Source organism: Takifugu rubripes, chromosome 1 (assembly GCF_901000725.2).
Source record: "Takifugu rubripes chromosome 1, fTakRub1.2, whole genome shotgun sequence".
In the NCBI taxonomy this organism is placed as follows: Eukaryota; Metazoa; Chordata; class Actinopteri; order Tetraodontiformes; family Tetraodontidae; genus Takifugu; species Takifugu rubripes.
In genome coordinates this window covers 12,612,215-12,874,283 of record NC_042285.1, presented here as the reverse complement: position 1 = coordinate 12,874,283, position 262,069 = coordinate 12,612,215, and the positions used below count along the sequence as shown (strand labels likewise).

The 262,069-nt window shown below is 42.6% G+C and overlaps 29 protein-coding genes, 5 long non-coding RNA genes and 1 pseudogene across 61 annotated transcripts; 15 read left to right on the top strand and 20 right to left on the bottom strand.

Moving 5' to 3' along the window:
• Positions 1–922: 922 nt before the first annotated feature.
• On the top strand, positions 923–17,990 carry LOC115252042 (tumor necrosis factor receptor superfamily member 16-like; the record flags this gene model as incomplete). Its single annotated transcript, XM_029846274.1, has 5 exons — positions 923–1,082; positions 5,690–6,046; positions 14,695–14,947; positions 15,764–15,927; positions 16,663–17,990. Coding segments are annotated over 5 exons (1,266 nt in total), but the record flags the coding sequence as incomplete, so codon positions are not given.
• Positions 17,991–26,790: 8,800 nt separating this feature from the next.
• LOC115250334 (uncharacterized) lies at positions 26,791–27,262 on the bottom strand. The gene is made up of 3 exons (XR_003888919.1): positions 27,177–27,262; positions 26,968–27,084; positions 26,791–26,884 (listed from the first exon to the last, which is right to left on the bottom strand). It is a non-coding gene; the product is annotated as an uncharacterized lncRNA (long non-coding RNA).
• Positions 27,263–29,952: 2,690 nt separating this feature from the next.
• LOC115250335 (uncharacterized) lies at positions 29,953–31,029 on the bottom strand. Its single transcript, XR_003888920.1, has 3 exons — positions 30,909–31,029; positions 30,686–30,748; positions 29,953–29,972 (listed from the first exon to the last, which is right to left on the bottom strand). It is a non-coding gene; the product is annotated as an uncharacterized lncRNA (long non-coding RNA).
• Positions 31,030–32,088: 1,059 nt separating this feature from the next.
• On the top strand, positions 32,089–32,597 carry LOC115250315 (neurexophilin-1-like; annotated as a pseudogene).
• Positions 32,598–34,392: 1,795 nt separating this feature from the next.
• LOC115250278 (speckle-type POZ protein) lies at positions 34,393–42,644 on the bottom strand. The gene is made up of 10 exons (XM_029838185.1): positions 42,502–42,644; positions 38,103–38,304; positions 37,895–38,016; positions 37,446–37,597; positions 37,188–37,315; positions 36,932–37,109; positions 36,501–36,556; positions 35,772–35,894; positions 35,489–35,631; positions 34,393–34,770 (listed from the first exon to the last, which is right to left on the bottom strand). The coding sequence occupies exons 2-10, from the start codon at positions 38,142–38,144 to the stop codon at positions 34,626–34,628; spliced, it is 1,089 nt and encodes a 362-aa protein (XP_029694045.1). The 5' UTR covers positions 38,145–38,304; positions 42,502–42,644; the 3' UTR covers positions 34,393–34,625.
• A 350-nt stretch (positions 42,645–42,994) lies between these two features.
• On the bottom strand, positions 42,995–48,550 carry cenpt (centromere protein T). Of its 2 annotated transcripts, none has more exons than XM_011602693.2 (13): positions 48,240–48,550; positions 47,944–48,064; positions 47,742–47,874; positions 47,569–47,662; positions 47,319–47,455; positions 47,174–47,231; positions 46,896–47,032; positions 45,472–46,539; positions 44,926–45,177; positions 44,764–44,842; positions 44,350–44,529; positions 44,161–44,265; positions 42,995–43,428 (listed from the first exon to the last, which is right to left on the bottom strand). In XM_011602693.2, the coding sequence occupies exons 1-13, from the start codon at positions 48,323–48,325 to the stop codon at positions 43,311–43,313; spliced, it is 2,568 nt and encodes an 855-aa protein (XP_011600995.2). In that variant the 5' UTR covers positions 48,326–48,550; the 3' UTR covers positions 42,995–43,310. The 2 variants fall into 2 exon arrangements, with proteins under 2 accessions (XP_011600995.2, XP_011601001.2); XM_011602699.2 differs by having other exon boundaries at positions 44,350–44,511; positions 48,240–48,549.
• Positions 48,551–49,276: 726 nt separating this feature from the next.
• LOC101067754 (cytochrome c oxidase subunit NDUFA4-like) lies at positions 49,277–51,615 on the bottom strand. Its single transcript, XM_003961265.3, has 5 exons — positions 51,527–51,615; positions 50,905–51,088; positions 49,945–50,033; positions 49,759–49,819; positions 49,277–49,568 (listed from the first exon to the last, which is right to left on the bottom strand). Exons 1-5 carry the CDS (start codon positions 51,598–51,600, stop codon positions 49,512–49,514), a joined length of 465 nt encoding a protein of 154 aa, XP_003961314.3. The 5' UTR covers positions 51,601–51,615; the 3' UTR covers positions 49,277–49,511.
• A 34-nt stretch (positions 51,616–51,649) lies between these two features.
• On the bottom strand, positions 51,650–58,416 carry LOC101073950 (protein FAM117A). Of its 2 annotated transcripts, none has more exons than XM_029838157.1 (8): positions 57,732–58,416; positions 57,356–57,489; positions 56,683–56,778; positions 56,257–56,370; positions 55,520–55,648; positions 54,965–55,130; positions 54,543–54,714; positions 51,650–53,328 (listed from the first exon to the last, which is right to left on the bottom strand). In XM_029838157.1, exons 1-8 carry the CDS (start codon positions 57,853–57,855, stop codon positions 53,058–53,060), a joined length of 1,206 nt encoding a protein of 401 aa, XP_029694017.1. In that variant the 5' UTR covers positions 57,856–58,416; the 3' UTR covers positions 51,650–53,057. The 2 variants fall into 2 exon arrangements, with proteins under 2 accessions (XP_029694017.1, XP_011601010.1); XM_011602708.2 differs by having other exon boundaries at positions 51,655–53,328; positions 57,356–57,492.
• Positions 58,417–60,977: 2,561 nt separating this feature from the next.
• LOC115250250 (RUN domain-containing protein 3A-like) lies at positions 60,978–66,070 on the bottom strand. Of its 3 annotated transcripts, none has more exons than XM_029838103.1 (11): positions 65,938–66,070; positions 64,038–64,153; positions 63,841–63,968; positions 63,647–63,732; positions 63,436–63,525; positions 63,250–63,330; positions 63,012–63,177; positions 62,634–62,791; positions 62,418–62,558; positions 62,154–62,254; positions 60,978–62,054 (listed from the first exon to the last, which is right to left on the bottom strand). In XM_029838103.1, exons 1-11 carry the CDS (start codon positions 66,042–66,044, stop codon positions 61,912–61,914), a joined length of 1,317 nt encoding a protein of 438 aa, XP_029693963.1. In that variant the 5' UTR covers positions 66,045–66,070; the 3' UTR covers positions 60,978–61,911. The 3 variants fall into 3 exon arrangements, with proteins under 3 accessions (XP_029693963.1, XP_029693974.1, XP_029693969.1); XM_029838114.1 differs by having other exon boundaries at positions 62,418–62,531; XM_029838109.1 differs by having other exon boundaries at positions 65,913–66,043.
• A 548-nt stretch (positions 66,071–66,618) lies between these two features.
• On the top strand, positions 66,619–69,046 carry LOC115250328 (uncharacterized). The gene is made up of 3 exons (XR_003888914.1): positions 66,619–66,743; positions 66,824–66,912; positions 68,480–69,046. It is a non-coding gene; the product is annotated as an uncharacterized lncRNA (long non-coding RNA).
• LOC115250221 (parathyroid hormone/parathyroid hormone-related peptide receptor-like) lies at positions 67,392–75,242 on the bottom strand. Of its 2 annotated transcripts, XM_029837981.1 has the most exons (13): positions 73,942–75,242; positions 71,818–71,923; positions 70,792–70,902; positions 70,560–70,684; positions 70,392–70,483; positions 70,099–70,249; positions 69,833–69,986; positions 69,689–69,749; positions 69,547–69,613; positions 69,377–69,471; positions 69,149–69,290; positions 68,909–68,950; positions 67,392–68,813 (listed from the first exon to the last, which is right to left on the bottom strand). In XM_029837981.1, the coding sequence occupies exons 1-13, from the start codon at positions 74,002–74,004 to the stop codon at positions 68,343–68,345; spliced, it is 1,680 nt and encodes a 559-aa protein (XP_029693841.1). In that variant the 5' UTR covers positions 74,005–75,242; the 3' UTR covers positions 67,392–68,342. The 2 variants fall into 2 exon arrangements, with proteins under 2 accessions (XP_029693841.1, XP_029693843.1); XM_029837983.1 differs by lacking the exon at positions 69,149–69,290 and having other exon boundaries at positions 68,671–68,813.
• A 1,351-nt stretch (positions 75,243–76,593) lies between these two features.
• Positions 76,594–79,185, top strand: LOC101074393 (translational activator of cytochrome c oxidase 1). The gene is made up of 5 exons (XM_003961382.3): positions 76,594–77,066; positions 77,178–77,284; positions 77,395–77,522; positions 77,768–77,930; positions 78,842–79,185. Exons 1-5 carry the CDS (start codon positions 76,814–76,816, stop codon positions 79,049–79,051), a joined length of 861 nt encoding a protein of 286 aa, XP_003961431.1. The 5' UTR covers positions 76,594–76,813; the 3' UTR covers positions 79,052–79,185.
• Positions 79,186–79,354: 169 nt separating this feature from the next.
• LOC105416663 (potassium voltage-gated channel subfamily H member 6-like) lies at positions 79,355–85,773 on the top strand. 3 transcript variants are annotated; one of them, XM_029837877.1, is made up of 13 exons: positions 79,355–79,813; positions 79,927–80,138; positions 80,379–80,536; positions 81,211–81,636; positions 81,769–82,162; positions 82,430–82,629; positions 82,720–82,972; positions 83,053–83,246; positions 83,654–83,765; positions 83,865–84,158; positions 84,248–84,428; positions 84,508–84,712; positions 84,796–85,773. In XM_029837877.1, the coding sequence occupies exons 3-13, from the start codon at positions 80,393–80,395 to the stop codon at positions 85,105–85,107; spliced, it is 2,715 nt and encodes a 904-aa protein (XP_029693737.1). In that variant the 5' UTR covers positions 79,355–79,813; positions 79,927–80,138; positions 80,379–80,392; the 3' UTR covers positions 85,108–85,773. The 3 variants fall into 3 exon arrangements, with proteins under 3 accessions (XP_029693737.1, XP_029693738.1, XP_029693733.1); XM_029837878.1 differs by lacking the exons at positions 79,355–79,813; positions 79,927–80,138 and having other exon boundaries at positions 80,156–80,536; positions 84,009–84,158; XM_029837873.1 differs by lacking the exons at positions 79,355–79,813; positions 79,927–80,138 and having other exon boundaries at positions 80,156–80,536; positions 83,889–84,158.
• A 3,440-nt stretch (positions 85,774–89,213) lies between these two features.
• Positions 89,214–107,328, bottom strand: LOC101074842 (receptor tyrosine-protein kinase erbB-2). The gene is made up of 27 exons (XM_003961384.3): positions 107,045–107,328; positions 101,182–101,333; positions 100,586–100,766; positions 100,330–100,467; positions 99,987–100,052; positions 99,790–99,905; positions 99,572–99,713; positions 99,123–99,251; positions 98,297–98,438; positions 98,114–98,187; positions 97,921–98,011; positions 97,190–97,392; positions 96,766–96,895; positions 96,440–96,530; positions 95,139–95,293; positions 95,018–95,065; positions 94,801–94,939; positions 94,591–94,713; positions 94,410–94,508; positions 93,904–94,089; positions 93,604–93,759; positions 93,450–93,525; positions 93,141–93,287; positions 92,920–93,017; positions 92,635–92,826; positions 92,073–92,460; positions 89,214–91,984 (listed from the first exon to the last, which is right to left on the bottom strand). The coding sequence occupies exons 1-27, from the start codon at positions 107,115–107,117 to the stop codon at positions 91,617–91,619; spliced, it is 3,903 nt and encodes a 1,300-aa protein (XP_003961433.1). The 5' UTR covers positions 107,118–107,328; the 3' UTR covers positions 89,214–91,616.
• Positions 105,621–108,437, top strand: LOC115250333 (uncharacterized). Its single transcript, XR_003888918.1, has 3 exons — positions 105,621–105,726; positions 108,115–108,186; positions 108,301–108,437. It is a non-coding gene; the product is annotated as an uncharacterized lncRNA (long non-coding RNA).
• A 227-nt stretch (positions 108,438–108,664) lies between these two features.
• Positions 108,665–112,721, bottom strand: LOC101075062 (post-GPI attachment to proteins factor 3). The gene is made up of 8 exons (XM_003961385.3): positions 112,339–112,721; positions 111,760–111,857; positions 111,489–111,641; positions 111,335–111,397; positions 111,082–111,143; positions 110,777–110,913; positions 110,485–110,689; positions 108,665–110,401 (listed from the first exon to the last, which is right to left on the bottom strand). The coding sequence occupies exons 1-8, from the start codon at positions 112,604–112,606 to the stop codon at positions 110,338–110,340; spliced, it is 1,050 nt and encodes a 349-aa protein (XP_003961434.1). The 5' UTR covers positions 112,607–112,721; the 3' UTR covers positions 108,665–110,337.
• Positions 112,722–115,709: 2,988 nt separating this feature from the next.
• mylpfb (myosin light chain, phosphorylatable, fast skeletal muscle b) lies at positions 115,710–118,888 on the bottom strand. Its single transcript, XM_003961267.3, has 6 exons — positions 118,733–118,888; positions 118,229–118,327; positions 117,026–117,206; positions 116,860–116,938; positions 116,723–116,771; positions 115,710–116,638 (listed from the first exon to the last, which is right to left on the bottom strand). Exons 1-6 carry the CDS (start codon positions 118,733–118,735, stop codon positions 116,534–116,536), a joined length of 516 nt encoding a protein of 171 aa, XP_003961316.1. The 5' UTR covers positions 118,736–118,888; the 3' UTR covers positions 115,710–116,533.
• Positions 118,889–120,575: 1,687 nt separating this feature from the next.
• LOC101075285 (sesquipedalian-1-like) lies at positions 120,576–122,875 on the bottom strand. 3 transcript variants are annotated; one of them, XM_029838226.1, is made up of 4 exons: positions 122,747–122,875; positions 122,323–122,433; positions 121,706–122,009; positions 120,576–121,157 (listed from the first exon to the last, which is right to left on the bottom strand). In XM_029838226.1, exons 1-4 carry the CDS (start codon positions 122,858–122,860, stop codon positions 120,742–120,744), a joined length of 945 nt encoding a protein of 314 aa, XP_029694086.1. In that variant the 5' UTR covers positions 122,861–122,875; the 3' UTR covers positions 120,576–120,741. The 3 variants fall into 3 exon arrangements, with proteins under 3 accessions (XP_029694086.1, XP_029694091.1, XP_029694098.1); XM_029838231.1 differs by having other exon boundaries at positions 121,706–121,943; XM_029838238.1 differs by having other exon boundaries at positions 122,323–122,450; positions 122,747–122,798.
• A 1,545-nt stretch (positions 122,876–124,420) lies between these two features.
• Positions 124,421–126,275, bottom strand: LOC105416339 (zinc finger protein 235-like). The gene is made up of 3 exons (XM_011603095.2): positions 125,851–126,275; positions 125,484–125,685; positions 124,421–125,390 (listed from the first exon to the last, which is right to left on the bottom strand). Exons 1-3 carry the CDS (start codon positions 125,896–125,898, stop codon positions 124,681–124,683), a joined length of 960 nt encoding a protein of 319 aa, XP_011601397.1. The 5' UTR covers positions 125,899–126,275; the 3' UTR covers positions 124,421–124,680.
• A 132-nt stretch (positions 126,276–126,407) lies between these two features.
• On the bottom strand, positions 126,408–130,222 carry pkmyt1 (protein kinase, membrane associated tyrosine/threonine 1). Of its 2 annotated transcripts, none has more exons than XM_011603081.2 (10): positions 130,085–130,222; positions 129,692–129,820; positions 129,523–129,575; positions 129,027–129,443; positions 128,447–128,684; positions 128,028–128,307; positions 127,832–127,938; positions 127,573–127,745; positions 127,250–127,470; positions 126,408–127,104 (listed from the first exon to the last, which is right to left on the bottom strand). In XM_011603081.2, exons 4-10 carry the CDS (start codon positions 129,399–129,401, stop codon positions 126,732–126,734), a joined length of 1,767 nt encoding a protein of 588 aa, XP_011601383.1. In that variant the 5' UTR covers positions 129,402–129,443; positions 129,523–129,575; positions 129,692–129,820; positions 130,085–130,222; the 3' UTR covers positions 126,408–126,731. The 2 variants fall into 2 exon arrangements, with proteins under 2 accessions (XP_011601383.1, XP_011601391.1); XM_011603089.2 differs by having other exon boundaries at positions 129,692–129,788; positions 130,085–130,210.
• LOC101068670 (elongin-B-like) lies at positions 130,192–132,422 on the top strand. The gene is made up of 4 exons (XM_003961269.3): positions 130,192–130,333; positions 130,968–131,102; positions 131,288–131,396; positions 131,559–132,422. The coding sequence occupies exons 1-4, from the start codon at positions 130,331–130,333 to the stop codon at positions 131,669–131,671; spliced, it is 360 nt and encodes a 119-aa protein (XP_003961318.1). The 5' UTR covers positions 130,192–130,330; the 3' UTR covers positions 131,672–132,422.
• Positions 132,423–134,324: 1,902 nt separating this feature from the next.
• Positions 134,325–141,739, top strand: LOC101075503 (transforming growth factor beta-1-induced transcript 1 protein). Of its 2 annotated transcripts, XM_011603064.2 has the most exons (12): positions 134,325–134,625; positions 136,883–136,933; positions 137,485–137,633; positions 137,772–137,827; positions 138,244–138,380; positions 138,475–138,550; positions 139,166–139,250; positions 139,376–139,558; positions 139,645–139,818; positions 139,915–139,996; positions 140,359–140,507; positions 140,645–141,739. In XM_011603064.2, exons 1-12 carry the CDS (start codon positions 134,613–134,615, stop codon positions 140,909–140,911), a joined length of 1,422 nt encoding a protein of 473 aa, XP_011601366.1. In that variant the 5' UTR covers positions 134,325–134,612; the 3' UTR covers positions 140,912–141,739. The 2 variants fall into 2 exon arrangements, with proteins under 2 accessions (XP_011601366.1, XP_011601371.1); XM_011603069.2 differs by lacking the exon at positions 136,883–136,933 and having other exon boundaries at positions 134,330–134,625.
• A 460-nt stretch (positions 141,740–142,199) lies between these two features.
• Positions 142,200–147,729, top strand: patl2 (PAT1 homolog 2). The gene is made up of 18 exons (XM_011603049.2): positions 142,200–142,357; positions 142,505–142,646; positions 143,070–143,341; positions 143,427–143,489; positions 143,567–143,620; positions 143,703–143,858; positions 144,269–144,343; positions 144,663–144,811; positions 145,128–145,202; positions 145,270–145,393; positions 145,463–145,580; positions 145,721–145,881; positions 145,949–146,091; positions 146,194–146,350; positions 146,428–146,556; positions 146,636–146,733; positions 146,796–146,936; positions 147,013–147,729. Exons 1-18 carry the CDS (start codon positions 142,334–142,336, stop codon positions 147,044–147,046), a joined length of 2,115 nt encoding a protein of 704 aa, XP_011601351.2. The 5' UTR covers positions 142,200–142,333; the 3' UTR covers positions 147,047–147,729.
• Positions 147,730–149,420: 1,691 nt separating this feature from the next.
• cmn (calymmin) lies at positions 149,421–163,149 on the top strand. 4 transcript variants are annotated; one of them, XM_029837769.1, is made up of 37 exons: positions 149,421–149,831; positions 151,574–151,615; positions 151,711–151,764; positions 151,843–151,902; positions 151,987–152,034; positions 152,123–152,158; positions 152,236–152,283; positions 152,970–153,017; positions 154,887–154,934; positions 155,015–155,095; positions 155,258–155,290; positions 155,374–156,135; positions 156,221–156,265; positions 156,498–156,539; positions 156,659–156,709; positions 156,861–157,295; positions 157,659–157,922; positions 158,618–158,671; positions 158,751–158,795; positions 158,945–158,989; positions 159,303–159,332; positions 159,457–159,501; positions 159,628–159,654; positions 159,759–159,803; positions 159,884–159,913; positions 160,112–160,180; positions 160,258–160,323; positions 160,404–160,451; positions 160,562–160,609; positions 160,771–160,836; positions 160,915–160,980; positions 161,165–161,236; positions 161,400–161,456; positions 161,531–161,584; positions 161,665–161,703; positions 161,776–162,045; positions 162,659–163,149. In XM_029837769.1, exons 1-37 carry the CDS (start codon positions 149,765–149,767, stop codon positions 162,736–162,738), a joined length of 3,420 nt encoding a protein of 1,139 aa, XP_029693629.1. In that variant the 5' UTR covers positions 149,421–149,764; the 3' UTR covers positions 162,739–163,149. The 4 variants fall into 4 exon arrangements, with proteins under 4 accessions (XP_029693629.1, XP_029693623.1, XP_029693634.1 ...); XM_029837763.1 differs by having other exon boundaries at positions 149,422–149,831; positions 160,404–160,460; XM_029837774.1 differs by lacking the exon at positions 157,659–157,922 and having other exon boundaries at positions 149,425–149,831; positions 160,404–160,460.
• A 405-nt stretch (positions 163,150–163,554) lies between these two features.
• On the top strand, positions 163,555–165,684 carry paqr4b (progestin and adipoQ receptor family member IVb). Its single transcript, XM_003961389.2, has 3 exons — positions 163,555–163,720; positions 164,617–164,835; positions 165,109–165,684. The coding sequence occupies exons 1-3, from the start codon at positions 163,555–163,557 to the stop codon at positions 165,540–165,542; spliced, it is 819 nt and encodes a 272-aa protein (XP_003961438.1). The 3' UTR covers positions 165,543–165,684.
• Positions 165,685–165,845: 161 nt separating this feature from the next.
• Positions 165,846–171,628, bottom strand: pelo (pelota mRNA surveillance and ribosome rescue factor). The gene is made up of 13 exons (XM_003961270.3): positions 171,437–171,628; positions 171,030–171,122; positions 170,740–170,890; positions 170,292–170,382; positions 168,843–169,006; positions 167,859–167,919; positions 167,598–167,759; positions 167,447–167,493; positions 167,281–167,354; positions 167,118–167,189; positions 166,838–166,912; positions 166,729–166,760; positions 165,846–166,316 (listed from the first exon to the last, which is right to left on the bottom strand). Exons 1-13 carry the CDS (start codon positions 171,475–171,477, stop codon positions 166,222–166,224), a joined length of 1,158 nt encoding a protein of 385 aa, XP_003961319.2. The 5' UTR covers positions 171,478–171,628; the 3' UTR covers positions 165,846–166,221.
• Positions 171,629–171,793: 165 nt separating this feature from the next.
• Positions 171,794–176,641, top strand: ppp1cab (protein phosphatase 1, catalytic subunit, alpha isozyme b). The gene is made up of 8 exons (XM_011603018.2): positions 171,794–172,220; positions 172,325–172,404; positions 172,976–173,107; positions 173,522–173,752; positions 174,118–174,222; positions 175,129–175,352; positions 175,545–175,679; positions 175,780–176,641. The coding sequence occupies exons 2-8, from the start codon at positions 172,350–172,352 to the stop codon at positions 175,873–175,875; spliced, it is 978 nt and encodes a 325-aa protein (XP_011601320.1). The 5' UTR covers positions 171,794–172,220; positions 172,325–172,349; the 3' UTR covers positions 175,876–176,641.
• A 2,584-nt stretch (positions 176,642–179,225) lies between these two features.
• Positions 179,226–180,681, bottom strand: LOC115250319 (uncharacterized). Of its 3 annotated transcripts, none has more exons than XR_003888895.1 (5): positions 180,498–180,681; positions 180,065–180,283; positions 179,773–179,937; positions 179,550–179,683; positions 179,226–179,457 (listed from the first exon to the last, which is right to left on the bottom strand). It is a non-coding gene; the product is annotated as an uncharacterized lncRNA (long non-coding RNA). The 3 variants fall into 3 exon arrangements; XR_003888896.1 differs by having other exon boundaries at positions 180,065–180,247; positions 180,498–180,675; XR_003888897.1 differs by lacking the exon at positions 179,773–179,937 and having other exon boundaries at positions 180,498–180,678.
• Positions 180,682–181,366: 685 nt separating this feature from the next.
• Positions 181,367–190,415, top strand: atp2a1l (ATPase sarcoplasmic/endoplasmic reticulum Ca2+ transporting 1, like). Of its 2 annotated transcripts, XM_029837831.1 has the most exons (24): positions 181,367–181,644; positions 182,384–182,401; positions 182,627–182,709; positions 183,394–183,498; positions 184,174–184,312; positions 184,849–184,929; positions 185,016–185,101; positions 185,197–185,494; positions 185,589–185,755; positions 185,840–185,928; positions 186,005–186,107; positions 186,201–186,332; positions 186,455–186,571; positions 186,656–186,874; positions 186,958–187,069; positions 187,177–187,400; positions 187,486–187,706; positions 187,803–188,005; positions 188,092–188,177; positions 188,260–188,393; positions 188,492–188,609; positions 188,726–188,843; positions 189,137–189,181; positions 189,750–189,959. In XM_029837831.1, exons 1-23 carry the CDS (start codon positions 181,527–181,529, stop codon positions 189,139–189,141), a joined length of 2,976 nt encoding a protein of 991 aa, XP_029693691.1. In that variant the 5' UTR covers positions 181,367–181,526; the 3' UTR covers positions 189,142–189,181; positions 189,750–189,959. The 2 variants fall into 2 exon arrangements, with proteins under 2 accessions (XP_029693691.1, XP_029693685.1); XM_029837825.1 differs by lacking the exon at positions 189,137–189,181 and having other exon boundaries at positions 189,750–190,415.
• Positions 190,416–190,427: 12 nt separating this feature from the next.
• On the bottom strand, positions 190,428–194,640 carry sult1st6 (sulfotransferase family 1, cytosolic sulfotransferase 6). Of its 3 annotated transcripts, none has more exons than XM_029838256.1 (8): positions 194,568–194,640; positions 193,060–193,164; positions 192,218–192,346; positions 191,878–191,975; positions 191,654–191,780; positions 191,327–191,421; positions 191,069–191,249; positions 190,428–190,710 (listed from the first exon to the last, which is right to left on the bottom strand). In XM_029838256.1, the coding sequence occupies exons 1-8, from the start codon at positions 194,623–194,625 to the stop codon at positions 190,598–190,600; spliced, it is 906 nt and encodes a 301-aa protein (XP_029694116.1). In that variant the 5' UTR covers positions 194,626–194,640; the 3' UTR covers positions 190,428–190,597. The 3 variants fall into 3 exon arrangements, with proteins under 3 accessions (XP_029694116.1, XP_029694117.1, XP_003961322.1); XM_029838257.1 differs by lacking the exon at positions 194,568–194,640 and adding an exon at positions 193,695–193,897; XM_003961273.3 differs by lacking the exon at positions 194,568–194,640 and having other exon boundaries at positions 193,060–193,645.
• A 2,615-nt stretch (positions 194,641–197,255) lies between these two features.
• Positions 197,256–200,990, top strand: LOC101076175 (tectonic-3). 2 transcript variants are annotated; one of them, XM_029837934.1, is made up of 14 exons: positions 197,256–197,951; positions 198,156–198,270; positions 198,356–198,453; positions 198,528–198,640; positions 198,726–198,834; positions 198,917–199,029; positions 199,125–199,163; positions 199,306–199,380; positions 199,472–199,591; positions 199,668–199,766; positions 199,851–199,954; positions 200,033–200,180; positions 200,511–200,645; positions 200,719–200,990. In XM_029837934.1, exons 1-14 carry the CDS (start codon positions 197,423–197,425, stop codon positions 200,953–200,955), a joined length of 2,034 nt encoding a protein of 677 aa, XP_029693794.1. In that variant the 5' UTR covers positions 197,256–197,422; the 3' UTR covers positions 200,956–200,990. The 2 variants fall into 2 exon arrangements, with proteins under 2 accessions (XP_029693794.1, XP_011601289.2); XM_011602987.2 differs by having other exon boundaries at positions 197,257–197,951; positions 198,525–198,640.
• Positions 200,991–201,059: 69 nt separating this feature from the next.
• On the bottom strand, positions 201,060–205,468 carry mto1 (mitochondrial tRNA translation optimization 1). The gene is made up of 13 exons (XM_003961391.3): positions 205,299–205,468; positions 204,501–204,702; positions 204,184–204,383; positions 203,984–204,101; positions 203,544–203,842; positions 203,289–203,401; positions 203,013–203,203; positions 202,798–202,928; positions 202,128–202,332; positions 201,827–201,998; positions 201,642–201,751; positions 201,404–201,561; positions 201,060–201,266 (listed from the first exon to the last, which is right to left on the bottom strand). Exons 2-13 carry the CDS (start codon positions 204,688–204,690, stop codon positions 201,108–201,110), a joined length of 2,046 nt encoding a protein of 681 aa, XP_003961440.1. The 5' UTR covers positions 204,691–204,702; positions 205,299–205,468; the 3' UTR covers positions 201,060–201,107.
• Positions 205,469–205,789: 321 nt separating this feature from the next.
• Positions 205,790–218,687, top strand: atxn2l (ataxin 2-like). 5 transcript variants are annotated; one of them, XM_011602965.2, is made up of 24 exons: positions 205,790–205,979; positions 206,385–206,491; positions 207,423–207,462; positions 207,888–207,944; positions 208,448–208,519; positions 208,655–208,814; positions 209,464–209,585; positions 209,756–209,847; positions 210,856–211,104; positions 212,429–212,865; positions 212,967–213,050; positions 213,136–213,249; positions 213,353–213,433; positions 214,039–214,100; positions 214,269–214,609; positions 214,701–214,770; positions 214,853–214,987; positions 215,915–215,978; positions 216,079–216,260; positions 216,985–217,126; positions 217,228–217,337; positions 217,464–217,643; positions 217,734–217,905; positions 217,986–218,687. In XM_011602965.2, the coding sequence occupies exons 2-24, from the start codon at positions 206,439–206,441 to the stop codon at positions 218,033–218,035; spliced, it is 3,069 nt and encodes a 1,022-aa protein (XP_011601267.1). In that variant the 5' UTR covers positions 205,790–205,979; positions 206,385–206,438; the 3' UTR covers positions 218,036–218,687. The 5 variants fall into 5 exon arrangements, with proteins under 5 accessions (XP_011601267.1, XP_011601262.1, XP_011601273.1 ...); XM_011602960.2 differs by having other exon boundaries at positions 206,353–206,491; XM_011602971.2 differs by lacking the exons at positions 205,790–205,979; positions 206,385–206,491 and adding an exon at positions 206,561–206,844.
• Positions 218,688–218,900: 213 nt separating this feature from the next.
• LOC101076629 (protein ADP-ribosylarginine hydrolase-like) lies at positions 218,901–233,101 on the bottom strand. 3 transcript variants are annotated; one of them, XM_029838168.1, is made up of 9 exons: positions 232,625–233,101; positions 225,902–225,973; positions 225,285–225,399; positions 224,424–224,532; positions 224,020–224,118; positions 223,842–223,947; positions 221,774–222,040; positions 221,415–221,629; positions 218,901–219,243 (listed from the first exon to the last, which is right to left on the bottom strand). In XM_029838168.1, exons 2-9 carry the CDS (start codon positions 225,907–225,909, stop codon positions 219,095–219,097), a joined length of 1,068 nt encoding a protein of 355 aa, XP_029694028.1. In that variant the 5' UTR covers positions 225,910–225,973; positions 232,625–233,101; the 3' UTR covers positions 218,901–219,094. The 3 variants fall into 3 exon arrangements, with proteins under 3 accessions (XP_029694028.1, XP_029694024.1, XP_011601247.1); XM_029838164.1 differs by lacking the exons at positions 225,902–225,973; positions 232,625–233,101 and adding an exon at positions 232,184–232,272 and having other exon boundaries at positions 225,285–225,438; XM_011602945.2 differs by lacking the exon at positions 232,625–233,101 and having other exon boundaries at positions 225,902–226,052.
• LOC101073656 (protein ADP-ribosylarginine hydrolase-like) lies at positions 229,199–232,691 on the bottom strand. 2 transcript variants are annotated; one of them, XM_011621408.2, is made up of 8 exons: positions 232,553–232,691; positions 232,030–232,144; positions 231,771–231,879; positions 231,375–231,473; positions 231,193–231,298; positions 230,787–231,053; positions 230,428–230,642; positions 229,199–229,746 (listed from the first exon to the last, which is right to left on the bottom strand). In XM_011621408.2, the coding sequence occupies exons 1-8, from the start codon at positions 232,558–232,560 to the stop codon at positions 229,598–229,600; spliced, it is 1,068 nt and encodes a 355-aa protein (XP_011619710.2). In that variant the 5' UTR covers positions 232,561–232,691; the 3' UTR covers positions 229,199–229,597. The 2 variants fall into 2 exon arrangements, with proteins under 2 accessions (XP_011619710.2, XP_029694055.1); XM_029838195.1 differs by lacking the exon at positions 232,553–232,691 and adding an exon at positions 232,239–232,380.
• Positions 233,102–262,069: the final 28,968 nt, after the last annotated feature.

The following is a 262,069-nucleotide window of genomic DNA, read 5'->3' as shown; positions in this document are numbered from 1 at the left end:
TTAGGGCTGGGTTAGGACTGGGGTTAGGGCTGGGGCTGGGGCTAGGGCTGGGGTTAGGGCTGGGGTTAGGGCTGGGGTTAGGGCTGGGGTTAGGACTGGGGTTAGGGCTGAGGTTAGGACTGGGGTTAGGGCTGGGGTTAGGACTGGGGTTAGGGCTGGGGTTAGGGCTGGGGCTAGGGCTGGGGTAGGGCTGGGTTAGGGCTGGGGGTTAGGACTGGGGTTAGGACTGGGTTAGGCTGGGTTAGGACTGGGGTTAGGCTGGGGTTAGGGCTGGGTTAGGCTGGGGTTAGGCTGGGGTTAGGACTGGGGTTAGGGCTGGGGTTAGGGCTGGGGTTAGGACTGGGGTTAGGACTGGGGTTAGGACTGGGGTTAGGGCTGGGGTTAGGATATACCAGCTGACTCTAAGGTGCCTGAGGGGACACTTGATGTTTTTAGAGCATTCCACACACACTTGCACACTGAAGCCTGATAATTTATTATGAACGTGCCCCCCCCCCCCCACACACACACACACACATACCTCTCAATGTACTCACACGTGGACACATGCTCACTCACACACTTTTTCAGTGCATTCCAAACTTTGACTGCTCATTCTGAGCAAATATGCATCAACCCTTAAAGTTTGAAATCAGCACAAACACACAGTGATATGTTGCTCCACATGCTGCAGGAGGACGCGCCAACGAACACCACACCTCCAACATTTATGAATTATAGAGTCAAAACAAGGAAGCTCTAGATTTATTTCAGCTGCTGGGTATTTAAGTGATATAAAAGCGATTCGTGCTCATCTACCTTCATAGAATGAGCCACAGTTTATCCATTTATATTTATTTTTTTTGCGTGTTCTTGAATTACATTCGTGGAGAGCTTTTTTTGGGGGGGGTTGGGGCTTTGTTCATCCTACTTTGACTGAACTCTCATTCATGATTGGCAGGTTGGTGCTCTGGCCAACAAGGAGAACTGTTTGTCAGGCCAGTATACAACCAGCGGCGAGTGTTGTCAGCAATGCCAGCCCGGCGAGGGTGTCGTCACACCATGCGGAGACACACAGACTGAGTGCGCCCCCTGTCTGGACAGTGAGTAAAAACAGCATGATTGTTCTAATTAAAGCAATATAATGCGCATATCTATGGGCATAATCATACGCCTGCAAATATTCCAAAGTCAAAACACTTCCAGATCTACAGGATGAATTCTTACTGGAGAATTTGATTATGAAAAATATTAAATATCATTTCATTTATAATTATTACAAATATTCTAAACAACGGACCAGGGTGCATATCCAAAGACTCACAAGGACTTACAAGTGTTGGATACAGTATATGAAAAACTCCAGGGTAATAGCAAAATTTTGACAATGTTCCACTAAATAAATACATAAATCCTGTTCCTGACCTAAAAAGCTGGATAGAGATGCTTTGTCTAGTTTTTGTTCCTGAATGACAATGTTTTTGTGAAGTTCCAGTTAGTTTTTACTAAAGCAAGCAAGTTATTAATGACTCTGTACATAATATTTGTTTAACCATGAGACAAACTGTAGCAAAAATAAGCCGTAACTGATATTTCCTTCCAATTTGAGCTCAGTCATTTAACCCTTCAGCAAGGCTTTTTAACACAGAACTGAACCAACAGCCGTGTAGCTCACATGGATGAGCTTTCTTGGTGGTCCTAAAACTGACCAATGACATTTATTAGCCTTTCACATCTGTGTAATGTTACATCGGATCCGTCAAGAGCACAACAACGTGGTTGCCTGGGTTACAGCTTCAGACAATCCACTCACCAGCAAATTTGCTGTTTTTTCTTTTGTGTACTTTCTCTTCTCTATTTCACTGACCAGTCTTATTGACCCCAGTGCTTTTTCTCTTGCTGAGTGGCTCGCCTTCCGGGGATTAAAAGGCAGCAATTGCAGGTATTGGTATCAAGCCATTACCGGCCTTATTTCAACGTATTGGTACTTGTAATGGCTGTCAATGGCAGCCAGTGATACTCAAAGCAAAAAAACAAGCTTAAGTCGAGAAGTACGCTTTGCTACGGCAAATCATCAGCTCACATCCTGTTCAGACAAACACATCGCACTGCTGAGACAAACATGGCTGCTCCCATCATGGAAATGGCCGGTTTGGTAATTACAGAATGCAAACACTGCAAACTCAGGGGTGGTATGAAGAGGAGTTTATACTTAGGCTTTCTGCTGATGTGATCAGCTGGTTTGCTAGCGGCGATGTTGCTAGCTAGTGAATCAAGTTTCAAAAAACCTTTTGTGTCTGTCACAAAGTGACACATCATAACATAAAGGCAATAAGGCAGTTATTTTAAGATCTGTCTATGTGATGGAAAAAAAGTTTTAGAATCCTGAATAGACCAATTCAAACACATACTGGTGATGTGGAATTTGGAGTAAACTTGCTACAGATAAGACTTTTAATGACATTAATATGATTTCATTACAGAGTTATGCAGTTATTTTGGTTTGTCCTATTTGAACGTTGAACTTATATCAGGCCAGTGCTGGATGAGGTCATTGATGTTTATCCTTTTTATTTCCACTAGTTTGGGTTAGAAAATGTCAAACATTGGTAAATTAAAAGGCTGAAGAATATTTTTTGAAACTCAACAGTACTTGAGCCTTATGCTGTAAATAACCAGGTTATTTAAATAGACATATCTGTCGCATAAACAGTTATTGGTTTATTTAAACTCACTAATTGATGTATAGATACTGATATACTGTATATACACACAGAGAAAAACACACACAGAGAGACACAGACACACACACACATACATACACTCTCGCTCTGAAAAGAAGTGGTTAATATACCTCCAGTTGGGACAGATCTGAATTTATTATCCTCCAAATCATCACAAGTATTGGAATTTTTACCCAAACACTGAATGTAGACCTCACTGTGATCCAGGCGTCAGTGCACTGCTCACGGTCGTGGTGCTTCCCATGTAGGGGACAATTCTAAATGTTGTCAGGAAGTGAATGAGACACTAAATCTTTGATTTTATAACTGATGTTATAAAGAGCTCTGGATGGGGTTTTTTTTGGTCATCTGGGAGATCTATGTTGTTAAAGCAAACTTAATGGAGGCAAGTTTTGTTTGCTATTTTGTAAGTGTCTCATGTGAGGCCAAAAAGGTTAGCATAAGCTGGGGCAAACGCCAGGGCTGATGGTCAGCTCTCTTCCCAGGCTTTCTGTGTATAAGTTCTATCCCAGACTGGCCCAGATGATGAAGTAGTTGTAAACTCTCTGGGTCAAAGAAGGACGGCAAATCATCAGCCAAGGAGCCCCACAGTGAGAAACTGATTCAGTTCAAAGGTCATGAGAGAAGCAACAGGGAATGTGGACACAGAAAATGATTTATTTGTATGTATGTGGTCCTTCTCTGGATTTGGAGAACGCTTTAATCAGCGGCTCCCATTTCAAGAGTCATTATCTCGATCAAACATTCCCAATGGTTGAGTGGCTGTTCAGGAGCTGCTGCGTCCTGTTGCACAACTTCTGTGAAGTTTTTCTGTGAGGTAGTTTGCTGCCTGGCTGCGCTGGCTCTGCTCAGTCAGGAACAAACACTCACACTTGAAAACACATTTGAAGCCAGCAGACTTCACAGACAGAGAAATGCCAAGCAGACCAGTATCAGATAATCAGATAACATTATTTTAAGAGAACAGCAAACATATTGATTGGCTCATAATGCAAAAGCCAGATGGAATCTATACGCGTGAGATGAAACATTTAAAGGGTTGTTTGAGATGGCAGACATCAGTGGGTTGTGTATTCTCCTACCTCGTCATTACACCCCACGGATAGTGATGATCACAGCAGAGCACTGAGGACGTTTAGGGCAATAAAATTTAAAGGTAAATTAGGACATTAAAGGACAGGATCAAAAATAACTCTTTTGTCATGCACAAAGTGTTCGCACATTGAGTAACTATTCAGCAAAACAAGTAAAGTGCACCTGTTAAATAGAAAAAAAACCCACATTTTCTTAGGGTGATAACCTCTTTTCTCTAGGTGCGTAGCTGTGGTACCTGTACATGTATATATAACTACATGAACCAGGAGGCGCTGGTAGCTCAGGCCAACTGTGTTATAAAAGGAGCAAACTGATGGTTAAAGAAAAAAACAACTTATATCCGGCCATCTGTTCTTTCAGCAGGAGAATTCTGAGGTTTGTAGTTGCACCACTCCAGTCTAATCTGTATGCAGCCATCTGTCAGAGACGGACAGTTCATTCTGGATTGGTTATACAAGACCTTGGCTGGTGTTCAGCCAGCTGAAATACACGGAGGAGTTTGGTTGAATGAGCAGATGAATGGAGATCAGGCAGAGCAACTACAGCTGTGCAACTGGCAAGAGACAAGGGGGACTTTTAACATCTAATGGGTTCACACACACACACACGCACACGCACGCACGCACACACACACACACACACACACACACACGCACACACTCAATAAAATCAAAAGTCCTTTTATGGGTGTTGAGAACAAGGCAAAGGAATGAAAGTTGAAAGATCACTAGTGAAAGTAGTGTTATGATATTGCGCAGCAAGGAAAGGATCTCCTTTAAGCCCCCTTCCTCCCCTTCACCCCCCTCCCCCACACACACACACACACGCACGCACACACACACACACACACAAACCACCACCAACAACAACACCACAACCCAATCTAGGCTGCAGGCGAGTGTTATTAATGTATTGACTTGCATTATTGATGTGTGGCATTATGATAATGGCTCTAAGAGCACAAGGGGGGTGGGGTGGGGGGGGGGGGGGTGGGTTCCTGTCTGCACATGGGTTCTGTCTCCTTGCTGAGAGGGAGGGTGAGCATGAAGGAGGTGACATGTCTGGACGTCAACAGCCCCACAGATGATGAAGGTTCACTTCTTAAACACATCATTAAACAAAAATGTTTGAAACCAGAGGCGCTCGCTCTCAAATGACACAGACGCTGTTTTCTGGCCGTCTGTCCTTTTGTCTCGGCCTCTGTCTGTCCCCATCTTGCTTTTAATCAGTGCATCATCATCAGAGTGGCCGCCACGGCGGTGGGCCCGGGACCTGAACATGATATGATGGAGGGTGTGCACCCTCTTCATCTGTGCCACCCACAGTGGCAGGAACTTCATCTTCGTAGTTTGCAGCTAATAAAAGTATTTGCTGTTAATGTTAGTTAAGGTTTGTCTACTTTTAGAAGACACTTGTCTCTGCAACACCTAAGAAGTCCTTTTATTGTTATTAGTGCTAAAAATACATCAAATGTCATAAAAGAAGTCAGGATTTATTCACATTCTGAGGATTTCACCATGTTTCAAATGGCACATCATTTAAGGTTTGTTGATTCGTGTATATGCTCTCTCTCACACACACACACACGCACACACACACACACACACACACAATCAAACAATCTGCTCTTACAAACATGTCTGCTGCATAATTTAGTGTTTCCCAGTTATCTATCCAGTCGAAATTCACTTCCATAAAACATACAATCTTGATTGCATCCTCTGCAGATCTGCCTGTTCTAGAATCTCTTTCGGGTAAATAAAACATCTGTGTCAATTTAATTCATTCTAGGAAAGTCTCATTTTCGATTAAAGAAGCCTTCATTCAAGCAGATTATATTTTTTTTAAAAACTCTTTTTTTGTCTTCTCAGGTGAAACGTTCTCACAAAACTTTAGCCACACAGATGAGTGTCAGCCCTGCACAATATGCACGGGTCTCCTCGTCATGAAAACGCCGTGCACCGACTCCAACGACGCCATATGCACTTGCAAGTATGGCTACTACATGAACACTCTGTCACAGCGGTGTGAGCCCTGCACCATGTGCCTCGAAGGCCACGGCGTGCTGTTAAGCTGTGAGTTGGACCACGACACGTTGTGTGAGGAGTGTGAGGAGGGCACGTACTCGGACCAGGAAAGCTTGCGGGACCCCTGTATCCCCTGCACCAGCTGCGATGACAGCAGCGTCATACATTCCTGCACCCCGGTGACGGATGCAATTTGTGAGGGTAAGACAAGTCCTTCCTACTGACGTCATGAAGACAGCCATGACACATATTACCATCATTTCAGCTTCTGCTGTTTGTGAACACTTGGAGCTAAATGTGTGGAAAAGTAATCCTAAATATGTTTGTATGAACAAATGTCAGCTGCTCGCAAGGTCGAACGTGGGTCACAATATAACGGTCTAAAATGTCATCCTGCGCATCTTTGACCCTTTTAAACACCTTGTCTGTTGCATGAGAGACGTCAGTGCTTTACACCAGTGGCATTCCAACACCACCTTCAACTGTAGTAATAGTGTTTGTATTTGCGGACCCCAGAATTCTTGAATTTTGGATGCCCTAACCCGGCATCCCAGTTCAAGCCTTGTCAGAATGAATTAGGAGCGTTGCCTGTTGCCATGGATGGTCAAGAAAGAATCTACTTGAGTGTCTGTCAAATGCTGGACGGACAGTACGACATTCCTACTGACTGCCGCAAAGTCAGCTAATCGGCTCGGCGTTGCCGACATTGTTGACCTATCAACCTAAATGCCACGTTAAAGCTTGTCTCATTGTCTTCTTGGAGTCATTGCTCCAAGAAGATACAAAGACCACACTCTTTCATGATGAGGGCTTCGAAGAAGGTCATATCTCTGCCCATGAATTTCTTTTATATCACCGCACCCTGTGGGGATCGCGCTCTCGGTCACAAAATTCCTGACAAATGCAGTCACTGCTCATTTCTGTGACCTGACGCCTGACAGATTAAATCAATGCTTTGGTGAAATGACAGTAAAAGGACTCTGTTGATCAGCCACGCCGTATGTTGGGGCAGCAAGTTTGAAGCTTCTTGTTATCACAGTGCTGGAGACAATATGAGTCTCAGTGTAAGGGGACTCTTTGTGTCCCTCCCATGAGTCCAAGTGGCCTCTGAGGGCTCTCTGTGTTGCAGGTCTACTTAAAACAAGAAAAGAGTGTAAAACATAAATCCTAAATATTATTTTAACATTTTATATCTTATCTAAAAGTGAAAAGTGCTTTGATTATAATATATAATGGCATTGCATTCATGAAAATACTTGCTTGAGATTAAACATTTGAGTAGCAAGTAGTACAATTTGGCATTGTGTGGAAAAATTAAAAATTTTGGTTTGAGATTATAAATATTTAAATGATAGTTGTGGGGAGGCCAGAGGCCTGATTTACTGCAGGTTTTTGTGTAAAACGTGTACAAACTCGACATCACCCGCAAAAGAATGTACAAGCTGATCTCGTAGTGGTGTGCACTGAGGATTGTGTCTTTGAAGAGAGCAAAACAACACCCGCTTTAGCACTTTGGCCTTAATGAAGACGGAATATAGGGTGTTTCTGCCCGGGTGAGCTAAATACTTTTACAATTTACTAAACCTGGAGGCATTTGAGGTGGTTGCGATTGCGTCTAAACAGAGTAGGAAGGACAGGTGCACATGGCTTTACGCACACTGACTGCTGATATTTTCACCAGGAGACACAGAGAAACTGTATTTCTCATTTGCATCAGTATTTTTGGAAAAAGAGAACAAATTTGAGACTTACCTAACCAACCCTGCCATCGTGGAGCAGCTTGGAGCTCTCACATGTATTAAATGCTATGACACGCAGAATGGGCAAATAGATAAAAGTCATCCGCGCAGGAAACGCTGATGAAACCAAAGACGGCTCTAATGTGGTCGCTGGCTTCCCAACAGCATCAGAGTGGTTGACCAGGACAGACACGACGCTGTCCTGCTGTTTGTTGTGAGCAGCAGTGGCCCCAATGTCCCACCGGAGCTCATGAGCCATACTGAACACTGGGCGCACCTTCCGTGCAATGGATGAAATGGTGATTGAAGGCTGTGGACTAGTTTGTTTTTGTTTTTTTTGTTCTTCCCGCAACACCAAGAGCAATTTTCTTTCTTCTTTTTACTTCCTTAACTGTCAACTTTGTTTTCACGACAATGTTTACTTTGGCACAGATGTCGGTCCATATCAGATTTTGTTTTATGATGTTTTGATTGTGCTCATTGCTCTTTCAGATGAAGGTGGCGCATGTAGAAACAGCAACAACAGCTCGGGCTAAATACCAAGCACCAGGTGTGCTGCTCACTCTGCTAGGTTGGTTAACGCTCCTCCCCAAAAAATGCAGACCAGTGGAGATACATTTTCAATATTCACTAAGGACTGAGTCAAACACTGATGTTCCTTTGAACATCGCCATCTACCGGCCGGGCTTGTTCACGCAAAGTATTTTCTCTGTGAACACAGCACACATTTGAATATGTAAAGCAAGAGCTTTTTTCATTTCTTTTGACAAGGTTGTCGTATAAACGTGGCCTCAGTTGAATCAAATTTCATGTTGTGAAGTTGCTGTGTTTTCAGGCATCTTGCGTCCCACTTTATTTCCAACATTTGTTTTTCTAAAGCACATAGGTTATCAGTGTTTGTGAATCTTTCGGGACATCAGGTGTCCAGGTCCATTAGCACTGAGGAGTCAGGCAGTTCACGCCTGGAGGCCAGACACAGCTGATAGAGTGAAGGCAGAGATGGAGACCAGGCAGAAGACCACCATAGACCACAGCACAGAAGCCACTATATCACTACCCCATAATCAGCACTACAGGACTTCAAAATATGACACTAGACACAGAAAAGTTATGTTTAATCATGACTCTGGCTGGTGTACCGGACAGATCAGAAGTGAAAGGTGGTGAGTCGTGAGCACGATTAGCTGATGTGGAAAGTGAAGCTCTCATTTCCTCCCACACTTTCGTGGGAATTGGAAGTCCGTTCTTAGTTTTGCCAAGAATTGTCTCTCTCTCTGTGGTGTAAAACATGCTTATATCAACCAGACTATATTATGGTTAGACTCTGAAGGGGAGATGCTTATCTAAGGCTGAAGGTCATGGGAGACTCCTATGTTACATGTTGTCCTTTGTGTTTGAAGATCAGGCTGAGGATTTGTACTGAAGAAAGCAACATAATCCCCCCCTCAAGCTTTCCACAGATCACAACACAAGTAAAGTTGATTAACCATCCTAATGGGAACTCTTCAACTTGGTATCCAGGCTGAAGTTAAAGGTCAAAGAAAAGGTTGTTGGAGATGTTTCATTTCTTGTTTTAAAGGCCTCTTGAATTCCAGGAAGTTAGTTCTTAAGGTTTCCATTAGGACTGAGAGCAGGCACATACATCCTGTGGTGTTATAAAACCACATATGTATCACAATATGTATAAACTAAAAAAGGAATTTCTCTTCTTTATCTATTATTGTCTATTACATTGTTATTGAACATGGAGTACATAGAGTCCCAAAATTGCAAACGTCATTACAAACGTCAGGCTGCTGGTCAGATCAGTTAGTGGTGTCTGTTGAGCCCAGACAGAGTTTATCTAAACAATCCTCATCAACTGGAGGCGCCAGACCGGCTTTCACCGGCTCTTATATAAGAAAACTGAATGAACAGTGCTTGAGTTTATCAGAGAGGTTTCTTCTTCTTTTTATTGGCCTCAGGTTTTGGCAAAACTCCCTCGATGCTAATAGAGAACACAGACTTTAACTCTTTGGGCATCCTGCTCTGAGATTGTCCCTCCACAAGAGTATCGGCCAGAGTTTTTGGCCCTGAGTTCTTCTGCTGTGGCAGCATGGACAGGTAGAAGCAGCTGATCCTCTGACTCAGCGCCAATCAATAAAAGGATTTATTGAACCTTACAGAGGTGATATGTCCTGTGGAAAGATGAAGAATGTGTGGGTGCAGTCAAAAGGAAGTGAAGGGGGGTTGATTATGCCCAGTGGATTTGGTTATTTAATTGATAGATGAGGAGGAGGAGGAGGAGGAGGAGGAGGAGGAGGAGGAGGAGGAGGAGGAGGCTGTTTCCTTCCTGAGTTTGCTTGACCTTAACGATTGACAGGCTGCACTACAGAAATCAAAACGTCTAATCTTCTAACTCGACCCATACCCAGCACTAAGAGCCAGGCCAGTTCAGCTAATTTAAGGCAAGTAATTGGAGAAGGGGATGTGGAGGGATAGATTGGGAAAAAAGGATGGGAATGAATGAGATAGAAACAGAATTTCTGTTCTAAGGCACAAGCCATTTAGTGTTGTTATAGGTCCATCTGGCTTGTCTGGCAGATTTGAGATAGCTGGATTTCATCTAGAAATTGGTTCAAAGCCATCCTTGGCTGGCATTTAGTGTTTGTAATCTCATTCTTCTTTGAATCAGAATCCTGAATGCACAGTTCATGGATTAGAAGATGACATCATTAAAAGAGATGTTTGAGACACCCGTGAACTTCAGCTATCGACGATCAGCTCAGTATAGATGTCCGATATATGCCTGTATTTATCATCACATCTCAACTCAAAAATTAAAATCGAAAAAATTAAAAAACATTTTTCCAAGGATCAAAAAGTCCATGACTTTAAATATAAAATAGAAAGGAGTTATTGACCAGGTTTGTAGCTGGAGGTGTCTTGTTGGAGGTTTAGAAACATCTGTTTATCAATGTTAGCCTGTTAAAAAAATCCTATTTTTGATGTTTTGTGTTGCAGTACCATGGGTGACCACTGGGAAATGAAGATGGCCGCTGTGTCTAGTTCTTCTACCTTTATGGAACCTGTGTGTTTGGCTTTACTTGATAAATTCTTTATGACAGAATTGTTTTTGATTGGCTATTAGATGTCTTAATAAGTAATTAATCGAAATGTTTTAAAAGTTCCATTGCAATAATAAGTATACAATATTTCCAAGGGCAGCTGTGATTAGTGTCCAGCGTATTAACATTGGCCTCCATTGATAAAGCGTGTAGGGGGGCCTAGCTAGTTGCTATCTGATGATCAAGAAAAATATGTGAGACTGAATTGGGGCAGAATGCCAATCACTTTTCTGATTTCCTCCATCCAAAGCGTTTTCACATTAATAGCTGTGAAGAATCTTCGAGTCCAGTCGGACTAAATAACTGACTGTCTGTATATTGCACAGTCACTCTTTGTTGGACTCTGATTTGGTCACCACACATGTCCTGACCTCTCCCTTTAACCCCGTTAGCTTCCTCCCACACACAGTCAAGGCATTGTAAAAATGAAAGGTTTAAAAGACCACAACGTCGTTTTATCCACTGGCAAACAAGAATCGACCCCTTGTGGCCGTGAGTCATCATGCCAAAGCATTTTTCAGGAATTTACCCCTCAACACCCTGCTGAAAGCTTTTGGAGGTGACTCTGCATGAGTGGGCCAAAGGGGACCACAACACATGTGCTTTAGCTCGTGCCATTCATTCACTGAGTCATCAAGTTCGGCTCAGGGAGTGCCTCAGGGCTCTGCCCGGTCAAGACTTACAGTCTGTGTTGAGGGACTCTGCTTGCTTCAAGCAAATTATCTATTGTGTATGTTTTAAATGCCAAACTGGTACATGGTGGTATTGATTTAGACTTTTTATTTTATTTTTTCGGCTAATAATAATAATAATAATAAACACTGGAGGAATTCCATCAGTAGTGACAATAGTGACTAAATAAGGAGCATGTAGAGAGTGAGATGAAGGAAAGAGTGAAGAGAGGGAACAGATGCTGAGATCGATAAAAGCGATGGGGTTTCTCCTCTGCAACCTCGTCTTTCTCTGGTTGACCTCTACGGATGCTGAGCAAGTCGTACCGCAGGACTGCGGGTGTGCGCGCACACACACGCACTCTGTCAATAGCAAAATACATACGGGGGGGGGCAGCATTAGGTAGCAGACAGGAAGAGGCAGGAAAGAGTAAATCAAAATGGTGGCAAGAAAAAACATTGTTACTAATAAATCAAACGTGAAGAGCAGGATTAAACAGCCATGTCTGCAGCCTTTATTTACCACCTGAGCTCGTTGCACCAACATGTTGGGTAACAACAGTTACGACCGTGTTCAAGAGTAATGACATGTAATTAAAAAAGCGGAAGACGCTCCTTTCTACTAAACTGCACGCACCTTTGAAAGCATTCAGGGGTTAAGTGGGGGCAACACCTGTGTGCAAACGAAGCTGGATGGATGCATTAATCTCAGGCTGCCCCACACGTTCAAGTCACACAAATGCTGTATTTACACTAATCATCATGTGCAGTGCTGTAATGTGTAAGATGACTTATGTAATGTCGGCTTGTTACCACCCCGATTTCCAGTTACAAGTTTGCCATTAACTGACAAAGTCTGGAGGGAAATTCCAGTAATTCTGACCAAACCTGTGATTTTGACAAGCTTCATGTCACCTAGTTTTTATTAACTTAAAGACAGGCTGTTGCCACATTTGAACAAGGCTGCTGGTGTTTGTGTAATAAGCTTAGACTACTATTAAGGTGCAGGGGGTGCGCCTCCCTTGTGAAATGTCGATTTAAAATAATGTGTTCATCTAACAGCACTTAAACAAGTACAGTGAGCGGTAATACTGAATCATTGTTGATCGCTTCTGGATGATTTAAGCGCTGCGTTCAGGTACCCACTGAGCTCTCTCTGTGTCGGGGAATCGAGCTGAGCTCAGCAGTAGAAGGTCGCTGGCCTCTGAGGCCAGAGAAGCAAAGGTGTGAAGCTGAGTACTGTAGTGGTTTAGTGAATGCACTTCCTGTTTTAACTGTGAAGGAGAGGGAGCAGAGTGATGCTGAGAGGCTCTGAGTAAAAGAGCAGATGGGTGGATGATGAGTGCGCTGTGTAAAAACAGTCTTCAACAACCTTCTACATTTTATTCCTACCGCTGTGATGCAATAAAACATCTATAATACCCACCTTCTATTGGCAAGAGAAGAGAAACACTCTATTTCTGATTATCTTAATTAGTCTATAGACCTTTAATGGACCCAACTGGAAATTTTACCTGTGTATTTACAGACATGATATAATGTCGGGACAGAATTGTGAAAATTGCATTGCCCAAGTGTGTAAATAGTATAAATGTTTGTCTCAAAAGAAAATGATTCTTATCTCCAGGCCCTTTTATTTCCAACAGGCATTTAAAATGGAAAATTCTGGAAATAAGGTCAGACACAGACCGCTGAAAACAAAAAAGGAAACGAAAGAATGAAACACAAAAGGAGGAAAGGAAAAGGAGCGTAGTAAACGATGGAGCTACAGAGAGGAATAAAGTGGACTGAAGGGTAACGAGTTGGGGAGGGGGGCATCTGGGTTGGACAAAGATTTCTGTCAATGAGTGGTGTCTGGTTTCCTGTGTGTGTCACAAAGACAGACAGGCCACGCTGTTGATGATGGTGTGTGGGTGTTTTGTGTGTGTGTGTGTGTGTGTGTGTGTGTGTGTGTGTGTGTGTGTGTGTGTCCTTATCTGCTGAAGATATACAAGAAGAAATCTGATATGCAGCAGTGCAGCATCGGCCTGTTTGTGCGGTGTTTCAAGGCCCTTTTTCACAGCCCTCAGAGCAGATTATTAATTTTAACCAAGAGCACTGCCATCATTAAGCGTTGCAGTCGTGAAAAGCTTCACATTTAATCGATTAAAAGGAAGTTGTTACAAGTTATTTTTCTATTAGAAATCTGTTACAGTAGGAACAACTGGCTGAACTGAAATCATCCCGACACTCCAGCGTGACCAGTTATCCACAAAAATAGAAATACAAGCAAAAAAAAAAAAGAAACTAATTAAAAACTACCTAAAAACTCTGACATGAACATTTCTATAATACTGAAAAATAAGTTGTTTTACAAAAGCCGTCAGCGCTTGACTGTTGGCAAGCATTAGTCCATGTTCAAAGCAATCATCAGGTTTTTGCAGCTAAAAGCTTTACATCCATCTAAATAGCCCCTTTAAAGATGTTTTTGCCTCATTAGCTCTCCTCAAGTATTTAGATCCCGATGGTTTCCTGCTGCTGATGTAAATAACTGTGAGTAAGTGACGGACGGGGATGGGTTTCTACATCCGCGGTGAGACGCAAACATTTCTGTTTAGCCTTAATGGAGGAAAGCGAGCTACACTGGATGGACAAACTCGCTTTTCTCTTGTTTATGGCTCCCTGGAGATGAGGCCAAACCGATGTGGGATGTATGTGTGTGTGTGTGTGTGTGTGTGTGGTGTGTGTGTGCGTGTGGTGGTGTGTGTGTGTGTGTGTTTGCAGTATGTGAGACATTTATAATATTGACAGAGGAGAGGAGAGACATAAAGTGAGAGTAGCATAAAGACATATGATCTGACTCAGTCTATAAGTCATATTTAAGTCTTGGACAGCGCAGATGTTGATCCACAGGACATTCAAAACCTGAATTCTCGTCTCTTGTGACATTAGTGAGAGCTACCAGAGCGCCAGCATCCCTGTGGATTATTGCTCTGTGCTGAAACTTTATGTTTTTGTGGTTTTGATGACACTATAAACACTGTTGTTAAGATTTTAGGGTTGGTTGCAGACTGTTTATTTACTGGCTGTTTGACCAAGGTTCACTACGATGTCTCTCTGTCAATGTTGCAGTCACAATTTATTTTTTTTTTTTTAAGATCTTTCCCACAGAATCAATCCATAACGTCAACTGACTGAATTTGAAATTGAATGTGAATTAAGCTCTTGTGTTTTTTTCAGCTTAACGATACTTTACAGTCTTAATAACAATTTACCATCTCACAATGCAAGAAACATGTCCTTTTATTGTCCAATATAAAGATATTAATTTTGTGCTATTTTTTCCTCCCCAGTCACTGGTGACGACCCCTCAGTGCCTTACACAACCTTCTCTATGCAACCCTCTGATGACAATTTAATAGACGAAATCTACCCTGAAGTTACCACACCAACTGCCACCACCACCACCACAACCACAACCACCACCATTAACGGGAATTCCAAGACGCCAATTTACAATGAGCTGAATGACAAACTCATTCCCATCTACTGCTCCATCCTGGCAGCGGTTGTGGTTGGCCTTGTGGCCTTCATTATCTTCAAAAGGTGAGGAGAAAAAAAGGGCCAGATCCAATAGTGGTGCTAATTCATTTCCTTTATGCTGTGGTTAAATTGTGTCATGCTATACAAAGAAGTCTTAATATGTTGGCACTGGGAGTGAAAGGGTTGGTCCCAGGAGAGACTTGTGTTCTGAGTTAAAATGTTTTTGGGTGTACGTGGACCATAATTGTCTCCATAGTGATCGGAGTATCATATTAGTAATTACAGTATATGAACACTGTCGACAGGTCGGGTCCAGTAAAGTTGGTGCCAGCGTTCTTTTATATATGTGCAAGAAAACTCTGTCACAACCTGCCTGTTTACCAGGTCGTCCCCCCAGGATCAAATTCATTCATTAGAGGTACAGATGTTAAAACCAGATTAACCCCCCCCCATCAACAAATCCCTCCCAGGTTATGTAGATAACAGTGCTGCACATGAACCATACGGGATCTGAAATTATCTTTTTTTTAAACTGACAAGATGACAAAAAGCATGAAAATGGATTGGCACACTTTCATATTTAATGAGTTCATCTGCTGCTTTTCTGTTTGTGAGCATATTGGGTCACAAACTGGCCTGAAAGCAATACGCATATGGGCAAAAGCTGCTAAATTTTGAATGTGAAACATGTTTCATTGGTTATGATTCAAGTTGCAAAATTAGTTTCTGAAGTTTAGCTCGGTGCTAATGCTAACACCATACTGAGTATTTCTGCTGTCATTTATGTGGGGCATGTATTCACTTAACAGCGCGTCAAAAATTAAATATAATCACCGATGCCAGAGAATTTAACTACCTTTTTTTCCCGTTTTTGTTCAGATGGAATAGCTGTAAGCAGAACAAGCAAGGAGCTAACAACTGCACGACCATCCAGAACCAGACGCCATCCCCGGAGGAAGAGAAGCTGCACAGCGACAGTGGGATTTCTGTCAACAGCCAAAGTCAGCAGGAGCAGCAGGTCCAAACACAGACAGGCAACATCTGTACGTAGCAGGAGCCCCGACCCAACAAAACACATTAGCTGACAGGTCTTTTCCAGAGCTGACGACTCTCCTGCTGGGGCATGTGCGACTGTACAGTGTTATGTTCACAAGCTATGACAACACAATGAGAAGAATTCCAGCACGTGACCGTGTCTCCTGGTGGCTGCATTGACTCCTCTGTGATTACGACCTTTCAAACTCTCTGCGGCGAATCGGTAAACGGGGATTATGATACTGACAGATGCAATCCTGCCCTGAAAAACCAGTTTGAAGGAATTGAGGACTTTTAAAACTGCAGGCCTCGAGGAAGAGGAACGTGTGATCTACGTTTCTACATTTGAAGGGTTGTTAAATGGCTTCATCACGTAGCCACAGGTAGAATCCTTGATTTGAGTTAATAGTATATCGAAGGAGCCGACCATCTGAAACAGCTGTGTCCTCCTCTCTCGTTCCTCTGGAATGCATATATGTGTTAAATATGCTAAATATGTGATACAGTATATCTGTATTTCCTCGGCCTAACCTCCCTTTTGACCCATTTGTCTTCCTCTACATTGATGTTTCCAACACTCTCATGTTTGCTTCAGCATTCAGTTGGGGCTTCACTTTGGGACACAGCCAAAAAAAGAAACAAACCAGGGAAATAAATGTAAAACACCAACAGGAAGGGGAGTCTCACATTGGGAAAGAAGCATTTGACCCTAGTGACCTTTATTTCATTTCTCCTTTCTGCAGTCGTCACCATAGACGAGGATCCTTGTCCGCTGCCTCTTCACACCAGAGAAAAAGTGGAGAAGCTGCTGTTCAGGGGGGGTGAAGCGGACGGCCAGACGGAGGACAGCGACTGGTGCAACTTGGCGGGTCTCCTGGGATACGAGGAGGAGCGGATCGCCGCCTTCCGTCAAGAAGAGCATCCTGTCTGTGCGCTGCTGTCCGACTGGGGTGGCAAGGACAGCGCCAGCATCGATACCCTCTGCACGGCGCTGCGGAAGATCAATCGCGATGATGTCGCCCAAAGCCTGGTTCTGAGCCCGAATCCAAAGCCGACTGCCACCTCTGTTGTGTGATTGCAGTGTAAACGTGAGGAGACCACCAGAGCTGTAGCAGTGATATTCTACTTTGGCCTCCAGAATTCCACATACACAACCCAACACCTGGCTGTACTTTATCCCGCTGTGACACATTCCCTCCTTTTGGCTGAAGCCAGCGGCGATCACACAATGTCTGTCAACTTATTTCAGCTTTGATGAAGGAATAAGACACAAATATGAGAAAAATCAGAAGAAACTAAAGAGAGAACAGTGTAGAAATTTGAATCAGTCTCATTTGAAGCCAACATGGAGAAATGTCCCTCACCAATTATCCACCCTACAGATTCTTTTCTACTCTTAATCGTAACAAGTTCACATTGTGTAGATGTTCATCACCCTGTGTGGTAGCCAAACACCAGTACATACCTGGAGGCCACAGTGGAAATGTTAGATTCTTTAAATATATGTTGATGAGTTGTGCATACCACTGAGTATTTGACAAGCGTGAAGAAGGACACATTGATGTGCATTCTAACCAACCTTTTTTTCTTAGCTAAAATTAGCTAAGGCTTGCTTTTGACTCCCATGCATCTGTAGACTGAAGCACCTCTGGGCTGCAGTGCATGTGGGTCAACGCTTGGATTGGACTCCAGTGATTTGTGCTTTATAGCCAGTCTACCGGACTCTAGGGAAGGTCACTGACCCAGGAAACACAGGGTTCCCACACAGGGTTCTGCCTTATCTGCACAGAAAATGGAAGGATGTGAAGCTCAAGTATGAACTATGTATAATCTCTACAGCCAGATACCACTACCATCTCCGCAGTATGTAACCATGCATGCATTTATTATAGAAATACAGTCAGTACATTTAAATGTTGTACCAAAATAATGTTGGCGATTTCAAATCGATTATGAATCGATTGATTGCTTGATGAATTGATTGGTTGTATAAACATGGATGTTTTTCCAGTGTAGCTATATCAAAAATGTTTTCCTCGGATCCGAAGCATAACACCAACGCCATGACGAAAGTAAAATTACTAAACGTGACCTTTACAGCCCGCACAGGCGCTCCAGTTCCTGCCCCCCCACCACCCTGACTAGGGCATCCTAATGACTGTCAGCGGGCTAACCTGGCTGATCATACGTAGGATCCAGTACCAACAGGATGAAATCAACCTGATCTGGCTTGAATGCTGGGCTGAAACCGGCTGGAGCTTGATTTCCAACCACTGGACTATCTTGTGCATGTGAATGTACTGACTCACAGATCATGTATCCGCGTACAATCATGTCGTAGATTGTTTGGTTATTACCCGTAGTTGCTGACATACTCTTCATTAATGTTAACATCTGTTTAATTTTTCAACAAAAACAGTCCATTATACCACAAACTGGGCTTTAAGGGACCACGTTACAAATATACAGACAGAATATTCAGGATTGAAAACAAAATAAATCAGGAATTACCTATATGGTCGTTTTATTTTTCAGGGTGTTTTAATTGTGTTTCGACATCCACGTTACACTAAACACGTTACAAAAACCTGCAACCCACCTGTGATAGCCGAGGCTGAAAATCTTGGGACTGACAATCCTTTCAAAGCGGAGGGGATCAGGCCAAAGACAAGAAAAAAAGGTGTCTCGTTTCCTCTTTGTGAGCTGCAGTGACGTGTGGACAAAAGGCTCCTCAGCAGAGACTCGGGTCCAAAGGATGCACGCTTAATTCAGACCAAGAAAAAGCAGGAGCGTTACATTGGGGATATCCAAATTTGCATTAATGAGCTCGTTTAAGTTAACTTTTTTTATTAATATTTGTTATTTTGGGACTCTTGAGACTCTTTGGGACTGTTTTTTTCTCTAATTCTGGTCATTGTCTCTTTTTGGGGAAGTATTTGAAGTGAATAAAAACATGATAAACAGTATATAAAATGCCAAGCTTAACTGCGGCACACTGTGCATCTACACTAACCTGATAAGCTTCTAGTGTTACTTTGAATGAAGGTTTCGTCAATGTGTTCTTTATTATTCAATTTTATTAGCCAAATCTCTTGTGTAAATAATATTAGATTTGTCTTACTAAACTGTGGTACTTGAATGTGGAATTGTTATTGTCTGTTTTCATCAAAAGTGCCTGTCAATTTCTTTCAGGTTTTTTTCTGTGTATTTCTTTTATTTTTTATTTTTGGCTAAAGTGTTTTTTCCTAGTATATTTCATTTATTGGCTTCAGTTTGTTAATAGTTTGTTTTAGTTAAAGGAACACCGAGCATCTGTGAAGGGGTTTGTTAGGATATCAGAATTGTGCGTGTTTCAAGCAGTTAAACCTGAAAAGGAAATGAAAATAGACAAACAAATGAATAAATAAACAAAATCAGTCAATATCAGAAGTGAATTCTTTCATAAAAGTTAGCTGCTTTTCAAAATGAACCGGTGAACAAAGACTTTGGTGTTGCTTTGAATGACTCTCTATATTTGATTTTATCTACCGATGGTATGTGATGGTATGTAGTTTTTACAACCTGCTGGAAAGAACCAGTTTCAACTGGAATTTCATCTTTAAAATTGCCATGACCCTGTGCATTAAACTGAGAATAATTTGGAAAGTTTTGGCCGACGTGCATGAGCGCTTCCGTAGCCTTGAGCTGTAAAGTCGTCTCAGGGCCCAGTTGGATGAAGCGTATTCATGTCAACATTTGCCAAACATAACTGAAACAACACACCTGAAACTTGAAAGGCGACCTCTGACATGAATGGTTAAAGACTGAAGAGCTCGTGGCTGCTGGTCCTGCTCTTCGTGTCCTTCCACATTAGGCATCACGATGCAAGGACCCTGGCCCCCCGAGAGTGACTGGCCTGTGCTGGAGAGCTAATTTAAGCTTAACCTTGAAGTCATTGTTCATATCAAAAGCACCTGAAATCTTGCGGACGATTGAGCTGGTAGCATAAATGATGTAGGCCCACTTGAATATTACAGCTCGTGAACAGCTGGTTTTTATTCCTGGAACGCCAAAACTGCCTTACAGGTTCTCACGAGCAGATTAATGAGCAAGTTTATTGGGTGACTAAAACAATGCTGGTCTTTGGTTTTCTGTGACCAGGCTGCAGGTTTCTGTTTTAATATTACTGTATAAATATGAAGCACGTGCACACTCTAGCACGTGCACACTCTAAACTCAAGTTTTAAAGGACGTCCAAGTGCCCGAACGTCTGACAAAACACCAGCATGGTAAAAAGTCGACAATCAGCTCTTTCCGACATGACGTGAGCTGCTGTACCACAACAATCGCATTGAAGAGGAAGTTTTTTGTTGTGTAATTTTGTAATTATATTTATCAAATTAGGAGGACGATCTCTTTATTATTCTGTAGCTAAATAGAACAGTCACAAATCACACTGCCTGTTCTCTGCATGACTTCAATTAACTGTAAGTTAAAGTAACCTCTTCAAGTTTTAGTGTAGATTTACACACACACCCACATACACACACGCGCACACAGGCATAAAAGTGTGAAGTATTTTGAGTTCAAAATAAATTCAATACAAACCTTCATTAAACAATTGTATTTTAAAATAAAACAAAAGGAATAACTGATTAATTGAATGTGCCACCATTCAGCCAAACACACATTTAACAGATGGTGCCTGGAGCTAGAATAAAGGAGGAGTGTTTCATTCTGATCTGTTCTCTGGCCAGCTATAAACACACACCATAGTAACACATTAATCATCACGTAGCCACTGACGATGCAAAGCCGTTATTTTGGGAGATTGTTGACCACAGTCCCATGAAACTGGTAGCCTTTGACTCAGATATCAGTCTATTGAAGAGAAAATATGAGTTAAAAGCTTTGGAAGTGTGGAAAATGTGAGCACATCTACATACAGACTCCCACCCCCAAGCCAGGTGTTACAAAGGCAATGAACTTTGTCCCATGATTGCCTTACCCTTTGACCAATTACAAGATATGAGCTAATAATGTCCATATTTTATATAATAGTGAAGGAGGTGTAGCACAAAGATCCAGCAAGTGATTTATACGGATTTGGACAGTCAGGATTGTACATGTGGGGTTCGAACACCATTACAGTATGTTGTAATTATGAAACAGCCCTGGATTGTTTTCATTGTTGTTGTACTTTACCCCCAGGATGATGGAGGTCTCTCCATTTTCCTCTAAAGCCAGCAAAATCTCCCTGACGTGAAACTGAATCTAAATAATGGACTCCGTTATTGCGTCACGAGGAGGGACCGCAGAGCAAAAAGAGCTCATAAACAGGGTAAAAGAGGGATTATAGCTGATCTCTTTTCATGAAACTGACTACATGGAATATGGAATTGCGTGTGGTCAGCCCCGGCAACCTAATACTAACATAACAGTAACCAGCAGCCTGTCAACGCTGGCAAATGCACTCTGCTGAGAGATATGAAAAAGCAATTGAGCATGAAATGACGCATGTTTCCGACTGCATGGAAGCTGTTGTGGACGTGAATCAGCAGCCTTTCCAAGTGTGAAAATGATGCCATATTAATATACTTGTATTTATGTTTGAAATGTAAATTTACTTAATTACATCAAATACAGAGTATATTAAATGTTAAATAGGAAAACGCGTAATAGAATCAAAATCATAACGTACATGTAGTCTAAAATTAAATAGAATCAATTTAAACTATATATTCACAGGACAGTAGACATTTTATCTCTATATATTCCCTAAATGCCCCCAAACTACCCAAAATGACTCTGAAATGAGGGCTTCCTTCTAAGACCTGCCCTTCTCTGCTACCTGAGAAGTTAAAGTGAATTTAGGTTAACCACTGGAAGATGTTTCCTCCTCTCTGATTCAGACCAGAAGTGGCATCGACATGTTCTGACCCGGACCTGGGATCCAAGATCAAATTCTCCGCTCTGAATGGAAAACACATTCCCACCGCTCACGGCTGCAAACCTCCAGAGAGTCGTTAGTGAGGCACGTTTGACATGTGAAAGGAACCATGTGTGCTTGGGTGACGGGGTGCTGAACGGGTGTTGAGTTTGGGTGCCATGGGTTTGAAGGCCCCACAGGTTTTATGTTAAAACCATCAGCTTTGCTGTCGCACATTCGGTGGAGGGACTGGATCACAAAAGTGAGGCGAAGACGTGAAATCTGATGACATTGATCCCTCTGACTGTGGACCAGTGAGCACCTGTTACTGGTATTCACAACTAAATGGATGAAGGCAACACAAATGTGCCACTAGGACTGTTTGAGTTCAACAGCTATCCTAAATCATCCTGCTAATCTGGTTTAAACTGTCGGGGTAACAAGCTGCTTTGGTTAAATCAGCACTGCAACAAAGTGAGGAGGTGAAACCAGAGCTCCATGGGGACACTGTGTGTCCTGTCACACCTTTACTATGAAAACCTTACAATAACATCAATACCAGTCTGCACTGGTTCAGATTTCACTCTGTAAATCAAACCCATTCACTGCAAAAATCCTCTTACTCTTCAACTGCCCCTCTGACTCCTGTGAGTGGTTGGCCCCATTAGACCAGACCTGGAGCCTGTGGGCAACGGCCCCGGGAGCAGAGAGGTCTTCAGCAGCCCTGGCTCCAGGGCTCCATTCAAAATACCCTGATTTTGGTCCTTACTGGGGTCCTCTTGAGCTGCACTTTGTCTGACCCTTCTCATAGGACCACTTTGCCTCAGGAGACCCTGCCTGGGGCAAACAGCAGGGGAGCAGTGGTATTTAGGGCACTCAAGCTGCACCCTTGTACCGAAGTGGTGGAGCGGCTCTGTCAGATTGGTTATTCTAAACATAAGAAAAACCCTTTAAAGCCACATATATCAGAATGGTGCATGTGTAAATTCATTGCAGCTGACAATAATACTGGCTTAACAATCATAATAATCGCTGTTTTATCTTAGCATTAGTGGTGAAAGGGTTTCAAAACAGTAATGAGTCATTTAAAAATCAGTCAATAACTTCTGACGCACAAGTTAGCACATATTTTTTTATCTAAATAAAACCATAACTGAGTCGATGATGTCAAAGGTCAGAAACTCAACAGCTTTAAGACCAAACTGGGAGGATCTCTCACTCGACACTTATGGTGATGTACGACTGCTTTTCTGCAGATCATTCGGTGTGATGGCACACATGTTCCTTTGGTCACGGGGGAGCTCAAATACAACCAGCAACCTTTGAAATTAGCAAACCTCAAGACAGAAGACAATGGGTGACTGATATCTGGAGTTAGGGCTCAGCTTTTATCAAGGAAAGAAAGGAGGAGGCTGTTTCTGTGGAAACAAATGGACATTTTCCATTAGCCTGTGTGAGCGCTGAAGGATTGGCAGTAAAATTAAGGATGAGAGTACTTCATCTTAATGCATCACAACACATCACAAGTTTTTATTTTGGGATGTGTCAAAATTCACCAAGAGTTGCGTCAGCAGAACCGCTGCCCATTATCAGTCTTATTATATTGATTAATGTCTGGGAGAATGAAATCCAGGCCCAGTTTAGAGTGTGTAAGAGTGAGACACCACTCACGAGTTCTGCTGTGTTCACACTTGACCACTCAGATGGGACCTTAACCCACCATTTTACAAGCTGTCCATCTATAAAAATGAAAGTGATGTGGTTTCTCATCCTCTTCTATTATTCTGCTCTTCTTTCCTCCTCTCCCACCTGCCTCTGTTTGCTGGAACAGAGGAAGCCTCTGCCAGCAACATACACAATTACGTGAAGAGTGATGAAATTATATCGCCGGCCAGGGCAAATAGCCGAATGCAGGGGATGGGGGAGCTAAGTGGGAAAGAGGGAGAATCCATTCTGCTTTCCTCTAGGGTCACAACAAATTCTATTGGGCCTGTAATAGAGACATTTTCCTCATCGGACTGTTATACAATTCTTCTTCTGCTCTCCTCGCTCTTCTGTAAAGATGATGCAGCATATTTTCTGTCTTGTTTGTCTGTAGTTTACCTCGTCCCAGCTCTCCTGTATGACCGAATCTGTTCTGTTTTAGGACCATATGATGCAGATCAGGCAGATTATGTGTTATTGTGTCCACGGTTTAATTGTTTTTATGCAACAGCCAAAATCACTGATTTCAGCATTACTGATGCAAAGATGTGGTGACCACCTGTATGTTATTCTTTCATTTGATGGTGCTGTTGTATATAATCATCTTCTTACTCTTTCTATATGACAGAGGGAGATATTGAGGGGTATCCACTAAATTATGGCACATTTCTTAGTGCTGACATCTTTGTGACACCTGTCACTGTTCTGGTGTGCAGACGTTCTTCAGAAGCAACGTCTTTGTTCAGAGACGTGGTTATAAAATGTCTGCGGTCCGAAAGCAACTGATTAAAGCTTAAAGCCGTGGAACCGGTCCTGCGAGAGTCCTGGCTTTTACTGGTCACAATAACTCCGTTTTCACTGAGGATGAAGCTTTTATGTGCTATGAAGGAAGTGAAAAACGTGCGGGCACCGACACAAATCACACAGATTTCTTTTACAAGCTGGTAATTGTGGAGGAATTCCAGTTTGTGGCTTTACACTAAACAGGAAAGAGTTTATATGTTTGTCTGAGGGTGGCTGAGGGGGAAATGCCAATGAAATATGACTGTGGTAAATGCATTTGATGTAAAATCTCACGTTTCTTGTTTCTATTTATGCATCAGCGCTGTTCTCCAGGTGCCTGGCCCGTTCTCAGGCGGACCAAAACCAGACTCCTAGTCATTTTCCAGAAGGCCCTTATTGGTTTCTTACCACTGCGTAGTAAAAATTCCACCCATCAATCGTTGCAACCGTCAATTTGACATGTTTCTGGATTAGAATATAGACCTGGTAGCACATGTGAATAGTTCATGCATTCTTCTCTCCTTTGATTCTTCTGTGGTTTGCTAATCTTGATGAGTGAGTCACTGAACCGATACAATGCGTCATGACAGAAAAGGGATTTGCAGCGGAAACACAAGAGCATGCAGACAAAAGAGCTACCACCAAGCCCCTGCCTGCACGAGGAAATACAACAACCATATAAAAACAAACACACAGCCCATTTGAGCCAAGACTTTGCATTTGGGTTGTTGGTCAATATTGACACATTAGAGAAGCAGGAACTGAATATGAAGTCACATGACTGGATCTGACTGGTGTTCAGAGCAGCCAAGGACAAGCGCTAATGTTCTCCATCCATGTGAGGGCTCGTGTTTCCCCCCCAGCTGCCGTCTCACTGGAGAAAGCAGGTATTGGGTGGTGATCATGATATCACTTTGATACCGCCTCTAAATAAAGGAGTGATGTAATAGTGCACTGTGGCTGTGGAAGAAGACTCAAGACCAGACAATTATCCTCTATAAGATAATACTAGTCTCTATTATGGTGAGGAGCTTTCCCACATCCAAGAAAAAGGGAGAGCCTGTGAGTGCTTTCATGCGAAAGGTTCTCCAAAATAATTACATAAAGAAAGAATGGATTGCACTACAGATGGCTCTTTTTCTTAAAATTGCTCCTATAATCTGCTGCTTAAATGAGACAATTTGTAATCTGTTGTGTCCTGCTCACATCACCTGGGAAGCAGCAGGCTTCAGGACCGGCAGTTAAGGTGACCTTACATATCTGTGGAGCCTTTCTCGCCGTATTCTTCAGGCATATTTGTCATCTGCGACGACAGACAGAGCCCTAATCAGTCAGTAGCAGCGTTCGTGCTCACCTGAGGCAGGATGGGCTGCAGCTTGTCTGGTTGAGATGTACGCAAGAATGACTCACAGGTGATGTGAATACCGAGGTCTGCCCTCAAGTATTTCCGAGAATACACAAGAAAAACTTTTCTTGTGATCAATAATCTAATACTGTATTAGTACTGTTGGCACTAATGTGTAACTAATACTGTTACATGGGTGTGTGTGTGTGTGTGTGTGTGTGTGTGAGTGTGTGTGTGTGTGTGTACATTGGTCATACTGTACTTGCTGTTAGATGCTGAATACTGACTGTCGATTTTCTTATACATTCTGTTAATTTTATTCATTTCTTGTGTAAAGGAAATAGATAAAGTATTCTGATTCAACCGGTGGGATCATTAACCTGGGTTGACCTCATCCCCGCTTAACTCTGGCTAAGAGCACCTGGTCCTGGTGAGGTTTGTTGCACTCCAAGGCTGATTATGATCTCACCCTCAATGTTGATGCAGCTTTCTGAATCACTGGAGAGGAAAATGGGACTTGAAGCCCTTGGAACACATGCACTTCAGAGGGTTTTGTCCAGATCATTGTTGTCATGAGTGCTAGAGTAAAAGCATGTTGTGGAATTTTAACCTTTCGCGGGGGGGACTTGAGAATCTGATCAGACATGTAGGAGAGGAGAGTTGCATCACATTCATGGTTTAAGTCTGACACAGTAGAGGTGGCGCAGCAAAATGGCAGGCGCTGCCCTCATGCCTCCTCATCCTCTGGACCTGTCAGATTGCTGTTCCTGGGCAGCCTTAATCTTCCTCCTGTCCCTGTATTGTGTCAGGGTTGTGAAAGAGGCTTCGGGACGTCTTCACCCTCAACGCATCCCTTTAACTGAAACTGGGACCTCCTGAGCCGGGTTTAACCCAGAGGGTCATCAGGTCCGTCTCCCACGCACAAAAACAGCGCACGCTATTGCATTCAGGGCCGTCGTCCTGTTCCCAGTCAGGATCTTACAGAAGCAGAGCTGAGTGTCAGGTTCAGCTGTAGTTAGTCACCTGTCAGGGTTTGGAATCAACATCAAAGAGGGATAGTGAAAAGACTGAGATCCACACCCGACTCCCAACAGTACAAAGAGGCAACGCAGAGCGTCCCCCCTCGATCCTCCCCTGGGAGTTGTAATGGGAATGGTTGATAGCTCCAGTGGATGGCAGCCATTTGGACCCACTGGACGTACCGACAGCAGTGGATAACTTGCAGCTGCCCGTGAGGAACAAAGGACAGACAATTGTCAACCAACAGCAGTAACTTGAAGGTCCCATGTGATGTCAAAAATGGAATACCTGCATCCTTTTATTCAGATAATGGACTACCGTGCACTCAACACCCAGCTTTAGCCTCTCCTTGTCTGGGAGTCTGGTGTTATCCTGTCTGCTGCATCATGACCAAATATTCCCCTCCTCCCCATCAGGAAAACAAGAGAAAATGAATTATGACCGATCTGCCTGCCCAATTTATCTCAAATCCTCCACGATGCAGATCTAATTTCAACCTCTTAGTACCACAAACAGGAAGAAGAAGCCAGTCGATAAACAGTCCATGGTCAGTGTTGGAGGCAGTGAAGTGGTGGTGGTGCTGGGGCGGACGGACGAAAGACAGTTTGGTGACACAGTAGAAAAAGAAAGAGGATTGTCATTATCATGTGCTCTGTCCATCACTCACTCCATCAGCCTCTGGCCTTTAATTACCTGGAATAACGATTACGACATCAGACGGGCAAATTAAAAATACTCAAAAAACACATAATGTGATCCAGCCAACAAGCAGACTGTTTAACATAGGTCTAACAATAATTATAAAATGATTATAAGAGGTAGAATGTGGGTGACTGATGACCATAGCATCAATGAGCCAACTCAACACCAATGTTCTGAGTAAGATTGGACCGACTGCAGGCTAAATTTTGTGATATTGATAGAAAGTTTAAGGAGGGTACAATGGTTCCAGGCTGCGCTTTAAAAAATGAACTAATAAAATGAAAATTATCAGAGACTGATGCTTTTTCTTTCTAAATTGAGTCCACTGATGAGTATTTATTAGGACTAAAGAAAGTGGCCGAGAGAGAATAAGAGAACCAGATGGCAAGAGGAAGCACTCTGGGAAACCCTCTTATCTAATCTTCCAAATGGATGGCTGACGGCAATCAGCATGTCACAGACAAAATAATGGCAACGTTGTAATTAGGCTGTTCTTAACCGCTTTGAATCTTAATGGAATTAATTGGTGAATAAGCCCAACCACATACAGCGATATAGGTATTACTCATACGAGGACCGATAAGATCTGATTAGATTTTCGTTTTTTTCCATTTCAATGGAACATAACAGTGTTACAACAGAAACGACGTTAAAGCTCCAGATGCACAATAGATTCAGAACCATGCAAGGTTTTTCCTTGTTGGGGACAGTTGTGATGAAGCACGTCCACAAACAATGCAGCAAAGCTGGAAGTGGTTGGCTTTTTTCACACATGCAAAGATTTTGCCCCCAGTTTGCAGAATTAGTGGGAACTTCTAGTATTACAGGTGCAGAGCAGTGTTCTCAGGAGTCTGCAATTCACCAGAGAAATCGAATTACTCCCCAGAGAAACTGTAGATGGCCGGAGATGTTTTTATTGAGGTTCCATCAAAACAAGAGGGGAGGAGAAGATGGAAGATGGAACATTATTTAACATTTATAGTGTTTTAATAGCGGAGCCACGTGTGTTGTGGATTAATATCTAATTTACTGAATATGCCCTAAAACATCAAGTAACTATCACCATTCAATATGCCGAGTGACCTCAGTCATTTTATATTTTCAAATTTTTCAAAATAACCTCGGTAATTTATCTACATTCCTAGCATTTGCACAGTGCCAAACATGCGCTCGCATTTGCGTGTCTGCATGTCTAGACAGCATCAGCCTGGAGCCACTCAGGGCCTGAGTGGAGGACTTGAGGGGAGGAGAAGAGGCCGGGGACCTGATAATGTCCTTTAACCAGGTAAATATTGCAGAAATGCACATTTATATCACATCAACACACACAAACAGAATGAATGGAAGGACCTCGTGCACTCTGCTCTGTCTCACCTGTCTCGATCTTCACTCAACTTTGTTCAGAGGAGCGCTTAAACTTTTCCTGCTTTAGTTTAGATGGAATTATGCAGCAGTGCATGTGGCCAGTGGGGTGACAAAGGGGAATAGGTGGGGTCAGATCCCAGATTGGACCCTTCCTGACCCCTCAAACACACCACACGGGGGACTTTGAGTGGATCCAATAAAGCCCGCTGAGCTTTTCAGCATCTTGTAAAATCAACATGCCGTCACTCATATTTCCTGCCGTCCTCTCTCCTCCGCCTCTTCTTCTCCCCTTGCTGCCCCTCAGAGACCTTTTTCTGAAAAGAATTTTAGGGTTAAAAATAATAATAATAAATTACAAAAGTTCTATTTTCTACAGAATCTCAGTTCAGTCAAAAAATAACTGACAAATAAAAACTCTGGTACGAGCGGCCACATATGGATGTCGTCACCTGTGACATTTTGACCTGAGATCAAAAAGGAGTCAGAACTGCATTTGGGTAATCTGATTACGGATAGATGAGGTTTTTTTTAAACAGCCAGAAGAAATCGGTGCGTGAACTGACGGAAAAATAACCAGAGGTTAAAGGAGCGAGCAGGAAATACATATACCACTTGATTTTTAAATCTCTGCCACATTTATGACTTGGAAGTTGGATCCTGATGCCGCTTTTGGTCTGTGTGTTGTGTGTGTGTGTGTGTGTGTGTGTGTGTGTGTGTGTGTGTTTGTTGAGGTTGACATTTTGACACGTAACCTAGAACAAAATCTTACATCCCCATAATCGTCCAGCAACCTTTTTTCTATAAGCTTATAGACAAAATCCATTTTAGCTTGTGTACTTTTTAAAAAAAAAATCTGAAACAGAAGAAAATACAGCTTTGCCATTGACTCTAACAACTGAACGATGTCATAGTGATAGTATCACAAGTGTTTAGTTAGAAACACTGCGTTTACATTGTTTCGAAACTATACAGAGAAATACTGTAGTATGATTTTGTTTTAAAAAACAACTCTAAAGTTTCTATATTTTGGCCTAATCACGTTATTACACACAGGACATTCTCTTTGCAAGACAGACCATATGAAATGGATCTGTTGACTACTCCTCTCATAAATTACCTGGATGTTAAGAAGGCTGCGGATGAATAGGCTGATTGTCCTGAACATGGACTTGAATCCTTCCTGGTCCATGTGATGATGACTTGTTGCTGATGTCTTCTTTAGGTTGCTGTTAGAGACAATGACATTAGAATTTTGATTCCGCAAAAAAAACACTGCAAAGGATATTTGCTCTCCTCTGAACTGCTGTTACTGGCCTGCTGCTTAATTCTATTTTTCTTTGGTCCATGTCCTGTCCTGTCCTGTCCTGTCCTGTCCTGTCCTGTCCTGTCCTGTCCTGTCCTGTCCTGTCCTGTCCTGTCCTGCAGCTGGACATGCAGCGTTAGTGTCACTATGTCTTGTGTGTTGAACACCTCTGCTCAGTGATAAACTCAATTTGTGTGGCATTGATCCCAGAATTACGTAATCTGTTACGTCGTTGTAGTATTTAATCATATAAATAATCAAAAATCATGAATACAGTGATTGTGATTAAAACCCTAAAGTGTACGTCGAGCTTATGACGCCCCCTACTGTTGAAGAGGTTTATTCACTTTCTAATGGACAGTTCAGAGGACAGGTTACCGTTGAAGAATAGTCCAGTTTAGTCCTGGATGAAAACCACTGCTGAAGCAACAGTATTCTGAATAAAATGGTAACATTCAGTAGTAAACTGGCAAAAGAGTCCAAGAGGGTGATCTTATTTTACACTGGATTTATCGATCTCAGCATCGATCTAGTGCTAATTTCACACATTAGCAGTGTCAGGTTAGACGATATGATCAGAACAGGATATGAAAAGAGTGGATCGGATTAGAACACGGTTATTCATTCCATTACCACCTGTGGAGCCACATCTGGTCCGGGTCATCATCTCCACAACATATACCATGTCTTCAGAAATAACTGTAATGTCAAACACATTTGAAGTGCATTATTGTCCAGGACATTAGGACATCGGTCAAAGAGAATTGACACAAAACAATGGAAGACAAGGAGCAGCCGGGAGCAAAGAAAGAAACAAAGACGGGTTTGGGGGTGTTGCAGCTACCGTGTGCGTACTTACGTTGCAAGACTCCAGATAAAATCCAGACATTGTGCCTTCAACAGTATTAATTTGTTTAATCGTGATTTCTATTGTGTTTCACACTCTGCAATATTGTTTAAATGCTAATGGCGTCACGACCGACACCCTCATTATGAAGACCCCGCCCTCAGTATCACACCTTCATTATGAAGACCCCGCCCACGTCAGAGGTACCACTGAAAACCAACGCGGCTGCTACGTATCGTACCGTAATATACCGTACTGTACCGTACTGTACCGTTCCGTACTGTACCGTACTGTACCGTTCCGTACTGTACTGTGTCGACATGTAGATGAAAGCGGCTAAAACTTTTTCTTTCTTCTTTCCTTTACATAAAGTATGTTGACTTAAGAACATGGACACAGGATGGCAGTATTACACCACCCTGATCCATTATGTGAGCTCAGGGTACTGTCCATGTGAGTGAGTGAGTGAGTGAGTGAGTGAGTGAGTGAGTGAGTGAGTGAGTGAGTGAGTTGTAAGCAATTGCCTGCATAGACTGCAGCTTTGCTGTTGGAGCAGCTCAGTGTGTCTCCCAATACTGAAGGTGGACGCTGCGGTCCAACATGGACCTCCACAGCGACACACTACACATGAGAGAAGACGGAGCTTCCTAGGGCATTCTGTGCAACATGGAGATGTTTGTCAGCAGTGGTTTGCCTCACTTCTTCTGAAAGGAATGTTTTATTTGGTAAGTTTTTCAAAAATGAAGTTCTTAAAGCCTTGTCAAAAATTTTGACACAGATTCGCTTGTGCTGTAGTTCCTCAGTGATGCCTGCAAATTCACTCTTATTTTGTGGGGAAATTATGTGACAACCTTTCCCTGTATTTGTAATGTGTTTTTTGATTGTGTCAATTTTCTCCCATTTTCATCTTCAGTTCATTTACACTGAGCATGGTGGTAATTTCACCCGTGGCAACAGAGCATTGCCTGGAAACAACCAGGATCCTTCCACGCTGAAAATTCTGTCTCAGACTAGGAGTTATTATTCAGAACACTACACCTGCCGTCAAACATTTCCTCAAGCAGGGATTTGTGGAAATACCTGGAGGAGATTCACAGTCACACTCGGACACCTCGTCAAACATAAAGCTTCAGCCTGTCACCAAAGTCCCACAGAACGTCTACGTTCTCCAGGACATTCATTTGGGGGGACTTTTTACTCTAACATCAAAACTGTCAAACTAACTTGCTGATCATGGGCAAAATAGTGGATCACGGGAACGGATCCCTCGGAGTCTACTTCCGTCATCAACACCACAGGCATGGGAAACGTGTCCGTCAGTCTTGTCCCACCAATGAAAGGAGTGGAGTTTGACCTGGAGCGTCAGAGCGTGCTCAACCCCAAAGACTCCAAGACCTTTAACTGCAGGGTGGACCATGAGAAAACCGAGCGCAACAGGAAGGTGATGCTGTGCAACTATGACCCATCCAAGACCTGTGCCCAGGAGCAGACTCAGAGCCTCGTCACCTGGCTGTGCTCTAAACCCCTTCCGGGTCATCTGTGTCTATGTGTCTTTCTACAGCACAGACTACAGGATGGTTCAAAAGGTGTGTCCAGACTACAGCTCCCAGGATGCTTCAGTGCACCTACCCAGAGGTTAAACAGAGGTCAACATATGACAGAAAGTCAAGGTTTTAGAACCTGTTGTAGATTTCCCACATGAGGCGGCTTTTCCACGGCTTTTGGTATTCCATATTTTTAAGTGTTGGTGCATGATGAAAACATTAGTGAAAGCACTGTAAGCTTTGGAAATATGACTGTTGTGGAGCAACCGCAGTAAACACTTTCATTTAGTGTCAAGTGATGTTTACAAAAATAAAGAATATCCATCAAACATAAGTGTGTCTACCTGCTACTTTTAAGTACTAAGATCGTATTATGGACTGGATTGTGGCTAATGCAATTTCTTGCATCATTGATTGCAATAAATTTGGAGAAAATCTGCAGGTAAATTAACTTTTGTCCCACATGTGTAGTTCGTGAAACGTATGAAGTCCCCCAGAACAGCTGTGAATGTCCCATTCCAAATGTTTCTGATACATGAAAAAAAAATTGGTTATTTTATCACAGAGAGGAAAAAATACCAATTTCCACAAATGAACAGTGATCTTATTTTTCTGTGTACGTCCAGTGTGGTGTCACACTAGCATCCAAAAAGCAGAAGGACTCCAACATGGACACATAAATGTACTCAGACAACATCTGCATTGCATTCAATACAAAATAGCTGTGGTTTATTCTTTTGGGAACAAAAAATGGCAACAACTAAGTGTCAGTTCTCATAACCAGCAATATCTACAGGAAAGAAACAATGACGGTTCTTTAGATCAATTACGTTTCCAACAGGTTCAAACGATAACCTCAAATGTATTTCATACAGTTGTTGTTTTTTGTCATTGTGTGCATTTTCACCCCACCTTTGAACATTAAAACGTGTTCATTTCAACTTACTTTCGGCTTTCATACTTCTTTAAAAAAAAAAAAGAAGCCTTTTCCCCTTTATTTCATGACTGAAAATGCTTTTGTTGACATAGCTTCAAAAACACTTGTGTCTGTACAAATTCAAATGGGAAAAAACTCATAAAACATTAACATGCCCAAATTTGTCACTGAAAGAATTTCTTGACCTTTTTCTCCATTGTTAGTCTCCTGGTGGCTTCGTCTTTAGACACCACGGGATGTAATTTTCCCTTATGGGTTACCGGGACAAATTTATACATAAACTGCTATTTTCCAAGAATGACATCAAGTTGTAATTTGCTATTTTGTGTTTCCTCTCCATTTCCCTGGCTATTAAAAAAATAAAATTAAATGGATGCAGATGAAGCAGATTTCTATGCCAGTACAAATGTACTGTTTTTGTCACACTCATCTTAAAGGAACTTGTTGATGTTGGTGGTGGTCCAGCTGGGTCTTTATCCATGAAGCTCGCTTCGATGTGTGCTTGCCTACAGTATTTCTACTCGACTGCTGGTCAGAGTTTGATGGGTGACCTGTAACTTTAGTGCAAAGTCTTCCAAAGTTTCTTTGGGAGAATAATTTTGATGATTTTTGTCCCATATCTGCTTTTTTAAAACTAGCCCTTAGTTGTCTTTCTTGGGGGAGGGTTTACCTTTCTGGAATCCCCAACAGGCCCATGTGTTCATGTGTTTAAGGGCAGACCCACCTGATCTACTCCAAATGCTAGAAGAAGAGCAAAGAAAGCTTGTGAACAACACAGACTCTTTATCTAGACCTCCAAATTTCTGGACCCTTGGCTCTTTTTGAGGGTGTCGTGTCCATGTCTCCCTTCCAAATGGATTTCTGAGAAAGAACTAACGGGATGTCGAAGGATTTACCTCACACATGGAAAGAGCACAACGTCAGACCTCATAATGCCAGGACTGAGAGAAGAAAGGGGTTGGTTGTGATTTCCTTGTAAACAACAACATCCACTTCACAAGCCCACCTGCCCACACTCTTCCACTTCCTCCTCTTCCAGTGACATCGTCATTTTCCCTCACAGTTCACGAAGAGCAAATACAGCAGGAATGGATGGGGCTGAAGTGCCTTGGGGCAGGATGTAGGTAAGTGTAGTAGGTAACAGCAAGGGGAGTATTTGTCCTGTGTGTCAGGGGTTGAAAAATTGTGGTTTGTTGTGTGTGAATGCTTGTGAGTGCGTATGAGTGGAGATGCCCAAAAGTGAGGCTGTTAGGATTGTTTGAGGCGCTTGCGTGGGGGTCCAAGAAAAGGGCACTGGGCTGAAGCCAGAGAGCGGTAAGCTTCGGCCACCAGGTGTGGGTGAGACGCCACCATGGACTTCCAACCGGCTGTTTCCATCACTTCTGCAGCATGGCTGGATGGCACAAGATGAGAAAAACAACAAAACATGAGTCTGAGGAGCAGCTTGTATGAAGAAATACATTTGTTTCTGCAGCAGGAGAACAACTGGATTGCCTAAAATTGCTGATAACATTTCATAGCACAATGTCCCTGCATACCGACAGGGAGACCCCCAGCAGGTGGAGGGTTCACTGGGCTATAAAGGGGTGTTGAGCGTTGCTTTGAACCATGCGACAGAGAAAAACAACTATTTCTTTTCTGTCATAGAAATATTCTTGACCTACGCACCAGCTTAAAAGGTTTTGGGAGACCTCTGAGTTTACAGCAAGGATGAAACGTATGAAAGCAAGTGGCCAGAGTTGCCCCCAGTATTAGGCACTGGGTAGCTGAATGGTCCAGCAGCCGTTTCCTCCTTATAACCATCAACCTAACAGTAATTGGCACCATCTGCTCTAACAGAATACACTCTCACGCCAATATCTGCATGAGAATATCTGCATGAGATATTTACTGAGTCAGCACAGCTCCATCTTGTGAGAAGTCAGGTTGCCCTGCTCTTCCAAACACCCTCAACGCGTGGCAGCCAAATAAGGCCACGGGTGAAACGAAGCTGCTAACACCAGAAAATGAGAGGATGAAATGTTCAGCGGACCCGTGACATCCCGCAGCCTCTGAGAAAGGCGGGAGAGATGTAACACGAGTGGTGACGAGCTAGCAGAGTTTGAACTCACTAGTTGATGAAGTCCACGGCCTGTGTTTTGAGCTGGTCGGCGCTGTGCAAGTCAGCCAGAATGAGAATCTCAGCAGCATTTTCCACAGACAGGCTGGTGCATAGGGCGTCCTCACACATGACCTTCAGTCTCTCCAGAGCATACTGAAAACCAAGCAACACCTCATGAGCGCGCTCCTTATCTTCGATGTTCAGGCAGTATTTGGAAACACCAGCTTCCAGTGATACCATGATGTCGCACTGATAATGACAACTACAAATGAAATCAAACTGAAATATATTACTTTGTCAGCTGCTGCCAACAGGTCGTCGGCCATCTTGTCCAGATTGGGAGCTTTGTCGGTGTAGATGAAGCACATCATTTCCTTGAAAACCTCTGGCTCCACATCATTGATCTCCACACGGTTCTGAGAGAAAGAGACAAGAAATAAAGCAACAAACAGATTTTTGTGCATTTTTTATTAGTCTAAATAGGACTGCACCTCTTCCACAGCATTGAAGAATGCAAATGAGACTAAGCCGCATGAAGCCGTGACATTGGCCCAAAGGCTCCAAATGCAGAGAAAGTGACCAATATTTATTTATTACACTGAATAGGCTTTAGTTTTAGCAACTTTCTGTGCCAACATGCCATTTTCTGTCCATTACAAAGTGATTGTAGCATAAAATCTGTAACAGTCTGCGTTTAAAATGTGCAGCTTGTCTTGTAATTTTATTTCTTATGGCCATATTATTTGGAGGGGAGAACGAGAGAAGCAATTTTGTGCTTCTGCAGCCTTGTCAGTGAAGAATGAATTCTGACCCTCAAGTACGGCTGCACAATTTCATTTTCAGGTGCACTATCATTCAGTTTCACCAAACAGCCCTGTGCCCTGCACGCCATTTGACAGAATGCAATTCTTTACTCATTTTAACACCTCAGAGTGTCAAGAAAATAAATGAGCAGCAGAACCACAAAGAAGGAAATCCAATTTATTCTTAGGAATAAGAATGGGTTGGGTCCTTGGACTCACCTTTTTGCTTTCCTCCATCTCATGCTCGAACATGGCGCTGAATACAGGAGAACGAGCTGGGAGGAGTAAAACGGGAGAACATTAACACAGAAGCAAATAGATCTGACAATAAAGCAGCACAGTAAATATACCCTCAATCGCTTGCACCAAAACTCAAACAGCTACAACTGCAACAACAACTCAGGTGCAGCACCTTCCTAAAGAAACACACACTCACCCTTTGCTCCTCCCCCTCAGGGAGGAGGCCATGGACTGAACTGCTATTTCTGCTTATTTATTATGTAAAATTGTTTATTTTCTTAAAAAACTCATATGGCTTTTAAGCCGCACCAGGAAAGCGGGCTTTCATGTCATCTCATGTGAGTCTGGGACAAAAAAAAAGCCTTGGAAAACACGGAGGATAGATGGGGAGTGCCCAGTGCTGTCTGTACCTGCCAGGATGGCTTTGTGGGCTTGGAACTCCTGGCCGGCCACACACAGTGAACAGTCTGTGAAGCGAGAGTTCTCCCACAGGCCTCCCAGCTCATCTGCTAGCCGGCAGTCGGGCACCTTCACCATATTCATGGTGTTCTGTCCGGATATGTTAACAGAATCCTGCACCACACTTACCTGAGAGAAAGCAAATGAAGAAAGGTGATTTTAAACAGAAGCACAAAAAACAGTATATAACAAGGAAGAGCCGTGTACCTCACAAAAAAGCGTTAGCTTATCATCAGGTAGGAGGCCATTGGCCTCTTCTAGGAGGAAGTCTCTCCGGATGAACTTTTTGAAGCCCCAGTCTTTTCCCTGAACAAAACGATAAGCTCTCTGGCTTTCTGCACACAGGAAGATCAGATGGAGCTCACACACAGGAATAAACAAACAACGGCATGATGGCAAAATAGTGCAGCTAGAGGAGGAAGCGTTGAAGGCTTTGGATGATTTACAACCACCCAAAAGACTCACCCATGGCTTTGGTCTCCTCTCCCTTGGCATTGAGGATGGAGAACTTGAACTTGGCACGCACCTCTGCCTTTGGACAGCTGACCAGCAGCAGGTAGAGAGACAGGTAGTCTTTACTCTCCTCATCCAGACCTTTAGGATTCACTCGCAAACACCTGATGGTGGAGGGGACAGCCCACAAGAAGTTAAACTACGTGGGAAGTTTCACTTCTGGGAGAAACTAGTCACGCTCTTGTCAGTTTTACCAACTTCTGCAATCTTATTATAATGACAATAACGGCACCTCATAGTTTAATGGCCCGTATGCTGCTATGCTATCACATATCCTTGAAGTCTACTTGATATTAACTATCAAACCCCTTCTAAATTTAAGACTTATTCAATATGTAACTCAGAAAACAGAGAGGGACAACTACTGATGTTAACACGGCACTGAGCTCTCATCTACACACCACTTTAGCTTGTCGTTGGCCCCAGAGGAGAAGGTGGAGCTCTTGATTACTTCTCCCATCTCCTCACGACAGAAGCTGAAGTTGTTGATAGTCCACATATAAGAGAACTTCACCACTTTGATCTGGCAAGGAAACAAGACGATGATGGTTAAACAGTAACTGTCCTATAAGGCCAACGTGAGGTGAAAAACTGCATGTAGATGTTTACCTGTGTGTAACACCAGCTTTCGGCCACAGGCCCACTGGACATTTCCGCAGAGGGGGGGGGGACTCGGGACTCTTGCCATTGCCAGCGTGACAGAAGGCGTCAGGGGCAAGGGGGTCGGGAGGAGGAACCTGTGACTTTTAGTGGTCAGTGTTCCCCGACATCCATCTGCATCAGTGCACGGTGAATGGAAGCAGTTTGCCCCCTGCAAAGAGACAAAACGAGTGTGATCGGTGCAGTTCGGAAGCCATTCGTCTCAATTCGATATGTAAAAGTTACGCGCTCACAAAGATGCATGAACCAAAGCACTTTAAAAAAAAAGAAAAGAAAAAAAGAGTAAGCATCATTTAGTTGGTACAGTCGCTGCCTGTAAAGTCTCGCACCATTAGCAAAGACGAATCGTCCCCGACCTGCACCAGAACAGCAAAAGATTGATGGCCTGTGCCCAAGATCAATATCTGCTGCAATCGCAATTAAGTTTAAAAAAACAAACAAGTGTTAATAAATAAAACGGCCTCCCTGGACTACGGTGGGAGCTGGGGCCACTAGGCAGCTCCAGAGGCCGGCAGGAAGTGTGGGGAGAGGGCGGCTATACGCAGGCCGCTTCATTCTAAACAGCAACCAGACACACTTGGATGGACTGATCAGCTATGAGCTGAAAACGTGCACAGTACACGTCCCAACCCTGCAGTAACATCCACTTCTTGGGGTTTTTTGGGGGGTTTCTTTTTAAATGTATTCCAATAAACATCGCAAGTCTGACTGAGGTAATGATTAACTATGAAACGTTGAAACGTGTGAATTTTTCAGCCAACAGTCTAAAACAGGGTGACAGATCATTGTGACATCTGTGTTGTCGGTCGGATGAGAATATGGAATTTGACCGCACTTATATTATCCTCTGTGGTATCTTTTACATTATGTAATTATCTGCACAGAAAACCTTCAGGAGTTGGCGAGGATGTTCTGGAAGATTAGATAAGTGGATCACGTGATAGAGTGATTAGGAATAAAAGCTGTTTGCAGCACCTGCGGTTCCTAACGACAGCAGTTTGATGAATATGTGAGCCAGGAGGTTTGATCAGATGGGATCTTGCTGGAATAGGATTATTTTGTGATAGTGAAAGGCATCACAGCTCAGCTGGCACAGAAAAGCTGGTCCGAGGCTGCACTCGGAAGGAAAAAACACCCAATCTTCCGAGTCTGAGACAGTGGAAAGTGCTACAAATGGAGGAGGGCGGGGATTAAAGAAGGGTGCGCGCAGAAGGAAAAATTGGACCTAAAGTGATAGAGGAGCCAGAAGAGATAAATTACCACAGAAATTGGTTGGATGGAGACAAAAGAGAATGAAATTGGGGCGTGAGAGAGAACTTCAGGACAATTTCAGGGCGAAGCAGATTCGTGCTGCTGACACACAGGAAACTTTAACACAACCTTCAAATCTGTGCGCTCCAGCCGGGGTCTCAGATGTGCCAAAAGCTTTGGCACATTCTCATTCAAACTCCTCTACGTGTTAAATCTGTTGGCATAAAAACGGAACTGCCCGGAAAACATCTGATGGCACGCCGGCTCGGGCTGATGATTCAGAAACGGGATGAGAACTGCGACATTCCGTTGGAAAATCGCACCCTTGCGTGTTTAAAGGAGTTCACCAACTATTTAAAACACAATTCCATCTTCAAGACTAAAGTGTGTCAGTACACTTCGGGTGGTTTTTGTGGCCACAACAGGATAGATATCCAATTAAAACCATCAGAGGATCAGCAGACTGTGGTTCAGGAAGCTTTCAGACGGCTGCAGCTGGGGTCAGTCGATGAGTTGAAACACGTGGCTGAAAAAAGGAGGATTCGCTCTCTGCCCGAAACCAAAAACTGACGACATGGGTCCATTTCAGACAGCAGTAACCAAAGGGGATAAACGGAGCGCCCACTGCTGAGGCGTCTGGGAACGCCGTGTCTGTTCCCAAAGCTTTGGTGGTTGAGGGGTGCAGTAAGACCCAGGCTAGCCTTAAAAGTCTAATTGGTACAGGGAGCAGAGATCGATTGCTCTGCTGCACGTCGGGGCGCGTGTGGGAGCGATTCCATATTCTGCCCCTGGTCATTGTGCCCCCCCTCGCCTAAAAACTCAATCTCAGAGAGGTATGAACTATTGATTTTGCTACAGCAGCCAGCTTGCTTAGCTCTCATCCCTGACTTTGTGGAGACCCACAATTACACCGAGAGGGATTTGATGGCCAAACCCACCCCCCAAAAAATCCAGGCTTTGTCCTCTGTCCGTATTTCCTCACTAAAACTCCCCCACCTCGCTCCCCACTAGGCAGGAGAGGTTAATGGGGAGGGACTTCAATGCATATGTAATGTCTGGAGCCCCCTGTGTCACCTCTAGGGCAGATGTTCCTGCAGGCTGCAGAGCACTGCAGCATAGAGAGGAGCAGCATTTGGCACAAGTCACCTTCTTTTTTAACTCCTTCTTGATACAACACATCGTTATGAATATACGTGTCTCTTAATGAAGTTGAACCAAACTACGTGCAGGTGTTGATTTATGCCTTAGTAAAAAAAGACTGATTTGCATTGTTGCTGCAGCCAGATGCTACCGCGTCTTTCTTCAAACCACTTCTAACTACACTTCTAAAATTGTATTTGCTGTAGCATTTAGATGCCTTTTATTTGACACGTGCCCGACTCCTGCACCTACCCTACACAAAAGACAAGCTAATAATCACAAACGTACAGCAAATTTCAAAAAGAATCAAAAGAGAGGCTGAGCAAAGAAGGCAAAACCTACCAAACTCAACTTAAATTTGGTCATTTTAAGACTCGAGGACATGGTGATTGTGTTGTGTATGTGGAATAAGGTGGAATTCTGCCTTATAAATAAGGACTACAGTACAGTACAAAAAGCCTTTCACAACATTTTTCTAATAAAAACTAAAGTCAACACATAAATAAAGGATTTAGCAATCACAGTAATTAAAAAAAAAACCAGTTAAAAAGCAACTACAGATGAGAAAAACTACCACCTGTGGCTGCTCTTCAGCAGGAATTAACAGACATCTGTAAACGCCACCGTGGAAGCAGAACAAGAAAACTGGTAAAGTAAAACTCCAGCACCTGTATAATTAGTAAGTAAATAGTTAACCAGTAAAACAAGCCATTTAAGAAGTTTTCTCAAGCCACTGTTTTATAGTGAACGTGAGGGGGGCTGAGCTGCTGCTGTCAGGAATGCACATGTTCACATGATCTGAGCTACATAAAGAGGAAAAAGGTTTAAAACTTAATTTTAAAAACTCATCTGGGCTTCCTTAATATTTAAGACACGTCTCCTCTTGTCAAAGGCGCTTCTTTAGCTCTGAGCTACCTGGAGGGACTCGCTCTCCTTTAAGCCATCGCTTCTGGCCAAATAACTGTCCCTTGTTCTTTAAGTGCAACTGGACGCCGAGTCCTGTCCTCAGGAGTGTCTCCACTGTCCATCTGGTCCCACCTATGGACAGATCTGTACATTCTTTACGAAGCTGAGCAGCATAAACCAGGTGATGCTGGGGTGGGGGTGGACAGTCTCTGGGTGTGTTAGCAGGTTCAAAAAGGCTGACAACCAGGAGGGTCCAATATTTGAATAATGCAAATGACAACGACAGTAAACCAGTACAGCATCTCACTCTGGGACTGGAACCAGTTCATTCAGAACTGAAGGTGTCTTTGGGAAAACTAAAGGAAGTCCAGGTGGGTTTTTAAGCCAAGTGTTCTTGGACCTGGGCGACACCGAACATTCGCCGACAGCCTGAAATTAAGGTTTTTGTTCTCCGTCCCGTAAAACCTGGATCCTCACACCGATTATGATGCACCGTCGACCCGAAACCAGCGCTTCACCCCCGGTTGGAACCAAAATAACGCAAAGACATCTATCCTTCCAACCAAAGCACATGAAATGACACATGATCAATTAGCTCCTTTGAGAGCATTTGAAAGGATCGAGCCTGGACACTATGACCATCCCAATCGCTGCCTGAATATACTGTATATGTCTTCCATGCATATTAACATCACACATTATGACTACAATTGCCCCAACATAAGATTTTGAGTAGGCGTCGACAGTCGCGGATAAATCACATAATAACATGGACAGAAAATTGTGTGACTCACTTTTCTATTCAAGTCTTATGGAAGCTAGATGAGACGTTTGGTGTGTTGATGGTAAAGAGGGAAAATTGTGCCATAAATAAAACAATCATGCGATAGCATGCAGGCTAGTTGTGGAAGCTAGGCTGGTTAGCGTGATTAATGTAGCAACAGCAGACAAAAAGCTCAGCAAGTGCTGGCAGAAACGGGACATATCTGCCTTACAGGTTGAATTATAAGACTTTTGTCCGTTCATTCGTGCCCTATCGATTCGGTCTTACCCAATAGTTTGGTAGAATTATAACGGTAGTTGTCCGAGATCTCCTGTTGTTGTTTGCTAGCAAGTTTGCAATCTCAGGAATGGAGCGACCTGCGCGGCGAACAGTGACACCTCCCGACCCGGAGGATCCAAAGCCTGAGAAAAAGCTCCACTCCGGAGGAAAAGAGCCTTCATGCAGATCAGGAGCGCTTGTTAAACACTAATTTACTTCATCTTTAACGTCGTTCCGCTTGAGCCACAGTTTAAGATATACGATTCACGTTAACACAAACAAATCCAATTAAAATGGATTCACCCTAAAGGTGTCCCAGACAGAATTTGCTTATTTATCTTTATGTTATCGCACATTACTGAAACTACAGCATTTATTTACTAAAAATAAAAAAATAATGTCGCTTCTGTATCATCCCATTCTAAGCCGATCTATTAAGGAGCTTTTGAACTGGAGCTCGTTACATTTTTTAAATCAATTTAATGTCAAAAAACTGCAACCATGATGGAAAAATTGGTTTATTTACAAGTCAACACACTTTAAAATGTTCCAATTTATGCATACAAAGACAAATAAAGAAAGTAGCCAAAGTTTATTGTAGTAAACATCTTGACAGCTGGTTAAATTCCATGATCATTTCTTTGCTCTGAATGCTGATCAATAACCAATAACATATTAGTTACATGTAAGAAGCCCTATTATTATTATCTATTTATGTATGTACACAAATAATTACATTGAGATTATGACAGGCTATGTCACATCTAAACCAATATTAGTGCAGAAATCCAAGCGACGTTAAGATTTCTCATCACTTTTTAGGTTATAACAACATTTCCACTCGTCGCAATTGGGATCAGGAGCTTGCGTTGTTCCAAGCGAAGATATTTTTCAATAAGCACCTCCACTGGCACCTTGTCACTCACATGACCTTGCCTGCAGAATAAAGCACACACACACACACACATCAGCTCAGTCCATTTTCTTTATCACCTCCAACGTGTTTCACTTTACAGGGACAGAAAAGAAAATCACACTCAAGGCTGCCATCTAAAGGCCAGCATGGCTGTACTGGATCTGTCCGCTCTGGCAGGTTTGGATCACATTATTCAGTTTTATACTGTGCTTCTTTCCATTTCTCCACAGGTGGTGTCTCAGGATTGTGTGTAAATTGAAGCTGCAACACTCCTGGATTTATGGATTCAATGTCCGGATCTGTTCCGGCTTCATTCAGAGATTGGTTTTCAGAAGTAATTATTAAAAGTAATTTAGGACTCCTGGTTCAGTAATAACTGTTGAGATTATACGATTATTAACACAAATTATAAAACTTTAGTCCATGTTGGAAAAAGAACTACAGATTTCTGCCACCGGCCACAATCACATTACACTCAGAAGGATAAATATTAAAACATGTGACACATTTTTTACTATTTGGTCTTAGACAAACGTAACAAAAATATTCTGCAAGATCTGCAAGATTCCTTCAGTTCTGAAAAAAGCTGGTTCAGAGAGGCGACAAGGTGCAAATGTTTCTGCTGGCTCGAGAGAATATCCAGCGTACAGGTGAGTAGAGCTACAGCTGTGCCAGCGTTGGGTCTCTCCTGACCATCAACCTCAAGACTACGAACAACAATGTGAGGGAAAACACACATAAAGCCCACCTACCTTTTCAAAAGAAGCTTAGCATCTTCAACATCTATGGTTTTTCTCTTTGCATGAGCAGCATATGTCTCTAAATCCTCTGCAAGCCTCTCAAAGAACTTATCCATTCTGCCAGGTAAGAAGAGTTGATGATGTCACGTTCATTCCCATCTCCAATGTCCACAGTAAACAGGGAAGGTGATTGTAACTTACACTTCATTTAGGACAGGATACACATCAGCAGAGACTTTGGTTTTGGCAAAATGCTTGAAAACATTCATGAGGTAAGACTTTGGAAGGCCTTCCTGCCTTTTCCTGGGCCGTGACGGCTTTCTGACCTGCTTTGATTTAGCAGGGGAGCTTTTACTGGGACCACTGGAACAAAAACCAAAGCTGCCAATAAGATTAAAGATAATTCAGTCACCTAACTTTGGTCGGGGCTTTCAAGCCCATTCTTAAGTGAATGCTTTCTCAGTCTATTTATAACAGCGTACATAGAATCTAAATCTAAACGATCACATTTTTACTGAATGTTAAATCTCCCAGCTATAATTTGTGACTGAAAATCTGCAGCAGTGAGAAATACGAGCAACTGTTAAAATCCAGGAAGTTTGGGATGTAGCTCACCTGGGCTGAACATTGTGATCAAAAGGTTGGGAAAACACTCTTTTCTTTCTGACAAAGGCTGGAGTCTTGCTGGGGACGTCTGAAGATTTCACAAAAGGTCACATTTTATAACTGATCCCTTTTACCCGAATAAACATTTTGCTTTTAAAAACAGACACTAACCTTCCCTCTCTTCCTCATCTTCCGACTCATCACTATCGTCTGCAGCACCTTCTGCAGGGGAATCATGGCGTCGGCCGTCTTCCGAACAGTTCTCTTTATCGACCAGATCCTCAGGATACTCCACATCTGGCCGTCCAGTGGTTGACGACTCAGCGAAATCGTTGAGAGGCTGGTCAGCCTCACTGTCTCCCATTCCCAGAGTAATGGGTAGAATAAATGTCCCCTTGGCTTTGGACTCGTCCTCAGAGCATCCTACATGCAACCATCAAGACAGCACGACAGACTAACTTCCAGAGTTCATCAATAAAATTTGGTCATATGGCTTTTTTTTTTGGATTTTCGTGCGCATCTAAAAACATGTTTGTCGCATATTAAGAATATTTCAAAAACATTCCATCAAGCAAAAAAGATCATTATTGACTAAATATTGTTGACAAGTTGCAGGGTGCAGCTTCATACATCTTATGTTACTCAGTAAGAAAAGGGAAATGCATATATATTTATATAACCGCTTCATCAATAAAAGGACATCTCTGGAACTCTCACCTGTGTCTGAGGCGTCTCCGTCTGTTTCTGTGGCGTGCACGGCAACACCTCCAGAACAATGAGCCTCGTGCTCTTCTGATACGCGCCCGTCACCATGCTCCTCTAGCTCCTCAGCTTCAGAATGAGTCAAATCCTCCTCGGGTGAATTTTTGTGCCCTCTCTCATCATCTGCAAAATCCTCCTCCTCTTCGTCAGCCTGACAATCAACAGGATTTAAGTCTTTAGTTTGAGAATTAGCAGTGTGAGACTCTTGGGCACCCTCCTCCTCCTCCTCCTCTTCTTGAGACTGTGACCCAGTAGAAACTTCGACTTCAGGCTCAGGATCACCACATTCTTCCTCACTGTGAGACTTTTGGGCACCCTCCTCCTCCTCTTCATCCTCCTCCTCCTCTTCTTGAGATTGTGACCCGGTAAAAACTTCGACTTCAGGCTCAGGATCACCACATTCTTCCTCCTTGTGAGACTCTTGGGCACCCTCCTCTTCCTCCTCCTCTTCTTGAGATTGTGACCCAGTAGAAACTTCGACTTCAGGCTCAGGATCACCACATTCTTCCTCACTGTGAGACTTTTGGGCACCCTCCTCCTCCTCTTCATCCTCCTCCTCCTCTTCTTGAGATTGTGACCCGGTAAAAACTTCGACTTCAGGCTCAGGATCACCACATTCTTCCTCACTGTGAGACGTTTGGGCACCCTCCTCCTCCTCCTCTTGAGATTGTGACCCGGTAAAAACTTCGACTTCAGGCTGAGGATCACCACATTCTTCCTCACTGTGAGACTTTTGGGCACCCTCCTCCTCCTCCTCCTCTTCTTGAGATTGTGTCCCGGTGGAAACATCTACTTCAGGCTGAGGATCACCATCACTTTCTTCAGTTTGAGAGTCTCGTGCACTCTCCTCCTCTTTATAGTGAGACCTGGTTGTAGATTCCTCTTTCAATCGGGTATCGCGATCAGTGTCACACTGAACAATATCTGTTGTGATATCAGGTTCGCTGAGTGTGCTTAAGCCCAAAGTTAAGCCTTCAGTGCAGGTGTTGTCACTGGGACCCAGTCCAACAAAGCTGCTCATCCCTGGGTGGTAGCAAAAGATTGTCAAAAGGGAAGAGAGAGAAAGACAGAGAGGCAAGCAAAGAATCTATATACACAATTATTATTATTATACACTTAATTGTGTGTGTGGTGGCCTTGTAATATAAAGAGCTTTAGTCTAAAGGGAAAAAAAACAATTTTCTGGCTTAGCATTGGAGAAAAACAAAATAAAATCAATTTAGATGCCTTTTATGATGTTCATAAAGAGTTCATGGTTGCAGCCATGTTTAAGCCTCAAAATATACAGAAACATCCACGGCTTCGTTGCTTCTTTATACTTACGATTGTAAACCCAACAAAAAATGTTGATTCACAAATATTCCAATAATTGTATTCACCTCCCATCTCTATTCTATTTACAGCAGCACCAAAGGCTTCTTCTGTGATTTTCCTGCGGTTAGAGACTCTTCTCTGCAGACCTCTTTTTTCAGTCTGGACATCTGCAAAAGGAGTCTTCAGACTCAAAGATGTAGATCTGGGAAAGAATGGGGGGGAGAACCCAAGAATTAACTTCTGCATCTACCCAGTAAATAGTTGATGTTTCTAGAAGTACAGATATTGCCCATGAAAACCACATAACCTCAGGAAATAAACAAATCATTTTTATTTTCTTTACCCTGATAAAGAGAGTGATGAATGTTCATTTGCCCATAGCTCACTTTCCTCTCCAACATCTGTGAGCAGATAAGAAACTTTACCACAGCCACAAAAACTGTAGCACAATCCAAAGTTTCGCTGAGAAGGAATTCCTTAAAACTCACCATCTCCACCTTTAAGACGCTTCTCAAAAGCGGTGACGTTTAGACTCTGCCGTTGTCTCTTTCTGCTCAGTCCCTTAGTAACCGTTGGAGCAATGCCCATGGTAAGATCAGGCAAGTCCAGTCCTGATAATTCAATGCTGGAAATAAAGGTGATTTTTTTCCCATAAACAACACACAACATCCTTTGACATGCGTCCAGTCATGACAGGTTATCTGAGACACCAGATTTGAAAAGACGTGCACTCCGAACCTCGTGTTCTTGCCGGTGAGGCTGGAATTTGCTGAAAATGGCTGTGGCTCTTCTGCCTCTGTCTTCCTATGAACCACCGGGGACCTTACAGGCTCTGCATCCCATCACAAGTGACACGATTAAACAGACAAAAGACACAGTCACCTGTGAGAACAAAGGAGCACTGCGTGTACCTGTCATCAGGATGTTCTTCAGGATGTGTCTCGGTGTGCCTCCATCATCAAAAGACATTAGGGCTGCAGTGTTGGACTCTCTCTTGACGGCGGTCCTTCTCTTGGTGGGGGGCAATGACGTTGTTGTTATACTCTTGGAAGAAAGCACACAGTGGAACTCCAGATTCAGGATTTATGTGACGGGTGTTTGTCTCCACCTCACCTCGCGCATTTTCTGTCGCAGGTTTCGCCTCAGTAAGTCCTGTGGTGTTTGACCAACATTGTCCTTATTACTCAGTCGGCTGCTGCGCCTGGTCACGCTGAGACTCTGTGCTTTGGTCACACTAAAGACGGGAAAAGCTCGACATCAGGAAGGATTGGGTGTAAAGGAGACTATAATTTCTCTATGTGGAAGGAACCCGTGTGTCTGTTGTCATGTCCCCGTATAGAATACCAAATGTCAGCGTTGAAGAGTGAGAAAGTTCTTCCCGAGTAAGTATCTTAGGTTTAAATAATTACCTGCGGGTGATTGGAGTTCTAGGCGGCTCGGTGCTAAGAATATGTCTTAGCAGGACCCGAGCAGATAAGTCCTCCGTAGGATCCATTTGGAACCGAACTCACGCCGTCAGCTGGTCGACAAGCAACAAGAAGTCGGAAATTTTCACCAATAACGTAATGCTGTGTAGATCGGTAAAAGTTTCTCTAATCAAGCGTCATCTGACTGTAAACTGTCTGCTTAAATTGTCTTTTTCTTACATAAATACTATGTCAACGGACCCAAAACTCAGACGGTCCCGCGTTATTTTTAAGTGAAACCTCGCGAGAAGACGCGCTCTTTCTTCTTCTGGCTTTCCTTTAAATGGCTGTTTGCTTCCACGCAGCTCTCTAGCGCCATCCTCTGAAGAACCAAACGAAACCTCAAGGTAAACTGACAATAAAAAACAAAAACAATAATGACAGGTTGCAATTAAGTACTGGAGTAGCACAATAAACCTATCCATTTATCCATCCTCTGCAATCTGCCACTCCTACAACCCAATAGTAAACACCGGTGGAGGGAGCAATGCACCATAGACAGGTTGCCAGCACAAGAATAAAATATACATATAATGCTTTCCCGAATTTTCCAGTTTTTGTTCTTATCTTTCTTTTTAAATAAAAATCTTAAAGAGCGTCTGCAGGTCTCTGGAACGAACAATATATCGACGTTAGTGCAACTACGACCTCTGCTGGACTATATAGGGAATAACAGCTACAGTATATATGGCTGAAAACAATACAGGTGCGTCTCTGCAATCAAATGTGTATAATAGATATGTTCAGTAGTTAGTTCTACAGGTAATTCTGTCTATAACATTCTGCACAAAACTACAAATACATGCCTATTTAACTTTCAATTAGCGTCCTCTACACTGCAAACTTTAATAAGATCAAAAATCAATCATTCAAATATATAAACTATTGCTTTGTGTCCTATAATTCATTACACACATACCCTTAATTTAACCTTTTTTTAAATACATCTGTAACCTCTGTGAAAAAAGCTGCAACTGGAGTGTGGTTTGAATTGTTTTAATAATTTACAACAAAAATAAACTTATCAATTACTAAAACAGAGGGCTGCCTGTTTTATTCATTGATAATGAAATGATCCCTCTTCCCTTTACACTGGAAATGAACAAACTGATTGAGTTAAGGGCGGTTTTGACTAACACTTCACGCATTGTCACAGGCTTTGTTTTGAGCGTAAAAAGTGCAAAGGCTCCTCATCCTGAGCAAAGGCGTGATGAATTAGAAATCAGGCCTGTCCTTCTTCAGCTTGGAGTAGTCCATGTTAACTGCAAACAGCTGGAAACATACACAAACACGTACAGTCAGTGTGACAGGGCAACATGGACTTTGCCATAAGATAACAGGCGAGATGTTTATTTCCCTTCAAAGGAATACGCTTCTGACAGTATAGAATTATGAAAAAAGTCAGAGAATGTGGAGCTTGTATCAGGAGATAATTGTGCAAGTAGTGCATAACCATTAGTACTTTGTATTGTTGAGTGGGCTCCATTTTGTTCCATGGCTCTGGGTTGTTCTTGCGATCCCATCTAAGAGAAAGGCAATAAAAGAAAAAAGGACTGTCAGCAATTTGTTGACCCATAAATGATCCATGTGGGCACACAAACACAGAAGGAAGACCAGAAGATCTTCCTGGAACCAGATCGACACTTACGAGACATCTGGGTTTCTCAGGGCCAGACGGCTCAGGTAAAGCATGCTCATGGTTGCTCCACCACCGATGAAAACGAAGAGAGGGATCAGCTAGCAGAAGAATGAGACACATAAATCAGGAAGTAGCTCTGAGATGACCAAACATCTGCCGTTGTTAATATTAGCACATACTTTACTGCAGCATATCTGGGATCAAAATCATAAAATAGCCAGTAACTAACAGCTATAAAATCACAAAAAATAAATTATTCATATATAATTATAAACCACCATGCTGTGCGTATAAACATAACACCTAAACAATGCATCATTAATAACTAGAACTGGGTTGTTATTGAACCTCGCCCACATTTGTAGTAATCGGTGATCTATTAATATGGACGCTGCCGTAAAGTGCAGTGTTTCACCCCGTCGTCCTTGACTATAGACGCTGTGCATTGCTCCGGCCTACAGCCATGACGTTATGGAGCCCACACAGCTCTGTACGTGCTGCAGAAACACGCGTGCATGGCAACACTGGATCAGACACCGTCACAGTCCAGAATTAAACCACAAACAATCCTGCTGTCGATTTTTATTGGGCTTAATTTGGCTGGAGCAGGTGGAGCAGGAGCTGCCGCCACACCAGAGGCGAGAATAATGACATTTAGATCACAGCAAATACGGACTAATCTTCTGTAAGAGGATCGCTAATTACAGAGGTCAAAGACGGGGGGGCATTTGATTCCAAATCTCAGGTAAATGTTGAGGAATTTGGAACTGACACGAAAAGCTGCTGGATGCAGTAATTCCCCCTTGGTGTGCTGTATAAGAGCCATAGGAGCGAATCACGTTCGTAAGATTCTATCAGATGGTGACACATCGGGTGGTTTTGATGAGATTAGCAACGGACGCGCGTCCTCCACCGCGCTCTCAATGTCACCGCTCCGCTGGGCCGGAACCGGGCGGCTCGGTCACTTACAGCCGGGTGGCTCTTCAGCTGTTTCCGAATGACCCCGAACATCGACGACATGGCGGGTAATAATCCACTGGCGGTCCTGGTTCCTTCTGGAGGAGAAATGCTGGGGGTCTGAGAAAGCGCGTGTGTGCGGAGGGTCCGGAGGCGCACTGACGCGCCCCCCCCACCGCTGACAGCCAATCCCGCACTGCAACGACAACACCTGTCTGTCCGTGTCTGCCTGTCTGTCTGTCAGACACCTGCCCAGTGTAGCCATACATTTACCCCGCTAACATACAGTATATACACATATTCTAATACCACCAGTTTGGAATTAGAGAACGGGCTCGCCCACCCTCCATCGTTTCTCAATACCAATGTTTAAAGTGTTAAATGGTGTTTGACGTTAACGTTAACTTAACATTAATGTGGGGGGGGGGGGGGGGGGGGGGGCATTTATTCCTTCATTTCCTTGGTCATCTCAAATTACCCTTCCTACGAGTTGGATTAACTGGGTTGCAATTTATTCCTTCTGGTACCAGGCCGAACGTGCCGTTTGAAAACTTTACACCCATCAGAGTGCCAGGACTCACCCTTAAAGATAAGGTCAGGAGGTTAGAACCAATTAGCATGTGTCAGTCAATACCTGGAGGCCTGGAGCCTGATCCCCCAGTGATAGAGCCCAGCAACGGTGTGGATGCTCCCCTGGGCTGGAGTCATGAAAGCACCAACAGTTTAAGGATGTCTCAACAGCTGCAGGCATTTGAAGTCCAGTTATTTAAATTCAGTTTAATACATAACAGACAACTGCAACTCAGTCATGTATTTGTGTGAAAACAACACAAAGAAACCCAACACATTCAGACCAAGAACTGAACACACTAACTGAGGCTTATCCCGGGGAGGGAAAAGTTTCGATCCTCTCAATTTTATCAGGACACTAAAACGTCAAATGATGAGAGTTGGCAACTGTCCATCCACGTGCGCACACAATCAAAACTCCCATCAAGGACAAAAGAAACATCAGGATTAACATGGAAACAAAGTCTCCTCCAAATAAAACTCTCCTGGAAGTGCATTGAAGAAAGAAAAAAACAAAACAAAACAAACCACCTGATACAGTATTTCATGTAACACCAGCCTCTAATCAGACAGAGCTAAAACTAAAAGTTACAGGATCTCCCCTTAGCTTATGATGCAGGTAATAGAAAATGTAGAAAATACACATTACTACTCTTAAAGTACAAAAGTGAATATAAAAATAAGACTCAATAGTAGCGGTTCAATTTGTGCAAACATGTCTACCAGAAAATACAACTATCTGATCGCCAACTTGTCAGCGGAAACTAAGAACATCTCGAAAAAGGAATGACAAATCTACACCACTAAAACTGGTTAGGTAGTCAACTAGGCTGTGAAACCTCAGAACTATCAACATCAAGCATACACCTGGAACCTCCATGGAGAACAGGTTTTTATCCATTAACACGTGCATTTTTTTTGTTTGTTTTTAGTAAACAAGGTGACAACATCAAAAACAATTATTTATTTTAAAGCAGGACTGTTAAATGCTTTAGGTAATGATGCTACCCAAGTCCACTGACTGAAAAAAATCCCTTAAGACTACAAAGTGTGATTTCATCATGTGGCATTTCTCCTCTTAAATTTTCATAAATAGAAATTGTACCCAACTGATTTGTCATGCTTTGTGCACCAGCAACAGGCGCAAGGTCGAGCTAGGTAAAACATGCCAGATGAATTTGTAGATAAATATTATTGAACTTTTAAAAATCAAACCTGGGACTATTTCAGTAAAGGTTGCTCAAACTCTGCAGTCAGAGTTTAGGAGTGATGACGGACCGTCGCGGCTTCTTTGGGGCAACAAATGTGCAGTGAAACTCAGGTCAAACAGTCGATCCGATAAATCCCAAGAGGAAAAGAGTGAGTCCCGTTTTAAGACTGCAACTTGTGTTTGGCCAAATATTTCTTTGGATTACGAGACTGTTGAAAATGGATGTAATTTAGGAATGTCATAATGCCCAGAAACCCAGGGCGGCACATAAAGCCTGCTCTGGATTTGTATGAATGACCCCCCCCCCCACCCAAAAAATATTTTCATCCATTACAATCACCCTCCTCTCACATTTTCTGCAGAACAAAAGGATCCGACCACCTGATCAGAACACCAGACCCTTCCCTGAGCTGTCGCCCATCACGGCGGAGGCCACGGCAGGATCCGGGGGGGTGGCCGCGCAGGAGCCCGGCTCCTCGCTCAAGCAGCCATCCGCAGGAGAGACGGCAAGGCTACGGAACAACAGGTCCATGGAGGGGAGGAGGGGCTTTAAGAGGCTGACGGGGCAGAAAGCGGAGCCCCCATGGGGGGTGAAGTTTATTTTGTTAGGGTCTGGGCAGGAAGAGATGACAGCTGGTTTGAGTTTCTGTATAGTGCTAGAGGGTAAAAAAGACAAAATATGATATTACGTCAGGATAACAAGCAACCAACTGAAAATTCTACTTTATATCATCACAAATTGGCAACTTCCAAAATTTAAATCTCCACATCTGTGGAATCCCAATTCAAATTCAATCATGTATAACATAAAATGCTGGTTTTATTGATCCATATTATTTAGAGACTTACTGTCATAAGTATTATTTTCTTATTTATGTGACAATGTTATAAGGGGGCCTAATGGTCCAGTGTCTAAGACACTTTCTCCATGTTTCTGCAGTAGTCCAGCACAGACAAACAAATGACTTGGGGGGGGGGTATTGAGTTTATGCCATCTTTATTTACTCCAGTGGATGCTGATTAGTTTTACACTGGACCTTAACCTGGTCTAGTTGGTTGAGATCTGAACCACTTTCCTCTCGGAGTGAACCCACCACCAGGGGGCAACAGCGGGCACTCAATGTCATCACAACAGCTTTTAAATGATATTAAATCACAGAAAACTAAAAGACTAGACTGAGTCTATAATACACATGTTGCGTTTGTTTATGGGCAGAAAACGCATGTGTTAACTGTAAAGTTTTTATGCATTTGGCCCTGTTACTGGATGTTTATCTCACTTACTGGTATGCTGCTGTAAAAAAAAAATAAAAAAATTAAATGCCTGAAAGTTTTGGTTTGGTGTTTGTACAATGAGGAGAGGACAAGAGTCACAGGGGTTCAGTACCAGGTTCTACAGCTCTTCTAATCAGACACAAATTAGATGCTTGAGAGCCAGCTGTTAGTAGAAACGGCTGGGAGAGGGTAGGTAGTCACGACTGTAAATAATTGCCTAAGAAGAATCCAGTGAAACCGATTAGAGATCTGGTTTCTTGGAAAAACAGGAGCTGATTCATCCAATAAAAAAAGGGAGTGTGTGCACCATCATCAGGACCATAAACAGCATAAACTTTGTAAGGAATTGGCAGACAGGAGGCATAAAAATAAAATTTATCATCCACCTGTGTGAAGTGAACCCAATAAATCAGTGTCATTAAAAGTCAATACTTTGTGAAAATGTAAATGTGAAATAGACTGGAGGAGCAATATGTTTACATGGGCGGTAGGAATACACCTGGTCAAGCAGCGTCTCTGGCAAAGTTGGCATTTTTCGCTACACTTTAGGGGAAAGAAGGCTGTAAAAATACGATCTGAAGTATAACGCGCATACCTGGTTTCCTCCCAGAATCTGACTTTCTCACAACCCTCTGGAGGCTCTCTCTGAAAGCAGCAACTTTTGTTTGGTCCTGGGGAGGAAGACAATAGTATCGGCATGGAGAAGTCGGCCTCATTCTGGGAGGAGAAAGGAGAGGAGACGGACAAGCCTCCACCACCTCTCAGGCCTGAAAAGAGAACCCGAAATACAAAAAAAACCTCATTAAACTGACGGCGAGGAAGATTCAATAATCCATGTATACGTGTGATTTTCTGAGGACTTTAGTTGAGTGGTTGCAACAGCAGTGATGCGCAGGTTGATTCTTCTTTTTCATAAAAACGTCAAATGTCAACATTTTACTTTAACAGCCAAAAGCGCAAACTCAAGTTACAAATGAATGTCATTGCTAACATGACACATTCCAATCGAGAACTAACCTTGACAGACGTCAGGCTGCACGTCGTCAGAGCTGGAGGTATAGGTGAGAGGGGAGCTTGGGGAGGAGTTTGTGGACAGCGGCGTGGTGGCCGGCTCACTCTGAGATCCACTGCTGCAGCTCTGTGGAGGAATCGGTGCCCGGTGGCCATCTGGAACCTCCAGGAGCTGAGCAGAGGAGACAGAGCACGGTTAACCTGCAGAATCTCCAACATGAATGCATCTTTAGAATAAATATAAAATTAAATTCAACAGCCAGTAAAACTGTTGCTGTTACAGTTTTAGAAGGAAAATGTGCAACACAACTCAAATGGATAATGAAACAGACAAAATTGGCTAACAATAATAAATACTGTCTGGCTAATACTAAAACTGCAATGTGTGTACAAGAAAGAAAATGAGTAAATAAGCAATAAATTTAGGAAAAAAAACAAATCAGTCGACATGTCTATAGCACAACACTAATATACCATCACAGAAAAAGGGCAGCCTTTTTTCCTCGCACGCTCTGAACATTTTCACACGCGTATGCCGACGCTAGTGTTGGTGAGAGTTACCCTGTGTTGTGGATGTGGTGGCTGACAGATGAACATTCCTTCCAGCTCCTGGTTGAGGCCCTCCACGCTGCATCGCAGTGGAGGAACCAGTGTTGACAGGGGAGCGAGGGGGATGGGAATGGGCCGAGTCTGAGGGCATGAAAACGAATGGAATTCAGGCTTGTAGCAACTTCAAACAGACCACACGAATGTTTTACAGTTCACGTGTCTATTCTGCTTATTTCCTTCTCATCACCCACTTAATGGTGCATTCCAGCCCAAAAAGAACAACAAAACCCTTGTGCCTTAAATCAAGTTAAACATTAAATTTTGCACAACAGAAATTCACCAAGGCCCACAATCCAAAATGATTACTCACCAGGGCCCTTATCAAAGACTAACACCTTTAATTGAAAGTCAAACCTCACATGCTGTCAGTGTAATCGAGCTTGTGTGAAATAAGTGAAACCACCTGAGGTCAGTGGTGTGTGGCTTCACACGATAAACTGTGCCAACCAGCTGGGCTGAAAAGCAGAACTATGTAGGATGTCTCAGTTTTAAAGCAGAAGCATTGAGATGCGTTTGTTTTCCTCTGTGTGTGCTGCTTCCTGTGATGAGCCAAACACTTCACTGTAATTTGTTAATAAAACCAGCAATGCTAAACGCTACACTGAAAAGTGATGAACCCGTCTTTTTCCACCAGGTTTACGGTTAAGAGATTGTCTGGAGTGAGTTTGTTTATGTGGGTGCTAGGGTACCTGAGTAGTTCCTAGGCTGCAGCCGCCCTGAGGATAACCCTGCTGGCAGTCTTTGTCACCCCCACCTGGGACTGCAGCTTTGCTTCTCTGTAGTTGTTGTTTTAGCTTAGCAATCTGCAATGAACAGAGGTTAGAGTCAGTTAATCAGCCCACATATAGGTCAAAGGAAGCCTCTCAAACAGAGAAATGTGGCACAAGAAGTCCACTGGAATGCATTTTCTGAATTTTTCAGTGGCAATAATCAGATTGATATTTCAGAGAGCCGATGGGAAAAGCGAGCCTCGAGAGAGGGGGGAACTTTCATTACAGATAGATGATTTCATCTCCTGTTGCTCAACATTGTCAACATAAGTCAGGCCTTTGCCAAGAACACCAAATAAAATCAGGTTTAGCAAGGCCCGTTGAGCAAACCGAGCAGAGATTCACCTCTCGCAGATTCTCAGCACTGCCCCACGACGCAGATCGTTTGTGGCTGCTGCTACTTCTCCTGCTTTGGGATTCATCTGCCCACAAGGCTGGAGTCTGAGGAGGAAACAATGTCTAAATACAAATACAAATCATCACGTGCCAATTTAATGTGTGTTCCGGTTTCGGCATCAAACTGTCTGAGGAGTTAAGAAACGGCTGTACTAAGGTTGCACGTTACATAAGACCTTCTGACAAATGTACAAATTTGCGCACTAAGCACAGTTAGATGCAACATCACATCACCCACACTTAGACTCAGTTCACGCTGGTGCTAAAGAGCAGGAGAAACTGAAAAACATAAAGACAGCAGAGGGAAGAGGATGTGGGCAACTGTGCAGCAGTGCCGAGCGCCTGCACAGAGAGCAGAGAGGACGGGAAGAGACCAAACGGCCCCATCAACTGACTCTTCTTACTGATGTGGTTCTCACTTTGTCAGAGTTGTGCAAACACTGGACACTCCCTCCCGCTTGCCTCCCAGCAACGACTTTGTCTGCGGTAACTGTAAACTAATCAGCCCCAAGTGGACCCATCTGCCCTATCATAACTCCACTTTTACAGAAACATTCATGATCTGAACGAAATATTGGCTCCATTCACTTCCTTTAGGGGACATTATTCCAATGAAGCTGACCTGGGTGGACTTGTCTTTATGAGAGGAGCTCTCTGGCTCTTTCGGCCACTGTCCCTGCAGGTACGGACCAATGATGGCATCAAGGGACATTGTCCTCCTCATGCCAGAGCTCAGCTGGTGAATTCTGGCCTTTCCTGCTGTCAAATAGAGACATTTTTTTTATTTGACATGCAGCGACATAATCAAATATCCCAGTTATCCGAGTTTGCATAAGCTGATTTATTGCATTCTAACTGACAACAGCTGCTTGAAGCTCCTACATCATTCAACAGCAGTTGTAAGTGTACATGTATATGGATGCTAAATGAAATATCGATACATACATTGATCCATACATTGGGGACATATTGGAAGGGTTACAAACAGTAACTCGTACCTGATTTGCCATCTGTTCGGTTCAGTCGAGGCTTGGAGGTCAGCTGATAGGGAATAGTAGCTTTGAGGGGCTGCGGACCCAAAGTCGCTCCCCGCGATTGTCCAAGTCCACTTCGGCCAGACATCTCTGAAGTGGCAAATGTGGAACTGTTTAGCTCCCAACCAAGTTAAACAACAATGGATGTGGTCCCTGGCAGAGATCTGGGGGCGCTGCGTGGACAGCCTGGTGGTGGCTGGCTAAGTTACCAGCTGCAAGCCTTCCTGGAATTGGGATGACTACTCAAAAATGCTGCAAAATGTCAGATTTGAGTCACCCCGGCAGGCATTTTCAGGGAAAAAGCACTAACAAAACTAATGAATTCAACAGATCGGAGGTTCCCAACAGCTTGAAGTCGGGTCTTCGACGAAGAGCATAGTTTTTTCTGGCTTGTGTGCGAGTTAGCAGCCTAGCAGGCAAAGTTTCTTTGTGAGGATGTGGAGATATTTCACCCAGTAGTCGAACAAGGAAGCGGCTCCAGTTCGAAAAAGTCACGGTAACGTCAGTTCCTGGGTCCTCTACGAAAACATGACGGTGTATTTCATTACAATTTGTCGGGCTTGAGTCTGGTTTTGGTGGCCGTAAAAGTTGCGAGAAGCGCACAGTTGTTATCCCCACAGCCAAACTCTAAACACCTCGACCACCACGCTGGTGTGGATTTAATCAGAAGAAGGGGCGGGGCCTAAAAGAATCGCACTTTTGATTGGATGGACAAATCAGGCACTTCAATCTCATTGGTCAGTCAGCCGTCAATCTGTCAAACCACCGCCAATTGATTGTGCTGTCACCACCCCATATTTCATCTGAACTGATATTAGACTGTTAAATGCGCTTTGACGCGCCGCTGATTCACTCTCGTAAAGTACATTTCTTACTGCAGCCACTCCCAATCTAGGCAATCTAAGGACAAAAATGCAAAGCGTTATTGACTATATTAACTATACTGTATGTAAAGAGTCGTACCTTTGCGTTTTCTTCATGCAGGACTTTGTGTTTCTGACCATTAATCAGCATGTAAAGTTTCGAGGTTTTCAATTTTTTTTTGCCACGTCTCGGGTTTTTTTGGGTTTTTTTTTTAACAATAGCGTGACGCGGAAGAGCTCTTGGTGTATTTATGCAATTCACGTTTATACGGTACTCTAATTTTGTTATTATTTTTCTAATCATGTTAAATTATATGATGACGTACTTTTAAAATGTCACTTTACCTCGTTCACTAATGTGATTTGACGAAAATAAATGGTGTCTTTAGGTTTCCCATGATGGATCACTACATGCTTGGGCTGTCGGCTGGTTAGTTTTTCATATAGGCCTAAAATAAATGTATTCCTCTTGACAGCTCTAAATTTATCATCAAACGTGTGTTCTGTAGTAAACCATATATAAGCATATATAATAACAACTCTCTATTAATCACATAATATGTCGCACACCAGACAGTCTTCTTCATTCTTTCAATTGTAGGCCAAACATTTCATCACCCAATTAAGTCAGCCAAGTTGGGTGGCCAAGTGGGTGGACTATGGTGTGGTTTTGGGAGGTGTCTGTGCATGCTTGCTTGTGTGTGTGTGTGTGTGTGTGTGTGTGTGTGTGTGTGTGTGTGTGTGTGTGTGTGTGTGTGAGGGAGATAAATGTCTTGACTCTGTGGAGAAGGGAGTGCCAATGGTGGGACCAGAGTTGGGGGGGGCTAGATAACACAAAGGATCAGATCCTAGATCGGTTCGCTGATGTCTTCTCTCTCGAACCATCCTGGCCCCAAATCTACACTAATGTACACAGGGCTTCACGCATGCTTACATAACACGTCAATGCGTCTGGAACACCAGTTTGGGGGAGATTGTGGGGTTATCTTAGTAGGGACAAAGTGCCGAACATGCAACCAGCAGCTGGCTCATCTTCTCTGTGCAACTCCACCCATCAACTAATGTCACACAACTGATGTCCCAGAACAGACAAAGAAAAGTGAAGATAACTGAACTTATCTTTCTGGAGTAACCATTAATTTTACCACCAAGCACTTAATTGGACAGTATGTCCATCTGGAATGTGACTACTACAAATTGCATTTCCATCCTTTACCAAAGAACCCCCAGCTGTCCATTGTTATTTGTTTGTGTTAATGAATGAATGATCCTAACCTCTGACCTCACATAAGATATTTCAGACCCATTTGAGGAGAGTCGATGTCACATTTTGCCAAGTTACAAAGGGGGGACATGAAAACAAAAGGTGACCTCGGGACAGAAGGGGAAAGTGTTGGGTTTCCAAGTACTACAGTTGGAATTGTTTCATTAGGGGAAAAAAATGGTTGTGCCTGGATGTTTATTCAATACATTCCCAATTGTGATGGGCCAAAAGTTCCTAAAATGGTGAAGATGAGAGCATAAATTTGGCAGCATTAATCTTTAAAGGCTAGAGGTGTTCCTTTTAACAAAATCAACGGTATAACATTTTAAAAATTAATATCAAAATGTCATCTTAGCAAAAGTGTACAGGTCATTAAAGTTATCATGTTTAGATCCACGATTTAATGCAACACTCCTCATAAGTATAATTATTTTAATTAAATGTAACATGATTGTTTTAAATCCGATACTATTTTAAATGAAATTTATTTTTTTTAATGTTAGAACATAAATTAGGATTCAGCCTCGAGAGCTCATGGATGACCACAAAGGTTATGGCAGCTGATGTACTGCAGCGCCCCCTACAGGCTCTATCGGGACTTTAAAAGAGGACAAGGTGAAAATTTCATAAAGACGTTTAAAAATAACTGGAAAATAATACAGGGCTTAGAAAGGATTATTCACAAAGAGGAGAAGATTCTGGAAATTGTAATTGGTATTTTTGGTGGTTTCATGTTCTCCTTCCATGGCTGGATCCAGACAGTGTTTTAAAACCAGTTCTTAAGTCATCACATTGAAGGCGCCTTGTTCACTGATCTGTAAACGACTTGCACCCATGTGCATGAATCCCACAATTTGTTTTATTCCTTTTTTCTGAGTTTTATCTGACTTTTTGTAAATCATCTGCAAACTCTTTGACTTCATTGTATCGACAGACTCAGTAATGAGCTCATCATTGACTCTTGCTCATATGCTTTTCATTAGTCAGGAGTGATATGACACTTTTTTCTGCAATATCAGTGAATGAATTTACTTTCTCATCAGATACTTCAATCATAACATTGGTAACAAATCGTGTCCAGCATTCAAGGTTTCAAAACTGATTTATTGCAATTTGAAACCACATCGTATCCAGTCTCTCAACAACACTGCAGTGCAACATCCACACTGGACAATATTAGTACTGTATGTGATAAATAATAAATGCACTTGTTAAAAAATAGAAAGAGAAAGCATATATGGCAAATATTGTGAACACAATTACACACATTCAGTAATTCTTTCAGCTCATTCTACTTCACTGAGTTTTATTTGTAGACAAAGACAAGAAAAACATTCATTCTGCATAGTCACAATGCCTGATCATGCAGGTCTATCAACCTGCATGATTTTCCCTAAACACTGTGTCTAACTTAATGTATAGTCAGAAAAGGCCTAAACTGCGGTTCTCTCTAACATCCATCTAGTCATTTTAAAAACCATTTTAGCATAAAAATGACCTAGCCACTTTTACACAGTGCATTAGCATATATGTATCTCTGTCTTATAATTCATAAAATAGGGTATTGTGAATCACTACATCTGTTCTTTTAAAGTCTACAATAAACCATCATAACCTGCTGATATTACGAGACAATAGGATGAGCGGTCTGGCTGATGGGACCAAGAATGGGACGAGTATTAATGCAGGACGATCTTGCAGTGAGTTTGGGTTAATGTGAGAGTACAAACACAGACCTGTATGTGACTGGAATCAAGTAATTAGTGATGAGGAGTTCAAATGGAAGTGTCTGATGGTATTTGAAAGGTTGTCAGTTCTGAGGCAGTACAGCAGCTCTTCCTGCATCTTTGTTAAACAGTCCTGTAATCTTTCAATGTACGGTTCTAATCTCACAATGCTCAGCGCATAAACGTAAAGGAACTTTAGCAGGAACCACAGAAGAGAGCATATTTCCTCCTGCCAAAAACAGTCGTTTACATATTGTCTTTAGTTGTCGGTAAAGTTTCTTTGGCGCCCCCTAGCTGGGAGACAGCGCAGGACTGCTCTCTGTGCTGATATTAACCAGGCACTCACTGGACTTGAGGCTCGCCAGCGATTTGCAGCTGGGGATTGAAGCCAAGGAGCCACACAAACCCATCATGGAGGGTGTGTAGTCCTTTTCTGGAGGGGTAAAAGAGAAGGTTCAATTTAAAACTACAGGTATCTTTATTCATACTAATTAATAGACTTGTAGATGGGAGCAATGATAACTATAGTTACCTGTGCACCATGCACCCCCGTTCTGTGTTCCCTCAATCCTCTGAGAATCTGAATCCAAACTTATTTCCACTGACAGCAGCTCTGTGCTGGGGAAACTCCGCCTGTAATGTCATAGTTATTTCGGTATCACACTTTTGATTGGGTGGACAAAGGGAAAGTTTTCAAATATGCAATGAAATCACAAAGCACTGGTCAACCACATGGATGAGCAGGTCTGTTTTCTTTGTCAGTTTCTGGCAAGAAATGAAAAGTGACAGGCTTGACCTTCGGAACAGCTTGACCTCGTTGTTGTATGGTTCCAGCGTTGGCCACTGGTTGATCAAAGGGATAGAGAGGTTTTTGCTCAGGTGGTTGGGATCACACGGAATCAAGCTTGTCCTGTCACACGTCACACAAAATGTACTCCTGTCAATCAAACGCAGGTCACGTGAGCTGACTTACTGGATGAAATCTGGGGTTTTGTCCGGGCGCATCACTCACAGCTGCTCTTGAAGCTCCAGGACAACAGCCTCCAGCTCCTTTTTCTCCTGCAGGTTACGACTCTGAAGTTCCTCCAGACGAGCCTTCAGTTTCTTGTTCTCTAATTCAGCGTTCTTCAGCTGGGACTCGCGTAAGCGGACAAGCTCCTCCAAGTAACCCTGAAAATACACGTCAGCACAATTTCAGCCTTTAAATCGCACTTTAGCGCTCAAAATTTAGTGCCTCGGTCGCTACCCTCAGCCTAGCATGTGAACCTTTAGTTGACTTTATATAGAGGGGTAAAGAAATAAAGGATTCATGGTAATAAAACAATCAAACCAATTTTTTTTGTTAAAAAAAAAGCATTTGTTGGACATTCAATCCAAATCAGTTTTATACCTTCTGAGCATTGACGATCTTAAACCTCTGCTCCATCTTGCGACACTTGGTGCTCCAACTCTCCTCGTCGGTGACCAGGGGCACGTAGGGATGTTCTGGGATGCTGTCATCACTCGTGCTGCTGTCAATGCTTCGTCGATCGTCGTCATCGCTCAGATAATCATAGCTGCAACCAGAGGGTGCTTCAGACTGAGAAACGATCGGCCGCGCAGCTGTGAACTATGAAATAAAACGTTACCTTTGGGTGAACTTCAAGTATGGTGTGTAATCAATCACAGCAGAGGATTTTCCATCCAGTTGTTCCCCTTTTAGACAGAAACTACAGGAATGGGGGGGGGGACAATCACAAAAACCTTAAATCTCACAAATGAATCTTAAAAATGAAGCAGACTGTGTGAGGTCGTGACACAAAGGTCTTCTTCACCTGAAATCGATGGCACCAAGACCTATAAGCATTCCTGTCAGGACTGTGGCTTCCTCTCTCAACAGAATGGCTCCTTCCACATAGAACCTCCTAAAGAACAAAGGCGGGTGATTTATTTGGGATTAATTTTTTTTTTTAAATTAAAAATCAGAAATGGTTAGTCAAACATCATTACGGGAATCGGCACCGTGTTTGGGGGAGGGGCTTCTACCTGGTGGTTCTGCTGTCTCTCAGAGCAGTGGCGATATACTCTGAGAGCCTTTTCTCCATCAGCGCTACTCTTATCCAGGCTCGCCCCTAACAAAAACAACAACAAACAACTTTCAGAGGTTTCTGCTCACAAACTGAAGTCTTCTGTGTTCCGACAGAAACAGGTTTTCTGTCATGGCCATGCGCAGGACTCGCCTTGGCTCGTGATGTGCTGATGTTTTCCATGCACTCGATGCTGCTGATGCAGCTGTTGGGGACTTTAGGACAGGCCACTCGTATGTAGTCCCAGAAACTCCTCTGTCCATCAAACCAGCTGCCAGAGCCTATAAAGAGAAAGTCATTTAGACGGGTGGAGGTGATAGTCTCACTAATGTCTCATTCTGTCTCGTGACCTTTAAAACGGTGGCTGAGGATGTGTTCCAGGATGGCTGCAAAATTGATGAACTCGTCAGAGGAATCGTCTATGGGCTCGGCCGTGTATTTCTCCAAAAGTGTCTTCACAGAAAATCTAGATCCAGAAGAAAGGGGAGGAGGATGTCATTTAAAAGCATTGTTGGAGTTTTAAAAGCTGCCATCAAAGACAAAAACCAGTCAATGGATGACTGTGAGGAAATTAAATGCTTTCAGAATGTTCTCATTTCCAGCACAGAACACAAACATAAACGCAACACTTTTGCTTTTTCTCCCATTTTTAATAAGCTTAGCTCAAAGCTCCAAGACTTTTTCTATGTACACAAAAGGCCCATTTCTCTCAAATATTGTTCACAAATCTGTCTGAATCTCTGCTAGTCTTCTCCTTTGCTGGGATAATCCAGCCACCTCAGAAAAGAATTCATATTTTTGTTCAGTGAATTGAGCTTCAGTCTCAGCTTATGACTCCAGTCTGATGTAATCGAACATGTGATCGAGTATGAAAACTCATCTCGTCTAATGGATGTAAGATTCATCAGTACTTACTGTAACTGCTGGTCTGAGACGTCACTGAGACCTTAAATTGAATTCTAAAAAGTTTACTGTATGGTGTTAAAAACACAATAACATTACATCACCTGCATACAATGCTGGAGGGCAAAAATCAGCTATCAGCTATCTGTCCTGGTGCCACACAAAAAGATGCTGACTAATTTCATCCATACCACTCACTAATGCTTAAAGCATTTACCTTAAAAATCTTAAATCAGGACCCCCATTTCTGAAAGAGTAGTGGCTAATATAAATATAACATCAGTTAACATAAATCCTTGCACAATTAATTGTTTAATGTCAGTCAGGGGTGCCCTGGTGTCACCCTTTAAAATCATTTTCTGTGTACGGTACATTCAGGTTTCCAATCATATTTTCAGGAGACTAACTAAAACAGTCTAGTTGCTGGAGGAAAAGTGTTTATTATATTTTTGTCTAGTGACACGCAGCTGTGAAGGGCCTAACGAACAGTATTCAAACACACCATCTGACTCTGATGATCAGACAACAACCACGAGGCATTGACCGGGATATGCAGTGTTCTGATATTCAGCACCTCCAGAAACACAGTTCTTATCCTGACACATGGAGATTTCACTCCATTGTTCCAAAGGCAACAATGTCCCATTCAGCCACTCTGACTGTGACCAGATACTGGGCCATCACTGGCTGGCTATGCTAAACCAGCAGGATTTCTTGTGTTTTGCCTGTATTACGGGCAGATAGGCGTGTCAGGGGCTCAGCAGAGGTACACTGTCCTTCACCTGCAGATGATAGTCCAGTGCCCTTTTAGCCCATTATTTTCATCTGAGGCGTCTCCTCATGATACTTTTAAATTAGCCTTTGGTTGTAATAGTTGCTGACAGTCTTTTGACTGATGAAAGGCAACACAGGCGAGAGCTGTGAGTCAACTAAAGTCAAACTAAAACAAGCAATAAGGTGCTGAAATATCCAGAGTCAGTGTTTTAACACTCTGGGAAAGACATTTAAGTGATCCAGTGAAGACTGAATGTACAAATTTTATTGCCTACTCCCTCCCTGCCCAGAGTCCCTGAGGTAACAGCTAGTCCTTGCCCCTGGAAGGTTGTCGTCATAGCAACCACTCCATCAGCAGGGGGAAATAAATACATAAATGAGACTGTCAAACTCGTAAAGGAGAGCCTATCTATTATCATGCTGGTGGGAAATTTTCTAAAGGTTATTAATGGATACACAATGACACAGGCTTGCGCGTTCGTGATGACGTAATGATGGGTGTCAAAATACGGACGCGGCTGTTAGACGAAAACAGAACGTTTACGCACAAGTCTCCTTTTCCGGAGAACCGACCTGCAGACGGTGATGAGATTCTTTCGCTCCACTGCCACGTTCCGAGCCGACGCTTTTTTCGAGACATCTCCCATGGCCATCGCTGCCTGCACACAGCCGGACACCATCCAGGAGGAGGCAGCCCCTCTGCAATCAAAGGACCCCTCCCTGTCGGACACCGGCCCTCTTCATGCGCTCCTGGATGATGCGTCAGAGGACGGGTTCCAGCACGAAGACGTCAGAGCCGGAAGCAGTTTGTTTATCGTTTGGATGTGACGGAAGAAGGGACACATTAAACACACTGCAGGACAAATAGTCCAAACGACTGTTCTCTCTCTCTCTCTCTCGCTCTCTCTCTCCGCCTACTTTTTGTCTCATCGTGACGTCACGAGTGGCGCAAACGGAGCATCATCAGAAGATAAAATCGTTTCATTTTATTTCTTATTTAAGAACAATATCTTAAACAGGGTTTAGGCAAGCGTGTTATCATTTCACCGTTGATTAGTAATGTTTTCATTCATACAACAGGAGACAGAGTTCTATTCAGTGTCTTCCTTGTGTAACCGGATGGTAAATGGGTACGTGCGTGGCTGTTGTATATCTCTCTTGCGTCCCCAGTTTTTTGGGGGGGGGTTGGTTGCCATGGTGTTCCCGGCAGGTGTGTGGCACGCCCCTGATGACACCTGGTGGAGCTGGTTTGTGGCTCCTGTGTGGTAGTGATCGCTCCACTTCGGCGTGGTGTGTGTTGCCTCCTGAGCAGCTGCAGTAAATTGATGTGTGTAGGCTACAACAAAGTGAGCGAACCCCCCTCACACATGCACACAATGGTAAAACATGCCATAATTTTGGTGTTATTAGTTTGCTACTGTTTGTGTAATTAACAAATTGGCTTTGTTTCTTTTTAAAGTTTGTCTGGAGTTGGGTGTCCTGCCTTGCCTCTTGGCATAGTCTTCCCTCTCTGGTGTGGACGTCCCTTTTTTGTTGGCGCTGAAGCATGTGAGTGTTCATTTCAAGCATGTGAAAGTCCCAAGGTGGCGTCGTGGGCATTATTTGGTTTTGGTCGATCTGCCACACGCAGTTCAACACAAACTCAAACGCATCAGACTTGTAATAATCCGTCCTCCAAAGCCTTTACATGATGTTGGTGGTCTAACACAGGTCATAAACACTGTTGATGTGTCTTCTTGGATATTTCAATACCCTTCTGTAGTCTGTTGTGTTGCAGCGGTGTGACCTTTTTGTTCCCTGGTCCTTTAAACTCTCCTTTCATTCCCCATCATAAGCCAAGGGTTGTGATGGCAACATTTTATAAAAGTCTGCAACCGAATCCCCCAACTTTTCCATCCCATGAGATTTGATATACTTTTTAAAGACAAATGTAAGTTTTAGATATAGTAGAGATTTAACTACGTGTAACAACCGTATTGGTAAACGTGTGGCATTATTACCCCTCCGCCTGCAACAAAGAACTTAGATTTGGCTGAATTTATTTTATTTCACTTTACAGTATTAAAACTCTTAGTAATGTTCTCCAAACAAGTATGAGCTTTGACGCATTAGACAATTCAACACAGACCATTCATGGTTTTCTGGGGGATACCTACAAAAATAAGATCGCTATAAATAGAGCAGAATTTCACAATACTTCTTAAAATCAATGACTTGTGCTGCAAGTTTGTCACTGGTGCTCAACATCTGCAGACAGCTCAGAGGCCTGTTGCTGCAAGTTAAGCCATGAGAGGAGTGTGTGAAATTCTGGAAGGTGTTGTGAGAGCATTCAGGGAGGAGGTCACATGGACAAGGAACTGGGCTTTGGCCTGTGATGAGGTGACCTGGAGAGCTTCAGCCCCCAGGGTCCTGTCAAACTGATAAATAGGACAGTGTAGACAAAACTGACAACAGCAGAGGTAAAAGGAGATGTGACCTGTCTAGACATGCTGTCTGGATGTTCTGGCTTTTAGAAACAACATTTATGTGGGTCAATACCCCCACAGTATCCCTGCCTCAATGATCCATTTGGAAGGGATGGGTAATATGACAGGGAGGTTGCTAAAGTGCAGGTTGAGGTAAGGTCAGCCAGACTGGCCTGGAGAAGCCATCTGAGGATGAGATGCTGCATCCTGACTTTTAATCATTTCTCCTTGCACCAGTTGAACCTTTCAACATACAAAACCCTGTGATCTGAATAATTCTAGGAATTCAACAAAATACACAAATCATTTACCAGAAACCTACATGTAACTTTAGAGGATTCCATGCACAATAAGCACAAGTATGATCACAACAACATGATCAAAACATACATGTTTGTGTACCCCAATTGGGTAACTAACAACTAGATTTACAATCCAGGCCAATCTCCTAAATCTCATACTCTTCCCATGTCGGCCTCAGTATTTAAAGTGGCAAATTGCCATTTAAAATGGTTATAGAACTGTCTCCAGCTCTTTCAGAGATAAAATGTTGCCTGACTCTTCTCTGAGGCTTTGGACAGGAGATGCTTCTGGGCTTCTGGAGTGAGGAGCTCCCTTGCTGGCCCTAACATGCCTTTTAAAACTTTCAGACTCCCTCTGCAGAGTCAGCTCCTGTTGTGTCTGGGGAGTCTCAAGGTCTGCAGCTACATATGTGGACAGGCTGCTCTGTGGGTACAGAGAGTTGTGGCGCGGTGGCCTCAGACCGGATCCTCCACCTGTAGACCCACCTGAGCCCACCACTCCTCCTACAGAGAGGGATCTGGGAGTTACTACTGATAAGCTGACGCTGTGCATGGTGGTGTGTGACATCATGCCGCCGTAGTAACAGCTGCCTCCTCCAGCACTGCTGGTCATCCGGGATTTCTGCTTGATGTCCTGCGTGAGACTGCGTCTTAACCAGGCCTTCTTCACCTCGGTCTGCACCTGAGAGTAGAAAATGATGCAAGAGAAGGCAGATGTTTAACATCTGTTTAACATTTACCAAGTGTCATTCTTTAAAATCAAACTGTCATCATTACCTCTCCATTGCAGAAACAGTAGATGAATGCAACAAAAAAGCCCTGAAACATAAAACTGTCATTCTGAAGTACATCACAACAATAGAAACATGTTGTTATATAGTTAATTCCAATCATATAAATTCAAATTCAGACTGATTTGTTTGTCCTTTGTTTTTGTTTTTACCTATACTGGTTTTTAACAGCATCATTGTAATAAATTAGCTCTCATCATTAGCTGTGGTAACAGTGCCTTCTGACCTGGGAGGAATTAAAGAACATCTCATAATGCATCTGGACCTGCCACAGCAGCCCAGTCACCTCAGTGTAGGGGAGGGCCATAAACACCATGTAGTGAACTCCAAACAAGGGCATGAGGACTAAAGTGGACTTGAGCAGCTTCCTGCAGATTAGGAGTACAGGCAATCCTGTGGTGATTAATGGCACTCACAGGATGGTATCTTCTTTAGCAGCATTTCCTTTCATTACCTGTATTGCTGCCGGGGGTCCAGTTTCCCTGTATTTGTTTCCCACAGTTTGGAGGCCAGAACACGGACTATGTTGATAAAAAGGAGGAAATTTACCTGCAGGGTCAGAAGGATGGGTTAATTTTACGATCAGGTTTCCCTCAGCAGTCAGTTTCATTAACAATTCCTTACAACAATGGCTGCCAGAATGGGGACTTGATAGATCCACTTCAGGTTTCCAGCACTAATGTCCCAGCAGCTGAAATAAGGAGTTTAATGACCAAACATGGAAAATGTATCGTGCAAATATTAGACCCCAGTGCAAATGACTCACTGCGTGTCTGCCAGCGACGCTCGTGCACTGACCCAAATAGACACAAACACGGCTGGAACCCCTAATGTCATTAAAAAGTTACAAAAAACTATTGTGAGAATTTATTAGTTAGCACAATAAGTATGTGTGAGGTGATGCGGGTACCCCAGCCAATGATGATGAGGGCCCACAGGTAGTTCTTATCCGACAGGAAGGCCATGAAGATGAGACTGTGTAGGTACAAGCCCTCCACCAGGATCCAGAAATGGTTGGTCGCCAGGAAATAAAGAAAAAATGTAACGGCAACTTTACAGCCGGCCTGGGGAAATAAATGACATGTAAAGGCTGCTGCACGGATGAGAGTCACGCTATTTTAAGTCTCAGCAAGAGCAAAACTTTGACACCTCCATGATATAAAACGCGCAGTTTACCATGTGGGACGTCATGGCTGTGGAGTCTGAAGCGCTACTGTAGCCAGAGACGGTGTAGAGGACGGCGTCCTTGACAAAAATGCTGACCGCCCGACAGATGAAGGAGGTGAAGAGGTGAATGTGGATGTAATTACGTGTGCAGTGGAGCCGCCTTTTTTTTGCACGTGTTAGAAAAAGAATGAGGACGGAGATGTCAGGGTGCTACAATAAGAAGTTGCATCTATTGCTGCATCATTAATCACATTTTTCCATTAATTTTTCCCAATACTGTTCATCTAATTCCCATTTCTTACTTGAAATAGCAGAGGATGAAGACAGCCACGAGCAGTGACGCCAGAGAAACGGAATAGCCAACGGTGTACATCAGATGGAGTCTCTTAAAAACCTGAAGGAAAACAAAAGAGGTTTTTTTAGAGTTTCCAGGGTCAAATTAAATCACAAGGGCAAAGAGGAGCCTGTACCACTTCTTGGCTCTTGTAGTTGGAGTTCAGGTAGGTGGTGCACTCGGTGTAGTTCGCCCAGGTACGGTTGACACTGTGTACCTGCTCCCAGTGACCTGAGGCATCACACTGGCGGTAGGCCCGTCCTGGAGGTTAGATCACAGTCAGGACATTAACACACCAGTGTGTGTTAGAGAGGAGGTGCCACAGGTTACTCAGAACACCTGGCGGGAGCTGCTGCTCATGATCATACCTCTGTGGTTGAAGTCATAGATGTACTCTGGACACAGCACAGAAACCAGCTGACCCGCTCTGCTCTGGGGCCAGCAGATGATGCCGTCCCACTCAGGGATACAGTCGCCAGCTTTACAAAGCAAAAAGCTAAACACAATTATCTCAAATACAGGCAACCAAAAAATCATTGTGCATTGTGCAAGACAGATTAATATACGAGTATATAAAAGGTTTTGTTTGAGTGAAAACACAATTTCTACAATATAGAACCATCACAGAAGAGTGGAAAGGTTTTGTCATTCATACTAATTTCCTGCACTTTGTTAGAAATGAGGCTCTATTTTATGAATCTCTTAAAATAACCCATGAACGCAGCATATGAATGAATGAAAAATGGTCCACAATTGTCCGCACCAGAACTCATTCCTGGAATCACAGAGATAGTGTTGCACAGGATATTGAATGGGTGTAAAATCTGACAGTCTGATCTCATGTAAATAATCATTGTAATAAACAAGCTTCCTGATTGAATCATCCACAATGTAGCGGCCGACCTCTCGTCTTTCTTTTCCCCTCAAAATCAACAGGCCCTGACCTGCAGCTCACACACCAAAGCTTTTTTCTTCTCTGTCTCGGTTCTTAAAATATTATATGCAATTTCACCAAATACATTTTTGGCCTTTTTGTTTTATCGACTGCTGTTCCCAGGGACTTTTTTCCTAGTCCCTATTAGGTGAGCATGATCTTGATGCACCCTGTCTTAGAGTGTAGCTCTTTGAAGATTCTCTTTCAGGTATTCATTCATTTTCAGGCATTGATGATCATGTATTGACTTAAATTAATATCAATGTTGGGTTTGATGATGTCCCTTACTATTGCTTTTAAATGATCTTGTTGAAGAGGTACATCTGTGAGAGCTGATAGATCTGTTTGCGTTCTTCAAGGCTTAATCCTTAGACTTGTTCTTTTCTATTACTCGATTCTGCTTTTTTTCTTTCTTTTTTTTTGCTTCCTAGCCTTAGTGATCACACAGCAGCACACTCACCTTTAACAAGTGCAATTTGTGCCTTGATTTTTCTTTCGCACTTGGCGTGAGCACCAATCAGGACGTAGATCTGCTCGTCTCGAGTGATGACATCATCTGCATCAATCTGTATTAACAAGGAGAGGTTATATGCTGCACAGCAACACGGGCTACGGTATGTTGTATATACTTTGTATCCCCAAAAAATCAATTATTTTTGACAGGTCTACTTCCAACTTCATCTCTCAGCTGCCTGGATCTGATCTGCTTCCTTCAGGTGTTGTGAAATAGTTGGGTGAAGGTGTGGTATGTCATGATGTTTTGTCAGCTTCTTTTGACTGGCTGTGGAGCTGCCGCTGGCCACATGGGAGCTTTGTTCCATGGTATCTTGGCCATGCTATTGAGGAGTAGTCTACACAAGACGCTGTGTTCTCAGGCGCCAATCACAACAGGGCTGCATAAGTAGCAGCTAGATAACAGCTAGATATTAATATGAGGATTATTTGCCTGGCAGATGAAAACAGGAACTGCACTTAAAGGTACAAATGAAGAAACAATGGAACGTGTTGTAGGACACGATACACAAGAATCGAACTTCCCATTTTGAATATGACACAAAATTGTCCTTTGAATACAGTTTTTGGCCACTTAAATTAGGTTTTGTCTTCATTAAACACATGAACGAAATATAAATGGACTTCCCAGGGCCATTTTAAAATCGGCTGTTTGAGTTTGCAACTCTGGTTCTCTCTCATCATATCATCAATATCATGAATTCTCATCCTGACTGACTTATTTCCGCCCTACGTAAAATCCTGACATGGACAATGATATTGCCAAAAAGGGGCTTTGCAAAATTGTTACAGTCATTCAGCAGAGGATGTGTCACAACATTAGCGTGCAAGTTTTTCAGCACTTGCTTTTCTGGTAAAAGCGCCATCTTGAATGATATCATCTGTTTTCATTTGAGTGTAAAGGAAATCCATCAATGGCTTTCTTTTTAAAAAATCCCAATAAAACTTTTAGCACAAAGATATATTGAATTGATGCCCCGTTGTGAGCTAAAAAAAAGCTCCTTCGTGACTAACATATTTCAACCCTCTACTTTGGTGGAGGCACCCTAGCTCACACTCTTGCCCAAAGTGAGAGGAAAATAGCCCAAAACCGGAACTGGAGGAGCAGATTTTCCAAAATTGTTGCACTCTGATGGGACACCTATAGCCCCAGTCAACAGTGATTCACTTAAGCTGTTGTATTGTTGTTATAGAGGACTGTGGATGCACTCCAGTTTATGTTAACACTGTGTTTTGCTAACGTGTGTATGTGTTTTTATGCACACCACTTACTCATTTGGATGATCGTGCCTCAACAGAGCCACTTCAGAGACTTTTACATTCAATCATTGTGTTTAGGTGCTTCACAGAGGGATTTTCCTGCTCATATTCTGTTGGAGTTACCAAAACACTTGGGTTCAGACTCCTCCTTGTCTCTAAATCTCAACCAGACGGTTGGAAGTGTGAGGTTAAAGAGGTCAGAGGTGATGGAGGATTTTGAGACCATTTTTGGTATCAGTGTAACCGTTGTTCTGGTATGCAGTTTTTGTTGTTTTGGACACTGTTGTCACTTAAAATATCATCATATTTTCCATGTAAAATCAAGTGGGGCCAAAAATACATTTTTGCCGCTTTTCAGCCTGGTGTTTCTTAATGGGAATAAAACATTAAGATCCCGCATCTTGTCTTTGGGTATAAAAAGATGCATTCTCACCAATGAATGTCTGGAATGTTTCTAAGCCTGAGATAAACCTCAGTATAAAACTCCATCGATCAAAGAGTCACAGATGCATGCAATTGGTCTGACCTGAGGTGGAGCAGTGTGAAAGCAGAGTGGTGTAAGATCTGATAGAACTGTGTGAAATGTTTCAATCCAGAATGGAAAAAAACACTTTTATACAATTAAAGAGTGGGAATAAACAATTTCGCGCCCCAAAAGTGAATGTGACTCAAACTATTTAAACCTAAATCCATCAGAGCATTCAATAAACAATAGATATATATTTAAAATTATAACTAATGTGCAACATAAACTATAAATTAATCAATTGTTCAGTCACCAACATAGTCAGGATACATAAAACACACTTACCAATGCGCTGACTAAAATTACACATTGGGAAAGAAACAGAGAAGCAGTCGTCCATGCAGACATGATGTTACCCTCAGTCTTAGTTCATTCACATCAGGGCTGATGTTTTCTTCTCAGGAATGTTAGAGTTCAGCCTGTACAGCCTGTCAAAGATCCATCAGTGTCTTATGTGATCGTTTGTGTCAGAAAAAAAGTTTCCTTCGGATTTCTTGAGCTTTGACATCCTTTCCAGAGATTTAGAATTAGTCCAGTTATCTCCAAGGGACTTGCTGGGCATCAGCAAAACTACCTGTAGCCCTGTGGTCAGTCGGTAGTGTAAGAAGGCTTCGGATGGGAAGGTAGAACGAAGGAGAGGGGAGGAGGAGTCTCCTCCTTCCGAATGTCTTTGGAGTATTGTCTGTTGGGGGGGGCGTTGGCCTTAACTGACCATACTTTCCTCTCACTTAACGCTTTGTGTTCTTTGTATTTCTTCTAACACCATCATCAAGTGCTGTAAATCAAAAATCTGGACATGAACGCCACCAATCATCTATTATTATTATTCTTTCCATCAACATGAACAGAAGCAGTGTGACTGACGGTTTGGTCCCAAGGAAAAAAATCAAAATTTCTATTCGACTTCCCACACGAGAACATTTTTCCTACCAGATAGAAACATTCTTTGTTACATATATAATCACTTGAACTAAGCATGTATTTCTTATAAGTTAAAATAAGAATCAATCACTCATTCTTAATAGTATAATAATGTGGGAAAAGATACATTCATTTTAATACAATCCAGTTCAGAAACACCGCAAAGATTAAACAATATAAGTGATAAAAGCCTGTGCTTGCTTAACTCATAGTTTATGTATAAAGACATTATTTTTAAAGCACTTAAAGCTGATTTTATAAGTAAACCCATTCATTCATAAAAGGAATTTCAGACAAGATTTTAGCCAGTCCAATTTTTCAATTTTGCCCATATGCAGGGCGGCTGACGCAGCATTTCCTAGCGTAGTGATGCACAATGCCGGCAGAAAAATTATACATGTGTCAATGTTTTTACCCTTGAATTGTTCAAGTTGCAGTATTGACCATGAAATGATTAGAGGAAGATAGGAAACAACAGTAATAACACAGCTGATTCTGATGAGGAACAGAGCCCTTCTCTTCTGGGGATCCATGTTTCTTCCTGTAGGAACAGATTTCTTCAAGGCTGACAAGATGGAGACATCACAGAACACAATAACAGGCAGAGTCATGATGATAATCAACACAGGGGTTAAATCAGATGTGCTTAAAAGAAAAAAATAAAAATAAAATCCAAATATCATGGTTACAATCCAGATTGCAACAGTGATCAGGAGCCTGGAACTTAAACCTTTTCTGGCCCGATACATGACAGGATGACACACAGCCATGTAACATTCTACACACACACAGGTAATCAACAAAGGTCTGCCACACATATTAAATGCTTGCAAGAACTTAACATATGCAGCATACGTACAGTTCACCAGGTCTGTGGGGAGGTACAGCTGTGGCTGAAGCAAGAGCAGGTAAATATTGTCCATGATGATGATATTTAAAGTGAAAACATCAAAAGGTGTGAAGGGTGTTTTTCTTAGATTATTGAGCTTTCCCAGAAGTACGACAACAGATCCAGGAAATGCAACAGCAAAAGAAAAGATAAGCGTAAAAAACCAGGTGGGCGATTTTCCACATATCAAAGCTGTATTCATTCCCATCGTGGTGTTAGTTGTTCTGCACATTTGAGCTTGTAGAAGAGGAAATCACAACAAATGTCCAAAAGTTGGTGAAGAGAGAATGGCCTGCAGCAGCTAAACGATGCCTGAGAGGCTCCAGATGACAACCTGCACTAAAGAGAAGGACTGATTTGAATAATGCAGATGTCCTGAAGGTGGAACCTGCCAAGCCTCAAACCACCTGTCACATCTGTCATCAGACAAAATAAATAATGGCACTTTACATTTCCACACATGTAAAAACGTTTTGTAATCACTGTTTCCAGCTGCATGGGCTGTCAGGGCTGTGCTGAGGAGCTTTTGTTGTCTGACAGTGAGAGGCTAGTGAAACCATCGTGTCCTTGCAGAAATAACAAATAAAATGTCACACAGATGTATATAGCAAGCTATAAAGTTACATGTGGATTATTTGTTTACAATCTCCCAGTACAAGGCTCATTTTCTCATTTGTGTGTGTTCAGGGCGGAGGTCATCACCAGCCCCATTATTCGCCTTCTCACCACAGTCGCTAGAGGGCGCACTCCACAAAACCTGTCCCTGCTTTCTGGTTACCATCCGTAGTTTCCTTATGCTTATGTTTAAATTTTTATTTTTTATATTATAAAATTCAATCTGTCATTTATACAATATGCAACACATTGAAATATGTTCGTAATGCAAATAAGTTCATTAGGTATATTATGTGTTTCCAATTCTGTTTCGTCATCGCGTTGAAACAATCTAACTTTAGTACACAATTTCATTTTTTAACCCCCCCCCCCCCCAAAAAAAAGCTCTGTTATAAACAACTGATATTAAAAATACAACATAATATATGTACAAAATGGTTTGAAGAACTGATCCTGCCAGAGAACCCATGGGCCGAACAAGCCACGTCGAGAAACTTATTTTGAAATTCTGAGCTCTGACGTCACCTTAACCCGGAAGTGTTACCCACCAACCAGCGTCAGCTGCACGCTGACTTTACCTTTAGGGTTGCAGACTTCGGGCTGTCTGTGTTCGTTTAGCGTCTTTTCCAAATCAATTGTTACGTAAAGTCGAAGTGGAAGATTCGCTGTCTTCTCCTGAATCAACGTTTTGCTCCGTGCGTGTGCGTGTGCGTGTGTGTGTGTCTGAAGGGCATGGCCGGGCCGGCGGCTGTCCTGACTGCTCTCCGGACCCTGCGCCGTGGCTCTCTCTCCGTGCGTCTCCGTGCGTCTCACGTATGCAGCCCGCCCTGGAGCGCCCCTCCTGCGAGGGCTCTGCAGCTGTGGCCCGTTTTATGCGCCGGACACAACAAGTGGTCAAAGGTTAAACACATCAAGGGACCTAAAGATGACGCCCGAGCAAGGGTGTTCATGAAGTTGACTATGATGATCAAGTTGGCTGTAAAAGGTGAGATGGAAGTAGTGGCATGCTGATGGACTCCACGTTTTTTGTCTTGGTTTTTTGGGGGGGAGGGAGCCCTTATAATATGGTTTATTTAATTTCTGCTTTCATCTGCAGAGGGTGGTGCCAACCCAGATATGAATTTAAACCTAGCCCAGATACTGGAGCAGTGCAGAAGTAAAAACATGCCCAAAGCCTCCATTGAAACTGCGATCAAGAGCGCTGTATGTTGACGATGGTCGTAGTGAAATTGTCTTTTGGTCGACTGCTATAAGTTATGACTCTTTCTTGTGTCTGTATTTCTATTATTGGTGTTTTGCTCCTGGTGGAAAAGAGCAAACCCCTGTCCCAGCACGTGTTTGAGGCTCGGGGACCTGGTGGATGTCTGCTGCTCATAGAGATATTGACTGACAGCAACTCACGGAGCCATCAGGAAATTAAACGCCTGCTGATAAAAAACGGGTCAGTACATGCTGGTCACACTACAGACGTATCATCCCTGTCCGGCCGCACACACTATCACTACCTAAATGTCTTTATTTGTCAGACAGATTCATGTCTAAGAAAATACTGGCCTATTTGATGCAACATATTGGGCTTTTATTTATGAAATTCAGCAAATGAGCCTGTCAGATTACAGGATAGTACATAAATGTAATAACAGTAGATGTGGTCTCAAGCAGTTGTACTTCTGTTCTCTCCCATAGAGGGGCGCTGTCCGAGGGAGCGCGCCACAACTTTAACAAGAGAGGGATGGTGGTGGTGCCGGGCCAGAACATTGCAACGGAGCGAGCTTTGGAGCTGGCCATTGAGGCAGGCGCAGAAGATATCAAGGAGACCGAGGATGAGGAAGGACAGCCCCTCCTGCAGGTCAGACAGGAAGTAGAATCTGGTCCATCTACAGAGGCGCTAATATCCATGAAGGGTTGGATGTTAAGATGCATCAGTCAGGCCCAGTTAAACAAGCACTGCTCTACTGGTTTAATTTCCAGGGAAAGGCCACATCAAGTGATGCTTCCTTGATATCCTGCTGTTTGTTTTTGTGCGTGGGTTTTATTTGGGTTTAACAGAAGAGGATTAGAGCCACTGTTTAAAAAACATTGGTCAAAATTCTGATTGTTTCCCTCCCATTATTAAGAGTTAAAATCAAAATTCGGACTTTCAACTCGCCTCAGAAGTCTCGCCTCAGAAGTATAGATGTGTGTAGGGACCCAACTTCGCCCTATGTGGACTGGAAATGTCGGATTTGACCGAACTTTTGCGTTTTCCAGTGGGAACAGCCGCTTTCAATAATGAAAAAGCAGAAGAGTTGTGGAGAAGCTACATGCTGGTTTGGTGCTTGGTGTTGTAAAAACATAGAAATGGCTGCAGATGTGAAGGATGTTAAACACACAGATTGGGCCTGTTGAGTATTTTTGTAATAAATTTAATTTAATGCTGTTGATCTGCTTAAATCACGTGTTGCATGATGAGGGAATCTGGAATCTGTCTCACAGAGAGAGCCGGTGATATGCAAAAACCCGTTTAAAATCAAACCAGAACACTCATGTCAACATTTATGCAAGTACAAATTAAACAAAAAAAATTGTCTTTGAATTCTGAGAAAAAAGCCAGAAGTCACTTTTTACTCATCCACTCTCTTAGGATTTTTATTGGACTGAATTCTTTGCTAAACCCGTCCCTTTAAGAAGTACCGGTAAATGTCCTGGGACACCTTTCATTTGAAAAGTGCCGCCTTAATGCTGTTCAACTACTAATTTGCCGAATTTCTTGCTCTACAGTTTGTTTGTGAGACGACAGACGTGGGGAAGGTGAGGACCTCGCTGCAGAACTCTGGCATGCAGATAACGTCTTCAGGGATGGAGTTTGTTCCCCGCGTTGTCGTGAATCTGAACGAGGACCTCCTGATCGCCGCGTCAACGCTTATAGACGCCCTGAGTGATTATCCAGACGTTGTTCGCATTTGGGATAACATCCAGGCTGACAGCTGATGACGCTGCCTGGAAGCGTGACGGAGACGTGGAATATTTGACTTGCAAAGGATTTGTTCACAATGACTCTGTGGTCATAGGCAGTGAGAAACTGGACTCATTTAAATTAAATCTTTATTTGTCTCAAAATAAAACTGTGGTCCTTGCTGTTACCTGACCGCACCATGTGACCGTTTCAGTTTGAGCTCCCTCAGATCATCAGAGGCGTATTTGATCTCTCACGGCAGCTTGCCATGGTTTTGCAGAAGCGTTTATCTTGTTATGTGCTCAGGAAACAGCAGCTCTTAGGCTAACAAAAGTTCACCGGTGGAGCAAGAAGATGGAGCTCTCCAGCTTTTTTTGTTTCATGAAGAATGAGATGAGTTAAGTTAGCTGTGATGCCACAAAAATTAGAATATCTTAAATGAGGATTTAATAGGAAAATTTCCCCACTTAAAAAATGAATCTGAAATGAATCAGACTTTCTTCAACTGAATAATCTTGATGACATGTTTCATCGTAAACAAAATATAGCATGTATAGAATTCTAGAGGTCATAGCTGAAGGGCATTCTGAGCCAATGTCATTATGGGTCATAAGCCCATCGCTACCTCCAACAATACAATCAATTTGACCCCACATTAACAGCATGCATGCAACATATTGAGTGGTTTCTGGACTTTCAGCAGACATTTTTTTCCACATCAGATTCATGCATCCTACAGCAGGAGCTATAGTAGACCTATGCCTCCAAACTAAACTACAGTCCAGGATGCTAAAATGGTACTTTGACATTATAGTAGTGGCTCGGAGCCCATTTGCTTCATTAATCAATGTACCATTGATTTCTCTGTCACATCCTCTGAGCTATAGCATTGCATTGATTTGTTTTCCAGTGTTGGTGACTGTTGTACAGGAAAGACTGCTGTCCAGAGTGGAGAGTTCACCAATGACTACTGACTGGAAGGAGCTAACTGCTACTGCCTCGTTACGAACCATGAATGAGGAGAGCGAAGGGTTTTGATAGCAAGGTAGCAAGATGGATGCTGGAAATATGGCTGCAAAGTGAGCAAAACCAGGAAGGGTCTGTGGTTGTGGTTTAATTCAGGTAGGTTGTGCTGTTTAAGCTTCAATATTCTAGACCGTTGAATGTAGAAAGCTTTTTGTGTAAGATTTTAGTTAAATGTTGCAACCGAGAATGCAACACCAGCTAATGCTGCAGGTCAAAGTCAGTTATTTATTTTAAGCTGATGCTGATGTTTCCTTGCAGAGTGGTGTTACCAGACTTTTATATAAAAACAAACACACCATTGACTGATGTAAATATATATGTTTATGTCATTGGAAGTCCAGTGGAGCTTCATGGCTGACTCGGACCTTATGAGGGGTGCAGCACCAACCAGCAGGGGTCCTGAATGTTGCTCACCACCAACTCCTAGAATGGAGCTTCTCGGCCCCTCCAAGGTGAAGGACCGCTCTCAGAACGTCACTGAGAAGGTCACACAGGTACGGGCAGGAAAAGCTCATACTGGCTCAGTTTGTCACCATCTGAGTGCCAGAAATCTCACCAAAGATCTCAAATCTCATGAAGATGGCCTTAAAAACAGCTCATGTGTGTTTGACTATAAATGCACATACTTTCTGAGCATGACAGAACAAAACAGGAGCTTTTAAGCTGTACTTAGAGTTATATTGACACAGTTGTTTTTGTTTATTAGAGGAACTACAGTACAGAATTATATTTATTCACAAAAGTGTATGTGAATGGGATTCTCCAGCTGGTGTTACTGTCAAAGAGGCTCCCAGAAAGAGTGACTGTTGTTAATTAACCTGCTAGTGGAAAAATCAGTAGGAGGCTGTATCTTTTCTTTCTGGGTATGACGAGCAGTCCCAGTGAGCTCCAGTTCAATCCGGACCTGCTGTCGCTACTGTTGGAGCCCTGAGGCTCTGCGTTCTGCATCACTGCCTCTGGAGAATACACTGATTCCGTTTGTCCATATCAGCACCACTATCCATCCTCGGTCTAGCTGGTATCAGCCCTCTTAAATGCTAGATCTGTGTGCAGGCTCAGGGAGACAGATACTGATTTGAACTGAAGACATCTCGAGGGCTGCGGCGGTGATGTTTTGTGATTGTGACGCTCAGCTCTGCTGGCACACTGATGTGTTCTTTATGGGTAGGTGCTTTCGTTGGAGTCTGATGTCCTGCCCGAGTACAAACTCCAGGTTACTGAGACAACGTGGGGGATTTTGCTCCACTACAGCCCTTTCAAGGCATTTTGGGACTGGATCATTCTCATCCTGGTCCTCTACACAGCTGTTTTCACTCCGTACTCGGCTGCCTTCCTCTTAGACGAACACAGGGACTTGCGTCAGAGACGTTGTGGCTACACGTGTAACCCTCTGAACGTGGCCGACCTCATGGTGGACGTGCTGTTTATTGTGGATATAGTCATCAATCTCCGCACCACGTACGTGGACCAAAATGATGAAGTCGTCACCCAGCAGAGCCAGATAGCCAAGCACTATATAAAAGGCTGGTTCCCCATTGATCTGTTGGCAGCGATACCCTTTGACCTCCTGATGTTCAGATCTGGCTCCGACGAGGTAAGAGTCGCTCCACTGCACCTACCTCTTTACTGTCACCAGAGGTAAATTCTCATGTATTTAAATGTACATTTCTCTTAAACCCTAAGTTTATTGACCCCCTTACATCTTGTTTTGTGTCAATAAAATAAGATGGCGACCCTAACAAGCCTGTTGAAAACAGCCCGGTTGCTGCGACTGGTGCGCGTGGCAAGAAAACTGGACCGATATTCTGAATACGGGGCTGCCGTCCTCTTCTTGCTCATGTGCACCTTTGTTCTCATTGCCCACTGGCTTGCCTGTATTTGGTACGCCATCGGTTTTGTGGAGAGGCCGTACACAGAGACCGGATGGCTGGACAACCTGGCCGAGCAACTGGGCAAGTCGTACAATGACAGCGACGCCACCTCTGGCCCATCTGTTAAAGACAAGTACGTCACTGCCCTTTACTTCACCTTGAGCAGTTTGACAAGCGTGGGATTTGGTAACGTCTCTCCAAACACCAACTCAGAGAAGATCTTCTCCATCTGCGTCATGGTCATTGGCTGTGAGTCCAAAAAATCACTCAGGACTGAATGGAAGTTATTGGTATGAGTTTGTGTGATAGAACCGTATTTGTGAATGTTTGGTACGGATTTTCCAAATTGCCCAAAATGCTAATATGTAATTTTTGGCTCAACTGACAATGATTCTAATTGTAATAGTCATACCGTCTCTTAAATATCTCAACCCTGAACCATCAAATGGAGCCACTGAAATATCTGTCTGTCCTCAAATTGCTGAATCTCTGTGTTCATTCTATCATCCCTGTTAGCTCTCATGTATGCCAGCATATTTGGAAATGTGTCGGCCATTATCCAGAGATTGTACTCTGGTACCACCCGCTACCACACACAGATGCTCCGAGTCAAAGAGTTCATCCGATTCCACCAGATCCCAGGAAGCCTTCGTCAGAGACTGGAAGAGTACTTCCAGCATGCCTGGTCCTACACAAATGGCATTGACATGAATGCTGTAAGCAACGGTTTATCATTTATGTCTGGAGCGGATGCCCATGTATGACATCAGAGTTTCACTCTTTGTTGTTGTTGGGTCCTTACTTAGGTCTTGAAAGGATTTCCAGAGTCTTTGCAGGCAGACATCTGTTTGCATTTGAACCGATCTCTGCTGCAGAACTGCAAGGCTTTCCACGGAGGCAGCCAAACCTGTCTGCGTGCGCTGGGTATCAGATTTAAGGCAGTCCATGCTCCCCCAGGGGATATTCTCATCCATTACGGAGACATCCTGGATTCTCTCTTCTTTATCTCACGCGGTTCTGTGCAGGTCATCAGAGATGATGTCGTGGTTGCTATATTAGGTAATACCATTAGGTAGGTAATACTATGTTGCCATTTTCTTATCTCAACTCCAAATCCATCCTTGACGCCGCTGTCACAGAAAAGAACGACATCTTTGGAGAGCCCATAAACCTGTATGACGAGCCAGGGAAATGCAATTCAGATGTCCACACCACCACCTACTGTGACCTGCACCGCATCCTGAGGGACGACCTACTGGAGGTCCTTGATATCTACCCCACTTTTGCAGACCACTTCTGGAGGAACTTGGAGATAACATTTAACCTAAGAGATGTATGTTAGCACGAAACTGCAAAATGAATAAATTTAGAATATTAGTCCACATTAGTTTCACTGGAGACTCTGAACTGCCCCTCAGTGTGAGTGTGTGACTGGATGATGTGTGTGTGTAGCAGGGTCTATCTGCATCTTGATTTGGACACACTCTAACACCATCCATTGACCCTGATTTGGAACAAGACATGGATAAATGGAGATTCAGTGAATTAGTTCTGACTTAATTTCAATTATCTTTGAACAAAAATCTAGAGACTCTAAACCTGGGTGAGGTACATTTCAGGGCAAACTCCAAAACACAGTGCATGAAGGAATCTCCCTCTCGTCTACTGTCCACCAGCAGATAATTTAATAATATTGATTTTGTATCTACTTACATTTTATACAAACCTCTTGTATTCCAGGCCGATCAAGTGCCACACATAATAACAACTACTGATGAGTCAGGGGACGACTGTGACTACCACCACAAGCCAAGATGCAGAAGCCACACTCTTGACTGCCGAATCAGGCCAGGTGAGATGGACCGCACCTCTGCGATGATGTGAAACAGTCTCCATCAACCCAGGCCTACAAAGCCCACAATCCAGCCAGGTTTTCTGTCCTAACAAATAGATACCTGCTTTTACCTGGGAACAGATGGAATCGATCATGAGGACTCGTACCCTCGTCGGTCCCTCCGCCACCGTCGCTCGTCGCCTCGTACCCACTGGGATGACCGCTGCAGCTGTGGTTCTTTGTGTTCTCTGTCTAGTGAAGACTTGAGCAAGAGCCTTCCCCACAGTACCAAAGTGGAGCTCTACCCTCCAGCTGATGCCCAACGGGACTACAGCCCCACTGTCGTGAAGCTGCTACCCCCAAGTGGTGCCTCAGTTGGGAGGGAAGTCATGTTAGACGTCAGCCAGCAAGGTAGAGTCGGAGGTCAATGGTTGGTTGTGTGCATTACTTCCAGTTTTATTATTAATTTTCCATATGAAATCACATATTTTCCCCTGCAGCGTCATCTTTCAATATGCCTGGAATGTATGGATATTGGCCGGACCAACAAACCCAGCAGTTTTCCAGTCGCACATGCCGATCTTCATCTTTCCGCAACTCCCACCACCCACCGCCGTTCACAGAGGAACGGTCCAGTGAGCTGGAGTCGCGACTCAAGGTTTTACATTCCCAGCTCAACAGGTGAATAATTCCCGCCCTTACCTGTGAGAATAAAGATCCCTGCAATGATAACGTCCTCCACTGTCCCTTCCTTTCCCAGACTGGAGACCCGGATGACTGCTGATATCAATGTTATTCTTCAACTCCTCCAGAGGCAGATTGCTCCGGTGCCTCCCGCTTATAGCACCGTATCATCTGGTACCTTGCCTGCAGAATCATCTGGCCAGTATGGAACTGGGACACCAGTGTTGCACGGCATGTACCCCATTTCTACCATACAGATAGACAGCCGGGTTCCCACACAGGTACAGGAAAGTACTAAGTGATCCAGATGTTGCTCTGGTGGTTTCTGTCCTGAAAAATGAAAAATGTGATTTCCTTACTTCAGAGTTCTTCCCACACCGATGTTAAGTCCACCAAGAAGTCTGAGGAGTCCATCTCCAACGGTACCCTTGCTACCGCAGCCTCAGTTGACACCATATTCCTGAGTCTCTCTCCTCAAACTGAGAGCCATGCAGAGTCGCTTCCGCTGCAGCCATCAGTGAACTCCTCCATCCACAAGCCAAAGCGGCGCAGGATTCCCCACTGCCACTCACTGCCGGAGAACCTAGACGTCTCAGGACCGGCTGAGATCCAGAAACACCTCTCTGACCCGGTGCTGCCTGTCATCCGAAGACCATCAGAAGAAGCTGACACCTGATATTTGGATAAGTTCAGGATTCAGTTATGTTTGGACATTAATGTGGACTGAAGGTTGGACAATGAAAGAGTTCCATTTTATACTACTGACATGATTACATGCAACGGCAACAGTTATCATTGCTTTTGGTTTTGTTTTTTACGATGTATAGCTTTTGTAAGCCCTTTGTTTTGGCAGTGTTTTCATTCCTGCATTTAACCTCACGTGAGCTGTTCCTCCATAGAGTAAAGGATGTGCTGCCCATGGACATCGGTGCCCCACTAGACTTTTGAAACCTGATTACATGTTCCATATTTAGGGAAATCATCTCTTGTAGTATAAAGGTTTGGTTATTTGAGCTCAAAGACCAGAAACATCCATGACCAACATCTGGCTGGTTACTTGTAAACTAGAAAACTATTCAAAGAACACAGACCTCTGCAGGGAATGATAAAGAACTCTTCAAAAATAGGTATTCATCTATACATATGTACATATATACATAGTAGTACTGTAGTACTACAAGGTTACATACCCTTTTTTTGTATTACAAATCGGCTTCTGCTATGGAATATGAACAAAGCCTCTTGGACAGGGGTGTCCAAACTTTTTGCAAAGAGGGCCAGATTTGATAACGTGAAGATGCCCGGGGGCCAGTAGATCCTTCTGATGTTTTTTTAACCAGAAAAGTTACATGCAAATGTACACTATTATAAAACAATTTTCATTGTCACAATTCTCTTTATTTTTAAAATGGCAGTGTAACCAAATATAAGCCACTCAGGCAGACGTGAACAACTCTAAAAACACAATTCTGCCTTTAATTCATATCTGGAGAGTCAGATAACATTGAACACTGAACTGTATGGAATACCTTAAATTTCCATGAGTTTGATAAATGTAATGTAAAGTTGTCTGTTATCATTCAAGTTTAAAACAAGTAAATTTTGCTCTTGTCTTTTACAAGAGCTACAAGAAAGGAGGAATTACATTTTAGTGATTTATTTATTCTGTTAGTGCCAGCGGGCCATAAATAATTCATTGTAAGACTGAAGTTGCGGGCCGTGATTGGCCCCTGGGCCGGACTTTGGACATGCCTGCTCTTGGAAAATCAAGGGTAAAAAAAATCTGTGGAATCCAGAATATTGCCAAACTTTAATCATCTGTTTCTTGTTCCATTATCAATATTTTCAGAAAATGTAATTAAAATGTAATTAAAGTCATTAACTTTTCGAGTTAACAGTTAACAGATATCACCTTGGTGAAAGTAATTATATTAGTATATATTCCTAGAATCTGTATGTGGATCAAATTTCTTCATTTATTTTGCCTGACAGGTCATCAGATCTGATATTTATCTAAATATAATGTTTTCTTTTGTTTTTTTTACATTTCCTTATAAAACTAACCTGCAGTCTCAGGATGTGATGAAAGATTAATAAGAAAAATGTAAGAGTGTGACATGGCCTACTGTGGGCAATAAACAATAATTGGCAGTGATTATGTTTTTTAGTCCTTCCTGGTCCAGCATGGCTGCATGCAGAGCACAATTTCAAGTTAAACCCTTTGTGTTATTTCAACTTCTTTTATTATAATTCAACAGATCAGCACTGGCCTTAAATTAGAAGCAAAGGTAAGATGCAAACGATGGGTTTTCAGATGTATGCTCCTCACATTGGCCTGTTCATCAATCAGCCAATATTTCCATAAATACCTGTGACGCATGCAAATCTCTTTCTATTTGATGTCAGGTTATGATTGATACTCATGGACAGAGATATATAAAGAGCAGCTTCCACGGAGACTCAACAATTTCATCCCCAATGCACTAGAGAAATAAATTTCCATATTACCAGCTTATAAAGGTACAGTATGCTTTATCAGCTCAGGAGGATTCAACTTCAGAAACATGTCTGTTTCAATCATGGTGTTTTGCTGTTATTTGTTTATGTCCTTTTAGGTTTTTTCTCTACATAACTCCTCTTTTCCCTCCCAAAAATGCTACCAGAGGGACTTGGTCTGACTAAAAACATTTCCACCTCTCATTTTGTGTGGCAAGAATTTGATTTTCATTTATGTGACAAATTCCCGGGGAGCACATACACTTGGGCCATTTGCACCTTCTTCTGCTTTATTATAGGCTTTCCTGCATCTGTTGCTATCCTCTGGGAGCTGTTCAAGAGGCAGAGAAATGGAGCCCCCTTGACGCCAAACAGTTTCTTCATGCTGAACGTCTCCATCATGGATGCAGTCTTCTTGGCCTTCATCCCGCCTGGAGTTTTGAATCACCTGATCTGGGAGTCTTGGCCAGTAGAAGCATTGTGGAACAGCATTTATGCTTTGAATGTGTGTGGGAGGCCCCTGCTGATGGCCTGCAGCTGTCTGGACTGTTACCTGGCTGTGGTTCATCCAGTCACCTACCATAATACGAAGAATATGACCCCCAGGATTTTAATGGTGGTCATCGTCTGGATTTTGACACTCACTTTCGCCATTGTTTTCTTTCTTTTTTACAGACTTTATTTTACACTGTGGTCCATAGTCTCATTTGTAATTGCCATTGTTGTGGTTGGGATATGTGATTCCTTCATCTTTTATACCCTTCTCATGTCTGACCCCCACAGAAAGAACCTGCAGAAGCAAAGAGCAATCCAGATGCTCATCAACAGCCTGGTGATCACGGCATTTACTTACCTTCCTCCAGTTATCCTTGTAAAATTTGGTGTTTACGGGATCGAGTATGTGACCTTTATATGTGTTATTGCCATCCCAGTTAACATCACATCCACTTTGGGCTCTGTTCTCATGCCTTTTCTCCATCTTATCAGCACTGGAAAATGTAGCCATTTCAGGTGCAGAAGCTCCTTAAAAACTCTGGAGAAGTAAGAGTAAAAGTCATAAAATAATCACTCAAAATGCCATGGAACATCACAGGCTTGTCCTTTTCCTGGATTTATTTATCTAAAGCTAAACTGCTTGTATATACCGGTGTATGTCAATCTTTTTCTCACCCTAATTGACAGAATACTTAAATGGACATTTCAATTATAATACTTCCTACTGAGTGTTTGGGCTTTAAATATTTAACTTAAACTGTAAATTGCACTCTTGGTTATTGTACACATTAAATGACATAAACCTCCTGATATCTTTGTTGTGTTGGGGGAAATAAACTCTACTGATGTTTTTGAAAAGGTCAGACGTTGAATTTTATTTTTACACAACAAAATAAACACTGCACGGAAGACTCTCTCTCTCTCTCTCTCTCCAGTCTTTCCACTAGATATTTGCATTTTGTTTACCTTGTCCAGTGTTTTTTTACCCATGTAAATACTGAAGGCCGGTAGATCTTCGTCATCTGCCCTGACCGCTGTACTCACTCATTTGCGTATTCATCTCTGCAGACAAATCAGACCCACAGATGGAGTAATTGAAAATGTATCTTGTAAAAAATGCTTGGATTTAGTGAATAGAATTAAGGAATTGCTACTGTAGAATAAAAAGAGATTGTCACGTGCAAAAGAAAACATCCATTTTACAAGTATTAATGAAAAAAAGCAGTATTGATATGTGGTTATGTTGCACCTAAGAATTTCAAAATGAGACTTCAGACAGGAAGTAAAGTGCACCAATTCTGCTTTAAAATACAGAGAATATGGACTAGTTCAATTAACTTTAAAGAGCAACGTAATTAATCAGAAAAAAGAAAGAAATGGAAAAATAATTATCACCCATGAGTGTTAAAGCATTACTCAACAGACAGTTTAAATGTTGGAGTTTTCACTGTAAAAGTTCTGAAGCAAAGTTTTTATGATTGACTTACTTCAAGGACACATTCATGAAACAGTAATTACAGCAAATGAAACTATAAAAGTGTAGTTGTAGTTTCATTTAAGGCCATTAGATGGGAGCAACAGCTAAGGTGGATATTGAGCAATCATTTATTCTCTGGGTTTAAAACTAGGCAACAAAAATTAAAACAATGTTACATTCATTTAAAAAAAAGAGCCTGAAGATTCTTTTCATCTGTTTTAGTAAGTGTTTGGATTTGTAGTTAATTTGTCTTGGCCGATATTTTTAATATGTACCGGTAATTTTTGTGAATTACACCTTCTGTATACAATTGACAGTATTTTTAAAATGCTTTTATTGACACACATGATGTAGGCAATCTCTTTCATATAAAAATTCTTCATAAAATGTTTCATATGCATTTGCCGTCCCCCTCCTCCATGCAACTGGTCACAAGAATCAATCAAATTAGCTACCAAAGTGATTCATATATGTATATATTTACATCTACTGACCAATGAGAAAAGGGTGGTTTGAAAACTCCCAATAAAATAGTTTTTTTTTTTGTTTCAAGTTTTGTTGTAATCTGAGAACCAGCGGAACACAAGCAGTACAGAATTTCTTCAAAAACTAAATGACAGAGGTTTAGTTCTTCAAAATCGTGAGCATTAGATAACTCTTCCTTCTTTTCTCTAGGGTTTATTCTTAAGTTTGGTCACATTTGACTCGTTGTCACAAGCCTTTCTCACTGTTTCTGCTGCACTTGAAAAAGGACAAAACCACCGTTTTCTCTTTCCAATGATCTGAGTTCCAAGCAGAAAGTCTGTGTGGATTGAGCAGATTTTGTCAGGATGAGAGATTTTTCCGGACAAAACACCAGACCATGATTTGAGCCAGCTCCGAGGATCCTTGCTGTTCTGAGAAAAAACAAACAATCTTGGAGCTGAATGATCTGGAGACAAACGAACGAGCGAGAAAAAACAGCATCACATCAAATACAGTAGATCTGCCACGCAACTGGGAGAGTTCAGAGTCATGTGAGATTATACAAAAAATGAGAATACAGTGTAAACACAAGTACATGAAGGTGGTTCTAAGGCTGCTGTGGGGTGACGCGTCCTTGCTGAAAATGGGAACGACTGTGAGCTGCACTAACATTGTTGTGGTCCAGTGATAGACAGCAGGCTGTTTTTAACAACTGTTCCAAAGTGCCCTCCTGTTTTTTATACTGTAAATAACTAAAAGATGCATTTATTTATTTTTTAAAAAAGGTTTGTGACACCAAAAGCTTGAAGCCTTTTTAAAACAGAAATATTTATGTGAGAAAAATTCTTCTAAACTGTGATCCTTAAAGTGTTTACTGGAATAAAACTAACCCGAAGGAGAAAGATGTGTGGATGGGGAGATGTGGAGACAATCGGCAACAGCACAGTCCACTCATTCAGGAATACAACACCCAAACACTCAAACCACACTCTGCCGTGGAATATTTCTCTTTTCAAACAACTGACCTCAGTTGTTGGGACGTGCGATCTGGGAGTGCCCCGACTTACCAACGAGGATCTGAGAGCCAGACAATGTCTCCTTTGACTTGTTTTTGACCACCCCCATCTCAGCAGTAGTCAATATGAAAAAAAAAATGCTGTTGATTATTAACTGGCTCGCCTGCGTTCTCCCGATGAGTGGAGTTTGAGCCATGACGTGAGCATTAGACTCAGATTCATCTCCGGTGTCCTCCCAGAGCTCTCGCAGGCTTTGTGTGTGCATAAAAAGGCAACAACCGTGTGCATACACGAGCAATTCTTTCACTTTATGAGGAATATACTGACCAATACCTTGTAGAATTTCGAAAAAGGAAAAACTAGTTATAAGTCTGGGGGCATGACCAGTATCCACATATGCAGTGCATAAAAGACACATAATCTTACCTAATGCTTTGCAAAATTCCTACATCCCTGAACATTTGCATATCACATCATATCCAGTGCTCTTTACAACATATATAAATTTGAGATCTCTGCAGCATTTAAAGGACACAAGTACCTCGTATTTCCTCCAGGAGCTGCAGCTACAGACACTCAAAACCGCACGCAACAGCGTGGCTTAATGCCCCTGTCTTCTCTATAAAGGCGTCTTTTCTTTCAGGGAACATGTCGAATGGCCAGATGGGCTGCAGGGCCTCCCCTGGCCAAAACAAATTGGCTTTGAATGTGTTGAAGACCCACGTCAGGTCAGAGACGAGAGTGACCGGAATACTAAACATCACCGTTGATTCACATTGAAGCTCAACGTGCAACGGTGCTCATATGTGCGCTTTCTTTCTAGCTGGGGTGAATGGTGGGACAGCATGAATGTGAGAAGCACAGGGATGATTACCATTAGCGGAACAAAGCTCGCCATCATTCATTGTTGTGGAATTTTCTGATTATCAGAGCCAAGTACTGGCTTCTGTTTTGGCACTCAACAGTCACACAGAGGATGTAAACAGTAGCACAACTATACACAATCATCATTTAGTTACTCAACGGATGCTGAATGATTTGCTGACTTTAACCCTCATCAGGTTCTGATTTGGGAACTTCATTCGATATGGTGAGATTATCAGTTTCCACGTGTCGATACTTCTTCCACTACCATGCATTTCTTTCACACACATCCATCTTCCCTTCCTCTCGTAGCTCAGTACAAACCAATCTCTGACTCCTGCGGAGGTCATCCGACGGTCTCGGGCCGTGTCCTCAGGTATGCCCACTTAGAGTGTCTGCTAATCCCAGATACTCAGGGTTCTCTGCTGTGGGGGTCACAAATCCATTCATATGCCTGGGCATGACTCCATCCGTCTCCAGTCCTTCTGGGTCATTAACCCCGGAAGCTCCATCCCCAGTTTTAGCTTTGACCAGATGGTCCAGGTAATATGGGTTGTCAAAGGCTGGAGAGGTTGGGGTCCGTGTACCTGCGGGGACCAAGTATCCCGTGTTTTCCACACTGTGGCCTGAGCTCAGGCCATTAGCGATGCGGCGGTCAACCCTGGAGCCATTACGAGGCAGTGTGGTTGGTCGTTCCAGAATCCCCGGCCTGCGATCCTGAATCTCCTGGTTCACATACTCTGTGGAGGCCGACAAAAGACGGTGAGTTTGAAAAGGATATCAAACATTTGGAAATTGTTGGAATGATGAAGGTGGAGTCATTGTCACCTGGCAGAATGCGGTTCTGATTACATCCATGACTCTGTCTGGGCAGAGAGTGGTGCAAGTGATGAGTTGGCTGAAATCCACTGGGCCCGTCTGTCTCCAAGTCGCCTTGGCTGTCGTTGGAGTAGGTGGGGTCCCTGCAGTAGCGGTCTGGGCTCCCCGGGGGCAGCGAGGGGTCTTCTGGTGACTCCAAAAAGACCGAGTCAGACTGGTCTCCTGCAGATGGGCTTCTAGCTAGCGTTGGGTATGGGGGAGACCACATGCCACTGGCGGTGCTGGCGCCTAACGGTAAGGTAGGGTACTGGCTTGGACCAAGAGTGCTCAGGGAAGAGTACAGACTTCGAGGGCCACCAGCACCGGAGGGCTCAACATCTAAACCTTGATCTCTGCTCTGTAAGGCAAAGGGAGAAGAGGTGAGCAGAGGAAAAACTAAAGTGCCAGTGCTATTTGCAACAGAATGCAAATTTACAGTAGGCTAACAACTACAGTAATTACAGTTATTGGAGACATTACAGCCACACACGCAGCTCTAAAGAAGTGCAAGTAGGCCTGAACGCTCACTGACCCTGTAGGACTGATGTCTGGATGGCCCATTGGATTGGATGCCATTGTTGTGCGTCCTCGGGAAGTGATTCGGCTGTGGCACCAGGTACTCCTCAGCGTCCAGCAGTTCCCTCAAGTTGTTGCCTTCCTCCGCCAGAAACATCCGGAAGAACTGGTTGTCCACGGGGCTGGACATGCTCATCTGCTCCTCGTTCTGGAAATGTGTCCATGGACCAGAACCACGATGATTAGGATAAACTACACATAGCAGAGTCGTGCACAACAGCAATTGAAGGGAAGCACACACCTGAATTACAACATAACGAGGAGGATCTCTCGCCATCGCAGTAAATTCTTTTACCAAGTCCTTAAACCTGGGCCTGTACTCTGGATCAATCATCCAACCTGCCACCAGACATAAAATCAGTCAATGCTGCTCCACTGCTGACCACAAACATACATAAGAGCCGTATTTCCCTAAAAACTCCCAGTTTAATCAATCGTATAAATCTTCCTAGGAGGACTGACATTTGACCATGATCATGTAGACATCAATGGTGCAGATCAGAGGCTGGGGAAGTCGTTCCCCTCCCTCTAAAACTTCAGGGATCTCTCTAGCCGGGATCATGTCATACGGTTTCGCACCAAAGGTCATCAACTCCCAGACGGTCACCCCTGTGAACAAACAGCAGACTTATTTAGTCTTGCTGAAATTAAAGATGATAGAACCATTGCTGGTAACATTTATTTTTATAGTTTTGCAGTTCTTTTGATTTCTTCTTGAGCTTGAATGGGGGATTATCTTTATTCTGCAGTGTCGGGAGTCCTCACACTCACCGTAGCTCCACACGTCACTCTGATGAGTGAACCTCCTGTGCAGAATTGATTCCAGGGCCATCCACTTAATCGGCACCTTGAAAAGACAGAAGAAAGGAGGCAGTTAGGGCCTATAGTCCGTGTAGATGCTTCCACACGCCTGGCGCCGTCTCACCTTCCCTCCATCAGCATGATATTCAGTCTCGTCTATATCGAGCAGACGGGCCAGTCCGAAGTCGGTGATCTTCACGTGGTTTGGATTCTTCACCAGGACATTGCGAGCAGCTAAATCTCTGTGCACCAAGCGGACTTCCTCCAGATAACTCATGCCCTACACACACACACACACACACACCACATTTGTGTCCACAAAATATTCAAGCTAGCTTTAAATCAAATGTCAAAGCAAAGGTGATTATCAATTATATTTAGAAGCTGTGGCGATAGAAACAAAACCTGCGTCTTGATGACAGACCTTAGCAATCTGGACACACCAATTAAGGAGCAACTGGGAACCGATGCGATCCTTGTTCTTCCTGACGTATTCAAGCAGGCAGCCGTACGACATCAGCTGGGTGACCAGCTGCACAGTGGAGGTCAGGCAGATCCCCAGCAGACGGCACACGTAAGGGCTGGCCACTCCTGCCATGACGTAGGCCTCCTGGGGACGACGAGGCGACAAAGAGATGTATCAAGAAAACACGTTTTCTGAAGCACAAAGATTTTAAACAATCTTGACTGGTACAAATAAAAAAGTTTGGTCCAGTTCCGCTCTCTGCCCGTTTAACATTTGTAACCCCTCTCCCCAGTAAAACCAGTCCATTTAGTCTCCCTATCCCTCTAGAACAGTCTGCTTCTGTTGTAGAAAACTGAAAAGAACTTTCATCTGAAGGCAACTGATGCGAGTTAATGTGTCAAATAACTGACATGAGAATACACACAAAGAATATTGCTTAGTTCGTGTGTCTGTCTGGTACTCACGTCAAGTATTTCTTTATTGGCTTTTGGGGAAGTATTCTCCCGCAACACTTTAATGGCTACTGGTATTTTCACGTTTTCCCCGTCAGGAGCCCACACCCCCTGAAATGATTGAGAAGAGTCCTTTACTGAAAGTGTCCGTTTAAACGTGTTGGTTCTTCCATTAAAAAACGGACTCCCTCACCTTGTAAACGGTACCGAACGCCCCAGCACCCAACACTTTCAGCTTCTTCAGCTCCGTCTCTTTCAGGATGCGCATCTGAGCCTGATTGGGTGACGCCCCGCTGGGGGCCAGAGGTTCCACCAGCTGTTTGAAGGAGAGCACGATGCTACAGTGAGGCACGTACAGGTTATTCTCGGCATCAGCTCGCAGCAAAACTTGGCCTGCACCCACCTCGTGTTCTTGCAGGATCCTTCTCATTGTCTCCTTCCTCTTCAGCTTCTTCTGCCTCCTCAGGTAAAAGAAAAGTAGACCCAGCAAGATGAAGAAGAGCACCACCCCACCTACTGCAGCCGCGATGGTTGTACCCAGGCTAGACAAAGGAGGAAAGGGTCAACAGAGCCGGAATCCTGCTCAGCCAAACTCAAATGGCGAGTAGAAGGTCGCTCACCCTGTCCTTGTGTCAACAGGGCAGCCTCTCTCGTCCATCACAGTGCAGCTGAAAAGAGACGTTCTGGGTCATAAGTCATGCTGGCTGGTTGCGTGTGCGCGTGAATGTGATGCCCACTCACGACAGCGTGCAGTTGGTGTTGCAGGGCAGACAGTGTCCCGTAGCATTGCTGTACTTCCACACAGTCTGGTGGTCTTCCTTCGCACCACTGGGGCAGTGAGCCACACAGACGTCTCCATCCTGGAAGTTTCTGCACTCGGCGCAATGTTCTGCTCCCTGAGAACATTCAGCAGAGCGTAAACATAAACACTATTATAATATAATAATAACTATTATTTTGCACATGTCCAAATTGGTAGCACGTGTTGAGTTTGCCATGTGAGCAAAAGTGTTAATATTCTCCCCTATCTCACATTCACTGGATACGCGCACGTTTGCAGTCTGATTAAAATCGCTCTGATCAGAAATTCCAAATTCACTATTTTCGTGGATGCAAAATAAAGCGACCTGATTAAAATGTGTGTGCACCTGCACCGTGTGCTGCAAATGTTAATGACGTTGATGGTTTTCTCTTTAATTAAGCTCCCAGCACAGCGGTTCACACTCCTCCTGTAGTCTCTGTGCGTGGGTGACTACAGCAGGACCCCCCCATGACAGAACCACCCGTCCTGATAGGAATGTAATTTCTTTCCAAATGAGCCCGTTCCATTAAAAACTTACAACTTGTTTACATGACGCAATTCTTTTAAGATTGGTATTAACTTGATTATTTTAGTGCTTTCACACTTACATTTACATTGTGCAGTCAACTTTTGGGTTCATGTCGTTGGTTTGGCTCTGTTGACATCAACTGAATGAAACCAGGCGAACTGAATATGTCGCTCCCCCCGGTTCTATAATTGGACCACTTCTTTCTCTACATATGTCAGCTCTTCGTCACACAACCCAGCACCAATGAATGATGCATTTTTCTGTCCGATCATAAGATTGTTATAAAAAAATCTTTTTATTCAGTCTAAATTTTTGTGTCTCCTTAACTGCTTTTAACCTTTTGGGGTCACAGAGAGGGTGCACACATGGGTGAAGGCAGGGTCCAACCCTGGATGGGTCACCAGCTCATTGCATGGCCCTATATGAGCATTTGTGAGTTTGGAACCTTGCTCAAAGGTTTCTTGGCAGTGCTCTGACACCTTCCCCTACTACCCAAAATGCCTTCCATGGTCTGCACCGGGGCTTGAACCCAGAACCCTCTGTTTCTCCCCCAAAGCCTGAGCTACCACCAAATCTATCAAGCTAAATGTCGAGAATATTAAATAAGAGAACAAAAGACAAAATTGAGCAACTTTTTGGGGGTTTTGACTGTTCCCTCAAAAGTCAGTCCTTGCTATATTATACCTAAGCGTGTAAAACAGGACATCTTACCGGGCCGTGACAGGAAGCAGAGCTGTTGAGCGGCTGACACTCGGGGTGACAGGCGACACACACAGATTCATTTGCGTATTCACGCACAGACCTGCAACACAAGCGTATCAGCATCGTATTCAACAGTCACCACAGACAGGAGCAGAATAGAGACCCAGCAGCAAATAACCAGAAAGAAAACATTTCCACTGGAGAAGCTCATTCTCTCTGAGTACTGCTGCTTTTTGTGTTATATGTGAAAAAAAAGGGATGCAAAACCGGCTGGTTTAAAACATCAGCAACAGCTTTTTATTGATGTAACTGCATAAACATAGAAGTTGTCTTACCCCTGATAGATGTCACACTGCTCAACACACTCAGAGCCACGTTGGAATGTCCTGCAGGATGCACACTGGCTGGGCCCCGGGCCCCAGCAGCCACCCTCGCACAGCGGGTGACAAACACGCCCCTGTTTCTCTAAAAACACAGGCAAAATAGAGCATGTTGCAAGCCTTTTTTTTGTAAATTAATTACTGAAAATAACAAAAGCCCAGGCAAAATCCCATTTACTTCAGCCATTTATCATTTTTGAATGTTAAACAGAGCTTATGAAATATATTTTCTGCACCAATTTTTGAATGAATAATCTAAATGAATCTTGCATTTGATTGGTTTATTTATCTAAGATAAAGGCAGCTGCCACCTGACAAATGTCTGATCAAAGTGCAGCTGCTATTGATAAACACACCTGGATACTGCAGCAACACCTACCACAGATCTGGGGGTCCTGATTTTTGCTGACAATGCGGTGGGGTCCCTGGGTAGGGTGGACGATATTCTCCCACGGTAGCGAGCTGGTGTAGCATAACTGGGAATTATTATGCAACAGGACTAAACCTCCACTAATGCTGCGTAGTGAACGCAACCCCAAAGACGTGATCTGCAGGTGCTGGATAGCAAGTGAAAACACACCCCTGAAAGGAAATTTAAAAAAAATATATATATAAATATGTGCAACAAGTGTTATCTCTACAAAAACAGTGTTGAACTTTTGATAAATTAAATCATGCACCAAATCAATGCAAAATTAAGATTAAATAAACACAGGAAGCTAAGAAGGTTCCACTACAAAACAATGTGGCTCTAATTCCCTAGATAATAGCCATGATTCCAAAACAAGCACATCAGCCTTTTTAAAAAAGAGACTATGAGACTAGTTCATATATGCTACGCAAGAGGTTGCCCCATAAATGTTTACCGGAACCTCGCTGGCATGTGCTGCTGGTTAGAGCGGCCACGCTGGCTAATAATTAGCTTTTATGGTGCAAAACTGAACAACCTTCCTCAAATGAACCAGAGTCTCTTATTTTAAATGCACAAACAAAGAAAAGCTACTAAGTCCAAGAGGGCAGCATAAAGCTACATATAAAACATAGTAACATAGTAACATAAACACAACTAATCTATCACATCATAACTGAAAGAGTTCTAGAGTTACTCACTTGTAGAGCATTCTGCCTCTGATCACCTTCAGATTATCAAACACACTTAAATTCATCCATTCCTGTGGCCAGGCCTCAATATACAAATAACCTGCATGGGAAAACAATTTGAACTTGCAACCATTGCAAATACATTCATTTAACAGTGGGAAGTCTCATTTATTTTCTAAGTTATAACCAATATAGCGAGTACCCGTGATCTCCTCCAGGTTCCTGAAGACACTTAGCTGCTGTGGGGACAGGCCTGATGCGTTAGTCACAGGGTCCCTAAGAGCGGAAAGATAAGAGATTGATTTTTTAAAAATGCATTATTAATTTTCTGTTGACTCAAATGACTGAAGTTTAGGTGTTTCCTTGTGGACTGATAGTTTCATACCTAGTGAAGCTCTGGGGGTAGAAAGCCAGACTGCCAAAAATCTTCGTACATTTGTTGAATTGCTCCACGTTAGAGGAATTTACCATTGTGTTGCCATGGCTATCCATGACACCACTGTTGTCCATACCGGGACCATAACAAGCTGCAATGTGACACAAAGATGATAGCAAATTTTTAGGGTTTTTTTTGTGAGAATTCAAAAAATAAAGGGAAGTTGGAATTTTTACATTGTGAGATATATATATATAACTATGCATGCAAAAGGAAAGTTATATAAGCAATAAAAATGTAATGCTTTGACCGTCCAAGATCATTTCAATCTTCAACATCCAACAACAACATCATTCCGGTTGTCTAAAGTCAACATTAACAACCGGATACTCCAACAGGTTGGTTGACTTTTGATGTCACGTCACTTGTTGTGCTGCGCTGCTACAACGAACAATGAACTTGGAAGCTACCATGTAAGCCATCTCAGCTAAAAGGTTACAAATAATCACTTCACCAGGTTAATTGAGGATTGACTAATTACTAACTTACTGTAACCAATTACACCATCCGGTCTCATTTTCTTTCATTAAAAAGTAACAAAATGAAACTTTCGTGCTTCTGTTCACTGGAGTCACTGTGGATGGGAAATGATCTTTTCTGTGCTCTGTTCAAATCCTGACCCACAATATATTGATTGTTTACATTTTTACTAATTCATCATCAACAATATGGTTTTAATTGCCAAATGAGGGCCACTTTCAGGTGATTATATTTTCTATACATCTGTATTTACGGCACAACTTTGGTAGCACACACCACCTAGTAAAAGCCTTACCTTTGGGACAGTCCCCTTCACACTTCTCACATTTCTGGGTGTCATTCCCACAGGGCTGGGTGATGATAACTTCCTGGTTGGGTTTGGGGTAGTTCAGGGTACAAGCGACATCCATGGCCAGATAGTTATCTACAGGCAAGGAGACAACATTTCAGACAAACATACAAGCGCCCTCTCTAAAGAATGGAGTCATATTTTAAAGTTTTTTAACCATACGCAAAAAATGCTTTAAGTTGAAATATAGAAATGAGATGACAGGAAGCTCTTATTTGCCTGAAGGGTCATAAAAGTAGAAACTGTAATGTTGCCAAGTTTGATCAGTGGCTGTTGGATCTTGATGATAAATAACTAAAAAAGATAATCAATGCTTGTAAGATATTTGTTAGATGAAAGTGTCGACTGTGGGGTATATTTCCTTGAATATTGTAATTTTAAAAAATGTTTCTCACAAGGACACGTCTTCACACAGGTAGCTCCAAAGCTGAACTTCCTGTCAGGGTTTGGTTTGGACTGAAACATGGTGGGGTCGTAGATCGTAGGAGGGGGACAGTTCTCCTTACACACACCGCTGTCATTGAAGTGACGACAAGCCTGCAAAGTGGTAGAAAAATTACCCCCGTTGTGAACCCCCATCAAAAAAATGCAGGACAGCACTTTTATTACGTACCAGACAGTCTGAATCTTTGGGTCCGGTGCATCCAGCAGAACACTGCTTGTGGCAGCAGTCGTTGGTAAGGGAACCTTTACATCGCTGGCAGCCCAATGCACAGTTACTATGGGTCACTTTGGATGAAAAAGCCAGTCAAGACTTTCAGCTGTTCTTTAACCAAATAGAGTCATTTTCTGTGCACAGTGGTAACTCACAGGTCTGGCAGTCCTGTACGGTTTCTCCCCAACAGCTTGTCAAACACTGAGAGGAACAGTTGGGGCCTGTAGAACACCACAACAAATAAGGTGAGCAGACCAGGTCCTTAAATGTATCAATTCTACAAACGTCCAAAGTTAAAGTCAGTGAGGAACATGAATAACTTGTGTGTCCTGCGCCTGCATGGTCGGCATTAACGCTCAAAGCCGAAGAGCTAAAGGTTCTGACCCTGATGGCCAACATCTAGTGGGTGTGTGGAGGCTCAAATGCCTGATATATTGCATCACATATGTTGAATTGCAAAGCGTGCTAAAGGGGTTTGCTTGTTGTCGTGGCACTCACAGTTTAGGGCCCGAGGCTGTAGTCGGTATCTGGTGTCAGTGTTCAGTTCATCCAAAATGTCCCTCCAGTTGATGCTCTGTGGATCAGGAAAGCACAGCTGGGGGTTCCCCCAAATATACACGCCACCAAACAGGATCTCTGTGGGGGTGACACAATGTTATGAATGAAAGGAGAGCATAGCTGAATAGTTATGAAACGTTAATAAAATCACCCGTCAAAAGATTTTAAAAATACATGAGTGATGGTGTATTAATACCCGTAAGGCTGCGGAGAGCAAGAGTCCTGAGCCCTTGTCCATCCAGGGTGTTATCCAGGGCAGCGAGGGCATAGCTGGAGTTATACAGCTGGCTGCCTCTGATGATCCGCAGATTGTCCAAAGGCACGAGACTCACCGACACTCGGGCCACAAGCACATAACCCTGCACCTCCACGATCCCCTGAGGAGGCAAGGAAGCAAGGGAATGTGGTTGTCACCATCTTATTAATGAATGTGCTCAGTGAGTAACAGCCTCCTGCTAAAAACAGCAGCCCTGTGTAAACTACTCAAATGTTGGCTTGATCGGGATTAAAGCGGAACGATATGAAGACTCAAGGGGGAAGAAGAATTATTTTACACTTAATAGTTGCACAATAGTGACAATAATCTCTCTTGCAGCTGGAGAGATGTGCTGATTCAAGAATTATGGCAATGAAAGCTGCCGCTTGATTAAGCAGCGTTTCCATGTGAGTGGTGAGGTTGCTCCAACCACACGTCAAACCTTCTAGAACATCGACAGTCAAGCTTTTCTTCTCAGTAAATCCTCTGGGGTGCGTATTTCCACACTGCAAAAGATGCTGTAAATCATATCTTACCTGCAGGAACGAGAGGTCAGGGTTTCCGTGAAGGTGTGTAATTTCTAGGTTTCCATGAACAACCTGGCAGCCTGTGTACAACAGCCTCAGCATTTCATAGTGATTTTCCAGGCTGGAGGGCAGCGACAGCTTCATGTCAGTACCCATGCATGCTGCAACACAGATAACAGCCAATCTCAGCTTCATTGTGCACTATAAACTACAAAAAATACATTATTTATTGTAATAAACAATAGTACCATAAATAAAAAATACATCTAACCAACTGTTTTGTTTTTTGCTCCAAACACAATTCCAAGCCGAGTGTTTCTATTAATAGCAGCTGATATTGTGTTACATATTGAAATTCCAAGGGATGACAACTGTAATTTTAGACATTCACATATTATGACTGTGTCTTTACAAATGGCCTTGAATGGGTTCTGAGACTCACACCAACTGCACAGCCTCTGTCTGCCATGTATGAAGGATTTCTGCCCAGTGCAGATTCCTCACAGGAGGTCACACACAGCCCTCCATTCAGGGTCAGACTGGACTACAATCCATGGTGGCTGTTGCGCGCACATAGCTCCCACGCTAGTGGGCAGTCACACAGTGGACGGGCCCTCCTCTGCTGGGGTTATAAATGACTTCCTCTGGCTCATTCCCAACAGTCCTTCAATAGTCGACCCACTTTTCTGGAACGAGCCTTCCCCCGTCCATCATCATGCTATCCCCGTCCCCCCATTTGGGAAGGTTAGACGGGCTAGATGGATAAATGGACTAAGAGTTTGTCATTAGAGAAGCAGGAAGTGCTGGCAGAGCAGAGGAGGGGGGTGACTTCACAGAAACCAGGCAGTGGTTTCGGGAGCCGTACATTCAAGACACGCTGCTATCAGACGTGTGTCGGACACATTCCTGCCCATGACCAAGTGCTTGTAACCGCCACAATGCCGGGTCAAAAAGACCAAAGGCTCCACTGGGATCAGGCAGAGAGACGTGGCAACAACAGAGAACGTAATACACAGAAAGGAGGATAAAAATACACACCCAGATTTTGTAGCTTGCATCATTTGTGTCAGCTCAAACCACAACCTCCCTTAATGATGTCATCATGTGTGGAAAAAGTGCTTCGTTTTGAGCCAAGAAAGAAGTCATCCTATTATATTCTAGCATTAATTAAAACAGAACATCTGACCAAATAGAATTTTACACATACACAAATAACACAGTGTGTGTGTGTGTGTGTGTGTGTGTGTGTGTGTGTGTGTGTCCTTTTGAGTAGCTGCCTTTGCACACTTGCCCACCCCTCCATCTCTGTGGCCTAAAATACTCCCTCTCTTTCATCACATACTTAGCTCGATATGCTCACTGACTGTCACTATAAATGCTGGGCAAAATGTGACATTTGGGTTTTTCTGTTTACAGTCCTGTCGTATCACAGGAAAGTTTGTCAGGAACCCATCAGCACTTTTGGGGGGTTTGATTCATTAGTTTGTTTTCTTAAGACTGAATGTTTGATTCATTAGTTTGTTTTCTTAAGACTGAATGTTTCAAACCCCCCAAAAGTGCTGTAGCATGTCCCCTTTGTTTTCTGCCCAAGCGCAAAGTTTCTCACATAGTTTAGGGGGTATTTTCCATGTGTACAAGCATGCCCGATTTCAGGGTGTGGGTGTAACAGTTAAAAACACTTCTAATGAATGAATAGTGAATCTGTTTAGACACCGATGGGTTCCTGTCAAACTTTCCTTGCAGTTACCGTTACACTGTAATAGCTCCAACAACTGCCTGAAGCCGTCTTTCACTCGCTCATGTGTTGGCTGCTGATTAGTCCCCAACCAATTCTCAGTCTGAGTAATGTTGAGCAGCGGTCTTCAGAGTCTGAAATGTGTCATTTCACTAGAATTTGAACCTCTGCATGTCTCAGACGTGACACACACATGTACGAGAAGACGGAGGAACGAGAGTCTAGTTCACACAAGGTTCTGCAACCTGTGTCCCTCCGGGTCAGGACCTGTTTCAAAGGTGCCACAGGTGATTAATAACTGCCACTGAGGACACCCGACCTGCTCCTGCACAGCATTGTGGCAATGAATAGCGGCTACCTTTATTATTTGAAATGATTTACGAAAGTCTCCTGCTGATGGAAAAACAGATTGCAGGTCGTGTTTTTGTCACTATAGTGACTAAAACAGCAGCACACTCAGGTGATGCACAACTACAGCTGGACCCTGACAAGGATGTTAAGCTCCAGCAGCACATCGGGATGAGCAGAGAGGTTTCCTCGTACAATTTGGTTCAAGTGTAGAACACTACAATTAAACCAAAAGAAGGTTTAATTATTTAATTCCTGGAGTTGGCTGTAGGGCCCTATTTTGAACACTTCCTGCAGCTCAGTGGTAACAACAATTCCACTCAGAAAAGAAGATCTCTGCCAAATCCCACCTAAGTTAGAATCCTTGGATCAAGCTTAAAATGCAATGAGATCTTTCTTGTCCTGTGCATTCAATGTCCTCCCAACATTTGGGGGCTGGAGCCTGTCCCAGCTACCCTCAGGCAAGAGGGACGCCCTGAACCGGTCACCAGCTCGCTGCAGGGCTAGAGACAAATATTCACACTCACATTCACACAGAAGGTCAGTTTAGAGTCACCAATTCACCTATGCCCCGAATGCATGTGTTTGGACTGTGAGAGGAAGCCAGAGGACGTGCACAGAACACACAAACCCGACCAGGAACCTTCTAGCTGTGAGGTAACCACTGTGCCACCCCTGGGATGTAATGATATTTTTATTAAAATATTAAATGTTGCCATATCTCAAAAGCCCATTTCCATTTGATTTAGTCAACAAGGTACTAAAAAAAGGTATTTTTTGATGTTTTTTATAGTGCTGTTTGCTCTATTATCGACAAAAGGCTCCACATTTATTATTAGAACTTGATTTAACTTTAATCCGACCTTTTAAGAGAGACAATACGCTGGCTGTGAGCTGACTGTTCAGATTCACTTGTGACAAACCGAAAGTCAGCGTGCAGCCACACCTGCGTGACAGAGCATGCGGGTTTCGCCGTACATGTACGGTGAGCTACGTGAATATGACGTTACCGCCATCCTCGCCGTCAACTCTTCCCCCAAGGGTTTGAATCCCTTCACAGCTCCACGCAAGCACAACACAACTGATTCAACGCTTCTTTCTGCCCCAGTTTATCAGCCGAGCACGTCGGTCCCAGCTGTACCCTGGTGCCTCGCCTGGCTACGTTAAACTCCCAGCCTCCTACAGCACATTCTTTTCTTTCTGTTGTTTTACAGCCGAGAAGGAAAAAAAACAGGTATTGCTCAACAGACAAGCAGAACAGGTAGACCGTGAGGCAGTCCCAGAAACGAGAGTCACACAGAGACTCTGATCACACAAACAACGCTGCAGCTACTTTCCTATTCCTCCTTCAGATTTATAGGATTTTTAGTGTCTGCAAGAAAATACAGTTTGTTTCGAGAAGGAAAATCTGTCTATGAAACATCCCAAAGTCCAAGAATGATAAAACAGCAAACTTTAAGGTCGGGGCAGTTGAGCCCATAAATAATAGAGCTGGTTGCCAAAACTCTGTTTATGTGTCAAACAATCAATTTTCCATTGTCATGGTTCTCCATGTGAGTGCTTCTAAAGTTCCTGGTGCACCAGTAACCCTGAGACGGTATATTGCTCATTGCGAAACTGTGATGTCAGGTCTCAGGTAGCTTGGAGAACGTTAAACTTATGGCTGACACAGGAAATAATACAGAGGCTGGCTTTAACCTGTAAATCTATCAGGGAGTGTAAATATAATAACCATAAACACTTCCTACAGACCTACACAGGGTCAAACTAAAAGTCTCAGCATCAAGATACCAAATCAGTTGTTAATAACAACAACAAAAACAACAATAATAATAATAATTATTGAACTATATGCTGATGTTTTAATTAACCTAATACAGTTATTAATATAGGATCTTTGTGATTTGATTTTTTTCAGTTCTGTTTTATAAATAATCAATACTTATTATGGTACATTATTATATATGATGAGAAATCATAGACACAGACATCTTTAAAAGTGAAGATGAACAAATCTGGCCATTTACATAGCGGCAACACAGAAATAGGTCTGTTAAAAATAGATACAATTGAGGTAATTACACACTAAAAAGGCAGTTTTGTTGAGAAAGTCGAGTAGAATACCGTATAATAACTGCATAATTGCTATATTTATTATCTCCTAAAGATAGAATACAAGGAAAAAAACAGTGTAAAATTGTGAGGCGATTCTCCCGAAGAAGCACGAAACAACAGCTAAGGTGCATTTGCCGACTGTGTGAGTGTCCGGTAAACTGATGTGAAACAACCTGTGGAGAAGTTTCCTCTCTGAGGGTGAGATGAGCCCCACCGACGCCCCCCCTCCTCTGCGGGCTGGGGTCACTATCAGGCAGCCCAGGCTGGTGAGGCACGGCAGCCTCGGTTAGCTGACCACTGAGCGCGATTCAGCCGGAGTTAATCACAGTTTGTGGCACAACGTGAACTCTGTGGAGGTCAGTGAACACCGAAAAACACGCGCAGGAACAACTTGTTGAGATGATTATGAAACATGACGCAACTGCTTAATAATCGGAGATTCAGTGATAGAATTGATCTGCTCGGCTCGGGCTGATGCTTCAGTGATCACCACTGTGAGCAAAGTGCACGAACCTGTTCCCAACAACAATGCAGGTAGCTGCAAATCACTTGACCTGTGACTGCTACCTCTGTGTTTGTGTGGTAGGAGAGGAAGGAGCTCAGTTAAGACAAAAACAGCCCAACATTTAACTCGTGCAGAGGGCATGCGAGCATCCCAGCAGTGCGTCAGTCTCGCGATGACCCATGTCCTCTACGGGGACTTTATTTATTCAGTATTTTCTTTTTTAACAAGCGGTAAATTGATTAAAAGCTGTTTGCGCAGGTCGATAAAAAGGTTGGAGTACAGCGAGGCTGAATGGGCCGTCCAATAACAGTCTGACATTTTAGATGCTTTTAAAAACATCTGTCCGGTTTTATTGATGCCTGATATCATTCTCTGCTGCAAATGGACAGTTTTATTGACTGCAAAGAAAAGCATAGAATTCACTTTTCTCTCACCTTTTAATTGTTCCTGTTAACGTTACAATACAAAACAAATACACGTTTAAGCTTTAACTAAAATCCATATTAACACTGATTACAGACTTATAAGCGCCTTTATTTTGCATGTGTTTTAGCAAACATGCACTTGCTGCAGTTAGTAAGCTCTTTTTTTTTTATTGGCATGCAGTCCGAGCTCCAAGTGTGACAAGTGGCCCTCTGTGAGACAATGTCCTCTTCAGAGTCAGAAGTGAATAATTGACATCGTCGTGATCCCTGGCGCACAATGTGCTGTCTGTTCCGTGGGGTTTGTTGTTGTTTACGCGCAGAAATATCATCCAAGCGTTCGCACAAGTCACCTAAAGTCCCCCAACTGCAAGTTCTCTTCATTCTTACCTGCTTCTCTGGCTGTTTCTGCCAAAGCTGCAGAGACATTTATGTGCGCAACTCTTTAAGCCGCAGCCTGCAGCTTTCAGTCAAAGAACGGTCCGTTGAGATGTTTATGTGACAGGTGTGATTTTTTCACCCCTACAAATCCCACGAGTCCTCAGCAGCAGCGACGACGAAGGCTGCCGACTCACAGAGGAATGTGGTCCAAGCCAGAAATATCAACCTCTTTGCGCCAAACTGCAGCTCAAATTATTGCCGAAATATAAGTTATATAATCTACACCAGCGTCGCATTTGGCTGCGGGGTCTTATTTTCCTAAACACGTGGGCAGGAAAGGCGAGAAAAGCAGTTGAAGTTACCCACCTTCTCTGTCCAGCGCGCCCGCCGCTCCGAGCAGCACGGCCCCGACAAACACCAAACTTCTCGCCGCCTCCATCTGTTGCGACCCGGCGTCTCTAGTCCATACCCCAAAGGGGGGCGATTCTTACTACCTCCAATATGGAACGGTGCTATTCGGACTTTCTGTTGTCTCGGGGTATGATTCCGCAGCACCTTGGCACTAGTCGCTTATTTTCCAATCTCAGTGACTTCCTCCATGGAATTCCGTGCCTTCTCGGCAGTGAATCGTGGAGCGCGCAGAGGCAAAGCGCGCTCCCGTGAAGGCCTGAGTGGGGAGTGGCAGGTTGACTCAGCCCGCCCTCACTTACAGCCCCATGTGTATGACTGGTGGTGTACGGAAGCCCTGTGCAGCTTCAAAAAAAGTTGATCTGCTGCGTTCACTAAACACCGAAAGTGTCTATAAAGTGATGGATGTCTCCCCTCGGCCTGCCTGGGAGTAAATATTGAAAAGGTTCTGGAGAATGAGGGAAATAAAGGATAATAACTCAAAAATCTTGCAAATTGTAACAAATTGATCAATTTCAGAGCTCTTCTGGTCACATGACTTACTGTTCAAAGCCATGGTTTTATTTCTTTTCCCACTTTATACTACCACCAAGAATCAAACTTGTTCTCTCTGGAAACATAATCTGCACAGACCTTGTTTTCCCTGTTCTAATATGCTTATGGAAAAGATTACACTACATGCGCTGCCTTTGAAAATGAACAGCATTTATGAGAAGTGTTTCTAGTAGTCCAGAGTTGATCAAATGTGGTTTAAACCTCTCCCATGCATCCATTACAACAATGACTTCATGAGGAAGAAGAGAAACTGTAGCTGAACTCCGCTGGCCCAGATTTATTCAAACTGGAGCTTAACTATCAACACTGAAATTTACCCAGTGTCGTGCTGAATCGTTATGGGGGGGGGGGGGGGGGGGGGGGTGATGACTATCATCCAGAATAAGGATCCTCATGTTTCTCATGCTATTCACAAATCAGGAGGTAAAGGAAGAAGAATAAAGTCCATTCATCTCTGTGCTCTCCACCCCCAGCTGCCAGGGTCGGAGTCTGCACCGCTGCACAGAGCTGCCAGGGAGCAACAGGAAAACACTCGGCCCCAAGAGGTGATCTGCAAGTCCTATAGATTTTTGCTCTGCTTGAACATTTGGTCCTGTCAGAATAACCTTGTCCTGTCTGCCTCATTGCATCTGTCAAATGATCCGGCTCTTTCTCATCAGGTGTTCCACTACCTTTCAACTGAATAGTACTTCCTGCCTCTAAACATTCAGCTCTGGGAAAACAGGACATCGTAATCAAGCTGTAAGACTGTGGAGAGAAGACACGACATGGTCCTTTTCATTATCATCATAAAAACAACTTTATTGGTTGACTTTTATCTTTTTTATTTTCTGGATGTGTGGTGAAGAAAAGTGCAGTCAGCTGAGGTGATGTGTGCAGCAGGCGCATGGGGAAGGGGGGGGGGCACATGGGTGGAAAAACTGGAGGGAAGAACGAGCAATAATTTACAGAGTAAAATTTCATTTGAGTCACTAACCTGGAATTCTGCAACCTGTTAAGATGGATCAATTTAGGAATTTATCAAAACTAAAACAACCGACCCCAGTGAAGCAATTAAACAAGATCAGCAGGCAGAGCGGTACTTTTTAACTTTGTTGGAACTGGGTCAGACGTCAAAATAGGTTTTTCCGAAAATAGAAAAGAAAAAAGGATTTCAGAAAACTACTGACCCCACATCAGGTAATAATAGAACAAAAGCTGCACGTGGATTTTTGTTACCGTACTCAAATCTGGTCGAAAAAAATTCTGTCATCTCATCTTCCGCTGCCCACATTGCAGGCTTCTAACAACGCTAAATATAACTCAGGTCATTCTCTCTCACACACACACACACACACACAGTGGTGGAGTGATGAAAAAACACGTACTGAGAAGTAAAAAAACACAATATTGGGCCCATGACAACGTGTACTGATCGTTATTCACATCATCATATACAAAACCACAAGTGAAGGCAAAGTAAAAAAAATAAAATAAATAAAAATAAAAAGATGCAAAATCATGTAAAGTGCACCTGTAAGGGATGAAGACACACGGTACAGTACGAACCCAATTATTTTGGTATCTGAGAGAAAACTGACTTAACTCATTGTTAAAAAAGGGAGTGTGACAACGTGTGATGCAGGCATTAATGGTCTGTTCTACATTTGTGGGGCAGTCGTCTGTACAGCAGCTGGTTAAATACCGGTATGTGTGTGTGTGTGTGCCATCTTTGGGCTTATGATTCAATAAGAACTGCAAACAACTCCAAATAATTTGTGCGACACTCATTCATCTTCCGGAGCCAGAATGTACAACAATCTCTTTGTATGCATTTAAATGAAATAGAGCCCCATTAACTGTTTCCTGTTTCTAGGTTATTTTTCTTCCCGGTTTTGTTTTCCTCACACTAAAAGGCAATCCAGGTGAATTAATACACTTCCATTTTAGCTGGCATATCCCACCGTAATCCAAAATCAAGTAAAATGTCAAGGGAACAAGTCACAAAGTGGCAAAAAAAATAAAAAATTAAATTAAATATAAAATGAAAGAACCAATGCAAGAAAAAAGAGACAAAAGCAGCAGCGTAATCAGCAGAGGCACAGAAATAAAAGGTGTGATGGCAAAAAAAAGAGAATAGGAGACAGTTAGCGAGAAAGGCCTCCAAACATGAAACCCTTCCCCCTCTCTCTGGAACAATCTACTGGCAGGGACCCCTCCCCTGAAAGAGGGGCACCTCTCTGTGTTCGCCAGTCCACATTTGGCACACATGGACCCGACACCTGCTTTCCAACCCAGAGCAGGCTGGCGGCAGCCGCCCATAGCTGTTTGCTGCCATCTACAGTCAGCCACGGCAAACAGCAACTTAGGAAACAAGACGGTGTGAGTCAAAACACTGGATCAGGGGCGTCCGGACCACCCGGGACACCGGTCGAAAGCCGGGTCTGCTGCCGGGTCCGGTCCAGAACCGGTTCGCGGTTATGACATAAGATGAATGGTTCATTACAAGGCAAAGAAAGAGCAAGCATCAGTCATCAAACTTCTCATAGACGGAGGAAATTCCGCCGAAAATAACACGAAATAAGAAAAATGTAAACTTTTATGGAAGTCATAGTTGTGTCATCTGGAAGGCTGAGCTAGGTCTGTGTTGGGGGTCCGATTGCCCTCACTGGAGATGTACAAGGGTGTTGGTGCTATGGGGGCGCCATGAACTCATCCTACTCGACTTTGACACCCATCTTCTCCGTGTTTAGTAGGTAGAGGCTATCGTCTATCAGAAAACTGGTGGGAGAAGAAGACAAGAACCATTTGTCTGCTGTACAAGATCGCAAGTCTCTCCATTTCAGCTCCACAAAGAAACAAACCTGTAGAAAAGGAAATGGACCGGTATGGTGCTGAGATGCCACACTGCATGAGCATCGAGGATCCAGAGCATTGGGGGGAAGTCCAGCAGCTCCAGCAAGGCCAGACCATGAAGCAGCAGCACCACCAGGCCACACTTCCACCAATATGGCAGGGTCCCCCGGTTCTGCCAGCACCAACACAGCCACCACAGCAGGTTCACCAGGCCTGGGAAAGAGCAAACAAGCTTTTAATACACAAGATTGAGACATTAAAGGCAGCACAGCAAGACAGAAGATCCAATGTGAGCTTCACCAATGGTGGCGTTGGCAGCCATATTGTAGCCGTAGTCAAAACTGACAAAGGTCAGGTAGGACACGTGTGAGGTGAAGGCCAAGATCAGGAAGACTCCCACTATGCTCGACACGGCGGGTCTCCGCAGGCCCAAAGTTCTGAGTAGAGAGGATGCAGATAGTTTCAGGAATCATTAAGAAGGCCAAAATTGTTAATTTCGCTCCTCTAAAATACATATTATGGGACAGAAAGGTTGAGCGCATTAAATTGTCATGTGACACAAATGAAAGCGTCCGCACGTCACAAGTGTTTGTTGTTGGGGTTACCTGACACAACACAGGTAGATTGAGTAGAGGATGACTGCTGTTGCACAGAAATAGTCCATTTTCTAGAAGAGAACAGCACATTCACACAAAAAAAGATGACAGAGTTAACAGCGTTGTGTTCAAGACAAAGAAGAAATTGATCATGGCTGATTGTGCTTCAAGAGGCATTTTCAAAACTCTCAATAGTGTTTGTTTTAAAACAACAAGACAGTAAATTGATGAAATGCAGCATCTCAACATATTTGACGCTTACCTCGGTCAGATAGGTATCCCGAGTGTGAAACACGGTGGACCAGAACCATGCATTGAGCGATACCTAAAGAAACGCAGAAGCGTGTGGCTAAATGCTTGAAGCCCTCCCTCACTACGCATGAATAATCTTATATGTTTGTCTGTAATGGACTCACCAGAGAGAAGGCATTGATTGTGTGATACATGGGGCTCTGGCGTGGCACTGTGCTGCGGTAGCGTAGCAGCATGAGAAGGCAAGCCAGCCCATTTAGCAGGGAGGCCAGGGCAGAAGCTGGCTCCTCAAAACACAGGAAACGTGCAAAAGGCCACTGCAAGAACAGGTTAAATGAGTCAAACACATCTAGAGCACGTCTGCGTCCTAATATAATTTACCATCTTCCAAAGGACAAACAAAGTGCCGCTCTGAGCACAGACAAAAGCACAAACCTTGCCGTGGAACTGGGGCACCCGGTACCCCTCAGCCTGGTAAAGGCCCACGGTGGTCCACATGCATTGATAGCGACAGTCATCGCGGCACGTCCACCCTGGAACACAGACAGAGAAGGAGAGGTCAAAGGTTACAAGTTGAGTGTGACTAGCAAATAATCAGAGCACTTATTCCACTGTTCAATCCATCTAAATATTAAATAGTACTGTCCATTGTTATTGCTTCAAAGTTTCTGGAGTCTCTCACAACAATCGAAACAAGTGGAGCAACAACTGGTTGAGCCGGAAAAACTGGTTTCTGCCAGAATCTTTTCATAAATTAATGACAGTGTGAGTTTCCAAGCAGCTTCAGCAGGTGGATGGAACCATTATTGAGATTGACTGGAAACCCAAGTGTTAGCCAAGTAAGTATTATGACAAACATTTCGGAAAAAGCGATGAGATAGTAAGTAGATGGTAGATGAGTAATATTCTTTGGGGACTCTGTTAGTGTCGTAAGGTGGTGTAGAAAAATGTAGCTCCATTCTGGTAGCGAGCTAAGTTAGCTTGATTTACCTGCCAGGAGCATCACCAACTTACCTGTCAGCGCCATGTAGTGCGGCTGGGCAGACTGGAAACCCCGCAACCGAGCTCCGGTGCAGTTGGTCCGCACACACAGCTTCACACAGTCACGGTAAACCGGCTCTTTATCCCCCTGAGAGGACTGAACGGTGGTCACCAGCGCCAAGAGGAGGGCGACAGTGGCCGCAGCGGGGAGTCTGACAGATGTGGTGCTCGGAAACGCTGAGGCCATGCTGGTCAGTCTTGGCCCCTCTGAGCTCACGCGGGTACGGCGGGATGACGGCATCGAGCGTTACCAAACAGACATTCCGACTTTGTGAGGACAACGCGGGCCTGAAGTACAGTTACGCTACTGTCGGGTTGCTCTGCGATCGGGGTCAAGTTTCACAGTCCCATTAAGTTTCCGGTTGGGATTTTCACAATAAAACACCCAACATTGACAGGAGCGGAAGATGAAGTTTGGAGTAAGCTTGAGTATTAGGCGCTTGTCTTCACCATAAATTACTGTTTGTTAACGCGATAAATAGTCAAATCCGGTGTCTTTTTATTGAACTCAAATGTTGTGTGGTTTTATTTTGAAAACACAGTTTAAGCGAATGGTGTATCCGCGCTTCCTTTGTTGTTGCCGTCAACAGATCATTTTATTATCACAATTAATTATAATGATTATAGTCGTTATTATACTGGCGTTGTTGTGATGGTGACAATCATAAGTACCCAGTTCAGATGAAAGAAAGACGATAGAAAGTAGTGATGGCTGTTGATAAAAACTAATGCGCAGTGAAGGAAAAGAGCTGGAATTCAAAGCATGTATTTCATATAAGTAAAAAATTAATCAATAATATCAATCAAACAATCATAAATGATATATTGATGTGGAAAAAGTTAAATACAATCCAGTTCAGGAACATGTTAGTATAGATTAAACTATATAAGAGATAAAAGTTAAAAAATATATGGGATTTTGCTTGCTTAACTCAATGTTGAAGTATAAACAATTTCTTTTTATAGCACTTAAAGCTGATTTAAAAAGTAAATCCATTCATGCATTGAAGGAATTTCAGCCAAGATTTTAGCCAGTCCAATTTTTCAATTTTGCCCATATGCAGGGCGGCTGACGCAGCATTTCCTAGCGTAGTGATGCACAATGCCGGCAGCAAAATGATACATGGGTCAATGTTTTTACCCTTGAACTGTTCAAGTTGCAGTATTGACCATGAAATGATTAGAGGAAGATAGGAAACAACAGTAATAACACAGCTGTTTCTGACGAGGAACAGAGCCCTTCTCTTCTGGGGATCCATGTTTCTTCCTGTAGGAACAGATTTCTTCAAGGCTGATAAGATGGAGACATCACAGAACACAATAACAGGCAGAGTCATGATGATAATCAACACAGGGGTTAAATCAGATGTGCTTAAACCAAAAAAAGCAAAATGAAATCCAAATATCATGGTTACAATCCAGATTGCGACAGTGATCAGGAGCCTGGAACTTAAACCTTTTCTGGCCCGATACATGACAGGATGACACACAGCCATGTAACATTCTACACACACACAGGTAATCAACAAAGGTCTGCCACACATATTAAATGCTTGCAAGAACTTAACATATGCAGCATACGTACAGTTCACCAGGTCTGTGGGGAGGTACAGCTGTGGCTGAAGCAAGAGCAGGTAAATATTGTCCATGATGATGATATTTAAAGTGAAAACATCAAAAGGTGTGAAGGGTGTTTTTCTTAGATTATTGAGCTTTCCCAGAAGTACGACAATAGATCCAGGAAATGCAACAGCAAAAGAAAAGATAAGCGTAAAAAACCAGGTGGGCGATTTTCCACATATCAAAGCTGTATTCATTCCCATCGTGGTGTTAGTTGTTCTGCACATTTGAGCTTGTAGAAGAGGAAATCACAACAAATGTCCAAAAGTTGGTGAAGAGAGAATGGCCTGCAGCAGCTAAACGATGCCTGAGAGGCTCCAGATGACAACCTGCACTAAAGAGAAGGACTGATTTGAATAATGCAGATGTCCTGAAGGTGGAACCTGCCAAGCCTCAAACCACCTGTCACATCTGTCATCAGACAAAATAAATAATGGCACTTTACATTTCCACACATGTAAAAGCGTTTCGTAATCACTGTTTCCAGCTGCATGGGCTGTCAGGGCTGTGCTGAGGAGCTTTTGTTGGTCTTGTTGGTGAAACCATCAAGTCCTCGTCGAATTAACAACAAAATTCAATATCAGAAAGACATATTTAGTAAGCTAAGGGCGTATAAATTTACAAGGGAATTAGAGCAATCAATGCTGCCATCAGTCATCACACAATGTCAGGTCAACACCATGGCCATCATTTATGTTCTATCAGATAATTTACAATAATGATTATTTTTTAACAAGTTTGGCCGAATGAATCCTGTTTTCTCACCAAACATTTTTAACACAACAATGATGTTCTTTTAAAAGTATGTACTGTAATCTAGAAATCGTTTGCAACGTTATTATATCGTACATCTGGACACATTACAATAGTGAGCATGAATGGCTGAAAAATAGGATTCCACTTATTTCACTTTAAAATGCAGTTCTGTTCATTGACTCTCAGAACAATGCTCATTTTAACATTTGTGTGTGTTCAGGGCGTTGATCCGTCAAAGCGAAGGTCATCACCAGCTCCATCAAGCGCATTCTCATCCTGATCGCTAGAGGGCGCGCTCAGCATAGATCCTGGCAGATGTGTGATGAAACGATGGAGGACTCACTCACTCACTCACTCACTCACTCACTCACTCACTCACTCACTCACTCACTCACTCACTCACTTATACCAACTAGGTTAATAGCCAGTGTCTGTCTGTCTGTCTGTCTGTCTGTCTGATTGTGAACAAAATACCTCAAAAAGCTATAAATGGATTTAAATGAAATTTACAGGAAATGACAATGTGCCAAGAACAAGAGGATTACCTTTTGGTGATATTCCGGATTCAGGAGGGATTTTGACCTTCTCTATTATTCTATGTACCCTTGTATTACTAATGCCTATATATACTATATAATATAGAAGTCGCGATCTATTAGGATTGGAGTGTGCTGCTTGGTTGGAGTTTTGTTCTCTGAGTGTTTTTTCAGTTTATTTAGTGAACACAGCATTGCTCAAATGTCCACCATGTTTAGCCTATCAGAAATTGAAAATGTAGCAGTATTCTCTATTACATGATCACCAGGATATAAGGAATAAATGTCTCAAGTTTGCTACTTTGCTCATTTTGAGTTTAATTATTTCACACTTCAGTTTGCAGTTAATTTGAAGATTTACCTTCCACGTACACCAGCAGTGCCACGCCATCACCCACAACCCCACTTAAACCAACAGACACAGTGTCATACGAAAGATAGTGGATTTTATTATTACTTCTTTATTTGTTACAGACAGTCACAACAACAGGAAGGAAACAACAGTTAGTGGGAGGAAGAAGAGTCAAAAACAAAGACCTTTTACTTTTGTAAATATCATCACTTCCTCCCACTCACTGTCTTTTTTCACCATCTCTTTTCCCTCTTTTTTGCTGCTAGATTTTCTTTTTTAACCTACGTTTGAGAGAAGGGCAGATTAAAAAGAGAGGGGCAGGTAAACTATTGTAGTACATTACTCCCAGTCTTTTCTGTGAACCCCTTCCCTCATCAAACAGTGGGACAAATCCATTAAACACTCTGTGGCACGTTGAGACTAACAGACTGGTTGGGTCAGAATGCTTACTTGTTTCAAGCAAGTGACTGTGCTTGCACCACAGCACCCAAGAGACATCTGTGACGGATCGTTATGCACACACATGTAGGTATGATGCACGCACTGCTGGCCTCAGCACACAGACAGAATGAGTGATGGAAGAAAAAAAAGAGCAGGAACAAGAGGCAGGAACAGAGAGGTGGAGTATTTCAATGCCACAAGATTATTTTTATTATTGAAAATAATCCCATGTTCCCTTGCTGCTACTCACACACAAAGGCCCCCACACCGTCAGTCCTCTCATCAAGCGTCTCCATAAATGAGACAAGTCTTTACGTGGTGTGCCGCCGGGTGAAAAGAGCGGGCTGGGGATGGGGCGCGAAGGTGTGCGAGGGAGCCACGGCGTTGGAGATGGGGATGAGAGTGAGGAGATGGAGCGAGTGTAGGTGTTTGACCGGAGTTAAAGATTTTGAAAGGGGAGCATTTACTCCTCCTCCTTGTCCTCTCCGTGTGTGATGACATAGCAGATGTTCTTGTAGTCCACATTGCCAGCCACATCAGGGGGGAAAGCAGCCCACAGGTTTGCCATCTAGAGAGGAAAATAACGGTTTAAAGTTGGAAGCAGCGTAGGCCTAAATGGGAACGAGAGTGAGACAGAAACTGAGGGTCTTACCTCCTCAGCGGTGAACCTGTCGCACTGGGTGGTCAGGAGCTCTTCAAGACTGAGGAGGACAAGTGGAAAACAATTAACACCAACCTAAAGGCTGCAAGGCTGTGCTGTTAAGGCTGAAGGTAAATTACAGCTCTTACAATTCCTTCTTGATGCTGCCAGTGCCCTCGGGGTCCAGGACCTTGAAAGCGCTCACGATAACGTCCTCGGGATCAGCACCTGACAGTAAAATTGGCTTTTTAGTTTAGTGAAGCAGAGGAAAATGAGGAAAATGCAGCCGAGTTTTCAGAGCATTCGTCAACACACCCTTCAGCTTCTCGCCAAACATGGTCAGGAAGACAGTGAAGTTGATGGGGCCGCTGGCCTCCTTCACCATGGCCTCCAGCTCCTCATTCTTCACATTCAGTTGGCCCATGGTGGCCAGCACGTCCCTGAGGTCGTCCTTGCTAATGATGCCATCTCTGTTCTGGTCAATGATTGTGAAAGCCTGCCAGGGGGAGGAAAAACATGTGATTTAATAAAAATATATATGTTACGCTTTTCCAGATGGGTAAAAGGTCTGGGTAACTCCGTCAGTCCTTGTTATAAGACTTGTGTGAAAGTATTTGTGGTGATCTGTCATTGTGAACATACAAAAGCGGTGCTGTCACATAGCTGAGCACAGCAGCCTGTGAAACCAGAGACTGCATTACAGACCTGTTGGGACTTGGCAGCTGGTCCACCACTTGTGTTTTTAAGGTGTTAAAAAGGTCTCAGAATGTGAGACAAGCCCCTCGAGATATATAAGGAGAAGGTTTTGATTACAGCTGTCAGCACCCATCTTTTCTTTCATCTGTTGACACTGCATTTTTGCACTGTCCAGTTTTATTTTACTTTCTAGGGTCTGTAAAGAAACACCCAACTCTACACAAACACGAGAAAGGGTTTTGCATTGAATCAAATATTGAATTAAATTTTTGTTTGTGATATATAAAATCAACAACATTCAAGAAGAATTTGGTATTTTTCCTTGCTCCATTCCAAAGATTTACTTACTTTCACACAATTTACTGGAAAAGAGCAGACTACACTTTTTCTAATCTGAGCTTCTTTACAAATCATGCAACTTTACAGAATTGGGATTTTGGTAAATGGTAAACTAAAGTTTAAACAGTCCTAGAAACCTTAACCTTGAGTACCCTTCCCCTTCATTCATGAACATGGCTGCCCACCAGCTGTTGGCGGGCATTCCTCTGAGGTCACACAGCAAGCATCTTTAGACTCCGTGCAGGTTTACGAGTTAAACTGCAAGTGAGGTTGCTGCTGTCACCGGAAAAAACAACTTGATTTACTGCGCTGTCACGCTGTCACGCTGTCACGCTGTCATTCTGATCGGGTCCCCTCACTTTACCTCGAAGCTCAAATGACACACTGAGTCATTAGTCATATGAGCGTGGCGAAACGTCCCTTTACTCAGAAGACCTCAAATTAAACCTCGGCTTTGGTTTTGAGATGTGAAGAGCATTTTACCTCCTTGTACTCCTGGATCTGGCTCTGCTCAAACATGGAGAACACATTGGAGGATCCACCCTCACCCTGCTGCTGCCTCCTCTTGGCCTTCTTGGGTGCCTGTGGAAAGATGGAAAAACTGTGAAGATGGTCCAACAAAAGGACGATTAGCTCATTTATGGCAACCAATGCAGGAAAAAAGGCCAACTAAAGTACTGTATCCCATTAAATGACCAACAAATCAGACGTATTCTTTGTAGCGTTTTGGTGAGTCATCCCATAATTAGGAGAGTCACATCAGGTCTAATATATTGTGTATTTCATTTTATTTAAGATTTGAGTAGTTAGTCACTTGGAGCCAGCAAAAAGAGGTTAAATCTGTTTCCAAATCCACCATGAAAGAGAATTATACATCATGTTGGTATTCCAGACATCAGTCGTTTCAGTGATGTTTTCATCAGTTTAATTTCAAGAAGATCCTAGATCCCTAGACACTGTTCTTCCGAGGGACATGGCGGAACTCACCATCTCTCAAGTTTGTGGGGTTGTTGGTCAAGAAGAGAAGCCTACGCCAAAGCCGATGTGACTGACATGTAAGTATTGGCCCCTTGGGGCCTTATATACTAGCCCACAGGGGGCTAACTTTAGCCACACCAACAGGTTTGGCAGGGAAACAGAGCTGAAGAAGAGTAAGAGAAATTGGGAGGAGCAAGAAGGTGGTGGGACGTATCAATTTACCGATGCTCCAAAATAGGCCTCTGGAGTCTTGGAATGAGGCGAATTCTAAGCCAACTGACAGGCACAACTTTAATGTCATCTGTGGACCAATATGGCAAAAATAGAGAACAGATAGGGAACCGTGGGACAAGTGAAGTGTCCAACTGCCCCTTTATTTGACTTCTGGACATGCCATGTCTTTGTTGTGGCTATTTGCGGAACAAAATCCTGGGATAATTACAGTCTGTCCCCGCTTTACTCCTTACATACACACAAACACACACACACACACACACGGAATTAACACTAATTACCAGCTTTGAGTAGCTCAATGTGACAACATGAAGTTGCAGTCAACACATCCTGAAGGACATCACTTGTGTAAACGATAGTTTTGATGTGAGATTTGCATCCGCTCGTTAATCAGCAGTGGCCGACGGGGTTTATAAACCGCCACGTGTTGTTTTCCGACAACTGTTAAGTGACCTGGAGCCATTTATTAATACAAACTTCCCTTTACTTGAGTTATAGGAAGCAGTAAATTTACATATTTTAATACATATGCTACAAGGCTCACATTAGACACAAATCCTCGGGTCCTGGAAGTGTCCATGTTTTAAAAAAAGCTTGAAGTCAGCCCCGTCTGTTTTTGTGCTGGTACACTGACATGTGATATAAGTGCGAGATGCCATATCAAATGGTTGATTGCTTTAGTGTGTAAGAGGAGGATCTGGAAAATGTTATCAAATCATGTCATGAAAAACAGAAAAATGAACAAGATTTTTGGACTAAAGGTGCAGCTTTGTAATCACAGAGGCACTTATTTGGGCAGCTCCCTGAAGTTCCCAGTTTAGTTGCATTAGAATAGGAGGAAAGTTGCCCACCCACAGAACTCCATATATGAGCTCCTCTGACTGCCATCAATCACACAGCTCTCTGACTAGGGTATGTAGTAGGATGCAGCACCAGCACCAACTGACACTACACCCTACGCTCATTTTAGGCATAAAATTTCAAAGAGCCACATAATGTTTTATTTTAAAGAGTTTTATTTCAGATAACAGAAAATCCATGTGATTTTTTTTAATTTACAGAGAAGGAAGCCAAATTTAAATCCTCTGTAAAGAATGTCACGAGTAGCGCACATGGCACACAAGCATGGGGTTGAAGGTGAAAAGAGAGAGAGGAGGGTGGGGGGGGGTAGGGAGAGAGGAGAAAGAGACCAAGCTCTGTGATAGACCATAAAAACAAGACAGCTGGAGCGACTGAAATAGCACTGCCAACCCATGCCATCCTCTTTGTGAGCCTTTTTTCCCCCTCTCATCCAAACTTTGAGACTTTGAGACTTCTCCCTTCGTGGTCTTGAGTGCTCCCAGACAAATGTTGCTTCAAAGCAAAAGGTTGGGGCTTTAACTCATTGTTCTGGACAAATCAGTTGAAAGATTAACTGTCTGACAAGACTAACATAAAGATTGAGCATCTTAAAAATCTTAAAAGCAATCACCTTGGTAACTGAGGATAAACTTTCAGGGCACTTAATATTTTACACCACAAAGACTCTAGTGTGTTTGGCTGCCAGATGTCCGGACAGCCAGCTTGTACCCTCCTACACAGATCTTGATGTGTAGTAGATTAGAAAATGAGAACAAGATCAATAAATCATTATTTTATTGACTGTAAATCACAAAATGTAAAATTAGCTTTTTTCTCCAAATAACACATTATAGGTAAATGTACAAAGCACGATAACAATGATAAAAACAATAATAGCTGCTGTAATTACTATTTACAGTTACTGAAATAGTTGGGAGTTTATTTCATTCAAAATGTATCAAATTTTCTCCTCCAGCTTCATCAGCTCGTCCCCTCTTTAACCAATCAGCTATCAGTTCCTTCACCTCTTTCCCAAAATCTTCATGCAATTTCCTAAACTCCTCTTTTGTCCCAGGACACACTTCTAACCACTCCTCCACCGATGGAGTTGGACCGTTCAACGGTGCCGCATTTGCTTTTCTCTTGGGCCACAGCTTTGGTGAGCTTTTACCAGGTACGACAGTCAGAGTCGGAAACGTCAGGTTGGAGTTCAGACCGCCCCCTGCAGCCGAATACGCCGAGGCTACTGAAGAAGGCTGCTGAAGTCCTGAGCGGGCTGCAGGAGGTTCAGCTTCAGCATTGTTGAAGTTTGGCATGAAGAACGCTTTGGCAGGTTGACTGGAGAACTCAGTCAAAGCTTCTGATGAACAGGAAAACACAGAGCGGCACAAGTTGAGGTCAGTTTATGGTTGTTGTTTTTTCAAAATCAACATTTTATTGATTTCATATCGTCATGATGACTGTGACCAAAACATGGATATAACAGAATGCTGAATAGCATTAATCAGCTGATAATGGATATATAAGATCAACATGTTAGTTCCAGGGTCCAAAATGTCAGCAATTACTGCTTTTATTTGCCTTTTTCAGTTTTAGTTGGCTGAGCTGTAGACCTGCTAAAAACCTCGGGCCATTTTTGGCATTTACTGGAGTAAAGTTTTTTATTAGTTTATCAATAAACTATATCTTTAAAAGAAGTAGTACTAGTACTAATACTAGTAGCACATTTCAACTGACATTGATTTGTTTGACTATACAGTTAAAATAATAGATGTCTGCAAGGACATACTGTCTCGTTGAGCCTCCCTACCATGTACCATGATGTGCATGGTATCTGTAAACACTGCTTCACACAGCTGCTGTGCAGAACAAAGGCTTCTCTGTTTCTCATATTTTCCCTTATCTCACCTCTGTACTTCTTCTCCATGTCTGCCACTAACAGAGCCAGGTAGCTGTGACTGGCCGACAGCAGGGCTTTGATCCAGCTCTCTAGACTGCTCTGATCCTCGGCGGCAAACTTGTAGGTTCGCAGTCCCGGTTCGCTCCACAACAGACAGAAGGCAAACTGCTCCTCAGACTCACATAACTGGACCGTGCAGCCCTCCAGAACAAGCACTCCTACCAGGTCCCGGTCAGTTGGTCGGTCCTTGTAGAAAAGGAGGTTCCCCTTGAGCACGAACCAGCGTTTCTGATAGGAAGTCTTTATCTCACCCTGTTGGTCAGTGTTGTGGTGTTTACTTACACAACCTTTTTACACAATTCACTTTTTGCGCCCCCCTCCCAAAAAGAATTTGATGGGAAGTTAAACGCTTTTTAAAAAAATCCGTATTACCAATGAACCACAGAAGGGGAAGTTCTCAACTGCCCACTATTGCAACATATTACATAGTTTTGATTTCAGCATTGGTCCAATTCTTATTTTTTATCGACTTTGTTAATTACTGCTAAGATTATTTCATGTTATTGATGTGTTCCTTTTTTAAATTATTATTATGCCAGTATGGCTGAAAGATTGTTTATCTTACCTTCTTATAGAGGAAACCTTCTTTATCTACTGGTGAGTTACAGGACTCAAAATAGGAGATAATCTTCTCATCAAGCTTCATTTCAACATCCCCGAATGCCCAGAAATGAACCTGCAACAGAAGTGAAACTGCTTCCGTATTGTAAGAGCAAAGCCAAATTCATTCCAGTTTCAGTTTATGTGTGATAACAATGTATAGATAGTTTAAATCCTCTGCCATGTAAAATAGTTGTTCAGTAAATAACAACAATAATAAACCCAGGTATTGTTTCCGGGGTTCGCGTCTGTTTCACCAGCGTATTATAAAAGTATCAGTGTGACTGTTGTGGGATTTGGTTTTCTGTTCCGAAAAATGTGTCTTTTCGAAACCAACATCAAGAACGAAACGTATTTTGATCATTTCCACATGTTACATTTTCGCTCACCTTTCTGGAGTTGACGTCGCCTTTCAGTTTCCGCCTGCAGATCGATGACGTCAGTTCCTGGTCGCCAAGGTGAGCGCGAGGCGATGCCCCATGCCACGCCCAATCAGGAAGCATGAAGAAAGCTCAACATTCTTCACATTTAAAATAGAAAATCTAAAATAACGGCGATTCTACTGCCCATAGTAACGTTTAAAACACCTTACAAAATTCATTTTGGGTGTGATAACCCAATAAAAACCACATGTTTATACGCTGAAGGTTGGAGATGATATGGTTAATTATTGATTTGTGATCCTTGTATTCAGTTTCACTGACTTATAGTTTCACTGACTTATATAGTCAGTGAAATTAAGTTAAAACGCTAACTTCAGCATTGTGTTTTATCGGTATTGATAACTATGTTTGTTACTAAAGCCAGGTCCAATGTAGTTTCTCTTGCACAGTATTTTATAGAAGTAGTCACATGTGTTGGCTGTTATTGCTATTTTTGTACATCATGTGCTGTTTTTCTTGAAGTACATGATGAAAAAAAAAAGCTATACTCACACTTCAACAGTAAGTTAAAACTACACACCAGTTTGGAATGAATTACTCCAACATACACCTGTTACACACTTGCACGCTGTTTTATTAGTTTGTCCAGAAGCTGCTGCAGTTTTATCTTCTCGCTCTGGATTCTGGTGGTTTTATCTTGGAACTTTGAGGTTGTGTCCTTTACCAAACATCTGCTTCCTCACTCAGTAGCTTGGCCACATGAGCATACAAATGTTCATGTTTAGATATACCAAAGCCAAACATTATTTTGAATAACAAAACTTCACAAAGTAAACTTGTATACTGCCTTTATTGCATGATCAGTCATATTAAATGTTTCATCAAACTAGAATTCTACAATCCTTATCGGTGTAAACCGCACAACGCTGAGGTTCGCTTCCTATTTGCATCTTCTAAATGACTGTTTCTCCACCGATGGAGGGTTTTGTACCTCTTGTTGATGTGAAAAGATTTTAGGCATTCTGGATAACACAATATTTTTGTATGACATATGGAATATGATTTGTGAAACCTGTTTTCTCTTTGTGGAAATGACAAAACTGCACAATTCATTAACTTTTTTTCATATAGTCCCACTTTGGGCCATGTACAGATCCAAAACCACTATACTTAGATTTCTCAAATTCAAACTAGACTATCCGGTTTCAGATTTGTGAAACTTTTTTTTTTTTTGGAATCTGAGCCACACTGTACCAGGTGCAAATCCAAAACCACTATACTTTGGCTTCTCAAAGAGAAGAATACCCCAATTGTGGCTGTCTTTTCAGCAGCACTCACTGAACAATTGCATGAATATGAATGGAATAATGAACTAATGCCAGCAGAGCATCTCCATGATCCTCCTGTAGAAATAGGCTGAGCTGTTATTTAGTTGGTTGGCATCATGTAAGAATTACCCCTTAAAGAAAAATAACATTACCCTTAAGACATTCACTTGTTATCTATTAAATTATGGAGTATTACAAAGCATACTACATACATAAGCAACAATCTGTGGATAAAAAAAAAGTTAAATACACAGTATAATTTAGCAGCAATGCAGATATTCGTGAGCTTTTATACACTACTTATACAAACCAACATTGTTAAGGTTCAATAAATTTTGCAGGAAACACAAAAAACAAAAAAAAGAGGACATTTATTTGATGATTAAAATAAATTCAGCAAACCAATTTCCAACTCTGACAGTACAAATAAGTTTGTGCTTACAGCAGTAAGCTTCCTATTTGGAGTTGAGAAGGCACTGTCATGCTGCAACAAACTTGAAACAGTGCTGAAATATGCAGAGCGGTTTTCATTTTAATATCTCTGTACCGTTCATATTTGATGGTATGTTTAGCATTGCATGCTCACATCTGCTTGGCAAGACAAAAGAGATCTCACAGATGAGTTTGCTGGTGCTTCTTCATGTTACTTGAATGACTAAATCTTTTGCCGCAGACTATGCAGCCAAATGGTTTTTCTCCTGTGTGATAGCGCAGGTGGACGGTGAGGTATCCTGACTGGCTGAATGTTTTCCCACACACTGAGCAGCGGTACGGTTTCTCCCCTGTGTGCACCCTGTTGTGTTTCTTGTAGTCCCCAGCATGCCTGAAGGTGCGTCCACAGTGTGAGCAACAGTATTGTTTAAGGGCATTTGCCTTTGTTTGGGCCCTGTGGTGTTTTTCTGCTCCAACAGTTTTGCTGCACCCAAGAGTCTGTGGAGCTAGCATGCTCATCGTACTAACTGTGTTTGAATCAAACTCAATGCCAGGTCCCGAACGGTTGAAGGATGCAACATTCAAGCCAGCAGCATACACGCAATCAGATGGGTGCGGGTTGTCTTCCTGTGAAGTCAGTTCAACTTTAATTTTTTTGTGTTCAGAGCTGCCTGAAAGCAGTGCTGACAGTCCATTTTCAGCCTCTGCTTTAAAGGTTCTGGGACTAAATAGTCTATCGCTTCCTAAATACAGTCCTGTTGTAGTTTGGGAGGACAGATAGGGGGAGGATAAAGAGGTTTGACGGTCAACTGTCCTGTCCAAAGCAGAGGAGTCATCCTCTTCTTTTGGTTTCTCCTCATACTGATGTGACTCTGTATAAGCCTCTGAAGCTGCACAACAAAAGTGACGAATGGGAGGTTTAATTCATCCAACCTTTTTTTTTTTTTTTTGACAAAGGTACGACTAGCCTCATATTTTCTTACCATTGATTGGTGATTTGCACCTTTCCTGGAGCTCCTGCAGCCTCTTCTTCAGACTCAGGTTCTCTCGCTGTGTTCGGACAGTCTTCTCCTGGAACTCTGTTACAGTTTCTTTCACCACCTCCAAAACCTCGTTCACAGCTTTAAACAGCAGCTTTTCCACTCTGATGTTCAGGCGCTCGATTTTGGTCATCATTACCAACAGCTGGAATGGATAAAACAATTTTTCCTCCTATCTTACATATGCTTTAATATTTTTACACACGTCGTCAAATGTGCTACGACAAAAATACATGTATGTCTAAACACGGAGTATATTGTCTTAAAACACGGAGCAATTTCAATTAACTAATTTATATATCCAGCATACCTTATGTGGTTTTCCTCTTTGATGAATTATCAAATATGGATCAAACATATACGTTCACTATATATTCCCACGTGGGCGAGCAGTTTTATAATCCACTAAAATAATATAGGAACTAACAGCATATTTCCCACCAAAAGTGTACGATTAATAAATATTCCATCCAAAGTGTTGATTTTGGTCCTTGTCTTCTTCTCCAAATGTGACGATGCTGATTTGGTGCATACTGCCACCTAGTGTCCGAGCACGGTTTAGGTTATCGTTTAATCCTGAAGTCTTCACACCATATTTAAACTAGATGGTCTAAAAGTGTCTTACCTTTCCATCATATTTCTTTGTTAGAATTTAATATCAGTGAATCCTTTATTTCTCACTATCTTATTATGTTTTTCCTTAATATGGCCAAGTGGACCTGAGTGTAGGATACAACATACAAGTACGATTAACCCACCCATCTTGTCTCTAATGCATATTTTTAGCTTTATTTTCCATCCGACTCATTGAAGATAAACCTACACAATTAACCATGATTAGGTATAATGCAAAAACTATAGACTAAGTTCCCCTATTTTGTTTTATTATATTTGCAACTTCTGAGATGAATAACTCAGAGCCACTAATGATGACCGTACCAAACAACATATTCCAACTTGTCACATCAGCAAGATTGCATTTACATAAACAATTCAAAAGTGCTTTCAAGGTCTGGTTACATACATCTCTCACCTGTAGTCTTTCTATATTTATATTTTGGTACAAGAAGCATTTGCAAGGCCATTACAGAGCAAACAAAGCAGTAAATACTAGGTAAACAGTAAACTTGGTAATCTTTAAATATTAGGTCCTCATACAAATTGAGACAATGGCAACTGGCAGCCTTGTATTCATGGTGTTGTCTCCTCAAACAGACTAAGCAAGTTCTTTGGTTCAAAGTTGGGTCGGGGTAATGCCTCCTCCTTCTGAATCCAGTTGTAACCACGTCGCTGTGAATTTTTGTCAGGTGGCGAATGTCTGCTGTTCGCCAGTTTTCCATTCACCATGTCTGAGCGAAGTCTGGTGTTCACAGGGCTGCGGCTGGGTGTCAGTGTATTATAGGTACCATTTGAGAGGATGCTTGGCGGGCTGTGAACAAAGTCACGAGAGGAGCCATCGCTCAGAATCAAGCGAGTGGGTGTGCAGTCACGACTTCTGTGGTGGTGCGATCTGGAACCCGGGAGGGGAGTTGATGTGTTTTCCATTGAAAGCATAGATTTGACCCTGTAAAAGGGCAAATTGGATTTAAGCAGGAAATGCCATCATTTATAGATTTTTCTATTTAAATCATTATCCAAAAGAATCACTGATAAGGCACCAATATTCTATCGTGTCGATTTTTAATGTCATCTAAAAGACAATTCTCTACCTGTGAGAGAAAGTGGGGGAATGTTCTGGGTTTATGGGATCTGACAGAAACACGGCGTCATCCTCCCTGTTCACCGGTTCAGCATACATGGCACTGTGGGGCAGAGTGAAATCCTTGTCCCAACTGTCCTTAGGAGGGGTGAACGGAACTGGTTTGGACCAACGAGGCAGAAAGGAGGAGTGAAGAAAAGAGAGGAGTCTACAGCCAAAACACACCACCAACTACAAGGGAAGATAAACAAAACACACACATTTAACCAGTTTTGACTGAAGGGTAAATACATTTAAAAACTTAAAGCCAAGGATTTTGGTGCAGTTATGTACCTGGCAGATGGAGGCCAGTGTCAGCGCAGCCTCTGTAAACATCAGATAGACCCTTCTTTTCCAGCTATATTTCCAGACAGAAGGGAGGTTGAGAAGCTCAGAAACTGTCGGCCTCTTGGTTGGGTCTGGGTTCAGCATCATCTGCAGCACTGACTGGAGCTCATGTGACAGGCCTGCAAAGACAAAAATATGGAGTTTTTAAAAACCAAAATAACAGGTTATAAATGCTTATGAAGTGTGATCGGATGGCTCCTCTTACTGCTGGTAATCTCTGATGGAAGGCAGCCCTGTCTCAGCTGCTGCCAGCCCTCCCCACCATTGGGAACCTCAATGTTACAGGCAAGTTCCAGAATAGTAACACCCAAACTAAGTTAAAAAAAATAAAAAATTCTGTGTCAATTAGAACTTAATCAATAAGCTGCACGTTTCAGAATGTCATCAATTTCCTCACATACCTGAAAACATCAGCAGCAGGCCCATATTCCCCCCGGAGCAGCTCGGGGGCCATGTACCTGGGATCTCCCTCCTGCATCTCGTCTTTCCCTTTTCCCTCCACAGGCTCGCCACTTGTTTGTTCCAGCTCGAGGAGCAGTCCGAAGTCTCCCAGCTTGAGACGCCCAGAGGCAGTCATGAGGACATTAGCAGGCTTCAAATCCAGATGCACAAAACCAAGAGAATGCAAGTGTTCCAGCGCTGACAGGAGATCGCACAGGTAGCCCCAAGCTGTAGACTCATCTGGAGGGAGGTTCGAGTACAGATTTTAATTACATCTGGCCTTTTAAGACACTTCTTAAACAAGTACAATATAAAATAGACTAGCTTTTGCTATGCCAAGAAACATCTGAATAACCATTACATAAAATTTCTGGCAGACCTGGGCCAACAGGGTGGTTGTCAGCGTGAAACAGCAAGCTGGTGCTGCACAACTCTGTCTGAATGTAAAGTCGTCCACATTCCTCCCAGGCGGACACAAAACCCAAGATGTGAGGGTGAGGACAAAGACGTTCGTGGTTCCTGGCTTCCCTCACGCTGCAGTTCCTATCACTGTTGCCCCTGAAGCGGTTAGCAGAACGTTTGACAGCATACTGGCGGCCATCCTTGTTGCTTTGAACCTTAAAAAATGTAAATTAAAAGATGAGCTGCATGCTCAGGGAGATTTTTAACAGAATCACAGAAAACCAGGGATGATGACTCCAAACTCAGGTACCAACTATGGCTATAAACATGTAATTAAGAGAACTCCTCAAAGGAATAATTTTCAAAATTGTGCAGAGTTATGAAATCTTTGATCATTAAAAAACTTGGAAAAATAGGAACACATGAGGTTGCTACACTTTATACAATGAAAACATCAGCCATCTGATGAGTACGAATATATATATTTTTTGTCTAAAAGTCTCTATCAGTAAGACATCAGCTTGTTTTCTTATTGAAGAAGTTTTCTTCTTGCTCACCTTGTACACCTCTCCAAATGATCCTCTCCCCAGCAGGCCCAAGCTAGTGAAGCACTGATTGAAATAAGATTGCTGTTTGCTGGGATCATACACAGAGTTTGGTGGTGGAGACTTTGCAAGGGAACAAGACAGAGGTGTCCAAGGGGATGACTGCTGTTGGAATATCCTGCTCAGTGGGGGGCATCCTTTGGAAGGTGGCTGCGGTGGCAAAGAATGTGAAAGTCTCGCAGGGGAAGAACATGTCGAGTTTGATGAAGATGATGAGGATTGAGGCTGGCGTCGTTTTCGGAGGGAAAACGATTGCTCAGCATGGGAAAAGTGGACTGGGACAGGTCGGTGCATCCTGGGTACTGTAGTTTCCACCGTCACTGGCATGGCATAAACTTCCACTTCACTTTTCTTTTTCAAGACAAAATGCTGCACAACAAGAAGTTATCAGTAACAGTAAATAGACAATTTGTCTGGGATAAGGTTAAAAAAAAAACAAGCTACTTACTAGGATGCAGAAATCCTTGTAGAACCTTTACTGATGAGCCTTCAAGCAGATACCTAAAACACGAAAATGGCGATTAGATCTAATCTTTGGCAGCTCTTTTAAAAAAATCGATTCTCAGAACACAATTTAAGGTAGCAAAATAACTAGAACAATAAGTGATCACGCTCACCTTTCACGAATTGGAGACATCGGCCATCCTGGCCATCCTGTTTGACAGGTTGACAGTATCACCATGAATATCTTTAGTCCTTCCACAGCGCGCTCATCTGCACAACAAAGACTTGAACCGTGTTCAGGTCTGATGACACCAGCCATCATCACGGCCAACACATTTGTTACATTGCTGCAAACGTAATAAATATTGCAACCAGTAATGTATTTAGCATCGAGTCCTCTATCACGCTGACGGACAGACGCTAGGACATCATTGAGGTGATCCGTCTAAACAGGGGCGGGGACCGACACAACAACATAACCTAGCTATCCGGCTAACTCGCGTTAAAACAACGGATTGTAACTGACAGGTGCCCGATAAGTAAAAGGAGATGAGGTTACGACTTACCATAATCCAGTAGTAACTATATTCTCAAAGAAGCCTGAGGTTAATTTAGGTTAACGAATCGCGTACACACCCTCGCGCATGTTGGTGCCTCGCGCCAAATTCTAAAACCCTACGTAATGTTTTGCCCCTGCGTCAGTGACTGCAGAAAGCGTCATCCGAGTTACGCAATATCCCGAAGAGGTGCATTCTGGGTTCCGCTGTACAACACCGGGCCGGCGCAACTGGCGAACGAGCTATCCACTTGAAATGGTAATCCAGTGGTTGTTATCGGCGGTTTTATGATGTGTGTGTCCATCTGCTCGAAGTGAATGACGCCTAGGCGTGTTATGTACTTGTTATAATGATAAAACAACCAAGTGTTTTCCTCTGTTTAAATAAATTGATCTGTCTCTCCTACTGAGCTATTGCTAGGTTTGCTACGTTAGCTTTTAGCTTCCCAGTCTAACTATAGGTGTATTGTGCGCTGGCTAATTACAGCGCACAATACACCTATTTGATGTATCATTAACCTAGTTAATCTGTTTAGATCTGTTTCAGTTAAGCATTTTATGTAATTGGGAACGATTTGCTGAAGTTCCCCATCCAGTATTACGCTGTATATTGACGGTAGACTGTATGCATGTAAGTATATGAATTAGTGAAATGTCGTGTGAACCTTGGGGATAAAAAAAAAAGAACATTCCTGATTAAAAGCTTAACAGTTATTTGACCTCCTGTAATATGGTACAGACGGTCTTATTAATGTGTTATTGATATAATAAATTACTCTATCAACATCCAACTGTAATGCATAAACTGAATGTGACAGGGCCTTTTTAAAAAATAAAAATAGAGGTTGAAGCTGTTGTTAAACACATGCCATGGTATGTCTTCTTCCATTTAGGACGTGTTTTTAATGATCCGGCGTCACAAGACCACAATCTTTACAGATGCCAAGGAATCCACAACTGTTTATGAACTTAAGCGCATTGTAGAAGGAATTCTTAAGAGAACACCTGAAGACCAGAGGCTGTATAAGGTAGGCCTGCAGCAAAGTGAGTTAGTTTGACAGCTAAATCCCTTAAAACTGGCCGCATCTTAAATTTAATGTGAGGCCGATTCAACAATATAGTGCTAGTCTTGTCTTAGAGCGGCTAAAATATATTCTCTGGAAATGCTACATACACAGTCCTAAATGGTCTCATTTCCACTTTTGTTTCTCAGGATGACCAGATACTAGAGGACAGCAAAACTCTTGGTGATTGTGGATTCACTAATCAGACTGCCAGACCACAGGCTCCAGCTACAGTGGGTCTGGCTTTTCGCATAAATGGTATGCACATGCTTGTCTTTTAGTAAAGACCTTCTAAGGAAATGTATTTTTTTTTAACAGAAATTCACTGCTGCATAATGTGGTTATTGTCCAGTAACTGACATGAGGCGCATGCTGCCACCACGACGGAGTTCATGTTACCCTGTTTCCTCATTCTTCTAGATGAGATGTTCGAACAGCTGCATATTGAAGCCTTTTCCAGCCCCCCCGAACTACCAGATGTGATGAAGCCTCAGGACTCTGGCAGCACGGCCAACGAGCAGGCTGTGCAGTGATCCCAAGGAGAGGAAACGGGCCGTAGATGGAAGGATGGGATGGGGTGTGTGGATTAACTGCAGTGGAGAAGTACTGGGTGGAGGATATGTAATATAGTTCAGTTGATGGATTGGGACATTATAGGTGATGAGGCCTATTCATCATACATTCATGCTGTCTTTCCATCATCTCCCCCAACATGCTTCACAAGTAATTTTTTTAAAAACTATTATTTTCACATCACATGCTGTTCTGATACTTAAGTTTGCTCTTTGCACCACCTGGCTTCAGCTTTTTGGAAAAAAAAAGTTGGTTAAAACAATTTGTTTGTGATGTGTGAAGAAAAGAGTTGTTCTAATTCATAATGCAAAGATATTTGTACACCACAACCTTTGAAGTAACAAAAGGACTTATTGTCTGAAAGTTCTAAACAAATGCTTTAATTTGACAACAATGAAAACCTTCAGCCGATGGCTTCCCTTGGTGTTTTTTTGTTTTGTTGTGTTTATCTGATTTCATACCAGAAATGAGTGTCTAATTATCGTGTTTGTATTTTCTTTGTATTGTTCTTCTTGGGATTTATTGTGCACTGAGCCCAAAAGCTTCTCTGATAAGAGAGATTTGTTTTGGTCAAAGGATGTTGCTGTCTGTCACAGGTATCATTCACACCAGGGGGTTTTGTCGGCATTCAACATCATTGTGGCACCTCCCTCTAATCATCACACAGTCTGTAACTGAGCTTGCTTGATTAAAAAAAAAAAATCCTCCCTTGCTTTTTTACACTGTTAACTGTCTGTGAAGCGATGCATTTGTGTTCGAGGGAAAGTCAGCAGAACATGAGGCGTCGACATTATGCCGCTAACTTTCACAGCGAGTATTAAGTATTGCCCGATACTGCAGCTCTTATAGCTGATAACGTTTTTAAGGGGGGGTGGGAAGTACAATATTTACTTTGGCCCGGTTTTTCATCACCCTATAGCAATAGTTGGCAGAGGTCGAGTCTGAACATTTTGAACCTTTTAGTGTTGAACCATTTAACTGTTCAAAACTATTGTTTAATTTACCATTATCGTTTAGCTTGAGTTGCGACCAGCTTTTTCAACAATAGAAGGCTATTTGTGGGATGAGAGCCCTTTAAACATGCAAATATTTAAATAGTAAGGATTTTAGATGCATCTTTTCAGAGGAAGTGTTTGTTTTTCTTGTAGTTTTTGCTGTTCTTTATGTTTACATTTGTCGATGGCATGGACTCAGCGCTGGTGTATTTAGGCTGTGGATGGAATGTGGGGGACCATTCATCCTGAGGAGTGTATGTGTAATCTATTACTGTTAATTACAGCTGATGTATTTGATCTACGTGAAACTTCGCCACCTGCTGTCCGGACGTGATAACGACAGCAGCACTGCGACAACGTTCGTCCATACAAATCACGTGATCTTCGCCGTATTTGCGTTGGAATCTCTAGTTAAAGTTCTCAATTCGCTACCGCCGAGAGAATTCTGCTAAACTTAAACAAAGGACAACGACGAGAACCCCAAGAAAATCTAAAATCACCTTAACCAGAGCAGCCGGATAAAGTTAATCAACTGCATTTGATCAATTGACTTATAACAGAGAATCGACAAAAAGCAAGAATTCACTTCACCTGATCTTCATCACTCTTCATCATAGTACCTGGGCTATGCAGGCCAAAAAAACCCACAACACTTTTCCCACAGAATGATTCCAGATGTAAAAGTTGCAGTGATGATGGACTATTTAACTATTCCTGCCATAGTTATAACTAGTGATTATTTTGACAACCATGGTGGTGATATCAATAACAATGCTGAGGTTGGTCTGCAGGTTAACCTCAAAGCACATCTTTATTAGTTTGTTTGACAGAAACAAATGTTCTTGTTGTAATCACATGAAAGGATATTGGTATTAGGATATTTAGGTAGGATATTTAATGAGGATTTTTTGCACCTTCTGGCTACCCCTTCAATAAAAATAGTGGAACTAACGCGCGCGAACACACACACGGTCACTCTGTGTGTGAGTGTTTGTGTTTGTGTGTGTGTGTGCGTGCGTGTGAGTGTGTGTGTGTGTGTGCGCGCGCGCGCGTGTGTGTGTTTGGCAGCTTCAGACAGATCTGATGGTCCAGGTCTCGGCCTTCCTTCCTCACCGTGTCCACCTTGGACTCGGATCAAAGCTACTCTGGGACAATTACACAGTCACCTCTGACCTTCTGGATCAGTCCCATGTCTCCTTGATAAACGTGATGTTATTTCCACGTCCATTTGGCAGTTTGCTCTTTATTATTAGAAGAAAGGCTATGACAGGTATTGCATATAGATCATCGATGATTTAATTTATTTAGATGTGGGTTTTTTGTTTGTTTGTTTTTTAAACTCAAACTAAAATAGTCATCGGTTTGATTGCGTGTAGGGGCACCTCATTCAAAATAAAATAGTTCAAAGACAATGAGAATTTATTTATTTATATTTTAAAAATGAATATCCGACGACAACAACAATGATAATGACAACAACAACAACAACAACAACAATAATAATAATAATAATAATAATGATGATGATGATGATGATGATGATGATGATGATGATGATAATATCCTATCATCGTTAACGAGCGCCCCATCACGCTTCCAACTGCCTCATTTTCGCTCCCAAATATGGCTTCGGAATGTCCAGGATGACGTCGCTTGTCCGGGGAATGCGGTCTTTGTAACCACATTTATTTAACTACGCCTTCTGAGACATTACACAGGAAGAGAGTCGTGTATGGAAAAAACGGGACACCCTCCTCCTCTTCCTCTCCCCCTCCTCCTCCTCCTCCTCCTCTCTTGGCGGATAGCGGGATCCCAGAAGTTTTCGTGAGCGCGGACGCAGACTATTGTTTGATTCGGGATTTAGGAGCTTCCATCGGGACGCAGGGACACTCGCGTGGAGCCCATCATGGATGACCTGGGTGAGTATCGCCGCTGTTCTCCGTCTCTCCGAGATCTCCGAGAAGCGATCTGAGAGGACGGGGTGGTGCACTCACACAGAGGGAAGCAGACCTTGAATTATTTCGGTGGTGACAGCAGGAGTTTGATTTGCTTTTTTGTGAAAGCATGTTTTTTTTTTTTTAATTGGTTTCAATTGCAAAGAGAACGGGACTCGTTCATGTAGGGAAGGCTTCCTGCGCGCTGTGCAGATCCTCTGTAAACTCAGTTTAAATCATGCACTGAGGGGTTTCCTCTTCCAGGAAAGAGGATGCAGATAAGCCACATCATTTACAAGCGGGTGGTCTCTGTGTTAACAACATGAGCGTGACTGCGCTGCCTGTTTTTGTTTCTGCTGATGCAGACGTTTCTTCTCCTCGCACTCTCAGAGCAACCTTATGAGAATCGGACTTGTGTGATGGGGGATAACTGTGTCAGAAATAGCCCGGGGCCAGGCTGATCCTTGGGAAAGCCACAGAGTTCAGGGAAAATAGAACATTTTGCCTCAGTCTCTATTTTTCTTCTTCTTCCTGAGGTCCACTTCAGATTTGAGGCTTTTATGCTCAAGCCACACTGGGAGGAATGACTACATGTGGCCAAGCACATCTGGGCACATCTGGTTTGGATTGCACACTGGGAGACGTGAATGGCTGAGTGTTTGAGTCAGACGGTGCCCGTGTCCGAGCGCTTGGTTCTCGTCCTGCAGCCTCGCTCGTTTTCCTTTTGGGAAACCACTCGTTAATAAGCGCGTTGGCCAAGACAAACAAGTCGACAAGCAGCTCTAAATATGGTCATAATTCCCACTGAGAGATGTTTAACTCCTTATATGAGCAGTTTAGACTGCGTTGAAGAGGCACCACATGGGCCAAGTGCAGGAGATACTCAGCACATGAGTCATCGTGTGACCATGTTTATGTTTATCGGGTCACGACAGATGTCGGTTTACAACCGTGTGGTAATCTTTCACTTCATTTGACTGTTTGTGTTTCTTTGTTGGGCTTTAACGTCTAAATCAAATCTTTACTCTACATTGTATTGCTAGTCTTGTAGGGATCGAATATTTGTAGTTGCTCTCATAAACAAACATGCACACAAAAGTACTCCAGAGTCTTTCTAACCTTGGCTCATCTTAAACCAGAACCAGATCCTCTCCGGAGGCTGAGTCTTTAAGGTCGGAGTCGTAACCAAGCTGCAAACGACCCACAACATGCTGAGGAGTTTAGTCGGAAAAGCAGGACACAATGCAGACGAGAGAAGTCCTCGTCCTACGTAAACAGAATCAAGCAGAACTTGTGGTGTTCCCTGCTACAATTTTGACGCCAGACTCTGTGCATTTAACAGCAACACTTTTTCTTGTATTGAAACTCAACAAAACAGTTTTATTTATTTCATACAGTGATAAATTCTGGGACATTATCATTGAAGTGTTTTGCTATGAACACGTAACTGACCAGGGCTCCATCTCTCAGACGGGCTCCTTCGTGACACACTACTTTAGCAGGAAATTGCTGCTCTAATGCTAGCCTCTAACCTTTAGCTCAATTTATCATTGTGGCTTGGAGATCATTGGAAAACACACTGCATCTTTCCTGAGATTCTGAAAGATTCTGTGCACTGAAGTCGTAAAACATGCTGGTGATTTTAGCCAGAAACTCTGAAATCACTCCACCGGCAGCGGAACGTTCTGCATGCATGACACATGTCAACACAACTTCTTTTAGCTTCCTTTACAGTTTTGAGGGAACTAGCAGGATGATGTCATTGCTTTTGTTTCACTAAAAGGAAGTGATGCTGTGTTGCAAGTGATGAGTGGGTATAATTTCCAACATTCTTTGGGCTCTTGAACATTATTCAATATCCTGATTAAGACCAGATTTGTTGCAGAAAGCTCTTGCTTATCCGTCTGTGTGGTCTTCATTTGTCTTCTTACAAGCACTAAATGATGTCATGCAAAGGCCTGCTCGTGTGTGTGAGTGTGTTTGTGGGTGGGGGGGTATTGAATATCAGTTATAAAACACTCTTCCTCTTCTGCTTCCTTTCCATGTCAGCCAGCATGTCTTGGAATTGAGCGAGGAAGTGCTTGTCTGCTCCAGCGGCTGCACTCGTTCAACTGATCACTATTGATCGACGGCCGCTGGGTCGTGACTTACTGTTCTCTGCTCTGACCGGTCGCTGTCTGAGGTTACTCACAGCTCTGGGTGGATATTTTGTCAGTCACAGAGGCTGTCTGTGTCTTCTTAGGAATGCCTGAGACACCTAACTACCCTCTCAGTCCCCGCATTGTTGTGTTTGGTACGTAAGTGTCACTGCTTGTGTTGCATGCCTTGCATGTGTTTGATGCATTGTCCTTACACTGCCGTGCTTTTTAGCTCTTCGTCCATGTCTTCATTCATCCTTCTGTTTTGTAATTCATCATTAACCATCGTTCAAACGTCCAAACAGGGTTGGGTGAAATGGTCATATTATATGTCGCAGTATTCGGCGCAAACATCATATTGTTTCCCATCATAAGCTCTGAAGAATGCCCATAAGTCCAGCAAAGAGATCACAATATTTTGACCACACGAGGACGTCAACAATGTGGATTCAGTGACTCTTTGATGTTACAACATGAAGAAAACATATCATTTAGGGAAATTACATCATTTCACTGTCAAGCAAACCCAGGAAAAAAACATGCTTTGGTTAATCATATATACAGGACCAAGTGTCACATATTCATCTCAGTACTTTATACTATGATTACATTGCCCAGCCCTTAAATTGACTATATCAATAACAACTGATTTTGTTACATATTTTAGATTTATTGGTTCTTATTTTTTTCTGTTTCGTACGTCCAGACGCTCTCCTCGCTGATCTGGAGAACACGGGCTCTCCTCTAGCTCGGTGCCCTGTCCTGCTGACCTCTGACCCTCCGGAACTTTCTAATGCAGCCACAGAAGAGCCAGCTCCGACCCAGCCTCCTCCGCCTGCCTACACCCCACAGCAGGTAGAGCAGGAGAGCCTAGGAATGTCCTAATGACACTTCTGGATTAGAACCCTGCTCCAGTATTCCAGTCATTCCTTCATTAATTTCCATCAATTTTCCTTCTTTGTCACACAAGTTTTCCTGTTTTATCACTCTCAGACAGTTTCTGCTGCCATGAAAACTTCCCAGAATTCCAACCCAGACAAACTGTACAGGTTAGTATGTGGAGTTGATGGAGGATGCTGGGTTTCCTTAGATTAGGGTGCTTCACAGGCCAAACTGGCACCAGCATGGTCACAAGGGTGTGTTAGCACCATGAGAAGAGTGATGTTTAGTCCAGACATTTATATTTACAGCTGGAGCAGATAGGCTAAAAATAAAAAGGCTATCTCCGTGACATTCCTTATGTTCCTGTGTTGGCTCACTCCTGCTAACAAAAGTGAATCTGCATCAACACAAAGAGCGCCGACACCGTAGATGACTGAGATTTAGATGCAAATGATTATTCAGGGATTTTTACTCACTTTCCTGCAGGCTGATGCAAATGTTACTACCTGGTTCTGCAAATCTTAAAGAAGGAGCATGTTGGCATGTTGGCATCCCATCCAGCCCTCTTGTTTTATTCTTACAGTACGGTGTGTAAACCACGCTCCCCCCGCACGGCGGAGCCTCCTCCAGCCTTCTCCTCCTCCTCACTGCTGGGAGGAGGTCTGAATGAACTGGACCATCTGTTACAGGAGCTCAATGCCACTCAGTTTAATATCACAGGTGTGTATGCATGTGTGTGTGTGTGTGTGTGTGTGTGTGTGTGTGCGTGTGTGTGTGTGTGTGAAATCCTCTATCACGTTGTTTTTGTCTCCAGATGAAATCTTGGCACAGTTTCCTTTTAAGAATGAAGAAAAAGACAAGATCAAGGAGAAGACGTCGACCTCATCGGGGTAATTTAATATCAAATTCTAAATGTCTGTCTGGAAATACAGGAAAAATCTGTATCTAATTAGAAGATTTAATGTTCTGCTCCTGCCGGTGAGTGGACACAACAACAGAAGGGTGGAATAACAACATTACTGTAAATGTCAGTGCTGAATATTAAGAACACTGAAACTCTGTAACACGTCTGCAACTACCACTTAATTTGGAAACCAGTTAAAATAATCAGTCAACATCGATGAATTGAATAATAGTTGATGAATAATAGTTAGCACACATTTTCATAATTACCACAATTATCTGTTCATTATTTGTTCATTTAATACATTCTTTCTCCATTAAGTGTCAAATGTTTTGGAGGAAAAAAAAGATCTTCACAAAAGAGTAAAGTGATAATTTAAAAAAATAAAAAATTGGCACTTGAGCCTGTTTTCCGATAAACACCAGTTTTTTTATGGATTCTGTTTAAAAGTAGTGATAACCAAAACGTGTTTATAATAATGTCAATAACAGGTGGATTAGCACATGTGCGTAGCAAGAGGAGGTTTTCCTTTCATTCGTTAATCAGTTTTCTCCTTTTTAAGTGTTTAATTTTAAACAGTTGCATTTCTTTATTCTTTTAGTTCTGCTAAACCATCAGCAACATCAGCCACCCTGGAACTGGACAAACTGATGGCGTCCCTGTCAGATTTCAGGGTCCAGAGCACAGTAAGAGCTGCACAGACGCACCCGAACGGCCCTGCGTGTTTTCACCCTGACCAGCAGCTCTTTTCTAAGGTTGTGAGCAGCAACAAATCAAACTGGTGTAAATAGTGAGTCTCCTCCTCCCTCAGCCAGCGGTACCTGTCAGCCCCGTGGTGACAGCGCCGCAGCCACCCGCAGCTCCGGCGCAGCCATCGTCTGGCGGCTCACTGGACAGCATGCTGGGACTGCTCCAGTCTGACCTGAGCCGACAAGGCGTCCAGACGTCCTCCAAAGGAAACTGCTCGGCCTGCCAGAAACCAGTGGTAGGACAGGTGAGATATTGGAAAGCCTGCCTCGACCATAACTCAAAAACTGTGTGAATCTGACCTGCGGCGAACTGGTTTATTTCCTGGTGCAGGTGGTGACGGCTCTGGGAAAGGTGTGGCACCCGGAGCACTTTGTCTGCACCGAGTGTGAGGCAGAGTTAGGGAATCGCAACTTCTTTGAGAAGGACGGCCGGCCGTACTGCGAGTCGGACTACTTCACCCTCTTCTCCCCCCACTGCGCCCACTGCAACAAGCCCATTCTAAATGTGAGGAGCTGAGATCAAACGTGTCACAAAGCCTATTTGACATGAATAATACCTCAGTCCACCTTAAACAACCCAGATTCTCATTGCCCTTTGTAGAAAATGGTGACGGCTCTGGATAAGAACTGGCACCCGGAGTGTTTCTGCTGCATTAAGTGCAGTCGGGCGTTTGGAGACGAAGGTAATGAGCAGCACATCCTGTCTGGTGAACTTTGGCAAGTTCACGTATAATGCAACACACACGCGAGCACGCCTTTGTACTTCTATACTTGTGAGGACAATACAATCCCAATCATCCTTACTAATAATTCAATTTCCCCACGGGGATGAAGAAAATTCATCTTAATCTTAATACCCAAACCTCAACCTCGTCATGACCTTCACCTTCACAAATCCATGAAGTTGTCAGGAACGTTCAGAGCATCCCCACCTACCCACACACACACATCTAAAATCCACTTCATTATTAAAGAATGTGTTGGCTTGAACTTGCACCGAGAAAGAAAGGGGAAGTGTCAACGTGTGAGCGGGTCTCTCGCGCAGGATTCCATGACCGTGATGGCCAGCAGTACTGCCAGCAGTGCTTCCTCACTCTGTTCGCTTCCCGCTGTCAGGGCTGCAGTCAGCCCATTTTGGAGAACTACATCTCGGCTCTCAACGCCCTGTGGCACCCGCAGTGCTTCGTATGTAGGGTGAGTTCTTCTACCCAAGTAAAATCTTCTCGCTCGATGTTGCATGAGTGAGAAATCCATAGATGTGTCTGGACAGTCAGTCACATCAGGTTTTCCTTTTTTAGTCCAGTGAGGTTTGTGCTCCTCCCTTTTTGTAGGAGTGCTACACCCCCTTTGTCAACGGCAGCTTCTTCGAGCACGAAGGCAAACCTCTGTGCGAGGCCCACTACCACCAGTCCCGGGGGAGCGTGTGTCATGCCTGCCAGCAGCCAATCCTGGGCCGCTGCGTCACGGCCATGGGGGCCAAGTTCCACCCCCACCACTTTGTGTGTCATTTTTGCTTGAAACCCCTGAGCAAAGGCTGCTTCAAAGAGCAGGAGAACAAGCAATACTGCCACCCCTGCTTCCTCAAATTGTGTGGTTGAAGACAGATCAGGACATTTTGCCTTTTCTAATGCGGGGAGGAGGGTAGCCTCCTGGTTTTTTTAGTCTCCCAGGATCCGTTCATCCTTCTTTCATATTTTTACTTGCTTCAAACAAAAGCGTTCTCCATGTAGATGCAGACGGGAAACAATGCCAAAGCTTTTTGTCATCTATGTAAATCTGTTACTTACTGCATTCATTCAAATAGAATATTGAAACTTTTGCCAAAGATCGAGGAGACACAAATGTACCGCTACAGCGAAATACTGATGTGCAAACCCCTGTTAATCTATATTGTAGGTCTCTGTCACAAAGCTGTCATCATTTTAAATGTCTTTTTTTGCTTTTCAGAACCTTTCACTTCATTCCATTGTTCTGTGCAGTTTGTGTAAAACAATTCCAAAAATAAAACACATACATATTGTCATTTTAATGAATTAAGGACATAAAATGCCAGTTTTTTTCCTCACCATTACAACCAACATGGAAACCATTTAAAGTTTACACATCAGTAAAACACTTTGTTTTATGGTCGTTTAATATTTCTGAATACAACTGGATACATCATATTAGCACAGGTCGGGTATGGATTCATTTTCTAGTACCTCCTTCGTTTTTCAACTCGTTTTCTGGGCATATTAACCATGTTTTTGCTGCAGCGTCACTTATGTGTGAAGAATACAGGGACCTTAACTTAATGCAGGGAATGAGTAACTGTTCACCACAACAAGAATCATCACATAACAGGCGACTGCACGCAAATGTATAACAATCATGATACCATGTACAGGTGATTGATATGTTAAATGCCATTAAAACATTATTATTTATTTGTGGACTTTATTACTTTTCAATGGTCGTATCTATAGTGGTGATCTAAAGGCCTATGTCATACATCTTAATGTTATAGCTTTAGAAATTACCTAAAATCAACAATAGCAATATAAAGTGGAAGCAGTCATTACGGTGACCGTAAATCTACCGTCATTAAACTATTTTGCCTTCTTATTTGGTTGTTTGTCTTGCATTAACGTATTTTCTTACTTTCAGATTTACAGCTTAAGAAATTCCTAAATTGTTCAAGTAAGAGGGCACAGGTGCTTAATGCTTTATTCTGCTCCTTAACGCGTTATTTTATTTTAGATTTTTAATAAAGTTCAGCAAACTGACTACATAATAGAGCGTATGTTTTATATGGTAACCTGAAATACTATCTGCTACCACTGGGCGTCGCTGTTGATTCATCCAAACTGGATGCGGCGACAGAAAAGGAGGCTGGAGCTCACGAGACGCGTGCTGACTCGTGCACGCCCACGCGACTAACAGGTGAGCTTATTTAAAAGTTAATGAGCCTCGTACACAGGGATGAAAACGTGAAGGAAGCCACGGCCATTGTCGGCTCCGAGTGAGGGCAAAAATAGACAATGAGTGATTTAGACCAGCAACAAGTAAGTGGGTCATCTGTAGACTTTTGTGTGACTGGTGAGCGCGCTGCGACCCGGGCAGGTGTTTAATGTCGGGTATCGGCAGCTTCCATCAGAGGTTACCCTCGACTCGGTGACATGTAACCCGTCATCCATCCGTCCCTCCCGCAGGCTGAAAAGGGGTGTGCGTGGCCCGAGAACGGAGGCGAGTGGAGCGACGAAGATGGGGCCAATATGGACTGCGGGCTGCTGCAGGCCATGGCTGAGGAGGACGAGGAGATCAACGTGTACAACGAGGAGACCTTTGGGATGGGTGTGTTTAAAATAACCTTTTTTTTATATTTTGGTATGACGCGGCGACGCCCGCAGAATGCTGCACGTGTCGGTCAATGCAGAGTTGGCACCAATCATTTGGTAAATAAGGCTCATTTAAGATGAACTCTCACTGATCACTTGCAGGTCGGGCTTTTTTTTAAACACTAATTTAGCAGAAATCTAGCAGGTGTGTAAATCCTTTGGCCTTCCAGAAATCATCATGGAATCAAACCCTGACACCACATGGCAGCCAATTCCAGCCACTACTATCATCCACATGTTTATTTTGGGCAAACTGCTTTTGCCTCGACTGTTTGGTCCACTTTGAAGAGTGCAGTGTGAAAGTGACCGGAACCAACTGAAGCTGTGAGATTCTTTTACCTGAATTAGCGTCTACATACTGTTTGTCTTCCTGTCATAGACCTTGACGCACATGAAACCTCAGACAACTCCAGCTGTGGCCTTCTTCAGTTCGAGGAGCCACCGCCGCATCCTTCGCCAACACCCCCGGACCCTAAACCCTCGTCAAGCCACAGTTCCCCCTCCCCTCCCATGCAGAGACCACGGTATCTACCCTGCACTCCCACAGGTCAGTGTGGTCGAGGTAGGGGGCAGAGACGAGGATTGGGCAGGGGGCAGATGTTTGAGGACCCTGCTGTGATGAGGATGGTTCAGGGGCGCCCAAGCCTTAAGGTGATACAGGCTGGTTTATTGTGGGATGGCTGGGATTTGGTTGCTAAAGCAGTGTTAAACGTTGACCTTTTAAACCCCCTTCAAGGGTCTTGACAGTGCCATAGTGGACTGTGGGAAAGCCATGTTTTGGAATTCTTATGAAGAGGATGTAAGTGCTCGTTTAGCTGGATGTTTTTGTACCAACGTTCTGTGTGCAGCTACTGTTGAGGTTTTCTTGTCCCGTAGTTCATGGAGCCATTATCTAGGAAGACCACAAGAATCTCGGGATCGTTGCTTCAGGTTAAGAGGACAGGAAGCACATTAAAATCGGAATCAGCCCAGGCTTCTGAAATAATTATCCTGTTTGATTGTGGTTTTTTAGGATAGTGCTATAGTGTGTGTGATAGATGGTCACAGAGGTCAGCACATGACCTCCAACTTCCTGGAAATGCCGTATCCCATCTCTTCCTTCAGAGGGAGAAGGGATCACAGAGGGTATTACCCCAGAAGACAGTTCAGCCACAGAGGACCCCCTCAGGTTCACATATCTAAATACATACTTTGAATAACTCCTTTTAAAATAAGATGGATCAACCATTCAAAAGATGGCAACAGTAACTTAATCCATCAGTACTGCACAACAACCATTTAATCTAGAACAATAGAAAGTTCTTTATGCCTGTATTATAAACCCATACAGATCATCTGGTCTCCTGCCTCAGAGCTTCTTTATGAACTGATTGGATGCCAGATGTGAAGTTTAAGCACAAACACAATTTCAATAGTTTTTTGAGTGAAGGAGTTCTTCTAATGGGGCCATTGAACTTTAAATGGAAGTTGTACATGACTGAGAAATCTCACTCATAAACAGAAGAAAATGACCTTCTACTGTATGTTTGCAGAACTCTCTACCAGAAGTTCTCACTTAATCTGAGCTTTTTCCTCCAGATGCACATGCCAATGGGTCCAGGATCCCCGATCCTCTTACGCCAACCGTTAACACCGAGGCAGCATTACAGTCAGGTTTATTTACGCTGATCTCTTCTGATGCATCACTGCGTGTGAGGTCGTTAAAACTGACAAGAATCCTTTACATCGGGATCAGATTAGTCTTTATACAAACATCTGGCTGCAAAATATAACAATTGGACTAGAAATGGTTAACTACTGACTAATCTGAAGCTTCCCCAGCTTAACACTGAAGACTGAACATTTGTTCTCATCTAGTCAACTTTATTAACCTTATACTGGTTAAATACTGAAATAGAAAAATCTGAGTAATACTTTTGGTTTGGGAGCCGCTAAGACTGCAGTTAAATGTATTTGTCGTGTCTTTATTCAGACGGGGGGCTTCATGTTTCCCATGAACCCACGCCGCCCCTCCACTCCTCAATCTCTAACTCCCAAGATGATGCAACTTCGCTTCGGTGCCAACTCGCCCAGACCGTTCCCCTTCTACAGCCCCTCGTCAAACTCGGTGCAGGATTTCAGGTGTGTGAAGATATAGTGCGTCTCAGTTGAATGTTAGATTTGGGGCCAGTATTTATCTGCAAAGTTTAAATAGTGGGTGAATTTATGACCTGGTAGTCGTAATCATCCATCCATCCATCATGAACACAGAAGGCACTGTTCATCTCCCTGATGGTACGTTTCATACAGTCTCGTGACGTTAGCTTGGGCAAACAAATGAGACATTGCACAGGTAAGAATGAGCAGGTGGTAGGTTGCAAACACAGAATTTAAAGCCATAATGATTCGGAAGGGGTTTGCTTTTCTTCGCCCCTCATTTAACACATTTGAACTCCAGGTACCCAGGTCCCGTCACCCAGCTCCACCCCCAGCACAAGAGACTCCTCATTCAAAAACAGTGTATATTCCCAAGGTGGGTGTATCGGGCGGGATCATATCAAAGGTCTGGGCATGTTTACACAACCTTCTGCCATTAATAGAAAAGCTGAGGGCTGGGATCCTTACTGTAATCTGATGACAGCCAAAGAGAAGGACTGGATCACCAGGCTGCAGATGATTCAGCTGCAGAGCGAGCATCCGTACCTTGAGGACTATTATTACCAGGTGGGAGTCGGTGCTACACCTTCAGGCAAGGCAAACGCCAATGACCGATCATTCAATGGAATATTTTAGGAGTACTATCGGCGAATAGAGGCCAAGATGGCAGAAGAGGAGCTGGGCATCAGGGGCAAGAAGGAGCCACCTAAACTTACGACGCCGTACATCACAAAAACGGACTCCTACACGCCAGGTTTTCACTATCGCAACATTTCTACATTTAATAATTGGCAGGAATCCGTATTTTGGACCTTTCACTGTCAAGTGGTTGTGTAGAAATGTCACTCCGTGATCTTTCTTCAAGGACTAACTAGCATTGCTTGTTTGCTCTAGTGGTGCACATTGAAGGCTCCCTGGGTCAAGTCGCCGTGTCCACGTGTTATTCTCCTCGTCGTGCCATCGGTGCCGTTCACGCAGTTCAAGCTCACGGTCCTGTTGACGAGCAGAAGGATATTAGACAGCAGCGGTTAGAGGTCCTCAGCAAAATAGAAAAGGTATCAGCGGCTGACTGTTCTCGTACCTATTCTCCCAACATGCTGACCAATTTTGGCAAAATTGCAGTTGTTTATAGTTCTGCTGGAGGTTGAAGAGTCAGACAGGATGAAAACAACAGTTTTGTCTGAAATGGAAGAGAAAAGGTTGATGGAGGAGAAACAGAAAAAAGTAGATCACATCTACTCCCAGGTGCAGCACCACAATCCCCAGTGAGTCTCACCCCACCACTGTGGGTCAGAAAGACCTTTATCATACTCTTTAATCTGCTGGATTTATAATTTATGCTGAGTATTTTAATTGATTAAATCTAGGGCGACAGGGGAGGAGTTTCTTCCATTCCTGCTGGTCGCTAAAGGCAAAAGGTTGGTTGCCCGCCTGCTCCCCTTCCTGAAACGTGACGCTGCCCTCAATATCTTGAGGGTCATGACCTCTAATCTGCCTCTGTTGATGAGCAGGGATACGGAAGAGGTGACAGTCTGATCTGGTCTGACACTGGTCCTGAAGACATTGGCTTCTTTTAAATATTGTGTTGTCATCCTGCTCAGGCCCTTCCGCTGCTTTACTCTCCTCTGAGGAATGTAATCGGGGGCCTGTCGTTCAGTCAGTTAATCAGCGTCCTCAAAGATCTCTCTCTGACGTCTAACGAGTCTCTGACGCTGGCATGTCAGAACAAGGTCTGCTCCCCGACAGTGATGTCCGACACTGATGGCGACATGTGGAATGTGTCTGATTCTTCTTCCTCTAACCTTCCAGTTTGGACTCTCCTTACTCTATGCTCTCCTGTCACAAGGAGAGAAGCTCCTGTCCTCTGGAGTTCCTCTGGAGCCCAGCATCGGTGACTTTGAGACCTGGTATGTTCATGTTTGAAGCCCCTTTGTTTTTCAACATGATGACATTTGTCTCGCTGTTTTAGGACGGACAGCATCTTCCAGGTGGCAGGTCAGCTGTCCCAGTGTTCCCTGGTGGAGCCGCTGCTCCTGCCTTCCAACCTGCTCACGCTCTTCTGCCGCTACCTGGACAAACGCACCGTGCATCAGCTGAAGAACAACATGGAGTGAGTCTCCTGTCGGTTGTATGAAAGTTGAATTGGCTTGTTTATCCAAATATGATTACTGATTATCTTAATTTAGATCTGCGACTGGATTCCTGGCACTTCCATCCTAAGGTGGACAGAAGTTAATAGGACTTTGAGTTTAAGAGGTGATTGTGGTGAACAGGAGCAAAAGGAGGAAATGTCAAAAGGTGTTCATTATACCAGAATTCTGTAATATACCTCTACCTGTGTTCAATGTGTTTGTTTCTCTCCTCCCCTGACCCCTCACATTTTTGCACATTTAAACTGTTTCCCTTTTTATTTCCTTTATCTTTTTACTTTCCTCCCATTGGTCTCCAGTCCGTTAGTGAAGAAGTCCAAAATCATATTTTAACCTTCCAAATCATGCATTGCAACTGATGAGATTTACCTTAGATTTGGAGCCTTTGTCATCCCTCTGCTCCATATTCACACTTCACAATATATAGAACTGAAGTTTCACGCCCTGCAGTGTGCTGGATCAGATAAAATGGCCGGGTTGAGGATTGTATAGTAAATTATGATTGTACAGCTGAGCTTAGATGTTAAGAACCACGATTGCATTTGACATGGCATGGTTACATCCTAAACTGTGCATTTTGGGTTTTTGGAAAACGGGTGTTGTCTGTTAAATGCTATATTTGCTGTAATTTTCTATCTTAAGTGTTCAGTTGTGATTTTTATTTATTAATTTTGGAAACAGAACTTATTTAAACTGCACCCTTGTAGCGCACTTGCAGTACAAATAAATAAAAATAAAAAAAACTAAACATGAGACGGTTTTGATTGAGTAAATGGAAGTCTTGTAAACCGGATATTTTGAAATAACGGCAAGCTTGAGTCTTATCACACCTGAAAGAAATCCAATAAATGCTCTGAAAAGTGTTGTGTGATAAACTTACTGTAACAACTGTGGTGCATGTTCCACATCAGTGATATTTCTTTGTGCCGTTGATCTGTCACTAGCAAACTTCTCGGCAGTGAAACATCTTTGGAGTAAATGAGACGGATAAAACGAGCGAATGGGAACATCTGCAAAGCTTCAAAACCATAATGGCATTGCGGCATAATTGTGTAAAATACAAAATATCAGCTGATCCAACAGATCGGCAAAAAGTCAAAAATAATCCCGTCTTTGTACCACAATGAAGCAGTTTTGATTTGATTGACATTCTGCCAAACAGCAACATTTTCATGTTGGGAGCAGGTTCCACAATTTGATGGATGGACACAACCTCCAGGGAGAACTCCATATTTAATGTCATTTGGTTGATCCTTGTCTCTTGAATTCTATTAAATGTCACTGAATAGTCTGTGAATGTACCTACAGTATATGGTGATTTGCTAACTCCTAACTGGTTATCGACGGTATATGATGGTGGTTCTGCCACCACTGTGTGAATTTACACTTGTAAAGTGCTTAAAATATATAGGATGGTTAAATCTAAAATCATTTTAAACAGAATTATTTTAAAGTACTTTGTACGTGGATCAGTGTGACTTTGTTGTGCAAACAGGTAAACATAGAAATTGTGTGTGACTTTTTAACGATATTGACCTCTCCACCTTTGTTTAGCAGCGACACACATTTTCCAGGTGGCTGCCATAGGAGTCCTGTTAAAGAATAGCACTCCATTTATGCCATCAATGCTAGTAAGTAAAAGAAATGCTAATAGTGGTGTATTTATTCGAGCACGATAAAAGATAACATACTCTCCAAATTGCATCAATAGAAGCTGAAAAATCCGAAGTTCAAAAAACAGTTTCCCTAATTGACTTTTTTTAACTAGTGTCAATGGGGGAGGAAGGTTTAGAAGGCTTTTTGTTTAATTTTATTAAGAGAAATTGTAAACTGAGGCTTTCCTTGCACACAAATGTCCACACCAATCCATTCTCTGATAGCTTAACACATTTATTCAAATTATTAATAGTTAGGAATTAAACCTACACCGAACAAAAGCACTATATTTAAAACTTTTATTCTATTTCAGTGGCCTGGTAATGGGGAGAAACGTTTGTTAGCCTATGGTGGAAAGCTGGATCACAGCTTTGTCGGAGGTGGCGACAATGTTTGTAAAATAGCCAAGTATGTGAGAGGTCTGACTGGGATGTGAGCAGGGATGTTAACCTCTACTTGACCCCATAAGAAGAGGATTTGGACTTTAAGTGAGGAATCTATATGAAAGGTGTGATATCTTCCTCTTTTTACCTACTTAAGTGTACAAGAGACCACTGTCGCTCAGCAGCTGTGTGTGTTGTGCTCTTGTACATGATGTCTGGCCCCAAATATCCATTTTCCTTTCAAAAGTCATTTTTTGGGGGGACATTTTAACAGCTAATAGCTTTAAAAGACTAGGGACTGGTTGTGATGATTAAGGTTGGGGTAAGGAGACAAAGATATGGATTTGGTCCTAATGTTCATATAACCCTACGGAGACAGTTGATTGGTTTATCATGGAAATGTCAAACATCATAAAGTGCCTCCCCTTCTCAGTTCATCAGTCAACATCTAATCTGGTGATCTCCTCTCTTGGCTCCTCTTTCTCCCTCTTCAGTGTTAATTCACTTTAAGTGGCCAATTAGTCAGTCAGTGGATCCACCCTGGACATCTCCCTCTACAGTGGGGTTGGTCTGGGTTTCAGGTGGATGTATTGAGAAGTGGAGCATCTAACCTCAGAAGGAGGGGCACCTTGGACCAGAGTGTATATTAGACCCTCACCGTTGGGGCAGGAGACCCACTCCTCATCGACTGTTTTGCCCTTCTGCTGTCTGAGCACCTCTGGCTGCTGCTTCCCTCTCCCAGGTCCAGGATGCTGGGACGGCTGTTTCTGCAGAGTGTGGTCATGGTTTGGCTGGCACACACAGCACACACATGGGGTGAGTGAAGGCCTGTTACTGAACAAGATACAAGTAAATAATCTTCAAATTATTCATTTCAACTAGTGAGGAGCAAAATTAGCTTTGTGGTCTCTTAACAGCTGGTGATTTTAGTTATTGTAAAAATTCAAATGAAATTACCAATAATGCAAAGTTTAAATGTTGGAATACAAAACACGGCAGCATTTCTGTATCACTGCATGTGAAATTTTTACACACATTTTAATAAGACTGCTTACAGTAATTAAATGAGTAAATTAGTTATGAAATCATTTTTATTCAAATGAGTGGTGAATAGGCTGTTTCAGAGTTTTCTAGGTGGTATTTTTATATTAGCACAGAATCTAAAGGAATTCAGAAAAATTATTTTACACGGCAAAAAGTGCTTGTAGTGTGTATTTGTGTGGCAGGGACCTTTAATATGTTTTCTTAAATATTGCTGGATTTTCTATTGCTATATTCAAATGTCAACAAAAACGGCGTGCTGCACCATTTGTGCTCTTTAGAGCTGAACTGTTTAACACCATCTTAATATTGACCACATGTTCTCAGTTGGGTTGAGATCAGATGAGCCATTAGGGCAGATCATGTGGAGATCGACTTTTAATCCTGAGAGACCAATCAAGGCATGTGCATCATCATTCAAAAGAACAAGCATCATCTTCACTTCAGCTCTTTTCCACCATGGAAGGAAGGAACTCGGTCTTGTGCAGTGCAGTGCTCATCAGAATTTACTTTTACAACATTCCAAACCTTTATAGGATAAACAAGTTCATCTTCATCATCCTCACTGCCCTGATGACTTCACAGTCGGGTCGGAGCAGCATGGCCACTTGAAATCCAACCACATTTTCATCCATCTGGTCCAACGTGGGTTGCCTACCACTTAAATGCGAACAGAACTTTGGATGGCTGCCCATTCCATTTCTTCCTTATCTATTTTCCTCAGGCTTGTCTTTGCCTTATGGACCTTTGCCACCTGGCATCTAATGCTCTTTTTGCAACCTGTTGTTTGTCCTCAGCTCAATAATGTAAGATTTTGTTTTTCTCCTACACTGACTATTTGGGAAATTGGTTGCTCATGCTGCACATAACAAGGCCTCCTTTGCAGTAAAAAAAAAAAAAAAAAAAAGCCCACATCTCAATGAGAGACGAAAAGGACAAGACAAATCTCCTTTAGGTGTTTTGGTCTGCCCGTCACATTTCAGACCACCTTGTTAAACTTAAATCCTTGCAACACTCGCCATACATCTGTTTGGCCCCTGACCAACTTTTCTTGCAGTGACACTTAGCAACCGTTTATTCTCTCTCTTCACTGGCGGCCCCAGTTTTTAAAATCAAAGGCAGCACAGCCCCAATGGCAGCAGTAGGCTAAATTTAGCATCTGTCTGTGAGGAGAGAAGAAAATACTGCTTGTACACAGTCACTCCACTGATGTGCAATGAGTTATTTAGATATTTTCCAAGATGTTTCAGTGGAAAAATGGCTCAACACAAGACTTGAAGAAATTACAGACCAACAGTTGAAACAATATTTCTACTGCTTTACTCTAATTAGACTTAGAATTGAAGAGGATTTTCTGATTTCTCTACACCAGCAGCCTATTCCTATAGCAGCATAGCTAAAATGGTAACCAAAAAACTTAGCTGCTTGTTATGACGATGTAGAATTGAGATTAATGCACTTTTTCATTATTAACCAGTACTTTGACCTATATGTGAATGAAATATGCTGTATTTAAGGTTATGGTGCCACAACTGGGGTCTCAAATGGGCCAGCTAATGGTAAGCTCTTCAGCTTTTATTCAAACAACAAAAGTTACTGATGAAACCCTCACTTTTGTTCAGGTGCTGTTATTTTTATATCGTTATCATTTTAGGAGATACATTTCAAAAAGGTGGAGGTCTTGGAAGCATGTTGATGCCATCAAAAGGTAGAGCCCCTGCTACTTTAATCATGTGAATCTTTGTTTGGTAATGTTTTTGTCATAATAACTGTTATTGTTTTTAAGGTGTGGGTCAGGGAGTGGGTGCACAAAATGGATATGGTGGATACCCCACCAAAGGAGTAGGTGGGTGCTTAAACTCTGTACCTATTCTGTTCTCTAGCTTCCTAATATTTTTGCACTTTCAAAATCATGCAAAATTAATTCCAGGCTTTGGTGCAGCTGGAGCTGGAGCAGCTACCAAAGGATGGATGAAAGGTAAGTTTGACAAAAGTTTGTTTATGAAAGAAAACTTGGTCAGCAGCTAAGCTTTTGTTTTTGGTTGTCTCTCTGTGTTCTTTTTGAGGCTATGGGGCTGGTGCAGCTAGGGGACAACCACAGGGTGAGGGGTTCACCAGCTTAAACCATTTAGAATTCGAGGAGCAGAGAACAAATGACAAACGATCTTGTGCTTTGTAGGAGGAGATGCTGCAGTTTTGTCCAAAGGAAATGGAGCCAAATCTAATGGTAAACAAGTCTGTTTAAATTTCTTTTTCCTCAGTGGTTGCTCTTCTGAAATATGTTGCTGTTGAAATATGAGCTGATTGGCAGCAAGTGAAAGGCAATGGTATGATTAAGTATTACTAATTCTTTTTTTAAAAAAAATAACTTGGCATCCTAAGATCATCCTCTTTCTCCTCAATATGGGGAAATTTTCTTTTCACCCCCGCAAAAAACAAAAATATGGTTGAAGAAGGGTCTAATACAGCTACAGGGTGTATAGAAGGACAATGTAATGCATTTCAGTTGGTTAATGTCAAAATACGACATACCGCAGAATTCAGTGCAGTGGCCACCTCTGTCCCTGCTCCACTTTCTCCCTTCCCTCCTTCCCTCCCTCCCTCCCTCCCCTCCCTCCATTCTCCCCTATCCAGATACATATGTTACAAATGACTGTTTTGACAAAAGTCTAAAATTCGGTCCTAAGTTGTTTAAGTTATTTGTGTTGATAAATGCTCATTGTCTTCTACGGAGAGAAAAATAGTTGACCTTTGCTTATTACTAACTAAATGCTTTGTGTTGGAAGAATGTTGGTTGCCCCTTTTCTTTTTTTTATTATGATCATATTTTCATTTTTGTGATGAAATAAAGATGTTCAAAGTGTTTGTTTAAGTATAAATGAAATAGCCACATTGAATTATATTTATTTTTAGGTAATGGTGCAGCTGGTGTACATAATGGACCTGAAACAAAAGGCAAAGGTGAGACAGTTCTAATCTGGTCAAAACATCTAACAAAACATGCAAGAGTGATAATTTATGCATTCTTTTTGCAAGATATGGTGTTTAAGGTAGACCAACCAATGGGGCAGCAAAAAAAAGTATGTAAATTAGTATGTCTTCTCACTAAGGAATCGTTTATTTTGGTCACACATATTCTTTGTGTGTCTCTTATCAATTCATATTTGTAGTCATTTAACGCCACTTAAAAAAGCCTAATGTGGAAGATGTTCCTGTTCACTGCCCCACCACCATGACGTTTTCCACAATAAAGCGTGAACCATCAGTGAATCCCGGGCTAATGACCCCACAGCTAGCTGAGTGGGGCTGTAGATGGGCCAGGCAGGGTATCCCAGCTGCCTGTGTTCATTAATTGTAAAGCTGGAAAAACTGACTAATGTGAATAGGGCACTTGGAGTCTAAGGAAGACTGGAGGAAAACAAGGAAAGACTGCTGACAGTGGGAAATCAACACAACCCACAATTTCCCATGCAGAAACACCCACAATCTACTATGAAGACTTTAAAGAGAAACAGCTCAAGGGCCCTACAAGAGGTGGGATGGAAGAATGGCCAACCAGGATGGACATATAGTTGACAAATGGAATGAAATGGAACGGACCCTTAGGGATTGTGGGTGCGGATGGAAGAGGGTAACAACACTGGGACTGCACATCCACATTGGGAGGTCAAAGTGTGGCGGAAGAAGTCAAAAGCCAACCTGTGCAGTGCTCTGGCACATCAGACAAGTGGCATCCAAGGCCACCTCAGAAACCATAGTGCTTCCGGGCAATGTCGAGATGGGGCGAAATGAGACGAGAGTGGTAGATGTCCCATGGAAACTCCCAAAGCACCTGATGCAAATGTGACCCAAAGAATAAATCAAGTCAGCAGCCTGAAAGTTTAAAGTGGCATGGAAGGAAGAACAGGATTAAGTGACCAAAGAGCGCTTCCACTGCAGAGCCTGTTGGGGAAAATCCCATACTAAATGTGTAGCTAGTATGGTGAGGTCTCCGCCAGGAAAGCAGCTGTGATATCCAAGGGAAGGAAGGAAATCATCAACCTGGTAGCAGGCATAGGCAGCTCCGCAGGCGGTGAAGAAAAGCAAAAGAGTCGTAGGGATCACAGCTAAAAGCCCTCTAGGTTGAAAGCAGAGGGAGACTGGTCACCCTGAGCAGAGCTAAGTACATCAGACATCGGAGGATGGAGAACAACAAACTTTTTCTGGTGGTGCCAAAATGTTGGAATCAGTTTTCTAGGGTGGAACATGCCTCCATGTTCTGGGAACCAACCCAGAGGGTGAAGATGTAGGAGAAAGACCTGAATGTGGTAAGGCTAGACTTAGCCAAAGCATATGACATGGGAGTAGGTTGTGAGTCAGTTATTGAATTGTGCAGACTTCTGGAAGCTGCAATAGACCCGACTCAATTTTGTAATCAGGGCAACCTATGACATCTTGCCCTTCCCTTGGAACCTCCAAATGTAGCTGGGCTTGGATCCCCGAGTTGACTAATGTGCCAGGAGTAAACATCCATCTCAACATCCAATGGGTCCAATCCTCTTAATCACTCTGTCAGGCTGGTCTAACGGAGGAAATACTTACACACTGAAGCCTGTATAATGCCAGGTTCATGTGGATGTGGAAGCATCATGGATACCTGCAAAGCGCTGAGGAGGGGAGGCATTTTTGTTGCAGTCAGTCTCCCTATTTACTCACTTTTATGGAGTTGCTGATGGGGTATGATGAATGTAAGTGGAATGAACCAAAACACTGATTGTGCATGAAGGCTATGACATGTTACTGAAGTCCCAAAATTATGCAGAATAAACACCATCTTTATGATTTATCCAGGGTATGGCAGTAATGGTTTTAAGGGCTATGGAGGTGAACCCATTAGAGGTAAGACACACTCTAGTGATTTTTATATTTATCAGCTCTGAGGAGTGATTTATTTCCTTCTTTGAAACAATACTCTACAGGATATGCTTCTGCTCATGGCAGTGCTGGTTTGGGTCTGGGACATCAGTTTGGAAATGAAAGAACAAAGGGACCGACGCAAGGTGTGGCCAAGTTATATGCTTTGATTTTAGGGTTGGTCTTCCCAGGTTGGGGGTGTCTCTGTTAACAAAATACAGAATATTAGAAAAATTATAATTCTAAAATACTCTAAAGGTTGTAATTTCATATGAAATATTAAATATTATGCGCATGTGATTTTACAGAATATGGTGGCAGTGCCCTAAGATCCCAACAAGGTAAAACCTTTACCATTAACTTGGCACAGAATGTCTTTTATTGCTTCAACTTTTAACAATTTGTAATTATGTTTAATGTCAAGGTTATGGAAGTAGAGCTCTTCCTAATGGATATGGGCAAAATGTAAATAGATATGGCCAAAATGTGAAAGGATATGGGCAAAAAACTAAAGGATATGGCCAAAATCCCAATGGAAATGCCCAAAATTTCGATGGATATGGTCCAAAACCCAATGGATATGGTCAAACTCCGAGTAGATATGGACAGAAACCTAATGGATATGGCCAAACTCCTAATGGCAATGGTCAGAAACCCAAGGGGTTTGGCCAAATTCCTAATCAAAATGGACAAAATGTGAATGGATATGGCCAAAAACCCAATGGATACGGCCAAAAACCCAATGGATATGGGCAGAAACTGAAGGGCTATGGCCAAACTCCGAACAGAAATGGACAAAAACCCAATGGATATGGCCAAACTCCAAATGGATATGGGCAGAAACCGAAGGGATATGGCCAAACTCCGAACAGAAATGGACAAAAACCCAATGGATATGGCCAAACTCCTAACGGACATAGGCAAAAACCCAATGGATATGGCCAAACTTCAAATGGATATGGGCAGAAACTAAAGGGATATGGCCAAACTCCAAATGGAAATGGGCAAAAACCCAATGGATATGGCCAAACTCCAAATGGAAATGGACAAAAACCCAATGGATATGGCCAAACTCCAAATGGAAATGGACAAAAACCCAATGGATATGGCCAAACTCCTAACGGACATAGGCAAAAACCCAATGGATATGGCCAAACTTCAAATGGAAATGGACAAAATCTTAATGGTAATCAATAACTTTTTGTGTTATTGGGAAGATCACATTATTTTTCTTAACGGTTATATTCATTCTGCATTTTGTTTGATTTCAGGGCATGAAGCTGCTGTTTTTAAAGACTATGGAGCCAAATCCAAAGGTAGGAACATATAGGCACAGTACTTTTGGATATGTTTATACCCAAGATCTTTTTATTCTGTAAAAATAAAACAAGTCCTATTAAAATTATTTTTGATGAAGATGATGAAGTATACTGTATATCACTGAAATGTATTAAGGAAATGTGAATAGTGCAAATCTGCTAAATCTGGAGTTACATGTATAAATACAATGACTGAAATGCTCACGTTAAAATTTTTGTCTCTCTAAAGGTCACGGAGTCAGTAATGGTGCTGGAACTGGTGTATCTGGAGGTAAAGTAAACTAGTTATCAATCATTCAATGAAACTTATTTTAAACTGCAGTCTAATTTGATTATGAAGCCATGGTGACGATAAATCACTTTATTAACCTTAATGATGATTTCAAACAGGCACAAATTCTCATAATACTAAAGGACTTGGAACCGCTTCAAAAAGTGAAGGTACAAAACACATGGCATTAGTACAAACTCTTTAGAATAAACCATAATTAATGTTGGTGTTATGAGTTAGTATATTGTTTGCATGACAACTTTTTTACCCATTGAAGTTTAGTAATTTATAATTGACCCATTATTATTGGTTCTTCTCCAGGCAATGGCCAGACTCCAAATGCAAAGAATATGAAGGGCATGGATGAAGTGAATGGACGGACTCTTAAAGGTGGAGTTCTTACTCCAGAACAGCCAACAGCAGTACCAAATATGAGTGCCATCCCTCAACAGGGAACAACTGGCAGACCAGCACCAGGTACTGCACAGCTAACACATGGAAACCTGGTTAAGTTGACACAAGACAATCATCAGAAGCTGACTACCTTTGTACAACAAGCAAAAATCTACACGAACACACCCATACAAATTACACCACAACCTGTAGCAGTGAATAGACAGGGCAAACACCTGGTGCACACAACTGGACCCGCACCAGAACCAACACCTGAGGGTATACAGGCCATGACATTCGGACCTGCACCAGTGCTTCCCCAGTCAAACGCGGGACCTGAGCCAACAGAAGCTCTTCCTCATGGCAAGTACTACAAAAATAAATGAGCACAGAGCTTCTAAACAGGAAAACAAGTGTTTGATGGTTCCAGTATTTGACGAGATACTTCTCTCAAAACAGTTTTAGAGTTTCAGCATTGTGGGAGTTGGTATGCAGTAGTTTTTGTGATGATAACACACCAATGGGTGCGGATGCTTGGATGGTACAGCAGGAATACGGAGGCTTTTTCTTTCTGTATTTTATTTGTTACATTTGAAGAACAAGCCTGCATGTACATGAGTATAAGTATTGGATTTTGGGATTTAATAGTCCGCTGAAAAGAGTTTTTAAAGTCACTTTGTGTTGTTTTTTTTAGTGTTGAGGGTTAATTAAATATATGACCTCTAGGTTATGTGGCAGGAAGTGCAGCACCTGAGCAAACAGGCACAGAGGCTGACATTGTTTTTGGGGTAGACAGCCACAGTGAACGCACCACACCACCGCCAACCAAAGCTCTTCCTGAAGTGGATGCATTGAAAAGTACAGAAGAACCTCTGGCTATGGGTGTGCCTACGGTTATACCTAAGGAAGAAAATGTCAGGAGTCCAATTGAGTCAGGACCCAAACCACTTGTGGTCAAAGGGCTTCCTGCAGGAGGAGATGGGGCAACTGGTAAACTCAACCTCAAACGTGAACGTCTCGCGTCGCACTGCATGTGTCGTTTTTGGGTCCATATGGCCTTCATCCTAAAGTGTGATAAGTCTAGTGCCTGAGTTGTTGAAGGATTTATTCTAACACGCTTGTGCTCACTTTGTGAGGAAATCCATTCCGAAGATTAACAGTCATGTTGCATTTCAAAACTCACCCTTTTCATTGATCTTTTTTAAAAATTCACAAATATACAAATGTTTAAATCTGTGCTGCATGCTCTCTTCAAATGTTACTGGAAATATATTTAAAATTCTCCAAACTTTTAATATTTGAATGTCATTTGTCTATATTTTGGTAAACCTTTTTTAAAAAGATTAGAAATATTTAATATTTAATATTTTAGGGAAAAAAACATTTGTAATATAGGTAATAATTAATTATTAGATGGAATCACGCTGCTGGACATTTTTTAATTGACTAAAGTTACAAACCATGTACAGATTCCCCAAATATTATTTTTTCTTTAATAATTGAATATTAGTGTAGTTTAACGACTAACCAGTTATGTGTACCTCTTTGTTGTGCCTGTTTCTCTGGAGTGTGTGTATTTTTGGCTACTTTTTATGAATATACTGTAAACTTATTGTAAAATGTAGTCATATGAAATGTTGTTCATTAGTGTTTTTAACATACTTATCTGTTTTTCCAACTCTCAGTGAAGGGAGAAGCTTCATCCTTAAAGGGACAGGGAGCTAACCAACAGAGACCTGGTAAAAATGAAACATAATGATGATAATCAACTATAACAACCTCATTTTCTGAATTATACACTGGTTTTGGCCCTTCTAGACTGTGGAGCACCGCTTGGACAATGGATGAAAATACCTAGGCCTGGTAAACAGAAAGTACTTTTTTATTAGTGTTGGATGACAGAATGTATAGTTTATTGAAGAATGAAATATTTATGTAAAATATTTATAATGGTGTGTTAGCTCTTATTTAAATCTAAACTGTGCGTAAACATTTTATCACTATCATTTCAGGTTATGTTTCAGGTGTTGGAGCATCATCCAGCATAAACACAAAAGGTATTTATTGTTAACACATGAGTCATTAATAACAAAATACTCTAGTGTGTTTAAATATATATTATTTGAAGAGATGCGGTTAAATATTTATGTTTGCCAAACAATACCGTGTTCTGGACACAGGGGGCAGAGTTTGCAGTAGTTATACTGAGAAAAAACAAAAAAAACAACTCCTGATGGTAATGATTGTATATCTGAAGGTTGTATGGCAGCTGACCATGCCATCCTCATATTTGGTAATAGATAAAAACCTTGATGAATAAATATAATATATTCAGAGTGTAAAGAATGTAATTTTCTCTTTGATTTGCAGGGCTTGGACATCCCTATGCTCAGCAACCAGGTGACTGTATATTTCCCAGCTCATGTCAAGACTGAAAGAAGGTTTAAATGTGGTCTGACACATGGGACAGGGTTTAAGAAATGATTGTAATTCACAAATTTGTTGTATCTGTATATATTTACAGGTTATGGACAAGGAGGCTACCTTGGAGCAGGATATGGAAAAGGAGGTGTGTTTGAATAGGAATGAAGTGATTAGTTAAATCCATATGTTAAATCGGGATGTATATCAACTCATGAATGGTGGTGAATAAAGTCTTTAGTTTGAATTGATTTTAGTCTAATATTTTTCTCAGGAAATGCAGGTTTTGGTTCCAAATCAGGTAGGCATCAGCTGTTACTCTCAGTGGGCTATAAGATGATGCAGTATACTCCAGTTATGCTACAACTGTAGGACACTGAAGGATTTCATGATATCTGTTTGCAGGATTCAGAAATGGCTATAATGCTGGTGTGCAGCCCGACTACGCCAGTAAGCAGATAATTATTTTATAATACAGCTGTTCTAAAACTCAAAATTCTGTTTGAATTCCATTTCCTCTATTGTTTTAGGTCTTGTACCTGCAGCTAACAGCAAATCAGGTACTTTATGGGTGGTAAATGAGGTACACCGGTAAAAAACTTTAGCTGAGAGTTAGAGTTAAAATAAAGAGTTAAGCAAGACAATTTAAAACAAGTTGAATCCTGTTGACTAAGTAGAGCAGTATGAAGCTCATTATCACCTTATTAAAGTTTTGTGGTGCACAATTAATGCAGCAAATGCACGTTTCATCATTACAGGAATGAGCGGGGTGCCATTTGGTGGTCTGTCTGCAGGAATGGGCGCAGAGAAAATGAACACAAAATATGGTGATTAACTGCTCCTCCCGTCACTTCTGTCTGTTACTTTTGTTTTATATCGTCATTCTTCGTTTACTCCCATTAAGGCATTGGCGGGTTACAGTTTGATGGACAGCAGTTCAATACTGGGATTAATGGAGCAGGAAGTTATGGTGCGTCATGGTTATATTATTGCACTCCACTGTTCTTTCAAGTCTGTATTGACCATGAATGCCCTGTCAATTCTATCCAGGTTATGGTCAAAGCCCACATGGACCCACTGGCCAAGGCAAAACATCAGGAAAATATGGTCTATAACTTATTGCAAATGATGTGTGGATTTATGTGGTCTTTCATGTTGCCCATGATTTTCATTTAAAGTATATTTAAATGGATTAAAAACACTTGCAGGTGGTGTTGGTGCCGGTGCCAGCGTGGGGGGCAGTCCTGGAAAATACGGTCAGTGTTATCAGGAAAAAAATGTTTTTATTATTGTAATTGCGAAGCCAAAAGCTACACATGAATGTGCAGAAACTTTTGTATAATACTGTTTCTTTTGAGAGGCCATCTTGTGTGAGAGGTCAGGTTATTTCAGACCTTTCTCCTCCCTCTCTTCTCAGGATTCGGTGGATTTCACAACAGTCAACAGGTTTTCGGTCTTGGACCTACTGCAAATGGAAACTATGGTGAAATCAGTTTACCTCAATTTAGCACCTATTTTGTGTTGCCACAGCAACCACTGACATATTGTTTCTCGTCTACAGGTTATGGAAGAATGTCCTATGAACCTGAACCAGCTGTAATGGGCCCTGAAGCTCCTGGAAATTATGGTATAAAATAACATTTAGGAAGGTTTTTAAGCACACTTGGCATCATGTACTCAACAAGAAAGCACACAACTATCTTTAAATTGATTCAGTGATTTCAGTAAAGTATCTTCAGTAAAGCTTTATAGATGTGATGTGATGATACTGTATATAGTTGTGAACAAGTTATTGCTTCATTTTCTTCTAGGTCTGACTGCATCACAATATCAGCCCGAACCCCTTGGACTTGGACACAATGGGCAATTAAGGAGTAATTATGGTGAGATTTAAGTAAACATAACTGTAAACTTTCCTTTCAAGTCCTCTTAAAACCCACCCAGTTTATCAAATCTCCATCTGTATATGTTGTAAACATCTGTATATGTTTACAACCTGTTAACCACAATAATCTTCCGGTATCTTCTTCATCTGTAAACACACAGATGCTGTGCCTTATGAAAGCCTGCCTGTTGAGACGGACCCGCTACAAAATCCTTATGGTGCGTTGGAGAAAATGTTCTTCGCAGAAATACGCCATTTGTGATCTTTTATCAGCTTTTCTTCCTCATCTCAGTGAACGGAGACGTACTGACCCCTGTGGGTGTGAGTGTTGAAGGGGATCACTATGGTATGTAGAGTGTGTGATTTCACCAGTTGTATCAGTTCTCTCCAGAATGTTCACCAAACATTTGACTTTGTCCCTTCTAGAGAACATGGGCTATATCAATGGACAAGTGCAGCCAGAAGGTAAATACCTCCACACACAGAATGTAACATGGTTGTGAGCCTGCTCTTCCCCTTTAGCTCTTGCCTTTGCAGAAGCTCCCACTGCCATCCCCTCCCTGGCCTACCCTGCTCTTCCAGCACATCTGCCTGCAGAGTCCTCCCTCACTCCTGATGTGGGGCTGCCAGCAGAGGTTGAGGACTTGCCCGACCCTGCAGGTACTGCCAGCATCCCCCTGGACTCTGAGCCTGCCACAGAAACACCAGGCCTGCCTCAGTCGCACGAGCAACCCGAGGATGATCCGCAGCAGCTGCCGCGACAGATTCACATTCAGCAGCACCTCAAACTGCATTTCCACAACCAAGGCGAGTTCTGTGGAGAGCAGAGCGATGATGCACACTCGGATCTTCTCTTATTCTTATCATTAACTGGTCTTTGCTTGTCCCAAACTAGGAAACACAGAACAATCTCTCCTGTCAGAATCCATCAAATTTGAATCCAAAATTGTCCAATCACTAACTCGATCATTTCAATTCACATTACATTTTCTTTTTTTTCTCAAATGTCATATGAGGAATAAACCGAGCATATAAATCAGTGTGTTTGGTTCAATTGAGATTAAGATACTAATATAAATGTTGATTTGGGCCCCCTTCTTCAGTGCTAGAATGTTTCCGACTGTTGTACAGGAGCGTAGATGTTACATTTTATCACATGTACCGGTAATAAAACCAATAAAACGCTAACTTTTCTAAATAATGTAGTTAAAATTCAACATTCTTCACCACGTCAGAAAATCTATAGTCACACAAATATCACCAAATCTTGTTAAAACCTTACTTTTTAAAGGTTATTAAGTCTGTTGATCTTAATTATTTTAAAAATGCTACCAGCAAATTTTGCTGTTCAACAACATTGTTACTCTCCATCGGTGACCAAAAGGGTTGAATTAAAATGTTTTTTCTCTTTTGTCTCCAGGCACAAATGATGGCAACAAATATGATTTGAATGGTTTCTTTGGAAACAGTGGATATCAAAGTGAGAACGGACATCAGTGAAAAAGAATTGGAGTCTCTTTTACAGCCACTCACATCAACAACAACAACTTTTCTCCACATGGGTTAAATGTGCTGACATATATTCTGTATTTCTGCTCTTTAAGTGTACAGTTTCATTTCCTGTTACTCATGTTTGCAAATCTGAACACATTTTAACCTTATGAATTTTCAGATTTGTTCCTCTTTTTTATATACTTTTTATTGTCCTGCACTTTCCCTTCAACGTCCATGCGAGCTACGGTCATCTTCAGCATGTTGTCTAACTTTGAGTTGAGTGTCATAACTATTGTATCACGTTAATAATCTTGAAAAAGAGAATTTGCCTTAATTTATTATGCATGTGATTTTTTTTTTGTGATAAGAATTTGTACTATTGTACAGTCATTTCAATGAATAAAACCAACAATGGGACCTTTGCCTCAGTTGATTTAATGCAGGACCTTGTTATTACACAGGATGAGGTGGAATCAAACAGGAGGAACAGGAACAGTTGATAAAAAGAAATACAGAAAAGTTAGTGTTCATTAGAAGTTAGAGATGTGAATTAGTTATGACCAATGACACAGAGCAGCTGCCGTAGTGCACATGGGTTTTTGTGGGGATTACCCCAGCTTAAGGATAAGAAGCCTTTGCTGATTGGTCCTGCTGAAAGCATACGACTTCCTTGGTTCAACAGGTTGCATGCCTGGAATTACACCTGTCCAATGATGGACTCCAGAGTTTCTGTCTACTTCAGGCCACCAAGTCTGGTCTGACTAAAGATGTAAGGGGTGACAGACAGTGGGGAAGCTGCGCTGACGACTACATGAAGTCATGATGGTATTCTGCAAACGCCCGCGGCTTCTGGACCTTGCCAAGACTCCCACACACCTTCAGTTCAACAAATATGTCCTGACGGGTTATCGGCCAGTGTCCACAGCTCAGGAATGTCTTGGGAGTCTCTTCTACATGCACAATGAGCTGGGCAACATTTACACTCATGGTAAGTCCAGAGGTCACAGTATGATTTCAAATTCCTGATTCAGGACAGCAAGTAAAATGATGATAGTTGAGACTTGGAGTCCTTCTGAGGTTTTGGCCTTCCGAATAGAAGGTTTTCCTCGCTAGTTGTGCCTCATTAAAATGAGTTTGTCCACATCGGCTCTGCATATGATGTCAATGCACAAACAAAAGGGCACAGATTACTCTATAACTCTCACTAGTGACCAGTTAGAAGTATACTAGACATGAGTGTATTACAAGGATGTGGGGGTATTAGCCGTAATCTGCCCTGGGAGTCTTTGTCCTGGAAATATCTGGTTGTTAACAAGGTCTTTAAAGGTGCCAGCTGGCTGGTACTTTACACCTCTCATGCACATATGGATCATCAGGGAAAACACTGGAGTTGCACTTTCTTAAAGTTCGAAGTTGAAGATTTATTAAAATTGTCAGGACATTTTTCATTTTTGTGTTGTTGGGTTAAGGTAATTGGAATGTTGACTTGAAAAGCTGTGCAGGGATGGAAATGTTACCCTGCAAAATAATGCAAAGAAGATTGGCTGTAAACTTGTGAAAGTGTCTTGCTTGCGTTCCAGTTTTGCTGTGGCTATCTCCTTAAGTTCATTAGGGCTAACACGCTTACTCGAGAGAAGTGACCCGTATTAGCATGAGCGCACAGTTAATGCAACATCTGACTGTACACGCAGGGCACAGTGGTTCACAATGGAACAATGGAGAAACAATGGAGAAAAACTTTAGATTTCCTTGTTGCTAATTAAATAAGTTAAATAAGTTGATGTAAAAAAACCCCAACTCTAATCATCCCGATCGGTTCATTCTTCATTTACAGTCTACTGTTAACCACCTTTTTTGCTCTCTTCCTTTCCTGCCTTTGCTCAGGCATCCCCTTGTTTCTTTTCCTGGTGTTGATGCCTTTTAGTATCCCCTGGATGGAGGTGGACAGTGTCTGGATCTGTGTGGTCCACTACCTGGCCTGCCTGTGCCCAACCGTAGGATCAGTGCTCTACCATTTATTCATGAACCATGTAGGAGGCGAACACGTGTACGACACCCTCCTCTCCCTGGACATGGTCGGGGTCTGCCTCGTTAACACCCTAGGTATCCCATTTCTGACTGGTTCTCCAGTGCTTTTAATTCCTATTTTATTAATCAGCACCAAGCTCAGCTAACAAAGCTAGTTAGGTAATTACCATTTCTCTTACAAAAACTTGTGCACCAATTTGAGATTTTCACCAGTGTTTCCAGGATGCTGGTAGGAGAATTTATAGTTGCACAGGACACAGCTGTCTCCGTTGTTACTAGTGACCATAACAATCATTAGGTCAGTTTTCACACTGTAATTTAATGGCTCATTTCCTGCCTTATCACCAGGGGCTCTTCCCATCATCCACATCACACTTCTGTGCTACCCTGCCCTGCGAAAGGCTGCACTGCTGGCCTACATTCTCCTGTCGGCTTATGGAATCTACTGTGCCACCACAGCCCGCACAAACATCCTGCGGCTACGAGCGTTCGTGTGGCAGGGCCTGTTCCGCTTCAGCCTTTTCCTGTTCCGGGTGTTTGGCAGTGGGGTGGGCAGCCCACACTCCCTGCGACTCTTTGTCATCATGGACTCTCTGGCCGTCCTGGGTGGACTGGTGAACATCACCCAGATTCCTGAACGCTTTATCCCGGGTTGGTTTGACAACTGGGGCAACAGCCACCAAATAATGCACATCATGGTGGTCTGTGCAATCATCTACCTGCACTGGGGGACACTGGAGGATTTAGCCTGGATTAAAAGCTACCAGTGTCCGAATATTTGATGTGACTGCACTCAAGGCGGTGCAGCTAGAAAGGTTTTAGGGTGAATAAGGCAGGAGTGAATGTCTTTTAAAATGCACTTTAGTTCTAGTTAAAAATCCTGGCAAGGGATGTGTGCAAGCTGATATTTGGCCAGATCACATGACCTTTCATGAACATACTTGATTTTAGTTGAAATGCAGTTATTTGGGGGTTATATTAGCCATAAAGCTGATACCAACTGTATATAAAAAATTATATATTTTTATACCATTTTAACACGGTTCACTCATGTGCAATGTGACAAAAAAAACCAAAAGATTACACATGGTTGGGTGCTTCTGTTTATTTGAAAGAGATACTGTATGTTTTATTTTATTTTATTTACATTTGGACTCAACCAACAGCTGTTTATTTTGACAGATATTGCATTTGTATTCTAATCTAAGTTCTTACTGGCATGAGCTCACCTCTCAAAGACACTGGCACATTGGAACCAAAGCATCACCAAAAGCAGCATTTAATCACCTCAAATTATGTGGAACATACGGGTTTTTACCGGTAGATTAGACCTGAAGAACGCGTCGATGTTGAGAATGTTGAATACGTAGCTCAAATTTCAGCAGCTTAAAATGAACTCTCTGGGACAGACGCCGTCTGATTTTATCTCAGGCGCGGTGAGATGGCCTCAGTGTCTGTGCATCAGTCTTCGTCAGAGCTGCTGAGGTCCTCGGGCTCCGACAGGTCAGGAATGGGGAACCGTAAGATAGCAGCCACTCCGCTCAGCTGCGTCAGCTCTGAGGAGACAGCAGAGGGTCTGTTCCCGTCAGAACTGTCCAATAGCACTTGTGTAAAGGGTAGGCTCATTTGTGAGTCGCACATGCAAGAAAAATAAATGCTGTTTGGCGGATGTTTAAGGGCTGGAATTTGTGAATTCAAATCTGGGACGAACAGGAATCCTGTGATCCAGCTGTGGACCGTTTTAAGTGTGCATGTTTTAGTGCAAATCTCAGGGTTTGGAAATGTTTTGCCTCTCTTCTTACACTTATTTATTATGAAAACTTCAAGGAGTTTTAAAATAAAGGTAATGAAATGTTAAATGGAGTTGTTTAAAAGGTCCAGGAAATACCTGGAATAGTGACATGCAACTATTTTTACATTAAACAAGGTCCACATCATGTCTACGACTTGACTGAAACTGAAACTTACGTTCACCAGAAACATGAAGGCTTGAGAATATTCTGTAAAAAACAAAAACATATAAAAATGACATTTCACATATGCTGGAAAATCTCAATCTCAAAGGAAATTCTGGTACCTGACGTTGCCACCATTGTCTCTCACGTTGTCTACCAACCGGACGTAGCGACTCCTCGTGGGCACATCCTGATGTCTGGCAGCACAAAAAAGCAAACTTGCATGAATACAGATCCAGTATGTGGTTCTAATTCATTTGCAATCATTATAGTTTAGTTGTGATGGCTGCATGTAGCTCAAAATTTACAGTAGTTTTTATTGTTGCATAACTTCCAATGTGGGTTTCCCCAATACGACTAGAAAATGTTCTGAATTTAATAGAGATTGAAGATGTGAACCACCTGAACAGGTTATCACTTATCAACAAGGTGTCGATGGCGAGGGCGTCAGCAGCTTTCTCTACATGAGCTACCCTGTGAAACACAATGGTACAAAGGCTGCTGGTTATCAGGTGTGAGAAAACCAGGCCTGCTAGTGTGGCTAGCTGCAGTCATCGTGGCTCACCCATAGAGTGCCCTGTCAGGTTCATGCTGGAGCATCTTGTAGAAATCCTCCAGTGCTTTTACCTCTCCTGCAGCCTAGAAATTCAACAGTTTCAGTTTAACTTTAGACGGAAAATATAGCAACTCGTCAATCTGAATACTAAAAAAAACACTAAATACAAAATCACCTTAGTGTCAGAAAGTCTACTTGTCACTGCGGGATCAGAGAGGATTTCTACAAAAGAATAAAGACTTCAATGAGTTTTGACTTCCTGATGAGATTTCGTCATCATCCCAATCCGCCCCCCCCCCCATCCCCAAGACCACACCAGCTGGCACCTTTGAGCGAGTACTTGTGACCTGATGACGAGTGGACCATCATGAATTTAGGTCGATTCTCCAGCAGGACCTTGTTGTCCTGTCGCACAGCCTCCTTGAAAAGGTAGCTGATGAACTGGTCTTTCACAAAGCCCGGACTGCCAACCAGGATGCACTTGATCACTAGGGAATATCATCAAATTATGAAGAGGAAAATGTCCAACATAAACATGCTGTCAGTGATTTCCTGTCTAAGTGTGTGTAATTGCGCAGCAGCTCTACCATCAAAATTGATGTGGCGGAGAATCGCCTGCATCACCGCCTCATAGAACCGGTCCAGTGCCTGCAAACAGGGACGGATACTTGCATTTTCTGTTTTTCCACAGTATTTGTTCAGTAAAGTCAGGAACACCTCCCAACAAATGCAATTCAGCTTTTTATGACTTGGAATGTTTTCATCATCATCTGCTGGTACCGAGTCCTGATCTGATACTTTAGCAATGCAGTAAAAAACCAGAAAGGACGCATCCATTATTACTGAAACAATGCACAGATCTATGAGCCACTATTAAGTCATAATTAAAGCAACGCCTACAGGACGTTACCTGCTTTGAGCTATTATGACACGTTGTTCATAGGGTGGGACTGGTAAAGAATTCAATAGTAATGGATCGGTCATTGAAACAGGAGACACTTTAACTGCGCCACCGCCCGGTTTACATGTGAGGGCCTGCTCGACGCTGCCTGCAGCTTTAACTATTGTTGGAACAATGGTCACAACACACCTTTTAGTATTCAATACCAACATAAAAGATTCCTATTTAAAAATGCAACTTTTCTTTAGGAAGTAATGATCCTAGAAGATCATATCAGAGAGAAATTCATCCGTCTGCTCAGTGTCTGCCTGGGTTTCTGTAAAGTACTGAGACGATTGTGCTGGGTGCTCCTGTCTCAGGTGGCGAATCATCAATTTTTACTTCCCAGCATGGCAAATCCAAATCTTACGCTGCTCCACTTTAAAACGGTTGACATTCTTCTCACATGAGCTTTCCTACCAGCGACAAGCTCACTGCAGAGAAATATACAGTACTAGAAGCCTCGTCGCCTACTTGTTGACATTGAATGAAAGCCACAGATCCCTAATGACAGAATCAGCCCCGGTCAACTGTATATTGAATGCGCCCACTCTCCTTGTGATGGGACCGGTGTCGTCCACCAATCACTGCCCATGCAGCGTCTCCCAGTTAGCATAGAAAGACGGCCCACCTTGTCATGCTGAGTGCAGCTTCCTCTTCTCTTGCGAGGGATGGTGACCTCCACTTTTGCACGAAGCAGAGTCATGGCAGGGGTCACCAGCATCACGTTAGCCAGACCCTCCTGCATCACCACAGCTGCTACATCTGCCTTCTGGGTTGGATCACATGCCTGATCTAAAGGGTTAGCACCATTAGGATGACTCCAACATCGAACGGTAGCACTTTCAACTTCAGTTAGTATCAAAACATCTAGATTTTTTGTCTCCCTAAAACAAAATAAATAAACGCTGTTCAATTTGAAGGAGCAGTATGTAAGACATTTATTTAAAGTAATGATAAAATGGCCCCGACATGTCAACAGACATTAGGGAATCATGTTAATTTAAAATATTTCACTATATAACACTGACAACTGTAGTCCAGCCCAAATATTCCAATTTCAAAAACAAAGTGTCAGCCTGTAAATAATACGGATGCTTACATGTGGGTCTGCTGCCCCACCCTCCATCTATCTGTCAATCACAAAGTCAGTAATGTTTCCAGGGTGCCGGTTACCACTGAGCTTCTGCCACGAACATTTGGAATCACAAATGGCTAAAAGTTTGTTATAATTGCCAAAAACGTCATGTCAATGTCAGAAACGAAACAACTATCTTTATAAGAGATGCGGAAGGTGGAGGTGGAGCAGAGAAGATCCACAGTATTTTGATTGCGACTGCGCTACCAGCTTTGGTCACACACTTAAATTCTGCTCCTTTAAACTGGGAAACTTTGCAGGGTTGTGATAGAAAAGACCAACACCAAAGCATAGCACCACTGGAATCTGAAAAAATACTGAAATATATTTGCATCTATAAAAAAGGCTTGGAATCCAAATGTCAATTCAATCTCCGAAAGGCAAAAAAAGATTCCGTGGAGCCAGCTGGATTTGTGCTTACACACTGTTGCTAGGATTCTACTGGATACGGAATGGTTCCACTCAACAGAGCGGGTTGTGTTTAACCACATAACCATGACCCGATCAGACGTTTGACCTGATGTTTTTGCCCCAATTAGGATGTCTTTCATGCGTGAACCACAATCCGCTATGAACACTGACTCTTTTATGTTGAAAATAACCCGAATGTTTCATTTTGTGCCTGTGCAAACTGCTCTGAGTTGAACTCAAGCGCCGAGCTCCAGCGTAAACAAAAGCTCTGGGTTTTTGTTTCGGATCCCGGAGCAGCGACGGCGCATCCACAGCCAGTGGAAGCCCACACACTGAGTAGAATGGAAACGTATCCGCTCTGATTCCAGAGCCACAACAGATCCATCTGGCCGTGTGGCTGGCATGTAAGTGAGAAGTGTGTGTTTGTGTGTTTAAAAGGAGCAAATACACAATGATGCTACTGTGTCGTTGTTGTCACTAAATGAAACTCACTAAAATCTCGGTCAAATACAAAAAGTAGCAGCTCCTTACCAATTCTATCCAGCAAAATGCTGTCCCAGCTCTTTTTAGCCAGAGTGAACTTCCTGTTGAGCTCAAGCTCAATAGTGTGATAAGCTCCCATCTGATGAGGAAAGAAAGGAAGGTCAACTACTGTTTTAATGAAGTATAATTAATCAAGTATTATTGAAACGGATAAAATGGGGGAGCATGAGTCGCTGTTGCAAAACTTTTTGCAAATGCGTGACACAATCTGCAAATACATACCAGTATATATATATATATATATATTTTTTTAGAATTGAATATACATTTGCACATTTCTGTAAGCAGTTCCAAACCTCACAAGCATTTGCAGATTGTGCTACATTTTGTAAATAATTTCGTGATAAGACCTGTGTACCCAGTACCAAACAGTACATGAACATATGAATGTACATGAATGTGACGTGGACCCAAGTAGCAGACAGATGTTTCTGACCTTAACATACTGGTTCTCCTCTATGTTTGTGCCCTTAACTCTCAGCTGGCAGGCCTGGGAGTCGAAGTCAACAGTCTCCACACATAAGGTCAAGGTGGTCCGGACTCTGGAGCTGCCCACGCTTCCAGTGGAGGACTCGGTTTGCACTTTCCTGGAGGGAGGAGTGGAAATGTATTCCATTAACAGTGCATTTCGGGGTCCAAAATGCAAAGGTGTTGAAGAAAACTTTGAGGAAAAGAGGGATTTGTTGCCAGATGAGCAGCCTTGATGTGACAGGCTTGATTAGTTACCTGATTGTGGAGGCTCTGAGGCTGTCCCCCACCTGCAGCAGGTTGTAGCTGTGCCACATGTCCTCTGCCTCCTCAGGTATCAAAGTCACCTGCCTGAGACACAGAACAGTAAAAACATAACCACAAATCACAGTCATGCTGCTATTTACCGATTTTTGTTTTGTTTATTAATCAGTTGCCAATCAAATGTCAGACTTTCTAAACCACACTGTATTTTTTCACTTACATTTAGAGTTCTGCTAGAAAATACCGCTTGCAAAGGATGAGTTGGTACTATTATGTTTTAAGCATGTAGGGTCTTTATAACACATACGGACATTCACTGCAATGATGTTGACATTTGCACAGTCAGCTTCGTACCAGCATTCTGGTTAGCATTAGCATTTAAGCTCTGGCCAATCACTCACCCGGCATTATCTTTTTCAATGTCTTTATGGAGCAACTTCATGGTCGGACGGTTATTATGGTAAATTGTAATGATAAACAGTAGTGTTAACTTAAAAAGTTTGGATCATGTTTATTTGACTGAGTTGGCAAACTAGCTAGCTAAGCCATCTCAACTTCAGAATGAATCAGAAGGAGGCGCGTGTTGTGCCAGGCACCAGGACATTGCGTCATGACAAAATACGTCTGCAGCCTTCCTGCATTGGCCACTTCCGCGGGTGTCATTTTACTGCGCAACGAATGCAGAGCGAAACGATGACGAATTTCAACCGAAGTTGGACGAATATTAGTTTCTCATTCGCGTTGACAATAATCTTTTATCCGGTGCAAGCAAAGTCTGAAATTAGAAACTGAAAACTGAAACTAGAGAACGATGTCCTTTTGACGTTGTGGTTTGAGATAAGCAAATGCTAAGTGACATCACAAACAGCCAATCAGAGAGCGTATCTCTTCTCTATGCTCCCGCCTCTTTGCTATGTTGCCCAATAGGAGTGCGGGAATCACCTGCCCTTTTCCTCTCAACCTTGCTTCGAGCTAACGCTTTTCTAGTTCTTTTTTTTGTCGCTGGCATGGTGCTTGTAGCTACGATAGAGACATTGTTTTAACTTTAAAATACCTCTTCTTGTTTTGGCTTCGGATGTACACCAAGTTAACTAACGTGCACGTTTATAGTACATGACAAACATAATCTTTTTTAACATTTCAACATCCATCCTCACATTTTGAGGTTGCCAATTTTGTCTCAAGGTTAGCCAGCGCTAGGGCTAACGTTAGCCGATTAAAGCTAAACTAGTGGAGCTAACGGAAACTTGGCACTAAATATTACTTCTTACGTTTGGGTGGGTTATTAGAAATCGACTCAACCAGAAGAATAGCATGGCCGAAGCCGACAAGTTAAACATCGACTCTATTATACAGCGTCTGCTGGAAGGTAAGAGTAAAGATCTCTCGATATTTATTAGTCAAGGTAGCCATTTTAGCTCGCACGCTAGACAACCGTAGCCGCGGATGCGCCGTAGAATTTGTCTTCGAAAGACCGTCACGTTTGCAAATAGCATCCTCTTTGCTGCAAAACAAACCTTTGCTCCTCCATTCCTGCTTAATGACTTCTTTATGTGTTTATGCAAAGACTACACATTTAGTCACTTAAACAGACTTAAGAAGACTTGTTTTAAATGGAGTGTATAAAACCGCGTATCTGCTGGATATTTGGGTCAAACTGCAATTTAAAAGGAAAAATGGCACAATCGCAGATTAATCTCGTCAAATGCAGTTGCTTGAGTTAGCCTCGATGCCTGTGATCATTTGAATTGGAAATGCCTTATATTAAAATGGAATCGAATGTATTAACCTTTGCAGCCATAAAATTGTCCTTGTCGAGACGAACTCTTCTGTTTTCTTTCAGTCAAATGCTTAACTATCTCTTGCACACGCTATCGTGGTGTTTATGTCTTTATTTCCAGTGTGACATTTCTCACTCCTGTGACACTTTTCTTTCGAAGTGAAAGGCTCCAGACCTGGAAAAAATGTTCAGCTGACAGAGAATGAGATCCGTGGTCTCTGCCTCAAATCCAGGGAGATCTTCCTCAGCCAACCGATTCTGCTTGAACTGGAGGCACCCCTTAAGATTTGTGGTGAGTTCCATGTGTTTTGTGAGCCCTGGACATTTGCAAACGCTCTTTGGCTTTGTCCATCGCAGAGGCGAGATCATGAGCGAACACTCTGTTTTTGCATTAATATTGGAAGAACAATGCAGGTTAAGGGATGGTTTACTGCTGTGTCCTCGCTATGTTATTACAGACATGCAGGGCACTGATGATTCAAACCTGCTGGTGCAGTAGTTGTTTTGCTTTGGGTGCCACCAAGGAGTTGCCCTCTTGTCTCTTGCTGATCCCACAGTACATTAATAATTAGGAGCAGCTTTGCACTATATTCAAGCTGATATCGTTTTAACAAGTCAAACACCCACTGTCAATTCCCACAGTTGCAGTCTTTCATCTCATATTTTGTGACACTTTCACTCTTCCCTCTCCTGTTTGTCTGACCAGGTGATGTTCACGGGCAGTACTACGATCTGCTGAGGCTTTTTGAATATGGAGGCTTCCCACCAGAGAGCAACTACCTGTTCCTTGGGGACTATGTAGACAGAGGCAAACAGTCCTTGGAAACCATCTGTCTGTTGCTGGCTTACAAGATCAAATACCCAGAAAACTTTTTTCTGCTGAGGGGAAACCACGAGTGCGCCTCTATTAACAGAATATATGGCTTCTATGATGAGTGTAAGTCATGTGGAATACGAACAAAAATACCCTCAGCCAAGCAGTGTGTTTGACAACGGAGCCTGTAAACTTTTTTCCATTTGTGCTGAATAATCTGTACCCAGTAAGATTATAACAGTCATATAAAATGTATCGTCCTTATCCAGTTTATTAAAATGCTTCGACTTTATCACACATTTCTGCATTCTGCTATTACAGCGAGCTCATGCCTGATCATGCTGCCCAAGTGATTAATCACATGCTTCTGCTATTCAGTGCCAGAATTACATAAAATGTTCTCTCTAATGTGGTGCAATGGGGACAGCGGCAGGAATTTATTGGTTTTAAGATTAGATTGACCGTATTTTTATGGTTCTCTCCCACAGGTAAAAGGCGGTACAACATTAAGCTGTGGAAGACCTTCACTGACTGCTTCAACTGTTTGCCAGTTGCAGCCATCGTCGATGAGAAGATCTTCTGTTGCCACGGAGGTATCTCCATTACACACATTCAGACTTTAGATTGCTCCTATCCAGACTGTGTACACAATCCTCACAGTGTTGTTGCTATCAACAAAATAGTCAGTCATTCAGGGTGGGGTCATTCAGGCGCTCTGCAAGGGAAGAGAGACTTGGATTATTTTAAGCTCCCAATCACTAAAAGCTACACAAAACTCTGACAGGGCCTGCTTGTACTCTGGCACCCTGCAACCAGACCATTAGAGCAGTAACGTCAGTAACCTGGTGTGATTGAGACACATCCACGATCCCATCAGGGGTGTCTCTGAGATGAGGGCTATTAATGCACTTTCCTATTAAAACATTCCTCTGGGGGGGTCCTGACACCTCCCCTGCTACCAGCACACCTTCCGGGGCTTAAACCAAGACCCCTCTGCTTCTCGGCCCACTCGCCTACAGACTTGAGCTACCACTGACCTCCGTTAAAGGTATATCAGTGAAAACTATAGATGTCGTTATTGTCAGCACAATATACTGGAAATAGTTGCCTGAAGAATTCTGATAGTCAACATCAAAAGTTAGCCAAGGGCACGGGCAACGTGACACCACCAGCCAGCCACAGCGAACACGTGTCTGTGAGACTGGCTACACAAAACATGTAAACACGTGTTGATGATGAGGGTAAACACTCGTTGCATAAGAACATCATATAGCACAGATCATGAGCAGTGTGGTTTGAGTGACCCACGTCAGATGGAGAATGAGTTTTTGCTGCTGCGTATCTGGTTTCTGTGAGACTGGTGATCATAACAGAGGCTGTATAAATAAAGCCAAATTGGTTTAACGTTCCTGTTTGCTTAAGAACCAGTTTATGTAGGTTTCATTGTATCAGAAACATTTGGGAATTTCCATGAATTCCTGTTGAATGTCCGTCTCCAGGCCTGTCGCCAGACCTCCAGTCTATGGAGCAGATCCGGAGGGTCATGCGGCCCACCGATGTGCCCGACCAGGGCCTGTTGTGCGACCTGCTGTGGGCCGACCCAGATAAAGATGTGCTCGGCTGGGGTGAGAACGACCGTGGCGTCTCCTTCACTTTTGGCGCCGACGTGGTCACAAAGTTCCTCCACAAACATGACATGGACCTAATTTGCCGGGCCCATCAGGTCAGTGCGCCACCTTCGTCCTAACTGGAATAAACATGCATTAGTTACCTAAAAGTCGATTTATCAAAAAGCAGTTTGTTACTGTGTCGTTGAGCTGCCTTCATGCTTTAAACAGTCATTCAGTCTGTCCTCGGTGTCGTTTTATTCAAGAAAGTTCTTTTTTTTTGTGTGTGTGATGCAACTTTTCCACAGGTTGTGGAAGATGGATATGAGTTCTTTGCAAAGAGGCAGTTGGTGACGCTGTTTTCAGCCCCAAATTACTGTGGAGAGTTTGATAACGCAGGAGCCATGATGAGTGTAGATGAGACCCTCATGTGCTCATTCCAGGTGAGAAGCAGAGTTTACAGCGGGCATGCACGCGAGCACCACCAGAGTTTGGTCCATTTGTGTTGAATTTCACGTATTTTGTCTTGTTTCAATTCACCAGATTCTCAAACCTGCCGACAAGAAGCTCTTTTACGGTAGTGGGGGGGGCATGGGCTCTGGGCGTCCAGTCACTCCCCCAAGGAAAGCCAAGAAATGACGCTCGTAGCTTGCTCTTGACCTCTGACCTATCCCTCCTGCCCTCTCTACCTCTTCTCTCCTTTCTTTTACCAAACAGCCAGAATTCAAACCTTTACCCAGGGCTTTTTTCCTTTTTTATCTGTACTTCTTAAAACATTTAATGTTATGAATTGTCTGAATAAATGAGCGTGTGTGCGTGCGCGTTGGTGTGTGTGCACACATGGAGGTGTCTCATGTACGCATGAGCATTAAAATCATGTGTGTACATTTTGTGTGAGAGAATTAGATTTCTACTTTTCCCCGTCTCTGACCACTCCTCCGGTGGGAAGGTTGAAACCACAGTGTGTCTGTACAGTGATGCTGACTGAGGCTTCAGGGGCGGGATCATGGGAGAAAATGCTGACATGATGAATTTATCAGCAGACCTCTGCCAGCAGGTGATACGCGTACTTGTGGATGGGTTTGTTTTCCCTGTCCTCTGTACTCTCAAATTTCAAACGTGTGTGTGTGTGTGTGTGTGTGTGCCCGCGTGTGTGTGTGCGTGTGCTTGAATTTGGCTTTCCTGTACAGGAAGCGCGTTGTCTCGAAGGACTGAGTCACAGGCCCCTTTCCTCACATACACACACACACAAAATCATGTTTGATTTCAGATTCATGAGCCAGAGCTGTAAAAACCCCATACAGTTTAGGTTTGTACAGATTTGATTACTTGAAAGAGACTTTTTGTGAATTCGTTTTGTAGTCTTTCATCAAGTTGACCAATAAAGCAAGAATCTGAATTAAAACACCTTGTTTGTACTGTGTTTGTGTGACAGTTGGCTTTGCTTCGCCACAACCTCTGCGCTTTAGTGCTGGTGAGGTAGATCTTTCCACAGTCTATTTAGTTTATTAACTCCACTGTTGGAACTGTGCAGCAGGTTCACTGCAGTTGCCGCTGACATTGATTTAGACTACTGAACTGCAGGTGGAAAGTTCCAATTTATTTTATTTACTTGTCTTTGTACAGTTTACAAGACATGAGTAGAAGCCAAAAGCTATTTTAATACACTCCTCGTCAGCACAACAGCAGGATAGTTTCCAAAATAGTGGAAGATTCTTGCAAAGAACTTTTCTGCAGCCAGCTGTGCGTCAGAAGGTCGAGGTTTGACCACAAGGGGGCGCTGATCACCGCAGTTTTCAGTCGCACCTTTTCTTCGCACAAACGAGAACAAATTTCACTATTTAGTTTTACTGGAGAAGGTTTAAAATTCGTCTCCCCAATTCCGCGCTCTTCGTGTTTGTATTTATTTGAAGCAATTTTGCAAAAATATTTCCATAAAGTTTATATCAATCCTAATTGATATACATTTTAATAAAACTGAGGATTCAATATTTGTTGCTATACACTGGCTGTTAAAAATTGTGGTCCACTCTTTTCCTTTGCTGGCTCTTTCTATATTTATCTAGGATCCCATTTCTTTCTTTGGCATTTCTCGGGCTCTTTTTGCTTTCATTCATCTTCCTGTCATCAGCATTTCACGGCACTCTGTCCATCATTTTGCCCTCCTTTTACAGAAGCATGGAGATGAAAGGGAAAGGGTGTTGCTCAGAGCACTAGTTTGAATCTTTAGCGGGTCATTTAAAATTAAATTATAAACTGATTGTACACAGCAGCACAATATTAAATTGCCAAACTGCGACACCTTTGCAGTGAGGATTCAAATGTATTCCCATTTTTATGCAATACTGCTTTTAGAATTTGTTTTGGGAGGATAAGCATAAGGCACTTGCAGTACATAACCACGCTACAGCATACCGTGTCAATCACAGCAACCACTGAGACATGTGTTGATCAGATAAGAGGGCTTAAAATAGACAAAAAAATTAAAGTAATATGAGTTCATCTTTCAAATGAGACCAAATAGTGAACATGCTACTTCATACTGCTATTCTTGCCTGTAATACTAATCCCTGCAATTAATGTCTGCTATTATGAAACTCAAGATGGATTCATTTAATGTGTAGGTGCCTTTAAAAGTTTTGAAAATTTTGTTGTGAATTCCTTAGGATATCTATTCACGTAACCAAGCCCACTGTACCAACTATTTCACATAGTAGAAAGTTTAATCAGAAAGCTGTTTCTTATGCAGCTCTTAATTAATTCCTATTTTATGTTCATGTTCTTTATTGTAACATGTGCTTTTACAGTAAGACATCAACTAAAAGTGTTAGGTAACCTTTGCCAATAATTCAACAACCCCACTACCTACAACAAACTAAACCAGCCGTAGAGAGGGACCCACAAGCCCCCCCACTTGGCTGATAAAGTGCACTTCCAACTGTCTGGAATGGTGTGAACAACTTTTTCTGTGCAGTCTATGCACTTCGACACTGACGGCGCTGTGGAACCAAACCTTTAACCACCCCTCCCTAAATAAAAGCTTATGAAGTTGAAGGCAGCTTTCGAAATCACAACGTTGCAGAGATTTTGTGGTGCCAAGCCCAGAGGCGTAGTGTCACCTGCTCTATTTATATCTCCAGAGGAATTCTGGATTCACAGACTCAGCTGCCACTTCTATTATTACTATTAGCTAATGCTGTAACAAGTGCCAAGCTAACACGACACTATAACTTCTTCATCCATCGCGTGATTGACCAGCATTATGTCGTGTGTGGAAAAATCGTGTATGATTGAGCAAAATGTGGTGGATTATTGGCACTCTGGTGCCATCAGATGAAGGAAAATATTTTTAGAATTGAGATTGAGAAATCATCACTTGATAAATGTGAGCATCTTCATGACATGCAAGACAAATGTCCCTCTCATTTCAGTCATGCAAGTCAGCAGAGACAGACATAGGACAAGTGTGCACCACTGCAGCACTTAGCACCTGTGCAGAATGGAGCCCATGTGCACGAATGATGCGCGTGCGTGTGGGTGGAGTGTAGGGTACACGGTGATCCCTCAGCCTCGCACGAGGCCGTGGCGTGTTTAACACCATGTTGAGATTTGGAGGTTAAGGGTGTCCCGGCTGTAGTAGCTCCCGGACCTGAGGGCCACTCACACCTCGGAGACAGAGGCGGAAGACGGATCAAGTGATGTGGGGGAGGTGGGGGGGAGAACCTTATCCTGCTAGGATATTGAGTTAAATGTCACTGCTGTACCCTGAAGAAGACACTGACAAGCCGACCCCTATCACAGCCCCCAATTCTCAGAGGTCAGTCGCTGCGCAACAGCTGAGGAGGGGAGAGTGGCTGGGTGAAACGGAGATGGGCACAGCTACTCTCCTCACACACACTAGTCAACTTTACAGCTTGACATTGAGTGAGTTCGCCCGTGCTGATCATTAGACACAATGAAGTAACAGAAAGACACAAAACGGCACGACTGAAATCATTACTCAAAATGCGTAATGCAGTGCACGCTCTGAGAGTGTGCACGCAGCATTTCCAAAAGGGAATTTAATATCAAATAGTTGCAATATGTTGTCGACGATGTAGCGTCCTGCAGGGGACGGGGATCCTCCTCACCACTAGGCCAGTGGACCGGGTCAATTGGCCACCAGCAGCTGACTGGAAACATGAGGGGGGTTGAGAAGCTCACCACTGTCTTACTAATGGGCTGAAATGGCAAATTCTGTTAGTCATCAAATGCATGGCCTGAATATGGCCCATAAAGATTAAAGACAAGATATAAGAATTCATTTTAAGCACCTGGGAGTAAAGTCCAACTGCATCAACACTGGAATGACAGTGATGAGGCAAAGAAAGAGGACTTCCTCACACATGAACCCTCTTTTACTCAGATGACTGTAGTTGGAGCCGCCCACGCCAGAAGCCTCATCACACTGGAAACAACCCAAAGAGGTCATTGATGCGATATAAGCGAACATAAACGACCATAAAAGCACGTCCAACAGGACACCAGATAACTGACGTCCAATTATTGTGCCAGCTTTGTCGACATGCGAAGGAGCAATCAACCCTCCCTCTTCCAGAGCCAGACTGGGACCCAATACAGCAGATTTTATTCCCTGTTCACGCCTTGATGTTGGCACTGAGGTCATGTCATCAAGATTGCCCCAAATCAAAGAGGAAATCACTGAGAAGATACACAGAATTATGTTGTTTCAATTGTGTTTCAATAAAGAACGCTTCGTTTGCCCTGTCGTTTAAACATGACACATCAAAATCAAATCAAAATCACCCTCAGACAGACTGAAACTTACTTTTCTTTTTTTTTTTGCAGAATAGCTGCCAGCACGTGAACCCAAACTGCAGCAAGAGTGCGCGATGGCGTGAAGCAGGAAAGAATAGATGGACAGACTGAGTCACTGTCAAATGCGAGGAGCAGTGACGGCTGCTGGTCCCACTGGGACACCTGTTGGTTTATCGATCACTTGAGTCCCCATCTAGAGAGGACAAGGCACCACCCAACAACACGTTTACTGCGGGTCAAACAGACAGTAAATCAGCCCAGTCTCAGCTCCACCTCATAGTTTATAGCTCATGTCCTGATTCACAGAGGTCACGTTTTCCATAGACTAGAAATATTTTGGCGCTTAATTGATTAACTGCTGCACAATAAATCATGGTTGTACATTTATAACTCAGATGATGTGAGAGTTTTTAAACCGACCAGAAGAGGCCAGTGTGTCTCACCCGACAGAAACGTCTGGGCCTGGGTGATCTGAGCAGCTTCTGAGCCCCTGCCGCCTTCGCCTCCTCATAAAAAAGGAAAGCTAAAACTTGATCCTCCTGTATCTGCAGTCTGGGCTTTTCCTTTGCTGTGTGAGAGCACGATACCCCAACCCAATACCCCCCACCAATACACACACACATACACACTAACCCTCCCGGAATTCATGGTCATTCCCATTCTATTTTCTTTTTTCACCCCGGTGTTATTGTCTTTGCCTCATCGACAGCACCGACACATGGCAGCATTCGAGTCCCTGACCTTCTGATCTTCAGTCTGAATTGAGACCTCCATGTTCCACTACACCCTTAAAGTGTATTTTATGCACAATTATCTTCTTCTATCCTCCCTGTGTGTTATACTCTCTTCTCCAAGCCCTTTGAGCCATCAGTCAGTATCACCCCCCTTCCCTAATCCCCCTCCTTCACTCCCATCAGTCCTGGATGATCTCCCGTCTCACTCTCTCACCTTCTCCCTTCGTCTTATTCCACTGACCATGCATGTTCCAAAAACAGATCTTATTTTCATCAGGGGTGCGAACCCAGCCCCCCCATCTCCTCACCCCCCACCCAACCCCACGCCCCTGTACCATCACTCTCAGGCAGTGCCTCCTTTCCAAATCCAAGTCATGTTCCTGTCCAAGCCAACCTTCCCATTGCGCCACCTCGAGACACCCCCATGCACCCCCTGCCCCAACAACACACACACACACACATGGACAACACTCCACCCCTTCATATTCTCCCATATTGGAATTCGGAGGCGTGTGTCACCGGAGTGTCCACCAATCCGTGGCCCTTTGTTAGTATAAAACCACGAGCGTGTATGTGCTTATTTGCTCTTTCTGTCAGTGCAGCACTCTTGAATTGGAGGGTGCCACACTTCTAGGTGAGGGTGGTGGACCAAGGGTAAAAAACTGAAAAGAACCGCAAGAGGTGAAAGAGCGTGGATTGGCCCGGTTAGACAGGCAATACCTCGTCTATCCAGAAAGGATGGAGAACGCACACACTAAGGGGCCGGCAGAATGCCTGGCTTACTTCGGAGTCAGCGAGAAAACTGGCCTCAGTCCCGACCAGTTCAAGAAGAACCTTGAGAAGTATGGCTACAATGGTGAGAGAGCGGGGCATCAGGGATGGGGTTGGGGGTGTCCCAAAGCAGCTCCTCGGTGGTCAGGAAACTTGCTTGCATTCACGGGAGAGGGTATCTGCTGGGACTTTCTCCAACAACAAGTGGTGTCTTTTGCATACGATGCATTTTTAGAGGGAAGCTACAACAGCTGGTAGAAATGCAAAGAGACACTGAGAAGCAGAGACTGAGGGCTTTGAAAAGCTATTTAAAGATAGCCAAAGAAGATGGCTGTAGAGAGAGAGAGACAGGTGATGGCTCAAGAAGCTTCCTGGGTAATATAGGGGCGGGCACTGACAAAAGTGATGGATAATTTTAGGCTGGGGTAAAAAAGGGGGGGTGGGGAGGTCCTTGGATGTGATTAAGTAATCCATAACATGGTTGCTAATAAATAACCTGGAACATGGATAATTAGCAGAGCAAATGCACAGATTGATGGTGCCAGAACATTCCAAAGTGAGGATTTTGCAGTGATGCTTCTGCTTCCTCGGAATATTAATAGCATTGTTTAAAATGACATAGTGTGCATAATATTTTAGATAATGTCTCAATGAAGGCTCAATCATGGAATTATTTCAAACATGTCAAAGCAGAAAGCTAAGCGTCTCTCCCAAAATTGAAGCTTTGCTTTGCTGGGAATATTTCTTTCTTTAAAACTAACTAATTTTTCTCATTTGTTCTCCACATCATGTCTGCTGCTGCTGCTGCTTCTTCCAAATCCCAGAGCTGCCTGCTGAGGAAGGTGAGTGTTGAAACAGGGGCCTTCGTTAATGCTCCACATCATCAATTGTACAAAACAAACACACAGTCAGCATTAAGGCCTAATTACAGTTTTCTGACCACTTAGCTTAAACCTCTGTTTGCACTAAAATATAAGCAATTATTCCCATTTCATCTCTTGTATCTGCATTTAATTGTCAGCCAGCTATATGTGACTCCTCTTCACTCTTCTGCCTTCTTTTTACAGGTAAGAGCATCTGGGAACTGATTGTGGAGCAGTTCGAAGACCTGCTTGTCAGAATCCTGCTGCTGGCTGCCTGCATTTCTTTTGTAAGTCAGCACTTCTTTATTATTTCATTGTTCCATTCTCTTCTAGTCAATCTGAGGTCAGGACGAACTGAGCTCTTTACAGATATTTGGCTGTTGCTTATCAGGCAGAATAATCGGATCTTGATTAAATTCCATTTATGTAAAAGGAACACAACATGTTGTGTTTGACCGTTGTCAAGACAAATCTGTCTACCCGACCCTCCGTGTATTTCTGAGGGACGATAACTAGAGAAGGGGGGAGACAGATCGCATGGGATTACGGGATGTGTATTAATTGCTAGGTCCAGCTTTCACCCCTTTGGACAGCTGTCATGATGGCCTTAGAAGGCAAATATTGAGGAGCCAGTGAGAGACGGGGGGTCAGGGAAGTATGGGGGGGCCAAGGGGTGAGGGTTTATTTTAAGAAAGCCCCAAGCTGAGGAGAGAAACTGAATCCTTCAGGAAAGGTCAAGCCTGAAGGAAGGAACGAAGGGCCTTCACAGAAGGAAGGAGCAAGGGGTTGTGGGACATTGAAATCAAGTTGATAACAATCCTGGATTATTGATAACGATTCCAGTTGTCCTAAAAATAATAATGATTTTATCATGCATCCTCTCTTAGCCGTCTCTAATTTCAAAATACAGAGATTTTGACAGTGTTTTGTCACGTGTAGTGTCACTGATTTAATCACTACCCCAACCTCAGGTGCTGGCCTGGTTTGAGGAAGGTGAGGAGACTGTCACCGCCTTTGTGGAACCCTTCGTCATCCTTCTTATCCTCATCGCTAATGCCGTCGTTGGAGTGTGGCAGGTGAGTGATGAAGAGCAGTACGTTGAGGAGTAAGACACATGCACGGCAGTGATGACGGAAATCGATCGGGTTCCGGTTACAGCCGTGTTTTCTACCAACACACGGCTGCACTAGTGTAACATTACCGCTCCTGCAGCTGCGAAGCTGTAAATAGGCGGTGGGAGCTGCAAAGATGCTGTTATACGACACAATAAATGACAAATAAACAATATTGTTCACATCACTTTAGGGGTTGGCAGGTTAGGCGTTAAATAGCCACATGGGTCACCGAGAATGTTGCTCTTGATTCAGACGGAATTTTATATTTCAATGATATAAGGAACTTAATTGTATATTTGACATCAAACTTTCTTACACTTTATCTTTGATTGAAGACACAAAAAACAACTGAGAGCTTATATGGCATCTCCAGACTGATTTGTGCACATTCGTATCGCAGGCGTGACCTACTCATGTGTCATCAGTAGATTGTGTATCAGCTTTGCGTAATGACTCAAAGCCTGCTGGGGACATTGCCAGCAGCAGACCAAGGTCAAAAGAAGTATAATTTACATTCAAGCAAGGATAGACAAACATGTTGACATTGTCTATTGATGCTCATTAGAGTACACGTATTTACTTGCTGTTGACCACCTTAACTCATATGGGGCCTATACTGTGTTTTTATAATCGCAGGAGCGTAACGCTGAAGATGCCATCGAGGCTCTCAAGGAGTACGAGCCTGAGATGGGCAAAGTCTACCGTTCTGACAGAAAGAGTGTGCAGATGATCAAGGCCAGAGAAATTGTCCCTGGTGATATTGTGGAGGTGTCTGGTAAGAAATGTCAAGATTGTTCTTCATTGCTTAAAAGAAAAGCCCCAGCCTTGATTTGGGTTGTGCGTGTGTGAAGGAGGCCCCTGGCAAAGGCTCATGTCTTTTTAAGGCCATGCGAGCAAGGCAGCGCAGCAGCGAAAACATGCTGACTGAAGGAAAGCAAAATCAGGAGTATAAATATCCTGACAGGCACCTGCCACACCTTCTCTGCTCAGTTCTGTACATTTGTTAGCGTACACCTGCCCCCCCCCCCCCCACACACACACTTCCAACATGTGGCTTCTTATCATTGGGCCATGCACGTGATAAATTACACCCTGTCTCATTATGAAATCCATGGATTAGCTATAGAATGCTAATCATAGCATTTGGCTGAAATTAGTTAATTAGACTCTTGCTTAAAACTATCAGTCTAATGTAAAGCTGTGAAATTCCAGAAAGATTTTGCTAAAAAAAAACAACTAATTTTTAGTATTTTTACATTAATCATATTATTAAAAATGGATTGGAAAAAAGCATTTATGTTAACTCCACAGTTGGTGACAAAGTCCCTGCTGACATCAGGATTATTTCCATCAAGTCCACCACCCTGCGCGTTGACCAGTCCATCCTTACTGGTAAGTGCTAAAAAAAACTTTAAATCGGCCTTTTGCTATTTTCTTATACCCTGTCCTCAATTACAGTTGTTCTTTTTCTTCCTCAGGTGAGTCTGTCAGTGTGATCAAGCACACCGAACCCGTTCCTGACCCCAGAGCTGTCAACCAGGACAAGAAAAACATGCTTTTCTCTGTAAGTGCCTGACTAGCATCAGCATACAGTCTTTATCCATCCCTTCATCAGTATCAGTATATTGTCTTCATCATCTCTTATTCTCCTCACTATAGGGCACTAACATCGCTGCTGGCAAGGCCATCGGTATCGCTGTGGCCACTGGAGTGGCCACTGAGATCGGCAAGATCCGCGACCAGATGGCTGCCACCGAGCAGGAGAAGACTCCTCTGCAGGCAAAACTGGACGAGTTTGGCGAGCAGCTGTCCAAGGTTATCTCCCTGATCTGTGTTGCTGTGTGGGCCATCAACATTGGCCACTTCAACGACCCCGTCCACGGTGGCTCCTGGATCCGTGGTGCTGTCTATTACTTCAAGATCGCTGTCGCTCTGGCTGTGGCTGCCATCCCCGAGGGTAAAGGAAGCACATTTCCATCAAATCATCAAATTTTCTTTTCTTCCATGGTGGCGTGTTTATCGTGCTCACGGTCTGCACTGTTATCTCTCAGGTCTGCCCGCTGTCATCACAACCTGCCTTGCTCTTGGTACCCGTCGTATGGCCAAGAAGAACGCCATTGTCAGAAGCCTTCCCTCTGTGGAAACCCTGGGCTGCACCTCTGTCATCTGTTCCGACAAGACTGGCACACTCACCACCAACCAGATGTGTGTGACCAAGGTGGGTGTAAACCGATCGGCACACTTAAAATCAGAAAATGTATCACTTTTCGCACCATTAATCTGTATCCCACCCCCATTGCAGATGTTCATTGTCAAGACCGTTGATGGTGACCATGTTGACCTTGATGCTTTTGATATCTCCGGCTCCAAGTACACCCCCGAGGGCGAGGTGTAAGTTACATAATCCTCAGCTATCAAACTGTATTGAACAGGAGACATTTTTAATTTTTCTCATCTTGACGTTCAGCACGCAGGGAGGCACCAAGATCAACTGCAGTGCATATGATGGCCTTGTGGAGTTGGCAACTATCTGCGCTCTGTGCAACGACTCCTCTCTGGACTACAATGAGGTAAAGTCATTAGGCAGCATTACAGCATTTGCAAGTTTCAGGCCTCGTTCCAAAGTTTGTTTATTTGCATCAACCACGTTCCTTTATCTCTAGTCCAAGAAGATCTACGAGAAGGTCGGTGAGGCTACTGAGACTGCCCTGTCCTGTCTGGTTGAGAAGATGAATGTGTTCAACTCTAACGTGAAGAACCTGTCCAGGATTGAGAGAGCCAATGCTTGCTGCTCTGTACGTGTCTTTCTACCTTCTCGCTATGCCTTGACTATAATTAACATGCAAATCCAGGTTCTAGCAATTTCTTAGACTCAGCATGTTTTGGACAAACATCTTATTTCTTTGTCCTCCAACAGGTGGTCAAGCAGCTCATGAAGAAGAACGTAACTCTGGAGTTCTCCCGCGACAGGAAGTCCATGTCTGTGTACTGCACTCCCGCTAAGGGTGACGGCGGTGCCAAGATGTTTGTTAAGGTAGGTTTTTCCCTTTTTCCGAATTTTCACATGTTCTCAGACCACTAAAAGAAATCAAATCATAATCACATGTTGCCTCCACAGGGTGCCCCTGAAGGTGTGATTGACAGGTGCACATACGTGCGTGTTGGAACCACCCGTGTTCCCCTGACCAACGCCATCAAGGACAAGATCATGGCAGTTATCAGGGAATGGGGCACTGGCCGCGACACCCTGCGTTGTCTGGCCCTGGCCACCCGTGACACCCCTCTGAAGATGGACGAGATGAACCTCGAGGACTCTACCAAGTTTGTCGATTACGAGGTAAAAATCTGATCAGTTTGTGATGCACCTCTTGCAATGACTGGAATTTTATAATAAATTACCCTGTTTATGACGTACCTCAGACTGACCTGACCTTCGTTGGCTGCGTGGGTATGTTGGATCCTCCACGTAAAGAGGTCACAGGCTCCATTGAACTGTGCAGAGCTGCTGGAATCCGTGTCATTATGATCACCGGTTAGTTTTAAGCGATGGAATGTCCTACTTTGTTGAAGTGTACAGAAATGAGGTACTGGCCTGTAATTTTGCTGACTCATGAACAAAAAATATTTTCCACATTTTAGGTGACAACAAGGGAACTGCCATTGCTATCTGCAGACGTATCGGCATCTTCTCTGAGGACCAGGATGTTAGTGGCAGGGCCTACACTGGACGTGAATTTGACGATCTGCCCCTCCATGAACAGCCTGAGGCCGTTCGTAGAGCTTGTTGCTTTGCCCGTGTGGAGCCAGCCCACAAGTCCAAGATTGTTGAGTTCCTGCAGGGTAATGATGACATTACTGCTATGGTACGAGCTCTGCAGCACAGCACGCACTCTGTTTTACATATCTATGTAGTATCTGCTTTGTCTAACTCACGTGTCTCTATCCCAGACTGGTGATGGTGTGAATGATGCCCCTGCCTTGAAGAAGGCCGAGATTGGCATCGCCATGGGCTCTGGCACTGCCGTTGCCAAGTCTGCCTCTGAGATGGTCCTGGCTGACGACAACTTCTCTTCCATTGTGGCTGCTGTTGAGGAGGGCAGAGCTATCTACAACAACATGAAGCAGTTCATCCGCTACCTCATCTCCTCCAACGTCGGTGAGGTCGTCTGGTGAGTGTTGCAGCATCACAATGGCGATTGACTGATGCACATTAAGGCAACTCTCCATCTTACCATCTATTTCTTCCATCATTTCCTCTCTCCCAGTATCTTCCTGACTGCTGCTCTGGGTCTGCCCGAGGCTCTGATCCCCGTCCAGCTCCTGTGGGTCAATCTGGTGACTGACGGTCTGCCTGCCACTGCTCTGGGCTTCAACCCCCCTGACCTGGACATCATGGGCAAGCCTCCACGTTCCCCCAAGGAGCCTCTGATCTCTGGCTGGCTGTTCTTCAGATACATGGCTATTGGTGGTACGTAAGAAGGCCTTCTGTGTTGAGGCAGTGAATAAATGCAGAGTAATCACAGTGCCCGTGCATTAACGAAACCTCCATAACAGGATATGTCGGTGCCGCCACCGTGGGTGGTGCTGCCTGGTGGTTCCTGTATGACCAGACTGGCCCCGGTGTCACCTACTACCAGTTGGTGAGTAATTATTTAGTTTGTGTTTAAAAAATACATCAATGCAATCAGAGAGTCACTGGGCTCAACTCTTCCTCCTGTGCAGTCTCACTTCATGCAGTGCCACGATGCCAATGAGGACTTTACCGGCATCGACTGTGAAATCTTTGAGGCTTCTCCTCCCATGACCATGGCCCTGTCTGTGCTGGTCACCATTGAAATGTGTAATGCTCTCAACAGGTAATACTTTGCACAGGAAAAACTTCCAAGTGCACTCAATTGAAAGAGCATATTTTTAATGAATTGACTCCATTTAACAATCATTTTTCTTCATTAAGCTTGTCTGAGAACCAGTCTCTGGTGCGCATGCCTCCATGGAGCAACTTCTGGCTGCTTGCTGCCATGTCCCTCTCTATGTCCCTGCACTTCCTGATCATCTATGTTGACCCTCTGCCCGTACGTCTCCCGCACCAGCGGCCTTCTTAGTTCACATTTTGACCAAAATTTTGTTGTTTCATGGTCGCTTCAGCTGTAGAACTGACTTACACATTTCCCCCTCTCCACTTGTCCAGATGATCTTTAAGTTGACCCATCTGAACGTTGAGCAATGGATGATGGTCCTGAAGCTCTCTCTCCCTGTCATTGGCATTGATGAGGTGCTGAAGTTTGTCGCCCGCAACTACGTTGAGTGTAAGTAATCTTATTTAACACCATCGTAGTGGAAGAAAGGGAGAACCCAATACACTGTATCTAACCTCCTTCTTTAATACATAATACCCATTAACTTCTTTTTTCATCTCCTCATTAATTCTTTGTTAATTTATAACATAATGTACTACTTCTTCCTCATATGTTCTCATTATAATTTCATTTGTACGTAGACATAATTTCCTCTGGAGTTCCTCCTTTTATTGGTTTGATCTTTCACTATGTCATATCTCCATTCATTATTAACTCACTTCATCCTTTTTGTTGATTTCCAGGCTAAATTCAGTCAACCACCACCATTAACCTGTAATTAAATCAAGGTATTTTACAGCTAGCATAGCAACTGTGTCTGTGTTGTTCTATTTTGTTGCCTCTGTCTAATGCAAGTATGTCTTCTTCACTGTCTTCTGCACATATCAACACTTGTCTTTGATTTCCACCCACTGAATGAAATAGATTAAGAAAACACAGGTCTTTATTACTGTTGTGTTTGGTGTCATCGGGGCTCGTCAGATGGCTGAGAAAGTGAATTATTCACCTCTGAGATGCTACCATACCCCCTGTTGGATTGTTTTTGTCTCTATAAATGTGGCCAATGCTTGTTCTAATGTCAGTCTTATCGTCATACTCCCTGATGTCTTTTTTGAACTGAATACATGGTCATTGTTGTGTCCAAATGTGGCAATGTACCAAAGTTGGGGTCTCTGTTCTGCCCTAAGTTTATTTCCTTACTATTTAAATAATTTGATTTAAAAGGAAAAAAAAAACCAAATCCATATTTTTGTTTTGCATGTGCCTGTATCAGTAATTTAGAGACCTCTCTCTGTCTATGTCTTAGCGTGATGATTCTTTTCCTGTGTCTGACTTATCCTTTTTTTTAATCTATAGCAGGTGCAGAAATTAAATAGATGTAAAAGAAGATCTTAAGGGTTGGGCAGAACAAGATGGAGGAGAGAGAGAAGATCAAAATCCAAGAGTACAACCATTGTGAGCCAACCAACAGAAGAGAGAGGAAGAACTACAAGAAAATTAACAAAAAAAAACAAACAAAAAAATAACAAAAAAAAAAAATCAACATAAATATAGCCTCTATATAAGGAAGGAGATTGAGTTAAAATAAAGGGAATCATCCCTGTTGATCAACGATTAAAATATTTAAGACTTTATTCTACGAAATAAAGTATGTATTAAAAGTGATTTTTTTTGTTAAACTTGGATATTCTCAGCTGTTGTGTTTTTTGTGTCTTCTGTCCATTTTCATATGACTGACTTTCCAGCTCATTCTTTTTATTCTGTCTGTGTCGCTCATGTATCATGCAACCTCTTGCTTTGCCTGAGCTCTGTACAGTGGGATGTAGGGTTGCAAAGTGAATTCATATGGGCAGAAAATCCACACGTCTGCAGCGGCCAGTGCTCTTTTATTAGGCTTCATGCAGTGAACAGACTTTGCTGGGGATCTCGTGGCATAAAATGGGCACGTCCACTCCGCCACAACACTTTTGGTCTTATATATTGTTTACCTGATAAGCTGCAATAAAGTTATGATTAAAAACTCAGATCCCTGTATTGTGGAGCACATTTTTATTAACACTTTAAACATGTGAGCTATATAATTCTTGGCTTCTTGGAATCAAATGTGACTAACTCGAGCTCAGGTGTTTGAATATTGCATCATGTCCATTTATCCTTCTTTGGTTTTTACATAGCTGCATCAAATCGGACGATGCCGAAAACCATTAGATCAGGTTCCTAAAGGGTATATCAACATCCTTCATTTGCTCTTTGTAATCATCTTCAAACATCTTTTGTTGCTGCGGTGTGAAATGATTTTTCCAATCTCCGACTTTACCTGTAAGAAAGAAATGTGGAAAGTAGAAAATAACTGTCTCAAATAGTGTAATGTGTATTACTCAAAGTGTATTACTCTAGTCATAACAAAAGTTTCAAAAAAGATCATTTTGAGATGTTCCCACAAGAACATTTTAAAAGAGCCATCAAACTATATTTAAAATAGATAAAGAAAATATTGGAATGTTCTCCGTGTCTGCTTCTAACTGGTTAGTTTTGTTGCAGAAGCACTTGAAAACGTCCTCTAGGGGGCGTGGTTGCATCGTTTGAGTGAAACTGGATTTTTGTGATTTATAAGTTAAGACACTAACAAAACTGATTTCAATCTCAAAACGTTCACTAACTCGTGACTACCATACCTTTTCTCATGAAGGAAGACTTGGAATGATCAAAAACAGGAGCCGGGATGCAGGAGTAGTTCGCCATCGGGTTGTCCTTCATCTTCTCAAAGGACGTCAGCTCCACAATTTTGCTGATCACCTCATCAGAGACCGACACATCCAGGTACCTCATGATCCGCTCTACTTCACGGCGGGGATTCTTACAGAATAGATGCAATGATGGATGAGCCTCTACAACAAGATTTGTTCATATTAGCTTCTGTGAGTTTCCTTTACTTCCTTCATGTCCTCATAGAAGAGGTAAAGAATGTTCTTGTTGTCCTTCTCCCTCCAGTATCCTTTCACATGGTCATACCAGGAGCCCCATGACACTATGGAAAGCAAAAGCAGAGAGCACAACATCAGCCAGTTTATGACAGAACCTCTTGAAAGCGGGAGGAAAAGAACAATTGATTTCCAGTTTCATTGTGGACATTTATCTCTGACAAAGTTTTTCATACTTTATTGTAAACAACATCACAATGGTAAAAGGCAAAAATGATTTCAAACTCTTCAAACGGGAATGACTGGTTTCACTACAGGTGAATAACAGTTGGAACTTACACTCTCCTCGCATGAATTTTTGTACGTATTCCGGCCATGGCCCGGGTTCAGGCTGTGTCATATTCATGCAATCGAAGAAATAGTAGCTCACTAGGTTGTCTCTGGCATTGCGTGCCACGTAGATGGTCTTATCAGGCAGGAGAGAAAAAAAAGACTGTTGTTATCCAACCATCCTTTTCATACTGTGTAATCAGTCAGCTGTTCAGCATCACAGATTGTATTACCTTGCATTTGTTTTCCCAAAATCCAGGTGGAACCAACTGAAAGGGTAGATGTGTCTTTATAAACCTGGGTGGATCCATAGTCTTCAAAAGATCGAGACCTGAAATACAGGTGTAAGTAAGTGGAAATGCCCAGGTGAGCCTTTTGAAATTTCTTAGTTTCACCTCCAGACATTCCCAGATTTTAATTTGCTGATATTCTATTTGTTCACTGGGATCAGGGTTAGACCACAATGACAGTGATTTAATAAAGTCCAAAGAAGCACACTCACAAGTTGTTTTGTTTGCAAAGACTTTTTTCTTTTAAAAAGGGCCTTATGCAAGCAGGAATGTAACTACAGACCAGAGGGGATAGGTGGTGGGCCGTAAATTTCTAGGAAAGGGCTGCGGACGGGGGTGGGGGCTCTTTTGCAGGCGTCAGCATCTCCATTGTGAAGAAGCAGGTCTACAATCTCCTGGGTCCACGTGGTCCCTTGGGGAAAAAAGCAGAATGATTTTTTTGCCTGTAACAAGTCACTTTGTTTTATGGTTTTATTTCTCCAGTAATGATTAATCAATGCAACTGAATTATATGAATAGGATCATATTTTGAGTTTAGATTATTTACTCTACTCAGCAGAAGATTGTTTTGGTCATAAACTTTTATGCTTTGCATAAAAACAGAAGTGTAAAAACTCTCTTATCTCATATAGACTGTGATTCTTCACAACCTTGGAAATACTCATAAATACCAAAATGTGATTGCTAAGATCCCATGATCCATTTTTGATTTATCTTGACCTCATTTCCATTCATAGTTCCTCCTCTGCTTTTCTCCAGTGTTTTCTTTGGGTTCGTATTATGTTCTCTATGCCAACAGAAGATTTTCATTTAATTACATTTAACATTTAATTTTCCACTTTAAATACCACTTAACCTCCTTTAGGAGACAAATACTTAATGTACACCTTAAATTTCAAACTGTATTTAATTTTTGATTTAGAGGCTGTGACATTGAGATCATTTAATTCTCCAGACATTTATTTCATCATCCAAATAAATAGTTATTGGATTTGATAAATGCCATGATGATAAACATTCACACTAATATATGCAGTTTTGATAATCTGAGTATGCTCACGAACATAAATTACTGGAGAAGTAGACCTGGTTTGAAAACATTCATGTGATTTGAGCTGTCTGTACCTGCTTTAGGGTAGGTGGCGATGAGAAGGTCCGAGGGATCGGGACGAAAAGCCCAAATAGAATCAAAATTCTCTGCAATGTGGCTCATGAGCGGAACTCCCCTCACTGGGATGAGAGGGAAGCGAGTTAGTAAAGCGCTGGCCTTCTTGATGGAATCGCTGTAGGACAATTCCTCAGACATGTCTGTCCAAAGTTACCCTTGACGTCAAAAAATCCACTGTCAAACTGACTAAAGTTGTGGGACTCTCCTCTATGAGGTCTTCTGCAGCTTGTTTAGCTTGGATAGACACTCGCAGACTGCTAAGTTTATAATGGACACAGATTTCCTGGTGCGTAAATGTCTTCTTGTATTCACGGGCTATAAATCATCCCTCTGTCATTTTCCCTCTTCTTGTGTCTCTTGTTCCTTTGCGACGTCTGGATCCAAGAAAGAATTCCTGTGGAACTCCCAGCAGCAGCCTGAGTGCTCCAACTGCTATATTTCCTCCCTTCCCTCTTTCTAGCTGCGTAAACTGACTGTCTGAGTGAATATTCCAAGACTGTCTGGATCACTCAAACTCACAGCAGACCTACACCAAAGTGCTTTTATGTAACGTCAGCAGGGACAAGGGAGAGTCCTAAAAGATTGCACTCACCACTTAAAGAAAATCTGACACATCTCCTCCAAAAATGCCTTTGCAATGACGGTCGTAATCACTCTGCTCCCTGCTTTTGCTTATTTTGTCCATTTCCCAGAACCCTCTGCTCAACCTATATACTTTTGGGCTTTCTAAATATGTGATATACGTAAAAACTTTTTTTGTTGTAGGCAAAAGATTTACAGACGCTCTCCAGCTAAATCCCACCTTTGGACTCAAATCTAAATTCCAGCTCAGGGGCGGGTAAAGGGTTTGCTTGATAAAGATCTGCAGTGAGTCAGTTTTGACTTGCTTGAAAGTTCAAGCAAAACGCTGATGTTTACGTTTTGCATTCCAGGATTTCCATGGTCCATTTCCTGTTGAAAAGCATGCTTACAACCAAAACAAAAGCGCAGACTTGGGCGTCCTCTTTAAAAGTAGGAATTGAATTTGCATGTGTGAACTTGTAGATGTGAAGATAATTAAACCAGACTGGTATTATTTTAAGTCCTTAGTAATTGTATCTGCAGGCTCCATTTCTGTTTAATTTGAAATCATTACAAATGATTTACACATTGATTCAGTTTGAGATAAGGTCAGCAGCGAGACCATTGTTTTAAAATCACATGTCCTATTTTTAATTGTTTTGATTAACTTGCTGCTTCTGTTCAACTTTGTTACAGTTTATGCAGAGGTGAAAATAAAAAGAACACACTCTTCTATTTTAGGACTGATGGGAAATCGCTGTTGTTGTCTACTTTGAAGGTTACCAAAGATACTTTCTAGTGAAACAATTCTGCATATTTTAAACAAAATTGCCTTGTTTATCTAAAACTATTTTGGAAAATGTTATAAAAAAAAAAAAGGTAATTTGACAAACTTGTTACTTACTCCACTCTGATTTCACTCTATCCCTGCTGTTTTCTCTGTGCCTGCAACAGAATTCCATGTTTCTTTCAGACACACTGTAGAAATGAAAAATTCTTATTAACAAGAGGAATGTAGAAACATTACAGAAACATACAAGTCAACAATATTTTCAGTATGATCATATGATATTTCAATGTGGTATCTGCTTTTCTATTTTTGAGAGTTAAAAAATAAAGGTTTTAACTCTTATCTGCCTGATGGTCAGCGACAAGCGTTTCTACGTTATATATACAGAGTTTGTAACACAAAGTAACAAAATGTAGAGAGCTGAACTCATCAAGCTCAACATATGAATTTATTTGTATCTTCATTGAAAAGAACCAGCCCAAAGACAGCAAATTCAAAAGAAGCTGAGCATTTTTTTATTTTCTTTATTTGTTTAAATTCCTAATTGTAATACCAATACAATAAATGTTCATAGTTCAAAGTTTAATTCCAATTTTAATGGTATTCACTGCAAAGTGCAGCCATGCAAGGCGCTGCTACTAATCCCATTGACCATTGAGGCATCCCAAGAATTTCAAGACAGAGGTGGAGTTTCAGAAAATTAAGCTCTTGCAAAAAGCTAACCTTACTTCCCGTGGGAATTGTGAAAAAACCTGAAATTTCATTTTAATCTGAAATGGAAGATAAAACATTTTATTCAATAGATAGTGTTGTACTGGCTGTTTACACAGGATTAAAGAGTTTGAATATAAATCCAAAATTACTTTTTGAAAATTTGAAGAGATGGTTTGTTTTGGAGAATTTGCATTTGTGAATATAAAATTCAGCCAGTAGCATAATCAAATTAGAATTAAAATGTCCTCTTTTTAAGGAAGCCTGAATGTAAACTCAAACAAAAATGACATTTTGCAACCATAGTTCAAAATCACAAAATATGTTTTCAAGTATGAGTTTATGTATTGCCAGAGTTTACAAATATGAGCAGATTTCCAAAACTTGAATGATTCTTTCAGTATGAAAGACAGAAAAAGTATCATTCACATTATCTCAAATTTGATAAAAAATAATGGGGACCTGACAGGGAAACAGCAGTCAATTATTTGGTTAGAAACATCTTTCACTTTGTTCAATAGAAAGTATTTTTGAGGAAGACACCAGATTTCTTATCAGCACAGATGTTTTACACAACTACTCCAGCAAAATACACATGCTGAAGCAGAGATCATGTTGATCTGGAACAGACCCAGCATTTTACACATGACCAACCTCAGAGATATTTACACTGGTTAAGCAAACATTTAAATGAGTAGACAACAATGTCACACAGGAATTTATCACAATGGAAAATTGCTACGAAGTAAGTGGAATCTAAAAGTGATTTCAGATTTATTCTTGAATAAAAATAATAGATATTCTTCATTAAATAACTGCTTAATCCAAATGATATCAATGGTGAACCATTCTTTTAAAAAGCAGATCTGTTCTTGAAAAGTATGTATCCATTGTTCCAAGTAGAATAACTGTGTACTGAAAAATTGTGATTGTACAACAATAACGGTTGACAGTAGAGAGGTTCATGTGGTGGTTACCTTTTTGTACTTTTCCTAATAAAGGAATGAAAATGTTTAAATGGTTTCTTGATTTTTGGATTTTATGTAACATCAACTTTGACTGGAAGATGTGTATTAGATTGAGAAAAAGACACTTTTACCACTGAAAGTTCACATTTGTTTATGTTAGGCTACAATCCAGAGGCCCACATAGGGAATTCATCAATCTTATCTAGAGCAGACGATATTTGAGCGAAATCCTTTAAAAACAGGGTTGTGTTGTCTGCTACCTGGCTGATAATTATTTGTCGTGCTATGCTATGGCCTGCCAGAATTGTCCCGGGGTCTTCGACACTGACGACCCCGGGTCGTAACGATATAATTCATTTTTTCATTTATGTGGCTTGGATAAAAACACAATAAGCGGTAAGAACTGTGTCAGAGGATGGTTAGTTTAGTTAGGGAGCTGAAGGACCAGCAGCCTCCTGCAGCAGTCCCAGATGTCATCATAGCCCACCCTCAGAACGGATGTTTCAGAACTATGGTTGATAGTTCTAACTTGCTATGCTGACCAAACCCCTGTTTGAAAACAGGTGGGTTCTGTGCTTTTAATCATCTGGTTCAGTGTCAGACACTGTGTCTGACATGCTGTGGCTGATTGTGTGTGGGTGAAGGGGGGCTCCTGACGTCTGAACACAAGTAAAAAGATAAAGAAAACTGATGAAAGGACAAAGATGGGACAAAGGACAAAGATGAAAGGATCAAATACGCTTTGACCTAATCTTTTTAAGGTTCAAAGCTTAAGGCATTACTTGACTCAAGTAACTTCAGAAAGTAATGATAGAAATACAAAATAGGCAAGATATTAAAAGAGAAAATTGATTCTCTGCCTCTGCAAGAGGGCTGTGACAGGGTGGAAAACTGTTTAATGTGGATTTATGAGGCATTTAAGGCAATTAAGTCAGTAAGTTGAACTTTTTCAGTGGCTGAAAAAGACAAGTTAAAATTTGAACAAAAATACCTTATCTGCAATTCAAAAACAGATTTAAGGTGTTCTTTGTTCACGTTCGTCTCTGCCATTACGATAACTGTAAATGTGTATTATGCAAATTAGGCCGTGACGTCGTCAGACCTGGACAGCCAATAGCGTCTCTCCTTATTGAGGAGCGAGTAAATCTGAACCCGGCGCTAACTGCTAAAACACAAGCTAGCTACTGTAATGCTTCATAAACAAGTGCTAATTAGTTATATCGTATGGCACGAGAGACCAATTTAGGTCAAATTAAACTAAATGTCGACCTGATTTAGCGAGCTGACTGGATGTGGATACCCTGCACAATCATGACTAACGAAATGAAGTTTTGTGGGTGTTTTCTGATTTGGACATTAATCGCCATCTGCTCACATTTGACAAATGCAACGGCGGAACCAGGCTCTAATTCAACCGTAAATGACACTTTTGCAAATGTGGAGCCGGACGGTACACCATCTCCGACCCATCCATTCACCCACCCTCCAAATACGGTTCCTTTGCGGGGTGGCGAGGGGCAGCTGGACCCTCTCCCAACTGCCTCCGGACGAGAGGCGGGGTACCCCCTTGACGAGTCACCATCTCCAACCACTTGGGATAATTCAAACGAAGGGAAGGGTTTCAGATCAGAGATGCCACCTCCGACCACTGACGGTAATGGGGAACCTTTGAGAAGAGCAAGCCCTCCTCCGGCTGATGCCACCATCGAGGACGATCATCCCAACTTCATAAACAGCACGATGAATGAGTCTGAAGCTCTGGCTGTGGGCAGGGAAGCACAATCTGCCACCACTCTCCAACCCGGGCCGCTTTCAGGGGGTAAATACACTTTCAGATGCCCTAATTTATGAAAATACTCCCATTCATTTCTGTTTGACGGTTCTGTCTTTAAACTCTTGTGAAAAATCGTTCTGGTTCCAAATCTTTATATATGGCCCCAATGACTCTTTCCTTTGTCTTATCTACCAAACCCAGGTTAACATAAATAACACAACACGAATGACATAAATCTTTATTTTTCAGCTTGTCTCTGTGATTTAACACCTGATTTCTGTGACATCGACTGCTGTTGTGACACAGCAGATTGTCATGGGGCCAACTTGAGCACTTTTTTCACCGAGTGCCCACAAAACCCCCTGTAAGTCCAATTACAATATATGCTTTAGCATTATAGTATGTAAATGACATGCATTTATCATTACATTCTGTTTTATATTTTCCAGATCAGGAGTTTGTGTTGAGAAATGGCTGATGTTCAGGGCCAATGTTGATCCAGCTCTCATCACTGTGACTGATTCCCTCATATGTATCAATAATGAAGGTTTGTATGTATAACTAATAAATAAAATGGCAGCACATGATGCTAATGCTTATTCCTAAATCCTCTCACAGTAGACGATGGTCCGCAGTTCCTTCCAGCTCTAACTCGGCTTCCAACATTAGGGAACTCCTACCATTTTTCATCCCCAGCACCAATGAGCAGCACTTACAGCAGAAATTTCTACAGGGTAAAGACATGCTGACAGTATCCCACATGATTAGTTACTTGATGTGCAAGTATGTGGGCAACTGAGATGCATTTAATGTCTGTAGGTCAATGATGTCATCCAGACATATTTCTCCAATTTGTCTGTGCGGGGTCTCCTCCGCCAGCCGTCTCCAGGGCCTTTGGGTACAATCTGCACCAACCAAAATCCAGCAAGTATGTTTTCACCAAGGATTGACCACCCGCTAAGATGATGAAGCATTTGAATTTACATGGAATTTCTGTTCTCCCCTTTAAGAGTTTTTGAGATCGGTGTCATTCTCCTGTACTCGTACTGTAACTCGTCAGTCGTGCTCCACGGATCCAAATCTCAATGCTCATTCGTATTTCTACAATATGAGCCTGACAAAGGTCAGTGAATTTATCTGTACCCTGGTCTTTACTTATAAGTAATGCCTGGTAAGAACTCCAGAGCAGAGTCTAACATACTTTTTATTCTGTGACAGATTCCAGTTGTTGAGATGAAGCAAGTGTCAGATTTTCTAGTAGGTTTCTGAGCAAACACAAGAGTTACGAGTCTCACTTGATTTAAACAGAAATTCCTTTCTTGACTGCAATCTCATCTGCAAAGATTTAGTAAGTTTCTTAAAGAAAAGAGTCTTTTGTGACATGTGTATTTTGTTTCAGATCGCTGTTACTCCCCAGTCTGATTGGCCGGTACCAAGTGAACATAACAGTTCCTGTCTTAATGTAGTGAAAAAGGTGAGTCCTTGGATTGCTTTGGTCAATGTTTTTTCTGCCTCTGAAGGACAAATGCATCAAACCATTCCGCTCTGTTCTGCTTTGCATACAGGTGGAGTTTATCATTGGGTACACGGGTAGAGGGGAGCTCACATATGCAAATGTAAATGTCATTTTGGCTGATGTGGCTCCAGATCAATTGCTGTTGCAGACTCACTCTGTGCTATTCCAGGTAAGCTTTGACACCCACGCTTTCCAGCAATAAATGGAGGCCAGTTTCAAAAATCGGCATTGACTCTGTTTTCCAGCTGGAAGCAGGTACACCTCCTCCCAGATGGCCGAGCTCTGCTGTAGGACTCAGGATCGGATCCCCTGTTATGACTCTTTTAGATGGAAAATTGCTGCCTGTATCCTCAGAAACAACCCAAGCTGTGTAATTGAGTTTCTCCTACCTTTGAGTTAAATATACAGTTTCCTTGACAATAGGATAGCTGACTACACTGAGGGTGTCACAGAGTGGGAAATGCTCCTCAGACCCCAACAGACGATCACCCATCCTCTTCATGTTCAACACCTTCACTGGGTGCACATTGAGGTGAGTACATCTCTTTTTCGCCATTCTTCTTTTTGTAAATAAACTACAATAATGATTGTGTCACCCTCTGGTCTTAAGGTTGGATTCAGATAACTGCTCAGTAGTGCGTTCCCAGATTTACACCATCTTGGAAGGCCTTAACACTTCCGATATGGTGGCCATGAATTTTGGATCCCAACCTGAGTGGACAAGAGTCATCAATAAGAGGTGTCCTATCAGCGCAGAGGTACTGCAGAAGAGAAGGCAGTGGCTTAGTGTCCCAAGTTCTTGTTCACAATTGTTATGTAGTGTACTGACCTGAAGAACAAACAGAGCTGTCAGACAAAGCTCCTGGTATGAGATCCTCATCTGTTTTGGTTGGTGAATCAGGAAGGCTCATAGAGCAGATGAGGACCTCAGGCACATGCACGGCTATTAAGGAACAGCCATTGTCATGTGCCCACGGTCTGCCTACAAGCCTCTGAAGCGGTTTTGGATTGAGCTGTTTAAAAATGACAATAGTTTTAAACAATATGTATTTGTTCTTCCTCAGCAGTAATGTTGTTCTCCCACTTAGGAATCATGTGAATCAGGATGTGTCCTCCCCAAAGGGCTCTCTATCCAAGTTCTGTGGGCCCGGCAGGGTCCATTAGATCTTTCTCAGAACTACATCCTCGGGGCAAAATACCTTTTCCAGTGTCAAAAATTCCAAGTACGTGCACATTCAGACACACGGGGTGAACTTTTTTGAACACAGTTTCAACTGACTTTTTTCTTTTTTTTAGTGTCCTGTGTCATCACCCCTTATTCTAACCACTGAAGTGACCTTTGCTGAGACTACACGTTACCCAGACCCCCCCAGAAACACACCTCAGCCCAAGTGGAAGTTTCCATTTGGTTTCTTCAGCCAAGGCATCACTGAGCTGGATGGACACTTTATAATGAATGGCAGTGAGAAGGTCACATGGAGTTTAATTCTGTTCACAGTAATGTTACTAACAGGATTAGAATTTTTCACGTAACTTAGAGCACAAAGGGTCGCTTGCACTGACTTGTATCAAAAAGGGAACAGCTGTTTATTTTATTAATTTAAATTGTAAAATGCTTTAACTTTGTTATTTTTATGTTTTTTAGATTAAATAGGTTTTTAATATGCACTGTACAAGTCCTTAATTTACTGTGTCAAAGATGCATTTCTTTCACAAGGCTCTTCTATCTCCTCCCTCTGGTCTGAGCGGTTTCTCTGTGCTCTCTTTTTTGTTTGCTTCACATATTTGAGGAGATGGACGATGGCTGCCGGAGTCATGCCTTGTAAACGTGTTGCAGCACCAAGCTGTCGAAAATCAGAGAAGAATTAACTGCAGCAAATATATATTTTTTAAACAGCAGAAATATTTTAATGGGGGATCCATTTCTAGACTTAGTCATTTCTACTAGTTCCAAGTTTACAAAAAATCATTAGCTACTCACAGTGCTGGGTCGAAACCTATCCAAAATCTCTCTGACTTCCTGAGACAGTGACACTGGCAGAGAGAAATAGTCAATGTCCTGTGGAAGAAACATGCTCTCTTCCTTTTGAATTCTATCCATCTCCTTCTTTTGAAGGTCACAGTGAGGCTTGTAAACAGCTGGAAATGGGAGAAACAGACTTAAAGCAGCTTAAATATAACAGGAAAGTTAAAAAAAAGTAGTGAAAAGGTAGAATCACCCTCTATTTTGAGTCTTTGTGAAAACTCCACAAAAGGACACAGGACTTCTGGGAAACAAGATGCCAGCATTTCATAAGATACTTGATTGTACTGCAGAACAGCCATGCCACTGATGGAAAACATCACAGTATCAGGACCAGGAGACAAGTCATTTTTGACTACATGGTGAAATGAAAAGCTTTACTTTAGAACTGAATTCTTAGCATCACTAATGTGGACGTCGGGCAGCATTTTTCTCCAGTTGTGTCTGGACAATGTGAGATCCTGAAGGGCTGCCAGAGCATCTGCCAGACTGTTCTTCACCCTCAATGCCTCCTGGTAACGCTCAGAGGACACACATCCCACTTCCTCAAAACCTGAGTTGAAGATAAAGGAAAATGCTAAAAACATCAAGACTAAATGATCAAATGAGTTACTCAGTTGGAGAGGTAGAGATCAACTACATGCTAATGATTTTGCTGTAAACCACAACCAGAGCTTCTTACCTTTAAGACTGAGGCGAAGGTCAGCGTTGTCCGGCCTTAAAGCAGTTCGAAACTCAGCCCGACTGGTGAACATACGATATGGCTCTGTAACCCCGCGACACACCAGGTCATCAATGAGAACGCCGATGTAGCTCTCCGTTCGAGACAATGTCACTGGTGGCATCGAGAGCGCCCGACGGGCAGCGTTTACTCCCGCCCACAAGCCCTGCAGGAAGGACGAGTTATTCTTAGGTTCAAGTGGTCTCTGTGGCCGTGAGTTCTTAGCTGTGTTTTAAATTACTATCCAACAATGGATCAAACAGCAATTTTATGTCAGAGATAAAGTAGAACCTGTGACTGAGCAAATATGTCCAGGAAAATATGATACCAAATTTCCACAAACTGCTAAAAATGATTGTGGACCTTTTGCTTCACATTGCAAGTAAACAATTTGGAGCGTCAATGGTTTTACAAAAAAAGACTTAACTGTTATCAACGCTGTAGCAAAGTTAAAGGATTATGTAAAACTATAATAAGAATACATTTTACCTATTAGGTATTTTGTGAAAGAAAAAACTGGCCATCTTTAAATAGGAAGGAAAAGTAAGACATTAACACAAAGCTGGACTTGAGTAAAAAGACCTTTTTTGCCATTTGGATTCTTCAATGTGGGAAAACAAAACACAGCTACCTGAGCAGCAGCCTCTTCATATCCTGTTGTTCCATTGATCTGACCTGCAAGAAAAAGACCCTGGGTGCTTTTTACCTGCAGGGCAGGACTCAACTGAGTGGGACACACAAAGTCATATTGCACACCATACCCTGGGAGAGCCAAAACAAGAAACTTTCAGCAATACTTCCAGATGAATCAAGTTAGAGTGACCAAAGGAGACTGGGATGCTGTACCAGGTGTGTGAATCTCTGCTCTCTGCAGAGGAGGGATCTCTCTGATAAGGCTGAGCTGCATTTCAGGAGGCATGGTCATTGACAGACCCTGAGGGTACAAAAGCTCAGATGTCAGCCCCTCAGGTTCCAGCCACACCTGGTGCTGTCGGCCGGGAAAACGGAGCACTCTTGACTCAATGGAAGGGCAGTATCTGCAAAAGACAAGGAATTATTTGGTTTGCAATGTTTAACATAATTTGTGTGTGCGCGTGTGTGTGTGACTGCATGTGTGCATACCTTGGACCCTTGGTGTCTTGATGTATGTGACAATTAAGATGAAGACTCTCCTTCACCACTTTCTCTACACCAGGTGTAGTATAGGTCAGGTGACAGGGCAGCTGCTCTTCAGGCTTAAAGGTTTTAAAACAAACCATTTATTAATTAAAAAAAAAAAAAGAATAGCATTTTCTGATAATGACAATTGTGCATATCGCTGGATAACCTTGGATCTTTCCACAAACTTTGTAAGATTGGTCACTTGAATGTGTTTACCTTGCAGCGTGTTTGTTTATTGAGGAAGCTGAATGGAGTTGGATTAGTGTCAGGGGGGTGAAGCACAGCCAAGGAAAGGTCGACTGACTCCTTCACAATTCGGGGTGGTGTTCCGGTCCTCAGTCTACCCATCCTCAGTCTGAGCCTCTCTTTAAGCGTGTGGGAGAGCCCTGCACTTGATGGGGCATCTCCAACGCGACCCCCAGGTACTGTGGTTTGACCCACAAAGAGGGAACCAGCCAGGAATGTACCAGTAGTAAGAACCACAGAGCTAGCTGAGACCAATTGGCTCCCATTTGCTGAAAAGGTACGAGATTGAGAACTCTTACAGCACCCAACTACAATTTTTCATTTTAAGAACTTTAAAGAACTTTTTTTTAGTAGCTGCTTTATTCAATTATATATACTGTACTTTATAATAAATACAACTCAGCTGGTACCCAAACGTATCCCAGTGACCCTGTGCTGTCCTGGCTCATCTGGCTTTGGTTCTGTAACCAGCAGCTCCTCCACTGAGCCCTCCAACACCGTCAGCCTGGGAGTGGACAGTAGCTCCGACTGAGTGATGGACAGGATGACACTTTCTCAGCAATTTAGTTTTTATGTACAGATAATTAATTTAATTGAGCATTTTTGATACCTGAATAAATTCACGGTAATACTGGCGGTCAAGCTGGGCCCTCGGACCCCACACAGCAGGGCCTTTTCTACGATTCAGGATGGAAAAATGGATACCGGCCCAGTCTCCTGCCCGACCACACAGCCCATCCAATGCGTCTATCTCCTTCACTAGCTGACCCTTTCCTATTCCCCCCAAAGAGGGATTACAGGACAGGGCACCTAGAAGTACAACATGTTTATATCAATGTGCAGGTACAAAATGAAAATGAGGGGGAAACTGTGCACAAGCTTTTGGCAAAAACCAAGCAGGCTCTTAAATGAAGCCTCTCCACTCACCAATCGTCTGTATTTTCTGTGAGACCAAGAGCGTCTCAGCTCCCACTCTGGCTGCTGCTGCTGCTGCCTCGGTCCCAGCGTGACCCCCACCCACAACAATGACATCGTACTGCTGATGGGCAAGTTGGCTAGCATACCTTGAGACTAACACTTGAAAACTCTGCAAGGTGGGAAGCTTCTTTGTCAACATGTGGGCGCTCACCTGCTGGATAAGAGTTGCTTGTCAGTAATCTGCAAGATTACTTTTATTAGGGTCTGCTGCTAAAGTACTCAAATAAATGGGCAAAATAATACGAGTAGGAGTCACATTTTGAATGATGTAGGAGAACATTAAGTAACAATAATAAAAAAATCTTGAAGACACAACTCTTCACTGTTCTAACAGCACTCATCCTTCCTATCCCTCTTCATAGCTCTACACTGTTAGATAGTAATTGCACTTGCACCAGATAGTTTAGGACTGTAAGGTAGTATTTTGCTCATTTGCACGGTGGCTTAATTGTGTCTCTTACTGTAAGTAACTTTGTTACTTTGCTAAATGCCTTAAACGTAACTGAAATAATCAAATAATATTTTTTCACGTTTAATTTGATTTATGAAACAATTAGACTTCTGTTTATGTTCTTAATCTATAAATTCTACAATAAACTGACTACTGTATTGAGATTGTAGCGGTGAAGTGGGTTCAGATTTAAATATATATAGTTTATAACAAATGTAAATAAGTAACAGGACTGTCTGGTACTTTCTATGACTATATGTAACGAAATGCACCACAAATAAAGTAATATTACTTACATTAAAACTGAAGAACCACGTGAATTATTTAGAATTTGGAATTCCTGATAAGCGGTTTCTATTAAATAAGTTGAGACTGAATTCAACTACAGATCTGTCTTCTAACTGCTCTTCACGGAGGCCGCCATATTGTCCGTAACCCATAGTCGTAGTTACGAGTGTACAGGCGCACCGAGAAATTTCACTCGCTTCTTAACTGGTTTATATATTCCAGCAGGATAAACTAACCTGTAAAGAACACTGCATTTAAATCAAAAACATACAAGCAGAGATGACTGTGTTAATGTGTGGTTTATTAGAAACAAGGTCAGGTGAGGACCAACAAACCACTCGTGTTTTCTTTACTGACTGCCACGTGTACACACCAAATCGTTTGTGATTTGATAAGTCCAAATTATTCCGATATCAATGGACAGGCCTGCATGGTCTCACATACACGCGCTCACTTGTGGGTCAAACGTGCACGCGCATGTCAACGCCCCCTCCCCCTTTGAGCCGGTTACCAGTCAGCCGCGCGCGGATTGAGTCAAGTGAACCTACCGAAAGGTGGTGTTGACTACCCGTAGCAGGTTTTCAGTAAGAAACCTGGAAAATCTAATTTTTTAGGCAACTGACAGTAACTGTAAGATCTTAAATTCTATCGGAAAGGTCAGCTGTGCCGGAGTAAAGGCGACTCGACGGGTGAGAGGATATTAAATCCCGGAGGGAAAGCCCACGAAGTGAGCTTAAGGATAAAAGCTAATGCTAACTGAGCTAGTCTTTGCTAAACAATTACACGGAAACTCGTGTCACTTTATTATTCATTTTATTTGACAGAATAATCGTGGCTACCAAGTAGGTGGAACATATTTACGACATATGTTATATATCATAAATAGAGTTAGTTGTTTTGCCTTTATCATAGGCCACAAGCGGTAGCCAGATTAGCAACAGTCGCCGGTTATTGAGGTTACGCCGGCTCTGCATTATTGCTGTAGATAGTTCCCTCTCAAAACAGCCTCGCTACGAAGACTATCAGTCCTTATAATTTAACTTCCACTTAATATTGTCTAAGCCTTGTGCTTCGCAATGCTGAAACAACAACAGCAACCCGGCTCAGGCGGGAGAAAAACATCCAACGGAACCTCGGGCCCCGGTGCTATGTCTTCCCCAGTTAGCGGCGTCAGCAGTGGCAACAGGACACCGGCCGGGAGGTATGTTTATAGCCTGCTTTCTATTAGGACAGTCCGAGGATTGTCGTGGGTCTCGAGGCCTACCGGTTAAAGCGCTGACGCTCAGTGGGCGTGCCTGAGAAAATTGTGCTTCCGTCCCAGCCAATCAGATGGCTTTATGTTAGATTGGCGGTCTCAGGAGGCCAATCAAAAATTTCGAAGTCAAGCGCTAGCACAGGAGGCAGGTCTAAGTTTGGTGGAAGAGTCGAGTATCAAATTAGCATACAAGCAATACAAAGTTCATCTGGCCTGTCAGGACCACCGAAGGGACGCTAATGTGGAGCAAACGTTAAGTTTATCGAAAATGCGTCATTGGATTCGTCTCCTGTAAAAATGTGAGAATGAAGCAATCGGAGATGCCTCGTGGCCAACGCAAGGTCATCACGTATCTTTAGATCTCGGAGATGAGCGTGTGTTTACGAACACTTGTGTGGGTCTTTGTTTTGTAACCGTGGACGGGGCTACCCTTGATACCGCCGTAGCTGCATACGGCCAAATAGATGCTTTTGCCTGATGGAGGTTTTTTTGGTTTTTACCCCAAGATAAAATAATGATGACAGAGGTGTTGCTTTCCTTCCTTTACAAGAGGCAACGAAATAATTGATTTTTTTTTAACGTTTTTAGTGAGGTGTACCAACATGCTTCTATTTAAAGTGGCTTTTAACAAAATAATATGAAACTAAACAGTGGAGCTCTGTCTCTCTAAACACAAAGAGCAATGGCAATTTGTGTTAAATATAAATACAAGTAGATATTGTGATTATTAATATGTATAATGCACTTTTTAGTGCTATAAAGATTTTGGTTGTTGACCAGATTAACATTAAATTGTGTATGTATAATGTGGAATGTTTGAATCATTTTAAACCAGCCACATTGAAGACAAATATGTTAACTTTGATGATTTTCACAGGAATCGATCCTCTGCAAAGCCGTCATTCCAGTCATCTCCGGTGAGTTTTTCTGAGCAGCCTGTGGTTTTTAAATCTTGAGCGCATTGCTGTCAAGAAATACTATAATTTATAATGTAACTATACTTCAATCACAAGTACAGTAATGTCGTTGAAACCTTGAAAATATACCCACACTGATATTGAATAACCTTGACCAATTTTTAAAGTCACGCAATTGACTTTTTCTGAAATATGTAACAAAAGTGACTGCACTATGAAATGTACTCTTCATTATTAAAGGGAAGTTTTCCCTTGCCACTGTTGCTTGTTTGGGGTCAGGCCCTGGGATTCTGTAAAGCGCCTAGAAACAACTTTGATTGTAACAGACGCTATATAAATAAAGATTGATTGATTGATTGATTGATTGCTACAATGGGATGAGCACCAGATAATGACAATAATGACAACATTTACTCATTTTGCAGGTGTTTGAGGGCGTGTACAACAATGCTAGAATGCTCCATTTCCTTACAGCTGTTGTGGTAAGTTAATCAGTGTTTTATTGGTAGACCTTTCACACCAAAATGCAGTTCACTAATGGACTAAAAAATAACTGTTGTGAATTGTATAGACTAGTAGATGGTAGAGATAACATGTATCACAATTACTTTAATATTGACTTATGTATTAATCACTGTTTCTTTTTTAGAAACACTCAGACGGCTATTGTTTTTAATGTTTAACTGCAACAACATCCATTATGTGTCACAGCACCTTCCCCATATTACTACTAAGTATACAGGATCAATTATAAGGAAACCTCAAAATGTGTTTAGATATTCGGTCACTGTTTGATTTTACATGGAGTTGAAAAATATTCCCACCATGTCAGAATTATTACATTTTTTCCTTCTGGTAGGATTAGTTGCATCATGAAAGAAAGTCACAGAGACCATTTATATTTTATTAGTCCCCAGGCATTAATCTCAATTATAAACGTGTACTTAATTAAGTTAATACACAAATGTGTATTTGTTTCTTATAGGGTTCCACCTGTGACATCAGGGTAAAGAATGGCAACCTTTTTGAAGGCATATTTAAGACTCTCAGTTCTCGGGTAAGACGTTTTACTATTATGACCACTGGTGAACTTCTGTCAAGGAAAACAGTTTTAGTGGCTTAAGTCTTTTAATTTTTTTGCTATCTCAACCGTTCCTGCATTTGTTTTGTCAATGTTTTAATGATCATTTAGTGTGAGTTGGCTGTGGATGCTGTACACAAACGCAATGAGGAGGACAGCTCATTGTCTACTCCACCACGGAGGGAAGACATCACGGACACCATGATTTTCAGCCCTTCAGACCTGGTGATGATGATCTGCAGAGATGTTGACCTCAACTTTGCCACTAGAGGTACAAACACATACCTGTACATAATGGGGGTTGGGCGATACAGAAAAAAACTCGTAAAAGATCTTCACATGCTGTTTGTACACCTAGAATGTAAAACAAATATCCAAGTAGTATATTGAAAGCTTTGTATGGACAGAAAAGTGTTTGGGGGGAAAAAGCCATTTAAGGGCTCATCGCAAAATGTCTCTACATTTTTATTTTTTGTGACAAGAGGTTGTCTGTGTCGCGGTTTAAAGTACTGCACTTGAAACAGTGCAAAAGAACTAGCAACAGAACAAAGTGTACACACCACAGCATTTAAATAACCTGTTAGTGACATAGACACAGCAAAAGTTGTAATGAAGACTTTGTTGGGGAGAGATGTTTCTGCTGTAGGAATTAAGCAACTTATTGAAGTAGCTTCACTATTTTATGCCACTGGCATGTCTTAAATTGCATTTAAAAACAAATAAAAGAGTTCTCTTAACACCACTGAATGGATCATGAAGATCGCCAAAGATTTCCTGACTGATGTTGGACAAATAATGTTGGAATTGTTATCAGCCTATTATCAGAAGTAACGCATTAAAATTGAGGCTGGAAGAAAAGACGGTGCCAAAAGTTTGCCAGAAACGTTCTCAATGTTGTTGTTTTTCCCTCTGTCCCACAGACTCCTTTACAGACACCTCTATTGGCTCCAATCGTGTCAATGGAGAACACAAGGAGAAGATTTTGCAGAGATGGGAAGGAGGAGACAGCAATGGGGAAAATTATGATCTGGACAATGATACAGTGAGTTTGCTGAACACACGTCAGTGCACATGGGGTATGATGTGAATGCTTTTTTATTTTTTTTAAAATAGATTTTCACTTAAACTCAGGATTTTTACATTTTGGTGTTTCGAAAGTAAATGCTTTAAACTTTTGTTAAGCCTCTAAATGACTTTTTCTTGTCTTTTCAGTCCAATGGCTGGGATGCCAATGAGATGTTTCGTTACAATGAGGTGAAATATGGGGTGACATCAACGTATGATTCTAGTCTTTCCATGTACACGTAAGTTTTCAAAGAATGATTGCTCACCGTTAATATATTGATTAATTGCCGCAGTTGAATTTTGATCGATATTAACATATTTTGGGCAGCCAATATATTTTAAACCCCCAGACAATAACATGTTTTGCTGTGAACATTGTTAACTATGTTTCCAGACTTGAAGAAATATTCTGTTTCTCTTGACTTCTCACTATTTTTTCTTCACTAGAGGGCGCTATTAACTCACTACTTTTCTATTTTCGTCTAGTGTCGTTGTTTGCTTGCATATTTTAGTCGCAAATACTGGATCAGTATAACACAGATAGGATTTTCTAATGTTCTTAAATAGCCCAAACTCTTAGTTTGATCAGAACTAATTGGTAGAAGTGTATTGGTGATGAACACTGCAAAATAGATGTATTAAAATCATACATAGGAAGTTTCCGTCTGAGGTGATTGCAATGTTGCCCTTGTATTTAAAATGATAGTGGCTGTAATAGCTTGTTACATATATGATTATTGGGCATTAATGTGACTTAGTGGTGCAGTACTACATCTTCAGAGATATCATAAATGATATATTATATATATATATATATTTTAGTGGGATAAGGAGAGGTCCGATATAATTTGGACCAAAGCGTTTACATACACATCTGTTATCCATTCATGGTGGGTTTAAGGCAATGGAAATTACCAAGTGATTTCATGAGTAGATTTTTCTGCAAGCGCTTCAATCCAAGGTGGCTGGATTTATATTTTGTTACCCTAACCCAAACAAGATGATAGTTATACAGTTGACTTAGATTAAGGCTCCTAGCTGCTTACCAAACTTATGGTGTATATATAGTATACTGATATCAAATTGTCCTTGCCAGAGCTGGTATTTACTCTTCCTGTAGCAGGTTTTTATGTAGTTTTTGAATTTTGATTAATCACATCACAATTACATTAAGTATTTTGTGGTTCATCAAATGTTTGAAGCTTTTTTTCCCTTATTTGTCTCTTTGTACCGCCCCTATGATATAGTGTCCCACTGGAGAAGGGCAACTCTGAGGTCTTTCGACAAAGGGAGGCCCGCGCTGCTCGTCTAGCCAGTGAGATTGAGTCAAGTCCCCAGTACCGTCATCGGGTCAATCTGGAAAATGATGAAGGCAAAAGCGAGGAAGACAAGTACAGTGCTGTTGTCCGGGACAGCGGTGATCGTGAAAAAGGCCGTGAGAGCCCCCGTGACAGAGATCGCGAAAGAGGTCGAGACAGCCCAGGTGCCAGCAACAGGTGAGAGGCAGCGTCCATTAGATATTTACATGGAAGAAAGCTTTGGCTTCTTTGAAAATCATAGTTTAATAGTAAAACCACTGATATTGAAAATCCACATTAATGAGAATATTTACATGGATAAAAAATATGAAAGATTACATTTTTATTTAAAAAAAACAACCCAAAGACGGTGTGTTTCCGGAAAAGCAAGGCACTTCATTCACTAGTCTGTCCATGTTCCACCTCTCACCGAGATTACCCAAAGAATATGATCATGAAAACAAGCAGTGAGTTTTCCCTGAATGGTGGCTGGGCTAAGCATTAGAAATTTGGTAAGGGGCTCTGGCATTTCAGAGGCGCTTAGGCTAGATGTGCTGAAGCTCCATATTGAGGGGTATCAAATCAGTGTAGTTCAAGCAGGATGGTAACTGATAAATATAATGGTCAGGAAGACTGGTGGATGTCTGGCTGTTAGGAGACTCTTAAGCAGACACAGGACACTGGAGGGATTACATGTCCCTTCTAGCTCTGGAACACCTCAGTGTTTGCCCAAAGGAGTTGAAGTAGGAAGCTGAAGAGCCACTTGTCTGAAATTGCTGCCCCATAACCCAGATAAGTAGAAGAAAATAACATATTTAGGTACATAAAAGGTGATTTAAAAACAAAACTAATGAATTGACTGAATTACAGAGAGCAAAAATAGCATTTTCTCATGTAAAAACAATTGAAAATCTTGATTAAAATCTCAATGTCCGGTGTTACCATGAATATCCAGTACATTTCTTTTTAATGTTGAGCCCCTTTAAATCAACAGAGGCAGCTTGTTTATCTCAACCACACTACTTCAAGGCCATTACTACACTTGTCCCTTCTGCACTTGTGTTGTTATTGCCTAACAAAAAATAAAATGTGTGTTTACAACACAGCTCCTTTCCCTTTTTCCCTTCTTTGTTTTTCACATTTGTGGGTTGATGGAATGCATCATATACAGCAAAAAAACTTCTTTTACAATCATAGACAAAGATATGTGCAAATGCACAGGTTGGGGGAGAGTGCTTGAGCCATGAGCCTCATTGGCATTCATGAGCCTACATCCTTCTTCAGGCAAAGGGGCTTTAGAAAATGTTTAATTTGTTGTTTATATGAAAATGTTCTCGAATCTGAATAGCTTCATGAATGATTGTATAGTGCACGTCCACTGCATGAAACCCTGCTGCTGCACTTTAATAGCCTGTCATTGTATCCGAATCTTGTTTGTTTCTTTACGGTAGCAGATTTGTGTATTTTAGTGAGTTTTGTATAATATTACATGAGTCTGATGATTTATCTTGTTATTTCGAAGGGAGGGTAAATACATTCCATTACCCCAGCGTCAGAGGGAGATGAACCGTGAGCGAGCAGAGAGGGGTTCTGGTGGGCCCCAACCTCACAATCGTCTAAGTGGAGGCTATCGTTCCACGCCTCCATCGCCCAGACCCCCAATTCCCTCTGCCTCTGGGCCCCAGCCTGGTGTTTCCCCCGCAGACAGAAACAGCCCTCTGTCAGGCAGGGGTGGGGCCTACATTCCCCATCACCCTCAAGGAAGCCCAAGCCCAAGTCCAGGCTCTGGCCCTGCAAGCCCATATACACCTGCCTCTCCAGGAGCACAGGCATCTACCCCGACTTCTGCTACCGCTGCACCATCCCCATCCAGCCCACCTAGTTCACATGGACATTCAGTCCCTCATTCGCATTCACTTCCACACTCATTGTCTGAAGCTGCCAGAACTGTTAATGGAGGTATGTTTGGAAAATTACATTATGATGCTTGAACAAAGCATTCTGCAAAATTTGAATTTACGTCAAAGACGGTGTGGTGGTTTTTTGCATATTCTTTTCAGTGTCTGCCAGAACATCCCCAAAAGCCCAAAGACCTTCACAATCAAGAACAGTCCGTGCTACAAATTCGCTTGCTCAGTCTACAGGTACCTTCCGCCACCTCATATCAAAGCCATCTTTGCATTAATCGTGGGAGCTGTCTCACTTCTTTTCTCTGTCTCATCCTCTCAGCGACTCGCTCCCCTAAATCAGCCTCTTCCCAGGACACACCATATTTAGATACATCATCTGTGTCCCTGCCAACTCAAAAGACATCTGGCCCTGCCCCGCTGTTCCCAGTTGATGGTATTCACTAACATCTCCCCTCTTGTTAAATCGTGACACTTTATAACATCTATTAGACATTATAAGTGGTGGAATTTATTTCTTTTTACTTTTGTCTTTCTAGTGAATGAGATCCTTTGTGCAGCTGCAAAAGAACGCTCGGCAGAGAGCCCCAGCAGCACAGAGGATGGCAAAAACAGCAAAGGTGGGTGGCAACAGCTGAAACTAAAGTCTAGTTAACACTTCCCCGTCTGCGTAGCTCACAGGGTTTGTGTAGGCACTGCCACACCTTCCAAAAATTGCAACAACTGTCGTCGGTTTGCCAAACTACACAATCTGTTTGTTGCTGTTCTGACTTTACTTTGAATTGACAATTTTCCCCTCGAGGTTTCGTTATTATGTCAGAACATCTGCACTTTATCAGTTACAACCAATGTAGTTGCAATAACTAAATTGTTGTGTATCATAACAACAAAAGTAAATGATTAAACTACCCCTCTCTTTCCAACTTTTTGCAACTGTCTGCGGCATCATCAGGAATGAGACTTGCTAATATAGGCCAGCAATAGGTCCCACATTTTATCAAATCCAAAGATCCATTCTGTGCGAACCTTAACTTCTCTGTCGACATACAATATGTTTGTGTGACACTTGGGAAAAAAAAGTGAGCCTCGAGGTGTTTGATCCTGACAATAAAAGAGAAAATGTTGCACTGGCTTCTGTTTCTTTGTGGACTTGTGGAAACCATTGAACACTCTGCTATTCACTCATTTGCTTTCATTAATTCTTGTGTCCACCTCTCTCCATCAGTTCCTTCAGTTCAGCAAAGGTTTCATCTTGAGGAGCTGCGGAAATTTGGAAAGGAGTTTAGGGTAAGAATCAAGGGGTCTAATTAGCATGAAATTAGAGCATTTTATCAATCTGAATTATTTTATTAGATCACAACCTGAAAATCATTTGTTCAAGGTGATTTTTGGTGAGATCAATAATGTTTTAAATATAAACACCCCCCCTTTAAAAAAAAAATCCTGTTTTTCCAGCTTCAACCAAGCGCAGGCAGCTCGAGTTCTCCCAGTTCTCCAGCCACAGCCACCCCACCTTCCAACACTGAGGTTCCACAGGCCAGTGCAGGCAAACCATCACCATCAGAAGCTCAACCTGCTTCAGAGACCAGACCTCAGCCTCCTGCGACTAGTCCCTCCCTGCCCCAAATTCAGCCATCCCCGTCCCCCGTGGACGACCCCAACAAAGACACTGCCGCGACACCTACAGCTGCCATATCAACACCCGTTTCAGACAGACATTCTCCAGCTGCTCCACAGCCAGCAAGAACCCCAGGAAGCGAGGACGTCAGATCTGAAACAACAGAGGGTGTAGCAGAGTGAGTTTGAAACATAATAGCAATATTAGAAAGTGGTTATTATCCCAAACCTGTGCCATTAGTAAACACTGTTTTCTGTTTTTACACCTAGCCAAGTGAAGAAATCTACCTTAAACCCGAATGCTAAAGAGTTTAACCCTATCAAACCTCAAATGCCTATGGTAAGACTGTATCTTCATCCTACCTCCCAAAATGTCCTTCAAATATTGAATCTTACTCATAATTTTCCTGATTTTTCTATAGCCTAAACCCAACACTGCGCCCACCCCACCTCGACCTACACCCCCAAGCCCTGTGGTTCTTCAGCACCCCGGGGGGCAGGGGCCTCTCTACAATGCTCCCTATCTGTCCTATGTGTCACAGATTCATTCTGTCCAGGTACATGCACCAAAAAACTTTCGATGCGTTTTCACTGCGGGAGTTCCTGGTAAATACTGGATGCAGGAACTCTTTAGGAACTGTTCCTCTCACCTGGCTCTCTCAATGGTTGTGTCTCTACTTTACTCATGTACTTTACTCATGTATACACTTTAATCGGAGCTAAACTCAACACTGCATGTGTGCATGCGCCACAAGCCCCAAGCCAAGAAAGATCGTTGATGCCAAGAAAGCCAGTCGCAAAAGAAGGCAATGAGTGATAGCGTACACATTATCTGCACACTAACACATACGTTACATACAAGATGCTCAAAGCTGTACGACACTCCATCTTCTTGATGTTCAAAATGCTGGTCTGGCACCTGATGCCAGTTATTGACGTAGGTCGACTGAAAAAGGGGTCGTATTGCTGAAAAGACAGAATGACGTGTGTTGTTATGATATTTATCAAATTCAAAACAAGTCAGTCGATTGTTGCATTCCCACTTTGTGTGTTCTTGTTCATGATGGTGGATGCTATGAAGAGAAGTGGTGTCTGCTAGTCTCATGCTCCTCTTCTGCTGGGTCCTGTATCTGGGTCCCTCTCGGTTTAGCCAATTGGCACCCATCAAGCCCCACCCAGGAATGTTTCAGGGTCAATCTACGTCCTGGAGCAGGGACTTCTGTAAATGTTCCTGAAAATGGTTGTTGGGGGACATTCCTGCAGTGGAGACACACCCATGGCCCCAGAACTGTAAAATACCCCCAAAGTTCCCGCAGTGGAAATGCATCTGATGTTAAGTGTTGAACTAATCAGACCGCTGTTCCTCTCCAAACAGTGAGTGCAAAAAGCTGAAGTTAAAAAGTGGAAATCATTGATCACTGAACAAGATGAAGACCAATTCATTTTCTATCAACTGTCTGATTTTTGTTTCACAATCTCTTCAGCCCCCACCGATGTATCAGTACACTATGTCAACAATAAACCAGGGGAAGTACCCGAGGACCAAAGGTAAATGCATCGTCAATCTCTTTACTGTTGAGTCTTTTGTTGAAACTGGATTTACTGAAAACATTTTGTTTTGTCTTGTCAATTATTTTCATCTGCTTAGGCTCAGTAGTAGCTCAACGCTCTGATCATGGAACTGCAGCTCCCCCAATGTTGCAAGCTGCAGCATCAGCTGCTGGTGCTCCTCTTGTAGCATCACCATATGCTCAGTCCTACCTTCAATACAACCCACAGCAGTATGGCCAGCAGCAGGTCCTCCAGGCCATGACACCCTACCCTGGACAGGTTGGAGCCTTATACAGAAATAACTATTAAAATGGACATTTTTAATGGTCACTTAAGCTTTCAATTGTATGAGAATACAATTAATTCTAACCAAATAGAATGGAAAGGTTTTTTGGTCTAATTTTTACAACAATTATCAGCACCTTTGAGATCAATAATTTAAAAGGGTAGAGTGCAAATTAGAGCAGATGTGTGTAATGTTGAGATTTGGACAGAGTGATTTGCTGTTTCTTACATTAGCGAGCAGAATTCCCAAGCATTGACCTGCTTTAGTGGGGAGGTGAATGGAGAAGCCAAAGCCGTGTGTGCAGCAGAGCATTGAGCTGTGGAGGATTCAGCCAAACAGAATTTCACTGTGAGCCAGAGCAGGCTGCCTCATCCCAGGAATGATGGGGAGAATAAAGATGACTTAAATGGTCCTTGGGCTGCAGAATGTTAAACCACTTAAAGCTTTTTTGGAACTTAAAACAAAATGAAGGAAGTTCCAGCAGTCAATAATTCCAGTGGTGAGCCAGGACTGACTGACTGGCAGCGATGAGTGGGGGGAGAGAAAGGGACCCAGGCTTTAACTAAGCCCAGGGAGGGAGTGTGATAGAGATTTAACAATGCTGTTGTGTGTGAGGGGAGATTATCAATCGTAGCAGACAGGATCAGAATTGACAAAGCTAACGGAGGGAGTGATACATATTTGGTTTTATTGGCTCTTCTCCTCTCCCCCTTCTAGCCAATGTACCCCATGCTGCAGGGTGGAGCCAGAATGATAGGCCAAGGCGGGGGCCCTCATCCACAAGCCCTGGGACCTCCAGGCGGTGCTCAGTTCCCTGCACAAGGGGATGCTCCTCAGGGACCCCAGCAGGGAATCTACGGTACAGTGGAGTTTAATCTTCAGTCGGATATCTGTAAAATTATATTAAATGGCAAAATCCGATATTAATGTTTTGAATTCTTTAAAAAAAATCTCCTGTAGCTCCACAGTCCTTCTCCCACCACTCAGGGGCAGTTCATCAGCCCCAGCCTTCCAGTACCCCGACAGGAAATCAGCCACCTCCCCAACATGCAGCTCCCAGCCCTGGACAGGTGAGCGGTGGTCCTGTGGGACGAGGTCCCGATGATAAACAGGGAAAACTGTTTTTGTAACTTTCAGCAACTTTTCACTGGGACAGACTTGCCCTAACATTTTAACCCTGTGCCTTTTCTTTTCAGAATGCCCAGTCAGGCCCACAGCCGCAGTCTTTGTACCACTCAGGACCCCTGTCAGCACCCACCCCACCCAACATGCCACCAGGCCACACGTCTCCACAAGGCTCTTACCCCATTCAGGGCTACAGCATCCATGGCCACCAGGGAATCCCACCAACATATCCCTTGGGTCAGCTAGCACAGGTACGGAAGCACAATGTTGCGTCTGTTCCCGTTTGACATTTAACAAAAATGAGTGCCAGTTATCAATCGAGCGCTTTTCTTCTTGACTAGGCCCATGTAGCTGGAGCCATGCCAGGTCCCCATCACTCAGGCGGCCACGGTCAGCCTCAGATAGTAATGTTGCAGGCACCACCTCAGCAGGGTCCAGGCTCAGTGCCCCAGCACCCCCAACATGGGCCCCAGCAAGGGGCACACCAACACTTTTACATAGGACATCCACAAGGTATAAAACATACTCTGGCATTACGGTGACTATACCAGATGTAGTGGGATGTTCTTATATTAAATCTTGACTTTCCACAGCCATGCAGGTGCAAACCCACCCTGCATCCTTCCATCCACCTGGAAACTAAATTGCAACTACTCCCTTCACTCTTACTTCCAAACTGCGCCCAGGATTGAGTCCCAGCATTCCCACTGCCTGCTGGTTGTGAGGCCAGATTTCCAATACTAAAAACAACTGTCAGGAATATGCAGAGAAGACACCAAGTCTCACAGCACCTTATGCTTTGGCTGTAATTTGTTATTGCTACAGACCTCAGTGTCAACCTCAGACCAGAAGGACCTTTGTAATCCTAATGATGAAGGTGGCAGATGGCAGCTGCACTGAGTGACCCCTGCTGACATCATATTATTCTCTCTAACTTTGGCCCTTTGCACACACACACGGGGCCCCTTGCTGGGTGGAGCAGTCAGAGAGGAACAGACAGGGAAGAAAAACAGACTTTATTTCCCCTGTTTTTAGCTGTGCTGGGGTTTGGAAATATCTTGACACAAATGGGAAACAGACTGTTGCTGGAATACATGATTATGGCATGAAATGAGTGATTTGAAAAGGAGGAAAAGTTTTTAGCAATTTTTAAAAAAAAAGAAAAGAAAACTCAATCCTGTAGGTAAAACTACCCCCTTGCCCCACCTCCCTTCTGTAAGAAAACTAATAAAAAGGACAAGATAAAAAAAAAAAAATAATGTTCAAAAAAAATAAAGTTTTCAACTCAACTACAACATTTTGTTTGCTTAATTTATTGTTTCTTGTGCTTTACTGTGTACAGCATTGAAGTGTTTTTCCTCCTAATGATGCAGGAATTAATTCTTTCAGATAATAATAGCACAGTTAATTTAAGGATTGCCGACCATGTTAGGTAAAACTTTCAAATTTCCACTATCCCAGCTTTATTAGCTAGGATTTATTATCCCTAAGCGGTTAAGTCGAAAGGAAACTTAAAAGTTTTCACTAGGGGGACCTTTCTAAACACTAATTAGAGTGCTAATGTGAGTACGTGATGTGAAAGGGTTCTCTGGGTTGGTGGGACAGTTTTTCCTACACACTAGAAGCTACAACTACCTCTAAATAAGGATCTTTCTAGATTTCTCCCAGAATGGCCAGTCTGTTGATGTAACTGGCAGCTCTCTCAGTGCGACAGAGCGTACAGTTGTTCTGCACTCTTCTCCAATCGATTCCGGTACTCCAGCTTGGAATAGTTGCCTTCAGGGACCCCTTGGAAGCCATAGAGGAGACCCCATAAGCAGCAAGCAATTACAGCTGTACTGTCACTGTCCCCTAAACAGAAGGTGGAGATGAAGCCAACATTAGGAATACAAAGAGGTGTGACTGCTCAGCCTTAAACCTGTGTCCTTGATCATGTCAGATATCAGATGGCGCTTTTATATCTGCTAAAGAATTTAATAAAGAACTGCATAAAGTAGAAAGTCTCCATTAAAATGTTTGCCACTACTGATGGCCATTAGAAGCATTTTTAGTGTAATCTCACAGGAGGCGACCTGTAGAAGAGCAGCACTGGCTCTTCAGACCTCAGTTGCCTGTTTTGAACCTTTGATCCTTTCTTTGTTTTTGTCTTCTCACCCTCACTGGAAATGAGAATGCTAGCATTTATTATTTTGCTTAAATATTAATGAATGACTGACGGGTTCATATCCTTCATTCGTTTCTCTGGGTCACGTCATTTACGCGTTTCTCGCTGAATACGGTGGAGGAGTTGATATAAATGTACACTGCTCAAAACAATTAGAGGAACACTTTAGTATAACAACCTATCAGTCAAACTTCTGGGATATTGATCTCGTCAGTTAAGTAGCAGAGGGGGTTGTTAGTCAGTTTCTGCTGCTTTGTTGTTAATGAAATCAACACCAGGAGCATCAGAGGGGCAACAATGAGACGCCCCCAAAACAGGAATGGCTTTCCAGGTTGCCTTTTTTTTCCCTCCTCATCTCTTTTGGCTGATCTTTTACTGAGTGACTTTCTACTGCTGTAGTTATTCATTTGGCTTGGATCAACATCTCTGTTGATAGCATGGTGCGGTACCTGGACGCTACAGAGGTTGCACAATTAGTCCAACTCCTCCAGGATGGCGCATCAATACCTGCCGTTGCAAGAAGGTTTGCTGTGTCTCCCAGCACAGTCTCAAGAGCATGGAGGAGATTTCAGGAGACAGGTAGTTACTCCAGGAGAGCTGGACAGGGCCCTAGAAGGTCCTCAGACCCTCAGCAGGATCAGTATCTGCTCCTTTGAGCAAGGAGGAACAGGATGAGCACTGCCAGAGCCCTACAGAGTGACCTCCAGCAGGCCACTGGTGTGAATGTTTCTGACCAAACGATCAGAAACAGGCTCCATGAGGGCGGCCTGAGGGCCTGACATCCTGTAGTGGGCCTGTGCTCACTGCCCGGCACCGTAGAGCTCGACTGGCATTTGCCATAGTCCACCAGAATTGGCAAATATGCAACTGGCGCCCTGTGCTCTTCACCGATGAGAGCAGGTTCAACCTGAGCACATGAGACAGACGTGAAAGGTTCTGGAGATGCTGTGGAGAACGTTATGCTGCCTGCAACATCATTCACCATGACCGGTTTGGTGGTGGGTCAGTGATGCTGGTGCAGTGGGACCTGGGTTCCTCCTGGTCCACGACAATGGCCGACCTCATGTGGCTGGAGTATGCAGGCAGGTCCTGGAGGATAAAGGAATTGATACCATTGACTGGCCCCCACGTTCACCTGACCTAAACCCAACAGAACACCTCTGGGACATTATGTTTAGGTCCATCCGGCGCCACCAGGTTGATCCTCAGACTGTCCAGGAGCTCAGTGATGCCCTGGTCCAGATCTGGGAGGAGATCCCCCAGGACACCATTCGTCATCTCATTAGGAGCCCCGACGTTGTCAGGCATGCGTACAAGCAGGTGGGGGCCACACAAACTACTGAGAATCATTTTGAGTTGCTACAATGACATTTTGGCAAAATGGACCCGTCTACTGCATCATTCTTTCACTTTCATTTTTGGGGTGTCTTTGATTTCCCCCCTCTATAGGGTGATCATTTTCATTTCTATCAAATTATGTGGCATCATTTTGTTACTAATACATCACCTACTTTTTAATCAGGAAAAATATTCAAATTTTTAGATCTGATGTGTTTTCGAAGTGTTCCTCTAATTTTTTTGAGCAGTGTATATTCCTTAATACATGCTGTTCACTTTCCATCACTGATTTTAAAAAAGCCACTTGGAACTGGGACATGGATGCTCTCATTTTACGTGTGATATGATCTGAAAGGAAGTTAGTTGAGTCAGCAACTACAAGATGCTAAAAACATGTTATATGTTGTGAGACATGGATTAAACAACCTACAAACCCTTTAAATGTCTAAGAGGAACCACTTCATTATTGTACTTGGTCATTTCAACATTGGCTACATTATTCCTTAATTTACCCTCTTACCTCCATGAAAGGCTGCTCTGCACATCAACTCCTCCCAGTCTGAGCCTGCCCCCAACAGGGCATCCAAAGCGATCATGGGGGCATCATGGCCACTGCGTCCAGCCCAACCTGACAGACTAAAGGTCTTGAAGACCTGATCTCTCTCAGCTGGACCATAATTCGCAGGCCAAATCACTGGCCCTCTCCCATTAGAAATCCCTCTTAGATTGAGGTACCTGTGGACATAAAGAACAAGAAGGCCACATCCTCTTACCAGAACAAATGTGACACCTGATACCATTTTTTCAAGTCAACTGACATTATGGATTAACCCAGAGAATAAAATGTTATTTAATTTAAATGGACAGAGCCACTCTTACCACTGCCACTTATCACCAAAGTAGCCCCAGTCTCTCTCCGTCTCAGCCACAGCGAAGCCTCGACCTTGAACAAAGTTCTGAGCCACCGGGAGGGCCTCCTTGATCAGGCCCAAGCCCCATGTGGTCACTGGCCGCCTCTGGACAGCGTATGCAGTAAAAAGAGCTGATGCCACTGCACCCAGGAAACCAGTGGGGTGAGGATGGGTCATTCTGCCAGTCTCCACGGCAACCGCCACCAATGACAACAACTGGTCTGGTTTTGGATATCTTTAAAAATGATTTGTTTTGGGAAATCTTTTTTTTTTTATACATCAAATCTTTGCAATTAAGTTGTGGACATTAGGTAATTGTACATTGAACCCTGAACAACAAAGACAAAGTGATACAAACACTCCACAGCCACTTTATAAGATATCTTTACTTGTTAGTAAAAGGTTGGAATCCTTGTAACTTAAAAAAACCCTGAATTCTTCATGGCATACTTTCACCAATGTGTTGGAAACAGTCCTCAGATATTTTGCTCCATACTGACATGGTAGCTTCACACAGTTGCTGCAGATTTGTTGGCTGCACATCTAAGAAGAAAATGTGTTCCACCATATCCCAAAGGTGCTCTATAGCAGTGGTCCTCAACCCCTGGACCACAGACATTCGGGACCGGATCACGAAGAAAGAGTGAATCACATTATTTGCATGTATCATCTTAGTTTGAACCATAGAGTCTCTCCGTTACGTCCATCTATGAGTCACGCTTGACCTAAGTCAAGACTCTTTTCTTGGTCACGTATTGTGTTACTGCTTTGTTCCAAAAACAAATGTCTTTGGAAAGTGTCCTTACAAAGGGAGGAGACAAAAAAAGAGCCTACGACATCCAATAAAGACAATAGCAAGGCTCCTGTCTAAAATATGGATTTATCATGACAGGTGATTCCTACGCATCTGCATAATATGCAGCCAACGGCTCTCCAAGGATCACCTGTCCTTGCTTTCAAAAGAGTTTGAGCACTATTTCCAACCACAGAAGGTCCGCGATCCGTGACACATTTGTCAACAAACCAGGTGAATCCAGCACGTCCGCAAGATGATCGACCGCTGCACAGCAGGCACAGATGATGTCACTTGGGTTATGTTATGTGGAAACTGCTAATAAAGTTCCATATGAGTATACAGTGGATTCATGTTTATTGTTGTATTTAGATAATACAACCGTTTTTATGCCAGTTGTATCATTTTGTCTTCCTGTATTCATCCGCCACACCTTAAAGGCCAAACTGTGTAAATACTGTCTGACATTCAGCTGTTCTGTGGCGCCAAAGACTTTGGTGACCACTGCTCTATTGGGTTAGGATGTGTGGTTGTGGACTACAGTGAACTCCTTGTCCTGTTCCAGAAACCAGATTGAGATCTGAGCCTTGTAACAGGGCGCATTATCTTGCTGTAGTAGCCATCAGCAGACGAGTAGACTGGTCATAAAGGTAAAGCAACAGTGCTCCGGTGGGCTACAGTGTATAGATGGTGCTCATTTGGTTCCAAGGGGCCCAAAGTGTGCCAAGAAAATTACTCCCCCCAACACACACACACACACACACACCCCATTACTCCACCAGCAGCCAGAAAGGTTCATACAAGGCAGAATGGATCCATGTTTTCATCTTGTTTACACCAAGACTTGCTTGACCAGACAATGTTTTTCCAGTCTTCTATTGCTCTAGTTGTGAGTCTGTGTAAATTGTAGCCTCACTTTCCTGTTCTTAGCTAACAGGTGAGGCCCATGGTGTTGGCTTCTGCTGCTGTAGCCCATTTTCTTCATGGTTGGAAGCATTGTGTGTTCAGAGATGTTATTCTGCCCTCCTTGGGTGGTTATTAGAGTTACCTTTGCCTTTCCATCATCTGGACCCAGTTTGTCCATTCTCCTTTGACTCTCATCAACAAGGACTACATGCCAACATGAATTGAGTTGCCGCCATGTGATTGGCTGACTAGCTTTGTATTACAACAAGCAATTGAACAGGTCTACCTAATAAAGTGGCCGGTGAGTGTATTTTTAACATTAATGCTGATCTCCTACCTAAGACCAATGCACATGGACCTCATTGCTGCTCCACAACCAGTCCCCTGATCATTATAGGGCACTCTGAATCCTCCTTCCTCTCCAGGCTTAAGCTGAGAGACCCCTAAAAAAATTCAAAGCCATTTTTGCTACAACTGCTCTAAATAAATGGTGACAGGAACGTTAATTTTCTCACCCCAAATACTCGAAGGCCCCGGAGCTCTTCCGTCCATGTCTTTCATTCCCTCAACATATCGAGCAGCAACTTCATGCAGGAGCTCCTCCCCAGTCTTCCCTAGAAGGGAGAAGTTCTGTCTAAATGCCAAACATCATGTCACATATCTGTTAACAGCTCTTGCTGTTCAAATCTCAATAAAGGTCAAGTAGCAATTCTGCCATCATCCCCCCTCATTCAGAGCAAAGGAGAAGATTTAAATCAAGGCTTAATTTGGTTTACCCTGGGTGTCTGTTGGGGGGGGGGGGGGGGGGGGGGGGCGCTCTGATGAGCAAATCAATCCAATAATGTTCCTTGCTTGAAATGAAATGAGCAAAGAACCAAATGGGAGAGATTGAATGGGTCTTCTTTCATTTTGACCTCACCTGTTGCAAGGCCTTCAGCCGTTGCCAAATGCAGCACTGTGTCGTCACTTACAGGCCAGTCAGGAAGTTCGACCCTGATGTTCTTCAAGCCACCAAGCTCCTTAACCTCCTAAGAGACAAGTCATAATTGTCATGATGTGAAGAGCTTTCCTCTAAAGCCCATATTCACAAATTGTGTGGAAAGAAATAAAGCTAACGCTTGCAAATTTTCGTGCAATTCGAACGGAAATGTTAACTGAAGCCGCAAAAATGTACTCACATTCAATGAGCTTAGCCACTTCAGCTATTGCCTCATTAGTTGGTCCCAGGTGCAAAAAAACCATTGGAAATCTTGTACAAACAAGTAATTAAAGTTATGGATTTAAAAAAACCTAGGCGCTATCATCACTGCAATTCTTTTAAAAATTCAGACTTTTAAACTAGGACAGTTTAAAGATTTAAATTTGCAGATTTAAATTTGATTTATAAAATACAACATGATTTGGCTCCAGATCCTCTTGCAGAGTTCATCATCCAAAGAAACTCCTCTGAGTGGCTCACTCGAGGCTCCGTAAGAGGTGACTGTTACATTCCTCTGTGCAGGAGCACTTTCAGTAAGTCGGCTTGGTCAGTGAGGAGTGCTAGTGAGTAGAACTCAGCACCAGAGGAGGTTAAAGTGCTCACATCATTCAAGGCCTTCACCAAAAAATTGAATATGTGGCTTATCAACACTTATATCTGCCAACACTGATAGACAGGCCTGTTGCAATGTTTGGATATTGTATTGTTCTCTCTTAATAGTATAGTAAATGTTTGAATATGTGTTTTGTACTATATTGTTATTATTTGTTAGCTGTATTTATCTACTGATCCTTTACTAACCTGATGGATAGCAGGTCCAGACTCATTGTACTCCCACAGTTTGTTTCTGTATCCAAGAGCATCGCCAGCCCCACTGAGCACCATAGCCGCCTTATAATGCTCCAGAGTAGCAGGTCTGCACAGATAAGTCAGGACTCTCTCTGTAAACTCATACCAATTTAAAGCATCATCCTGAGCCAAACTCAAACTGGGTAATCTAAGAGAAATCCTCAATGAAGTCTCTTCAAATGTCACTTTAAGGAAAAGTGATCATAATCTTACGACACTGGTTGCCATCTCCATACTTTACTGTCCTGAGATTCCTCTTCAGAAAGTTTTACAAACATTTACACCCAACATCACATGGTGACTGGGATTATCCACGAGCCTTTAACAATGCAAATTACCACCACCGACAGCATTCAGTAAACCAGTACGGTGGCCCAAGAGATCATAATCTTCAGAATTCAGCAATAATATTCAGTAATGGCTGCTTGCTGTTCTGCACAATGTTTAAAAAATTAACAAGTTATTAAAACAAGCCTTTGAGCAGAGCTGAAATCAAACCCTCCCAGCATTGAACGAAATCAGGCCGTTTTGCTCAAGCAAACGCATTCTGTGATGCGGCTCAGTCTCACCCGTCCATTGTCGCCGAGGTGGGACACTCACAGACGCAGATTCCGGGACAGCGAAGACAAACGTGCACAAACCAACTGATCCGCGAAATATTTTTTTTAGGCAGTATCAGCTCAGAAAGAGCAAACAACACGCAGCTTTTCCTCTGAGGTGGGCTACAGGAACCGCAACACCCAAAGCAGAGGCGCTAAATAAAGACGGAGAGTCAAATTAATTTTAGAAGTCACGACGGAGACGCCTCCAAATGTCACCAGCGAAAGAAGGCTTGTGCTTGGCGGGCAAAACTTCGCCATTGACAACCGGAGGGTGACCAGATTTGAGTTTCTGAAGGGGATCGGGACAACCTACACGACACAGAGAAGGTAACTCCCGTCCAATGTGAACACCTTTGGGTGTCTAGCAGGATTAAATCCCAGAGGATTTGGAAATGTCACATGGACACATTTTTAGGTCTCAAAAAAAGGACATGTCCGGGACAAGGAGGGCAAAACCTAACTTAACAGACTATGACTGTGATTAGCAGTTTTTAAAAGCATTAGTTATGCCAAATTTTATTTGCTTAATGTTGTTGGTGTATATATTTAAAAAAAAAAAAAAATCTCTTCCTCGCCCTCCTGGGCGGTGCCTCCTTCCTTCAGACTCGGGTCCTCTACCAGAGGCCTGGGAATCTGAGGGTTCTGTGCAGGATCTTAGCTGTTCCTAGGACTGCGCTCTTCTGGACAGAGATCTCTGATGTGGTTCCTGGTATCTGTTGGAGCCATCTACTCAGCTTGGGTGTTAGTGCCCCTAGTGTCCCGATCACCACTGGGACCACTGTTGCCTTCATGCCCCACATTCTCTCCATCTCCTCCTTCAGCCCATGGTACTTCTCCAGCTTCTTTTGTTCCTTCTTCCTGATGTTGCTATCACTCGGGATTGCTACATCTATCACCACCACTGGTTTCTGTTGTTTATCCACCACCACTATGTCAGGCTGGTTGGCCACCACCATCTTGTCAGTCTGGATCTGGAAGTCACACAGGATCTTGGCCTGCTTGTTCTCCAGCACTTTCGGGGGTGTCTCCCACCTGGACACTGGACCCTGACCTTCAGTCCATACTCAGTGCAGATGTTCTTGTAGACTATGCCAGCCACCTGATTTTGCTGCTCCATGTATGCCTTGCCTGCTAGCATCTTGTGCCCTGCTGTGATATGCTGCACTGTCTCCCCACAGAGGCGTCTCCCCACAGCCTACATACATACATACATACATACATACATACATACATAGTCACCAAACACAAGAGCAGAGAATCATTTAATTCAGGTAAATAAAATAATTGAATTTTCAGTGGCAAAATAAAAAGGGCAGAAATTCAAGCACATATGACAAGACGTAATTAATCTTATTTAACTATTATCAAATGCTGGCAGCCTGTGAACCTTTTTCAGTTGCCAGATTTTCATGTTGGTCTCCTGAGAAAGTGTAAAAGATATAATCAGGCTTATATTCATGCCTTTAATTAAAAAAAGTAGAGGACAGTGAGAGACTCTTTGCTGCTTCTCAACTACGTAAATGGCATCCGTTAAATCACAGGGAAAAAAAACAAACTTCTCTCACTCCAACAAAACCTCTTACAGTCCATATGTGTCTAGCAGTTGTATCCTCTGTGTGGCACTATACAATTCTCCATTACCAGAATTAATGATTATGGACTATTATTATCTCAATCTTTTGAAAAATAAATGCTGGCCCATCTTAAATACATCAGAATATATAATATTCAGATTGTGCTGGCGGGCGTTATGTTTATTGTGCAGTCTGACAGCAGCCGGCAGGAAAGATCTGCGATACCTCTCCTTCACACAGCGAGGGTGGAGCAGTCGCTCACTGAAGGAGCTGCCCAGTGCTGCCAGGGTGTCCTGTAGGGGGTGGGACGTGTTGTTCAACATGGATGACAGCTTAGCCATCATCCTCCCGTTTCCCACCACCTCCACCGAGTCCAGGGGACATCCCAGGACAGAGCTGGCCCTCGTTACCAGTCTGTCCATCCTCTTCCTGTCCCTGATGCTACTGGACCAGCAGACAATCCCATAGAAGATGGCTGATCCCACCACAGAGGCATAGAAAGTCCTCAGGAGTGGTCCCTGCACCCCAAAAGACCTCAGCCTCCTGAGCAGGAACAGTCTGCTACTGCCCTTCTTGACAATTTACTCATGGATGGCCATTGCCTATCGATCACCAGCATCTTAACAGACAGGGTACTTTTGAAAAAAAAAATCATCTATAAGCATAGGTGCTTCTCAGGGATGTTTTCTTCCTTGTTTTTTCATGCACCAATGACCACAAATCACAAAGTATCCAGATGCCCTTTGCCACCAATTCTGTTTGTAACTTCCATGGAAAGGATTTTGAACTGCAGCCTAGATATTGAGGGGCTCCATATTAGTGGCCTCAGAAAAGGGTGGACAGCACTCTCTGGGGTGGGTATAAGATCCTGTCTCAAGAGGAGAAGTTTAAGTATGTTGGGGTCTTGTTCACATGTGAGGGAACAATGGAGCAAGAAATCCATGAATGGATCAGTGCAGGGTCACCAGCATTGCGGACTTTGCTTCGGACATGGTAGAAGGACCTGAGCCAAAAAAATAAAGCTCTTGATTGTTCAGTTGTTCTAGGGTCCAACCCTCACCTGTGGTCATGAATTGTGGGCAGTGGCCAAAAGAACAGCCAGGGCCAAAATGTTTACTCTGTAGGATGTCTGAGCTCTCCCTTAAAGATAAGAAAGGTAGTCATCAGATGCACAGTCCACCTCATGTGTCTCTTCTTGATGTGGAGGGTTAGGGTCCTCCTCAATGCCTCGCTGGAATACATTAATACAAAAGGAATGGAGTGAAAAGGAGGAATTTCTTTTTAGCAATTTGAAAAAAAAAGAATACTCCATCCTGTAGGTTAAAAATAACACCCCCATGCCCTGGCTGCCCCCTGTAGAAAGGTGAATAAAAATGGCAAAGCAAAAAAAAGATTTCTAAAAGAAATGATTTTCAACTCAATTACAAAGTTTTGTTTGCATAATTTATTTTTTCTTGTGCTTGCTCTGTCTACAGCATGAATTATTCTTGCTAAAGACATGGGAATTTATTTTTTACAGCACAGTTAATTTAAGGATTGCCAAATATGTTAAGAAAAACTTTCAAATTGCAATTATCCCAGGAAAGTGTGCTCTCTTTGCTTTATTAGCTAGGATTTATTATGCCTAAGCGGTTTAGTCGAAAGGAAACTAAAAAAAAATTAAAGTTTTCAACTCAGCTACAACATTTTGTTTGCTTAATTTATTGTACTTGTGCTTTACTGTGTACAGCATTGACGTGTTTTTCCTCCTAATGATGCGGGAATTAATTCTTTCAGATAATAATAGCACAGTTAATTTAAGGATTGCCGACCATGTTAGGTAAAACTTTCAAATTTCCACTATCCCAGCTTTATTAGCTAGGATTTATTATCCCTAAGCGGTTTAGTCAAAAGGAAACTTAAAAGTTTTCACTAGGGGGACCTTTCTAAACACTAATTAGAGTGCTAATGTGAGTACGTGATGTGAAAGGGTTCTCTGGGTTGGTGGGACAGTTTTTCCTACATACTAGAAGCTACAACTACCTCTAAATAAGGATCTTTCTAGATTTCTCCCAGAATGGCCAGTCTGTTGATGTAACTGGCAGCTCTCTCAGTGCGACAGAGCGTACAGTTGTTCTGCACTCTTCTCCAATCGATTCCGGTACTCCAGCTTGGAATAGTTGCCTTCAGGGACCCCTTGGAAGCCATAGAGGAGACCCCATAAGCAGCAAGCAATTACAGCTGTACTGTCACTGTCCCCTAAACAGAAGGTGGAGATGAAGCCAACATTAGGAATACAAAGAGGTGTGACTGCTCAGCCTTAAACCTGTGTCCTTGATCATGTCAGATATCAGATGGCGCTTTTATATCTGCTAAAGAATTTAATAAAGAACTGCATAAAGTAGAAAGTCTCCATTAAAATGTTTGCCACTACTGATGGCCATTAGAAGCATTTTTAGTGTAATCTCACAGGAGGCGACCTGTAGAAGAGCAGCACTGGCTCTTCAGACCTCAGTTGCCTGTTTTGAACCTTTGATCCTTTCTTTGTTTTGGTCTTCTCACCCTCACTGGAAATGAGAATGCTAGCATTTATTATTTTGCTTAAATATTAATGAATGACTGACGGGTTCATATCCTTCATTAGTTTCTCTGGGTCACGTTGTCATTTACGCATTTCTTACTGAATACGGTGGAGGAGTTGATATGATAAATGTATATTCAGTTCACTTTCCATCACTGATTTTAAAAAAAGCCACTTGGAACTGGGACATGGATGCTCTCATTTTACGTGTGATATGATCTGAAAGGAAGTTAGTTGAGTCAGCAACTACAAGATGCTAAAAACATGTTATATGTTGTGAGACATGGATTAAACAACCTACAAACCCTTTAAACGCTCAAGAGGAACCACTTCATTATTTTACTTGGTCATTTCATTACCTCCATGAAAGGCTGCTCTGCACATCATCTCCTCCCAGTCTGAGCCTGCCCCCAACAGGGCATCCAAAGCGATCATGGGGGCATCATGGCCACAGCACCCAGCCCAACCTGACAGACTAAAGGTCTCGTAGACCTGATCTCTCTCAGCTGGACCATAATTTGCAGGCCAAATCACTGGCCCTCTTCCATTAGAAATCCCTCTTAGATTGAGGTACCTGTGGACATAAAGAACAAGAAGGCCACATCCTCTTACCAGAACAAATGTGACACCTGATACCATTTTTTCAAGTCAACTGACATTATGGATTAACCCAGAGAATAAAATGTTATTTAATTTAAATGGACAGAGCCACTCTTACCACTGCCACTTATTACCAAAGTAGCCCCAGTCTCTCTCCGTCTCAGCCACAGCGAAGCCTTGACCTTGAACAAAGTTCTGAGCCACCGGGAGGGCCTCCTTGATCAGGCCCAAGCCCCATGTGGTCACTGGCCGCCTCTGGACAGCGTATGCAGTAAAAAGAGCTGATGCCACTGCACCCAGGAAACCAGTGGGGTGAGGATGGGTCATTCTGCCAGTCTCCACGGCAACCGCCACCAATGACAACAACTGGTCAGGTTTTGGATATCTTTGGAATTTGATGGGAAATTACATTCAAATTACAGCATCAAATTTTTTAAATTAGTTTTTGGACATTAATAACCAAACTGAACCCTGAAAAGCAAAACAGATTGTTTATATTTTTGAGTTTTATGCTGATCTCCTACCTAAGACCAATGCACATGGACCTCATTGCTGCTCCACAACCACCTCCACGAACATTGTAAGGCACTCTGTATCCTCCTTCCTCTCCAGGCTTAAGCTGAGAGACACCTAAAAAAAAAAATTCAAAGCCATATTATCTACAACTGCTCTAAATAAATGGTGACAGGAACGTTAATTTTCTCACCCCAAATAGTTGAGTTCCCCGGAGCTCTTCCGTCCATGTCTTTCATTCCCTCAATATATCGAGCAGCAACTTCATGCAGGAGCTCCTCCCCAGTCTTCCCTAGAAGGGAGAAGTTCTGTCTAAATGCCAAACATCATGTCACATATCTGTTAACAGCTCTTGCTGTTCAAATCTCAATAAAGGTCAAGTAGCAATTCTGCCATCATCCCCCCTCATTCAGAGCAAAGGAGAAGATTTAAATCAAGGCTTAATTTGGTTTACCCTGGGTGTCTGTTGCGGGGGGGGGGGGGGTGCTCTGATGAGCAAATCAGTCCAATAATGTTCCTTGCTTGAAATGAAATGAGCAAAGAACCAAATGGGAGAGATTGAATGGGTCCTCTTTCATTTTGACCTCACCTGTTGCAAGGCCTTCAGCCGTCGCCAAATGCAGCACTGTGTCGTCACTTACAGGCCAGTCAGGAAGTTCGACCCTGATGTTCTTCAAGCCACCAAGCTCCTTAACCTCCTAAGAGACAAGTCATAATTGTCATGATGTTTAGAGCTTCACACTGTGAGTTGAAACAGCTATAATTACAGGATGAACATGTCAAATATTAGGACCAACTGAGCATTTATTTTCTATAGCTATATATTTATCTACTGATCCTTTACTAACCTGATGGATAGCAGGTCCAGACATATTGAACTCCCACAGTTCGTTTCTGTATCCAAGAGCATCGCCAGCCCCACTGAGCACCATAGCCGCCTTATAATGCTCCAGAGTAGCAGGTCTGCACAGATAAGTCAGGACTCTCTCTGTAAACTCATACCAATTTAAAGCATCATCCTGAGCCAAACTCACGACACTGGTTGCCATCTACATACTTCATTGTCCTGAGATTCCTCTTCAGAAAGTTTCACAAACATTTACACCCAACATCACATGGTGACTGGGATTATCCACAAGCCTTTAACAACGCAAATTACCACCACCGACAGCATTCAGTAAACCAGTACGGTGGCCCAAGATATCATAATCTTCAGTATTCAGCAATAATATTAAGTAATGGCTGCTTACTGTTCTGCACAATGTTTAAAAAATTAGCAATTTATTAAATCAAACCCTCCCAGCATTGAACGAAATCAGGCCGCAATGTTTCGCTCAAGCAAACGCATTCTGTGACGCGGCTCAGTCTCACCCGTCCATTGTCGCCGAGGTGGGACACTCACAGACGCAGATTCCGGGACAGCGAAGACAAACGTGCACAAACCAACTGATCCGCGAAATATTAGGTTGTTTTTTTTAAACGCAATATCAGCCAGTATGAGTTAAGAAAGAGCAAACAACACGCAGCCTTCCCTCTGAGTGGGGCTACAGAAATCAAAGCAGTGGCGCTATAAAGACGGAAGTTTGCTTTTAAAAGTTTACGATCGGGAAGCCTCCAAAAAGGTCAACGTTCACACCAAGGCAGTTGTTGTCGCCTTTTTAAACTCAATGAGAAGTGACGCACTTCAGTTTTTTTGTCGCCAGCAAATGAAAGGTTAACCATTTACTGACAAAAGCAAAACCGAAACCAAAAATGGTTGTATTGCCGGAGACTGTGATTATGGAGTTTTCAGTTAGTCCAGAGACTGACTTACTCCGGTTCTTGTTTTTTTAACGTGACACCAGCGAAAATAGTTTCAAACTAGTTCCAAACAACGAGCAACAACTTTGAGCTGGGCTAAACAGAGGCCAGAGCTAAGATCTAATGACGTGGTGAGTCATGTGAGTGTAACAGGGCCTTTGTGTTATAAAGCGTTATAAAGCGTTTAATTACACAAAATATGGTCTGTTGCATGCTCAGCTGTCAGAAATACAGAATTCTTTAGTGATGGGTTTGGGAACCCCGTCCTTCATTTCTTCTTCTGTGGTGCCCCTATAAAAGTGATGGCAATCCCTCCGCCTCTCCCCTTTTGCACATCACTGTCGTGGGAGAGGTGGATGTCTCATTTTCCATCATGTCAGTTCAGATTAGTTACGTTTGGTTCTGTGTTCATCCATTTATGTATTCTAATTGATTGTTTAATGTGTTTGTTTATTCATGTTAGAAATACAATAGAAACGTACCAGAACTTAAACATGATGTTTAGACAGTGTTGACCGCTAGCTTACTCGCCATGACGAGTCTCGCTAATGTACGTCTTCCCGCCTTGTCTGTGTTTAGGAACTGAAGCGGGCTGCTAACTGTTTATTCGTGTTATTATTTGTTCCTGCCAGAATAAAAGGAAGTCCTGGACACGAGAGTCTCTTTTCTAACACAACGCAGAGTTCCAACAGTTACATGAGCAGGGTTACAGACCAAAAACCCTAACGGCAAAAATTATGAACCTTCATTTTTAAAACTAGAACCATTATATTCCAGCACATATTCAGCCACAAGATCACGTTTTACCCTGACGTAATGATGTGGGTCTGACGGCTCCGTTTGGCTGTTGCCCGATGGAAAATCAAACTGGTTCTTGGAGGGACTAGCCTGGAACCAGTTAAGCACTGGCTCTAGTAGCCTATGTGTGTGCATGGGTGTGTGTGTTGGTGCACTGATGACTCCCTTGTCCCTTTGCTTTTTGTTTACCTGTTGAGGTGGTTGGAGCTCAGAGTGAGCTTTGACCTGTCCCCTGTGTTCCAGGGTAGTTTTGAAAAGCCTCACTTACGTTCCCTTATCTCTCTCTGCCTCCTGCCTGGAGCAGCTCCTATTTTTGTTTGGGTTTTGGCTTTAATCCATTTAAGATGACACACATACTCATCCACATGCATCCACCCACACCTCCAAACACTAATTGTACACACTGTTTTTCATTTAGTTTAATCCATGGGGTATTCCTTGAAATAAAATATCTTCAATTTCATTCCCATTGTTGTTGTGTCCCGTTTCTTTTTGCATTCATGTGGTCCTGATTTGACGGTCACTTATATGATTGTCTCTTTGTGCAGGGTGGTGAAGTAATGCTTCAGCAAGAGACAAAACCACCAATGTGACCAAATTTGAGAGACTGCAGATCTGCTTTTTAAGTTCTGTGAGGTGAGTCTAAAAGACTTGTCTCAAGAAGAGCCCAGTGTCACAGTCTGCTCCAGTCTTAATCAGCACCCACTAGCACACCTATGTCTTTTCTCTGCTCGTCAGCGCAATCTGGCACAGCTATTCGCCCCCAGCGATTTAAACCCCTGTCTGGCACTCATGCTTTGCCAGATTGTTTTGTGCTCATGTCACACCTTCCAGCAGTGATTTTTGGACTCATTTCTTGGCATTGACCTTAAATGTTCCTGAACCAGCCTGTTATGTCCCAGTCCTGGTAAACTGCCATATCTTCTCTTTCACTTAGTCTCCATCTGTTACTGTCTGCCTGAGTTTTCTGCATTCTTGGAATATCACACTTAGGCATTATGTTCAGGATTACTTTGCTGAGAGATCTGACTGTGATCAAAAGCTGTTTTCAAATATCGTCTGGTCAGGATTTGCGAGGGAAATCAGTGAAGATGGCTTTCAACACCTTTTCTGGACATTATGACTACCTGGTAATGCCTTTTGGACTTACCAATTCCCCTGCAGTCTTCCAGGCACTTCATCAGTGACACGTTAAAGCGATTTTTTTATTTACGTGGACAACATCCTTATTTTTCAAAATGCTTTATTATTTTTAAAGTGTGAAACATTATGCAATGTCTTTGCTCATAATAAAATGCAATCGCTGATATCTTCTGCCTCCAAACGACAGAGTCAGGAGGGAAAGGTATGTTAAAGATAGCATGTGTTGTCTCAAATTACTCTGTCTCACGACAAATTATTCTGTCTCAAAATTACACTTTACGCGCGGTGAAGTGCTCATTGCAGATTAAGCACATAGGATTTGCATTAACAGCAATAAATGCATACGTTTCCACCCATTCATTGATGAACAGCCTGTATTCTGAGTCAATCTTTCATTTTTTTAATGTAAGAATTATTTAGTAAGCCAACCTTCATGCCTAAAAGAAACAAGTCAGAGCGGTCAGACATTTGCACTAGGTCACCAATGCCAACTTTTGATTATTCATGTGCGGCCCCTCAAAATATATGTCCAGCTAAAACAGATGTCCATACTTCCTGCACAATATAATGTTTAATTAGCAATTGTCATTTGCTGTATGGTCACGGACTGGGTGATCAGGACCCGAACGCAGGCCAGGACACAGAGGTAAAATGGTCGAACAAGCTTTATTTACAGGGGGGAGGGGGCACACAAAGAACACGAGGAACACGGAGCACACGAGGAACATGAAGGCAGCCCTCCAGGGCTGCGGAGCACACGAGGGACACGAGGGTAGCCCTCCAGGGCTGCGGAGGGCGCAGGGAACAGGGGCGGCCCTCCACGAGACACGAAGCTGGAGCGGCCCTCCAGGAGACACAGAGCAGGAGCACACGACGAGGGAGACAAACAAACACCCTGACAAGACGAACAGAACACCCTCACAAGACAAGCAGAACACCCTGGCACTGACATGCAGGTGCAACCTGCTTAAATAGGCAGCACGATGTAAATTGCCTACAGGTGCGCCCGCCAGCAGTGCCAGCTGCCACCAATTGTTCCACACACCACCCCCTGCAGCACAACGACCGACACAACCCAGAAACCCTGACAGTATGAGCTACTACACTCAGGAGATTCCTCAGGGGCTGGACCTGGTCCTGGGGCTGCCAATTAAATAGAGGCCCCCCAGCTGTGAAACCAGCTCCCTGTCCAGGGGAGGCTGACTCCCTCTCTACTTTTAAGACTAGACCTTAAAACCTTCCTCTTTGAGAAGGCTCATAGTCAGTAATTTTGTATTTACATTTTAGTTTAGAAAAGGGTCATCAAATTATTTGGCTACATCTTAGCTACAGTACGCTATTTAAGGCTCAGGCTGCTGGGGTAAAGAATTATGATCACTGCAGAGGTTTCTGTCACCCTGCTGGTTCATGACTTCCTCTCCTCTACTCTACTCTCCTCTCCTTGTATCGTCAGCAAGTATCATCAACCCCATAGCTGTACATTGACCTGCTGACCTCTTTGATACAATAAAAGGGAGTTTTACTTTGTCACTAGGTTTCTGTAAAGGCTATGGGGTTTTCAGTCCATGGGTTTCTGTAAAGAAGGTAGAAACAGCAGTTTGTTTGTAACAGATGCTATATAAACAAATTTGAATTGAATAGCTCCAGTTTTCTAGTCACAAACTTGGCCGATCTTATTGAATCAATGCAAGGGATCGTACATGAGTCAGTCTTGCCATTCACTTTGTGGTAATCTACAACAGGAGTGACTTTGGTCATACTCGGGGACAAGGAGAAAGAGAGAGAGAGAGAGCCAGCTCCATGGACTGAAGTTTGGTACCACAAAGACATTTTCCAGCAGGAAATTGACCTCCTGCTTCAGATCACTGTGTTGGGGTGATTGATGTGATGTTTGAAGGGCCCTTTAACACCTACATTCACATCATGCACTAGTGCCATAGTTTGAGTAGGTATGTCACCAAAAAGTGATTAATGACAATTCAGGGTTAGAGTTAGAGTAACCATACAAATGTCACTGTTTGCAGTTCAAGATAAGTCTACATGGCTGACCAGATTTTCCAGAACCTATTATCCCAGGTGCACACAGGAAACAGGATTCAATGTTTCCCATCCCGTCCTCCATGAGGTGGTGTGACTAGAATACCGTGGTCACCACAGGAGAGACACCTGGCACTGGATTCTCAGGCATTTTCTCTGTAATTTGGCTAGTGTGACAGCAGCAATAGAATTTCACTACCTCCAATTGTTTGTTTTTTACTCCCAAGTGGCTGAACACACTGTGGACATAGGCTAAACTTAATACCTTAATAACCTAATACCTTAGCACCATCATCAAACAAGTCACAAATGACTAAGTACATTTTTTGGAGCACATCTACGTGCCTCAAATGTATATTCAGTTTGTTCAGCCTTGATTATCTGATCTTTATCTGCTACGAAACAGATTCCTCTCATCCAGTATCACATTACCAACCATTGGAATGCATTTAGTTTCTGAGAAAGAGGGGCTGTCCACATCATTAACTGCTTTCAAAAAGGATTCACTATGATCCACTGTCTTACCAAACTTCTGAGCCTGGATTCGTATCATGGTGCATGCTGGAAAAACAGGCGTGTCAAGCACAGTGGGAGCAACATGATAAACTTCAATGGTAGGTTTTTCAATGATCTCTGAATTAGATGGAAACCCTTTTACAACAGCCAAATAAATTCCCAGTATTAACTTGAAAACCACCAAGTGACACTGGGCCAAACACAAAGGCAAAGAAGAGTGTCATTTTGTGCAGCTGAATGTATAAAACACTCAGTTCTATTCCCCACACTAGTATGTCAGAACCACAGTATGATATTTTGGAAGGCAGCTCAACCACACCAAGCCACAGTTTCATACCAGTGTATCATAATATGGTCATTGGGATGCAGCCTAACTCGTGGTAAGCCTGTGACAAAAAACACTATGAAATGAATAGCATGACAGCCACATCAGTTTTGTGTTTTGGTAGTTCAGCCACAACCTCATGCTGATTAACAGCTGGGTGGGGCTACATGAAAAAGTGCCCAAATCAAATTCCATGATTACCCTATAGGAGGAAACCAAAAAGGAAAAAAACGGAACCAAAAATGTAAAAATACTCAAGAAAATTATGCCTATAAAAGGCATTGAAATCCCTGATGTTATGTCCCAGTCGAGGAGAATACCAAGACACAAGAAATAAAATGGAAGAAATATTTATTATTGGGGCGAGCACAGCCAAAATGGATGTAAAATGTAATGGATGTAAAATTAAACTATCAAAAAGTTAAAATCACAGCATGGTAAAGCCCATAACATGACAAAGATGACAAAGATTCAACCACTGACCCCACTACAGATCATCAAGGGCTGCAAGACCACGTCTGTGGCAGACAATTATTGTATCCAAACATCAAAAGGAGAGGATAAGAAAAAGACCCCTGTATCAACACGGACAGCTTGTTGAATCCTCTCGTTGAATCCTCTCTCCGCAAAAGAATTAGTGGTCCAATACCAGCATTAAACAGTAGAAAGTTGGTAGAAGGTTGTTTCTTCTGATTTCTCATCCATTGAGTTGAACAGAAGTCCAGCATGTACCCTAACTCAAGGAAGTTGGAGGAAGAAAATCAGTTTTGGGCCATATACAATATTGGGATTTGCGAGAGATCTGCAGAGAAGATAGGAATAGGAACAGCCTGCGATATCACGAAATTGTTCCTGTCCATTCCATTCCTACCAGCAAGAGAGGGCAAATTCTTTCTTTGGCATTCCAGAGGACTTTTTCAATAAGCTGAGTAATTTCTGAAATCCTTGGACCTAGTCCGCCAAGGTCTTGGGAGGCATACAAGATATGTTAGTTCTCTTTCCATGACACCATGACTTAAATTTAGTTTTCCTGTAGTGAAATGTAAAAGGAAAGTTTCCAGTTTCTAGGCTACGTTTCCATGTTCAATGATTTCCAGACTAAGTTTCCATTTTCAATGGTTAATGTTTTCCTTCCTTATGGTTGCAATGTTCACCTTTGTTTGCTTATAGGCCTGAATATGTTGGTAACCAAGAGATCTTTGTTTGTTTATGGCCTGAACATGGGGGTTTCCAAGGAGTGGGAATGGCTAAAGGATATTGTCTGTTTAAAAAAACATGGAAAAGTACACCTAACCTCTGATAAGAATAATAAAAAGTACATAATGGTGGAAAACGGGGGAAAATGGCTAACTAGAAGGAGGAGCCCGGGGAGGAGTAAACCCAGGCTCCGAATTGTATAAAAGCTGGAGATTTCTTGCTAGATTTCAGACTTAGCCCGGGCTACTTCTTATGCATGGTGAATTGTGAATCGACAATAAACCATCATTGGACCGTAAACCAGCTGACCCAGACTCATTATTCGACTTTGTCGTGGCAACTCTGCATCAACCCATTGGCACTGGCATAGGCATTCTGACTTAGGAAAAGTGTAAGTTTATTAAGTAATTAGACATAGAGTAAAAGCCACAACATTCCCAAATGTTTTTTTTTGTTGTTTTTATATGACTTCATGTTCTGATGTAATGTACCATGTTTGTGCATTTAAAATAAAGTGCATCTTTATTTTAAAATTATTTTTGTATGTGACAAGACTGTCCAAGCAAAAGCTAAACTTTCTGTCTTACTTAAATGAAAAAACTTGATGAATGATAAAACTTCTTGGTATGTCTATATTTTGGAATAAGCATTAGAGGGCCTTGTCTTTTAAGTGCTAAAACCTATGGTCTCTTTTCCTATCAAGTAAAGTTTCATTCTTCTTGGAACAATTTTGACATTTTTTTCTTTCTGCAAGACAAATAAATCTGTTTTCCCATTAATGCTATTATGCATGGAATGCAACCATAACCACATAGAATCAATACAGCAGTCATCACTGCTATGACTGTTGGGCAGTAAGCGCATTGCCTTATATTGTCTGGACTGATGGCTACACCACTATTTTCTTTGAATTCTTTACTGAGGCTTGCCGGCCTTTCAAGAGCCTAAATTACTGAACTGTCATGGGCTGCATTATTGGTAATAAAAGTGCAGCCCAAGCTACCAAGTAATTTACAAACCATCATAGTCAGTCCATCTCCTAAGCCGGGTGGGTGGAGGGGATCTGGAGAATCACTGTCCGATCTCTCCCCCATGGAATCATACATTTCAAAGGGTTTGGGCAAAGAAGTTCCATATCATGGATCTGCAAGCACCTTTGCAGGCTGGAAACGATGTTTCTGTTGAAAGTGTCGATGTTCGAAGCAATATAGATACAAATGAGTCATGTAGGAAATATTTCAAACTCTAAGTATGTTAGAAACAATTTTTCCTTTTAAGTGGCCCACCCAAAATACTTTGCTCCATCCAAAATTTAAATCTTGGCACTGCTCCTGATCTGAACGCTAAAATAAGAATTTTATTGTAGAGGGAAAACTGTTTTCTGAGGGCATTCCTGGGTATTCGTAATGACCAGTGGGTGTATTGGAAGTAATCATCTCCTTGTCACTTTAATTTATATTCAAGATTCAAGATGTACTTTATTCATCCCCATAGGGAAATTGAATTGTAGTAGCAGCCTAAGGTGGATTAATATAACTGTATGTTTTTTGTCGCGAGAATGACCGGCGGTGGAGGAGACAGAGGAAGATGGGAGCTTCCTTCCTCCAAAAATGTATTTTAATTTATCAAAAATACCAAAAATAAAGTGGCGTCAGAAGGTGCCAGGCTAAATCCATACGATAACATAAAGACCCTGCACACTTTTACACACCACAACTTTGACTCTTTCTCAAACATTTGTTTTTTTCCAAAACAACAACCAACCAACTCAACAACAACCAAACCCCGTCTGGGGCCTACTACAGGGCTTATATAGCTGTAGCCTCTTCCACGGGTGAAACCAATTATCAAAATTATTACGCTAACTAATACATTTTGAAACTCAAAATAACAACTGCAAAGAACATACAAAATTGGCATAAAACGACCAAAGGAAATTTCCACCACCAAAAACCACCCAGTGCATAGTAAAATACATGTTCAACCTACTCTTATAAAACACCCCCGCTAAAATAGATCGTGCCGTAGCGCCCCGCGAAACCCCTCCATATATACAATCATTGAACAGTCCATCGGTTTCCCCGAACCAGGAAGTATGTCCTGCTGGTGAGTGATAAATGACAAACACATAAACCTTGATGTTTTTACACAGCCATAGTGTAGGTGTGCGTAAGCGGCACGGCTCACTCCATGACAGTTTTGTATTTACAAAGTATAGAAATAGAATTAAAAAAATACAAATAAGATTAGAACGGTAGGACCATACTAGTCATTTCCTAGCCAGAGATACTGCTATTTGCCTTAATAGTGTTTTTCCTCTGATACCAGACAATAAATATAACAATCCCAGAACAGAAATTAAACAGAACCCAGATGTTGGAAGGATTTTAGGCTCAATAATTAACCAAAACAGAATGCCTTCCACACAGGCAAAATATTTTGCGCACACTGTAAACGGAACAAATAGTTTTCAACAATAGTCCAGTCTCTAAGAGAAATATGCAACCGCAGGCCCATACCATAGCAGGTCACCACCAATGGCAAACAATCAGCATGTTCTTCAGAGTTGAAGATCTTGTCCATGGGGGTACCTTTGGTGATTAGGGGAGGAATCTTGGACCCATCTGAGCTTTAAAGATTTTTTTCCTCATCTCCTCAAATGTGTGGCCACCTAAAAAGCTGTATATCCTGCTATCCTTGACAATCAAGGAACAAAGTGGGATGAACAGAAATGACTGGACTATAGTAAAAGGACTGACTAAGGATTAACTGCTTTCAAAAAGAATTCACTAAGATCCACTGTCTTACCAAACTTCTGAGCCTGGATTCGTATCATGGTGCCTGCTGGACAAACAGGCGTGTCAAGCACAGTGGGAGCAACATGATAAACTTAAACGGTAAGTTTTTCAATGATCTCTGAATTAGATGGAAACCCTTTTACAACAGCCAAATAAATTCCCAGTATTAACTTGAAAACCACCAAATGACACTGGGCCAAACACAAAGGCAATGAAGGGTGTCATTTTGTGCAGCTGAATGTATAAAACACTCAGTTCTATTCCCCACACTAGTATGTCAGAACCACAGTATGATTTTCTAGAAGGCAGCTCAACCACACCAAGCCACAGTTTCATACCAGTGTATCATAATATGGTCATTGGGATGCAGCCTAACTCGTGGTAAGCCTGTGACAAAAAACACTATGAAATGAATAGCATGACAGCCACATCAGTTTTGTGTTTTGGTAGTTCAGCCACAACCTCATGCTGATTAACAGTTGGGTGGGGTTACGTGAAAAAGTGCCCAAATCAAATTCCATGATTACTCTATAGGAGAAAACCAAAAATGAAAAAAACGGAACCAAAAATGTAAAAATACTCAAGAAAATTATGCCTATAAAAGGCATTGAAATCCCTGATGTTATGTCCCAGCCGAGGAGAATACCAAGACACAAGAAATAAAATGGAAGAAATATTTATTAATTAAAATTTGATAGAATTGGCATTGGGGCGAGCACAGCCAAAATGCCAAACAATTAGCTTTAGCCTTCTACAAATACCCTGACTGATTAGCACCAAAGAATAGAAAATAAACTCAAAGTTGGTCTCTCTGCACCAAACAGCACAACACAAACAACAGTGCACTACAGGAAAACACATTCCTGTGTGGTTGGGATCTGAGAATGGAGTAAGAGTATAGGTCAGTATAGGCAGTTCCCAAGCTGTTCCTCCTGATACTCCATCCAACCATTAGCCAAATATGCAAAAAGCACACAAAGGAGGAAGAAAGGGAAAAGCAAGGGACCTCTCCAAGTCGAGCATGAGATCCTGACCCGGAGAGTGAACAGAATTGGTGACAAAGATTCTTGCTCTTGAGCCAAAAAAGAAATGATTGAGAAGCCTGGGCTTCTCTGCTTAGGCTCCTGCCCTCAAAACTTGACTAGAGATATTGTGGCTGGATCGATGGGTATTTTGGGCAAACCATTTATGAGCACTGCTAATAAATTAATTAATTAAGATACTGAGGCTCTCAGAGGAACCTTCATAGTGATTGGCCAGACCAGCAGATATAGAATATCTTGTGGTATGACACATGTTAAACAAGGTTATTACCAACCAGACCTAGCAGGTTGTGAATTATTTGCCCAGTCTTTGATGGGACATTCGAACACTGTTCTTTAGGGTCTGCATATTTTTTTTTAAAAAAAAGGACATATCCCTGCTTTTAACTATTTTTTAAAATAGCTTTGATGTGAGTGCTTATCAAAGCAGCTGAAGTTTCATATTCAAGGAAACTGTACTAACTTTGCAATTTTTTCAATCAGATTTTTTGAAATTTTAAAATGGAGGGTGCAGGCGACAATATCCAACAAGGTAGGAATCGTAAGTATTTCATTGACACTTAAAATGAAGCAAATTGATTAAAACAACCTTACTGTTCAAATTATTATAGAGGTATATAGTTTATTAAAAGGTATTTTGGACCATCTTCCTTTTATTATTATGTCTAACAAATTTTCCATTTTGTCTTTCAGGTATACGAATTTTACTAAATAATAATCCACATGGTGACAACCTACAAGATGCTGAAATGATCCCTCGTGCTGAATTATTGATTACAATCTTGTATGGCTTTGAGGTGACAATTAACATACCTTTACTAATTAATAATGTAGTGCCTAGAGACGCTAATCTTGATGAAGTCAATGAAAATAATGAAAATGCAGAGGATGATGTTCCTAGTCCTGAAACAAATCCTTCAGCTACAGTTTCAAGTGCATCTAGCACTGACAGCAATGACACAGTGACATCAGATAACGACAGTGAAGACAGTCCGGACCAACATTCCAACGCTACTTTTGAAGACTCTGAATTAGACGTACCTCAGAGAGCAAGGAAAATGATGGGGAAAAGAAAACACAGTAGGGCTGCAGTTCACCATTCAGACTCTACTTCTGAAGATGAAGACCATCCTGTCTCTTTCAGGACAAGAAGTAGATGCATAAATAAAAAGCCTAGAACATCAAGGACACAGGAAACCCCTGAAAAAGAGACTTTCTCTGCACCTTCAAGAGAAACAGAAAGACACCAAAATAGGAAAAGACAACAAGTTACATTTCAGGACAAGAATCCAGTTGATTCTGAGAGTTCTGATTAAACACCTCTCACTGGTAGTCCAAGAAAAAGACAAAGGAAGGAAACTGAAAATGTAACTAAACACAGAGGCACAATTGAAAATGTTTGTGAGGATAATCTTACTGTTCATTTGAAAAAGAAAAGAAAGAGACAAAATAATCAAGCTGAAAATGAAACTTCTCTCTCTGAACATGAAGAATCTCTTCATAATGGTGCTTTAAAGAAAAAGAGAAGGAACCATGGTAATCCATCTGAACATAAGTCTGAAGAAGATTCTTGTTCTGAGAATAACAAATGTTTAAATAAGAAGAAAGGAAAGAATGTTCATCCTCTAGCTGGTGAAGAGTCGTATAGTTCTAACAAAGCAATGACAAGAGAAGCAAAGAGAAGAAGATGAGAACAATCCCAACAAACGACCAGGAGCTGAACCAACACCTTCAAATAAAAGAATACCTGACAGAAAGGTCAGTATACAAATTGACCAATTTAAGTGATATGTCAGTGGAGTGATACCTTTATGTTTTGGATTTGGACTTGAAAAGTAAAGTCACTTGAGTTTCGTCTTATGCTTCAATTCATCATAAATTGCTGTTAATAGAAGTTAAGAAATATTACAGAAAATCAAAAAGGAATCCTTTCAAAAGCTCTTTATCTTCCTAGTGTGGTGGACACATAGGGGCGTATCTCACACCCAGGTGATGCTTGGGGTGTTAAGCCCTGGAGTTAATGCACTGTTCGACGAGCAATTTACTGTGGTCTGGTGGATGCGAAATAAAGACGTCTGAACCATCTGCTCTGTCCGAGTCGTTCCTCATCCTGCCACACTAGGATGTCCTGGGGTGTCCCTAGCAAATGCTAATCACTCTTAGCACAGTAGCTAGGGTAAGCTAATATGGTCATATAATTACCGTAAACTGTTTAAGCAGAAATATCTGACTATACCCCATGTATATAGCTCAAATAGCCAGAATATTGAGAGCATAGTATTTAGATACCGAAAAGTACACTGAACAATTTTATTTGAATAGAATCATGCGCCTGCTGCCATGCATCTCCATCGGGTCTTGTTCTACTTGTCACTCCAAAAAAAACCTAATTATGCACTTTAATTGATCAAGAATTGGAATTACACTTAACCTCAGTCGCCATGAGCTTTTAAAAGCAAAATGAAGAATTTTACAATGCACCTTTTAAACATTTGAACTCTTATATAACTGTAATTGAACTCGTGATTTATTTTTACACTTTTAAATAAATTATTTTTAATAAATATAAATTTCAGAAATTTAAACTAACAGTGACTGAAAAAATTTGAACTTCTGCACAATATCAGGCCCTTTACATGAGGGCAATACAAACTGGGATCTAGTGGATCCGATCTACCACACCAAACGAGTCAAGTTGCAAGATGTGTAACGAGGCCCATGAGACAATCCAGTCAAGTAAGATAGTAGAAGGGTAAAATGCACTTGCTATATGTACGTATATATGTTGACCAAGTAGCTGGCATAGTGTTCAGAAACATCTGTACACACCTTCAGAGGTGGTGGACAATGACTGAGCTAAGATCCTGTAAGATCCTTGTACCTTCCAGGCAAGGTTCGTGTTACCAAGAGGCTTTCTGGGGAGGCCTATTTTGCAGTGCAAACCACAACTGTACAATTCACATGCATGCTCATAAAACTATCCACGTGTGGCCAATAACAGGGTTACTGAGGAAAACACTTCACTTTTACCACAAAAATGTGATTGACACTCAGAACCATTTCATATGGGAATATTAGTGTGCAATGCAAACTGTGCATCCATTCTGAGCCCCGTTTGTTTTTGTTCTGACATTGATTTTTTTTATATCTTTTGAAAATAATCTGCTCATAGAAATAAATCAAAACACCACCAAAAAAGCTGTCTGAGTGGCTGCTCACTAATGAGGAGTTCAGGTGGAGATGTAACTCTAGCTATTCTCGTCCATCACCCAAACAGACACAGCAGGAAATTGTTGTGTTAATTAACTGAAAAATGTTTAGAAAAAAAATCTAACCCTAATCAGCAAATAAACAGCCACAACACCCCCCCCCCCCCCCCCCCCCCATTGTGGGAAAGATAGAACACAGTTTATTATGGAGAATATTTTTTTGAACTCCTCCCCCGAAAGTCTCACATCAGCCTTTTAGCTTGAAACCTACTTGGGGAAGCTGAGCTCCTCTTAGCTGCCCCATAATTCGAAAAGTGCTTCCAGATAAAGCCTGAATAACAAGTGATGGCAAACCTTCCAGACATTGTTGGACACAGTAAACAAAAGGGCTGTATTGATAGGTGTGACACACCCAAAGGACAGCAACATCAGGAAGAAGGAACACAAGAACCTGGAGAATAAAAGGGTCCAACATATGTGGTGAAATGTGAAACACCAGAACTGAATTTAAATCACTTATATTTCAGTCTTAATTGCTGATCTTGATCTATCACATGATTAGATTTTTAAAAATTGCTTAATTTGAATCATTTAATGGAATATGCATGTATATTTTAGAATTGAATTTATTAGTTTGGAACCAAAATATTTTCAAATTCAATTCTCACAATTCAAACTCAGTTATCAAATTAGTTGAGGAAGGTCATCGAGTGTAGAAACACAGGACTCCTCTTTAGCCATTGAGCACCTAAGTAACTCATTGAAGTGGTAGAAAAATTGTTAATAGGCTGCAGCCTGAACAGGATCGTGCCAACTGCAACGGCACTATGTAAGTTTCCTGGGCAGGTAGGAACACCACTGTTATGGTACACTGCTGATCCACCAAGCTCCAGAGCTCTAGCTCAAGCCCAGTCTCGCCACTCCTCTTAACCACACAGGAGTCAACCACCCTCCCAGCAGAGTGTGACCTCTGGAGCTTTGCTTGGCACCGCAATGGTAAAAAATGTCGGCACCACTACTGGCACATACCTCAAATTACATGTTAATAGTAATAATAATAATAGATTTTATTTCAAAGCGCCTTTCAAGACACCCAAGTACACTTTACAGTACATCTATGCAACAGTTAAACACTATTTACAATTTAAAATCATAGGTCAGCTTCACAGTTAAGATTTCAATAACAATTGCAATAGCACCAATTACAACAAAAAATAGTCAGTAGGTGAAACATACATACATACATACATAAGATCAACAAAGCAACATATAATCATAAACCTAAACAAAGAAAACAATTAAGGGTGGTGCAGTGAGTAAGCCAGACGAAAAAGGTGTGTTTTGAGGTTTGATTTAAATACGGGGAGAGAGTCGATATTTCGAATGTCTGGTGGTAAGGAGTTCCAAAGGTGAGGAGCAGAGCGACTGAGAGCTCTGCCCCCCATGGTCCTGAGGTAGACAGGGGGCACAGTGAGGTTGAGGGAGGAGGAGGATCTGAGGGGGCGTGCTGAAATGGCAATGTGGAGGAGGTCAGACAGGTAAGGAGGGGCGAGTTTATGGATGGCTCTGAAGGTGAGTAGAAGGATTTTGTACTGGATCCGGAAAGTGATGGGAAGCCAGTGGAGTTGTTGTAGGATGGGGGAGATGTGGTGGGAAGATGGGGTCCTGGTGATGATGCGGGCAGCTGAATTGTGGACCAGTTGTAGCTTGTGGAGAGATTTTTGAGAGAGACCGAAGAGGAGGGAGTTGCAGTAATCTAAACGTGAGGTGACAAGACTATGGACGAGGATGGAGGTGGTGTTGGGGGAGAGGGAGGGACGAAGTCGATTTATTAGTTGGAGATGGAAATAGGCGGCCTGAGTGATATGGCTGATGTGGGATTTAAATGAGAGAGTGCTGTCAAGGATGACGCCCAGACTCTTAACTTGAGGGGAGGGGGAGACCAAGGAGGTGTCAATGGGAATGGAGAAACTGGCAACTTTTGAGAGTGATGATTTTGTCCCTACGAGGAGCACTTCAGTTTTATCACTGTTTAATTTAAGGAAGTTGGACGAGAACCAGGCTTTGATTTCAGCTAAGCAGGTGGGGAGGGAGGAGGGTGGGAGTGAGGAATTAGGCGAGCTTGAAAGGTACAGTTGAGTGTCGTCTGCATAACAGTGATATTGGATGTTGAATTTGCGGAAAATGGCGCCAAGGGGAAGAAGATAGATGATGAATAGCAAGGGTCCCAGGACTGAGCCCTGTGGCACGCCTGAAGTGACTGGGGAGAGGTTGGACTTAAGTGATTTGAGCTGGATGAACTGTGTGCGGCCTGAGAGCTATGAATGGAACCACTGAAGGGGGGTTTTGGCAAGGCCGATGGAGGAGAGTCTACGGAGTAGAATGGGGTGGGAGATGGTGTCGAATGCTGCAGTAAGGTCGAGGAGGATAAGGATGGAAAGTGAACCAGAGTCAGCTGCAGTGAGGAGGTTGTTGGTTATTTTTATGAGAGCCGTTTCAGTGCTGTAGCGGGGGCGGAAACCAGATTGGAAGGGGTCATAAAGGGAGTTATGTGTTAGGTGGGTGTGTAGTTGAGAGGCGACTACTTTTTCAAGGATTTTGGAAATGAAAGGTAGATTAGAAATGGGACGGAGATTGTTGTAATTATTGGGGTCTGAGCCTGGTTTTTTCAGGATTGGGGTGATGGCTGCCGTTTTGAGGGATGAGGGAACAGTTCCAGTCGAAAGTGACGATTTAATGATGGCAGAAATGAGGGGGAGCACAGCAGGGAGGCAAGATTTGACCAGATTGGTGGGTAGCGGATCCAGCTGACATGTTGAGGGTTTGGATTTCCAGATAAGAGCATCGATGTCAGGATTTTTAGGGAGAAGAAAACTGGAGAATTGATGACGGTGAGGCAGATTAGTTGGTGGGCTGGGAGGAGGTCCGGGTTGGAGAGCGGGAAGTGAGCCTGTGTCTAGGTGATGGTGAATGTTTAGGATTTTGTCCTTGAAAAACTGCATTAGGGAGTTACAGGTGTCAGTTGAATACAGGTGTGGAGATAGGGAGTCAGGTGGCTGGATAGTTTGTTGAGAAGTGTGAAAAGAGATCTGGTGTTTCCTTTGTTGGAGGAGATCTGGGCAGAGTAGTATTTTGTCTTGGCTTGGTGAATTGCGTCCTTGTATTGGTGGATGTGGGCAATGTACATTTCCTTGTGGATCAGGAGTCCAGTTTTCTTATAAAGTCTTTCCATTTGACGGCCTTTGGTTTTCATGGAGCGGAGATGAAGGGTAAAGAGAGATAGGGTGAGAAGCTCTGCCATCCGGGAGGAGCTCGGAGTAGAGTCGCTCCTCCTCCGCGTTGAGAGGAGCCAGATGAGGTGGCTTGGGCATCTAGTTAGGATGCCCCCTGGACGCCTCCCTGGTGAGGTGTTCAGGGCATGTCCCTCCGGTAGGAGACCCCCGGGAAGACCCAGGACACGTTGGAGAGACTATGTCTCTCGACTGGTCTGGGAACGCCTGGGGATCCCTCCGGATGAGCTGGAAGAACTAGCTGGGGAGAGGGAAGTCTGGGCTTCTCTCCTTAGGCTGCTGCCCCCGCGACCCGACCCCGGATAAGCGGTAGAGGATGGATGGATGGAGCTGATCATAGATCATGACTCCGAGATTCGTATGTGAGAGAGATCAATTTTAGGAAGGATGGGGAGAAGGCTGTGAGTATGCAGTAGGATGGCTACCTGGACTTGTTAGCTTCTCAAAGGACTGACCGCTGGTAGCTATAACTTTCTCTGTGAAGAACAAAGCAAAAGTGTCAGCTGTGCAGTTAGCAGCAGGCGCAGGAGGGGGAAGTGAGTCAAGCAGGATTTTAAAGAATTGTTTGCTCGTATATATGGTGCTCTTGATCTTGTAAAACAACTTCTTTGCAGCAGTTATTATGCTGTAAGAGAAGGAGCAAAGTAGTGTGTTCTCAAGTAGAGTGTTTTCAAGATCTTCCAATGCACCATTTGCACCATTTTTGCTCTACTGTTCTGGGATCAGTACACAGCATTTGGAAGGTATCATGCAGCCACAGACGTGGCTGGAAATCGCTAGCAGGCCTTTTGGATAGAGAGCACAGATTAATCAGGGATGATCTCAGGGTGGAGCAAATAGTATTGGTGGTATCATTAATCTCTAGGGAGGAGAATGTGCTGGAGACAGGCAGAGCAGAGGAGACCAGGGAGGAGAAGTGGGTGGAAGAGATTTTGCAAGGATTGCAATAGGAGAAGACAATGGGTAATTAGCTTCACAATGAACTGAAAAAGTGATCTGAGAGATACAGAGGGGTAACTGTGGGGTTGTCTATTGAACGGCCCTGAGGAAGAATGGTCTCATGCTCGTTGCCAACTCTGTAAGTAGGGGTAGTAGGGATTGAAAAACCTAATCAGGAACAGGAAATCAGCTGAACTGGAGTCTAAGTGGATGTTGAAACCCTATAGGACAAGGAAATAACACTCATGCTTAATGACAACAGTGTGTCAAACTGTAGCAAAATCACCCTGGTGTATGGTAGATAACAACCACGAAGACCTTAACCAGAGATGTCAATAGAACAACATGGTATTAAAAAGAGGCATATTTGTTTGAAGGGAGTAGTGGAGCATTGACCACGATTTAGAAAACAGACCACTCCCGTGTTCCAAGAAATCAAAGCCTGGTCTACGCAATCTGAGAATTGCTGCCTTAGAAAAACTGCCACCGATTTCTTATCCATGGAAAAGTCGAGAAGCAGCATTGAAAATGAGATTATCTTAAAACATCCCGTTATACACAAGTTTACCCCACTAAGGACCAGAAGGCATGCACAGTGCAATTTTAAAGGAACTACGCATGTTCACAGTCATTACAAAAAGCCATGCGACACCCTACCACCCACAGAGCAACAGACCCACCAAAAGATTCAAATGAACCTTAATGAACATGCCAGATACGTTGCAACCACAATTTAAGTATAGCTGGCATGTCATGACAAATGCTTATAAGTGCTCATGACGCAACTGCACTTGCTACAGCCTATACTATCTCAAATTTGGTAGACTCCAAAGACTCTCTGTCAACCTGATCTCCCGTGCCACTAACAAGTCTGGTGATTGGACCAAATATGATTGCGCCCTGCATGACCAATAGAAAAGGTGTTAGGATAACAAAACAAAGAATGACTTACAATTGGTAAAGTTCCTCCTCTTGCCTTTGGGATCCATGGCTTGTTTCCCTTATCTGACCATGCAGAAAGGGGAATCCCATCCTGCTTTTTCTCATTTGCATATTTATATGCGGGTGTGGTGAGGGCGGAGACTGGTATTCAAATATGTGCGCTCAATTCCACGCTGATTGGGATGTACAAAGCAAAAGTGCTTGGATTCAGGTGTACACAGAGTTTCAGATATCAGATTTTTTTGTGCACACATACTTTTCTGGATTTGAGTGTACACCAGATTTCAGTATGAAATCCATGCAAGTGCATGAGGTCCCCAGTCTGTCACGTGGAGTGGAAACAGAAGTTAGGGGACTGATGGGAGGCACACCTGTATTTTGTGGTAAAGAAGCCACCCAGTTTGCCTGTGTATGCTGTGTGGCTGGAGGAGCAGAAGGAAATGTAGTTGTGGAGGAAAAGAGCCAGTATGACAGCTTAATTCAGAAGGGGATTCAGGAAATGAAGACAGAGATATGGATGGAAGAATATGTGGAAAGAAGCGGCGTACATGTACTGAGCTTGACAAGGCAGAGATGGAGGAAATGAGAAAAGGGACTCTGTTTTTGACCAGTGGTGATGCCACTTACACACAAAGGAAAAATATGCCAACTGTCATTACAGTCTTGAATCGTGATGGAAAATGCAGAAAAGAATTTAGAAAGGAGACAAAAACTCCTTTAGTAATAGAGTAAATGTTTAGAAACTTCAATTTATAAAATCAGTGTTCATTGTTCCATGATGCCTAATGAGATGATCAATAAGTCTCCATTAAAGCGTAAGATGAAGTCTACACACACCCTTCCATCATTTCACCCTGAGGCTTCCTCTCAACAGAAAAAAACAACCTTTTTACCCAGCACCCACTGTCAGCAAGTCCATGATCTCTGAGTGCTATTACAAGTTGTGTTGCCTAGCAACTAGCTGACAGATTACAATTGGGGCAGTACATAGCGGCGCTTAAACATCCTTTGCGTGAGCATTGTGAACACACAGATGCATTTGTGTGTGTGTGTAATTGTGTAATATACAATGACATACTCCCAGTGGTGATTGTAAATGTTTAGGAAATGGTGAGATTATAAATTGGTTTCACAGTAAACTATAAAAACATGCTTCATAGTGTCTGATTGTTTGATACCATCTAATGTGAGGGTGCACTGAGGATACAATTTACCTATATTAGCATAAAAATGTTGCATACAGCTTTAAAACAGCCATATAAAATAGTCATGAAGTGCCTTTTAAGATTTCAGCTCTATTACAAACAGTAGATATCTAATCATATGGGATGATATACAAGGTAGTCAGGACATAGACAGGTATAATTTCATGTGAAAATTTCTACTATAAAGTAATTTTATTACCTCTGTCACAGAGGGTTATATGACAGCCAGTGCTTGCTTGTTTGTCTGTTGGCAAAATAACTCAAAAGTTATGAATGTATTTTAATTAAAGTTTCTGGAAATGTCAATACATTTTGGTGATGTTCTGTATTCTTGAAGGACTTTAACCTCTGATCTTCCAAAGATCCAAAGCCAGGGGGCTTTAATCATAAAGCAAACTACCATGTTATGTTATCTTGATTTGCTACATACAGTGTATATTATACTACTGCTGTAAGTTACAATATGTAGTTCTTTTTTCTAGTTTCTATTGAAATTGTATTTTATACACAGTGAACATATAATGAAATTTGGGCTCTGAAGGTGGTGCATATTGCAGTGAAAAGGGTCTTTTTCTTAAGGTTGGTTATTTTTTCTACAAACTTTTCTCCCACATCAGCCCGCCAAGGTACACTGCACCCCCTGTGAAAGCCATTCTCTGTATGACCTGAATCAGTTATATAGATATAATTCAGCTGTTTTGGAAGACTTGTTCTGGACTTTAAAATGACCATTTTCACGTTTTTTTAAGATTCTTAGCTGATAAATTGCTGTTCCTCCAGTAATAATTAATAATAATAAAAAACAGTAATGAGGAGGTGGGTGGAGATTTGTGGCACTAATGTGGCAATTTGCGAATGGCTAGTTTGATGTTCATGTTAGTAATTTCTTCCAGTGCAGAGGGTTTGAAAGAGATGTTCCGTGTATGTCAAATCAATATATCTAAGCGGAGAGTAGCTTCACTCTCCCCAGTGATGTGTTATTGGACCTGATTGTCTGATATGTTTTCTGGTGAGAGCCTCTGATTGTCGCACATCCAATGCTGTTAAGGATGTATAAAAAAATATTTAAACAGAAATTGTTCTTCTGCTTTCACTGTTCCTTTGGTTTTCTTTCATTTCCCTCTAATGTTTATGTTTCATTGATGCACACAGACTTTTTAAAGATGTCCTTTCAAACCTTTTTGCATATCAGTGTCCCTCTTCCTCTTTTGAGTGTGCCTGGCTGCACATCACCTGCGGGTGAATGCATGCTCTTTTGAGAGGGAAAATATAAAGCAAGTCTCATGTTTTCAGGGGACATTCCAACACTTTACACTTCAGCTCACATTACGGCCACATAATCACAGAAAAAAAAAATCTTTCACTTGGTTTGTTCCCAGTGCCCACGCTGCTCCTGTATTCTGAGTCCAATATTTTGAGCCCCTGTGGAGCTATTTTGTTGCATCTACCACCTCTAACATCCACAAATTTGTTTTTTTTTTATAGCTGCAGCTGCATTGCTGACACTGAGAAATAAATGAATAGATGAAAATTCTGAATTGTTTCTGCCTTTTCTAAAGGTATGAAACTTTTTTAGCATTTAAAGTCAATTTACACCTGATATGAACGTTGTCTGATCACCTATAATCCATCCATCCATCCATCCATCCATCCATCCCAGTCCAGTCCAGTCCAGTCCAATCCAATCCAATCCAATCCAATCCAATCTAATCTAATCTTCACGTATGCAAATGATGCCTGAATCCTCTAAAACAGAACTGGGAGTTGAGATTTTTGAGAGGCTTCTAGAACATGTTATCCCATGTGATATCATGTCCATGTTGTTCTAGTTTGGTCTGTTGATGTTCCTTTTCCTTTGATCTTGTCTGTCACTTCCTTCCCGGATTCCCTCCTTTGTGACTACCTGCCAAACCAACCTGTCTTGTGTTTAAGCCTATCTGTGTTTTGTGTTGGACATTTGTCTTGTTCTAATGTCAGCGTCCAAGCTTTGTTCCTGTGCCTGATTTCGAGGGTTTTTGACTATTTTTTGCCTGTAAATTTGAGCTGTGTTTTCCTGCCAATTTTGTACTTCTGACATTGCTGTCTGACTTTCTGTGTACCAACCATTTTGCTTATTGAAACCATTTTTGGATCTCAATCTCTGTGGTGTTGTGCATTTGCGTCCAATAATTTAAGCATGATATAACAAAAAATTAGTTAATTCTCAGCATAGACAAAAAACAAGAAAATTATCTTGGACTCCTCTTGGATACAGACCTTTCTTCAGCCTGTAATCATCAAGGTGACTGCAGTGAAATGGGCTGGCTGACACATGTTTCTTAATAAAAGTGTGAGAGAAAAACTGGGCAGAAACCAAAACCCACCACAGTGAAAAATCAAATCGCTGAAAAGGCCACTTTGCCCAGGCCTACAGCATCCTCCCAGATGTTATCATGGATTTGGAGCAACATCTAGGCAGTAAAGAAAGTGCTCCATTCAGAGTAAAGAGCGGAGAAAGGATTACTGAATCTAACCTATCCATTTTTGCATTTCTGTTTAAACAGAAATATGAATCAAATTCATGAAAAATATGACAGAAACTATTAATAGTACCAGGATACCCATCATCTCTAGATAATGTTATCTCTGTTTAATTGAGACATGCAGCTACAGTTACGGTACTTTTTTCATGAGGTCTACAGCAGGGATGTCAAACATATGGCCCGCGGGCCAGATCCAGCCCGCAGAAGGGTTTAATCCGGCCCGCGTGGTTATTATGTAACGTATAGAAATGAACTGCAATTTTTCAATAAACTGCTGTTCTAAATGCGTCCAGTGGGTGGCGCATTAGCAATTGTGTTACGCAAGCAACCTGTTTATACCGGGGCCAAGCAAGTAGGTCAAACAAGAGCCAATCGGATGAGCTCTTGTGTGTTTTGCGCGATTAATTACAGTTTCTACTTTTAGCATTTTATGCTTTTCACCCTCACTGCCCCAAAATGTTGTTGTCAAAAAAGAGAAAAGTAGACACCGAGTGCAGAGCGTTTCAAGAAAGATGGTCATCCTCCTATTTTTTTGCAGAAGTGAATGGAAAAGCAGTATGTTTTTTGTGTTCACAACATGTTGCAGTACTGAAAGAATATAACCTTCGTCGCCACTATGTGAGTTTTCATGCCCACAAATATGAAAACTTTCAAGGACATGTGCTCAAGAAATCGCGGTGGCTTCAAAACCATTTAGTGAGGGCGAGTTCATAACAACCTGCATGGTGAGGGCAGCGGAGATCGTGTGCCCTGAAAAGCGACAGGCTTTTGCAAACATCAGCCTGACAAGAAACACCATCGCAGACAGGATTTCTGATCTTTCAATGGATTTGGACAGCCAGTTAAAAAACAAAGTAAAGGATTTTATTGCTTTTTCAGTTGCGATTGATGAAAGCACGGACATTACAGATGTTGCACAGCTGGCCATTTTCATCCGTGGTGTTGATGACACATTGACCGTCACCGAAGAGTTGGTGGAAATGGTACCAATGTCAGGTACAACGACAACGGATGATATTTTCACCGCACTCGTCGGCGCCCTGGACAGGGTTGGAGTGAACTGGGCCCGCGCTGTCAGTCTCGCTACGGATGGTGCGCCCTCAATGATCGGGAGAAAAGCAGGCGTTGTGACAAAGTTCAAAGAGAAAGTGCAATCTGCAAATGGAGGACGTGATTTTTGGACTTGTCACTGTATTTTGCACCAGGAGGCTTTGTGTTGCAAGTCATTGAACATGGATAACGTCATGAAGGTGGTCATCCAAGCGGTGAATTTTATCAGATCCAAAAGCCTGAATCACCGTGAGTTTGATGGCCTTCTCAGAGAGAAAGACCACATCTATGGCTTGCCATACCACACTGAGGTAAGGTGGCTAAGCCGAGGTGCTGTGCTGAGGCGTTTCTATGATTTACGAGGAGAAATTAAACAGTTCATGGAAGAAAAGGGCAAACCGGTGTTAGAACTTCATTCCGGAGAATGGGTGCAGGACCTTGCATTTATGGTGGATGTTACCGAGCACCTAAATAACTTGAACAAACAGCTGCAAGGGCGCAACAAAGTTGTCACACAGTATTACGACAGCATACGCACTAAAGTTGAAGCTGTCACTGTGGGAGACGCAACTTTCCGGTGGTGACACATCTCACTTCCCCTGTCTGAAACATGTGTGCGACCCAACGTGTCGTGGACATATAGCGGTTCAAAGATAAAATAACAGGACTGTTACGGGGGTTTGAGCAACGGTTTCAGATTTTTAATGAACTGGAAATGGGCTTCAAGGTTTTTTGCTCACCATTCACTGTGAATCCCTCTGATCTGCCCAGCAACATCCAACTTGAAATAATTGACTTGCAGTGTTATTCGTATTTGAAGGGCAAATTTGCCGCAGCTAGCTTGGACACATTTTATCAGAACCTCTTGCCAGGATACCCCAACTTGACATCCCTCGCTGCAAAGCTGTTGTCTATGTTTGGAACCACATATCTTTGTGAGCAGGTTTTCTCTGTAATGAGCATTAATAAAACAAGGCTGCGCTCAAGGCTCACGCACAGCCACTTGAATCACATCCTGAAGCTGGTTGTCACTTAGAATGTGACGCCTGATATTGATGCGCTGGTGAAAGCTAAAAGATGTCAGGTATCAGGAGTCAAATAACCAATGCAACCTCATTTAAAGTGCTGCATGCGACACCTTTATATAGTTATATGATCTGTGAAACAGTTTTTTGAGGCATTGTGTGTTTGTTCTTTGTCATCAGAATACATTGAAATGATTTATGAATAATAGTGATGTTATGTTTGCACTATTTTGGATACACTGAGCTCAGGCTTCAGCTTTTTGTATATACAGTATGTTGATGTGCTATTGCTTTTTATTTATTTTATTTGGATATTCAACTTATTCTTGATTTGTTAGTTTGTGATACTGTTTTGGTTCTGTGAATCACTGAGACATTGTGTGTTCTCTGTCCTCAGAATTTTCAAATAACTTGAAGTGTTTTATGATTAATAGTAGTGTTGTGTTTGTCCAATTTTGGACAGTATTAAACAAAGAAAACAATCGGAAGTTGTTGTTTTTAAGTTATATACCATGATTTTGCCGGTCCGGCCAGCTTGGGAATAAATTTTCCTCTATGTGGCCCCTGAGCTAAAATGAGTTTGACACCCCTGGTCTACAGTCAAAGGTTGGACCCATTTAGCACTGCCTTAATTCTTCATGGAATACTTTCAACAAGCTTTGGGAAACATTCCTCAGAGATTTTTCTCCATATTGATATGATGGCATCATGCAGCTGCTGCAGATTTGTCAGCTGCACATCTATGATGCAAATTTGTTCCCCCACTTTGTGAAAGCGTGTATTATCCAGTAATTTCCAGCAGTTTCAGAACTACTCAGACCAGCTCTTCTGGCATCAGCAAACATTACACAATAAAAGTCCCTTACATCCCCTTTATCCTGATGCTCGGTTTGAACTTGAGCAAGTTGTCTTGACCACTTCCACTTGCCTAAATGTATTGAATTTGGCTGATTAGGTATTTATGTTGAGCAACTGAACAGGTTTACCTAATAAAGTGGCTGGCAAGTGTATATCTGCTGCTTCACATCGAATATGACCTCCACCAAGGAGATTATGTGACAGTCAGCATTTGTCTTTTTGCTAGGCAAATTAATCAAAATGAAAATTTAAAATGGTGAATGGGTTTTAATGACATTTTCATGAGATGTTGATAATGAGCAATCTAAGACACCCAAAGTAATTTTGATGACATTACAGATTTTGGAGGTACTTTGACCTTTGATCTTCCAAAAGCTAAGGAGCATGCAACATTTCATTATGCAACCTTGTTTTACTATTGCCTATATACTAGAATATGGGTGTAAGTCAAATACAGTATGTGGGGAAAATGAGCTGTTTAGCTGACATTTGAGCTCTCCAAATTTCTTAGAAAGAAAGCATTTGCGACTAAATACTGCAAAATTGCCAATTTTGCTATATATTTTTTTCCGATTTTCTTTTAATACGGTCTCTTTTTACTGTTGAAAGTACTGTGCACAAAACTGTATTTTTTACTCATGTACAAGAGACAATATATAAAATTTAGCATATGCAGCCTTGACACTTGTCTGCATATAAACAAGTCTATGAATATATTGATTTAATTATTTTGTCCACACCAGCCGTAAAATAAACTGCTTGGCTAAAAAACAGTTGCCACCTGGATTTAACAAAACAAATAGGTAAGAGCCTCCTATTGGATAATTACAGTGTGGAAAATTTTCTTTCAGCTGGAAACAAGTTATTAAACTCCAATTTCCTAAACAACTACGTTGAAAGACGCATCCTGGGGTCGGGGAAACGATGTTATTCTGTTTCAGCAGGTTCAAATTATTGACGTACAATAAAGCAGAGAAATCATCTAATGAGTTGGCAGAAACTACTAAAATTCGGTTAGGGTTAGCTAGGGTTAGGGTTACTACTGCAACTGTCCATTGCATTGAAAACCGGCAGTAGCGGGTCTCACCACCTTCTGAGAGGGGCATGCCCCCCCCCCCCCCCCCCCCCCCCCATACGTCATCATTACACCTTTACGTGTGCCAGAACAATGCCAGGTAAACAATGGATAGGGTGGACGTCACTGAGTCGATAGTCAGCGCTGTTTATACTTATACAATTTCCCCAATTGTTTCCCTTTTGCAATGTTCGCAAGCTCAGCGCTGTTGAACAATATCGAATTTATTGCTCCAGTGATCAGATTACAAAACGACGAATTAAGTAACACCTGAAGAATTTCTCTAAAGAATTTTCTTTGAAAATAAATTTATGTTGGCAAATAATGTGCCTGTGTGAGTCTTAATGACCTGGCGACAGTGTCGAACACGAAGGACAGTGGTGGTGCAGCTGCCTGGAGGATTGGAGACACTGAGGAGGTTTAGCCAGTGTTGAGTGGCTCTATAATAATTTGCAAGGTTCATAAGGCCACTCAGAGCATCCCAGGCTCGTCATATTGCCAAAAATATCTGTGTCCCACTGAAATTCTTCTCCACCGAAGGTAAGCAGGATGCGGATCTGGTGATCTTGCCAGTGCGCTGACATGCTCGATAAAAAAAATCTGTGTCATTGCTACACAAGCTGTATATAAACAACCTCTGATCGGCAGGATTTATCGAGCATGACGTACTTCATGTATGTAAGCTAAAGTTCCTGTAGCTTCACATTTGATTTGTTTGGCTGCTAAAACAGGTCAAGAATCTGTACTTCAGTGATCAGTCTCTGTTGACATGATGTCCAGTGACATCCACATCATTTGGTAATTTAGCAGTATGACACGAGACGGGTTTCATATTGGAAGACGACCCACATGGTCCCTCTAATTTCCTGGGTCGATTGCAGGGTTATTTGACTCAGGAGGAAATACAGCGATTACCCTTTCTCAGTGCAGAAGCGACCACTAATTTCATGCAGTGTGAAAGGGTGACAGCAGCTTAAGTGTGCAAAACCAGACCATCATCTTCACCACCACTTGCCACAACTCATCTGGGAGAAAACCCAGGCTTTCCAGGGCTTACGCTGACCTGTGGTAAAAACATTCTTCTCCAGCTTAGAACCACAGCCTCAGATTTAAAATTCCTGGGCTTTAGTTGGCTGTAGACCTCATAAAGACAATGAAGACATCATTGTTTGATCCAGCCAGCTACTAGCAGGAAGAGAATCCCATGGTTACCAAACCTGACACCTTGGGCCACTTCATCCAGAAATGTTGTATGTAAGTTGGTATCTCTCAGACTCCTATACCATCTCTGACTCTCCCCAACTCTAAACCCAACCCGTCCCCACCACAGAGGTGATGAAAATCAATTTGCAAATGTAGTAACATCCTGAAGCTCAGTAAAGCCTGGAAACAATAGTGGTGTTAAATTAAATGTGTTGTTTTTAAACAAAGAAATGTCTTCCGCGTTCAAAATGCAACCATACCTTTAGGACAGGATACTGACAAGGATGTGGCTGAAGATAATCAGCTGAGATAATCCATGCATTATACACCTGGTATCTCCTGGCATATTAGCTTCACATAGCTTTTTTTTTGGGGGGGGGGGAAGAAAAGAAAAACCCAAATAAAAAACTAGAAGTCATTTTCAAAATACTATTATATACAAACAATTGACAAGGCCACATGAAAATATAGTGAAATTAACAACTCACATTTTTAGCTTCACTGAGCTTTAAGTTTGACTTCAAAATCAGTGATGTCATAGATTTATATGGCCCCAAAAAATCCTGTGTAGGAGGACTTATCAAAGTCATTATTGAAGCCTCTGCTTACTATCCAATTCCTAGCGAGCTGAAAACACACAAAGATCTGAAATGATGAGTCATTCCTCTGAAAGCATTTAGAAGGCTGCAGGGCTCGGAAGTTGCTGCTCGCTCTTTTGCACACGTGGCGTGTTCTCGTGTAAACTTGTTAGTTGGCGTCACAGACTGGCGTCAATTCCCATGCCCATATGGCTGCCAAGGACATTTGTCTCCGTCATTATTGTCTCTCGAGTGTCTCTTTATCACCATGCAGCATATTTTCTTTGAAACCGCTTTGACGCAGGCTGTGCGGTGGTGCGCATTTGTTCCTGCTCTTCACCTCAACTAAGCAGTCTCCTTTAAAGACCTTCCTGTGCTGTATCCCTTAGACAGTATGTCTTTGTTTTTACAAGCGTAAATAAGTAAATAAGGATTAGTTGACAAGCCAATTTTTGGGATTTTCATTTTTTGCAGAAAACTACAATCACCACTGGAATACTTGACCGTAGCAACATCCTACTTTCACATTCCAAACTGAGAGCTAAAGAGCATGAAAGGCAGTTCTCCATGGAAAGAAGGGATAAACCCTCCATGTTCTAAATGACAATCCATCCAACCTACCGCGCACAAACACTCCAGGAGCTGCCAAAACACTTGGTCAACAGTGGAGTCTAATCTCTGTGACTGCAGCATGTGCAGCTGCATGAATCACCTGTGACTGTGTAAATCAATTTCTGCTTTCCAATTTACTAAGGTATGGATTTTAGATGCATATTTTGTCAAGACTACTGAATATATGGAAATTTTGTCAGGGTTCCCTAAATATTTCTTCCCGAGAAATTTGTCTATTTGTAGTTTACACCTACAACGATATTCATCAAACCACTGGAAAAAGCTTGGCATTGCACGGAAGAGGTGTTGGAAGATCATTGGTCAGAGGTTAAAACAACCGCAGTAGAGCTCTTACATGGACTGTCTGCTGAGGTGAAGCTCATTGTTGGCCAGCCAGCGCTAGTCATGTGTTGTAACCAAGCTGACTGGTTCAATGATGTCATTTGTTCTTGTCAGAGCAATTGTGGACAACACTGTTGTGGTCCACTGCTTTCACTGGAGCACAAGCACCCATCCCCGACATAATTGGTGTGGCGAGACCATGCATTTATAATGAAGCATTTTCAAACATGAGGTAGGAGTACAGAGATATGACAAGAAGAGTGTAGCCGACAAAGGTGACAACGCAGAGATTGAAGTTGACAGAATTGCAACACATTGCAGTGTGTGTATGTGTGTTTGTCTGTCCATGTGTGTGGAGCGCTTGCATGGAGAAGTCATCCT

Excerpts from the sequence above, each read along its gene's own strand:
- mylpfb (XM_003961267.3), bottom strand. Across the intron at positions 116,772-116,859 it reads GGCAGCATCAAGAAGGAATT|TCTTGAAGAGCTCCTGACCA; the intron begins GTAAGAGCTGTA and ends TGTCCTCCTCAG. Across the intron at positions 116,639-116,722 it reads ACAGGTTCACCGCTGAGGAG|ATGGCAAACCTGTGGGCTGC; the intron begins GTAAGACCCTCA and ends TTTCCTCTCTAG.
- cmn (XM_029837763.1), top strand. The coding sequence starts at position 149,765 with ATGCTGGGACGGCTGTTTCTGCAGAGTGTGGTCATGGTTTGGCTGGCA. Across the intron at positions 149,832-151,573 it reads ACACACAGCACACACATGGG|GTTATGGTGCCACAACTGGG; the intron begins GTGAGTGAAGGC and ends GCTGTATTTAAG. Across the intron at positions 158,672-158,750 it reads AGCTAACCAACAGAGACCTG|ACTGTGGAGCACCGCTTGGA; the intron begins GTAAAAATGAAA and ends TGGCCCTTCTAG.
- LOC101067754 (XM_003961265.3), bottom strand. The coding sequence starts at position 51,600 with ATGACTCCAGCCCAGGGGAGCATCCACACCGTTGCTGGGCTCTATCAC. Across the intron at positions 50,034-50,904 it reads AGCTGAAGAGCCACCCGGCT|CTGATCCCTCTCTTCGTTTT; the intron begins GTAAGTGACCGA and ends TTCTTCTGCTAG. Across the intron at positions 49,569-49,758 it reads AGCCCACTCAACAATACAAA|CTGTTTGCAGTTAACATGGA; the intron begins GTACTAATGGTT and ends GTATGTTTCCAG.
- LOC115250221 (XM_029837981.1), bottom strand. The coding sequence starts at position 74,004 with ATGTCTGCATGGACGACTGCTTCTCTGTTTCTTTCCCAATGTGTAATT. Across the intron at positions 71,924-73,941 it reads TAATTTTAGTCAGCGCATTG|ATTGATGCAGATGATGTCAT; the intron begins GTAAGTGTGTTT and ends TTGTTAATACAG. Across the intron at positions 69,472-69,546 it reads CCATTCTGGCAGCCATTGTT|GTAAATTTCCTCCTTTTTAT; the intron begins GTAAGGAATTGT and ends CTGACCCTGCAG.
- pelo (XM_003961270.3), bottom strand. The coding sequence starts at position 171,477 with ATGAAGTTGCTCCATAAAGACATTGAAAAAGATAATGCCGG. Across the intron at positions 171,123-171,436 it reads ATTGAAAAAGATAATGCCGG|GCAGGTGACTTTGATACCTG; the intron begins GTGAGTGATTGG and ends TCTGTGTCTCAG. Across the intron at positions 166,761-166,837 it reads GACAATGGTGGCAACGTCAG|AATATTCTCAAGCCTTCATG; the intron begins GTACCAGAATTT and ends TGTTTTTTACAG.
- LOC101073656 (XM_011621408.2), bottom strand. Across the intron at positions 231,880-232,029 it reads CTGGACCTGCTATCCATCAG|GAGGTTAAGGAGCTTGGTGG; the intron begins GTTAGTAAAGGA and ends CTTGTCTCTTAG. Across the intron at positions 231,474-231,770 it reads GGCTGAAGGCCTTGCAACAG|GGAAGACTGGGGAGGAGCTC; the intron begins GTGAGGTCAAAA and ends TCTCCCTTCTAG.
- LOC101076175 (XM_011602987.2), top strand. The coding sequence starts at position 197,423 with ATGTGGATACCCTGCACAATCATGACTAACGAAATGAAGTTTTGTGGG. Across the intron at positions 198,454-198,524 it reads CATATGTATCAATAATGAAG|TAGACGATGGTCCGCAGTTC; the intron begins GTTTGTATGTAT and ends ATCCTCTCACAG. Across the intron at positions 198,835-198,916 it reads CACCAACCAAAATCCAGCAA|AGTTTTTGAGATCGGTGTCA; the intron begins GTATGTTTTCAC and ends CTCCCCTTTAAG.
- ppp1cab (XM_011603018.2), top strand. The coding sequence starts at position 172,350 with ATGGCCGAAGCCGACAAGTTAAACATCGACTCTATTATACAGCGTCTG. Across the intron at positions 172,405-172,975 it reads TATACAGCGTCTGCTGGAAG|TGAAAGGCTCCAGACCTGGA; the intron begins GTAAGAGTAAAG and ends TTTCTTTCGAAG. Across the intron at positions 175,680-175,779 it reads CCCTCATGTGCTCATTCCAG|ATTCTCAAACCTGCCGACAA; the intron begins GTGAGAAGCAGA and ends TCAATTCACCAG.
- LOC101074393 (XM_003961382.3), top strand. The coding sequence starts at position 76,814 with ATGGCCGGGCCGGCGGCTGTCCTGACTGCTCTCCGGACCCTGCGCCGT. Across the intron at positions 77,523-77,767 it reads CGCCTGCTGATAAAAAACGG|AGGGGCGCTGTCCGAGGGAG; the intron begins GTCAGTACATGC and ends TCTCTCCCATAG. Across the intron at positions 77,931-78,841 it reads AAGGACAGCCCCTCCTGCAG|TTTGTTTGTGAGACGACAGA; the intron begins GTCAGACAGGAA and ends CTTGCTCTACAG.
- cenpt (XM_011602693.2), bottom strand. The coding sequence starts at position 48,325 with ATGGATCCTACGGAGGACTTATCTGCTCGGGTCCTGCTAAGACATATT. Across the intron at positions 47,456-47,568 it reads CTCACCGGCAAGAACACGAG|CATTGAATTATCAGGACTGG; the intron begins GTTCGGAGTGCA and ends CTTTATTTCCAG. Across the intron at positions 45,178-45,471 it reads CGGAGACGCCTCAGACACAG|GATGCTCTGAGGACGAGTCC; the intron begins GTGAGAGTTCCA and ends GGTTGCATGTAG.
- pkmyt1 (XM_011603081.2), bottom strand. The coding sequence starts at position 129,401 with ATGCCAGTGACGGTGGAAACTACAGTACCCAGGATGCACCGACCTGTC. Across the intron at positions 128,308-128,446 it reads CAACCACCCTGTTGGCCCAG|ATGAGTCTACAGCTTGGGGC; the intron begins GTCTGCCAGAAA and ends ACCTCCCTCCAG. Across the intron at positions 127,746-127,831 it reads TCCATCAGAGATTACCAGCA|GCCTGTCACATGAGCTCCAG; the intron begins GTAAGAGGAGCC and ends TTGTCTTTGCAG.
- LOC101075062 (XM_003961385.3), bottom strand. The coding sequence starts at position 112,606 with ATGCCGTCATCCCGCCGTACCCGCGTGAGCTCAGAGGGGCCAAGACTG. Across the intron at positions 111,642-111,759 it reads TGCCCCAGTTCCACGGCAAG|TGGCCTTTTGCACGTTTCCT; the intron begins GTTTGTGCTTTT and ends CTGTTCTTGCAG. Across the intron at positions 110,690-110,776 it reads GGCTGCCAACGCCACCATTG|GCCTGGTGAACCTGCTGTGG; the intron begins GTGAAGCTCACA and ends GCTCTTTCCCAG.
- LOC115250250 (XM_029838103.1), bottom strand. The coding sequence starts at position 66,044 with ATGGTGTCCGGCTGTGTGCAGGCAGCGATGGCCATGGGAGATGTCTCG. Across the intron at positions 63,969-64,037 it reads CCTCAGCCACCGTTTTAAAG|GCTCTGGCAGCTGGTTTGAT; the intron begins GTCACGAGACAG and ends TTCTCTTTATAG. Across the intron at positions 63,733-63,840 it reads TCAGCACATCACGAGCCAAG|GGGCGAGCCTGGATAAGAGT; the intron begins GCGAGTCCTGCG and ends TGTTTTTGTTAG.
- atp2a1l (XM_029837825.1), top strand. The coding sequence starts at position 181,527 with ATGGAGAACGCACACACTAAGGGGCCGGCAGAATGCCTGGCTTACTTC. Across the intron at positions 186,108-186,200 it reads CCTCTCTGGACTACAATGAG|TCCAAGAAGATCTACGAGAA; the intron begins GTAAAGTCATTA and ends CTTTATCTCTAG. Across the intron at positions 186,333-186,454 it reads GAGCCAATGCTTGCTGCTCT|GTGGTCAAGCAGCTCATGAA; the intron begins GTACGTGTCTTT and ends GTCCTCCAACAG.
- LOC101073950 (XM_011602708.2), bottom strand. The coding sequence starts at position 57,855 with ATGTCTGGCCGAAGTGGACTTGGACAATCGCGGGGAGCGACTTTGGGT. Across the intron at positions 57,493-57,731 it reads CCGAACAGATGGCAAATCAG|CAGGAAAGGCCAGAATTCAC; the intron begins GTACGAGTTACT and ends TCTATTTGACAG. Across the intron at positions 56,371-56,682 it reads GTGCTGAGAATCTGCGAGAG|ATTGCTAAGCTAAAACAACA; the intron begins GTGAATCTCTGC and ends TGTTCATTGCAG.
- LOC101075503 (XM_011603064.2), top strand. Across the intron at positions 139,559-139,644 it reads AGAAACCAGTGGTAGGACAG|GTGGTGACGGCTCTGGGAAA; the intron begins GTGAGATATTGG and ends TTCCTGGTGCAG. Across the intron at positions 140,508-140,644 it reads CGCAGTGCTTCGTATGTAGG|GAGTGCTACACCCCCTTTGT; the intron begins GTGAGTTCTTCT and ends CCCTTTTTGTAG.
- LOC101075285 (XM_029838226.1), bottom strand. The coding sequence starts at position 122,860 with ATGCTTCCTGATTGGGCGTGGCATGGGGCATCGCCTCGCGCTCACCTT. Across the intron at positions 122,010-122,322 it reads AAGGTTTCCTCTATAAGAAG|GGTGAGATAAAGACTTCCTA; the intron begins GTAAGATAAACA and ends ACTGACCAACAG. Across the intron at positions 121,158-121,705 it reads CATGGAGAAGAAGTACAGAG|AAGCTTTGACTGAGTTCTCC; the intron begins GTGAGATAAGGG and ends CCTGTTCATCAG.
- LOC101068670 (XM_003961269.3), top strand. Across the intron at positions 131,103-131,287 it reads AAGACCAGAGGCTGTATAAG|GATGACCAGATACTAGAGGA; the intron begins GTAGGCCTGCAG and ends TTTGTTTCTCAG. Across the intron at positions 131,397-131,558 it reads TCTGGCTTTTCGCATAAATG|ATGAGATGTTCGAACAGCTG; the intron begins GTATGCACATGC and ends TCATTCTTCTAG.
- sult1st6 (XM_003961273.3), bottom strand. The coding sequence starts at position 193,240 with ATGTCTGAGGAATTGTCCTACAGCGATTCCATCAAGAAGGCCAGCGCT. Across the intron at positions 191,976-192,217 it reads CCCACCACCTATCCCCTCTG|GTCTCGATCTTTTGAAGACT; the intron begins GTCTGTAGTTAC and ends CCTGTATTTCAG. Across the intron at positions 190,711-191,068 it reads GTCTTCCTTCATGAGAAAAG|GTAAAGTCGGAGATTGGAAA; the intron begins GTATGGTAGTCA and ends TCTTTCTTACAG.
- LOC101074842 (XM_003961384.3), bottom strand. The coding sequence starts at position 107,117 with ATGGAGGCGGCGAGAAGTTTGGTGTTTGTCGGGGCCGTGCTGCTCGGA. Across the intron at positions 100,468-100,585 it reads TGCTCTCCGCAGCCTTACGG|AGATCCTGTTTGGTGGCGTG; the intron begins GTATTAATACAC and ends TCACCCCCACAG. Across the intron at positions 99,252-99,571 it reads CTGTGTGAAGACGTGTCCTT|ATAACTATCTGGCCATGGAT; the intron begins GTGAGAAACATT and ends CCTTGCCTGTAG.
- mto1 (XM_003961391.3), bottom strand. The coding sequence starts at position 204,690 with ATGTTGACAAAGAAGCTTCCCACCTTGCAGAGTTTTCAAGTGTTAGTC. Across the intron at positions 204,102-204,183 it reads ATTACCGTGAATTTATTCAG|TCGGAGCTACTGTCCACTCC; the intron begins GTATCAAAAATG and ends TCCATCACTCAG. Across the intron at positions 203,204-203,288 it reads CAAGACACCAAGGGTCCAAG|ATACTGCCCTTCCATTGAGT; the intron begins GTATGCACACAT and ends TGTCTTTTGCAG.
- atxn2l (XM_011602960.2), top strand. The coding sequence starts at position 206,367 with ATGCTGAAACAACAACAGCAACCCGGCTCAGGCGGGAGAAAAACATCC. Across the intron at positions 208,520-208,654 it reads TTAAGACTCTCAGTTCTCGG|TGTGAGTTGGCTGTGGATGC; the intron begins GTAAGACGTTTT and ends ATGATCATTTAG. Across the intron at positions 212,866-212,966 it reads TGCCAGAACTGTTAATGGAG|TGTCTGCCAGAACATCCCCA; the intron begins GTATGTTTGGAA and ends TATTCTTTTCAG.
- LOC115250278 (XM_029838185.1), bottom strand. The coding sequence starts at position 38,144 with ATGTCCAGTGGGCCTGTGGCCGAAAGCTGGTGTTACACACAG. Across the intron at positions 37,316-37,445 it reads AGAGGAGACCAAAGCCATGG|AAAGCCAGAGAGCTTATCGT; the intron begins GTGAGTCTTTTG and ends TCCTGTGTGCAG. Across the intron at positions 37,110-37,187 it reads AGCTAACGCTTTTTTGTGAG|GTAAGTGTGGTGCAGGATTC; the intron begins GTACACGGCTCT and ends GCTTTCTCTCAG.
- LOC101076629 (XM_029838164.1), bottom strand. The coding sequence starts at position 232,230 with ATGGCAACCAGTGTCGTGAGTTTGGCTCAGGATGATGCTTTAAATTG. Across the intron at positions 224,119-224,423 it reads GGCTGAAGGCCTTGCAACAG|GGAAGACTGGGGAGGAGCTC; the intron begins GTGAGGTCAAAA and ends TCTCCCTTCTAG. Across the intron at positions 223,948-224,019 it reads GGGGCCTTCGAGTATTTGGG|GGGTCTCTCAGCTTAAGCCT; the intron begins GTGAGAAAATTA and ends GAATTTTTTTAG.
- LOC105416663 (XM_029837873.1), top strand. The coding sequence starts at position 80,360 with ATGTTTATGTCATTGGAAGTCCAGTGGAGCTTCATGGCTGACTCGGAC. Across the intron at positions 83,247-83,653 it reads TAACATTTAACCTAAGAGAT|GCCGATCAAGTGCCACACAT; the intron begins GTATGTTAGCAC and ends CTTGTATTCCAG. Across the intron at positions 84,429-84,507 it reads TTACATTCCCAGCTCAACAG|ACTGGAGACCCGGATGACTG; the intron begins GTGAATAATTCC and ends TTCCTTTCCCAG.
- paqr4b (XM_003961389.2), top strand. The coding sequence starts at position 163,555 with ATGGTATTCTGCAAACGCCCGCGGCTTCTGGACCTTGCCAAGACTCCC. Across the intron at positions 163,721-164,616 it reads GGGCAACATTTACACTCATG|GCATCCCCTTGTTTCTTTTC; the intron begins GTAAGTCCAGAG and ends GCCTTTGCTCAG. Across the intron at positions 164,836-165,108 it reads CTGCCTCGTTAACACCCTAG|GGGCTCTTCCCATCATCCAC; the intron begins GTATCCCATTTC and ends CCTTATCACCAG.
- LOC105416339 (XM_011603095.2), bottom strand. The coding sequence starts at position 125,898 with ATGTTTGATCCATATTTGATAATTCATCAAAGAGGAAAACCACATAAG. Across the intron at positions 125,686-125,850 it reads AAAGAGGAAAACCACATAAG|CTGTTGGTAATGATGACCAA; the intron begins GTATGCTGGATA and ends TATCCATTCCAG. Across the intron at positions 125,391-125,483 it reads GTGCAAATCACCAATCAATG|CTTCAGAGGCTTATACAGAG; the intron begins GTAAGAAAATAT and ends TTTGTTGTGCAG.
- patl2 (XM_011603049.2), top strand. The coding sequence starts at position 142,334 with ATGAGTGATTTAGACCAGCAACAA. Across the intron at positions 144,812-145,127 it reads AACTCGGTGCAGGATTTCAG|GTACCCAGGTCCCGTCACCC; the intron begins GTGTGTGAAGAT and ends TTTGAACTCCAG. Across the intron at positions 145,882-145,948 it reads TCCTCAGCAAAATAGAAAAG|TTGTTTATAGTTCTGCTGGA; the intron begins GTATCAGCGGCT and ends GCAAAATTGCAG.